At 46.8% G+C, this 288,358-nt stretch overlaps 2 protein-coding genes and 2 pseudogenes across 14 annotated transcripts; 2 read left to right on the top strand and 2 right to left on the bottom strand.

The window, feature by feature from the left end:
• Positions 1–41,330: 41,330 nt before the first annotated feature.
• On the bottom strand, positions 41,331–128,161 carry CLCN4 (chloride voltage-gated channel 4). Of its 2 annotated transcripts, none has more exons than XM_036840468.1 (12): positions 128,005–128,161; positions 86,734–86,888; positions 82,064–82,163; positions 77,681–77,868; positions 69,082–69,204; positions 62,271–62,477; positions 62,084–62,164; positions 60,576–61,121; positions 58,563–58,749; positions 57,666–58,064; positions 50,940–51,156; positions 41,331–44,558 (listed from the first exon to the last, which is right to left on the bottom strand). In XM_036840468.1, the coding sequence occupies exons 2-12, from the start codon at positions 86,875–86,877 to the stop codon at positions 44,468–44,470; spliced, it is 2,283 nt and encodes a 760-aa protein (XP_036696363.1). In that variant the 5' UTR covers positions 86,878–86,888; positions 128,005–128,161; the 3' UTR covers positions 41,331–44,467. The 2 variants fall into 2 exon arrangements, with proteins under 2 accessions (XP_036696363.1, XP_036696362.1); XM_036840467.1 differs by lacking the exon at positions 128,005–128,161 and adding an exon at positions 126,579–126,846.
• LOC118889317 lies at positions 83,595–83,717 on the top strand (annotated as a pseudogene).
• Positions 128,162–135,054: 6,893 nt separating the features above from the next.
• On the bottom strand, positions 135,055–265,983 carry WWC3 (WWC family member 3). 12 transcript variants are annotated; one of them, XR_005018320.1, is made up of 23 exons: positions 265,580–265,770; positions 222,718–222,827; positions 218,867–219,070; positions 207,412–207,488; positions 206,182–206,261; positions 192,908–193,037; positions 189,697–189,843; positions 185,980–186,053; positions 173,796–174,038; positions 163,836–163,925; positions 162,472–163,037; positions 157,173–157,293; positions 156,217–156,291; positions 155,423–155,509; positions 154,144–154,336; positions 152,980–153,144; positions 152,405–152,556; positions 151,111–151,276; positions 143,592–143,756; positions 141,435–141,527; positions 139,425–139,644; positions 139,161–139,288; positions 135,055–137,704 (listed from the first exon to the last, which is right to left on the bottom strand). XR_005018320.1 is itself a non-coding variant. In XM_036839684.1 (23 exons), the coding sequence occupies exons 2-23, from the start codon at positions 222,731–222,733 to the stop codon at positions 137,638–137,640; spliced, it is 3,264 nt and encodes a 1,087-aa protein (XP_036695579.1). In that variant the 5' UTR covers positions 222,734–222,827; positions 265,580–265,770; the 3' UTR covers positions 135,055–137,637. The 12 variants fall into 12 exon arrangements, 11 of the variants coding, with proteins under 11 accessions (XP_036695579.1, XP_036695578.1, XP_036695583.1 ...); XM_036839684.1 differs by having other exon boundaries at positions 139,425–139,652; positions 157,173–157,290; XM_036839683.1 differs by having other exon boundaries at positions 139,425–139,652; positions 265,580–265,769.
• On the top strand, positions 198,729–203,012 carry LOC118888897 (annotated as a pseudogene).
• Positions 265,984–288,358: the final 22,375 nt, after the last annotated feature.

The following is a 288,358-nucleotide window of genomic DNA, read 5'->3' as shown; positions in this document are numbered from 1 at the left end:
TTTTCTCCAAAGGACCAGATAGTGAATATTTTCACATTTGCAGGCCAGACAGTCTGTGTCACAACTACTCAACTCTGCCGCAGTAGCAGGACAACAGCCATAAAGCACATGGACGTGAATGAGCACGGCTGTGCTCCAATAAAACTTTATTTACAAAACCAAGCAGTGAGCTAGATTTGGCCTGAGGACCCTAATCTGAGGACTCCTCTTCCACAGTAATATCTTTACAGACCTTCCCCCTCTTCACAACCAGGTGTCAAAAGGAGGGGAGTGAACAAACCATGTCCAGAAGAGCACAATTTTCACAGAAACTGCAGACTGATGCCGAGAACATTCCAGAACATTCCGTCAGCCCTGTAACCATGACAGACTCTAGTCAACGTTCCTGGGAATTGAGAGGTGTTTGCTTCTGGCAGAGACAAAGTTCTGCCTATCAGCATACTTATTACATGCTGTGCCTACAAATTAAAACACTTAGAATTTTTCCTCCAAGCTCCAACTATATGCAAATGCCATTGTTTTGTTTCTTTCCACTACTTCCGCTTTAAGTCACTTTCAATAGTCTGTGTAAAACTAAAAGAATTCTAATTAGATATAGACATGTATGTTCTAGTTCTTTTCCCAAACAGTGATTTGTATACATAATGCTGAGAAACAAGGCGTTTGAAGTCTTAAGAGGGAAACTCCTCAGCAAATTCTTAAGTAAACACAATGCAAGACTGTAACCCAGTTAAATTATTAGAAATATTGTTAGATATTTTAGAAACATTAGAAGGATTTCAGTATTTTCTAAGTGTGTGTGTCCGCTTATGGCGGTGATTCATTTAAGTTTTGACTAGTCATCCAACGGGAGCAGATGTGATTTGTGTCACTTTCAGGCAGAAGCTTTCAGAACCATAGATGGCTCTTTTCCTCGGCCATAGTAACCAGCAAATTCCAGATGGTCAACATTCTTTCAGCCTGGGTATTAAACTCTCATCTGGGGGGGCACTCTTTTTTCTGACTACACCCTGACTAATAAAGACACTGACCTAGTTTAATACCCTCGTCTGAACAGCAGTTCCTCTAAACCGGGGGTTAGACAATTTTTTCTGGAAAGCCCCGGAAAGTACCTATTTTCAGCTTTGTAGTCTGTCACAACCCTTCCACCCTACCACTGCAGCAGGGAAGCAGCCTCAGGAAATAAAAACGTAAATGAATGGGCGTGACTGTACCAATAAAACCCTATTTACAAAAACAAGTAGCAGCTGGATTTGACCTGCAGGGCAGTAGTTTGCCAACGATCTAAACTAACGATCTATGTAACTCAGTCTCAGAGTCTCCGTGTATTTCTTCCTGGTGGGGGGAAGGGCTGACAGACATTCCAAAGAAGGAGGTAATCATAGCTGAGAGGAAAAACCTATTCACTCTCGTGTTTCCCAACTGCTGCAGGAAAAGCCTGCCAGAAATAAAGGACCAGAGAATCCACTGGACTCAAAGTTGAGCACAAGTGGAAGGGCAGAAATTGCTATGGAATTAAATATTTTTAGTATAAGGAATTTGCTACACAATGATGTACACTTTTGTGTTAATTCAAAATTCCCCGTAATAAAAAGCGAAGGAGGAGGGACTTCCCTGGTGGCGCAGTGGTTAAGAATCCGCCTGCCAGTGCAGGGCACACGGGTTCGAGCCCTGGTCCGGGAAGATCCCACATGCCGCGGAGCAACTAAGCCCGTGCGCCACAACTACTGAGCCTGCGTGCCACAACTACTGAAGCCCGCACGCCTAGAGCCCGTGCTCCCGCAACAAGAGAAGCCACCGCAACGAGGAGCCCGGGCACCGCAACAAAGAGTAGCCCCAGCTCGCCACAACTAGAGAAAGCCCGCGCAGAGCAACGAACACCCAACGCAGCCAAAAGTAAATAAATTAAATAAATAAATAAATAAATAAAAAGTGAAGGAGGAGGAGGAAGAAATCTCTAGTATCTCATCTAAGTGTTTTGGAAGATGATTTCTGGGTATTAGTATAATTCAGGGCTTTGTATTTGGCAAAATTCACATAAAAAGAACATTATGGCTGGAATCACGGCCAGCATTTTATCTCGGAAATAGCATATGCATTTTTTTTTTTTTAATGATTTCTCTAGTCCCTGAGAAACTATAAGGGCTCAGCTGGCCCCTTAATCCATATGACATTTTTATGACAATTAAAATATCACCCCAAGGAGAGTCTTTCATTCCATTGTCAGATTTTATTGGGCTAACATAAGCTAACAAAGCAGAATAAAATTATACAGCTAATATTATATTTAAACCATCAATTTATTACATTTAAGGCTATACCAAGAAAAAACACTGGCCTTTGGTGTCAACCGAATAAAATTAATCACACAGATGTTTAATATCTGATTATAATTTTTCCCTAAGAGTAAGTTTCTTTGTTTGGACCACATTTAACAAGATTCATCCTCTCAAACATAATGAGAATTTTAACAGCAACTGAAAATCATCTTATGTCCTTTTGTCGGGTCCTTGTAGTAGTTGTATGTAAATTCACCGAACTCCTTCCAAAGGAAAATTGTATGTCTTTTTGTTAGGGGAGATGCAGCTTTCTCCCTCTCTCCCTCCCCGCCCCCCGCCCTTGGGCTTTGAACTGCAGAGTCATACAGACTTGAGGTCAAACCACCACTCCAGCACTTGTAACTGTATGACTTGGGCCAAACTGCCTAAGCTTTTTAAGTGTCACTTTCCTCATTGGCTAAAAATAAGTAAATAAATGCCCAGGATTAATCTCTATGAAGCTTTTAGCATGGTGGCTGACCCATAATAAGTATTCAAGAATTGCTAGCTGTTTTCCTTTCCCTGGAACCACTATTTTCCCAAAAAGTCACTGCCCCCTTGATCTAGTTCTATTACCCATCAATCCTATTTGGCCGAAGATCCTGGACTTAGCCCTAAGGGATCCCGTGTCCCGTGCAGCCTAGCGTGTGTTCAATCTGGCTAAGCTGTAGAACCAACAGGAGAGCTTTCAAAATACAATTTCCCCGACCCACTGAGCTGTCAGCCTCAAGGACAGCACCCTGGAATCTACATTTTTAAACAAGACCCCAGGCAGCTCTTTGGCAAGTGGCCTGGGGTCATCCATACAGCTTACTTGGTTGTCACCCATAAGGCAGGGCTTAGAGTCAATGTGATGGTCCATTTCCTCACCCACAATCCCTAGGTGTTCCTCGCACTTCCTTTCAGTATCCAAACTTCACCTTTTTAGAACACAAACCCAAGAAATGCAAGAAAAATACAAGAACCGCACCAAGAAATGTTTTTGTAAAGAAATGCTTTCAATGTTTTCTTCAGGCTAATTTCTTGTTTTCTTGCCAGTGGTATTTTCAGATGTAGGGCAGACTTTAAAGTCAATATAGGGACTTCCGTGGTGGTGCAGTGGTTAAGAATCTGCCTGCCAATGCAGGGGACACGGGTTCGAGCCCTGGTCCGGGAAGATCCCACATGCCGTGGAGCAACTAGGCCCGTGTGCCATAACTACTGAGCCTGTGCTCTAGAGCCCATGAGCCACAACTACTGAGCCCGCGAGCCACAACTACTGAAGCCCACGCGCCTAGAGCCCGAGCTCTGCAACAAGAAGCCATCGCAATGAGAAGCCCGCGCACCGCAACGAAGAGTAGCCCCTGCTCGCCACAACTAGAGAAAGCCCGCGTGCAGCAAAGACCCAACGCAGCCAAAAATAAATAAATTCATAAATAAATAAAAAATAAAGTCAATACAAACTGGAAAAAAAACACCAATCCAACAGCACAGCCTCCCCAAATGTCATTGATATTGAGCACGGTGGCCACCGACATTACAGGGTTCGGGGTTCTATTCACATTTGATTATTTCTCTTCGCTACCAACCTCTCTCTAGCCGTTCCTCCTGAATAAATGCCATCTCCAGGTAGTGATTTTTCAAGCAATGTGAGTTTTAATTTTGCTTTCATAGAGCCGCACTGTCCCAAGCAGACACACCAGCAAGAGAATTCCTATTCCCAGTGTAGACCAGACAGGGTGCGTCGCTGAAGGCCTGTGTGCACAACCACCAGCCGTGCTGACCCCCGTCTGCCTGGGGCCTGTCGGGGCTTCTGAACACCAGGCCTGTAATCTCGAGGGCCTGGCAGTGCTAGGACCTCTTCCTGCCAGGCCAGCTGGTACTCTCGGGGGTCAGGTCTAATGACAGAATAAAGCCATGGTCGTCCTGTACTTCGTGCACTCCCTAAGAGAGTCCTTTTTCCTCTTTCCTCTGTCTTAATGTTTAAGAGGTGGTCTTAATCAGGGGTCAGCTTAGCCAAGCAACAGGAGCAGCACCCTTCAGGAAGAATTTTCCATTTTCCCCTGAATTATCTTTTACAAGAACACTTCAAAAATAAACTTATTGCCCGCTTCTAACCAGTGGGGTTAGGAGAGGTCTAATGGTAAAGCTGGCAACTTGACTTTGCCTTCCTTTTCATTGACCCGGCTTCAAGAACTAAACATTCTAAAACATTTGTACTGAATTGGGGTGGGGAGATTCTCAGAGACCGAAGAGTTTTAAGGTCACCCACTGAATGTTTATGAGAGAAAGGAAGGGAGGGAGGGAGGAAAGAGGGAAAAAGGAAAAAAGAAGAAAAAGGGAAGGAAAGAAAATCATCTGTTGCTGGTGGTAACAGACCAACCAGAGATAACCCCCGGCCGTAGAGCCCCCGACGTGTCCGTCTGAGCACTCCCGGCCTGTAACAGCTATCTCCAATTGGAAGAAATTAGGTCTGATTCCTTCAACGAGGCTTATGTGCCGTGTTCAGAGCCCCTATCTCACTCCTAGCCCACTAACGGTCATCAGGGTTTCTTCTCATTAAAATAGTGTTTCATAAAGAAAAAAAATGATATATAAAACCTGAATCGACATAGACTATGGTGCCTTAAGCCAATAAACCACGTATGCCCACTTTGCTCATAAGGAACTAAAACAATGAATTCCCACTATCGTAATTTTTCTCTTTTCACTTTGCTAAATCTTGGTAATTTTTGCCTCATCAGTCAAGGCCCTATTTTCACTGATGAACATGGTGAGCACGGTTGAATCCTTTGCTCACCTGAGAGAGGCCTGTGACGAAGGACGGTCACTGGACTGGGAAGAAGGCGACTTGATCCAGTTCCAACTCAGCCACAAACCTCTGGAAACTTACCCGCGCGCCCGGGGCCTCCATTGTCTCTTCTGAGAAATGAGTTGGGAGATCCTCACGCCTTCAAGTCTGGTCCTTGGATTAACAGAATCAGCACCACCTGGAAGCGGCTGGAAATGCACACAGAACCTCGGGCCCCTCCCCCAGACCTGCCGAGCCAGCATCTGATTTTAACAAGACTCCCGGGGATCCGAATGCACGCGGAGGGCAGTGAGGCTCTGATGGGGACCGGCTGCTGTGGGTGCGAGGCTGCCTCGCCCGGGGTCCTCCCTCCGCGCGGCCTGCTTCCCACGCCTCACTCGCCGGTTCTCAGCGCTCGCTCAACATTGGCACCATCTGGGGACCTTTTACAATTCGGATGCCCAGACCAGTTAGATGCGAACCTCGGGCCGCGCAGGCCGAGCAAGGGCACTGTGGAAATCTCCCCAGGTGATTCCTGTATGCAACCCTGGTTGAGAGCCTCGGCCTAAATATTCCTCCCGGGCTTAGGCGCCCTGTAGCTCATTTTCTTGTGCGTGCTTTTTCCCAGTCCCCGAGAGGAACAGCAGAACTTGATCCCTTCTGTTCTGAACGCTCTCTTTTGCACAACTGGCTGCAGGGAGACGACAACAATAGCTGCTGTCAGCCCCCGAGCCCCAGGGTTTTGGCATTCACTTTGGGCATCTGGGATTTTTGTTAAGGGGCAGCCAACCGATATTTGCCACAAAAGTGCTAAGAATGGAACCACCACCAGTAATAGTACCTATTTATTAAGCACCTCTAGGTTTGGAGCACTATAGAATGCAAAGAGGTGAAATGATCACGCATCCTTGCTTGTTTCTATGCACCCACCCCCTTTCCTGAGCTCAGAAGAGAAGATTCAGCAGAAGCTGGAGAGAGAGAGAAGTCCCAACCAGACCAAACTGGAGGCCATCCTTGCAGCTGCCTGGTGAAGATCACTGACGACTGGGACCTGGGGATGGGCGACAGGACCTCGCGGAGTAGTTTTTAGAGTTACTTCTGGCTCTGTGTCACATCCTTCTTTCATGCTCCCGAGCTCCTGGGTTAATGAACTCCATCATGGATTGTTATATGCAGACCACGGCGTGGTAGGCAGACTAATAGCCCCCAAAGATGTCTACATCCTAATCCCTGAAACCCAAGAAGGTGTTGTTGCCTTAGATGGCAAGGGGGATTTTGCAGATGTGATACAGTTAAGGGTCTTCAGGTGGGGCGATTCTCCAGGGTTATCCGGATGGGCCCAACGGAATCACAAGCGTCCTTACAACAGGAAAGCGGGAGAGGCAGAGTCAGAGAAGGGGACGTGCTGATGGGAGCAGATTTTTGGAGTCCTGCCATGGCTGGCGGGGAGGGAGCCAATGAGCCAAGGAAGCCGAAAAGGCAATGAAGGGATTCTCCTTCCGAGCTTCCAGAAGGAACCCGCCCTGCCAACACCTTGATTTTTAGCCCCTTTTAGACCCACAGAACAATAAGATAAGGAATCTGTGGTGCTTCACATCACTCAGTTGTAGCGATTTGTTACAGCAGCCATAGGGGACTAATACCAACCAGGAATAAGCGCGGCCTTCCTATGGCGGTCCAGATTCCCCAGCCCACAGCGGGCAAAACTAGGTTCCTGGTCACCATGACAGAGCCCCATGTTAGGAACTCTGTCCCTTGTTGGGATGTGCTGCCGGTGACACACAGACCAGGGCCCCCAGGCCTGCAGGGGCTCTCCCTGAGGGAACACCCTCCCTCACCCTTTCGCCCCGCCCCGCCCCCAACCAGTTCCCCGATTTCTATAACTAATAACCGCCACTGGCAAAAGAGGTCAGGCTTCCCAATTTGAACATTTAAAATATTTTAAGAAAAATAGAGTATTACTTTGCTGTGGAACCCTTTGTGGTAGAACAAGGGAAATACTCATCAAAGACATAAGGAGAACACACCACCAAGGAAAGTAGATGCTGGGATTTTTTTTCCCTTTGGTGGTCAGCGTTCAAACCCCTCCAGGACATTGAGCCAACAGTAACATCTAGAGAAGTGGAATGTTTCTGTTGCCCAGTAGTCAGAGTTGGGACTTAATGGAGATCAGAACTTAAACAGAATTTGAGCTGAGCTGACCTAGTGGTCAGCCCAGTGGAACCTCAGGCCCACCTGTGTTCAGTTCTTCCAAATCCTGAGCGTATGCTCAGCCATGAGCTAAGTACCAGCTGTGCTCCCAGCCCGTGGTAGGAGGCGTGTGGAAGGCTCCACAGTCCTCCCTCCAGAGCAAGAAAGGCCATTACGAGCAACACCATGAACCCAAGGGACTCGTTACCGACTGGAAGCACCATTGAAGACATGAAAGGTGCAGGATGGGAAATTCCCATCCATCTCCACTAACCTCTGCACTGCAAAGCGGAAAAAGAGAGACGGGTCGTGGAAAGTCAGAGGGTGACTCCAGTTGAGGCTGCTCTTCTAGATGCAGTCTCTTCACTGGGGAAAATTGAAATCCTGCAGCAGCACCATCATGTCGCTCTTACGCCACCATGGTACCCCAGACATGGCTCCTTGTGCCACGTCCCGGCCCTACATCTGTCTAAGGGGCACAGTTGCCCATCACCCAGCACACCAGGAAGTGCTCTTCATTCTTTCTCGAAGATCCAAGTTGTGCTCTAGTGTCACCTCCTTCCCGCCTGAAGAGCTGCTGTTAGCATTTCTCATAGTGCAGGTCTGTTAGCAAAGAATCCCCTCGGTTCCTCTGAAAACATCTCCAGTTCTCCTTAATTTGTTAACCTGACCCCTGGGTAGTGTTTTTTGTCACTGTAGTTATTTCTGCTACAATCGGTACCAACCTGTGTTGCCTTAAATAAATTTAAGCTGTGAAAAGCGAGTCAACACAGACATAAAGAACAGACTTGTGGTTGCCAGGGGGAAGGGGGGGTGGCGGAGGGAGGAATTGGGAATCTGGGGTTAGCAGATGCAAACTAATATATATAGGATGGATAAACAACAGGGTCCTACTGTATAGCACAGGGAACTCTATTGAATACCCTAAGATAAACCATAACGGAAAAGAATATGAAAAAGAATGTATAGATATATATATAACTGAATCACTTTGCTGTATAGCAGAAATTAACACAACATTGTACATCAACTATACTTCAATAAAATTAAGAAAAAAATACAAGTGCTATTACAAAGAAAAAAAAATGGTCAAGTGTTCCAAATTTAGGAAGCGTGCTATCCAGGGGCAGGAACCATGAGCTATGGCTGAAAAGTTCCAGACTAGTTGACCCTCTAGTCTGGGTGACCCCACATAGGTGAAGGTCTAGAAACCAGCATTGTAGAAGTGATGGGCTCTTAGAAGACACAGCCAATCCTTTTGCTTTCTGGAGGAAAAATTGTTTTAAGTGACTTGTCCAAAGCCACAAAGTTAGCAATTACTGGCATTAAAACTGGGACCTCCTGCCGGTTCACCCCTGCTATCTCCTCTCTACAACCCACCCTTCAAGCTCCCGTCCAGCCTTCTAGACAAAGACTTGCCACATCTACATTTGTCTGAGAGACATAGCTAGCATACCAACTCCCACACCACATTAGCTATGGGGTCAGCCTGTCCGGTGTCTGTACGGGGCTGTAACATACAGGAAGCGAGAAGTGAAAAGAAATGTACGTGGTCTGTGAGCTGAAAACATTCAGCAGCCCCGAAACAATGACTAGTTTTGAAAGAATGAGCTTGTAGGTCACATTAGCCCAAAGAAAATTACTTTTAACAAGGATTAGCTCAGAATCATGTACACAGATTTCTTTCTTTTTTTTTAAGGTGCCTGAATTTTATGATGTCACATTTGTCTGTCTGACGATTCGTTTCTTATGGGCCAAAAGAAAGAGAGGAAATCGGTTCATAGGACAGGTTTTCATGTACTCTAAGGGTCAAAATAAACTCCTTGGATGAGAGACCAGTGGACTCAACATCATTAAATATTTTCATCTCTGAAACTGAGGCCTCAAACAAACAGTGACCTGGGACACATCCTACAGAGAGAATGCAGAGAGAGAAGGACCTTTCCAGAGGTGAACGGCTATGCCCAGCTCAGCTCTGGGAGAGCCAGGCTGTGATGACCTTTTCTGTTTTGAGAAGGTCAGGCAGTAGCCGTGAATAAATTGTGCCAAACAGATAATGTATTCCAAGCTCGTGCCTGCCCTGAAGAAGACATCAGCCTCCGCAGCTGCTGGTAGAAGGTGTTAATATTTCTTCCATTTTAGAGGCGGCATCGCAATGAGGAGAACACACTCGTTAGACGTGGGCAGAGACCAACAGGTGCCAGCACATGTCATCTGGCAGCTGTCTGTACCAGGAACTAGAAGGTGCTATTTCCCTTAAGTAAAATAATGAGGCGTTAGTCCCTGGCAAGTGAAAACCTAATACACGGAGTTTATGAATTGATAATTCTGTTTACCACAAGGATATGATGACTCATTATTTTCCCACCCAGGAAGAAAGCTAGCTCTTCCTTCCTGCTGGTTTCCACTGAGCATGGTTCTGATTGGCAGGTCAGCGGAGGAGACTGGTTCCCCTTTTATCATCTACAGGTGTGTCTCACTTTATGCCACAGGTAGAGTCCAGAAAAGTTGTGAATGTGTTACACTGCTGAATAAGGAGGCATGTTTTTTTAATTGGAGCAGAGTTGACGTACAATGTTGTGTTAGTTTCAGGTGTACAGCAAAGTGAGTCAGTTACATATATATATATATACATATATATATATGTATATACATATATATACATATATATATATGTGTATATATATATACATATATATATGTGTATATATATATATATTCTTTTTCAGATTCTTTTCCTTTACAGGTTATTACAAAATACTGAGTATAATTCTCTGTGCTATACAGTAGGTCCTTGTTGTTTGTCTATTTTATATATACTAGTGTGTGTATCTGTTAATCCCAAACTCCTCTTTTATCCCTCCCCCCCCTTCCCCTTTGGTAACCATAAGTTTGTTTTCTATGTCTGTGAGTCACTTTTGTTTTGTAAATAACTTCATTTGTATCATTTTTTTTAGATTTCACATATAAGTGATATCATATGATATTTGTCTTTCTCTGACTTAGTATGATAATCTCTAGGTCCATCCATGTTGCTGCAAATGGCATTATTTCATTCTTTTGTATGGCTGAGTAATATTCCATTACATATATATATATATACACACACACACACACACCATACATACCATACATATATATATGTGTGTGTGTGTGTGTGTGTGTATATATGTACCACATCTTCTTTATCCATTCATCTGTCCATGGACACTTAGGTTGCTTCCATGTCTTGGCTATTGTAAATAGTGCTGTAATGAACATTAGGGTACATGTATCTTTTCAAATTAGAGTTTTCTCTGGATGTATGGAGGCATATTTTAAATCCCCAGTGAGAATGAACAACTTGAATGAAACTTGTGCTGAGTGACTGTCTACTTCATTGCCAAGTCCTTCTTCTTTCACGTGGCTCACAGTCACATTTCAGAGACCGCTCCCATTTCTCACCTGTGGCCCCAAACTTTTTGTAAGGCAGAAGAATGAAAAACTGAATAAGAGTATTCATTCATTCATTTTTGATCTCGTACAGAAATGAAGACTCTAGCACAAAAACATGACAAGTCACAACCAATTTTTTTAGTTCTGCAATTTAAAAATTTTTTCTTTTCTACAGTAAACACTGTGCTATCTGGGCAGGTAGAAGGGCAGAAGTTCGTAAAACCTTCCAATTAACTGGGCATTAAAATTCCCTGGGTGTGTTTGCAAAGAACCAGGATGATCTCAAGAGGGCTTTGGAGCCTGGGGCAAGTCACAGGAGATAACTGAGTCTTCTGTTACTGAAATACATTTCCTCAGGCGAAATCGGGTTAAAATGAACTTCAAAGCTTCCTCAGATCAAGAGAAACCAGAGCTTAAATGTCAGGATCAGAAGGAGATAAAATTGTGATTAAAATAAAAGAAGTCATCACAAGACAGGAAAAGTCACAAAGGGCAGAATTCAGTTATTTGTTTGCAAATGATTACTATGCTTCTCCTCACTGTGCCAGAGGTCGGGGATTCAACAAGAAAACAGACACTTCTGCACATTTCAACAATCTCACAAAACAGCCATGACGCGCATGTACTAGGCGAGAGGCGAACAGTCTGTAATTAAGCACTAAAAAGCCTAGGGGCTCACGGAGGGCTTCACAGGCATGAGCGTCCAAATCTTATTTTTTAAATATTCGTATCATTTAAAAAATGTGCATATGCATCTATGTAGATGGATATATACACTCCTGATGCTGTGAGTTACAAAATCCTTCGAAGTCACACTTGGTTCTCCTAGTATTCCTTGGGTCATATACGAGCAGCTCCTCTGAAAAATATCGTGTATCCACACTTTCCTGTCCAGTGTTTACAACCACTGCAGGTTCTAAGTTCTGGGAGAGAAAGCCAAGCTAAAGGGAACTGTGAAGTTCACGGTCACGTCGTTATAAGATGATAACAAGTTACCCACCTTTGTAACTGGGACTGGAGATAGGACGTTAGGCGGGTGGCTTCTTCCAGCTTCATCAGGAGACAGTTTCTTTTTTCCTGAAGTAGAATCCTGTAGGTACAAAAACAGTCCACTGGTGGATTTCAAAGATGCCAAGTATATTTTTCCTAACAAGAAATTCAACTGTAAGTTCCCCCAAACCGATTGAGGTGTCAATGACTAAATTCTAAAAAAGCACATCCAGGTCATAAACACCAAGATAACAGAGATGGTTTTTGTTTTGCTTGAAAATGTACCACCGGCCCCCTGAACAGTGCCTGATACAACGCCGAAGTGCAACACATGGGTAGGTAGGTGGGTGGGTGGAGAGATGGACGGATGAATCAATGGGTGGGTGGGTGGATACATGGATAAACGGATGGGTAGGTGGGTGGAAGGAAGGAAGGAAATCCTGAGTAGGAAGTCTATCTCCGGTCCCAGGTACACCCTGAGTCCTTTTAGAAGTTCTGATCAGCTCCCTAAAACACAGTAGCTGGAAGTTATAACACAACCCTACAGTATATTCTTTGGAGTTGGTGGTAAATATCTATTTAACAATATTAAAATGGATATAGTTCTCTTTCCATAGCCTGGTTCATCTCCTCTCAGCTAATCCTCTTATTATCTTCATAAAGTCCCAGGTCAAGGAACCCCTGTTGCTTTGTTATAAATTGATGTATAAATTGAACAAGCTCTACCTGGCTATTGAAGTAAAGATAACTATACCCAAAATGTGGGGCAAAACCGGTTAAGCGACAGCCCTTGCATATTTTGTCTCCAGCAGGCTTGTTTCTGTCAGATGTGCTGCATCTCACATCTGCTTTTCCTAGTCCAGGGCCATCTCTGCTGTTATTTGTACCTGGAGTCACTGCCCTGTCTACAGTGAGTGCTAAATCATGACTCAAGAAAAGGACCCCAAGAGCAATAAAGAGAGTGTTCCAAATGCAGCTTGATTGATCTTTATCCTCGGATAGTGCTTTCTGGCCTAATGATAAGGAACTTCTTTCTTTTCCTATTGAGTGGCAACTGAATTCTTTTTTGCCACATGCAGAGGTGTATTTATTGATGTACTGCAACTGTCTAGATGCACTGAAGGTTTCTTCATTTAGCTGCTTCCTTTTGACCTTTGGGTGAGACATTAGGGGTAAGGCAAGGGCTCCTCCTCATCACACCCTCATCCTCTGAAAGGATGAGGTCCGCCCCCAAGCCCAGCATTAACTCACTCAATAAACCCTTAAAGCCTGCAACCTTGCGGCGGCACTGTTCTATGTCCAGACAATGATCTCCCCCAAAAGAGCTCACGGCCTAAGACACGGAACAGAGAGGTATGTGATCATTACTTTCATTCAAAAAACTTCTATTGAAGAAATATTTGCCAAGGCTCAAGTATGAGCATGGGAAAGTGGCTACTGTATGCCCCTGACCATAAAAGCCTTTCTCAGACCGCTTTCAAAGCCACGTTTCCACCTTCATGACTTAAAACACAACGATGAACAATCCCATGGGAGATTTCACAAGTCTTTCCTTAACCAGTCAGAACCTCACACCTAGAGTCCCTTCTGTCTCGGTTATCTATTGCTGTGTAACAAGCCACTCCAAACTTGGCTTAAACCAGCAACGATTTATTTTTTCCACATGAATCTGTGAGTTGACTGGGCTCAGCTGGTGGTTCTTCTGGCCTTGGCTAGAGTCACTCACTCGGCTGTATTCAGTGGGCATCTGAGCTGGCTGGAGGGGTCACAAAGCCTTCACTCACATCTGGTGCCTAAGTGGGCTCCCCACGTGGTCGCCTTGGGCTTCCTCACAGCATGGGGGTCTCAGGATAGTCAGACCTCTCAAATGGCAGCTGGCTTCCCAGAGGGAGGACCTTAAAGCTGCCATTCCTTTTAAGGCCTGGGCTCAGAAGTCCTAGAATGTCATATCCTTGACATTCCATTGGGCAAAGCAAGTCACAAGGCCACAGTTCAGATACCAGGGGAGGGGAAACAGATGTCGCCCTTGCTGGGTGGAGCATGTGTGTACAGGGAGGAGAGGAATTGATGGTGCCCATCTTTGGAGACTGTTTACCCCAGTTCCTCATAGGAAATAAATTCCCCCTTTTGCCTAAGGTTGTCAAGTTACATCATTAACAGTGAACTTCAGTACTGTGTGACAGGTGACATCAGACAGGTAAAAATTTGTTGTTATGTTGTCAGGAAAGAGGAAATAATCAACACTGATTTTTGGAAGGATGCATCTGGAAACTCTTCACAAAGGTGGGAACGCTTTGTGGTAATCCTCAAACCCTTGAGCTTTAGCAGAGGTGTTCAGGGTCCTAAAGGGCTTCATACAGTGCACATTTCTTAGGGAAGAATAAACTGTGACTGGCTAAGAGGTTTGTATTAGTCAGGTAGGTTCACTACTGCAGCAAACAACTCCCAGATGTCAGGGGTCTCACATTAATTTAAAGGTTCATTTCTCATGCATATCACAGTTCAACGTGGTCCATCAGGCAGACTCTGCTCTACACAGTTATTCTAGGACCCAGGTTCCTTCCACCTAATGGCTCTAACATCCCTGGGGGTCTTGAGGGCCTCCACTACATGCTCTGCATTAGGTCATCCCTCAGGGAAAGAGAAAGTATGGGAAATAACAAGGAAACTCTTGATGGGCCAGGCCTGGAGATGGCTTAACAAACACTTCATCGAACTACAAGGAATCTGGGAAATGTTGTCAAGTTTGTGCCCTAGAAAGAAAGGAAAACAGTTTGGAGATCAACTAGTCAGGCTCTGCCACAAACTCTTACTAACCCATCCCTACGTTTGTGAAACGTAAATACCCTCTGTTATTGAAAAAATGCTTAATTTGCATTTAATGCCTGTTAGCAGCCATTTGAGAAGAATTGGATACACGATATAATTCTGAAGAAATATCTAAGTAGGGTCCTGTGAAGAGCTTTAGAGGCCCTAAGCTCTGAAAGATATGACAGAAACTCCATCCATATCCAACTCCCTTTCCCGATGTCAACCTAAATAAAAACAATACTGAGGTGCTTCCCTGGTGGCACAGTGGTTGAGAATCTGCCTGCCAATGCAGGGGACACGGGTTCGAGCCCTGGTCTGGGAAGATCCCACATGCCACGGAGCAACTAGGCCCGTGAGCCACAACTACTGAGCCTGCGCGTCTGGAGCCTGTGCTCCGCAACAAGAGAGGCCGCAACAGTGAGTGGCCCCCACTCGCCACAACTAGAGAAAGCCCTCGCACAGAAAGGAAGACCCAACACAGTCAAAAATAAATAAATTAATTAATTTTTAAAAAAACCAAAACAAAACAATACTGAGCCCAAAAGAATAAATGTAAGGAAGTCCAACAAGTTTCTGATTTTCCCATGATTACAAGTTTGCTGTTTTTTCAAAACATCTAATCTCTCCCCCCCACCGAATGGTGTGTGTGTGTGTGTGTGCATGTGTGTGTGTTACGAGTATCCTAAGCCCATGCATTGTATGCCTATCAGATAGTCAAATTTAGCCCAGTAACTAAAGAATGAATGCCAGAAGATAAGGGACAGGAATACAGAAAACACTGGCAAATGCACAAATTCCCATAGTCCCCTCCAATCCCTGCCCCACCAGGGACACTCCTCAATACTACTTTCAAGCCAACTGTACCCATCTTGTAAATAACTTAATATTCCTGAAGAGGCAGTGTTCTGCAGTTCTGCATTGACAAACCACAGAACTTCTGGGGTCCTGGGTAGTTTAGAAGAAGAGATTATTTGAGCAGAAAACTTGGGTTTGTATTTGCCTGTTCATTTTTGTTTACATTTTTAGCTTGAGTCCTAAAGGAGCTTAACCAGAAGGTTTCTCCACCTAGCCTATTCTGATACTTCAGATATTTGAGGCCGAGATCGCCATACTTTTAATATATTTGTAACCAGTTCACAGAGAAGACAGTGTATATTTTTCCAAGAAGGTGGAAATTCAGTTTAGTCAGTATAGGATTGGCTATGCTGCAGTAATAAATATCTCAAAGGCTGAGCACAACATAAATTTACTTCTTACTTAGGTGAAGTCCAATGCAAGTTGGCCAGGGCTCACTTCCATCTGGTGACTCAGGGATCCAAGCTTTCTCCATCTGGTGATGCTGCCATCATAATATGTGACTTCCTGGGTTGCCATGCTTGGGAAAGAGAGGGATGTGTCACTTATGGGCCAATCCTTCACTTCCCTGGCCCAGAAGTAACACATGCCATTTCCACACACAGTTCCTTCACTAGAAGTTGTCAGATGGCCCCCAGTTCCCAAAAGGCTGGGAAATATAGGGGAGCACACTGTAAATTTGATGACTAACCATCTTCGCCATATAAGAGAAACAAAATTATTTTTAGAAAATTAAACAGGCAACGTTCACATATCATGAATGCAATTAGGAATCAGGAGCACGTGTGTAAATGGGTGACTGAAGAGTCGGGGAGATATCCAGAGCTCCATGAAGACCTTGAGGCTCTGGAAAATCATTGGTTAATCTGGAGATTAACAGGCACTGGGGCTTCCGGTCACTGGCAGTGTGTCAATTTTTCCTTCGCCTGGGAAAGAAGGGATGCCTAAACTGACACTTTTGTCAATAAGGCAAGGTGCTGCCAGATCCTTGCTTCAACCCCAAATATAATTTAGACGCGCTGCAGAAAGGGAAGAGAATTGCAGATACAAGCATAAAATTCCTGAGATAGAGCTTCCTCTTCCAAAATTGTGACTTGCTATCTTAAAGATATAATGAGAGGAAACCTTCCAATGAGAAGAGTAAATCATAAGCAGAAAACACCAGCTCTCATCATTTCTGCCCCAGATGAAATAAAGTCACTTTGTCATACCAGCCAAGCTTGGCTACAGGCATGCCTCCGTTTGCCTTGTCCACCATCTTGGGATGAGCACGCCAAGTTCCAACATTTGAAAGATAAAGAAAATCTCACCGCTATGGGGCTAAAAATCCCAGTGTGGTTAATGTGTGATTATTACTTGATACCGTCATGGAAAAAAGAAATGAAAGAAAAACTCTTCTTGTGTTTGTTTGCCTACCTCTTTGTGTTTTGAAATGTCCATCCCAACACTTTCAAAAACCAATGAGATAATGAGGACTAGTAAGAAGTTGCCCCTATCCTGGTAAGATCAGAATTACACCAGCCTCAACTTAGAGAGGCAGGTCTAGAAGGCGACTGTAAACTATTCCATTGTGTTATATTCTTTCTAAAGAAAGGCTCTTTTTTTTTTAAGGTGAGATGATACTGGTCTACCTGTAGACTAGAAACATGTGTATAATAGAAGCAAAACATGGTAGGGTTTATCCAGGAGGGAGAAGCCAGCACTGAATCTGACAAATACAAACTCTCTTATTCTTAGAGATAAATACTAGGGAGAGAGAGAGTTGAGTGGTTTAACAGAATCACCGTGACCTGGACGGAGTAGTCTTGACCATCCACCAGCCTTGATCCTAAGTCCTTGTCATCTACCCAGTCTTCTCATTTCTAAGCCAACTCCCCAGATGTCTGGACACCAGGACAGAAGGCATCAGGATGGCTGGCACAAATACTCCAGCCCGGCACCCGGTTAGAGCTTGCATCTGTGTTCTGTGTTATCCCTCAGTCTCTTAGGTGACTGGCTAGCTTGAGTTGATTCCCAAGAGCCCAACATCTCTGACGACATTGATAAAATAGACTTTCCGTCTTTGAAAACCCAGAACATGGTGAGCCCCTGCATTGCCTAAACTGTCAGCCCATCACCTCACCTCATCTCTCTGCTGTCTTCAGCTGCACCTGTGAAGACTTCTCCCTGGATGCACCCACAGGGACTCAGTACAACGAAGTCACTTACCTTTGTTGTAGTTCATGATTTAACAGGAATGGACAAAAAAGAGCTCAATTCTTTAAATTGCAAAGTAGTAATTATATAGCCCTTTGCTTGTTAAATTTATCCAGCTACAGACATGCTTGTAATAGCATTTGCCTTAAATTTGCCCCTTGGGGCCATGGGAAAAGTTTTAGGACACTGCCAGTGACGCATACTGGATTTCCAAGACAGAGGTTCCACAGAAGACCATCATTATTTGTATTCATATCCAATCTCAGTGATTAGAAGTCAGACGGGTGAACCAGACCTTCTATTTTGTTCTCTTGAATGCAGGTCATGAGAAGTCACTACGGGAATGTATTATGATTCTCATACACTCAGAAAAATAAGGATTTTGTTCATTTTTATTTGCCTGCCAGCGAAAATAACAGCGATTGCAGATCCGTTTCTTCAGACCATGTGACCTGGAATTCATGCCTTTTACTTGGCTGGCTTCTGATGGCCATTTATAGACCCATAATTCTATGTGCCACCTTCCCATAAAATTCACTCCCAGTTTGTAAGCCCAAGGCCAATGACATGCACACCAGGTTTCTGGAGACGCACTAGACAGAGCGGTCTCAGAGAAATGATGACACTCAAGTCTAGGGTAATAACCTGTCTCCTTACTCTCCCTTGGACCTTGGATTTCCAGTTTAGCAAGGCTAAAGCCAAGCCCCAAACAAAAGAACTCATCCCTTCCATCATATGCCTGCGGGCAGACGGCAACTCAAATGGCAGGTAGTCTTTGGAATTCGTGTGGTCCTACATCAGCTTCTGACCAAGGTCAATGCCTCCGTGAGAAGTGGCCTTGGCTGCATGGGCTGCCCTGAAGAGTGTGGGAGAGCAGGCTGTCTCCCTGCTCTGTGTTCATTGCCCCGGCTTGACGGAACCCATGGCCTCACGAAAGTGCAGGCCCTGCAGTTGGTGGGCTGCCCAAAGCTAAAGCATAGTTTTCAAATCCAGATCTGCCTTGTATTTCTAGGGCCAGTTTCAGAGAGGTAGTTTGGAAGTGGTTTTGAAAAGAAGCACCAACGAGGCGGTGACTGGGAGCCCTTTGTTGTACCCACTCAAAGCTTGGGGTTCTCGCCTCCCTCCTCCGTCCTTTCATCCTTCAAGGTCTCTCACCCCCGGGTGAACGTCAGTTATTTCTTCCTCTACCCGCGTGCCAGCTGAGTTCTCCAGGAAGCAGGCACCGAGATGTAGTTAGGAATGCGAAAGATGTATTGGAGAGAAACGCCTGAGGGAAAAAAGGGAGGAAGAGGAATCAGGCAGAAGATGCTAGACTATGATGCTGACCCGACGATTTCTCCATCAACACAACTGGGAGGTCCAGAGCAAAAGCCACCCTTAAAGGAGTCTGCATTGGGAGGAAATGGCTTGGGACTCTGTAGCCTTGCCTTGTTCGGGCCTCGGCCAGGGGCTGCCCTTGGAAGAGCTTGACCCTGGCTCCAAAGCGCAGGCAGTTGGCCAAACACATACTCAGCGGCCAGCCAGCTCAGTAACCAGCTTTTGCTTGAAGCTGGAAGAAAGACCTGCACAGCACATCTGTGCGTCTGCCAGAGCCAGCCACCTCTCCACTGGGAAACAGCCCCACGCCAGCACCACGCAACTCCAGCAGGGCAAGGAGTTGAGACCCTTTGCTTGCTTGGTCACGGGGATGAGCACACGCCCCACGGAGGGATGATCAGAATCAGTTTTTGGACCTCAGGCAGAAGGCGGAGAGGGTCTCTCTCTTTCTCTGCAGTGATGAACTCTAAGGACCATGACAGCTTGTCGCGTCTCGGGGGGGCGCATCTTATCACCATGTGGATAAGCCTGTCTGAGGATCAGGCAGATGCACACAGTCAAGAGATGGCCCAAGAGACACGGAGATGGAGACACACTGATGGTGAGGGAGACCCCTGTCTGAGCCACTTCCAATCCTCTTGGCCTCTGCCCTTACTCCACTGCTGCCGAGATCAATCTCGCGCAGGCTTCGACCAGGCTCGTGCAGGCACGACCTGACGCTATGTGCCACCCTAGGACTTCCCTGTGGCCGCAGCGAGTTCACTTTCTCCCCGGAGGCTTCTCTCTGGTGGGACACCTGTGGAAGCAGCTCAGCGCTCGCACGTGCCAGCCATCGATGTGGGAGGAGCCCACACCCATGGGCCACGCTTGATGCCTGCAGGACAGAGCCGACGAATCCATGCTTCCCCCTTCTGTCTCCGGGAAGGACAGTCCTGAGATGCCCTGGAAGGATCTCCTGAAGATCCCACAGCTTGAGCTCCAGTTTCCCATAACGCCAGGCAACTTGTTCAAGAATCTTTTGCTTAGGTCTCCCACCTTCCCTTTCCAATGCTGCTCCCAAACAGACTACCAGGACACATGCCTTTGTCTTAGGTTCCTTTGTGGAGGAACCCAGCCTATGACAGATAATGCTATTTGAGCACCTGGATGCAGCTGTTCCTGAAACCACTCCCTTGGCCTTCTCAATTTCTTGAGTCAATAAAATTATCAAGTTTCTTTTTTTTTCCTTTGTTGTACGTGTGCGCGTGTTTAAGCTAGTTTGAGTTGAGTCTTTGTAATTTGCAACCGAAAAAGAACTCACCCACCACAACCTTATTCTCCTCTTCTAAGTCGCTCATCACCCCCATTAATCACCACCATGCCCACCTTCCCAATACCTCTCCACGCTCCCAGTCAGCTCCAGGAAGACAAAGTGTCATCACTGACTCCTCATCCCTCTCCTCCCACATACAAGCAGATGCCAAACCTTGCAAGCTTTCAGTGTTCTGCATCTAAAGTGTGTCTCTTATAGACAGCACGTTGAGTTTGAAGTGCCTGGGGGACCTCCAGGTGCACCCGATCAGGAAGGTACAGAAGCCAATCTGGAGTCCTGGAGATAGGGCAAGGCCAGATATTGGGGAGAGATTGTCAAAACCGAGAGCCTGGATGAGGTCGCTGAAACAGCTTGACAGACGGGAAGGTCAAGGCTGGAGCCCGCAAGCCCATATTTACGGGCTGGAGAAGGCCAGCGCTCACTGTTAGTTTCCCCGACATTACAGGCATGTTACACGGGCCCAGAGGAAACCTCAACAGCAAAATTTCAGGTGCTGCAGAAGATAAAGAAGGACCCAGGAGGTAGCAGAACCCTCACTGAGTGTCCCTTTCCTCACAGACGGACTCCCTCCGTCCGGGCATCACAGGGATGGGGATGAGGGGGCGACAGCGAGCCACCTCGGCACCTTCAGCCACACCTCTAAGCGTTGAGCCTCCCTCCAAGACAGCTCCCCGTCGGCACCAATCAGGTCACTAACGACGACTGACTGGGGCAGGAGTGCGGCTTGGAGGGCTGAAAACCAATTTCTGCCCTCTTTTCTGGGCTCAAATCTCTCATTTGTTATCTTTGATTTCTCGTTTTTCCATTAAAAACCTCTCCGTTTCTGGTGGCTGCCGATCACCTCCGTGGGCGAGTGGCAGGCCTGAAATTTACTTAGTTCTGAATTTGTGCACAATTAAGGACTCGGGAAAGGTCCCCGGGCTTTGCAATCATGCTCGAACTGCATCAAAGAGGAATTTAAGAGGGGACGGGGAAAGAGCTGACATTCCACAAACCTGGTTGAACTTGGCTTAGAGAGGCTTGGGAAGTGCGCATCGGAAGGACGATACAGTATGAGGTTAGCTGAATAAAACGGGAGGTGACAGCTGATTGTTGAGAAGGCATCTTAATGAAGTTTCTAAGCGAGGAAAGAATACTTGCTGACAGCGGTCGCTACTATGAGAGCAGACAATTCTCTGGGGCTTTGACTAGGAAGGCATTTTGTCTTCACCAACGCGTCCATACTGCAAAGGCCAGACGGCTGGTGTACACAGCACACACTTCATAATGACATCTGCAACTTCGGATGACGGAATTCTCTGCTCTTTTATTCTTTCCAAACATATTGCTTCTGATATTTGCCTTCGACGACTATCCAGTAAAAGACAAGAGAAATTCGTCGGTCACCATTCCTAAAATATTAGCTGCCCAAACTATACTACAAATCACAAGATGAAATAGAATCTGACCCCTAGCGCCTGCATTTTTCCAGGAATATTTACTCCAATAAGATGGCTGAGGGTTTAGACGGAGAAGAGAAGCTAAACTTCAAAAGGCAAAAGGCAAAAAACATTCTGTTCACCGCCCTGATCCTGGGGGTCCCCCGGGTCGCACACTCATTTGCTAAGGGAAGCTCTGCATCTCCCATTTTCCCAAGCCTCCGTGCGTTACCTACAAAAACCCCGAGGACTGGCTTAGCACAGTGGTGTCAGGTGGTCCTCACTGCTTTCAACCCCATGATTTTGCAAATGAGGTACGCAGTTGGTCAAGCCAGAAAAGGACTGAGTATCTGCCAGAAGGTTGAACCAGGGACTGGCAAAGTGTGGCCCACGGGCCAAATCCAGCCCCCGTCCTCACGCCCCTCCACCCCGCTGTGCTGTGTGGCCCGCAGATGTGGCTGGAGCAGGCTGGCACCTGGGAACCCGGAGGGCAGCCAGGGCGTCACGTTCCACCCCTACGCCCCGCTCTGCACCCAGAATCTGCGTCCGGGCCCAGTGGCCGCTGCTCAGGGCCCGTGCTGGTCCCACCTCCACACCGGGGCCTCTGCTGTGGGCGCCTGCTGGGCACTGAGCGGCCCGGGCCCTCCAGCCAGGCGCCCAGGTTCAGATGACTTGGCGCTTCAGGAGGAGAGACGAGTGTGCTGGCGCCTGGCGTCCCTGAGGCAGAGAGGGAAACTGAGCAGGGCGGCGTGGCCCCCTCCTCACAGCCCCCCGATGCTTCCACCAGCGCCAGGCCCCAACCCCAGGGCGGGCCACTGGGCCTCTGGAAGGCTCCAGCGGACGGCAACTGGACACCAACTTGCCCACCAGCCAAGACCAGCCACGTGGGCACATGGGGCAGCGCGTGGCAGCACTCTCTCTCTCGTTCTATCAGAACCTGCAGAAGAGGCTCCGCTTTGCCTCTTGACCTGCAAAATCAGGAATACTTACTATCCCTCTCCAGAGAAAGCCTGAGACCACTGGTACAAATTTCCATAACACGTTTTCCCCAAGAGATTCATCATGACGGTGAGGAGGGGGCTGGAGAAGGGGGCAGCCTTGGGCGTCTACGCTGTTAAATCAGAGGTTCTTAATGCGCATTCACAAGACAGGTGCAAACCTGATTATGCATACACTGGAGTACACACACTTCTGAACGTTGCATTCATTTCTCACCTTTCCTGTCACTGGCACACCAGCCTTGGTTATAGTGGGTATTTGAAGGCCACCTGCTGGGAACAAATGGCCCCCACTCACTGGAAATGAACTGGGCGGTGACAGCTGGCATCTGACCGCATTGCCTGGCTGGGCCACACCTCACGTGACAGCTGGCGAAGGACGTGGAGCGTGCTGAAAGGTGTTCTCTGCCACAATCAAACTCCTCACTCACGGCAGAGCGGGGTTTCTCAGCCTCTGTGGTGGAGGTCGTCCTGTGCATTGCAGCGTGGTTCTCAGCTTTCCCAGCCTCTACTCATGGAGTGGGCTGAACTGTGTCCCCCTCAAAATATATGTCCAAGTCCTAACCCCCGGACTTGTAACTGGGACCTTATTTGGAAACAGTGCCTTTGCAGATGTAATTAAGTTAAGGGTCTGGAGATGAGATCATCCTGGCTTCAGGGTGGGCCTTAAATCCAATAACAGGTGTCCTTACAAGAGAAAGGAAAGGGAGATTTGAGGCACGGGGGAAGAGGGGAAGGCCCCGTGAAGCTGGACGCAGAGATTGGAGCGATGCGGCCGCGAGGATTGCTGGCAGCCCCCGGAAGCGAGGACAGAGGCCTGAATTGAATTCTCCCTCAGAGTCGCCAGAAGGGACCAACTCTGCAGACACCTTTTGGACTCCTGGCCTCCAGAAATGCGAGAGAAGAAATTTCCCTTATTTTAAGCCACCTGGTTTGTGGGAGTTTGATACAGCAGCATAAGGAAACTAGTACACCCCATTAGATGCCAGTAGCACCGTCCTCCAGTTGTGACAATCAAAAACACCTCCCCAAAGCAGCCACATAGCACAGGGAGATCAGCTCGGTGCTCTGTGACCAGCTAGAGGGCTGGGATAGGGAGGGTGGGAGGGAGACGCAAGAGGGAGGGGATATGGGGATATATGTATGTGTATAGCTGATTCACTTTGCTATAAAGCAGAAACTAACACAGTATTGTGAAGCAATTATACTCCAATAAAGATCTATTAAAAAAAAAATACCTCAGATGTCCCATGAGGAGCAAAGCTGCCCCCGGTCGAGACCCACGGTGTTAGCATTACAGTTTCTAAAATTGGAAGGGAAGGAATCTTCCAGTCTAAAAGGAAGGAATTCCTGAGTCCAGAAAGGCTGCCCACCGTCGGTGGTGAAGTCCAGCATCCATCACACCCAGGGAGGCCCTCCCCTCACAAAAACGTGTCTCCAGGAGAAAGGGCAACAGTCCACGGAGGGCTGCTTTGCCTCCTGACTCGTTCGTGGCCTCTTCCACTACCAGCTAAAGCGAGATGCCAAGTTCAGGTCTATTTCCGAGAACAAACTCGAGCCATTTCCAAAAAGAGGGTGACAGCATCAGTGCTGGTTGGAAGTGTGGGCTCGAGAATCTGGCCGCCTGGTTTCGGAGGTGGGCTCTGCCACGCGCTAGTTAAGTGAGCTACCCAGAGCCCCCGATCCTCGTCTGTACAGTGGGGGCGGCCCTGGGGGACTCAGCTCTGAGCAAGTCTTCAAAAACGTAATGATCTTAAAAAGTGCTCGGCCGGGAGCTTGACTGGTCAAGTGTTCAGGAAATATTTGCTATTATTACCTAGAATGAAGCACATTCCTGAATTAGCCAACCAGTTTCGTGAGAAGATAAAAGTTATTGGTGCTTGGGAGGCCCTACCAGAGACTTAAAGCTGCAAAACCTTAGGATTCCAAGTGGCCAAAAAAAGAGTGTGTTCGGGCAGAGAATTCTCAATTATCTGGATGAGGGATTATCCACAAACAGTTCGGGTAATCAAAAGCAGCAGTTAATCCAGAAATACCTGGACCGCAATCGGCAGCCACCATCACCAGCAGATTTCCCTCCCGGCAACGGCTAACCTACCTGTGTGCAAGGTCAGGGGCTCTGTGCTGAGAAGCCGGCCGATGAGTGATAGCAGACCTCAGAGACACACCAACCCTGACTTTGATTTGATCACAGTTAGCCCACAGAGCTGACTCCCAAAACTAACTGAAAATAGACTCCCAAACATCACAATTACGTCGGATTCCCCCAAAGGCAATTTAAAAATACATAATTTGGGGGGACTTCCCTGGTGGTCCAGTGGTTAAGACTCTGCGCTCCCAAAGCAGGGGGCCCGGGTTCGATCCCTGCTCGGGGAACTAGATCCCGCATGCATGCTGCAACTAAGAGTCTGCATGCCACAACTTAAAAAAAAAAAAAAGATCCCACATGCCGCAACTGAAGATCCCGCATGCCGCAACGAAAGATCCCACGTGCCACAGCTAAGACCCGGTGCAGCCAAATAAATACATAATTTTTACAAAATACATAATTTTTAAAACTTGACTACGTGGGTGTATCTCTCCTCTTGCTGCTGTAACAAATTACTACAAACTCAGAGCAACACAACTGTACTACAGTTCTCGAGGGGAGAATCCACACGGGTCTCATGGGCATTCCTTGTCTTTTCCAGCCTCTAAGGGCTGCCCACATTCCTCGGCTCCTGGCCCTGCATAACTCCAAGCTGTTTCCATCATCCCATCACCCTCTCTGACTTCGACATTCCCGCCTCCCTCTCATATGAACCTTGACGAGCCCACTCAGACAATCCAGGATCATCTCTGCATCTCAGGATCCTTAACTGAATCACACCTGCAAAGCCCCTGTTGCCACATAGGGTAAAATATTAATCGGTCCTAGGGATTAGGATGTGGACATCTTTGGGGGGCAATTTTTGTATCTACCACAAGGCAGAAATTCGGATGAAATATACATCTAATCCAAGATGACTATAGTCATGCTAGATTGTAAGAGAACTCTCCAGTTCTGTCGTTTTTAAGAGTGTGATTCAAATCATTCTTCAAATCATTCTTCTTATACGTGATGGCACTGAAGGGACTGAATGCAACAGAGGTCAGGGTGTATATGTTACATCAAAGTCACGGTCAAGGGCCGCCAGGACAATACACGTGAAGTCCACACGGAGAGCTCAGAATAGGGGAGTCAGCTCACCTCTGACAAAGCAAAGAGTAAAGAGAGTCTCAGGGGCCAGTTAGGGAAAGAACAGAGACAAGCTGGCAGTCTGGACAGGCTATGGGCATCCTAGACATGCCGCTGACCGAAGAGAGCTGACAGATAAGACACCCCAGCCACTGTCCCTTTGGGGTGAGAGCTCTGAGATGCGTGTTCCGCACTGTGTCCCATGTCTCCAGTCGCCCGCAGAGGCCACTTGCTGGATAACACACCTTGTGTCAGCTGCCTCTCCCCCTCTGCCTCACTTCTTCCTGCTCCCGTATGCTGTTTCCCGGCATCGCCTTCCAAATAAATGACTTGTCCTTGAATCCTCATCTCGGGGACCGCCGTTGGGAGAATCCAGACTGAGCCCCCTCTGTCCTGGCGTCAGCCTCCCTCACGAGAGTGCAGAGACAATAAGACACTTTCCCCGGTGCCTGTCATTACCGAGTGCTTGGGAGTGAGGGCAGGATCCCCAGGCTGCAGAAGACACCCACCGGCCAGGTGGACCAGTGACAACAGGATAAAGCAGGGGGGCAAAAGAAGACCTGAAATTTCTCAAGAGACCCAAGACATAAAAATGTAGCCCTCGTCTCAAATATCCCTTTTTTTAAAAAAAATAAATTTATTTTACTTATTTGTTTTCTTTTTTTGTTTGTTTTTTGGCTGCGTTGGGTCTTCGTTGCTGTGCGCGGGCCTTCCCTAGTTGCGGCGAGCGGGGGCTACTCTTCGTTGTGGTGTGCGGGCTCCTTATTGTTGTGGCTTCTCCTGTTGCAGAGCACGGGCTCTAGGCACATGGGCTTCAGTAGCTGTGGCACGCGGGCTCAGCAGTTGTGACTCACGGGCTCTAGAGCACAGGCTCAGTAGTTGTGGCGCACGGGCTTAGCTGCTCCGTGGCATGTGGGATCTTCCCGGGCCAGGGATCGAACCCTTGTCCCCTGCATTGCAGGCAGATTCTTAACCACTGTGCCACCAGGGAAGCCCCGCAAATATCCCTATTTTCAAAGGGCAAAGATTAGACTGTTCTCCCCCTTCACCGAATGCCCCACCTAACCTCGGGTGTCAGCTTCCATCCTTTCAGAATGTCTCCTCTGTTGAAGTTATTCAAACCTGATCTTGATTCACAGACACACACACTTTCTGAGTTATACACATACACAGTGCACTAGGTTATGAGGCTCTGGGATGAGACAAAGGGGAAAAAGATACATTCCCAGTCAGTCGTGTTCTGGTAAATGTTCTCCAAAGGAGCCAAAAAAAAAAAAAAAAAAGCTGGCTGTAGTACCCGCTGATCTCCATGGTGTAATATTCCCACCATGGCTGATTTCAAGCTAGGAATGTGACATCAACCTGCTGGCAGAACTCCTGCAAATTTAAGCATCGGTCTTGTGAGCTATACAAGCTGGCTCACACCCCACTGGCTAGAACTAGTACATGGCCACACCTAACTACAAAGGATGCTGGGAAATGTAGTCTAGCTGTGTGCACAGGAAGAAGAGAGAGCACGGATTTGGTGAGCATCCGCTGTCTCTGCCACAGTCACATTTTTGAGCTTTCACGTGTCAGGTACTGTCCTCAACCAGTTTATATGGACAGATGATGAATGAACATCTTTTACAGATGAGAACTGAAACTTTCAGACACTGACTTTTGTCTTACTGGTGAGCCTTAAGTAGGAATGGATTCCTCCAGGTACAGGAGGAAAGAGCAGACATCCACCAACACAGCTCTGCATCAGCGGCTGTGAAGTAGGGTACAAGCAGTTTGTTAATAATATGACATACTCACGTATGCACAGTATCTCTTCTTCTTAAAAAATATAACTTAGTATACTTATTCCTGCAGGATCATTCCCCAGCATTTTGCCTCAGCCTCTTTGAATCCCCAAGAAAGGAGTCAGGGCGCAAACAGTGTCCTCGGGTTTGCCCACAAACTCAGAGCCTCCCTGTGGGAGCATTTGTGCTGGTGAATTTCAGCCATGTGGAATGTCACAGCTGAAAACCACTTTTGGAACCACTTCTCTAAAGATTACGATGCTCTTTCTATCTACAGCTATATTTTTATTCCCCTTCAGACATGGCTATGAGACGCGCCTTTTGGAGAATTTTTCTACAAAATCACTTCAAGTTCTTACATTTAAAAGAGAGAGAGAATCTATTAACCAAATCCAGAAATACTGAAATTTAATCTCATTTCTATTCTCTCTCAACACTGAACGCCAAAAGAACTTTCCAGTCAGTAGGGCATTTTTCCCTTTGATGTGACATGTTCAGTAAAGCCATGGGCATGGATTTCCTGAGCCGTCGGTCTCTGCAGCATTTAGAACTTGCCACGCTTCTTTGTAGGTTCAGCTGGATCAAAGATACACCAGGGCACAGAGTCTTCAGACTCCATTTTCAGATTCATTCTTTGCAAGTTCAGGATCTCTCAACCCAGCAGCTCTTCTCAGGCTGTGAAACACCAAGCCAATTACCATTTTCTTTTGACACGGAGTGTTTTATGTGACATTTTACACAATGACAGATGGGTCTCTTCTGAGGAGACGCTCTGTGTCTTCAGAAAACTCTGCCAGGATTATTTTCTTGATTTATTCTGAAAGGTCACAACTAAAGAATGGGTTTTCAGCACTTATCTATTCTTCAAAAATACGTAATGGTTACCATCTATACACAAGATACTAGAACTGACACTGAAGAAAGATCTTGGAGACATCACTCCTTAACCTTGAGAAACTCACAGATTTGACCAAGAAGGCCAGTCTCAGTTTTTCACCTTCAGAATTTCCACTTTCAGAATCAATACTCTATGGATCTTAGTTCTGGGCTGAAAAGTCAAACAAAACCGCAAGTGATCACATCTGCTTCTAGAGACTGTGCTTTGGAACTTAAAATTAAGCTACTACAGAAAGCGAGGCCTGCTCTTGCTAACGCTTAAGAGTCCAACTTGAATGTCAAAGTGCAGACTTGAAACCGTCATGAGCTCACATGGTCCCACTCATCTTGGAAACAGCATGTGCTTTTCAGTTCCACTCTCTAGATCCAGTAATTGCAAAAACAAAACCCAAATCAGATGATGTGATTTCACCCAACAACAGCCCTTTCTTGGAGTCTGTAATCACTGTTTATACTTTCCCATGTCAGTCTGTGCGAGTCCTCCTCTCTGCTTTTCTTCTCCCGTTGGCAGCTGGTGCTGTGAACGTTTGGTTGAAACAAACATTCTTTGCCGGGGCATGAACGTCTGTCCCCTCACTCTGGGCGACCAGCGCACAGCCCTGAATTATGTATGTCTTGGTGCAATTTTCAGATTGGGAATGGCGATGCTTTGGAGGGGGAAGCTCTGAAAGGGACTGAGGGTGAGGCTGGATTCTTTCACCCCTCTGCGCCGCACTGAGGTGTCCCTTCCCCTTGGCAAGTCTTGACTAACGATGCCTATTTTGGAGCTTGCGTTACAATATGACTTCTGGGGCCTTTGAAGTCCCAGCTGCAGGAGCAAAAGCTCTGTAGTGATTAGGGGGCCGGCCCTCTCTGGGAAGGAGATGGCTGCACAGCTGAATACGAAATGCAATTAAGAAGGAGCACCTGGGCTGAAATGGAAGCAAAGAATGTGACTTTGGCTCCAAGTAGAAGGGGGCTCGTGTAATCACGCAACAATGTTCATCTCTACCAAGTGCTTGATTCAGAAAAACCCCAAAACTTTAAAAAACGAAAAGGAAACAAAACAAAACACCCTCCGACTTGCCAGCACAACAAAGGAATGCAGGAATTCTTGCTAACACCTTCAGGGCCGCCCAGGTAACATTAAGTTAGCAGAGGCTCATGCCGGGACAATGATGAGATCTTTTTTTCTTTTCACTGCTCTGGTGTTTTCATACTTCCCCAAACGCCCATGGATTCTTACTTTTTCCATCCCTTCTAATGCTCATTCTGCCCAGCTACACCCAGGCTAATTTCCCAGAGGCAGGTGTGTGTGTGTGTGTGTGTGTGTGTGTACGTGTGTGTGTGTGTGTGTGTGTGTACGTTGTGTGTGTGTGTGTACGTGTGTGTTCTGGTTTTAGCATCTTACCTCCATCACAACTCTCCCATCACTTTAGACCAGTGGTTCTCAAACTTGACCTGCATCTGAATCAGCTATTAAAACTCAGATGGCTGGGCTCTGTCCCCGGACTTTCCAATTCTCTAGGTCCAGCCTCGGGCAGAAAATGTGCATTTCTAACAAACTGCTGGAGGATCTTGATGCTGGTCCAGGGACCACACTTTGAGAACAACTGGGTTAGACCAACCAGTTCAACTCAGAGACTAATATAAGCGATGGTGAGTTGTCATGCTGAAGAAAAAGTTCCTGGACTTAAAGTCACCAAGATGAGCCAAGTTTGAGCTCTGGTCAGACCACCAATGAGCTATGCCAACTTGGGTAGGGCTTTTCAATCTCGACCACACTCCAGAATCCCCCAGCAGCCTTTTACCAAGTTAATGCCAGGCCCCACCCAAGATGGACTGAATCAGAATCTTGGGGTAATTCCCCTGTGTTTTAACCTCTCTCAGCCTCAGCTTCGTCTTCTAAACAATGGGTGTAATAATTTTTACCCCACAGGACCACTGAGGGAAATAAACACAAATATTAAAACCCCTTCATAGACATACAGATGGCCAATAGGCACATGAAAGATGATCAACATCGCCAATTATTAGAAAAATGCGAATCAAAACTACAATGAGGTGGGACTTCCCTGGCGGTCCAGCAGTTAAGACTTCACCTTCCAATGCAGGGGGTTTGATCCCTGGTTGGGGAACTAAGATCTCACGTGCCTCGGGGCCAAAAAACCAAAAACATAAAACAGAAGCAATATTCTAACAAATTCAATAAAGACTTTAAAAAATGGTCCACATCAAAAAAAAATCTTTAAAAAAAAACAGGAACATTTATCTTTAAAAAAAAAAACAAAACTACAGTGAGGTACCACCTCACACAGGTCAGAATGGCCAGCATCAAAAAGTCTACAAACAGGGATTTCCCTGGTGGCACAGTGGTTAAGAATCCACCTGCCAACAAAAAGAATAAAATATCTAGGAATAAACCTACCTAAGGAGACAAAAGACCTGTATGCAGAAAATTATAAGACACTGATGAAAGAAATTAAAGATGATACAAATAGATGGAGAGATATACCATGTTCCTGGATTGGAAGAATCAACATTGTGAAAATGACTCTACTACCCAAAGCAATCTACAGATTCAATGCAATCCCTATCAAACTGCCACTGGCATTTTTCACAGAACTAGAACAAAAAATTTCACAATTTGTATGGAAACACAAAAGACCCCGAATAGCCAAAGCAATCTTGAGAACGAAAAATGGAGCTGGGGGAATCAGGCTCCCTGACTTCAGACTATATTACAAAGCTTCAGTAATCAAGACAGTTTGGTACTGGCACAAAAACAGAAATATAGATCAATGGAACAGGATAGAAAGCCCAGAGATAAACCCACACACATATGGTCACCTTATCTTTGATAAAGGAGCAAGCATATACAGTGGAGAAAAGACAGCCTCTTCAATAAGTGGTGCTGGGAAAATTGGACAGCTACATGTAAAAGTATGAAATTAGAACACTCCCTGACACCATGCACAAAAATAAACTCAAAATGGATTAAAGACCTAAGTGTAAGGGCAGACACTATCAAACTCTTAGAGGAAAACATAGGCAGAACACTCTATGACATACATCACAGCAAGATTCTTTTTGACCCAACTCCCGGAGAAATGGAAATAAGAATACAAATAAACAAATGGGACCTAATGAAACTTAAAAGCTTTTGCACAGCAAAGGAAACCATAAACAAGACCAAAAGACAACCATCAGAATGGGAGAAAATATTTGCAAATGAAGCAACTGACAAAGGATTAATCTCCAAGATTTACAAGCAGCTCATGCAGCTCAATAACAAAAAAACGAACAACCCAATCCAAAAATGGGCAGAAGACCTAAATAGACATTTCTCCAAAGAAGATATACAGATGGCCTACAGACACATGAAAGAATGCTCAACATCATTAATCATTAGAGAAATGCAAATCAAAACTACAATGAGATATCATCTCACACCGGTCAGAATGGCCATCATCAAAAAATCTAGAAACAATAAATGCTGGAGAGGGTGTGGAGGAAAGGGAACACTCTTGCACTGTTGGTGGGAATGTAAATTGATACAGCCACTATGGAGAACAGTATGGAGGTTCCTTAAAAAACTACAAATAGAACTACCATACGACCCAGCAATCCCACTACTGGGCATATACCCTGAGAAAACCATAGGTCAAAAAGAGTCATGTACCAAAATGTTCATTGCAGCTCTATTTACAATAGCCAGGACATGGAAGCAACCTAAATGTCCATCGACAGATGAATGGATAAAGAAGATGTGGCACATACATACAATGGAATATTACTCAGCCATAAAAAGAAATGAAATGGAGGTATTTGTAATGAGGTGGATGGAGTTAGAGTCTGTCATACAGAGTGAAGTAAGTCAGAAAGAGAAAAACAAATACAGTATGCTAACACATATATACGGAATCTAAGGAAAAAAAAAAAAAGGCCATGAAGAACCTAGTGGCAAGACGGGAATAAAGACACAGACCTACCAGAGAATGGACTTGAGGATATGGGGAGGGGGTGGGGTGAGATGTGACAGGGTAAGAGAGTGTCATGGACATATATACACTACCAAATGTAAAATAGATAGCTAGTGGGAAGCAGCCGCATAGCACAGGGAGATCAGCTCGGTGCTTTGTGACCACCTAGAGGGGTGGGATGGGGAGGGTGGGAGGGAGGGAGATGCAAGAGGGAAGAGAAATGGGAACATATTGTATATGTATAACTGATTCACTTTGTTATAAAGCAGAAGCTAACACACCATTGTAAGGCAATTATACTTCAATAAAGATGTTTAAAAAAAAAAAAAAAAAGAATCCACCTGCCAATGCAGGGGACACGGGTTCAAGCCCTGGTCCGGAAAGATCCCACATGCCGCGGAGCAACTAAGCCCGTGCGCCACAACCACTGAGCCTACGCTCTAGAGCCCACGAGCCACAACTACCGAAGCCCATGCGCCCAGAGCCCGTGCTCTGCAACAAGAGAAGCCACCGCAATGAGAAGCCAACGCGCCGCAACTAGAGAAAGCCCACGCACAGCAATGAAGACCCAATGCAGCCAAAAAAAAAAAAAAAAAAGTCTACAAACAATAAGTGCTGGAGAGGGTGCAGAGAAAAGGGAACCCTCCTACACTGTTGGTGGGAATGTAAATTGGTGCAGCCACTATGGAACACAGTATGGAGGTTCCTAAAAATATTAAAAATAGACTTGCCATATGATCCAGCAATCCCACTCCTGGGTATATATCCCGACAAAGCTCTAATTTGAAAAGATACATGCACTCCTATGTTCATAGCAGCACTATTTACAATAGCCAGGACATGGAAACAACCTAAATGTCAATCGACAGATGAATGGATAAGGAAGGTGTGGTACATATATACAATAGAATACTATCCAGCCATAAAAAAGAATGAAATAATGCCATTTGCAGCAACATGGATGCAACTAGAGATTATCATACTAAGTCAGGGAAAGACAAATACCATATGATATCACTTATATGTGGAATCTAAAATAAAAAACACAAAAACATACCCCAAAAACCCCCAAAAACCACACAAATGAACTTATCTATGAAACAGAAACAGACTCACAGGCATAGAGAATAGACTTGTGGTTGCCAAGGGCGGGGGGTGGGGGAGGGATGGAGTGGGAAGTTGGGATTAGCAGATGCAAACTATTATATATAGGATGGATAAACAACAACGTCCTACTGTACAGCACAGGGAACTACATTCAATATCCTGTGATAAACCATAATGGAAAAGAATATGAAAAACAATGTATATATACGTATAACTGAGTCACTGTGCTATAGAGCAGAAATTAACGCAACATTGTAAATCAACTCTGCTTCAATAAAATGAATTAAAAATAATTAAAAATTAAAAAACAATGTTTTCAACCTTCATAAATGACAAAGCGCCAGTCAAATGTTAGTTTCCCTGGCAGAAAACATTTAAAGTTTACCTGAGGTCACCAATACCTCTGCTAATACCTAAGTCAGGACAGATATCTCGGGCACAAGTTAAACTCCTGGAGAAACTTGGAGGAGAGAAAAGCATTTTAACACGTTCATCTTACTCCACCAATACACACGCCTCTCCTTGCTTCTGTTGTGAAAGCATCTCTTCATGTTTTCCACCCAGTGCAAGCAAGAAAGTTAAATTACTCTTGGTGGCTCTCCAGTGGTTCGGTGACCCTAATTAACTCTAAGCCAGGAGTCAGCCAACTTTTTCTGTAACAGGCCAAAGAGTAAATCTTTGAAGCTTTTCAGGCTATGCAGTCTCTGTTGCGACCACTGGACTCTGTCTTTGTGGTTTGAAAGCAGCCACAGACAATGCGGAAACGAACAGGCATGGCTGCAGGCCAATAAAACTTTATTTACGGAGACAGGTGGCAGGCTGGATCTGGCCCATGGGCTGTAGTTTGCCAACCACTGCTCTAAACTTGCAATCAAGACGCAAAAATGTTCAAAGTCGACTCAAGAAAGCAGCTGGTATCCCTGTAATGAAATGTCAGAAGCAAAGAGCCATTTTCTACCCGTGGTCGCACGTGTGGACCAGAAGTGGGAGACATCTGGGGAAGGAGGACAGGGCAGATGACACAGCCGGCTGAACGTCAAGTCACTTGCTTCAAAATCGCCACTTGGTGTGAGCTGTGTGCCATGGTAAGGTGACTACAGCCTTGCCCGGTGGGCCACATTAGGTTCTCAGGAACCAACAAGGACCTACTGTGTAGCACAGGGAACTCAATATTCTGCGATAACCTGTAGAGAAAAGAATCTGAAAAGGAATGAAGATACGCATATGTATGACCGAATCACTTTGCTGTACTCCTGAAACTAACCCAACCTTGTAAATCAACTATACTCCAATAAAATTTTTAAAAATTTTTAAAAAGGCAAATGTCCCCCCTCCCCTCAAACTGGTGCTTTCTGCTTAAAGGTGGGGGGACACTCTTCCCCAGCCACCCAACACAGCAATGCCTGTCCCCAGGCCTTGGATTCCTCACCCCGTCCTTGCCTAACACGAGGCATTCCCCCCCACCACCTCAATGAAAAACTCACCAAAAAAGTATGGTCCCTTTGTCCATGCTTTGTAAATCTCAGGGCTCGCTGCTGTACAATTCGAGCGCAGGAAAGGGGGGATTTGCCCCTCACACATACACAACCTGGCAACATCCGGAGACATCTGGGGTTGTCACAACCAGGGGGATGGCTGCCACTGACATCTAGTGGGTAGAGGCCAGGGGCGCAGCCAAGCGTCGTCCCGTGCACGGGCCAGCCCCACACAAAGGAGGAAGGATGGCGCCCTCAACGCCACTAGCGCTGACGCTGAGAAACCCTCAGTGCGGTGGTGACTGGGGAAGCCGGGGGGCTGGAAAATGGGATTGAGAGACCTCATGCCAAGCTTCTCTCCACCTCGTTTCTCTGGACAGGCCCCTTCAGTGACTCAATCACTGCAGCCACCACTGTCTCTTTCTCTGGAAGTGAGAGAATGTTGGAGAACTCTGGATCTTAGAGCTGGACGTAAACTCAGGAGATCCCCTCGCTCAGACCTGTCACCTAGGGTAGTGCTTCTCAAACTTGACTCTGCACACAAATCCCCAGGGATCTTGGTCAAATGCAGATTCTGACTCAGCAGACCTGGGCGGGGCTTGGAACTCATTTCTAACCAGCTCTGGGGATGCAGGCATGGCTAATCCCTAGACATCATCCTGGTTATCAAGCATAAGGAAAGGTCACTGCCTCACAGGTGATGTGCTTGAAGTTCATTAAAGGTGCCTCACTTCTTCCAGGTCGCTCAGATAGAAATTCTGAAAAGAAACTAAAAAAGAGACACTCCTGACGCCATAGCAGTGCCTCCCCAAGACTGGTCTTTGGAACCCCAGTCCCATGAGATGGAACTTCCCAATTTAGGGAAGCTCAGAATCCACTCCTCTCCTCGGGCACCTACCAGCATCCTGCGGAAACACTGTATCTTGGAAACACTTTGGGAAGCGCATGCCCACTGCATGCAGACCTGCTCTTTGAGACTCCTACCCCACAGGGCAAAAACTCGATGCTGGGCAACTCCCTGGAGAGAGTTCCTCGGTGATCATGTCAACCACCCACAGCCAGTCCTGGAAACGCTCTGGTCTTTCTGGGGAGCGACTGAAGTTCGAGAAATGTCAGAAAAGGAAAAGCGTTCATCACAAGGGAGCTAGCTCCAGTTTCCGCTTGGGTCAGCACCCTCAGTGGGAGGCAGGTGGGAGCCCCGAGAGGGAAGGGGAGGGCGTGAAATGCACACGGAGCCTCGCGGAAGGAAGGAAGGGATGTCCTACCTGCGGCAGCATCCTCGGGCCTCAACCTGTATAAGGCAGCCTGCGGAATGAGAGTTGACGTGTGTTCTCAATTTCTCTGACACAATCTGTCTGGATTGAGGACGGCTGTTTAATCTTTGAAATATGTGTTCCATCATATACGCTGGAATCACATAGAAATTGCTCCCTTCGTTCTGGGAGCCAAACCCTGACCAAAGGGGTTTGGAAATCCCCGCAAGGTGCTCTTTGGTTATTGCTCATTCAGAAAGAAAAAGCCATTTCTCTAATGAAATGCAGCATTGAGGAACTGCCAGAAATAGATGCTCCCTATCTGCCTTCCCATATGGTAGCTTCTTTCTAGCCAATTAACTACCAACGAACTGGGGAAGCGCTGTAACAACAGGCACGCCGGGCTCCGCCATGCCCCGCCAGAGTGCGTAGTCCCGGGAGGACGTGGAAGTTTCTGGCCCCGTCTCAACTCATGAAAGCCCAGGAAGAAGCCTGCCTAACCCGGACATTTATTTGCAAGGCCATTCTGGTACGCTCTGGCTAAGCCCCCAGAGTTAAAACATGATGGTTTTTCGCCTTTCGGACAAATCCTGTTAGTTCATTCCCCCCCTTTGGCTTTTAACTATTGTACATCATGTTGAAGGGAAATATCCAAGGCCTATGAAAGGCTGGTCTTCATGAGTTTGACTAATGAGACTTATTTCTACATTAACACCATGCCGGAGAGAGTCTTCTCTGTCTGCAAGTATAGTGGGTACTGGGTTTTACATCATCTGAAAACAAGCAAGTTACACACAGTTTCAGGTTTTGTTTTCAGTTTTGTTTCAGGAACTCTTGCTCCAAATATGAAGCTAATCAATAGTTCAGCATCATGTGTATTTATGCTTTTCTGCTCAAAAGTCAATATAAAAAAGAATATATATGTATACGTGTGTGTATATATATGTATAACTGAATCACTTTGCTGTACACCGGAAACCAGTAAATCAACTATACAATTTTTTTAAAAGTCAATATAAAGCCACAGAGAAATGGAATTTCCTACCACGTGGTTTCTTTCCTAAGAATTTCCCATTAATTTGGAGTCAGTGAGGTTTGTTTGTTTTTTGTTTTTTGACATCCCTTAAGAGATCTGAGATTTTGTTTATTTTGTTTGCTTGGTTTCATTTTGTTTTGGGGGGGGATGACTGCAGGAAGAGTTGGAGAGAAAGGCAATTAGTTAGCTCAACCTCTGTTTACTTTTAGCAGTCTTATAATTACAGTGCAATATGTCCTTTAACAACACAAAATTAATTAAAGTAACTTCCAGTTAAAGCTACTGGGAGGGCAGGCTTCCCTGGTGGCGCAGTGGTTGAGAATCTGCCTGCTAATGCAGGGGACACGGGTTCGAGCCCTGGTCTGGGAAGATCCCACATGCCGCGGAGCAACTAGGCCCGTGAGCCACAACTACTGAGCCTGCGCGTCTGGAGCCTGTGCTCCGCAACAAGAGAGGCCGTGACAATGAAAGGCCCGCGCACCGCGATGAAGAGTGGCCCCCACTTGCCGCAACTAGGGAAAGCCCTCGCACAGAAACGAAGACCCAACATAGCAATCAATCAATCAATCAATAAATCTTTAAAAAAAAAAAAAAGCTACTGGGAGGGCATCATAATGTGAGAAGATGATAATATCTACCATTTGCATGGTCTATTCCATGCCAAGTGCTTTACAGTGAGTAACTCTCACAGCCATGCCTCTGGTCAAGGGCACTGGCATGCTATACAGCAATGGGGAAACCCAGGCTCCGAAAGGTGAGATTCTTTGACAATGTCACACAGCCAAGAGGCAATGGAGCTGGAATTCAAGGGCAGTCCTACAGGCATCTAAGTCAGTGTAACTCCCTAAAAACTCTATGTTGAAATTCTGTTAGAATGTTGGCTCTTTTTGCTCTTCGGACACCACTAGACCACAGAAATTTCCAGGTATGGCTTTAATACCACAGATATGCCTATGGCTTGATTTCCATCGCCAACCCTAACGATTCCCCTGAACTCTGGACTTGAATGCCCAACAGATATCTCCAATGTGGTACTTCTATCTCAGTAAATGGCGACCTAGCTGTACCATTTCATATCCATCCCACGACAAATCTGTTGGTTCCGCCTTGGAAATACATCCAGAACTCAAGAACTTCTCTGGGGCAAGCCTCCATCAGGGCTCACCTAACAGCCTCCCAGCCAGACTCCTGGCTTCTGGTCTTGCTATAAAACAGCCAGAATGGTTCGTGTACCATGCAAATCAAATCATGTCCTTCCTCTGAATTCTGTATCTGTACCTGGCCCTCCATGACCCGGAAGCACCTCCTTGTGTCTCCCCTTCCCGTACAGGAAAAAGGACACCAACTTCAAAACCCTCACTCCTTCCCCAGGCACCACACACCCTGCAGCCACTCACCCCTGGTGGCCCCCAGCTTGACCCCAAGGCTGCTTCCCCACAGGACAGTTGCTCTCGCAGGCCCCTCTGCTGAGGATGATCTTCCCCTGGCTGTCCCCGGGGCTGGCTCCCTCCCCTGTCGGGGGGGACTCCCCTCACTGCCTCTTCCAGGTCAAAGATACGTGAGCATTCTTCGTGCTGGTTTTTTTTTTTTTTTTTTTTCCAAATTTTCTAAAAAGTTGACAATTTCAAAATACAACACTGGTGAGGAAGGACATAATTCAAACCCATCAGGCTAAGAACAAGGGATTTAAAAGCTGAGCCAGGGCTTCCCTGGTGGCGCAGTGGTTAAGAATCCGCCTGCCAATGCAGGGGACACGGGTTCGAGCCCTGGTTTGGGAAGATCCCACATGTCACAGAGCTACTAGGCCCGTGAGCCACAACTACTGAGCCTGTGCTCCAGAGCCCACGAGCCACAACTGCTGAAGCCTGGGCGCCTAGAGCCCGTGCTCTGCAACAGGAGAGGCCGCTGCAATGAGAAGCCCGTGCACCGCAACGAAGAGTAGCCCCTGCTCGCCGCAACTAGAGAAAGCCCGCGTGCAGCAACGAAGACCCAACACGGCCAATAAATAAATAAATAAAATAAATAAATTAAAAAAAAAAAAAAGCTGAGCCAAACAGAAGCTCCAATCTCACATGACAAGTACCTCCCAGTCACCAGAATCAGGTTTCAAAGGTTCCACGGGGTAGCAACAGGCTGGGAAATCGGTCTCTCTTACAATTTACAACATGCTTCTTGAGGACTCTGTGCTTGTTTCATTTTTTAAAATAGAGTTCTGGGGCTTCCCTGGTGGTGCAGTGTTTAAGAATCCACCTGCCAATGCAGGGGACATGGGTTCGAGCCCTGGTCCAGAGAGATCCCACATGCTGCAGAGAAACTAAGCCCGTGCGCCACAACTACTGAGCCTGCGCTCTAGAGCCCGTGAGCCACAACTACTAAAGCCTGCGCACGTAGAGCCCGTGCTCCGCAACAAGAGAAGCCACCGCAATGGGAAGCCCGCGCACCGCAACGAAGAGTAGCCCCCGCTCGCCGCAACTAGAGAAAAGCCCGCATGCAGCAACGAAGACCCAATGCAGCCAAAGATAAAAAATAAATAAATTTATAAAAAAAAAAAAAAGAGTTCAAACCCTCCTACATTGTTATTGGGAATGTAAATTGGTACAACCACTATGGAGAACAGTATGGAGGTTCCTTAAAAAATGAAAAGTAGAGCTACCATGTGATCCAGCAATCCCACTCCTGGGCATATACCCTGAGAACACCATACTTTGAAAATATACATGCACCCCAATGTTCACTGAAGCACTATTTACAATAGCCAGGACGTGGAAGCAACCTAAATGTCCATCGACAGAGGAATGGATAAAGAAGATGTGGCACATGTATACAATGGAATATTAGCCATAAAAAAGAACAAAATAATGCCATTTGCAGCAACATGGATGGACCTGGAAACGATCATACTAAATGAAGTAAGTCAGACAAAGACAAATATATGATATCACGTGTAGGTGGAATCTAATTTTAAAAAATGATACAAACGAACATATTTACAAAACAGAAACAGACTCACAGATTTCGAAAACAAACTTACAGTTACCAAAGGGGAAAGGTGGGGGGAGGGATACACTAGGAGGTTGGGATTAACATACACACACTACTATATATAAAAGAGATAATCAACAAGCACCTACTGTATAGCACTGGGAACTCTTCTACTCAGTATTCTGTAATAACCTATATGGGTAAAGAATCTGAAAAAGAGTGAATATATGTATAACTGAATCACTTTGCTGTATACCTGAAACTGACACAACACTGTATATCAGTTATGCTCCAATAAAATAAATAGTTCCTTTAAAAAAACAGAGTTCAAACATGTAATGTTTAGTAAGGTGCCAACGTTTACACAGAGTGTTACAATAAATTTTTTAAAAACCCGCATTGCTATGTCATCATTCCAACACCAAATGCGAATATATCTTTTTCCCAGCACAACTAGGATGGCAAATAAATAGTTAGGACTGCGCCGGTGAAAATGGAGTCTGGTTCATGTTTCCCAACTTAGATAGACAGGCTCCTCGCTCAGGTCAACCATTTCAAAGGTTAGAAGCTGAGTCTGATAAAACACTGCCCACGCGAAATGAAAATGAAGACATAATATTATAATTACTTGAAATTCAATAGTTCTCCTCCTTGGGTTTCTCACCTGTTCCAGTTCAGCATCTGAATAATAAATACAATGAATACTGAACAGATTTCGCATGTGTTGATAATTTAAAGGAACCAGTTCTCACCTAAGTGAAACAAACTGCTGGAAATTTTTCAGTTTCTGTGACTTATTAGGGCCAAAAAAATATCTATTGACATGTCTTCTCCTTTATCAAGTCGTCAGAAAATATCAAATAGAGAACTTTAAGATTGCCTGGTTCTAAGGAACAGCAAACACTGAATACAGATTTGCTTCTAGCACACTTGCTTTTCCGTAAAAGCCACATGCACATCTGCATTCCCAGGGGATGCGCTGAAAAACACAAGAAATCCACATGTCACATTCGGGATGCTTTTTATTTGCCATCTGTCCTTCTACAACACATTCCCTTAGTGATAGAAAAAGAGCAAGAAGTAGGTTGATGTGCCTCATTACAGAACTCCTTTTCCATTATGTACTTATATTTATTTACATTAAAAAAACAATTCAGAAAGAATCCAGAAAGTTCAACGAATGTCTACAGCCTTTGGTTGTGGAAAATGAAACAAAAACAGTATTCTAAGAAATGTTGGTTTCACGTCCACATTGCAGATCTACTCATCTCGTTCATCAGATCACCAGGTAAAGTGGAAGAAGTTCTACATTTGAATACAGCCAACACCTTCAGAATCCCCATCCACGTACTTCTATGAGAAAGTGCCACAAAGGGCCCAGCAGTGCATTCCCCGTGAATGTGTCTGAGGCCCGGGCCAGTGGCTACAGGTCAGGGCTCCAGGGAAGGCAGGCAACTGGCTCTGGCAGTGACGCTGCAAGCCCCCCATCCCGGCCTCAACCTGCCTGTCTGACGCTGGCCCTCTGAACCCCACGGACGTCTCCACGCTAAGCACTGGGGAGAGGACACAAGCCCCGTCGGTGACCTCGGCCCAGAGTCAACTCTCCCCTCCCCTTCCCAGGCCTCAGCTGGAGGAGGGGGAATTCTGTGGTTTTACTGACCTTTGGCTGTCTGTTCACTGTTTCGTGTTCCCTTCTGAAGCTCCTTGTTTCGGCTACCAGGGTGCCCTGGATTATAAAAATCCAGGCTACGACTAAGACTCTTTCGAGAGCCTACATGGGAGTTAAGAAGGGAACTACATTAAGACTTTTTAGGATTGAAAGTCCAAGAGAATCCAGCTTCACTCGCACTGTTCCATGGAAACCTCAATAGCAACAAAATGTTAGGATCCGTTACTCAGTACTTAGGTGCTGTGAGTGAGACAACAAATTTCATTCTCTTATAGGACCAAAGATTACATTCTCTAGTATAGACTGACCTTTCCACACTGAAGTGGCTATCTGATATTATTTGGGAGGAGGCCAATTAATTACAGAAACATATTTTCCATAATTTGTCAGCGTGATCTGACTTAAACTCCTTTAAGTTTTCAGTCAGGTTAAACATATCCGTATATTTTCTTGTATCCACTAGAAGTTGCACGAAACCCTCTTATAGCTAGGTTTTTATCTAGAATGAACATTTTAATTAGGGCTAAGAAACGATGGCATCCGACTGGGAGTTCTACGTCAAAGCCAAGAGGAGGGGTGGGGGACGATAAGGTCACAGGAGAGTGTTTGGAGGGGGTCAGTGAGAAAGAGAATGACTGACAGGGACACGATGACAGCATCCCACAGAGCAGACAATATCCCCCTTCCGAGGAGCAATCCCCCTTCTTTACTCAGAGAATCTCAATCTCATTCAGCGTAATATGCCTACGTAGCTAAATATTTTCCTTTCCAGACTCACACGCAGCTGGGGGCGCCGCGCGACAGAAGTCTAGCCAGTGGAGGAAAAGCCGAGCATCTTGGGGAAAGCACTGCCTTCCCGACACAGACACTGCGGCTTGTCATTTGCCTCTTCCTCCCTCTTTCTGCTTAGAAAGCAGATATCGGACCTGGCGGTTCATGAGCATCTTGCGACAACAAGGCAGTCACCCAAAGGAGAAAGGGTAAGGATGGTAGGAAGAAACTACCAAAGACTGTGAGTCGTCGATGATACTACGGAGACAGTCCTGAGTGCCCACCTCCAGGTTCCTTATGCAGCTCTTCGTTGTGTGTTCAGTCTTCTATCATTTGCAGCCAAATGCACGCCTGATACATCAATATCCAATGATGAGGATGACTCGGTGAAACGGGAAGAACAAAGACGAAAGTGATAGGGCAAGGGGGATCGGTCTTACACAGATCATCCAGTGGACCTAAGAAACACAATTTCCTTCCCACGGGCAAGACAGAAGTCCTGACTAAAAGAATAAATGTATCATAACGTTCAGTTCAAAGACACCCAATGCTCAAATTGCCTGTCTCGAATTTTACTCTGTCCTTCTGCGCTTTGATTGCTAATATGAAAGCGCATGCTTACACATTAAAGCTCTGCATCCTACAGAGAAGAGAATGGAACAGATTTAGAATCAATTTAGCATTTCTCTTGCAGCCCATTTGGAGGAGTTCCCACTGAGAACTCGTCTGCCTCACCCTCTCAGCAGCCGTATTTAATAGGATCTGAGAGGAAAAATAAGTAGTAACGCTGGGTAGCCTGTTTTGACTCTCGTATATGCTATTTGGAAATTCAGCCACTACGGCAAGCTGGCAGAATATAGGACATGGCCCTTGGAAAGCGCTAGACTGATCAATATTTAAGAATGCACAGGCAACAGCAACAAATAAATGAAGCAAATGCGATGGGGATGCAAAGCAATGATGGGCATGTATACCCTCAAAATAAGCACGAATCCCTTTTCGTGGCAGGAAACGGTGCAGCACTAAATGCTCCGACAGTTCATCGCGCAGTCCCAAGATGCTGGTCTCGCATAGAGAAATGATTTCTTCATACTCAACATGGCAGGTAACCCAGTGTTGGTTCAGAAAGCGACAGATAAGCAAAATAACAGGCTGAGAACAGGAGCCAGCAACAGCTGGTCACGAGTGAACCCACTAGCATACTTGCAGCTTTCACTATGTTCACATTTAATTTTTCTTTTCCAACAAAGTAAGTGCAAATATCTTTAGTCTGATTCAGTAACATAGCAGCCAAACCTCAGGAACCAATAAATAAGGACGCTGACACGCCAATACCCCTTGGCCTTTCAGACTCAAAGCTTCACCAACACCAGCCTTCAACAGAAGGGGCAAATGTTTCTTGACTCAGCAATTGTCTTCCATGTCCTTGTACAAACCATATCGTTTACACCCACCCACGTGCCCCCATAGCAGTTACTAAACTCATAACACAGCTTGAAACTCATAAGGGGTTAAAGCTATAAAATGCCTACTCGCCAATGTATTTTTTTCTAAGTTTCATTCTTCTTCCCTTCCTTTTAAACAAAGCTTTTGTTTCCACTGCCCCCAGTGCATGACCGTTTATTAGGATGACATATCATTTGTTTATTTCTTTTCAAATGACACAGTTGTGTTTTTCTCAAAGAAACTGCCATCTTGTTTCTAATTAAACATGATGGATTCAGGGTCCTGGTTTGCCATCTGGGCCATATGTCTCAGAACATCCTTTTTCGTGATGATACCAAGAAGTCTCCTGGAGAAGAAACAAAATAGAGAAAAGGGGTCAGCCTCGCAATCCTGACTCGTGCCTGTCCCTAATCCCCAGCGCCCCTTCCACCCGGGCACACGGAGAGACAACATTTCCCAGCCTCCCCTGCGGATGGGTGGGTCCAACTGAGTGAGCTCTGGCCAATGGCGTGTGGGTGGAGGTGAGAGATACCCCTCCCGAGTCACCTGCACACCTCCTCTCTCTCCTCATCTGCCAGCCCGAGACAGAGGAGCCAGTGGAGGACGCTGAGGTCACAGAGGACTGAATCCGGAGCCACCAGATTCAAAGACCTGGGTCCTGGAATGGCTGTGTGGTGCAAAGCCCACACCTGCTGCAACTCACACTGGATGTGAGTGACATGGGAGAAAAATTAACCTTTATTGTGTTCGGCCACTGAGATTGCAGGCCTGTTTATTACAGCAGTAAGCAAATGACTCATATGCTCCCCTAAATTTCAAGACTATAATCAATTAAAAAGGGCTTACAAAAGCCATTGTCCAAACTTGACCACACCGCAGAAATTCCAAGTGTGAGGCATTCTAAGAATAAGAAATTTTAAGTATAAGATAACAATCGGTTCTATTTTAAACCTATCTTACTGGAAGGGTAAAGTTTGACATGTAAATTACCTGCTCTTCCAAAATTCCATGGCTTTCAACTTACAAAAACGATGTCACTTCCCAGGGACCCTGGTATAGGGCCACCTATACTGTATACTGCACCCAGCTCCAGGGAGCACCATTCACAAACACGACATCGTGAACAGTGCCCCTGGATCATGCCTCACTCTCGGTTTATTAAATACTTAAATAACCACCTGCTGGGGTCAAATCATGCCCCCTGGGGAAAGTGAAAGGTTTGAAAGAAGGGGATGTACGCAAGTTCTTCAGAGAAAAGAAGTTCCATTGCCAAATTAGTTTGCAAAACGCTGCTCACCATGTCTCCATCATCCCCAAGAGAAGGAGAATAGAGAAGTAAAGGATGGCAGTTTCACCCTGGAATACTGTACGGCTATTGAAATGACAGGTTTCTACTCTGTATCTGGGTAAAATGATGATATACCAAAAAAATCCGAAAACACAACTGTAATACACTGCCATTTATTTAATTAAAGCTAAACTATGAAACTCATCTCTTACGAATAGGAAGTGAACATGAAGAGGGGCCGCAAGTACCCAGAGCAGTACTCACTCCAGTCAGTGACAGCTGGTGAAAGGGACACTGGTTAGTGAAACTGTCGGCCAGAATTCTCACTTCCTTGTCCCTGACCACACTGGACCTTAACCTTGAAAAAGCGATTGATTTCTTGTGTTAGTTTCCCCATCTATCACACCGGGGGAGACAGCAGATACTACCTCTGCCCCTCTATCTTATAGGAACATCTTCAGGTGAGAGGAAAATAGCAAAAAGGGCCTTTAAAAGCATACTAAACAAAAAGAATAATGACAATACAGATGACAAAACACTGAAAGAAAGCACCATGACTAACATGATAATCAAAAAAAAAGATGGGGAAAAAATGTAGCAAGCACAAAAGAAAATCAACATTTTGCAACCCCCAATGTAATAATTAGTTTAGCCAATAATTATTGATGGATTCCAAAACCATCAGGTAAATGGTTGCTGGAAAACAGAAAATTCACATGGTCTCAAAGTATCCCTCCACAGATTACGTACAAAGAGAAAAATGTCCCTTTACTACAGAGGGCTCTGGCCATCCCCACCTCATCCCAGTGATGGAGTTTATCACCAACAAAGTCAGAAAAGCTGACATTATGATATCATCTACATTGGAACACTGCCTGAAACTCGAAACTACTTAAACCGAATCAAAAAAAAAAAAAAAATCTATGTCATAAATAACAAACAAAAAAGGCAGGGAACCGTTCTAGATAAAAAACGAAAGAGGCAAAACAACCAAATGCAATGTCTGAACCTTAAAGGAACTCTGGACTGAAATTTGATATGAACTAGGTACTGAGTGATATATTGAGTTACCATTAATTTTGTGTACTTATGGCTCAGTGGTTATGTAAAAGAATGTCCTTAGTCTTAGAAGATGTACGCATCATACCTAATTGCCAAAACTTGAAAGCAACCAAGATGTCCTTCAGTAGGTGAGTGAATATACAAACTGGTCCATCCAGACAATGGAATATTACTCAGCTCTAAAAAGAAATGAGCCAGCAGGCCAGGAAAAGGCGTGGAGGAAACTGAGATGCACTTCACTAAGTGAAAAGTGTAGCCATCTGAGAAGGCTATACGCTGTGTGATTCCAACTCTAAGACATTCTGGAAAAGGCAAAATGATGGAGACAGTAAGAGGATCAGTGGTTGCCAGGGGGTGAGGGGAGGGAGGGACAAATAGGCAGAGCACAGAGGACTCTTAGGGCTGTGAAACTATTCCTGATGATACTACAATGGCGGATACATGTCATTATACATTTGCCCAAACCCACAGGATGTACACCAAGAGCGAGTCCTAATGTAAACAATGGATCGTAGTTAATAATAACATCTCAATACTGGCTCATCAACGGCAACAAATATAACACACAAATGCAAGACATGACAGTAAGGGCAACAGAGAGAGGACCAGAGAGGGAACTCTGTACTTTCTGCTCAATTATGCTATAAACCTTAAACTGCTTGAAAAATAAAGTCTATTAATTCAAGAACACAAAATTCTTAGGGGGAAGAAAGTGGTTGCCTGAAAGGGGGGTGGGTGGTGAAGGAGGACAGAGCCAGGAACTGTTCCTTCCAGCTGTTTAGAGCTACTTGACTTTAACAGTGCTCATAGATCACTTTAAACACATTTCTAAAATTTATAAAAATACAGTAAAATCGAAGATGCCCCATAAAACAAGATGCTATTATACTAAACCTGCCAAGCTGAGTCTGCGTCCTGATGGAGTCAGCTTGGTCTGCTGTAACAAAGCACCACAGACTAGGTAGGTGGCTTAACAACAGAAATGTATGTTCTCCCAGTTCTGGAGGCTGGAAGGCCAAGATCAAGGTGCTGGCAGGTTTGGTTTCTCCAGAGGTCTCTCTCCTGGGCTTGCAGACACCACCTGTTTGCTGTGTCCTCACACGGTCTTTTTCTCTGTGCAAGCATCCCTGGTGTCTCCTCTTCTTTTAAGGACACCAGCCCTATCAGATTAGGGCCCCACTTTTATGACCTCATTTAACCTTAACTACCTCCTTGAAGACCCCATCTCTAAAGACAGTCATATTGGAGGCTGGAGCTTCAACATATGAATTCAGGGATGGGGCGGGGGGACACAGTTCAGTCCATAACGGTCCTTCAACTCCCTTTAAAATCAAAAAAGGAATAGTTAGAAGGCAAGCAGCTTACGCCTGTAATACACCACTAAGAAAGCTGCGATCATCAGAGAAGTGGCAGCCCGTGAAAAGGTGAAGCCCCTTTTCATCCGCGGTGGGAGGAGTTCCGTGGCTGGCGGCCACCAGCTGGCAGACAGTCCCTCAGCTTAAAGGCTCCTTTGTTCTTTCGGACATTTCTTTTCTACTTGAAAGCCTGGCTGAGGACACTGCCCTCCAGAACACCTGGGGAACACCACTCAAATTGGGTGACGGCCATGGTCCTCGGTGGATGACAAGTGCCTTGATTTTGTTTTTTTTTAAACGCTTTTTGAGCCTCCTCCAGTTCTCCCTCGCAGAGATGCTCAGTAAGATGCTGATGAAACCCATGCCGCTTTGAGAAAAGACGACTTGTTCACACACACAGACACCCCTCCCGTATCTATAAAGCCTGGGTTTTGTTTCCTTACAGTCATCCTGGAGATAATATCAACAGGTCAGGCACATGCAGTCCTGAAAACCCCGTCTTAAAGCTTGGTAACTATGTCTGAAAGTCAAGCTGGTTATCATGGCTCTGGGGAAATACGAATTCAGGAGTTGCCTTGGGTTCTGGCATAAATTGTGCCCTGGCCTGCGACAATAACTATCAAAAAAGAAGCAAGCTGAACGTCCTCCCAAAAGGAGGCAGCATTAAATCCAGCGGGGTTTGTTAGTGGTATGAAATGTCCTACTTGATATAAATCAAGTGTTTAAACTTCCAGCCCCTTTGGGTAGCAGTTCAAGTGAATCTGGGGAATGATAAACAGTCCATCTATGACCATGAACATAATTCAGATTAGAGCAGCTGGGCTCTTGTGAGAAGGCCACCCCGCCCAGGCCCCGAAGGCCCACCTAGCAGGGCTTGGTGGAAGCTGACACCATCTTCCTTGCTCACTCTTTCTTTCTAGATCCTCTGTGGAGAAAATCCCAGATTCACTCTTGGCCACTGGAGGCTTCCTAGGCTCTGGCCTTAGGGAGACAAAGACTTCCCTGGCTCCTGGTCTGCTTTCATGATCACCTGGGAGCCCAGGCCCTGAGAAATCCTGCAGACAACGCGAGTCAAGGGTACGAGCTCGAGTGCTCGGCCTAGAGCAGGGAAGGCACATGGCGACGGAATACATCAAAAACGCGAGCTGGCTTGAGCCGTGCCTGCCCTGGCTTGAAGCCCGAGAAGATGAAAGGCCCCGCAAACAAGGATCTCTTGCCAGCACTAATGTATCAGCATCTGTGTTTGTTTAAAATATGTAGAGCGAGAGAGAGGGTGCGATTGTTTTCTCGCAGAACATTCGGAGCCAATTTCGACACCCAGATCTTCACAGGAAAACCTCACGGGGCTCCGTGAGGTGTGAGCGGGCGTCGAGGGCAGCATTTCCTGCCAGAACTGGAGATTCCAATGATAACTGACATTGGATTATTATTTTAAAGGAAAAGAGAAACTACTACACACTTGAGACGACACGGGTGATCACGGTGGTATTTCTGCTGAGCGCTGGAAATTCAGGTTCATCGGTGGGCTTCAGAAGTTTGCAAAGTGGGGACCCCAACCAGCAGCAAGCCCTGGGAGCTGGTTAGAAATACACATTCTCGGGCCCCCTCCTAGGCCGGAGGGATCAGTAACTGCAGGGGGGCCCTGCACTCTGGGTTTAACCTAGAGGTTTACTCCTCTGGGGGATTCTGACGCCTGCTCAAGTTTGAGAACCACTGAGTTCCTTTAAAAACCACCAGCAGAAATGACCTCTAGCCTCAAACATTTATTTGTTCCTTATTTACTGCCCCTCCCCATGTGCAAGACATACCCCAGCTGCAGTCAGAGCTAAGAAGGACACTCATCCCATCCGCCGAGAGTTCTCTGGGTCAAGTGCAAATTCAGCTCCTTGCAGAGCCATGAGCAGGGCGGCAGGAAGAAAGTCGCCCTGGTACCGATGTCTCCACCAAGCCAATCTCTCGCTCCCCCCAAGCTTCTGAGGCCCTGGAATTTAGGGAGAGCCCCTGAGCCCAAAGCACGGCCCACGGAGCACTGCACCTCTCACATCATCACGAACCTTTGATCTTTGCAGTGCTGGTTTCCTGGTTCGTGATAACACAGAGCGAAAGCAATATTGCTGCGGCGGAGACAATGCCATGGGCCACCAAATCTCTCGGCTCTGCGATAACGTTTGAACACGTGAAGTTGTTTCGAACCGAATGATGTATTAGGGAGCAATTTGAGCATACTGTGAACCTCACGTTTGCTTATGGGTGATTTCAGCCACAAGAAACTCCAGGAGGACAGAGAAAAATGCCCACGGCCGGGAGTACCCAGGGGCATGGGAACACTCAGCCGCAGCCCTCGCGATGCCCGCTTCCACAAGCCAGCTGCAGGGCTTTCTCAAGGCGAAGGGACAATAAACTGTCTTTTTGATATACCTCTCAACCATTTAATGTGTGTAAATGTCTGACCGTTTTTATGAGATTCCCATCTCTCTTTTTTTAATCTGTCACTCTTTTTTAATCTGTCACTCTTTTTTTAATCTGTCACTCTTTTTTAATCTGTCACTCTTTTTTTAATCTGTCACTCTTTTTTTAATCTGTCACTCTTTTTTAATCTGTCACTGACGAAGTGTTGGAGCGTTGTGCGCCTAACCCTATTTTTCTCATCAGCCCTGAGATCCTCGTCGCTCGTGTCTGCGGAGCGCCGTGATGTGCAGGAACGTGTTGTCACATCACAACGTCGCAGCAGGACAGGCTGAACCTCCTCCCAGAGCCAGGACCGCTGCGGGGGGCGGGGGAGCCCCAGCCCCTCGCCGTTGGCTCCTCCCCTCGGGGCTCAACCTTCAACCTCAGGGCAGAGACAGCAGCCCCACCCGGAAGCCGGAGTCCCACGCTCGCTGGCAACTCCTCCTCCTGGGCTCCCCTGCTGACATCTCTTCCGAGCACTGCCACCCACCCCCCTGCCCCGGTCCCCGCCAGTCCCGCAAGGGCTGAGCCCGCGTCCCCTTCATCTTGTTCCCCCCAGGGTCCCGCCGCTCACCCGCTCCGCGTCACCAGGCACTGGCGGAGCCCCAGCTTCCGGAAAATGTCCACCACCGTCTCCATGGGGGTGTGGTCCGTGACGGTGAAAGGGCTGAGGTTCAGGACGCGCCGCAGCTTCAGGGGCTGCGGGCTGTTGGCTGGCAGCTCAGGGGGCTCCTCGGTGAAGTACATGACCGAGTCGCTCACGATGCCCTCCTGCCTCTGTCTGGCGTTCTCTGGAATGGGCGAGCAGGACGGTGAGCCCCACGAGACTCCCTTGCGGGGTCCCTTCCCCCACCCCATCCCACCCCATCCCACAGCAACACACGACTTCCCTCCCCCAGCAGCCTAGAATCCCACAGAGGAGGGGCGCAGCAGGCAGACTCTACATTCTTAACTTGGAGCTTCAGCCAAACATCTGTGAAACTGGCATCCCTCTCTCTCAAGCTAATGCTGTGCGAGACCCCCCTGCTGTGACCTGATCATTCACTGCCAAAGTCTTGCAACGCGGGCCTGACCAGGCTACTTCCTTTAGGGAAATGCACTGCTTCTGCCTGGACGTCAGCGCACCCAGCTGGCCCAGGGCCTGCCACCCTTGCTTTCCTGACACACCTTCACCTCATCAGGGGCCGAGGTTTGACGTGAAAAGGAACCTCACTTAGCTGCCCAATGACCTTAATACATGGTTTCTGTTTGTTTTTTCTTTTTACAAACTAACGTATAACTGGCCCAGATGGCATTATAAATCCTGAAAGGAACAAGAAACCAAGAGGACCATCCTAGGCTCACAGCCCAGAAACGCAGCTCAGTCTAACTACGACCCTTGGGACCAAAGAAATAACCCTAGAAAATCTGCATTCCCCCCACCCCTTGGATCGCCTCTCTTAAATATGGGCCATTTTGTGGATTTCTCAAAGAAAGATAGTAAAACTGTTATGGTAACAATTAGCCTATTTCTATCTGTAGGCAGGCCCACGTGAAAGAAAGCTGAAGAAAACTAGGGTAACAGGAACTCATTAGAAATACAGCTTTATGCGGTACTAGAAACCTAGGCTATTTTAAGTCACACATGAAATAAATCCATCGGTCTCAAGATATTTCTCCAAGGCGATTTTCCTTCTGTTGGAATTTTAATCTTCCTTTTGGTTCATGGGAAAAGGTTAGGGGAAATGTACAGCAAGGCTTGCCTTAAAATGGATCCTGGTTTCTATAATACATTTTTTTTTGCCTTCTCAAAGACTACTATTCACCTATATTGTTCTTTAAAAAATAAAATTCTAACTGCTGGCTCTAAAGCCATTTACTGCAACAGAGTACTCTAATGGAAAACTGGCAGCATTCGGGGTCAGACTGAGTTTGAAAAAGGGTCGCTGTTTAAAAGGGGAACAGAGGGCCTGCTGGGCAAATGCCTGCACAGTATGTGGGTCAGGTTCAATCAAGTTACATCCAATGGAGTACAATTCAACCACAAATACCAGATGACACTGATGCACAACATGTTTTCAGACGCAGATGCTACACAATACACACTGTGCATTTCTCTCCTAAATCGAGATGGTTCTGTCCTGAAATGCTAAGGTGGGCAGCAACAGTCAACACACACTTATCGCTCATTTTCATAGACCGACCGATTCTCTAAAAGTCCCATGTAACAGGAATCCCATCTATTTCAACAATCCAGTTGAACATCAGGATTGGATCAAGCCACAAAACCCAATCAAGAACTGATCACATGGATTTGCTGAGCCCCCTCATAAAACCAAATACAACTTAGCCAACTGTCAATTCACTTGTTGAAATGAATAACAAGCTTCTATTGCCTCTGAAGCTACTGATTGGGTTAGAGCCCTGCTTCTAACAGCACCTAGCTCCGTGAATTCTTGCTCAGTACTGCATTCCCAGTGCCTGAACAATGACGAGAACACAGCAGACACAGAACAGGTATCTGCCAAGTGCGCACATGCGTCAATCCACCAACAAGTGGATGAACGAGTGGGTAGGTCTACTGAACGTCGGTGTCCTTGGCTCTGCCTGTCATGTAGAACAGAGCCTATCTCACAAAGGAGGCATTCGGAAGGAAAGCCCTGAGCTATCCACTGCCAAACAAGAATCGAAGGCAACAGCTGGGGTCAGAGCCGGAGACCTGAGCAGCGCTCCTTGGTACTCCAAGAGGAGCAGCTGTGGCTCTCTCCAAAGGGCTCTCTGTGAGGCCACTTTGGAGCTCTATTATAAAGACCTATCTTAAAGCCTTGATTGAACTTCGCGGGTGGAGGTACGACGCACAGCCGAAAGCTGGTGAATGGAAGAATCAGCAAGAAAGCTCTCCTCATCTCTCTACTGGGGGAACCATCTACTCCCACTTTGGACAAGAAATCACCTGTCACCAAAATGCCTGCAACCAACTCCAGCATGTACGTTCACAGAGGGCAGAGCCTGGTTGCTGCCAGCCCTGTGCTCCCAGCTCCCAGGACGGCACCAGCACATGGTGGGTGCTACGTGAAATATTTCCTGCACGGAAGCGTAAACCAAGCCCTCACCCAGGGCATGATCCAGTGCTGTGAGAGTATAGGCTCCCAGACCCCAGGGACTCATGGGAACCCGTGTTAGAAAAGCAGCCAAAAAAAAAAAAAAAAAAAGATAGCCCAACATTACATGTGTAAAAGGCCTAAAAGACAAGAAAAGCACTAAATATTAGCCAGAGCCTTCTACGGTGTTGAAAATGTGGGCACCTTTTTAATTCTCTTTTGCTTCTGATTTCCCCAACATTCTCAGTATTACTTTTACTTTAAAAAATGTAATAAACTTCATTTTTGTTGTAAAGATCAAGTAGTTAAGGAAAGTGTTAATAAAGGAATTTATTTATGAGGAAAGTGTTGATAAAGTGAATTCCACAAGCTATGATAGGCCAAGAAATTTTAAAAGACTGGAAATAATCACATATCCAGTAAGTGATTACAATCGCTTTAGAGCAATGGTTCTCAACTGGGAGTAATTCTGCCTCCACCCTCAGGGGACACTTGGCAATATCCGGAGGCATTTTGGGGTCTCATAACTGGGGGGACGGGGTTGCTACTGGACTCTAGTGGGTAGCGACCAGGGTTGATCCTACAGTGCACAGGACAGCCCCTCTCAACAAAGAATGATCCAGCCCCAATGTTAATGGCGTTAAGGTTGAGAAACTCTAATCATGTTTTTAGGGAGGTAATACGCTATCATCCTATTCATTAAAAATGCTTCCATAGGGACTTCCCTGGTGGCGCAGTGGATAAGAATCTGCCTGCCAATGCAGGGGACACAGGTTCAAGCCCTGGTCCGGGAAGATCCCACATGCCGTGGAGCAACTAAGCCCATGCGCCACAACAACTGAGCCTGTGCTCTAGAGCACGTGAGCCACAACTACTGAGCCCACGTGCCACAACTACTGAGCCTGCGTGCCTAGAGCCCGTGCTCCACAACAAGAGAAGCCACCACAATGAGAAGCCAGCGCACCGCAACGAAGAGTAGCCCCCGCTCATCGCAACCAGAGAAAGCCCGCGCGCAGCAGCGAAGACCCAACGCAGCCAAAAATAAATTAATTAATTTAAAAAAAAAAGAAAAAAAAATGCTTCCATAGATAAGCAACACGGTCCTACTGTATAGCACAGGGAACTATATTCAATATCCTGTGATAAACCATAACGGAAAAGAATATAAAAAAGAATGAATGTATCTATATGCATAACTGAATCACTTTGCTGTACAGCAGAAATTAACACTTCGTAAACCCACTCTACTTCAGTAAAAAAAATCAAAATAAAAAAAATCTTTTTTAATTTTAAAAAAGCTTAGGCAGATGCCAGACATCAAAGGTTAAAAAAAAATGCTTCCAAAAAAAAAAAAATGCTTCCATAAAACAGACATAATTGACAAGAAAGGTTAAAATGGAAAATTAGAAGCAACTATAGTGGTGGTCAGTACAAAGGTTTATGTGGTAAAAAAGTAAAGACTATTTAGAAGAAAAAGCAGATGATTTTCTGACAAGTTACAGTTTATAAGGCATGGAAAAGTCCCTCTGCATGTATTTTTTCATCCCCAGCAGAAGGAAGCAGATGGCACCACTGTTCTCCACGGCCTATCCCAATCACTAACAAACAGCTCTCCCAGGAAGAAACCTCTTTATCCCTAAAGAACCCGTCCAACAGATCTGACACGTATCTTGTTGTTCAGTTCTGGACATAGATCCCTTTCTGCAAGTGGGCCTCTTCCACATGCTGGAGAATCATCATCAAATCATCCACCAGGCGAAGAAAATGAGAGTTCCCTTAACTCTGGCCCATGACTCTAACTTTCCATCCCTTTAATCATCTTCGCGGCTTCCCACTGAGCCCTCTCTGGATCCAGCCTCACTTAACTGTGGAACTCAAGACTAGAAGAGCCCGAGCCTGCCGGGCACCGAAGGAGCCTCGTGTTTGCAGAGAGCCCCAAGAGGTAAAGTCCCATCTACCAGGAACTTGAACAAGGGCCACACATGGCCCTACGTGTGAGTACGTGATGGTGAAAGGGCCACGTTTCCGAGGTGCTGCGACTAATGGCTCTCCAGCAAAGACAACAGCTATGGTTTGGCATTCCAGAGACAGACGGAAAATGAGACATTTTCAGCTTCACGGGAGCAACTGACACCTTTTTAAACATGACACGTGAGAAAAAAATCTTTGCCTCATTTACTACTCTTTTCTTATCTTGGATCTATGTAAAAACCTCTGCTCCTGAGTCCCCTGAAAGGGAAATTGGCATGGGATCGTTACTAGCTCAATGCTCAAGTCCTATTTCTATATTCGCAAAAGGGCGTCTAAGTCTGCAAATACAGGTCATGAATTTCTCCACCGGAGTACAGGACTTTTCTCTATCCACGGAGCAGGAAAACAGCTTTTCTCACTGCTCACAGCCAAACACTCCTTGCTTTCCCGCAAGCCATGTAAATGGGAGCTTCCGTACTCTCACCGGTCTGATGGAAAGCATAAAGGTATTATTTACACCGTGTGTTGCCTCTTCAGACATTCCAAACATAGCTTCTAGGAGGGCGCTGGGTTGGCAAGCTTAAATTTCTTCTCTAACCGGCTGATGACAATTACTGCTTCCCACTTGATTACAGTAATGGGTTTCAGCAAAATTAGTAAGCGCTCTCTTAGCAGGTGTGCCTGGAGCGGCACAATAGGTAATGGATTCCGTGACATTTATTACTAGAGTGTTTAAATTTCAACCTTTGCTTAAAAGATTTTAAGGATTGAATAAATTTTTAAAGCCTGCTGATTACATTAATTTAAAACAAACCCACCCCTACTATACAGCTTTTTTAAAAAAAAATCTCATTATGTATAAGGCAATGGTCATGCCTAAAGGCACCTACCTGTTAAGCGACAGGACATATAATAAAGAGAAGCATCATGGAGCACTTAAAGCACAAATGTACTTTCGTGTCTAAAATATAAAATCAACTGTTGCTTTGGGGGAGGTAAATATGTTTGAGCAACAAGCTAACATCAGAGGCTATATAGCTTATTTAAACTTATTTTTATAAAGCCTTTGATGAAGATACTTTGAAAACATTTTACAAGCTACTTAACATCGCGAAGAGGTTTTGGAAATTCAAAGCGAGAGCCTAAGAAATAGTTAACAAAGGGCAGGGATAAGCTAAGGTGTGTTCCCGGTGGGGCGTTCCACCATCATACCTGGAAAAGTCCCCCTGGCCAACTTCACAAATGTTCTGGAAGTACAATCATCACGGCCACACATGAGCCATGTGATGGGCCCAGGCGTACCGTGAGATGCAGGGGCGCTGAGCCGGAGGGCATCAGTGTTTACCACGCGCCGCGAATGTGCTCTGCGGCTCCCTGCCCCCTTTGCATCGGGAAGTCCGGAAGGACCACCCTGGGGGAGCCCGCTAAGGCCTCCTGCTCCTGCCTGCCCGGGCCTCCAAAGACTCACACCCAGGCCTGTGTCTGTGGAATCCTCCTACCTCCCGCTCCCCCTCCAAGGCGCTCATCCCTGGGCCAACGGGAGCCCCGGGCTTCTCCGAGCCGCCCGCGTCGGGAACATCCCAGCTGGGCCTCACCCCCTCTCCGCTCTCCCAGCTCAGCAGCCTGCCCCTCAGCCCAGCTGATCCAGTCAGCGCACGAGGAGGAAAAGCACCCCACGGAACTGACTGGACCCACGCGGGCCTCTAACTGATGGCGCCGGACATAGAGTCGCGAAGTGAAGGGCTTGAGCGGCGCCGAGGGAGGCGCCTGAGGCCGAGAGCTCAGCATCTGGGTCGGTCAGCCTGCCTGCAAGTCCGTCTCCGCGACCGGCCTGCCCGGCCGGCCCGCGCTCTCCCACCTCGTCCTGCTCAGCTTCGCCCAGGAAGTCCCTAAAGGGCGGAGCGCGTGTCTCCTGGCGGGAGGGGCCCAGGGGGCTGCTTGCAAACGTGGTGCTCGGTGTCCAGCCAAGAATGCCTCCGACGGGACACTGTCCCTCACGGTGTGACCTGGGCGCAGCAGCAGCAGCAGCACTAAGAGGGAGCTCGGGAGAAATGCAGAGTCTCGGGTCCCACCCCAGACCTACTGCATTCTGGCCAGACGCCCACGTGAAACGAATAAGCATTAAAGCGTGAGAGACCCTGGCCTGAAGCCCTCCGACCCTCGTCCACTCCCTCGAACCTCTTTGAGAATGTCGGGGCGCAGGGGTGCCGTTCGTCTCCGTGAAGCGCGAGCCTCCCTGCTTTACTCACTTATGGCGAGAATCAGCTCCCTCCTCTGGGCGAACCCGATGAGGCGCTCCGAGTCCCTGGAGACGACCACGGGGAAGCCATTGTAGTCGGTCTCCTTGATGAGCGTCTCCACGTCCTCAACGGTCATGCTGTCCTGGGTGAGCACGGACAGCGGCGGCTCCCCCCGCCGTGGCCGCATGACATCGGTGGCCAGCGTGCGGTGGGTGAACTCGTCCTTCACGTCCAGGAACGGGTACCCATTTAAGTGGATGTGGGCCTCGTAGATGCCCTCCTTCCCAAAGGCGTCAGCCACCCACTTGCTGGTCACGGCCGCCGCCATCAGGGGCACGATGTACTCGAGACCACCCGTCAATTCAAACATGATGACCACCAACGACACCGTCATCCTGGTAACTCCACCTGCAACCAAAGGGAGGAATGAAATTGCAGGACTCGACCCCACACCCGCGAGAGGACATGAACTGTGCAAACTGACAAGCCGGCTCTACCCTCCCGGCACCTGTTCCGCGGAGACAGTCCTACACGGCGCCCAGGCTCAGACCTCTAGGATAGAGGCCAGTCTTGGTAAACACAGCCTTGCATCAGGAGCCGTAAGTCACATCTGCCTGGGGGGCTCTTCTCCCGTGAGGGACAGCAAGTTGTCTATTCACCCAGGACCCACCTTGCTTTTTGGTGAGTGGAGCCTATGTGGGCTCTGCAGGTTTCTGACTCAGCAAGCATCGCTCTCTACCAGAACCCCTCGAGCTGGAGAGTTGTAGAGACTATCCACTACTGTAGATGGTACAGCTGCAAGACGGTGGAGACCCCATCAGCCTGGGTCCCCGGATGACTGAGCAGAGAAAAGCCCTCTGCTACTCACATTACACACACACACACACACACACACGGACGTGGTACCTAGGCAGGCGGCGGCTCCCACCATGGCGTAGAGCCCTGGGGTGACGCAGTCTGCTCCGGGCCTGCACCAATTCCTGAAGATGATCCAGTCGTGGTGATGGTAAGCCAGTTGCTCCACGCCAATTCCCACCATCCTGCCTGCCATGGCCCCCACAGCCATGCTGGGGATGAAGAGACCGGACGGGATCTGCGGGGAGCGCAGGGGAAAGCAGCATGAGGGAAGGGGGCCCCGTTCCCGCCGCCCTGCCGCCGGGAAACTCAGGCCCCCCTCGACAAGCTTGCATTTTGCTTTGGTCTTCAAAGGAGGGGCAACGCTTCAAAACATGGGTCAGCTGGGAAACCATGGGACCAGAGATTTCACCTGTTCGGTCGTATCTACTGTGACTTGGAGAAAATGCAATTTTACACTTTCATTTCCTCGCCTTCAAAAGCTGGCCTAGTTTGCCTGCTGTGGATTAAAGAATGATAAGCCCCACTGCAAATAACATTCAAAGTGCACATCTGTCACTTGAAATACTCACCACTTTCTCTCTCCCCTCACGTATCATTCAGATTAGCTTTTAAAATTAAATGTCAAGCCACAGCATGAAAATGGAAAAGCAAGGCCTTCAACTGTTCACAAGTCAAAGAAAGAAGCTAAAAGCGTCAGTGTAGCTGCCCTGCATCTTCCAAAAACCTTGGCACGGGCTTACTGCCCTCTTGTATGTACAGTGGCCAAACACCTGTCAGAGAGAGATGGGGAGCAGGTCTGTCTTCCTAACAAAGTCCATTTTCCGAAAAGTATTCTGAATATTTTCAAGCCAGGCTAGATGCAGCAAAGAAATAGACCGTGGAAACTGAAAGGTCTAGGTAATAGCGTGTTTTATATTTTGCTGTGTGAAAAACATGTTCATTTCTCTAGTGATCAGACATTTGCTACAGAGCAGACTTGACTCTGTTCGTGGAGACTGCATGTGACCGCCGATACTGACCGGGAGCTGCATTTATGTCACCCCGACCCCACCCCCGCCCCCCAGCTGTCATCAATCTGAGGATGCAAGTGGATCTTTACCCAAATTCGAGTTAAGTTTGGATCCTCGGGTGTGATTTCCAGAGTGTGAGAATTCCTGAGGAAATTGTTCCTTTCTGAGCACCCCTTATCCCCCCGTCATTTAATCCCCTGTAACTTCAAAGCAGACTTCTCCCAGCAGGCACCAGAAGAAAATAAATCCCTTTGCATCAGAGACAGTCACCTATTTAATAACGTTCATCCTTCCTTGTTCTTAAGGCAAAAATTCAGCTTTGTGTTTGATCACTGCACCCAAGTACACAGCTTCTTAGAATTTTTTAAAATATTTATTTATTTGTATTTATTTATTTTTTTGGGCTGTGTTGGGTCTTAGTTGCAGTATGCAGGATCTTTCGTTGCTGTGCGCAGGCTTCTCTCTAGTTGTGGCATGGGAGCTCCGGATCGCGTGGGCTCTGTAGTCTGCAGCAGGCGGGTTTAGTTGCCCCTCGGTATGTGGGATCTTAGTTACCACTAGGGATTGAACCTGTGTCGCCTGCACTGCAAGGTGGATTCTCAACCACTGGACCACCAGGGAAGTCCCTAGACTTTTTTTTTTTTTTTAATTCGTAAGAATACCACAAAAAGCAACAGTCATGGAACACAAGGGGGTTCTGGAGGGTTGCCAGCGTTCTGCTCCTGGTCCTGGGTGCTGGTCACACAAGTGTGTATGTTTTGTGAGAATTCCCCAAGCTGTACACGTCTCCATATGAATGATATACTCCAAGCCTTAGCTTCTTCACTGGTAAAATGGGGTTATAAATCTCTATTCCATAGGCTTGCTGTTTATCAAAAGCGTTGTTTCTTGTTGATTAAAAGAATGTCAAGTGCCCTGCGCATGAGAACATTCAGTAAAGGTCACCTCCCCTTTTCCCCCCGTCACAATCTTATTCTGGGGACTAGGGTGCTATCCCCAGAAGGACAGAGGTTGCCTCCCTCCCCTGACACCTTCCCTCCCCTTCACTTACCTTCATGCCAAAGGTAAATATGGTAATGACGATTTTGAAGATCAGCGCCAGGGCCAGCTGCCACATGGCCGTGTAAACGCCGACCCCGGCCGGCCGGTCGGGGATGTCGTCCACGGGCCGCGTCATGTTGGGGTCATTGATGTAGTCACAGAGCTGGGAGGACTCGAGGGCCCCGCAGTCATTGAAGAGCTCGGATATGAGCTCGCTCGTGCTGCGGCGCGTGTAGGGGTTGGGGTAGGCGACGACGGCAGTGATGGCGGTCACCGCGATGACCTCCAGCACCGGGTACTTCCCCAGCTTGGTGGTTTTGCGCCTCCTGCACCAGGCGATGTTGCAGCGGATGAAGAGGGTTCCCCACAGGCCCCCGAAGACCCCAAGCAGGATGAAGGGGAAGAGCTCGGCCATGTACCAGGGCGTGTGATACTCCACGTAGAAGAGGACGAGGCGGCTGTTCCCAAAGGGATTGATGGATCGCAGCGTGAAGGCTGCCACCAGGGCCGCAAAGAAGGACCGCCACAAGGTCTTTAAGGGAAAGTAGTAGCTGACCTGCGACCAAGCAACAGGTGGAGAATCAGAGACCGGCGGCAGAAAGAGCCGCCCAGAGCCCCAGCCCCACCTGCTGGCACAGGCCGTAAAGTCACACTCAAGACCAAAGACGGGCGGTACTCACTTCCTCAACCTACGTGTGAGGATGGCCCAAATGCACTAACAAAGATAGTTAAAGGACTCTATGTCTACAACTGGAACGGACACTAGTCAAGGTGTGTTTGCGCTATTTTTTAAGACAAATGAGAACACTTCATCATCATTCTGTTTATAGCACAGAGACCCTCCTAAAAGAAAAGAAACCTCTGATTTGATTCTCCAGGCAACAGATCATGGGTTGAAACCCGTGGCCCAGCAGATGTATCTGGAGGGCACATGAGTTAAGAATGGTTTGTACGTTTTTAAATGGTTGGGGGAAGAGAGAATTATTTTGTGACACGTGAAATATTCAAAAGAACAAGACTTAGTGACAAGTGGTAATTACATAAAATTCAAACTTCAGCATCCATAGGGAAGGTCTCGTTGGAAGGCAGCCACGCCGTGCACGTGCGTGTTGTCTGCGGCGCCCTCCACGCTACAAGGGCAGAGCCCAGTGGTTGCGACCGAGCCCTGAGACCTGCAAAGCCTAAAATATTTGCTACCTGGCCCTTTACGGACAACGTGGGCCGACTGCTGGACTGGATCCATTTGGGTTGCAAAACATAAAAATGCTTCATTACGCTGTTTATGAAAACGAGAGAGGAGACTGCAAATCTCCCCCCAGAAATCACACTGGCAACTTTTAAAACAGGACTTGAAAACACGTATTTCATGGCGAACACTGCGGCTCCTTAATGAGCCGCAGGAATCTCTCAGCCCTCAGAGGGCTAGAGAGGGAAGCCTCCTGCCGCCCCGACCCCCGATGTGTTCCTCGGCGCTCAGAACCACGGGGCCCTCCGGTGCCCTCCGGTGCCCACGCTCACCTCTTCCAGACTGAAAAGCACACCCCCGATCGGAGCACCAAAGGCGACAGAGACCCCGGCAGCGGCCGCAGCTGACAGCACCTGTGAAGCAAAGAGCTCCCTGTCAGCCCGAGGCCTTTCCGGCAAATCAGCGGGTACTGGTGAGGCTGGAGAGGGCGGGAGGGCGCTTCATTCTGCACCTGCTCACCTCGCGCCTCTTGCCCTCGTTCTTGCTGTACTTGGAGAAGAGGCTGCTGAAGAAGTTGCCACAGCAGCATGCCACGTGCACCAGCGGCCCTTCCTTGCCAAGGCTCAGGCCCGAGGACACCACCAGCACCAGGGTGACAGTCTTGATCAGCAGGGTCCACTTGCCCAAGTAGCCCCTGATGATGAAGCCGCTCAGGATGGTCTTTATCTGAAACACAGGATGGAGAGCGATGGGGAGTGAGCCGCTTCAGCGCCACGGCTAGGAAAGTAACCTCTCCCTCCTCTGAGGAGCAGCTTTCAAACTGAGATTCGCTAAATCATATGGAAGACAGGCTGCTTTAGTTGTTAATTTAGCTATAATTTTATACTGAGAATTTATATTAACGCCTAATTTTATATATTAATGGAACCCTGAAACAATTTCAAAGCATAGTAAATCTTAATAATTCCGAGAGTAATGAGAGATCGTAACGAGGACTGAATAAGTAATTATCAGTCTCATTTTATTTATGGCATTTTATCCTGTGCATTTTACCCTCTGTTGTGTTGAAAAGACACGTGTATCTATTGATTTTAACTGTTAATTTTTCACTACTGAAAGATGGCCAAGATAAAGGGACATCTGGCTGGCTATGTGACAAAGCAAATACAACAAAATATCAATTGCACTTCAGATCAGGGTCAGCAAACTATGGCCCATGGGCCAAATCCAGCCCACGGCCTGTTGTGTATGACACACGAGCTAAGAGTGCTTTTAACGTTTTTAAATGTAATATGTAAACAAGACTACTAGCCTTTTAGTGAGAATAGTTCCTCAATTTTGCCTCTTGACTCACAAAGCCCAAAATATTGACTCTCTGCCCTTTATCGGAAAAGTTTGCCAACCCCTGATGCAGGCCAGGGGTATATGGGTGTTTACTGTCCAATTCTTTCGACTTTCCTGTATGTTTGAAAATATTCTTAATACAATATTGGAAAAAGAAGATGCTCAACATTCTAATAATGCACCCCTGGGGGATGTAAGGGTATCTGAATCCATGGCAACCCCTTCCCTTCCGTTGAATCTTGCCCTCTTGTCCTGAAAAGTACTTTGACTACAGGTAGAGCTGACTCGTGCACCACTTTCAGACCTGCGACGTTTTGTAAACGCCAAATAATGGCTTTCTCCCTAAAGGTGTATGTGAATTTGCATAACGCTTTTATTTTTTTTTATTTTTTATTTTTTTTAAACACCTTTATTGGAGTATAACTGCTTTACAATGGTGTGTTAGTTTCTGCTTTATAACAAAGTGAATCAGTTATGCATATACATATGTTCCCATATCTCTTCCCTCTTGCATCTCCCTCCCTCCCACCCTCCCTATCCCACCCCTCTAGGTGGTCACAAAGCACCGAGCTGATCTCCCTGTGCTATGCGGCTGCTTCCCACTAGCTATCTATTTTACATTTGGTAGTGTATATATGTCCATGACACATACATATGGAATCTAAGAAAAAAAAAAAAAAAAAAAAGGTCATGAAGAACCTAGTGGCAAGATGGGAATAAAGACACAGACCTACTAGAGAATGGACTTGAGGATATGGGGAGGGGGAGGGGTGAGATGTGACAGGGTGAGAGAGTGTCATGGACATAACGCTTTTAGAATTCAACGGGGTGCCAATCTCAGTGATTAACTTCATCTACTGGAGTCCTCTTCCCCCAAAACAGGGTTCTTCTGGATATGGAAGCATCACCAATGGGTAAGTAACATTTTACCTTCAACCTCTCCCGCGACTGGCTGAAATGGAGTGAATGTTTATTGCCCAGCTAGCAATTTACAAGCCTGTAATCAGAGATTTATTAGACACTGAGTGAGTCAGCTAATGAAATTCATGGTCAGTATCCGTTTTCCCATTGTATAATACATAATGGGACAGTCTCAGCTCCTGTCACCGTCAGGATGTTTACATAACGTCAAAGAGCCTCCCAGTGGGCGCCAAGAGATCAGTTTCTCACGTAGCTATTACAATCCTTCTCCACTGGCACTCCGTGGCATCACCTGGAGAATCAGGCACCAGTGAGGACGAGGTATCCCCCCGCCCCGAGATCTGATGCAACTGGTCTGAGGTGTATCCTGGGCATAGGAGGTTTACAGCCTCCCCAGGTGATTCTAAAATGCAGTCCAGGTAGAGAAGCACTGCTCTCGTCCTGAGAAGAGCAGTACAGCTATTCCTAATTCCTCAATATTTAAGGGCGGTCCTGAAACGCTCTCTGGCATCACGTCACCTGTGATGATTTGGAGAGGGTCGTGAAGTGAACTAATCCTAGCAATTTTACAGGGGTGTGACTGGACCATTTTCATCTCAGGAGTTCTTGATAGAGATCTGTTTCTTAATTCAAGGAGAAAGACCAACAGTGAGCGAGCGTGTGGGCATCCGTTCGAAAGAACTCACTAAGCTCCTTCCTAAAGGCAGACAAACTAGCAGTGGTTAAACTGGTCTTTAACTAGTGCTAGTGGGCCTATTTGGGCCTGTGCTCTGGGGATCTCAGATCCCTTTATTTAAGGGACGTTTTATTATGCCTGCCACAATCCTGCCCTTTTGTGTTGCCTAGAATAAAATTATCTATAATTTTTTGTCAGTTAGTTAATGTGGATTTGGACCCCAGGGTACAGTTGAAGAGCGTAATACCATTTAGAAAATTACAAGCATCTAAATTACCTGAGCCTTTGCCAGCCATGACATGTGGTGAATTGAACAATGTAAGAGGTATTTTGTAATTCTCTAAAATGACTTTATAAAATTGTCATGATCAAATTAGGGACTAAAGAAGGCAAATTCATTCCCAGTAGATGCCAAAATCCAATCGCTTGCTTTAATTTGGATCAACAGAGACTGAATCAAGCAGGGCTTTAAGGCGATGTATTGCAGCACATTTGTGACTTGATGGTGGTAACTTTAAAACCTCTCTGGCAAATAAATATTTGTGAGAGAGTTCACATTGTATAGAACTGAAACATCAACTCAAAGTAAGTTCTAGGAGGACATGATTTCTTTTCTTTTCTTTAATTAATTAATTTATTTATTAATTAATTTATTTGGCTGCGTTGGGTCTTCGTTGCTGCGTGCGGGTTTTCTCTAGTTGCGGGGTGAACGGGGGTTACTCTTCGTTGCGGTGCGCGGGCTTCTCATTGCAGTGGCTTCTCTTGTTGTGGAGCACAGGCTCTAGGCGTGCGGGCTTCAGTAGTTGTGGCACGCAGGCTCAGTAGTTGTGGCTTGTGTGCTCTAGAGCATAGGCTCAGTAGTTGTGGCGCACAGGCTTAGTTGCTCCGCGGCATGTGGGATCTTCCCGGACCAGGGCTCGAACCCGTGTCCCCTGCATTGACAGGCGGATTCTTAACCACAGCGCCACCAGGGATGTCCCTAGGAGGACATGATTTCTTATACGGTCCACAGTGGTTCTATGAATGAAGCAGACAGTAGTAGTCATCCTTGCCCAGTTCGCTCTAAGTTCTGAAGCCCAAGAACTAGTGTGCACTTTTAAATGTGCTTTGTAGAGCTAATACAAGAGCATTTATTACACAGAAAAAAAATGGTCTCTAAATTTGTATTTTTTTTAATGTTTCAAAGGAATTTTTGACACTGGCTGGGACCTGGGACCCTCTGCTGCACTGCTGCAATGCTTGCACCTGGACAAACATCTATCAACAAAATACAAAGAAACTATAAGGGACTAAAAGTAACTGCATGCATGCCCAGTTGGGGCAAATTCTGGACAACAAGATACAAAGAGACCAAAGAGCCCCACTGCCACTTCTGAAGAGCCTGGAGCAAAAGCAGGTCACTGCGCATGCCCCCTGCACTCAACACCACCAAAGGGGTGGGCAGACCACCTAAGCAACTCCTCTGGCCCGACCCCTGGACACACCCCTACCCTCACCGCATATAAGGAACCAGCTCGCCTTGCCCCCCAGCAAGTAGGCCAGCAAAGGAACCTGTTACTTGTTCTCCCTCCCGGCCTGCTGCAGCTCAGGCCCCAGTAAAGCCTTGCCTGAATTTCTTGCCTGGCCTCTGATCAATTTCTATTGATTAAGGAGGTCAAGAATCCTGGTCAGTAACATTGTCATCCAAAGTAATCTAAATGTTTCAGAAGCAAACATTACAAAGGATGAGTGATTTTTAAACTGTGCAGAAGTGCACTGCGTTCAAAGTTTGTTGCGACACTGCACACCAGGAACAGCTTACGGCAGATCACCTCCTACCATGGGAAGTGTATTTTCTAAAGATCTCATTTAGTATCTTTCCTGCAGTGAAGAACAGCCCTGTATCTCAAACTGAGTAGAGCTGTTTGCATGGTCCATTGGGTTTTAACTGGAAGGACATTCTTTATATCCAGGAACTACTTATTTGCACTTACTTTTCACTCTGCCCCTCTCCTCCAAGAACTGGGGTAGGTATTGCACCCTTAGGTTAGGAATTTCAAGCTCTACTATAATAACAGGGAAAATTTCCTACTACTGAGTCATAATAACCAAAGCTTAATTATAAAATCTCCATTGGGCTCCTGATACTTGAAAAGATTATTGTGAACTCTTTTATAAATAGAAACATGAATCTGTTACATATTATATACGGCTGAAAGCATATTCATGTACCCACTACCATGTACCCACTACCAAGTTCAGGACAGAAGAGCAGGTACCTTTGAAAGCCCTGTGTTTGCTTCCTCAGCGGAACCTTCCTCCTCCCCCCTCCAATCATTCCCTTGCTCTTCTTTATAGCTTTAGCACATATGTGTATCACTAAACAGTACGCTTGTTTCATTTTGGCTGTTTTAGGGACTCTACAGAAATAGATTCATACTTTATTTAGATATTCTTCTGCAACTTACTTTTTTCACTTGATACCGCTTTTTTGAGTTTTATCCACATCAATGTGTTCCTTGCACTTTGTCACACGGGAAACAATGCTCAACTCAGTAGTTTATTCCTTTTGAGTTCAGCTGTCACAAATAAAGATGCCCGCTTTGGACGAAGACCAGGTCCAGCCAGCCCCTCCCAGATAGGGTTCCCTGTCTGTCTACGAGCTGAGCCACGCATCTCTGGTTCTTGGAAGGGGAAGATGGTATTGCCCCCCACATCTTTTATTGCTGCTTTAAATTTCCCACCAGTTCCCCACTGGCTATCTCCTTATTTTGATAGGCGGCTTGAGTCCAAAAGCGCCTGCTGTTGGGCATTGCGATCAGAAACTGAGATGCCAACAGTAATCTGTTCTTTTTAGTGTCCCGGGTGCCTTCGGTCTCCGATATCCAATAAAACGCAGTCAGTTCTGCCCGAACACTTGTTTGGATAAACCCAAATTTGTTCCAGTGTGATTCATGCGTCAGGGCAGAACTTGAGCATAATGCCAATTTCGCATCTGTTTCTGCACAATTTCATCTGGGAGAAACACAAGGCAGAAAACTGCAGCTGCGAATCGAGCCGTGCAGGGATACACAAAATGCACACAGGCACACGTCTCAGGCGACTCCCAGCTCACGCATGCACTAGGGGAGTATTCATACATTTCTTAACCATTTAACGTGCGTCTAACTCTGCTACTGCTTTTATGAGGTTCCCATCTTTTTTATGTGTCACCAGTGAAGTTTCTGAGTGCTGTGCCCCTAGCCCCATCTTCCCCACAAGCTCTGTGGTCTTGATGATGCAGTTTTGTGATTTTTAGGAATGCATATGGTGCCTTAGAGCAGCACTGGCTGTACCGAGGAAACAGGATGGTATTGCAGCTTATTTTTCAGGCTCCTGCAGCAACATGTTCATATAAACCATCCAAAGTTCAGCATGAAATAGTCTTTTTTTTTAATCTTTTCCTGGATCAAGACAATGTTGAGCTTCCCTTTCGATGATCCTTTAATTACCCCAGCCCTTTGCATGAACTGCCCAGACCAGCGGCGGTGTTGGTGACACCGCCAAAGAGCATGGGTCCACTGCCATGACCGCTCACATCTTTATAAACTCAGCATCTCCGCCGTCCATGGGCGCTGCTGAAGCACCAACTTGAAGGAGAATGGAACAGCACTGATTAGAATGATCATCTAAGAGCTTTTAAAATGATTTCTGGCTAAAAGTTTTACTGTCTGGGTTTTTTGGGAATTTGCTCAAGTATCATTATTCTAACGCAGCAGATCTCCTTGGTTTGAAGTTTGGTCTTGGGCATTCCTCCTGATCGATGAGGTCATTTCCCTCATACTCTGGTTACAAGAAAGTGCTGAAAAATATTTATAAGAACTCTGAACTCACAAGGGTGCATTCACGGCGCATGTACTGAACGTGGAATTCATTTTTTAAAGATTGCTTTTACACTGTCACCAGAAGAGCAAAACGTGGCGAGGGAGTTCACTCATCAGTAAGCTTTCTGAGCAGTAAACCTCCACTGTTGTCCTCTTTCACGTTCTATCATAGACGCACTTATGAGTTACTAGAGTGCCACGCTTGTGTGTGTGGTTAATGAACTCTGATTCCACAGGCTTTAAGAGTTATGCCTCGTTTGTAAGATAAGAATTTAAGCATCTCAGAAGCAACAGAGCACAAAGCCAGACAGCTGGATTCGACTCCCAGCTCACCGGCTTAGTGACCTTGGGCAAGTTACTTACCCTCTCTGTGCCTCAGTCTCCCCAACCGTCAAATGAAGAATAACCTACCTCATAGGCTCCCTGTGAGGACTAAATGAGTGAACAGATGTCCAGTGCTTGGAACCGTGCTTAGCACAGAAGTGCCACGTAAGTATTTGCTATTCTTATTATTGGCACAAAAGAAATTCATTCAGCCCCCACTCACCTCGGGTATACCAGAGCCACAGGCGTATGGCGCAAATACTCGTACCAGGGAGACGGCCAAAAACGCAAACAGCAACGCCCACAGGATGTACATTAGGTAATTCAGAATGTAAGCGCTGGCACCCTAAACAAGACACAGAACAAGAAAGAACACGTGAGCCACCGCAGAACCGAGCGACGCGCCTGCCCCTCCGCCAGGCAGCTTCTCTCCGGGTCCTGTGTCAGCGAAGAGGCAGGGTTGGCTTCATCAGCTGCTGCTATTGCTGCAGTCGGTTCACACACACACACGGCGCCGGCTGCTTCTCTGGGAGCTGTGTACACACACCTTCTACCAGGTAAGGTCTCAGCAGTCATAGCAACTGTGAATGAGGCTTGGTTTTAATCGCTCCGGGCCCTCAAGTTAATGAAAGGTGTAACAGAAAATTCTGCCTTCGAGCCCCGAGGAAGGTTTGTTTGGTCTCGTCTATGGTGGATCAGCCTCTTTGCTTTCATGAAGGCCACATCCACACCGCAGCATGCAGCTGCCCTGCCAGTGGGAAAGTGTGGGAACTGCATTTTATTTTTTATTTTTATTTTTTTTTCTTTTTAATTAATTTATTTATTTGCTGTGTTGGGTCTTCGTTTCAGTGAGAGGGCTTTCTCCAGTTGCGGCGAGTGGGGGCCACTCTTCATCGCAGTGCGCGGGCCTCTCACTGTCGTGGCCTCTCCCGTTGCAGAGCACAGGCTCCAGACGCGCAGGCTCAGTAGTTGTGGCTCACGGGCCTAGCCGCTCCGCGGCATGTGGGATCCTCCCGGACCAGGGCTCGAACCCATGTCCCCTGCATTGGCAGGCAGATTTTTAACCACTGCGCCACCAGGGAAGCCCCAGGGAACTGCATTTTAGAATACTGCTACCCAGGTGTGGTCCCTGGGCCGGCAGCATAGCATCACTTGGGCGTGGGCTGGAAATGCAGAGTCTCAGGCCCCGCCCCAATATTCCAAATTATCTGATGTGTGCGGAACACTTTCTGAACCAAACACACAGTCTGGCGTCTCTGAGGCTGAGGACCTGGTCTGTGGGCGGAGACCACGATTCCCCAGGCCTCAGCTTCTCACCACCATCTGGATGCCTCACGTGATGGAGAGGGAACAGGAGGGCACCTACAAGCCAGGCTGTGGGCACGGCCACATGTGTGCCTGTAAAATGCAAAAACACGCTCCAGGAGGTGGCTCTAGCCTTAACAGTCACAGATATTCACACCCTATGTGGTGAGAAATCAGATGGAGGAATACATTTCACCTAGTGAAAAATGAACTCTTTTGAGACTAAAAATAACGTCTCACCCTTGCTAACAGTAATTCTTTGAATCAAAGTATAAATCTTAGAAATGATTGAAAAGCTAGACGGCCATATTTCCCCCCAAAGTAGGAGAGAAGAAATCAAACATGGCGCCCAGCCAATTCTGCCTGCCCACCTCCATCAACTCAAGCAGAGAATTTATTTTTGGAAGTAATGGAGAGCACTGAGAACGTGTGAGATTTCAAGATCCCGGTCTAATTCTGAGATTTGAAGGAATTAATTTTCAACTCCACAGAGAAAGAGGTTTAGCAAATGGCAAAGTGCATTCCAAATGTCTTGAGCTGCATTAAGTCAATCGGGCAAGAGAGTGGGAGAGGGAGGAGGAGAATAAAGGGATTACATCTACCTTCCAAGAACAGTTCTAGCTTGAATGGTCCTCACATTACCCCTAATGTGCATCTTGCCAACCTAACTCCCCCTCATCTGGGCTTCTGATCTGTCAATGACCCATAGTCATTGTGGTAACCACTGAATTCAGTTAGAAATTAACCCTTTTCCCCAACTAAGATTTGTATGTGGATCTGAAGCTTGGAGTGCCATGAAGGCAAGCGCCTGGTCCGTGCTTCGCTGCTGCATCCCCTGGGCCTGGGATATTCCCATCACAGAAGGCCCACAAACATCCTCTGTAATGTGTTCCTAAGATGCATTGGAAGATGATAACTTAATCCACAATGAGATAGCACTTCACACCTGCTAGGAGGGCTATAATCCAAACCAGATAACAACTGGGGTCGGTGAGGATGTGGGGAAACTGGAACCCACATACACTGGTGCTGGAATCTCAAGTGGTGCAGCCGCTCTGGAAGAGAGTCTGGCAGCTCCTCAAAAGGTTAAATATAGAGTTGCAACGTGACCCAGCAATTCCCCTCCTAGGTATCTACCCAAATGAAAACATATGTCCACACAAAAACCTGTAGACAAACGTTCAAAGCAAAATCATTCATAATAGCACAAAAGTGGAAGCAACCCGTGTTCCTCAGCTGAGTGGAGAAATGAAATGTGGTCTATCCAGACAATGGAATGTTATTTGGCCATGAAAAGGAGAAAAGTACCAATCTATGCTACGACACGAACGAACTTGGAAGACATTACACTAAGTGAATGAAGCCAGACACAAAAGTCCACGGATTGTATGATTCCATTTACATGAAATGTCCAGAACAGGGGAATCTGCAGAGACAAGAAAGTAGATTCGTGGTTGCCTAGGGCTGGCAAACTTGGGGGGAAATGGGGAGTGACTGCCGATGGGTACAAGGATTCTTTGGGGGTGATAAAAATGTTCTAGACATTCACAGAAAGACAGACAAGATGAAAAGGCAGAGGGCTATGTACCAGATGAAGGAACAAGATAAAACCCCAGAAAAACAACTAAATGAAGTAGAGATAGGCAACCTTCCAGAAAAAGAATTCAGAATAATGATAGTGAAGATGATCCAGGACCTCAGAAAAAGAATGGAGGCAAAGAGCGAGAAGATGCAAGAAATGTTTAACAAAGACCTAGAAGAATTAAAGAACAAACAAACAGAGAGGAACAATACAATAACTGAAATGAAAACTACACTAGAAGGAATCAATAGCAGAATAACAGGCAGAAGAACGGATAAGTGACCTGGAAGACAGAATGGTGGAATTCACTGCTGCAGAACAGAATAAAGAAAAAAGAATGAAAAGAAATGAAGACAGCCTAAGAGACCTCTGGGACAACATTAAACGCAACAACATTCACATTAGAGGGGTCCCAGAAAGAGAAGAGAGAGAGAAAGGACCAGAGAAAATATTTGAAGAGATTATAGTCGAAAACTTCCCTAACATGGGAAAGGAAATAGCCACCCAAGTCCAGGAAGCGCAGCGAGCCCCATACAGGATAAACCCAAGGAGAAACACGCCAAGACACATAGTAATCAAATTGGCAAAAATTAAAGACAAAGAAAAATTATTGAAAGCAGTAAGGGAAAAACGAAAAATAACATAAAAGGGAACTCCCATATGGTTAACAGCTGATTTCTCAGCAGAAACTCTACAAGCCAGAAGGGAGTTGCATGATATACTTAAAGTGCTGAAAGGGAAGAACCTACAACCAAGATTACTCTACCCGGCAAGGATCTCATTCAGATTCGATGGAGAAATCAAAAGCTTTAGAGACAAGCAAAAGCTAAGAGAATTCAGCACCACCAAACCAGCTCTACAACAAATGCTAAAGGAACTTCTCTAAGTGGGAAACACAAGAGAAGAAAAGGACCTACAAAAACAAACCCAAAACAATTTAAGAAAATGGTAACAGGAACATACATATCAATAATTACCCTAAACATGAATGGATTAAATGCTCCAACCAAAAGACACAGACTTGCTGAATGGATACAAAAACAAGACCCATATATATGCTGTCTACAAGAGACCCACTTCAGACCTAGGGACACATACAGACTGAAAGTGAGGGGATGGAAAAAGATATTCCATGCAAATGGAAATCAAAAGAAAGCTGGAGTAGCTATACTCATATCAGATAAAATAGACTTTAAAATAAAGAATGTTACAAGAGACAAGGAAAGACACTACATAATGATCAAGGGATCAATCCAAGAAGAAGATATAACAATTATAAATATGTATGCACCCAACATAGGAGCACCTCAATTCATAAGGCAACTGCTAACAGCTATAAAAGAGGAAATCAACAGTAACACAGTATTAGTGGGGGACTTTAACACCTCACTTACACCAATGGAAATATCATCCAAAGAGAAAATTAATAAGGAAACAGAAGCTTTAAATGACACAATAGACCAGATAGATTTAATTGATATTTATAGGACATTCCATCCAAAAACAGTAGATTACACTTTCTTCTCAAGTGCGCATGGAACATTCTCCAGGATAGATCACATCCTGGGTCACAAATCAAGCCTCAGTAAATTTAAGAAAATTGAAATCATATCAAGCATCTTTTCTGACCACAAGGCTATGAGATTAGAAATGAATTACAGGGAAAAAAACGTAAAAAACACAAACACATGGAGGCTAAACAATACGTTACTAAATAACCAAGAGATCACTGAAGAAATCAAAGAGGAAATCAAAAAATACCTAGAGACAAATGACAACGAAAACACGACGATCCAAAACCTATGGGATGCAGCAAAAGCAGTTCTAAGAGGGAAGTTTATAGCTATACAAGCCTACCTCAAGAAACAAGAAAAATCTCAAGTAAACAATCTAACCTTACACCTAAAGGAACTAGAGAAAGAAGAACAAACAAAACCCAAAGTTAGCAGAAGGAAAGAAATCATAAAGATCAGAGCAGAAATAAATGAAATAGAAACAAAGAAAACAATAGCAAAGATCAATAAAACTAAAAGCTGGTTCTTTGAGAAGATAAACAAAATTGATAAACCATTAGCCAGACTCATCAAGAAAAAGAGGGAGAGGACTCAAATCAATAAAATTAGCAATGAAAAAGGAGAAGTTACAACAGACACCGCAGAAATACAAAGCATCCTAAGAGACTACTACAAGCAACTCTATGCCAATAAATTGGACAACCTGGAAGAAATGGACAAATTCTTAGAAAGGTATAACCTTCCAAGACTGAACCAGGAAGAAACAGAAAATATGAACAGACCAATCACAAGTAATGAAATTGAAACTGTGATTAAAAATCTTCCAACAAACAAAAGTCCAGGACCAGATGGCTTCACAGGTGAATTCTATCAAACATTTAGAGAAGAGCTAACACCCATCCTTCTCAAACTCTTCCAAAAAATTGCAGAGGAAGGAACACTCCCAAACTCTTTCTATGAAGCCACCATCATCCTGATACCAAAACCAGACAATGATACTACAAAAAAATAAAAGTACAGACCGATATCACTGATGAATATAGATGCAAAAATCCTCAACAAAATACTAGCAAACAGAATCCAACAACACATTAAAAGGACCATACACCATGATCAAGTGGGATTTATCCCAGGGATGCAAGGATTCTTCAATAAATGCAAATCAATCAATGTGATACACCATATTAAGAAATTGAAGAAGAAAAACCATATGATCATCTCAATAGATGCAGAAAAAGCTTTTGACAAAATTCAACACCCATTTATGATAAAAACTCTCCAGAAAGTGGGCATAGAGGGAACCTACCTCAACATAATAAAGGCCATATACGACAAACCCACAGCAAACTTCATTCTCAATGGTGAAAAACTGAAAGCATTTCCTCTAAGATCAGGAACGAGACAAGGATGTCCACTCTCACCACTATTATTCAACATAGTTTTGGAAGGCCTAGCCACGGCAATCAGAGAAGAAAAAGAAATAAAAGGAATATAAATTGGAAAAGAAGAAGTAAAACTGTCACTGTTTGCAGATGACATGACACTATACATAGAGAATCCTAAAAATGCCACCAGAAAACTACTAGAGCTAATCAATGAATTTGGTAAAGTTGCAGGATACAAAATCAATGCACAGAAATCTCTTGCATTCCTATACACTAAGGATGAAAAATCTGAAAGAGAAATTAAGGAAACACTCCCATTTACCACTGCAACAAAAAGAATAAAAGACCTAGGAATAAACCTACCTAGGGAGACAAAAGACCTGTATGCAGAAAACTATAAGACACTGATGAAAGAAAGTAAAGATGATACCAACAGATGGAGAGAGATACCATGTTCTTGGATTGGAAGAATCAATATTGTGAAAATGACTATACTACCCAAAGCAATCTACAGACTCAATGCAATCCCTATCAAATTACCAATGGCATTTTTTACGGAACTACAACAAATCATCTTAAAATATGTATGGAGACACAAAAGACCCCAAATAGCCAAAGCAGTCTTGAGGGAAAAAAAACGGAGCTGGAGGAATCAGGCTCCCTGACTTCAGACTATACTACAAAGCTACAGTAATCAAGACAATATGGTACTGGCACAAAAACAGAAACATAGATCAATGGAACAAGATAGAAAGCCCAGAGATAAACCCACCTATGGTCAACTAATCTATGACAAAGGAGGCAAAGATATACAATGGAGAAAAGACAGTCTCTTCAATAAGTGGTGCTGGGAAAACTGGACAGCTACATGTAAAAGAATGAAATTAGAACACTCCCTAACACCATACACAAAAATAAACTCAAAATGGATTCGAGACCTAAATGTAAGACCGGACACTATAAAACTCTTAGAGGAAAACAGGAAGAACACTCTTTGACATAAATCACAGCAAGATCTTTTTTGATCCACCTCCTAGAGTAATGGAAATAAAAACAAAAATAAACAAGTGGGACCTAATGAAACTTCAAAGCTTTTGCACAGCAAAGGAAACTATAAACAAGACAAAAAGACAACCCTCAGAATGGGAGAAAATATTTGCAAACGAATCAACGGACAAAGGATTAATCTCCAAAATATATAAACAGCTCACGCAGCTCAATATTAAAGAAACAAGCAGCCCAATCCAAAAATTGGCAGAAGACCTAAATAGACATTTCTTCAAAGAAGACATACAGATGGCCAAGAAGCACATGAAAAGCTGCTCAACGTGACTAATTATTAGAGAAATGCAAATTAAAACTACAGTGAGGTATCACCTCACACCAGTTAGAATGGGCATCATCAGAAAATCTACAAACAACAAATGCTGGAGAGGGTGTGGAGAAAAGGGAACCCTCTTGCACTGTTGGTGGGAATGTAAATTGATACAGCCACTATGGAGAACAGTATGGAGGTTCCTTAAAAAACTAAAAATAGAATTACCATATGATCCAGCAATCCCACTACTGGGCATATACCCAGAGAAAACCATGATTCAAAAAGACACATGCACCCCAATGTTCATTGCAGCACTATTTACAGCAGGTCATGGAAGCAACCTAAATGTTCATCGACAGACGAATGGATAAAGAAGGTGTGGTACATATGTACAATGGAATATTACTCAGCCAAAAAAGGAACGAAATTGAGTCGTTTGTTGAGATGTGGATGGATCTAGAGACTGTCATACAGAGTGAAGTTAGTCAGAAAGAGAAAAACAAATATCGTATATTAATGCATGTATGTGGAACCTAGAAAAATGGTACAGATGAACCGGTTTGCAGGGCAGAAGTTGAGACACAGATGTAGAGAACAAACGTATGGACACCAGGGGGAAAAACCGCGGTGGGGTGGGGATGGTGGTGTGCTGAATTGGGTGATTGGGATTGACATGTATACACTGATGTGTATAAAATTGATGACTAATAAGAACCTGCTGTATAAAAAAAAAAAAAAAAAACTAATACTAAACTTTCTTTGGGTTATTTGTATGGAAATATGTTAATATAAATGTTTCAGACATTACATGAAATTCCTAAAAATCTTATATGTTCTGGTATAATGTTATAAGTCATAATTCTAGTTATTACTTTAAAATGTATATCTCAGAAATAACTAAATTTCCTTGTCAATTGCATTATTATGAACTTTCATCAAATCTTTAACCGAGGTCATTTTTAAGTCTTTTGTCATTTACAGACAGTTCTGGGTTTACTCTGACGCTTTTGCAAAAATGTTCCTATAAAAGGGTTTCATCTTCAAGGAATTCATGGAAAAGACTCTGACAAGTACAGGTTTCTGGTAACTGTACTGCTGAACTGAATGAATAAGCATTTTCAGAACTCTAATGGAAAACTGATGAACTCATAAAAGTGCTAACAAAAGATCAAGATAAAAAAAAAATTAATTACATGGGACTGAGTGAACTGATGAGGTTGATTATAATTTTTGTGACTTTCTGTTTGAATAAAAAAAAAATGTTAAAAAAAAAAGTTCTAAAATTAGATCGGGGCGATGGTGGCACAACTCTGTGAATATCCTAAAACCCATCACATTGTACCCGTTAATGGGTACACCCCATGGAATATGGATTATGTCTCACTAAAGCTATTATTAAAAAATAGTAACATCTTTTCTTCTCAATCAGAAGGGATAAAAATCAACCCTATTTCTTCAGCATGATCAAGAGATCACTCTCAGTAAGAAAAATAAAGCCAAGCAAAAGGCTTTAAAGAAAATACATACATCATGCACACGAAATAGTGGGAAAGGATTTTCCAAGTGAAGTTTGAACCCTAGAGCTAGAAAAAGCCAAGCGGCAAGTGGCACTCGTAGTAGCCACGACGACGGTCAGGACAGACGCTGCAAGGTGAGAGCTTGGACGTCCCCCCGCACCAGCCACGGGGCTCCCAGCCAGGACCTGCCCCTGCACCCACCTCCGACTGTTTCACCAGCAGCTCCGACCACTTCTGCCACAGGGGACACTTGTCCCTGTCCTCAAACGTGGTCTCATTGGAAGTCCAGCAGCACTGCTCGTGGCTGTACCAGAAGGCCGACAGGCAGATGCCCTCCTTCAGGTCTGTCATCCAGTCGACGGCAAGATCGATGACCCCGGCCAGGGTGCCTGGAAGAAGCAGCGAGAGCCACTCAGAGGGACGGCCGGCATGGGCCAGGGCAGCACGTGCGCCCAGAGGGCCAGGCGGAGATGCCAGTGCCCTGGGCTGCCACGCACCCAGGAAGCCTCTTTCTTCAGTCTTGAGGACACCTGAGCGAGTGGCAGGGCACCAGGTGTGGCAAAGGTGGTGCCCAGCCCAGTGAGACACAAAGGCCAACGATACGCTGTCCTCGGGGGGCTTTGATCGGGAGGGAGGGAGAGACCCGCAGCGCTGAGCCCACCGCAAGCCCCTGGGGCCGAGCGGCTTTCAGAACCCAGCCCTTCTGAATCTTAGAAACAGGGTACCTACACCCTATACATCATGTAACCCCCTCAGCGGCTTCTGGGGCAGGATGCTGGGATCACACACATGAATATCCTCCAGGAAACCTGACAGTTCAGACAAAACGGAGACAAAACAATTTATAATAGCCTCATCATTGAAATAAAGTTTTGCCACCAAATGGAATCCAGCTTGAAAAATCTCACTTGTTAGAACGTTCTGGATTTTTAAAAAATTATGGATAAAGGACTGAGGAGCTACATAAGTAAATAACTACTTTAAAGGCCGATAGAAGTGGGATAAAATCGAGTATGCAGTGGGTCAGAGAAGGCCATTTTAGGTCTCCTTCTAGAATAACCCATTCCAGTCTTTTACAAAGGCAGGGAATACTTTTGGGCTACCAAACTTTTCACACTTTTACTGGATCCTCATTACAACGTCAATTCCCCACCGGCATCAACACCAAAGGCAGCCATACGCCAGCCTCAGGCGACCTGGCCTTGCCACTCTCCTGGTTCCATCAGCAGTCGCCCACTGTTCTAGCCAGAACACCCGAATCCTCAGCAGCGCACAGGCTCTGACCGCCATTCCCACGTTTCTCTCCAGGCTCCTCTCTCTCCATCACGAATCCCACACCCTGCCCATACAGTGTTCCTTGGCACACCAGGCCCTCCTCTCTGCACCGCCTCAGATAGCACTGTCCTCTCCCAACCCGGCAAGCTCCTATTTATCTTCCAGATGCTGGCATTTATATCACCTCCTTCAGGAAGGCTTCCCTGATTTCCTAAGTCTGGGCTAAGTATACTTCCCAGGCATTCCCCCATCACCATACCTATCACATCCTGATATGATCAATATTTATATATATGTGTATACACACACACACACCCCCACACACGCACACACACACACACTCCAACTAGTCTATAAGGGTGGGGGGAGTCTCTTGTCTGGTTTGTGTGCCACGGTGGGGATCAAGCCAGGTGTCTAGACCCTGTTTCCCCTTTAAGTGGGCAAGGGCCATTGTTGTATTCACATCAGGTACATAGCTGGAACTATATATCCATGTTGAATGAATGAGAGCAACAAACGAATGAAAATCAGAAAACTCAGGTCCATCCATTCACTCAAGGGCTATTTATTGAGCACCTACTTACTACGTGCCACGTACTGTTCCACACCCTGGGGTACAGCAGTGAAAAAAGCAAACTCAGGTCCCTGCTTCATGGAATCTCACCTTGTGCGAGAAGACACTAGACTGAATAAGTAAGTAAATGAGGGGCTCCAACAGAAGGTGGTAGGTGCTAGAGAGGAGAATACAGCACGTTCCAATGGCAGCCATTTCCTACAATGGTGCAGGAGAACGGTCGGACAGGTCCTCAAAAAGTTAAACAAGGAGTCACCACCTGACCAAACACTTCCATTCCTAGGCATCTGCCCACGAGAAATGAAAACATATACCCAACACAAGACATGTACGCAAATGTTCACAACAGCATATTCACAAAAGCCAAACAGTTGCTGAACGGAGAAACAAAGTGTGGTCCACCTACAATGGCAACAAAAAGGAATGAAGTACTGACACACGCGACAGCATGGATGAACCTTGGAAACGTTATGCTGTAAAAGAAGCCAGTCACAAAAGACCATATATTGTATGATTCCATTTTATGAAATGTCCAGAATAGGCAAATCTACAGAGACAGAAAGTAGATTAGCGGTTGCCCAGGACTGAGAGGAGGCTAGGGGCACTGGGGCTGATAGCTAAAGGGTAGGGAGGTTCTTTGGGAGCTGATGAAAATGTTCTAAAATTGGCCTTGGTGATGGTTGCAAAACTCTGTGGATACACTAAAAACCACCAAGTTGTATGCTTTAACTAGGTGAACTGTTTGGTATGTGAGTTATATCTCAATAAAGCTGTTACATACATACACACATACATACATATAGTGGGCGCGGGCGACGAGGCTCAGAGAGGGAGAGACGTACTTCTAGAAAAGGTGGTCAGAGAACACCTCAAGCAGATGACATTTGAACAAAAACTGCCTTGTGTGGAGCAACAGCGACACCCAGTGGTGGCTCCTGGTTAATGCCCTGCAGAGGAGCCGCAGCTTTTGGGCCTCTCCGTCTTGGGTATGGGAATATAATGTCTGGGCTGCCACTAAGGAGGTGACAGGCCAGACAGTGGGACCCCTGGGGCTCGCCACTGGGGAACGGGAAGGTGAATGGGGCAGTTTTCTGGCTTTTCCTTCATCCAGATCAAAAGAACACTTTAGCCACCTTCACTGCCAAGATCACCCCTTTCTTGCCTCCCTCCTATATTCATCTGCTGATGTGACCATGGTATCGCCCTTCTCCAGCAGTCCTCACCCCTGGCTGCACATTAGAATCACAGGGGAAAGGGGGCTTTACTCAGTGCTAGGGTGTCATCTCCAGGGGTACTATTTAATTGAAGCCTGGGCAGCAGCATTTTTGTTTTAATTCCCCAGGTGATTCTTCCTGAAAGAACTGATGGAAATCGGATTAACAGTGAAGCCCGATGGTCGGTATCTGACTTGTTAAAGACAGCCCGACAGGGATCTGAGATCAGTTGATAAATCTATGCTGTGTGACTCCAGCAGGACGCCAAGACATCTACTCTGATTCCTTCATTTTCCGTATTCATCCCTCCTTCCCAGGAGCCAAGAATAACACAGGGTACAGTTTTATAAATCTTTTCTAAAGAAACACATAAAAATTCGCAGCAAACTACCCTCCCCGCCCCCCGCCACCTACCTTTAAAGGTCTTCATAGAGCCAAACGAATGGGTGGCAAAATGCCGTATGTCCATGAACTCGAATTCCCTCCCAGCATTGCTGCCATTATACACCGGGCGCGCCGCTGGGAGGGGAAGGACAGGGCGGGGGGGATGGGCGGGCAGCTGCTGTGACCAGAAGGACTGCCCCTTCAGCTCTCTCCTGGGCCCTTCAGGACATGCCAGGCAGGGAGTCCCTCCCTGGCAACCAAGCCCCTCCTACCATTGTAGATGTAACGAGTGACAGGGCGGCCAGAAATCCAAGTCCTCTAATTACAAAATCTTACTCTATGCCCCGCAGGTGCTCTGCAAGTATGTACTATATTCATGTGTGTATCGCACAGCCATTCTCTAATCAGTCCTATCACCACAACTAGCATGTTACTACTACAGGCAGGGGGGTTTTCTTAAGGGAATCTCTTTAGCATGATCAAATTTTTTTTCTTCTTAGACATTAACCTTCACAGCCTCCTAAAAGGAAGTAAGTTTCAGGAAACAATTTCCACGGAGGGCTGGTGCATTTGCTATTAAAAGGGGAGGTGTCCCCTCCAGATACTCATTCGTTCACTCTGGAAACAGCTACTGCTCACAAACACGGTGTTGGGATTATACGAATGAAGGACACGGAGTCCCTGAGGGCCAGAACAACCCGTGGGCTGGAGGTACCTCCCCGGGGCCTACCTCAGACCCTGTGGTGTCTCGCGTTACTGTGAGCGTCTCTCGATGTTTACAATTCATCTCAGGGCCTGCCGGTGTTAGTAAAGGCCAGTCTCATAGGAAGTTTTATTTTTAGAGATCAACATGTTCCCGTCCTTTCTCGCCTTCTACGTGGTCAAGTACTATAGAATGTGAAATGTGTGCTTTCAGTAAAATCCAGCATGGCAGTAAACCTCTGTACAGTGTGGAAAGGGCCAACCCGCTCTCTCGGTACCGCTCTCCAATGACCGCACCTGGGCCCGTCCGTGCCTTGGGGCCTTCTTGCTTTACTGATGATAGATTTATGTTAAGTGCATCGTCGTGTATTGTGCTCTTAGGTATTTGAAGGAACAACCCCCTCGCATGAAGGACAAGAGAAACGCCCCACGTACCCGCCAGCAGGCCGATGAGCAGCATTACCGCCCATCCCGACCAGGCGTCCAGCAAGCTCTTGATGAACTCCCATATGGACTCCTTGCTCTTGCTCGTTATCTAGAAACAGAAAGACATCGGAGTTGGCGTGGATACACCTTCCAATTCATGCTTCCTTCTCTGAAACTGTTTCCTCAGGCCACACGGTGATTGAGAAAACGAATATAATGAAGCAACTAGACTGCCACTTACGTGATTCTTTCAGTTACCTAGCACAATGGTTAAATGGGCTTTCTAGTTCACAGAGCTATAAAGATGCCATAACAGTCTCCAAAGAATCCCAAAAAATTCACTTAATTAAAAAAACCTCACTAAGTGTGATTTGATCTTTGACTATTTCAAAGCCATTCTGAAGGAAGACATCACTTCGGTGTCACCGTTTTGAATACAAATCACTATTTTAGCTTAAATCGTAAATTCTGCTCACAAAAGACCCTCTTCGACAAAGACTTCAATTCCTTCTTTCATTTTCCAGGCTACATGTTAACAACAAGAACGAACTTACTTTCTTTCTTTCTTTCTTTCTTCCTTCCTTCCTTCCTTCCTTCCTTCCTTCCCTCCTTCCTCCCTCCCTCCCTCCCTCCCTCCTTTCCTTCCTTCCTTCCTTCCTTTATGGCTGCGTTGGGTCTTCGTTGCTGTGCACGGGCTTTCTCTAGTTGTGGCAAGCAGGGGCTACTCTTCGTTGTGGTGCACGGGCTTCTCATTGCAGTGGCTTCTCTTGTTGCGGAGCACAGGCTCTAGGCACGCGGGCTTCAGTAGTTGACGCACGTGGGCTCAGTAGTTGTGGCTTGCGGGCTCTAGAGCGCAGGCTCAGTAGCTGTGGCACACGGGTTTAGTTGCTCCGCGGCATGTGGGATCTTCCCAGGCCAGGGCTCAAACCCGTGTCCCCTGCATTGGCAGGTGGATTCTTAACCACTGTGCCACCAGGGAAGTCCCAAGAACTTTCTTTTTTAATGGAAGTATAATTGATTTACAATGTTAATTTCAGGTGTACAGCAAAGTGATTCAGTTATACTTATATATATATTCTTTTTCAGATTCTTTTCCATTACAGGTTATTACAAAATATTAAATATAGTTCCCTATGCTATACAGTAGGACCTTTTTGTTTATCTATTTTATATATAGTAGTATCTGTTAATCCCGAACTCCTAATTTATCCCTCCCCCACCCCCTTTCCCCTTTGGTAACCATAAGTTGGTTTTCTATGTCTGTGAGTCTATTTCTGTTTTGTAAATAAGCTCACTTGTACCATTTTTTTAGATTCCACGTATAAGCAATATTATATGATATTTGTCTTTCTCTGACTTAACTTCACTCAGTATGATAATCTCTAGGTCCATCCATGTTGCTGCAAATGGCATTATTTCATTCTTTTTTATGGCTGAGTAATATTCCGTTGTATATATGTACCACACCCTCTTTATCCATTCCTCTGTCAGTGGACATTTAGGTTGCTTCCATGTCTTGGCTATTGTGAATAGTGCCGTTAGCTTTGTGCAGTGGCAGTATCACAGCCAATGAGGTTTATCCAAGGAGTGATTACTGCTAATTGTAAATAGCGCTGCAATGAACATTGGGGTGCATGTATCTTTTTGAGTTAGAGTTTTCTCTGAATACATGCCCAGGAGTGGGATTGCTGGATCACATGATAACTCTACTTTCCATTTTTTAAGGAACCTCCACACTGTTCTCCATAGTGGCTGTATCAATTTACATTCCCACCAACAGTGTAGGAGGGTTCCCTTTTCTCCACACCCTCTCCAGCACTGTTGTTTGTAGATTTTCTGATGATTGCCATTCTGACCGGTGTGCGGTGATACCTCCTTGTAGTTTTGATTAACAGCAAGAAGGCTGAATGAGCCAGCCTGGATCACGCTTTCCAGGCAGATGGTTACATCTAAACACGTTGTAAGAGGACCCCTTTGCCTCCCTGTGTTAACAGAATCCTACATTCCTGAGATCATCATTCCCCTCATGACCCTTTAGAGCAAGGGCTGGCAAACATTTCCTGTAAAGAGACGGAAAGTAACTATTTTCGGTTGGGCAGGTCAGATGGTCTCCGTGGCAACTACCGGACTCTGCTGCTGTAGCACAAGAGGAGCCATATGGAGCATGCGCATGCGCGGGCGGGGCTGCGAGCCAAGGAACCGGCGCAGAGCCGGACACGCGCTGCGCTGGATTTGCCCGAGGGCCACAGTCCACGACCCCTGCTCCGGACGGAAGGGTGCCCCAGCTCCCCCGTTCCTCCAGGTCGGAGCCAAGCGGCTGCGTCAGCTTCTCGACGCTACCTCGCTCCCTACACATCTCTCTGCCTCCTTCCCTGTCAACCTGCGTGAAATGATGCGACACAGTCACACTCTGGACGGCACTGCCCCCTCAGCGCACCCTCGGAAGCTGCTCTCCCTCGGTCGCCGGCAGCCCCCTCGCGGCTGCTTCGTCTCCGACTTGACCCCTCCGCGGAGGGCCCGTCCTCGCCACTCTCTCCCCCTTTCACTTGTGGCCACTCGGCTGGCTGCCCTCCTTCACCTCCACCTGCTTCTTCTAAGCATCGGTCACTGACCCCCAGCCCGCCCCCCGGAGCCCGCTAAATCTTGGCACTGCTCCGGGGCCCAACTGCTCCTGACCCCTCTCTCTCCAGACCCAGGCCACCTGGGCCGCTTCTAAAGCTTCAGCGCCCACTCGCACGCCAAGGACCCCCCGTGCTCCACCAACAGCCCTGACCCTGCCCTTGAACTGCACAGGGTTCTCTCGCCTGCCGACCACCTCCAGCCACAGGCTGGACACACGGCTCAGACTTACAGCGCCTGAAACCGAACTCAGTGGCCTCCCCCTGAAATCTGCCGCGTCCCTTTTCTCCCCTCTCGTCATCCAAGGCATCACCCTCTTCTGACCACAGCCAGGGCGTCATCCTGGCCCCACTACCCGCCTCCATCCTGGCAACGGCTCCTGTGAAGGATCTGGACCCCAAGCCTCTCTCCGTCGGCACTTCACTGCCCTCTGTCAGATCTTCTTCCTCTTTCTCCTGAGCTCATTTCCAAGCTTCCTGTTTCTCCCCTGGCAGTGCATCTCTCTTGTATCCCGTGGCCATGAAAAAGAAATCCAGGGCTTTCCCGGTGGCGCAGTGGTTGAGAATCCGCATGCCACTGCAGGGGACACGGGTTCGCGCCTCGGTCCAGGAAGATCCCACATGCTGCAGAGCAGCTAAGCCCGTGCACCACAACTACTGAGCCTGCGCGCCACAATTACTGAAGCCCATGTGCCTAGAGCCCATGCTCTGTAACAAGAGAAGCCACCGCAATGAGAAGCCAGTGCACCACAACAAAGAGTAGCCCCCGCTCGCCGCAACTAGAGAAAGCCCACGCGCAGCAATGAAGACCCAACACAGCCAAAAACAAACAAACAAACAAGTAAATAAGTAAATAGGAAATCCAGGGACTTCCCTGGTGGTCCAGTGGTGGAGAGTCCACCTTACAATGCAGGGGAAGCGGGTTCGATCCCTGGTCAGGAAACTAAGATCCCACATGCCGTGGGGCAACTAAGCCCACGCACCACAACTACTGAGCTCGCGCACCTCAACTAGAGAGCCCACGTGCCATAAACTACAGAGCCCACGTGCTCTGGAGCCTGTGTGTCACAACTACAGACCACAACTACAGAGCCCACACGCCCTGGAGCCTGTGCGCCACAACTAAAGAGAGAAAACCCGCCAACCACAACTAGAGAGAAGCCCACGCGCCACAACGAAAAGATCCCGCATGCCTCAACGAAGATCCCGTGTACTGCAGCTAAGACCCGCCGCAGCCAAAAATAAATAAATAAATAAATAAATAAATAATAAAATAAATTTTAAAAAAAAAGGGAAATCTAAACTCCTCTTCATGGTCTACTCAGTCGTTCCCAATGCAGCCCCATCGTCCACGTGGCCGGACTCATCTCTAGTCCTCCCCTTCCATGAATCTGCCACCAAACCTTAGAGCTCCTTGAACTGCCTAAATGTGCCACGGTCTTTCACGCCTCTGTGACCTAAAAAAGAGCCACTCCTGATGAGAATCCTTTCCCCTTCCTCTGCCTGGCAAATTCTTAGTCATCCTTCAAGACCCCACTGAAATCCCACCCTCTCTAAAAACTCCCTCCCTAACCATCCCTCCTAAATGATCCCACAGCATTTGATACATAACTTTACTGCAGCCCATAAAAATATATATTGATTGCCTACTAGAGGCCAGGCACTGTAATATGTGCTTTCATACACACACAGCCCCATTTAATCTTCTGGTATAATTAACTCCATCCTTACAGATGAGAAGATGGGGTCCAGAAATGGCACCCCAAAAGTCAGCCAGCCTAAAGGTGTCAAAGTCAGGATGTACCCGATCTGTCTGGTTCCAGAGCCCCCTCCTTGCCCTCCACACCACACCTCTGTAGGACACAACCTTCCACCCAAAGCACCTGGTATTATAATTACCTGTCCACATCTCTGCCTCTCCCACCAGCCCTTCTCTTCTCTAGAACCTAGCTCAGCACATGACACATGAACCCAAGCTCTAGCTCAGTGACTGTCCGATGAAATCATGGCCCAGCCCTCCAAAGGGATTCCCCTCAAAGTGTCCTTATGAACAGCATGTACCTTTCTGTGTCTGTCGGTGTCCCGTGACTTCTCCCTCAGCCAGTCGATGGTGTGGAAGTCCTCATACGTCCCCACATCAGGGAATGGCTCGTCAAGGAAATCCATCAGGTTTCCAGAGCCACTCATCGCTCCTGCATTGACCATGCTACTTACACCTGGGAGAGAAAACCTGCCGTTAAAAACGTAAGCAGAACATCTGCACAGACCTGGCAGAACAATCCACGTGCGCTCTTTTCTTGTACAGGAAAGACATTTCAGCATAGGCACCTCTGCCGTGATGAAAGATACATATAGTCTGTCTTAGTGAGCACAGGCTGCTAAAACAAAAATACCATAGATTGGGTGGCTTATCCACAACACATATTTATTTCTCACAGTTCCGGAGGCTGCGAAGTCCAAGATCAAGGCACTCAGAGATTCAGTGTGTGGTGAGAGCCCACTTCCTGGTCCACAGATGGCCATCTACTCACTGTGTCCTCGTCTGGTGGAGCTCTCTGGGGTCTCTTTCACAAGGGCACTAATCCCATCCATGGGGGCTCAGCTTTCATGACCTCATCACCTCCCAAAGGCCCCTCCTCCCAATACCATCACATTGGGGATCCTCGTACCATCACATTGGGGATTAGGTGTCGACATATGAATTTTGGGGAGACACAAACGTTAATTTCTCTTTTTTAACTTTTTATTTTATATTGGAGTATAGTTGATTAACAATGTTATGACAGTTTCAGGTGTACAGTAAAATGATTCAGTTATACATATACATGTATCTTTTTCCAATTCTTTTCCCATTTAGGTTGTTACAGGATATTGAGCAGAGTTCCCTGTGCTATACAGTAGGTCCTTGTTGGTTACCGATTTTAAATATAGCAGGGTGTACATGTCAATCCCCAACTCCCTAACTATCCCTTTCCTCCACCCTTCCCCTCAGTAACCATAAGTTCATTCTCTAAGTCTGTGAGTCTGTTTCTGACAAATGTTACTTTCTTATTATTCATGGTAGTTATGTGCTATAAAGTCACCATGGCCACCGAATTAGTGAGTACTAAATCACCGTCCCCAAGAGGAATACAGGGTTAGGTTCCTTCGAGCCTCTGGTCACAACATTTTCATCAACCAATCGGTATACAACCTTGTTTTGTGTGTTTCTGTTTAAAGACACCTTATCAAATATATGTCGTTGGTTCATCCACACTGAACTCACAGCCAACAGCACCATCGCTCACGCTGCAGGAAGCTTGTCTAACACACGTATTTTCTCCATAAGGCCCAGCACAGCCTTCCCGTGCTTAGAAACACTACAGGCACGCCTGCCCTGCATTTCAAGGCCACTGGAAACAGCAAAATTACCAATAAAAAAAGCACAAAAATGCGAAAAATATGGCACTAAAGAGACTGTGAAAAGAACACTTGTTTCTGGTCTGGGAACTGAAACAAGACAGCAGAGCACCAATTTCTCCAACCTCAGCTAGGATCGTGCATTTCTGGCAACTCAAGACTTTTTGAGTCTCTGCAGTGCACTGTGCGAATGACCGGGCAAGCGCCCCACGTATTGCTCTGGATGTTACAAATACATTTTAGTGAGCAGGCAAATTCACAAACACGGAACCGCTCATAATGAGGGTCAACTATATCCATTTCTGGAAAACCTCACGTTCTGCAAAAGCAGGGCATCAACATGAGAGGCCTGGGGGAAACAGGGTTGAGGCATACCACTCAAAACCAAATCACTGTAGTCACACCAGTAACCGGTTCTCCTGGGAGATAAAGCGGACCACTGAGACAGACAACCTCTGCGGTTGTCACTGCGGATATTCAAGATGTACAGCAACAGCAGAGTGAAAATGCTAAGACTTAACTCACTGGTGGGAGGCAAGGTGACCCACAGAGGGAGTGGTCCTCTGCACCGGGGGCGGGGGGGATGCCATGGGGATAACAAGGAGGCAGGACAACCTGCCACGTGAGCCATGCTATGGTCTGAACGTGTGTGTCCCCCCACCCAAATTCATACATTGAAATCCTAACCCCCAAAGGATGGTATTAGAAGGTGGGGTCTTTGGGAGGTGATTGGGTCATAAGGGCAGTACCTTCAAGAATGGGACTAGTGCCCTTATAAAAGAGGCCCCAGGGAGCTCCCTTGCCCCTTCCACCATGTAAGGACACAACAGGAAATCTGTGACTGGAAAAAGAACCATCACCTGACCACGCTGGCACCCTGATCTCAGACTGCCAGCCTCCAGAGCTGTGAGGAATAAATGTCTGTTGTTTATAAGCCAACCAGTCTGTGGTATTTTGTTATAGCAGCCCGAACAGACTAAGACAAACCAAGAGCCATGCCAGGCTGGCAGCACACTGCCCCGGGCAAGCAGCCCTGAGTGCAGGCCCTCACTTCTAATTTTCCTTAAAATACAGTCAAAAGGGTGCCTGCTGCCAGGGCAGTAGCAAAGTGGAGGATTTCTTCCTTTACTGCCTAAGATAACAATTCCACTCACATTATTCTGCCTCCCCTTGTCTGGAAAACAATCTCAAATAAACCAAGACATCTTCCATGTTGCACCACCATCAGAACCTGATTTACAGATCACACAGGAAATAATTTGACACGGAGAAAACGCTTTGCAGCAGGATCAATGCTCACCACCAGTTAGCAAGAAAAATAATACACTCTTACAAAGACAAGAGGTTGGAGTAAGCACTAAATCAAAATTTCTTTGGCAAAGAGCATGGAAATTTGAATTATAGTACGGGAACCACAAAAGTGCCGGAATAAGATGGTTAAAGAAGTGAAGGGTAGTTATTAAAATATTTGAGCATAGGCTTCTCTCAATGGCTTTATGTATTTTTATATCTGGAGGACTCAACCACGACCTGACAAAACTGCATTTTGATCAAATTGAAAAGTCGCTACAGGCAAAGGGGAGTAATCACCTTACAAGCAATAAAATGGCGATAGTTATTGACTTATTGACCGTCTGTGCAACTTTGCTACTTTAAAACTTTAAAAGTTTGAAGTCTGAGCCATGCCAAGCTGAAAACTATACCCACTGATGAATGCCCAGGGAAGAATCATATTGCAGAAGTCAGTAGCAACCAATAATAAAAGGGAAGGAATAAAATTAGAAAGCAAAGATTTCATTTTCATTTCTAGAAAAACAAGATGGTAACAGCCTTGTATTATATGCGGTAAAGAAAATCTCCGATGGGAAAAAGACGATGGCAGGCTACTGACCCACAGTGGGTAGCCCGCGTAAGAAAATCCAAGCCAGCAGATCGAAGAATTGCAGAGACTTGGACATTCTATTAAAAAGAAGTTCATGTTACCTGAAATTTAACCAAATCTCTAGTCAAGCAACAACTCCAGGCAATAATGATTGAAACAAAAAGTCACTCTGGAGAACAAATGTATCTTTAAACTTTGATGGAGCATGTCATGGTCCTGACAATCAGACAGCATAATTGGTAAAGGAAAACAAACATGATCTACTCCGTAGATCTAATTGGAGGCTTTCCTTGGGGGCCCAGAAGGAGGTGGTGACTTCGCTTCTGAAGCTCGGATTAAGACAGACAGAAAGAGGGCATCCAGGTCAGAAATAATGGAAAGAGGGAATTCCCTGGTGGTCCAGTGGTTAGGACTCTGCACTTTCACTGCTGAGGGCAGGGGTTCGAACCCTGGTCAAGGAGGTAGGATCCCGCAAGCTGTGTGGCGTGGCCAAAAAATTTAAGAAAAGAAAAGAAAAATGGAAAGAATTATATCTGGGATCCATTGGGAGATATAGATGGATAAGAAATGAGAATCCAGCCAAACACAGGAACAAAAAGGAATGAACTCCAAGGACTTGATGAGAAACAAACTTAACCTGTGTTAAGTTCAATATGGCACCCAAAGGGATGCAAATACTGCTGACCCTTGAACAACACAGGTTTGAACTGGGTGGGTCCACTTATACGTGGATTTTTTTCAATAAATATCATACCTGTATTTTTGTTTTACAGATCTTTACCTACAGGAGGGGAAAAGTTTGTGTTCGATTAGAGAGCCCAATATGTGGAATCACAAGAACTAGGGTTTGAGTCCTGATTCTATCCGGACTGTTTCAGCTTCCTGCCCTTGGGTGAGTCATTTATCAATTCCTTTGTTTTTGAGGCAGTGAGAGCAGGATGTGGATTTTTGACTGCGCTGGGGGTCAGTGTCGCTAACTCCCACGTTGTTCAAGGGTCAACTGTAGTCATCTGCACCTTAGAGGGGAGCCCCTGCTCCTCTCAGCTGGTTTTATTTCTTCCCTCCAATAAGAGCACTTCTGCTGGCAGATGACACCTCTGCTTATGACTTCAGGAAGGACAGCATCCTAGATCATGCATCTGAGATTCCTACTTGGTCTGGATCGTCGAGGTCAGAGCACAGCAAACTGCAGCTTGTGGGCCAAATCCAGCCTGCTGCCTGGCTTTGTAAACAAGTTCTAGTGGAACACAGGCATGCCCGCTCATCTACGTATTGTCTACGGCTGCTTTCACATCACAACGGCACAGGTAAGTAGTTATGACAAAGGCCAAATGGCCCCAAAAGCCTCAAATGTTTACTATTTGGCCATTTACAGAAAACGTTTGCTGACTCCCGATCTACACAGGGGACTGAACACAGAAACAGCTCAGATTCTCTACCTGTCCCTGCATCTACAGCATTTTCAGTGGGACCTGGCGGCTCCTCTTCATTAAGAGGTAGAGTCTATTTCTCCAGCTCTTGAATCAGGGCTGGCCTTGGGACATGCAGTGGAAGTGACAGCATGCATGTACTGAGTCTAGACCCCAAAGGCGACGCGGCCTCTGCTTTCTTCCTTGGCCTTCTGCCATGAGCAGAAGCCTAGGCTAGATGCTGGAAGATGAGCGACCACATGGAGTCAGGGTGGGTCACCTCAACTGAGGCCACCCTAGATCATCCAGGCTCGCCAAGCACAGATTCATGAGTGAGCCCAGCCAAGAGCAGCTGGGTCTGACCCAATCAAACAGCCCGGCTGACCTGCAGACCGTGAGAAAAATGAATGGTTATTGTTTTAAGCCACCGGGTTTTTTGGAAAGGGTTGTCATGTAGATGTAGCAGCATCATAACAATGTCTAACAGGTATGATTTACGAGGGCTCCGAGGGAGAGGAGAAATGAAGATGGCTAAGTTAGCTGCAAGGGAGGAGGACTGGGGCAGCAACAGACGACACAACTGGCAACAGAGACAGGATGGAATCGAACTTCACGCTGGAGGTGTCCATCCTGAAAAAAGAGCATCTCTCTTACACAACCATATTTACCTACAAAGGGACTTTGGAAGACACAGGGACACCTAGGTCTTTTACCCAATCCTTAAAGGCAAGAAAGGATCTATAGAGTATGAGGGTAGCTGTGGGCTTTTCATATTCAACAAGCTATCCTAGCTTGTTGAATGTTTTTAATCACAAAAGGGTGTTCAATTTTGTCAAATGTTTTTTCTGCATCTATTGAGATGATTATGTGATTTTTATTCTTCATTCTGTTAATGTAGTGTATCACATGGGTTGATTTTCAGATGTTGAACCATCATGGCACCTAGTGATAAATCCCATTTGGTCATGGTGTATGATCCTTTTAGTATGCTGCTGAATTCAGTTTGTAGTATTTTGTTGCGGATTTTTGCATCTATACTCATCAGGGATACCGGTCTCCAATTTTCTTTTCTTGTAGTGTCTTTTTCTGGCTTTGGTATCAAGGTAATGCTGGCCTCATAAAAGAGTTTGGAAGTGTTCCCTCTTCTTCAATTTCTTTTGGAAGAGTTTGAAAAGAAACTGAATTAATTCTTCTTTAAAAATTTGGTAGAATTCACCAATGAAACCATCTGGTCCTGGGCTTTTCTATGTTGGGAGGTTTTTTGTTTTTTTTTTTAAATTTTATTTATTTATTTATTTATGGCTGTGTTGGGTCTTAGTTCCTGTGCAAGGGCTTTCTCCAGTTGCAGCAAGCAGGGGCCACTCTTCACCGCGGTGCGTGGGCCTCTCACTATCGCGGCCTCTCTTGTTGCGGAGCACAGGCTCCAGACGCGCAGGCTCAATAATTGTGGCTCACGGGCCTAGCTGCTCCGCGGCATGTGGGATCTTCCCAGACCAGGGCTCGAACCCATGTCCCCTGCATTGGCAGGAAGACTCTCAACCACTGCGCCACCAGGGAAGCCCTGTTGGGAGGTTTTTGATCACAAAGTCCACCTCTTCACTAGTTAAAGGTCTGTTCACATTTTCTATTTTTCATTATTCAGTCTTGGCAGTTTGTATATTTCTAGCCATTTATCATTTTTTTCTAGATTATCCAGTTTCCTGGTGTATAATTGCTTATAGTAGTCTCTTATAATCCTTTTTATTTTTGTGGCATCAGTTGCAATGTCTCCTCCTTCATTGCTGATTTTATTTATCTTAGTCTTCTCCCTTTTTTTCTTAGTCTAGCTAAAGCTTTGTCAATTTTGTTGACCTTTAACAAAAAGATGGTGCTATTTAACAAAAAATTGATGTTAACACCAACTCTTAGTCTCGTTGATTTTTCAACTGCTTTTCTATTATGTATTTCATTTATTTCCCCTAATCACTATTATGTCCTTCCTTCTGCTAACTATGGGCTTAGTTTGTTCTTTTTTTGGTCATTGAGGTGTAAAGTCAGGTTGTTTATTTAGAATCTTCTTTTTAAATGTAGGTGTTTATCACTATAAACTTCCCTCTTAATACTGCTTTTGCTGCATCTCATAAGTTTTGGTATGTTGTGTTTTTGTTTTCATTCGTCTCAAGATATTTTCTAATTTTCCTTTTGATTTCTTCTATGACCCACTGGTTGTTTAAGAGTTCATTGTTTCATTTCCATATGTTTGTGAACTTTCCTATTTTCCTTCTGCTGATTTATAGTTTCATTCCATTGTGATCAGAGAGCATACCTGGTATAATTTCAATCTTCTTAAATTTGTTGAGACTTATTCTGTGACATAACATGCGATCTATTCTGGAGAATGTTGTGTGTGCTTGAGAAGAATGTGTATTCTGCTACTGTTGGGTGGAACATTCGACAAATGTCTGTTAGGTCCACTTGGTCTATACCATTGTTCAAGGCCTCTGTTTCTTCTGGCCATCTTGCTCTCTTTTGGTTGTCATTTGCATGGAATATCTTTTTCTATCCTTTCACTTTCAGCTTCTATTTGTCCTTAAGTCTAAAGTGACTCTCTTACAGCCTGCATAGAGTTGGATCTCAGTTTTTTTTAATCCATTCAGCCATTTGAAGTCTTTTGATTAGGGAGTTTAATCCATTTACATTTAAAATAATTATTAATATGGAAGATCTTACTACTGTCATTTTGTTCGTTGTTTTCTGCCTGTCTTGTAGCTCTTTTGTCCCTCTTTTCCTTTCTTGCTGTCTGCCTTTGTGTTTCATTTGATTTTTTTCTTTGGTAGGAACATGCTTTGATTCCTTTTCATTTTCTTTTGTGTATCTTCTATAAGTATTTTCTTGTGGTTACCATGGGGCTTACATAAAACATAGTGATAAAAATTTAAGTTGATAACAACTTACTTCAATCACATACAGAAACTCTACACTTTTACCTCTCCCCCCATACACATTTTATATTATTGATGTCATGAGTTACATATTTTTATATTGTGCATCTGTTAATATATTTTATAGGTATAGTTCTTTTTTATACTTTCTTTTTTTAACTTCTATACCAGAATTCAGTGATTTACACACCTCCACTGCAGCATTACAGTATTCTGCATTTGTCCATATGATTACCAGCGAGCTTTAGACTTTCAAACGTTTTTGTGTTGCTGTTTAGCATCCTTTCATTCCACCTCAAAGGACTCCCTTTAGCATTTCCTATAAGGCAAGTCTAGTGGTGATGAACTCCCTCAGCTTTTGTTTATCTGGGAGTCTTTATCTATCCTTGATTTTGTTAAGGACAGTTTTGCCAGATATAGTATTCCTGGTTAGCTGGGGTTTCTTTTTTTTCTTTTTTCCAGCACTTTGAATATATCATCCCACTCCCTTATGGCCTGCAAACGTTCTGCTGAGAAATCCACTGACAGTCTTATGGGGGAGCCTTTGTACGAGATGAGTGGATTTCTCTTGTTGCTTTCACAGTTCTATCTTTGACTCTTGACAGTCTGATTACAATGTGACTCAGTATGGACTTCTTTGGTTCATCTTTTATAGAATCTGTTCGGTTTCTTGAATCTGGATGCCCATTTTCCTTCCCAGATTTGGTAAGTTTCTGTCACTATTTCTTTAAATAAGCTTTCTGCCCTTTTCTTTCTCTTCTTCTTCTGAGACTCCCATATGCATGTACTTGTTCACCTGATGGAGTCCCATAAGTCCCTTAGGCTTCCTTCATTCTTTTTTTTTTTTTGTCCTCTGACTGGATAATTTCCAATTACCTGCTTTTGAGGTCACTGATTCTTTCTTCTGTTTGATCAAGTCTGTTGTTGAACACCTCTAGTGAGGTTTTCTGTTCTGCTATTATATTCTTCAGCTCCAAAATTTGTTTCTTTTTTATATTTTCTATCTCTTTGTTAAAATACTCGTTTTATTCATGGATTGTTTTCCTGAGCTTGTTGAGCATCTTTATGGCAGTTTACTTTGAATTCTGTATCAGGTAAATCATATACCTGTGATTCTTTGGGATTGGTTTCTGGATATTTGTTTCTTTGGTTGAGTCATGTTTTGTCTATTTCTTTCAACTTTTGTATTGGTATCTACACATGTGAAAAAACAGCCACCTCTCCCAGTCTTTACAAACTAGTTTTGTACAGGGAAGGACCTTCACGAATCAGCCCAACTAGAGAATCTGGAGGCCTCTCAAACCTTTTCTGCTGATGCAGACTTGTGCATGTAAAGTCCTAATTAAAGGAATTTGCCAGTTTATTTGTTTATTTGTTCACGAGATCATAATCTCTTGCTCCCTCTGTGCCTGTCCTTGGCGCTGCCAGTTCTCTGGTTCTATAGCAGCAAGCCACCTCACTCTCCTGGGTTCTCAGTGGCAACCAGGAAGCTCCTTGTCAGTACCTCACATCAGACCAAAGGGAAATCAGCTCCTCAGGCAGCCCTGCAAAAATCCAGAGAGCTGGATACAAACTCCACTTCTCTTCCTGTCTCTTGCTCCAAGTGAGGAATGAAGTTAAACAGAAACCAGTCCCTCAGGCTGCCCTCAGAAAAGCCAGGACACTGGAGGCACTCTTCACTCCTCTCCCTCATGACTGAGAAGTCTCAAGTTGAGGGTCTTCTCCCAATCACGCAAATCCATGCCAGCTGCCGCAAGCCACCCACCACCTGCATTGTTCTCAGCTACCCTCAGGCCTCCAACCCATGCTGGTTCCATCAGTGCTGTAAGTGGGGAGGAAGGCGAGCCCTGAGGTAGGGCTCTGAAAGGTTGAGATGTTGGAGACACGTTCTACTCTCTCTTTCCCCAGGAGGAGAAATTGCAGGCAGTCTCTCTCAGTGCTGAGCTGTGCCATCTTGGAGGAGGGGCCGACACAGGTAAAGTGAAGTCACTCCTCTTACCTGTTTCAAAGCAACTGTTTTTGGCTTTGTGCTCTCCTGGGGTTCTGCAACTTCCTGACTGGAATCTGGAATTCTCATAAAGGTCTCTACATCATTGCTATTGGTGTTTCTGTGAGGGAACAATGGCCGCGGCCTTCTATCTTACCATTTTGCTGATGTCACTCTGCCCCAAAGCATTATCAAAACTCCTAATTACACTGTGGCTGGAACATCTTCCCACTCCACCATGACCCTCTGCAGTGACGAACAATGACTTACTTATATTTGCACTCCCATCACTGTGTCTGGCATGTGGTCAATGCTCACTAAAGTGTTTTGAGTTCATTTAAGTGTGTGGTTATCTCTGAACCACTGGGGTAACAAAGGCAAGGCCCCATTACAGAATTTTTGTAGGTTCCATCTACGCACCTACCAAAAATGTCTAAGTCACAATTTTATCATAAATAGGATAAATAGACTCAAAAATAAATATGTGAGCAGATGAGACAGCCTAGAAAAAAAAAGAGTACAAAGGGAATTAGCTTGTCAGTTTGACTCCTGCACAGTCTCATGAGTCCAGACCAGTCTCCTCTGCATTGACATCCTCAGGATGATTTGGGGGACATCTAACCCTCAGACAAGGATGGCAAGAGCCACCAAGAACATCCCCAAGAAGTCCCTGGTTCTGTGCCATGGCTTCGAGGAGCACTTCAGGTACAGAGAACTGAGAGCACCTTTCCTGAAAATTCTAGTCCACGCCTCATTTTGAGTTAATAAATCAGCATTCAAGTTAACGACAAAGTTTCTTTTAACAGTTTTTGGTTTGTTCATCCTCTTAAATCTGATTGGTTCTGCTTCCCGGGAAAAACCAGACTTCTGTGCTAAGGTCCAGGCCATGTGCAGGAGTAATGGTCCCAACTTATGTCTGCCATGGGGTTCTACCCAAGCCTTAAACTCTCTGTGCCTCAATTTCCTCATCTGTAAAATCGGTACAGTAATAGTTCATATCCCTCCTGGGCTCATCAGGCATCTTTTCCGACCACAATGCTATGAGATTAGAAATCAATTACAGGAAAAAAACTGTAAAAAACACAAACACCTGGAGGCTAAACACTATACTACTAAATAACCAAGAGATCACTGAAGAAATCAAAGAAAAAATTAAAAAATACACAGAAACAAATGACAACAAAAACACAACAACTCAAAACCTAAGGGACGCAGCAAAAGCAGTTCTAAGAGGGAAGTTTATAGCAATTCAATCTCACTTCAAGAAACAAGAAAAATCTCAAATAAACAATCTAACCTTAAACCTAAAGCAACTAGAGAAAGAAGAACAAAAAAAACCCCCCAAAGTTAGTGGAAGGAAAGAAATCATAAAGATCAGAGAAGAAATAAATGAAATAGAAAAGAAGAACACAATAGCAAAGATCAATAAAACTAAAAGTTGGTTCTTTGAGAAGATAAACAAAATTGATAAACCTTTAGCCAGACTCTAAGAAAAAAAGAGAGAGGATTTAAATCAATAAAATCATAAATGAAAAAGGAGAAATTACAACTGACACCGCAGAAATACAAAGGATCATAAGAGACTACTACAGGCAACTATATACCAATAAAATGGACAACCTGGAAGAAATGGATAAATTCTTAGAAAGATATAACTTTCCAACACTGAACTAGGAAGAATTAGAAAATACAAACAGACCAATCACAAGTAATGAAATTGAAACTGTAATTAAAAATCTTCCAGCAAATAAAAGTCCAGGACCAGATGGCTTCACAGGTGAATTCTATCAAACATTTACAGAATAGCCAACACCTATCCTTCTCAAACTCCCCCAAAAAGTTGCAGAGGGAGGAACACTCCCAAACTTGTTCTATGAGGCCACCATCACCCTGACACCAAGACCAAAGATATCACAAAAAAAGAAAATTACAGACCAATATCATTGATGACCATAGACGCAAAAAACATCAACAAAATTCTAGCAAACAGAATCCAACAACACATTAAAAGGATCATACACCATGATCAAGTGGGATTTATCCCAGGGATGCAAGGATTCTTCAATAGATGCAAATCAATCAATGTGATACACCATATTAACAAACTGAAGAAGAAAAACCATATGATCATCTCAATAGATGCAGAAAAAGCTTTTGACAAAATTCAACACCCATTTATGATAAAAACTCTCCAGAAAGTGGGCATAGAGGGAACCTACCTCAACATAATAAAGGCCATATATGACAAACCCACAGCAAACATCATTCTCAATGGTGAAAAACTGAAAGCATTTCCTCTAAGATCAGGAACGAGACAAGGATGTCCACTCTCACCACTATTATTCAACATAGTTTTGGAAGGCCTAGCCACGGCAATCAGAGAAGAAAAAGAAATAAAAGGAATATAAATTGGAAAAGAAGAAGTAAAACTGTCACTGTTTGCTGATGACATGATAGTATACATAGAGAATCCTAAAAATGCCACCAGAAAACTACTAGAGCTAATCAATGAATTTGGTAAAGTTGCAGGATACAAAATTAATGCACAGAAATCTCTTGCATTCCTATACACTAAGGATGAAAAATCTGAAAGAGAAATTAAGGAAACACTCCCATTTACCACTGCAACAAAAAGAATAAAATACCTAGGAATAAACCTACCTAGGGAGACAAAAGACCTGTATGCAAAAAACTATAAGACACTGATGAAAGAAATTAAAGATGATACCAACAGATGGAGAGATATACCATGTTCTTGGATTAGAAGAATCAATACTGTGAAAATGAGTATACTACCCAAAGCAATCTACAGATTCAATGCAATTCCTATCAAATTACCAATGGCATTTTTTACGGAGCTAGAACAAATCATCTTAAAATTTGTATGGAGACACAAAAGACCCCGAATAGCCAAAGCAGTCTTGAGGCAAAAAAATGGAGCTGGAGGAATCAGACTCCCTGACTTCAGACTATACTACAAAGCTACAGTAATCAAGACAATATGGTACTGGCACAAAAACAGAAACATAGATCAATGGAACAAGATAGAAAGCCCAGAGATTAAACCACGCACCTATGGTCAACTAATCTATGACAAAGGAGGCAAAGATATACAATGGAGAAAAGACAGTCTCTTCAATAAGTGGTGCTGGGAAAACTGGACAGCTACATGTAAAAGAATGAAATTAGAATACTCCCTAACACCATACACAAAAATAAACTCAAAATGGATTAGAGACCTAAATATAAGACTGGACACTATAAAACTCTTAGAGGAAAACATAGGAAGAACACTCTTTGACATAAATCACAGCAAGATCTTTTTTGATCCACCTCCTAGAGTAATGGAAATAAAAAGAAAAATAAACAAGTGGGACCTAATGAAACTTCAAAGCTTTTGCACAGCAAAGGAAACCATAAACAAGACGAAAAGACAACCCTCAGAATGGGAGAAAATATTTGCAAACGAATCAACGGACAAAGGATTAATCTCCAAAATATATAAACAGCTCATTCAGCTCAATATCAAAGAAACAAACACCCCAATCCAAAAATGGGCAGAAGACCTAAATAGACATTTCTCCAAAGAAGACATACAGACGGCCACGAAGCGCATGAAAAGATGCTCAACATCACTAATTATTAGAGAAATGCAAATCAAAACTACAATGAGGTATCACCTCACTCCTGTTAGAATGGGCATCATCAGAAAATCTACAAACAAATGCTGGAGAGGGTGTGGAGAAAAGGGAACCCTCTTGCACTGTTGGTGGGAATGTAAATTGATACAGCCACTATGGAGAACAATATGAAGGTTCCTTAAAAAACTAAAAATAGAATTACCATATGACCCAGCAATCCCACTACTGGGCATATACCCAGAGAAAACCGTAATTCAAAAAGACACACGCACCCGAATGTTCATTGCAGCACTATTTACAATAGCCAGGTCATGGAAGCAACCTAAATGCCCATCAACAGACGAATGGATAAAGAAGTTGTGGTACATATATACAATGGAATATTACTCAGCCATAAAAAGGAACGAAATTGAGTCATTTGTTGAGACGTGGATGGATCTAGAGACTGTCATACAGAGTGAAGTAAGTCAGAAAGAGAAAAACAAATATCATATATTAATGCATGTATGTGGAACCTAGAAAAATGGTACAGATGAGCCAGTTTGCAGGGCAGAAGTTGAGACACAGATGTAGAGAATGGACATATGGACACCAAGGGGGGAAAACTGCGGTGGGGTGGGGATGGTGGTGTGCTGAATTGGGCGATTGGGATTGACATGTATACACTGATGTGTATAAAATTGATGCCTAATAAGAACCTGCAGTATAAAAAAACAAACAACTAATACTAAACTTTCATTGGGTTATTTGTATGGAAATATGTTAATATAAATGTTTCAGACATTACATGAAATTTCTAAAAATCTTATAATTGTATTTGTATGGAAATATGTATGGAAATATGTTAATATAAATGTTTCAGACATTACATGAAATTTCTAAAAATCTTATATGTTCTGGTATAATGTTATAAGTAATAATCCTAGTTATTACTTTAAAATGTATATCTCAGAAATAACTAATATTCTTGTCAACTGCATTATTATGAACTTTCATCAAATCTTTAACCGTGGTCATTTTTAAGTCTTTTGTCATTTACAGACAGTTCTGGGTGTACTCTGATGATTTTGCAAATATGTTCCTATAAAAGGATTTCATCTTCAAGAAATTCATGGAAAAGACTCTGACAAGTACAGGTTTCTGGTAACTGACTGTACTGCTGAACTGAATGAATAAGCATTTTCAGAACTCTAATGAAAAACTGATGAACTCATAAAAGTGCTAACAAAAGATGAAAAAAAAAATTAATTACATGGGACTGAGTGAACTGATGAGGATGAGTATAATTTTTGTGACTTTCTGTCTGAATTAAAAAAAAAAAAAATCCCACAAGGACTCAGAGGCAAAGAATATAGAAATCAATTTTCACTGCAAAGTAAAGGAGCTGTTACAGTGGAGGATTACTGGACTGAATGTCAATATTATGACACAGTATGAGTGTTTCATGTTTGGTAATTGCAATCACTGTTGCTTTTGTTGTGGTCATCCATGTACAATGCTTGGTGTCAGTCTATTTATCTCTTGTAAAAATAAAATACAGTGTGTGTGTGTGGAAAAAAAAAAAAAAAAGACAGTATGGAACTGGCACAAACACAGAAATATAGATCAATGGTACAGGATAGAAAGCCCAGAGATAAACCTATGCACCTCTGGTCAAAAAATCTATGACAAAGGAGGCAAGAATATACAATGGAGAAAAGGCAGTCTCTTCAATAAGTGGTGCTGGGAAAACTGGACAGCTACATGTAAAAGAATGAAATTAGAACACTCCCTAACACCATACACAAAAATAAACTCAAAATGGATTAAAGACCTAAATGTAAGACCAGGCACTATAAAACTCTTAGAGGAAAACATAGGAAAAACACTCTTTGACATAAATCACAGCAAGATCTTTTTTGACCCACCTTGTAGAATAATGAAAATAAAAACAAAAATAAACAAATGGGACCTAATGAAACTTAAAAGCTTTTGCACAGCAAAGGAAACCAGAAACAAGACAAAAAGACAACCCTCAGAATGGCAGAAAATATTTGCAAATGAAGCAACCGACAACGGATTAATCTCCAAAATATACAAACAGCTCATGCAGCTCAATAACAAACAAACAAACAATCCAATCCAAAAATGGGCAGAAGACCTAAGTAGACATTTCACCAAAGAAGACATACAGATGGCCAAGAGGTACTTGAAAAGCTGCTCAACATCACTAATTATTAGAGAAATGCAAATCAAAACTACAATGAGGTATCACCTCACACCAGTCAGAATGCCATCATCAAAAAACCTACAAACGGGGGCTTCCCTGGTGGCACAGTGGTTGAGAATCCGCCTGCCAATGCAGGGGACACGGGTTCGAGCCCTGGTCTGGGAAGATCCCACATGCCGCGGAGCAACTGGGCCCGTGAGCCACAACTACTGAGCCTGAGTGTCTGGAGCCTCTGCTCTGCAACAAGAGAGGCCGCGATAGTGAGAGGCCCGCGCACCGCGATGAAGAGTGGCCCCCACTCGCCGCAACTGGAGAAAGCCCTCACACAGAAACGAAGACCCAACACAGCCAAAAATAAAAATAATAAATAAATAATAAATTAAAAAAAAATTAAAAAAAAAAAACCAAAAAACCTACAAACGGGCTTCCCTGGTGGCGCAGTGGTTGAGAATCTGCCTGCCAATGCAGGGGACACGGGTTCGAGCCGTGGTCTGGGAAGATCCCACATACCGCGGAGCAACTAGGCCCGTGAGCCACAATTACTGAGCCTGCGCGTCTGGAGCCTGTGCTCCGCAACAGGAGAGGCCACAATAATGAGAGGCCTGCGCACCGTGATGAAGAGTGGCCCCCACTTGCCGCAACTAGAGAAAGCCCTCGCACAGAAACGAAGACCCAACACAGCCATAAATAAATAAATAAATAAATAAACCCAAAGTTTAAAAAAAAAATGGTAAAAGCTTTCTTATAAAAAAAAAAAACCTACAAACAATAAATGCTGGAGAGGGTGTGGAGAAAAGGGAACCCTCTTGCACTGGTGGTGGGAATGTAAATGATACAGCCACTATGAAGAACACTATGGAGGTTCCTTAAAAAACCAAAAATAGAACCACCATATGACCCAGCAACCCCACTACTGGGCATATACCTAGAGAAAACCATAATTCAAAAAGAGACATGCACCCCAATGTTTATTGCAGCACTATTTACAATAGCCAGGACATGGAAGCAACCTAAGTGTCCATCAACAGATGAATGGATAAAGAAGATGTGGCACATATATACAATGGAATATTATTCAGCCATAAAAAGAAACGAGACTGAGTTATTTGTAGTGAGGTGGATGGACCTAGAGTCTGTCATACAGAGTGAAGTAAGTCAGAAAGAGAAAAACAACTATCGTACGCTAACACATATATATGGAATCTAAAAAAAAAAAAAAGGTTCTGATGAACATAGGGGCAGGACAGGAATAAAGACGCAGATGTAGAGAATGGACTTGAGGACACAGGGAGGGGGAAGGGTAAGCTGGGACAAAGTGAGAGAGTGGCATGGATATATATTCACTACCAAACGTAAAATAAGATAGCTACTGGGAAGCAGCCGCATAGCACAGGGAGATCAGCTCGGTGCTTTGTGACCACCTAGACGGGTGGGATAGGGAGGGTGGGAGGGAGACGCAAGAGGGAGGAGATATGGGGATATATGTATACGTATAGGTGATTCACTTTGTTATACAGCAGAAACATACCATTGTAAAGCAATTATACTCCAATAAAGATGTTAAAAAAACAACAACAGATGAGTGGATAAAGAAGATGTGGCAAATATATACAATGGAATATTACTCAGTCATAACAAAGAAGGAAACCGGGTCATTTGTAGAGATGTGGATGGACCTAGAGCCTGTCGTACAGAGTGAAGTAAGTCAGAAAGAGAAAAACAAATATCGTATATTAATGCATACATGTGGAATCTAGAAAAATGGTACAGATGAACCTATTTGCAGGGCAGGAATAGAGACGCAGACATAGAGAATGGACATGTGGACACGGGGGGTGGAAGGGGAGGGTGGGACGAATTGGAAGATTAGGATTGACATAAATACACTACCACGTGTAAAATAGATAGCTAGTGGGAACATGCTGTGTAGCGCAGGGAGCTCAGCTCAGTGCTCTGTGATGACCTAGATGGGCGAGACAGGGGGGCGGGGAGGTCCAAGAGGGAGGGGGTATACGTATACGTATAGCTGATTCACTTTGTTGTACAGCAGAAACTAACACAACATTGTAAAGCAACTATACTCCAATAAAAAATAATAATAATAAAGTTAAAAAAAAAAACCCTTAAGTGTTTCATGAAAACACATTTTCCTTACCACCCTGCATGTTCCCTCATTCCCAAAGTTTATCTAATCAGTCCTTTGATGTCTGTAGCTCACAGAAGGGACCTGATGGATTCCAGTTCTGCTCAGGGAGATTAAGCAAGTCAAACTGAACTTTTGGGGGACCTGCTACGATTTCTGTTTACCAAGAACTCGTGAGGCCATTAAAACATGAATCTACGCCTGGCATTTTAAATATCTTCTCCTGAAAACTCCTCAAAGTGTTTACATTTATTAGAGACTATTTTCTTTCAAACGAAATACATCTACTCAAAGTGAAAGGACCACTAACCTGAGAAATTTGCGTGAATCCCATTTGGCTGTGTGACCTCCGCTGACCCCCGCTGACCCTCACCGCCCTCCTCTCAAAAACTACAGTCCTGGGCTGGACTGTTTCTCAGGTGCTTTCCACCCAGAGCAGATGACACAGAGACTGAAACTTAGTACCAGCCCCTTCCACACGCTCGGGGACAAGCAAACAATCTTTAATTCATCAAAACTTTCTGTCCCTGCACAGATATTGGTTAAGCCTCGGGAACTTTCCAGAAATTTCAGAGCTGTCTTCACTGCCAGCCGTTTCTATCAGTCATTACAGAGCAGAAAATCATGTGAAAAAACAACATACTCTTCACTGCTGGCAAAACTGAGATCATCTGAGTGGTAATCTCACATCCTCAAAAGCTATAGTGATATCTGTGAGCATTATTGCCCTTAACAGCTAGAAATGCGAACCCAAAAGTGTAACTCAGAAAAGATTATTAAAAACATAGAAAAAGCAAGCCCCAGGTAAGCAGGGGGATCTTGTAACCAGCAAGAAGCCAAGAGTCCACGCTCCTCTCCTTGGTGGAAACACATGTGCACCAGTAGCTACTAGGAAGATGCTTGTTCCCTCCAATCCAGCCAGAGGGAAACAGAGACCAGGGAAGTCGGGGCTGGCCTGGGCATAACCACAGGGCAAGTCCAGGAAGTGAGTTATCTACAGTCTTCCAACTTGCCCTGCTTTTCGTGCAACTGCTATTTTAGTAAACAGAAGTAGCAAATCTAACGTCCTCATTTTACCTACATTTTGGAAACTGCTCTGCGTTACTCATCCGGCCTGGATCTGGGGGCAGGTCTGGATTAGCTGGTGGAAAAGTCAGGCCTTCCCCCTGTCAACCTTCAAGTCACCTGTGCTTGGACGGGCAGCACGAAAGAGCGGGCGAGGTGGCTGTCATCTTGGGACCTTTTCCTTCTGGCTCACAGAGGTGCACTATCTAATTCCAGAACATTTTCATCCTCTAAAAGTAACCCCATGCCCACAGCAGTCCCTCTCCTGGCCCAGGCCCTCGTAACCACTCATCTACTTTCCTTCTCTACAGATTTGCCTCTTCTGGACACGTCACAGAAATGGAATCATATCACATGCGGCCTTTTGTGTCTGGCTTCTTTCTCTTATTATAATGTTTTCAAGGTTTGTCCATGTTGGAGCATCAGTGCTTCACTCCTTTTTTTTTTTTTTTTTAATAAATTTATTTATTTATTTATTTTTGCTGTGTTGGGTCTTCGTTTCTGTGCGAGGGCTTTCTCTAGTTGCGGCAAGTGGGGGCCACTCTTCATTGCGGTGCGCGGGCCTCTCACTATCGCGGCCTCTCTTGTTGCGGAGCACAGGCTCCAGACGCGCAGGCTCAGTAGTTGTGGCTCACGGGCCCAGTTGCTCCGTGGCATGTGGGATCTTCCCAGACCAGGGCTCGAACCCGTGTCCCCTGCATTGGCAGGCAGATTCTCAACCACTGCGCCACCATGGAAGTCCACTTCACTCCTTTTTATGGCTGAAAAATACTCCGTTGTGTGGATATACCACGTTGTGTTTGTCCGTTCATCAGCTGACGGACATCTGGGCTGTTTCCACTTTGGGGCTATTGTGACTAATGCTGCTATGATCATTCCAGTCTTCACGTAGACATGTATTTTCAGTTCTCTTGGGTAGACACCTAGGAGTAGAATTACTGGGTCATATGGTAAGTCTACGTTTAACCTTTTGAGGAGCTGCCAGACTGAAATCACTTCTCAAGTAAGCTTTTTATTGAAAGAAACATCTATCCATAAAAAGGCAAAAGTCCTAAGTGGACACCTCCACAAATTTTCACAAAGTGAGCTCACGCATATCACCAGCACCCAGATCAAGAACAGAACGTGACCAGCCCCCAGAAGCTCCCTCATGGCCCCTTCCAGGCCCTACCCCACCCAGAAAGGGAATCACTATCCTCACACCACAGATTAATTTTGCCCGTTTTTGAACTTTATATAAATGGGATCTTTCGTTTCCAGCTTCTTCTGTTCTATGTGGTGTTGTAAGATCTAGCCATGGTGTTGAGTGTGTCTAATTATCGTTCGTTCATTCTCTATGCTCTACAACAGTGAACTTTTTCTATTAAGGGCCAGAGAGTAAATATTTGTAGCTCTGTGGGCCACGTGGCCTCTGTCGGGACTACTCAACTCTGCCACTGTCACGTAAAAGAAGCCAGAGACAGTACACAAATTAATGGCTGGGGCTATGTGGCAATGAAACTCGATTTATCGACAATGAAGTCTGAATTTCATATAATCTTCACCTGTCACAAAGTATTATTCTTCCTTCAGTTTCTTTCCATCATTAAAAAATATAAAAAACGTTCTTAGCTCATTTTGGCTCAGGCAGTGAGCTGGATTTGGCCGACGGGATGATGTCCTTTGCCTCTTCCTGTTCTATAGTATTCAATGGTGGAAACAGACCCCCATGAGTTTAGCCCTTCTACTGTGGATGGACATTTGGCTGGTTTCCCACTTGGAGCCATGACACTACTAGCTAATCCCCAGATGACCTGGGCAGATGGAACGGAAAGTCATCACTCAGATTAAAATATTAAAAGTCTCGGAATTCCCCGGCGGTCCAGTGGTTAGGACTCTGCGCTTTCACTGCCGAGGGCCCAGGTTCGATCCCTGGTCGGGGAACTAAGATCTCGCAAGCTGCACAGTGCATCCAAAAAAAAAAAAAATCGAAAGTCTCCAATCAGCAAGGAAGGCTGGTCGCCCCAAGGGTGAGTTCCAGCAGGTTCCTCTGGCAGCGTGGGCGTGGTGGAAACTGCCACCAAAACCCCCTCCTGGCCCCGTGAGCCTTTCCAGCAAGCTGGCCTCGCCGTCCTTCTCCTCCCTGTGCCCTCGCAGTAACTTAACTGCCATTCAGGGCTTGGCAAATGTTTCCTACAAAGGGCCAGATGGGAAATGTTTTCAGCTCAGGGGCCATGCAGTCTCGGTCGCAATTCGTCCAGTCGGCCCTTCGGTCGCTGAAGCACAGAGCAGCCCAGACAGAGCGGAAAGAAGACGTGTGCCTGTGTGCCCTGGCGTGTGACCTACAGAAACAGGCCGCGCTCGGGAGCTGCTGGGCGCTACTTGACACAAGCACTCACGGGGCATCTGCCACCTGCCAGGCCCTTGTCCACGGTGCCAGAGCCACCGGCAGGCCTTCAAGCCTCACCTACCAACACAAGCAGCAGAGCAAGCGTCACCACCCGCTGGGAACGTACACAGATGGAGAGGCACGGCCGTCCTGCACAGGATTCTGGAAGGGAAGGATGGGACCCCGGAAATGCAACCACAGGACCTCCCGGGCGGCGTTTCAACCTGGAAGCTTTGGAGGTATAAAAGGTAGTTCTTAACACACACACATACACATCAAGGTTTCTATGATATCCTACCATCGGAAAAGTTTCTCCAACAAATTAGCTATTCTAATGCTTCAAGACACCAGATGCCCCTGGCTTGTGAATACAAATATGGTCATAGCATCACCTTGACAAAGTGGTCAAGGCCATCAGGGCTAGAGGTCACACATACTCACAAGACACCGTGAAAGGAGTGGGACACAAGGAGGAGAGGATTTGAGAACACTGAGTTCAGAGCCAGGCCTGAGATGACAACTAAAAAAAACAAAATACGGAAAAAAGCTTCATGTCTTACAGATTTTCCAGAAGCTCCAACCACCAATCACAAGTCACTTTTCTTGCAACCTGCATGGATTACAGCAGGCACTAAACTCAGGGCTGATGTCTGCTGGCCGCCAGCTCCTTGGTGCTGGCCGCTCCTCCGAAGGCCACCAGCCTGGGCTCCCTGGGGCTCAGAGGAGTGTCATTGCACCACTGGGCCACCAGAGGGTGCTGTGTGAGCAGCCCTGCTGCCTGGGGCAGCTGAGCCCACCGGGCGGGGCCTGCCTCCTCTCCATCTGCTCCAACCAGTACCCTGCCCTGCCTCACCCGCCATTCTTCCCTCAGCCTCCTTTAGCCCCAACTCCTGCCTCAGGTCACAGGAACTCCTGTCTCCACAGCCCATGGCTTGGGCTCTGTGCCCTGAGCAACTCAAGGGCAATTCCCGCTCCAGACCGTGGCCACTCCTCAGTGGCTTCTCGGCTTCTACACACCCTCTGACTCCAGCGCTTCCCGAAGTCTGCTTGCAATGGGTGGGTCTCACACAGCCTGCGGACCGAAGAGTGGAGACGCATCAGAATCCACACCGTGTGATTCCATCTACGTGGCATCCTATAAATTATACGTTAGGTGGTGACACGGAGGCTTCGTGTTCGATCCACTAAGCCATACAGTTAGGTGTTATGCACTTTGGGGCGTGTTTGCTGTACTTTGCAATTTGAAGAAGTGTTTGAAAATGCGGGCTGCCCATCAGGAAATGCAGCTCCTTAGGCACGATTCTCACTTGTCGCTTTTGCCCAGCGCATCTGTTCCGTCTTCCGGCGATAGTAGCGTCATTTTTCTTTGGAGCACAAGCCCTTCCCCACTCTCCACGGTCCTGGTGGTTTGGGCAGAAGGGGACTACGGTGGGAAGGAAAGCTCCAGTTCGATGGGCAGGGGCTTTGGGGCTGTCTAAAAACGCTCGCTTTCTTTTGAGATGCAGAAGTGTTTGGAGAAGAGGAGGATGCCCTGAAAGAGCCCTCTGCCAGGCCCGTGGAGGGAGGCCTGGAGGGGGAGAAACTGAAGGGGGCATGGGGGGTTAGGACACCTGGGCCCTGCAGGCCAATGTGGGTGCCTCGCCAGCCCCGCCGAGCCTGGGCTGCGCACCTGTAAGAGGGCTGAGCGCCCTCCGAGGCGGCCCGGAGACGGGCAGAGAAACACTGGCACCTGGCATTTGCTAGATGAGCCGGTCACTGACTGGATGGCAGTGTAGCCGAGCATTTAGCTCCGCACAGGGGTGCAAGAGCAGGCCATTCTCGCCCCCCAGAACTGTCCCTCCCCTCCATTGGGTACCAAAGCTTCCCCGCCCCACCGTGGGCACGTGACCCAGGCGGGCCAATGACAGTCTCCAACCACCAGGCACAGTGACTGGCTGTGGGGTGAGCAGGGGACCCATGCAGTGCCACATGCGGACGACAGCGAAAAGGAGGACCCTCCTTCCAGGGGAGTGGCTACCCTGGGAGCCGCCACCTCTGTGGCGGGTCTACCGCGGGGGGATGAGACCGGGCGACACGGACCAAAGATGGACGGGCCAGGGGCTCCCAACAGGCAATTCTGCCCCCAGGGGTCACTGGGCACATTCTGTCACCTCGGACAGGGGTGCAGCTGGCATCTAGTGGGTGGAGGCCAGGGCTGCTGCTCAGCACCTGACAGGGACCAGGACGGCACCAAGTGCCGCCAGCGCTGAGGTGGAGAAATTCTGCCTTCATCCAAACTGGGCCAAACGAGCCTTTTGGGCACTTCCCTGCAGGGGGTTATATTTGGGGGCCCCAGAGTCAACTGGTGACCTTTGAACCATGTGGATTCACAGGTCATTTCTCCCCAGAGTGGCCTTCCACTGCAGGCAAGCTGTGCTTGAAGCAGTGGCACCCACCAGGGCCAACTGTGTCCCTAGGCAGCCACTTGGCGGTGCCTGGAGAGAGTCCCGGCTGTCACGACTGCGGGGGAGGCCGGGGGGCGCTCCCGGCATCAAGTGGGTACGGCCAGGGATGCCGATAACCATCCCAAGTGCGCAGGACGGCCGCACAGCAAAGAGCGGCCCGCGCCAACGTCAAGAGCGACACCGAGAAACTGAGCAAGCAAGCAAGGGCCGTCCCGTTCCTGCGGCCGGTTCCCTGGCTCCCGCCAACGCCACCAGTTCTCCGCGCCCTGACAGCGGGAGCAGCGCCTCTCCCGCCTTCCCGCACATCTGGCGCACTGCGCAGCTGGCTAAAACGCGGATTCTGACCCAGCACGGCCACGGTAGGGCCTGAGACTCTGCATTTCTCACAAGCTGTTGCTGCCGGTCTGCGGACCACACTTTGAATACAGAAAAGGGACCGGGCTGAAGTCAGAAACCCAGGGAGGAGGGAGGCGTGAATTGGGAGATGGGCACTGACATATACACACCCTACTAGATATAAAGCAGACAGCTAGTAAGGACCTACTGTACAGCACAGGGAACTCTACTCAGTGCTCTCTAATGGCCTATATGGGAAAAGAATCTGAAAAGAAGAAACCCGGGGAGCCAGGCGGGACTGGGGGCCAGAGACAGAATCACGGCCCAAGCAGATTAAGAAGCCGTGGTCAGGGGCTTCCCTGGGGGCGCAGTGGTTGAGAATCTGCCTCCAATGCAGGGGACACAGGTTCGAGCCCTGCTCCAGGAAGATCCCACATGCCGCAGAGCAACTAAGCCCGTGTGCCACAACCACTGGGCCTGCGCTCTGGAGCCCACGAGCCACAGCTACTGAGCCTGCGTGCCACAACTACTGAAGCCCGCGCACCTAGAGCCTGTGCTCTGCAACAAGAGAAGCCACCGCAATGAGAAGCCCACGCACCGCAACGAAGAGTAGCCCCCGCTCACGGCAACTAGAGAAAACGCACGCAGCAGCAAAGACCCAACACAGCCAAATTAATTAATTAAAATTTTTAAAAAAGAAGCTGTGGTCAGAGGCAGGCAGGAGGGCAGGTGACTTGAGGGCTGAGAAAGGAGAGTTTTGAGGAGGCGCGGTGAGCAGGTCCCAGGCCAGTCCCAGCCCTGGCTGCACAGCCCAATCACCTGGGGCCTTTCACAAAGGCCCCCAACCCCAGGTCCAGCCCGGAGTAGTTAAATCCGGGTCTGGGGGCCCAGGCATCAGCATTTCTAAAGCTCCCCAGGTGCTTTCAAAGTGCAGCCTCGAAGGTGAGACCCTGAATCAGGCTGGGATGAGCCCATGAATCCCCTGGGGTCTTATTAAAATGCAGATTGTGATCCTGGAGGGGGCGTGGGGAAGAGGGCAGTCTTGGAGCTCCTGCCTTTGAAGAGTGTCACACCTCAACTCGAGGGCTGCATTACCACAATCATCATCATGACCGTGTGATCCGGTGTAAACCCTTTCCCCCCAGCCCCTCCTCCTAGGGCGGCCAGGCCAGCTCCCCATCCACTCAGTTCTCTGACGGGGGAGGAAATCAGGAGCTTAAAATGAATGAGGGGACGCCGGCCTGCCTTTATTCATGCCCTGGATCTCTGTGCACACACCACCATGACACGCTTCAAAAATGCAATCCAATACAAATCCACAGCTAGCTTCAAATTACACAACAGACATGGGTCTCCCAATGTGCTCGTGTGGATAAAGAAAAAAAATTTTTTTTGCCATGCATGTTTGAGGCTATAGCAAATATTTGTTAAACATACCAGTATCTTCCGCCTCCACAATGCTCGTTCACACACTCACACTCACACACACACACACACACACACACACTAAGGGACTTATGGGACTCCATCAAGTGAACAAATATATGCATATGGGAGGCTCAGAAGAAGAGAAAGAAACAGGCAGACACGGGGAGGAGGTGCCCATCCATGGCTCTCCCGGTGCCTCCTACCCGGCATTCCTGCCACACCCCAAGGAAGTTAGAGGGAAGCCTTGACCTTGGTCTTTTCACCCACAGTTGTAATACTGCCGCATGACTACATGCATGTGAACTGCCCTGGACACATGGCTCTGTCGTCCCCACCCAATTTCTAGAATAACTATTGTACCTGATGCTCCCAGTGCCCCACCCATATCCCTCAAAACCTTCCAGTGAGCTCCAGCTGATTCCCAACTGTATCTCTGCGCCTGAGGTCACTGCCTCAGGCCCCGTGGAAGGTGGCTCTGCTGCTGTGGCACACCTGAAGAGCATTATTGGGAGCAGGTATTAACCGATGACCCTCAGAAACTGGTGCATAAATACTCCCACTCCCTCGCCCCCTGAACGGGATCATTTCAAGGCATGTGTTTCGTACCTGTGCAGAAAAGACTTAGCACTGCAGGCCAGAGACTGCTCTCTTCAGAAAGGCCTGCTGGCAAGGCTGGCCCTCGGCTGGCACCTGGGAACTTGGATTCCAGGAGGGTTGACACCATCCCCAGCACTGATAAGAATGGCTCGTGGTACCTAAACTGGTTGTCCAAGTACTGTGACTGATGCCGAACCTCTGCTCTCCTTCCGGGAGTCTGGAATTTTGATACGAGCTGGACAGAGTGCCTACAGGACCAGCCCGCAGTAGAAATCTGGGCACTGAGACCAACAAGCTTCCTGGGTAGAGAGCGCGTCCCCCGTGCTGCCTCAGCTCACTGTGGGCAAAGTGAAGCACATCCTGTGGGACTCCACGGGAAGAGGACTCTGGGAGCCGGAGCCTGGTTTCCTCCAGACTTTGCCCCGTCGCCTTTTCCCTTTGCTGATTTTGCTTTATAGCCTTCCATTATAGGAGGTCACAGCAGCGAAGACAACTATACACTGGGTCCCCTAAGTCCTCCTAGTGAACCCACAGGTGACTCGGGGAGCTCGTGACACAGCAAGCATCATTTTCTAGAGTTTCCAAAGCATGGAGTTAAGCTCCGGCTGCCCACAAGTTGAGCTGGATTAACAGCCCAGGCTCTAACGGGTGCCTTCTTCTCCCGGTCGCCCCTCCCAGCGTCCCTGCAGCACCCAAGAAACGCCCTGCACCAGAATCCTCGTCTCAGGGTCCGCTTCTCAGAGAACCCAAATGAAGGCAGCATTGCAGCCCACTTTCTCTTTCTTCAGCCAGGGATGCCTTTGCCTGCATAAATCCCTGAGTGATGTTTATGGTCCTGTACAAATGGGCAAAATCTTCATGACCTAGGGCTAGGCAGAGATTTTAGGGATGACACCAAAGCACGACCCTTAAAAGAAACTGTACTAATGGGCAAAGTAAAACCTGCCATCCGTGTAAGAACGCAGGAAAACTCCCTGACACACTTTATTGAATGCAACAGGTGACCTGGCAAATCGGGAGGGCTGGGTCCCGGTCCTGGTCCCGGCCCCAGACATTGAGCTTCAGCAGCTCTGGGGCAAGGCCCGAGAATCTGCATTTCTTACAAGCTTCCAGGAAGGTTGATGTTGTTGGCCCGCAGACCGGGCTTTAACAACCAGGGGCCCTTATAAACCCTTCACTCCCCTCCTATTCCCCACTCCATTTCCTTCCCTGCATCCTTCCCGTTGTGTTTTAATTACTACTGTTTTGAATATCAATCTTACTTATAAACTGGAATCACTGTTTCAAAGCTTGCTGCCTCTGAGCTCCTCAGGGCAGAGGCCTGCGTTACTCACCCCCATCTACCGTCTGCACCTTTGAGGCAGTGTTTGCTGAGCCTGCTGTACAGTTACAACATCCGTTAACCCTAAAAAGCTTCACCCACCGCATACACGATCTCTCCTCTACAAGGAGCGTTACTAAAACTATATCCATCTAGACCTAGAGATGGTCACACTCAGTGAAGTAAGTCAGACAGACAAACACCATATGATATCACCTGTATGTGGAATCTTAAAAAATGATACACGCAAACTTACTTACAAAACAGAAATAGACCCACAGACACAGAACACAAACTTACGGTTACCAAAGGGGAAAGGGGGAGGGAGGGATAAATTAAGAGTTTGGGATTAAAATATGAAGTAGATAACCCACGAGAACCTACTGTATAGCACAGGGAACGCTACTCAATATCTTGTAATAACCTGTAATGGAAGAGAATGCAAAAAAAAGAATACATATATTTACGTATATACGTATAACTGAATCACTTTGCTGTACGCCTGAAACTAACACAACATTGTAAATCAACTACATTTAAATAAACATTTTTTTAAAAAACAAACAAAATTACATCCATCTAGAGATAGAAAACTCTATGAAGCAGTCAGCTTAACGCTTGGGACATCACTGCACAGGCACGCTCAAAAATACATATAAGAGGGCTTCCCTGGTGGCGCAGTGGTTGAGAGTCTGCCTGCCAATGCAGGGGACACGGGTTCGAGCCCTGGTCTGGGAAGATCCCACATGCCGCGGAGCAACTGGGCCCGTGAGCCACAACTACTGAGCCTGCGCGTCTGGAGCTGTGCTCCGCAACAAGAGAGGCCACGACAGTGAGAGGCCCGCGCACCGCGACAAAGAGTGGCCCCCGCTCGCCGCAACTAGAGAAAGCCCTCGCACAGAAACGAAGACCCAACACAGCCAAAAATAAATAAATAAATACATTTATTTAAAAAAAAAATACATACAAGAAAGATAGCTTACCTGTGAGTATACACAGGACAAAAAGAATACAAAAACCATACTCAAGTCACTAGACGTGAAAATGAGAGGTTGGGACACGTCTCTTTGACTGCATCGCCTTTCACATGCACCATGGTCCGCAGTTTTATCCTCTGTAGCAACGCGAGTCTGAAGGGCATGCCTTGCTTTCCCCTCCTAGGTTCGGGGGGTTTCTTTAACTGCTCGATTCATCCTGATTTTTCCCTTATTACTTCTCACCCAGGAAAAAAGCTGGGCTGACAAATATAGACAGATCTCTTCCTCGGTGCAGCCGGTCAACATCCTGGCTGACGCCCAACCACAGGCATCTGACCCAGAATCTTGGGAGCCCAAAGAAGTGGACTTTGGACCCATCACAGCGGGAAGGGGGGAGCACCAAGACTTGGCAGTCCCTGTAGCAGCCGGATGAGCCAAACCCTACTTCACATTTCTTATCCAAGTGCAGGAGGTGAGAGGGAAATTGGTTTAAAACTCCCTTTAAGTTCTCTCAAGAAATTTCTCTGAAATACGTTTTCATTTGTGGCCCAGAACTTTTGCTCTAGGAAATCCCGTTCTACAGGATTTAAACTACGAGACTACAAGCCCACAGATACAAGAAGCTCAGCGAATCAATACACCCCAAGCACCCAAATAAATAACAGAATAAAACCATACTGAGTGGCATAATCAAATTGCTAAACCCAGTGAAAAGGAGGATATCTTAAAAGCAGCAAGAGAAAAAAAGACACCTATATACAGAGAAAACTATGCGACTAGACACAACCACAAGGATGAACAACCTACCACTACATACACTGACAAGGATGAAATTCGCAAACCCAATGTCAAGGGAAGGCCAGACACAGGAACACATGAGTCCATTAAAACAAAGCTCCAAACACGCAAACCGAATGTGTGGAGTTAATCAGGACAGCAGTTACCCTTGGGCTGAGGAGTGACCAGAAGGGACATGGGGGTGGCTTCTGGTCGCTGGTCACGTTTTATCTTTTTTTTTCTTTTTTTTTTTTATTAATATTTATTTAGTTAGTTAGTTGTGCCAGGTCTTAGTTGCAGCTCGCCAGCTCCTTAGTTGCAGCACATGGGCTCCTTAGTTGTGGCGTGTGAACTCTTAGTTGCAGAAGGCATGTGGGATCTAGTTCCCTGACCAGGGATCGAACCCGGGCCCCCTGCATTGGGAGCACTGAGTCTTAACCACTGTGCCACCAGGGAAGTCCCACTTCCTGTTTCTTGATCTGGGCACTGGTTACCCAGGTGTGATCACTTTGTGAAAATTCATCAAGCTGTACACTTACACTTTACACACTTTTCTGCACATATATTTCAATAAAAGATTTATTACTCAAGGCACCCCAAAAGACCCATCAACTAGAATTAAATCTCTCCGCCTCACTGTACAAAAGTTAGATTTTTTAGTTGGCATGCTGCAACACTTCTCTCAAGTGCCTGTGAACTACTTTCTTTCAAAATACCTACCTAGAAAAACTGATCTCCCACTGAAATAATTCAGGTCCAAACTCTGAACCCTCTGACCGAGCAAAGGCACTGGGGTTGGCAAACCCACCATGACATGGGCTCCAAGCTGCACTACAGGCTGGAGCACGTTTCACTGGTGCAGGGAGAAAAGGGGAGATGCTCCCAAAGAAAGTGACATCCCAGATTGGCAATGCTGGGTGCTTGAAGTGACAGCAGACATCCAAACCCCACTGGCCTTTGGAGGCTAGTGGAGACTGAAGTCTCCAGGCTATGAAGATCAACAGGGAAGTAGACATTTTCCTGAAATATATGCAGTTGTCCATTTACTTAAAATCAATACACTGAAGCTCATCATCAATATGCCCTAACTTACAATCAATAACCTAAACCGTGCATGGAGCTCCTCTCCTCCCCACGTGTATTATCTAGAATGCTACATAACAAACTACCTCAGAACTCAGCAGCTTAAAATAATAAACATATAATCTTACACAGTCTCTACAGGTTGGGGATTCAGGAGCAGCTTGGCTGGGTCTTTCTGACTCGAGGTCTCTCAGGAGGTTGTCGCCCAGGGCCGCAGGCATCTGAAGGCAAGTCAGTGCTGGCTGTTGGCGCGAGGGCTCGGTTCCACTGCACCCTGTGCCTCCACGGGACTGCTTGAGCGTCCTCGGGACACGGCAGTCAGCTTCCTCTAGAAAAAGTGCTCCACAGGAGCGAGGTGGAAGCAGCAGTCTCTATGACCTAGCCTTGCGAGTCACACGCCGCCCCTTCCAGCGTGCCCCGCCGGGGGCACAGTCAGCCCTGAGGGACTCAGTGTGGGAGAGGCTGCACTTGGCCATGAACACAGGAGGCAGTCATCGGGCCCGTCCTGGAGGCCGGTTCCCCCACTAGTCAAAGCTCCTCCCCTCCCCTCTCCATCTCACCTGAAACCCCACCAACTTCAAATTCATTTGAGATGATGGAGTCTCGCTTTCAAGATGCAGACACCTTTAGGCGGGTGACGGGCCACGCTTCATCCACCCCCTCTAGCCAACCCTCCAGCCACCGCACGGCGCTCCCCGGGGAGGTTAGACCCAGCGGCGCCGACACTGAGAGGAGCCCCCTGGTGGCCACGTGGCGAGAGGCCGAGGGCCACGGCACCCTCCGGCGTCCCCAAGAGAAGAAAGCTCAAGCCGCAGGATGCACAGGAAGAGACGTGAGAATTAAAGTTTGTCAGCTTCAAAATGTTGCCTGGAGCGGGCACAGAGGGGGAGGGTCACTTCTACCTCCCCCTCCTGCTTCCCCCTTGGCCCCTGCCCAGCACCCAGCCCTCCCCGCACCCCTTCTGCCCCCCAAGGCTGGCGAGCTGGTGCAGGGCACGGCCGCCTTCCGTGGCACGGCTCCTGTGGCCCCAGGGCTGCACGGCTATTTGTCCCCTTTCGGAACACAGCCTGCGTGTTGGGAAGGGGCTGAGGCCAAAGGCACGTGGCCTCCGGTGACACAATGGACTCAGTGTTCTCACATCCCGCCCCCCTCCCCAGAGGGCAGGGAGACGGCCATGAGGTCTCCACGTTCCCGGCACCCGGGGCCAAGGATGGAGAACTTCCGCACAGTAATAATAACAACAACGACTCTGGATAGGGCTCCCGTCCTAAGCGCGTCACACGCATCAGTCACCAGGGCTCCGGACACTCTGTGAAGTAAATGCCGTCACCCTCAGGCCCACGTTACAGATCAGTAAGCTGAGGCAGAGGGGAGGTTAGGTCTCAAGCCCAAGTCCCACAGACAGTGAGCGGGGAGCCAGATTCCCACCGGGGCCCGAGGACCCTTCCTCTTGGGTCATGAGAGGACTGAACAGGCCTCGTTCCTCTCGGGACCCAAGAGCTACCTGCTTCCACGGAGAGGGCACTGCTCGCCAAGCTTCTCCTAAACTGCGCGGAAAGCGCTCAAGTAAAGGCTGCCGGGTTACCGTCCAACCTCCCGGGTGGGCGATGGCTCGTGTGCCCCGGCAAACACCGCTGGATTAGTTCACCAGCGTTGCCCTGGCAAGCCCCACAGGCCGGGTGGCTCGAACGGCAGAAACTTCTTGTCTCCCAGTGCCGGAGGCCAGAAGCCTGAGATCCAGGTGACAGCGGGGTTGGTTCCTTGGGGGCTGTGAGGGCAGGATCCGTCCCAGGCCTCTCTCCCTGGCTGGCGGACGGCCGTCTTCTCCCCACGCCCCTTCACACCCTCTTCGCCCTGCGCCTGTCTGTGCAGAGACCCCCTCTTCTTATAAAGACCCCAGTCACACTGGACCGCGGCCACCCTCAGGGCCTCGTTCTAAGTTGATTACCTCTACAAAGCTCTCATCTCCCAGTAAGGTCGCATTCTGAGGCACTACGGGTTAGGACTTCACCACGTGCGCTCTGAGAGACACAATATCAGCCCATGACAGCGGCTGAAGACGATGCTGGTGAGAAACGCTGCCGTGTCCCTCCCTCTCCTGGGACCTCTGCAGACCACCTTCCTCCGCAACAATCTACTTCCTGCTCATGTGGGCTACTCCCCCTCGGGGATGAAAACAATGTCACAGACACTCACAACCAGCATGTCCATGAAGGTTAAATGCACGGAGTCCTCCAATGCAGCCTCGCGGTGTCCTTCGCAGTGTCCTCAGAGCAAGGCCACAGCGGGAACACGGCCACGGGGTGGCTTAACCGTATTCCAGCGGGGTTACCAAGGTGAGGGCTGAAATGTCAGTCAACTCCTATGTTTTGGGCAAAAGGGGGGCTGGTGGGAGGCCTGACGGAGCTAAGAGGAAAATAATGTGTCTGGGACCGTTGCGGTGGCCCCTCTCGTCCTAACCCAACCAGCACCTCCAAGGGCTCCGGTGGATGGAAACAATAAATTTTACACTGACCATCGCAAGCCAGAAGGGAGGCTAAGATCCCGGCAGGAGGTAAGCTCCGGCTACCCCCAGAGACGCGGTAAAAAGTGCGGGGCGAGCCCAGGGGCAGCAACAGCAGCCACGAGAAATGAGTCAGCAGGTCCCCGGGCACCAGGGCAAGGACCAGACCTCCCGAGGGGATTAACAGAACTCGGCGTGTCTGTGTCACGCTCCCTCCGGCCAAACCCCACCCCCACGCCCGGACCAGCGCTGCCGCTGGTGGGAGCAGGCCCGGCAGCGTCCTCGGGGGGTCGAGGGCCCGGCCTAGCCCGCAGGGCTCTCCCCGCACGGGACCCCAGGAGGGGGACAGTCGCCTCCAACGGGGAAGGCTCTGGTCTCAAACCTCCATCAGTCCAACCGACGGCCAGCTGCCTGCTCTCAGGACCGGCACAAGGACCCGCACGGGAGGACTCGGCGACAGTGGACCGTGGGCGACCCAGGCTGGCCAGCACGGGGGTGGCGTAGCCCTCCAGGCAGAGAACAGCCCGTCCACAGGGAAAGAGGCAGGCGGCGGGCTCGAGGGCCCGCGAGAAAGCTCGAGCGACTTCATCCACACCAGGAGGCCGGAAGGGGAGCCTTTCCAGTGTCATCTGTGGAATGCAAGAGCTGTCGCCTGTGCTGTCCCTGCGAACCGCCGCCCGTCACTGGTGACACTGTCCTGAGAGGCGCTGCAGGCGGCCTCCACCTCGCGGCGCTGTCGCCACACTCACAGTGCGACCTGACCGCACGCGCTCCTCTGACGACCAAGGCCCGCCTGGCTCCAAGCACGACACGGCTGCTAAACTGGTTAAGGGCACGGTCCTCTAAGCTGCAGCTCACCTGGCCACCCAGGTCACCGCTCACGTGGCCACCGTCCCGACCTCCTCGCCGGCCACCCTGCTTTCTCTCTCACCCACCTCTGACTTCTCTCCTTACCGCAGCCAGAGCCATCCGTTCGAACACAAGTCCCGAAGTGTCACTCTCCCACCCAAGAGCACCCAGTGGCTTGCCATCACACCTAGAGTCACCAGGGTTGGTGCCACTCCTGCCGAGTCCCCACAGGGTCCGCCCAGCCACCCTTCCAAGCACCTCTCCCACCACGCTTCTCTGGGCGGTTCTTCTCTGGACACGCCCACCTCCTTGCTGCCTCGCCTCAGGGCCTTTGCACTGGCTGTTCCCTCAGCCGGAGCTCTCTGCCCCCTCGATGTTCACGTGGCTCCCCCTCAGTCCCTGGTCACGTGTGGGCCCCCAGAGGGGCCTCCGTGACCGCCCTGTCTAACCAGGGTTCTGAATCCACCACTGCCCACCCTCCACCTCCCGCTATATTTCATGCGACAGCACAACCTATCAAATACAGTTATCTTCTCTTTCCTCGACTTCAATGTCACTTCCACCGAGGCACGAACCTTGGCCATTTGGTTCCACGGTAAACCCCAGCGCCTAGACTACTGGTAGGTCTCAAGCAGGGGCAATTTTGCCCACCAGGGAACACTTGTCAATGTCTGGAGTTCAGCCGTCACAAGTGGGGGACGGGGCAGTGGGTGCAACCCACATCGAGCGGGTGGAGGCCGGGGACGCCGCTAAACATCCTACCGTGCACAGGACAGCCCCCCACAGAGAATCATCCGGCCCGAGAGCCCACAGTGTCCAGGGCGAGAAACCCTGGCCTAGACACACGGCAGGGACCCAACAGATACTGGCTGAACAAAGAAGTAAATGAGGGAGTGAATGAATGAATGAATATCGAGGCTCACGTCTCATGGAAACGCCTTTGCAGTTCTCAGGATATCGGTGGTCTTTTCTCAGGGTACTAACATTTCACTTAATTTTTCATCCAACGAATATTTAATGAGCACTTACTCTGCCACGTGTTATATGCTGGGTTTACAGTGGTGAACAAAGCACACACAGTTCCTTCCCTCACACAGCCTATAGTGCAAAAAAGAACATTCTGTACAAGGCGTCTGGGGACCTGGGTGGTTCCCCAACTCTGTCGCTACTGGTCACATGACCTTGGGCAAGTCACCTGACTTCTCGGGGCATCTCTTGGTCATACGTAAAATATAAGGGTTGCTTTGATTTTTGAAGCTAGCTAGCTTCCAACATCTAAATTCTATGCATTTAAATAATCCCAGAGGTCTTCTCCTGTTTGGCATTTTTACATTGGCGTAATACCATAAGCATTGATTACAAAAGCTTGAGGAATCCACACACCCATCAAGAGGGGACTGGTTAAGTAAACTTCCACACCGTCCACACTCTGGAACATGCTGTGAGCAAGCTGATGTATGTACAACAGCTTCCAAACAGCAGGAGTAAGAGAAACGAGGTCTATCAAGTATATTACTCTCCCAAGTACTTTCACAAGAAAATGGAATGAATGAATGAATCAGTGCTACATGATACAATACGGATGAATCTCACAATCATGCCCAGTGCAGAAGCCAGACATAAGAGTGTACAGATCATAGGACTCCAGGTATAAGAAGTTCAAGAACAGGCGAAAGTAAACTGTGCTGACAGAAATCAGCATGGTGGTACCCTCCAGCCAGAGGATTTGACTAAAGGAGGGCAAGATGAGGCCCTCTGGGAGTACCAAGAATGTTCTCTTCAGTTGGTCAAAACCAACTGAATTAAGATCCATGCATTTCATTCCATGTAAATTACATCCTAGTGAAGAAAAAAGAAAAAGGAAAGTGCTATATACCTTCTATAGATGGATGTATTTGCATAGACATTTTCTGTAACAGTATATAAGACAGTTATCAGTGGTTGCCTTTGGAAGTGGGATGGGGGACCGGGAACGGGAAAGAGACTTTGTCCTCTTTCCATAACCTTTATCCTGTGTGAAATCCTCCCAAAAAGCATCTATTACTATTTCGATGGAAAACAAGTCATTCAAAAAATACTTATCACTCTCTAGAAAGGAAACCAGCCCTGCCCTTAGAAAGGACAACTTATCTCTGGCCAGCCCCTGACAATACAGTCAAGCAAGGGTTTGATAATAAGGCCTTTCCCGCAGCCCACACGCCAGAATTTGCAGAGGGCTCATACACCCACCCTCCTCACCACTAACTAATCCCCCTGGGTCTGGTTTGGGAGGGTGCAGGGCTGGAGGGCTGCTGGGTAAGCTGGGAACCTCCGGGCCAGCAGGTCTCCCCTGGGGCCTCAGGTTCGTGCGGTCAAAGGCACCTGGAGCTCAGGTTAAAAATGCTGCCCGTGGGCTTCACCCTCAGATCTCAATCAGAACCCCTCACATGTCCAAGAGTCTACATTTCTTTTCTACCTTCTTTCTAGCTTTCTATTGTGCACATTTTCAAATACACAGCACATGACGGAGAAGAGTCCAATGAATAACACCAATCAGATTCAACCAGTGTTCCTATTTGACTGTATTTGCCTCTTCTCGCTCTCTCTTCATTCAACTGAACCATTTAAAAGTAAATTATTGTGGTTCTCAAAGTGTGGTCTGGGGACACCCTGAGGTCCCCAAGGCCTTTTAAGGGGGTCCATGCTGTCAAAAACATCCTTATAATAATTGTAAACTTTTATTTGCCTTTTTCCATTCTCATTCTCTCATGAGTGTACAGTGGAATTTTCCAGAGGCTACATGACATGTGATACTGCAACAGACTGAATGCAGAAGCAGGTTTGAGAATTCATCTGTCTTCTATTCAGCCATACATTAAAAAGATCTCCAAAAATGTTAAAAAAAAACCCAAAAAACTTTAAAAGTAACTTATTGCTCTCATGACACTTCACCCCTAACTACTTCAGCATGCATCACTGAAAAATAAGACTCCTGTACATATACACGTGTTAGTTACCTACTGCTGTGTAACAAATTACCCTGAAACGTGGCAGCAGGAAACAAGCATGTCTCACCTCACTGCTTCTGTGTCAGGAATGACGAGTGGCTGAGCTGGGTGCCCACCACACCACAAGATTATGGCACCTAATCAAACTTACAATCGTTTCCTCACATGATCGAGAAGGCAGGCACATAAAAATAACCCAGGTGTCCCCAAAGCCTATTACCGATGTTTGTTCAGGCCAGGATCCAATCAAGGGCACAAGTTGTATTTGGTTATTGCCATGGACTGAATGGATCCCCCCGCAGAATTCATAAATTGAAATCCTAATCCCCAATGTGATGGTATTAGGAGGTGGGGCCTTTGGGAGGTGATTAAGTTATGAAGATGGAACCCTCACCATGCGACTAGTGCCCTTGTAAGAAGAGGCCAGAGAGCTAGCTTGCTCTCTTCCCACCATGTGAGGACACAAGGAGAAGGCAGCCGTTTGCAATCCAGAAGAGAGCCCTCACCAGAACCCAACCATGCCGGCACCCTGATCTCAGACTTCCAGCCTCCGGAGCTGTGAGAAATAAACGTCTCTTGTTGGTAAGCCAGCCAGCCTGCGGTGCTGTCACAGCGGCAGAGCTGCCTAGGACAGTGATCCCATCTCTTAACTCTCATTTGATGGAGAATCCTCCTCCATTTTCTTTTTTAACTTATTTATTTTATTTATTTATTTTAGGCTGCATTAGGTCTTCCTTGCTGCGCGGGGCCTTTCTCTAGTTGCGGCGAGCGGGGGCTACTCTTCGCTGCGGTGCGCAGGCTTCTCACTGCAGTGGCTTCTCTTGTTGCAGAGCACGGGCTCTAGCCGTGCGGGCTTCAGTAGTTGTGGCACGTGGGCCCTAGAGCGCAGGCTCAGTAGCTGTGGCGCACGGGCTTAGTGGCTCCGCGGCCTGTGGGATCTTCCCGGACCAGGGCTCGAACCCGTGTCCCCTGCATTGGCAGGCAGATTCTAAACCACTGCGCCACCAGGGAAGCCCTCACTCTTTTTTCATTTTCTTTCACATCACTGACTGGGTGCAGAGACAGCGCCCAATGACCCACCTAGGGTGCCAAGCCATTCTGGGGACAAGCTACCTGGCCGGCTGTGGGCGCCACCTGTAAAGAAAATGGCTGGAAGTGGACAAAGGAGGCTGCCTGTGCCCTGGCCTCTGCACACTGGCTCTTTCTCACTAAAGACCAACCCTCCCCCAGGAGAGCAATTTTTATGGGGCCAGGAAGAGGCAGAGAGAGCGAGCTGAAGGCAAGGGTATTGGGGGAGGGGCACACCACAGTCCCAGGCCCGTGGGGCGACAAGGATAATTTTTCTGATCATTATAAGCTCCCTCCCCCAAACCCACTATACATGGCCCACGCCTTGCAATGCCACTGCCATCACCGCTTCCTGTCTCCCGGGAGTTTCCAGCTTGCTGACCCTCTTACATCCATCTGATCCCCCCAAAAACCAAAGAAGCAGGACCAGCAAGTACAGTAGCCCCGTTTACATTTTCGGCAACGGCTCCAAGAGGTGAAGTGATGCAGCAAAGCCGCTCTCTGAAGTGTCAGAGCCAGACCTTTAGCGGCCAGTCCTGCACTGGAGCGTAAAGCGCATGACCGTGGCGGCCACGACGGGCACCAGCACCCCCGTTATCTCACTCCCTCCTTTCGACGCCTCCACACAGGTCCTTCTATTCCCACTTCTGCAGATAAGGATGGGGAGTCTGGGCTACCCCAGTTCCAAACACGCTGATCCAGTGCTCGTGTTTTTCCCTCTTTCCCTGACACTCTGGCAAGCTAGCTTCCCAGCTACGACTGGCACACAAAACAGGCCTCCCCTCTTTGACTGAAGCTACTTCTGGAACCCCAGAGCATAAAAAAGTCTTCGCATTGACAACATCATGAAAGGGAATCGGATCTCTGACCAAGGGCTCAGCATGAAACAAATCATAGGAAAATGAATTCTAGAATACCAGAGCCAGAAGAACATTTCAAGACCATCCAAATCAGTGGTTCTCAACCAGGGGCAATGGAGCGCCACGAGGGAACAAGTGGCAGGGTCTGGAGACATTTTTCATTGTCACAACTTGGGGTGAGGGGGCTACTGGCATCTAGTGGGCGGAGGCCAGGGATGCAGCTAAACAAACATCCTCCAGAGCACAGGACGGTGCCCACAACAGATTCATCCAGCCCCAAACGTCAATAGTGCCAAGGCTGAGAAACCCTGGTATAAATTCCTTGGTGACTCTGGGGGCAAGAAAACTGAGTCCCAAAGACACAAAGTGACTTGTCCCAGGTTCCACAGTCCCAAAGCCAGAAGTGGAGTCACGTCTCTACTACATCTGTCTATCATCTGCTCTGTCTGTCTAGGGGTGGGCTGGGGGAGAAGGGAAGGTAGGGACCTGAGGATCTGCACTCTAATAGCCAACCTGAACCAAATGAAGAAAACTGCAGTAAATTAATTACTGAATTACTGCAGCAACGCATCAGGGTGTCCAAACGCTGAAAGAAATGCCTTATTGAATTATCAACTAAAATAGCATTGTTTTACAGGTCCTCCCACAGTTGCTGCATGGGTCAAATGATTCATGGTGTGAGTTCCAACACAATTCAGTGATACCACGGCTTCCAGAGGGGTCACGTTTTACAGGAAAGAACGCCACATTCTCCTCCTAAGGTACCCACACATGTCCTGGCCTCCGGTCATATGTGAACCAGAGAAAGGAATGTAAACACAGGCCTGAACTCTCAAAAGAGTCCATTAAAATCCCACTCCCTGTTCTGCTAAAATTGAAGTCAGCTGACGCCCCTCCATCTGCCACTGCGTCATCAAGCCCCTTCTTTCAGCAAGCAAATTATTTAGCAATGGAATCAAAAAGAACACTGGAAATTCATGGCTTTTGGTGTTCATTTCCAGCTCCACCCCCTTCTAAAGACCTTTTTGTTCTGAACAGACGTAGCTGGTTTGCACTCTCCTACACGCACATTGGAAGCTTTATTTTTTATTTTACTGGATACTGTTATTTTTTAATCTATTTAAAACACCTGGAGAAAACAAACACATTTCTGACATACCCCTTTAAATGCTGGAACCTTGCAAAATAATGCCAAACAATTTAGACCGCACATCTAGCTCTTCAAATGCTAACCAAGAAGTTTCCATTCCATTTCAAGCAAAGCAGCTTGCCTTTGAAAGAAATCAGGCTGACTACTGAGGACAAACCCCCCGTAAGGAGAATCAGTAAACGCGTCATTATTCAAGAAGCACAATGACCGTCGGTAAACAGTTACCTTTGACAAGCCCCTCTCTCTCCTTACCATGCGTGTACTGTGATCATTCCTGATTTTTTTCCCCTCCTGTGAAAGAGGCCCGGGTCTTTCAGTCTGGCCCCTGCCCACTTTCCCAGGGTGCGCCTGCCAAGACCCAAGTCACGCGTGAGCCTCCAGCGGCCGCCCTCCGCGCCCCCCTGCTGCCTGGTGCCTGCAGCAGCCGCAGCAGCCAGAAACCCCACTTTCGCTTCCTGGGGCGCCGACGGGCTGCAGGGGCTCCTCCTGCAGAGTCCCTTACCTGCAGTGCCGCATGGCGCAGGCCACTCGCCCACCTGCACCGCATCCTAGAGCATCGTTTCTTCGGCGCAACGGCTGCGAACGCGCTGACGTCACCGGGAGGCGGGCTCACGCCGCCACGTGACGCCCTCGGGGCGAGGAGGGGAGGGGCGGGGGGGAAAGACCCTGGAAGTCCCTGGAGGTGAGGAGCGAGTGCCCGGGAAGCCTCGCTCTGGCCTCCTTTCAGGGCGGTGTGTTTGGTGTGGGCGGCTGGCCTAGCCTTCCACGAACTGTGGGAAACAAACAGCACACAGAAGGGGAGACCCAAATGACTCCAGGCTCCACGCGGGTAATAGGATTTCAATAAGGGGATTAGTAATGAAAGGAAATAATTTAGTCTTTTATTTTTAAAAAGTCTTTATCAAATGCGATGGAGAACTAAATAAATAAATCTATTTTGTGCAAATCAAAATGACAGTAAAAATACAGAGTGCATATACATATTTTGCATAGAGGGTCCATGTTTCAAACCGTATATCAAATACATTAATTTGAAGCATATTCATTGTGGAATGTAATACTAACTGCACTGATGAATAATGCTTTTAATTACTCTCAGTACCTGCATTCCAATATCAACGTGTTTTTGCCGAAGAAAACAACAGTGACACCACATAGTTATACTTCTTACTTGAACATTTGACTGTTTAAAGTAAAGCGCTATTGCATGAGCATGGTTGTACTTGTGTCTGTTTTCTTAAATCTTCTGGCAAAGAATTTGATCTCTCAGACATGAAAGTTAATTCGCAATAACTCATTATTATACGTTTTCTAATTTTTATCACATTCTGCGGAAGTGAGTCATCTATTACAGAAAATATGTACAATGTCAATATTTCTCATTCACAACTGAAACAGCCTTGCCTAGAGGGACTTAGAAAATTCCAACTGTGATCATTTCATAAATTTGAAATGGCATATTTCAGGCTTAAACTGTGAAGATATCAACTTTCTTGCCAAACCACATAAACGTTTTTGAAATGTGAAAGAGCAAAAGCAGGAACTGTTTTTATTTGTATTCCAGTTTCATATAGATTAGTTTCCTTTCGTTTGAGTTTAAATTGCAATTTTAACATTACCTTCGCTGGCGCCCCTGAAAGAGATGTGAAATGGGTTGTTTCACAAGCAGGCCAGGGTTACTTACTTGCTATTTATTCCGGCAGCTTTCATGTCCTTCTATATTTAACCCCGGGCCCTTTTACCACCATCCCCTCCTGATTAACCAAATTTCTGTTCAGAAGGTCAGTCTCTAATTTGGGGCTAAATAATGGCCCTTGTCTCGCCCAGCGATCGATTATTTTCAACTCGATTTTAAAAATCAACAGAGTGGCCGTACGGTATTCCAGGTCCTTCCTCTCATTTATTTTTCTGAGTGATAAGCAACTTACCTTTTGCTTTCAGATTCCTGAGATATAAAATTTAAATGCTACCGAAATCCCCTGCTCCACTGGGTTGAGGGTCCGCTAGAGACAGAAGCTGACAAGCTCATTTTCCTGCCAGAGGCAGAAGTCGATTTCAGCCTTCGGCGCGCGGGGCGGGCCCCCACTACCCCCCAGCCAAGAGCCAGGCTGCGAGCGTCACGTGCTCCGCCCAGCCACTCAGCCCTGCCCGGCAGGCTGGGTCACCTCGGCTCTGGAGGCCGGCCCTTCCAAGCCTCGTACCGTCGGTTCCTTCGGGCGCACAGAGGACCCAGCGTCCCCGACACGGGACGCGCTGCCCGCTGGGGTTGGGCTGCCGGGACTGCGGTGGTGGGAGTTCCAAGAATCAACGGGAGCTGGGACGCGGGGCTGTCTATAAAATGCCCTCCGACGTCCGAAGTGACTTGCTCTGTGTTCCGGCTTGGCGGAAATGACTCAAGCAGAGGCACCTTCCTCGTCGTGGGGCGATTTTTTTTGCCAGTAGGTTAGTTTCACCTTCTCTTCTCCAGGTGATTGTTCAAGTGTGAAGAACATTACAGCAAACAGGCAATTCAGGAAAAGCCTAAAACTGGGGCGCACAGTTTTCAGCAGAATGAGATCACTTCCGACATCCTCCACCTCCACCCATGAAATTGTCCTTTTGGCAAGGACTTAAAAAAAAAAAGGATTACCCCCCCCCAATAAGAATGTAAATTGAACAATCTTCCTGGTGGGCTGTTTAGCAATTCCTACCAAAAACCTTGCAAATATGCGCGGGTTGAAACATACAGTGGGCCCGACAGCTATTGCTATCATTTGCTCCAGGAACTAGCCTCATTAGGAAGAAAGGAAAGGAACGGAAAGAATCGTGAAAGGAAAAATTGCTGCAATATTATTTATGACCTCAAAGCACCAGAAGCAAGTTAAGTGGCCAAAAACAGAGGATAGGTTAAGTTTATAAGACATCGGTACAACACAAGAATTAAAACGGATATGGTAATAGATACTTTTCGACATGGAAAGACATTCACGGTGTCTTAAATGAAAAAAAGCAAGCTCCAAAGCATTATGTGCTGAATGATCCGACGAATGTATGTAGATGTTGAAGGGAAGCAGAAGATGCCACCCCCAAAATATGCCACTTGGCATACTGATTATTTTGAATTAAAGTTGCTTAAGAAACAGCCTGTGCAAAAAAAAGACACTCTGACCTTCCTGGGTCCCCCCAAAAGCATGTGAAGGTACCCTGCCCCCCACCAGGTGGATAAAAGGCATCCTTATTGCGGAGACAGGGAATTCACCACCTGGAAGGCTGTATAAACAAACCTTGTTACTTTCACTAATTTGCTAGCCCAAGCCCAAACCCCTTTGTTTCTCCAATTCTTCACAAACATATGGTTTCCTTGTCAAGAAGGTATAAAAGCTGCCTGCTTTGGTGACTTCTTGGAGTCTCAGAATTCTATGGGCTCCCCTACCGTAGGAAATTAAATTTGTTTCTCTCCTGTTAATCCATTTTATGTCAATTTAATTATTAGACCAGTCAAAAAACCTAGAAGGGAAGAAGGGAAGAGTTTCCCCCCCTACAGTTTAATATATTTATATCTACGCAAATGCCTTTGAACAGAGAAAACAACTGGGAAGCAAATTCACTAAAGTATCGACCTTAGTATTTCACTCATTAGTGAGATTAAGGGTATTTCTCATTTTCTTCTTTTTAGCTTAGCTGCATTTTCTAATTTTTCTACGATTAACATGCATTGCTTTTGTAACAAGAAACAGATATTGCTTTTTTTTTTAAAGCACTGTAGGAGACATAATCATGGATTATGTATATTTTGCTTTTTAACGCAGATTTCATTCCTTGAAGATTCTCAAATCATAACCGCAAAGCCCCGAGAGAACAATTCCTAATCATCCTAGGTTATTCTGCTCATAAAAATCTTTAGGAAGGAAGATGGCAGCTCAGAACTGGTGTTACCGTTTCATCGTCTGTAGGTCCAGCCTTAATTTCTCTTCCATTTAAATTCACTTCTTATTCTGCTATGTGTGAAGATTGAAAGATAGCCGTTAAGATCCTTCCTGAAAAGATTCTTCAAACACTTATGTAATAACCTTTGAGCTTTAATTTCTCCATACTGGCACCTTCTGTTTTCTTCACAGATTTCTACTTGTTAATCCCTTTGAATCTTTTACATTTTTTCCCTCTTATCTGCTGCTGGTACATTGGACAATGTCTGGGGACAGTTTTGGCTGCCACAACTCGGGGCGGGGGGTGGGGGTGCCCCTGGCATCTGGTGGGTGGAGGTCCAGGATGCTGCTCGCCATCCTACGGTGCCCAGGGCAGCCTTGCAACAGAGAATGTTCCAGCCCAGCATATCACTAGTGCCGAAGCAGAGAAAGCCTGCTTATAAAGTATAATTTGAGGCACCCAAATCTTCCATTTCCCAGGCTTAGGATGTCCTTTTTTTAAAAGATTGATTGATTGATTGATTGACTGATTGATTAATTGCTATGTTGGGTCTTCGTTTCTGTGCCAGGGCTTTCTCCAGTTGCGGCAAGCGGGGGCCACTCTTCATCGCGGTGCGCAGGCCTCTCACCATCGTGGCCTCTCTTGTTGCGGAGCACAGGCTCCAGATGCGCAGGCTCAGTAGTTGTGGCTCACGGGCCCAGTTGCTCCGCAGCATGTGGGATCTTCCCGGACCAGGGCTCGAACCCGTGTCCCCTGCATTGGCAGGCAGATTCTCAACCACTGCGCCACCAGGGAAGCCCCCCAGTCATTTTTAAGAGTTCACCATTGTATAACATGCTGGAAGCTCTGCTTCATTATAATCCCTTAAATGTGGTACTGCTGGCACGTGGGAAGTATGATTGCCTGTATCTTCATAGACTATTTCAGAATTGATGCACAGGAAGCCACAAAGGGTGGTTATCTCTGGGGAGCGGAGCCCAGTGACTGGGACACGGAGAGGGAAGGAAGTTTTCATAGACATGGAAGCACGCTACATGGTAAACAGAACAAAACAAAACAAAAAAACTGTCTCTGGGATACAGTGTTACACCAGAACCAACACTGTCTTCAAATGTTCTCAGACACCATCTTGAAGTATTACATAACAGCCATATGACAGTATTATTGTCTGTGCTATTTGTCAAGCTTCTGCAAGCCTCGATTTTCCCTTCTGGAAAGTGGGGAGCAGTAGAGGTAGTAAAAGGTTCCACCACCTGGGGGCATTTTGAGGCTTAAGTGAGGGCTCTGGAAAGAGTAAGCAGTGCTTTGCAGAGCCTTACTGGAGCCTGAGACGCAAGGAAAAATGTGTACCCCTATATATGCTTATCAAAATACCTAGCATATTTTGAGCCGAGTGGAAAAAGTTATAAAGACTCACAATCAAACACACACACATCCATGTATAAAGCCCCACGTGGCCCAGTTCATTTGCACACCATTGTCAACTCACATAAACCCACCCACGGGGACAAGCAGGGCATGTAACCCCTGGCCAGTTGGACATAATTATTCCCCTTACACAGTAATACAGGGTAAAATTGCACTGCTTCAATATGCTAGCCTCTAGCCACAAGCTGCTATTCAAGTTTAAGTTAATTTAAATTAATAAAATTTAAAATTCAGGGACTTCCCTGATGGTCCAGAGGGTAAGATTCCGCACTCCCAATGCAGGGAGCCCAGGTTAAATCCCTGGTCGGGGAGCTGGGTCCCACATGCACGCCGCAGCTAAGACCTGGCACAGCCTAAATAAATAAATAAATATTTTTTAAAAATTAAAAAAATTTTTTTAAATAAATAAAATTCAGTTCCTTAGTCACACTAGCCACATGTCAAGTGCCTGATCGCCACATGTGGCTAGTGGCTACTATATTTTAGTGCAGATACAAAACAATTCCATCATTGCAGATAGTTCTATTGGGCAGTGCTGTGAAGCATTTCTTTTAAACTAATTCCATTGCAATAAAACAATTTGTGTTTATTACCCAGGGGATTCTGCCTGTAACTGCAGAGTAGGAAAAGCAATCTGGCCAGAGTGTCTGTGGGTGGGAAGGACGGAAAAGCAGATTCCAGAAAGCTGCGTGCCTCTTGCCACAGGTCCCAGGCACAATGTTTCCAAACACCAAAAGACGTGCAGCCTCTGCCTTTGGATGTAACCAAGGGCCTGCAAATCTTGTTCCAAAATGAGGTGGCAGTGTCTGATCACTTGTTTCAAAGCAAAAATTGAGATGCATGACAAGAAAATATTGTCTGTCTACCTAACAGAGACAGACAATAAATCTACAAACAATGACTAACCCAGCAGTAACGAGTACTCCTGGCACCAAGAAACCAAGTCTCCCTGGAGAAATGACCATTTCCAGGTCACAAACATCTGGTCAAGCAGGGTAGTGTTACCGAACCAAACTTGGTCCCCTCGCCCATGGAGCAGCAAAACCAATCTACTGACACCGGCTTGTGGTGAAGGAAAGCGCAGCGTTTGTTGCAAGGCCAAGGAAGAACGGGAGGCTGAGCTCAAAAGATCCGAACTCCCCAGTGGCTTTCAGGGAAGGGTTTTTAAAGACAGTGTGAGGGAGAGGGTGACAGGGTGTGTTATCAGCTAGCTCGTGCACAATTCCCTCATTGGTTGATGATGAGGTAACAGGGTGATGTTTCAGGAATCTCAGTCATCAACCTTCTGGTTCCAACTGGTTTGGGGTCTATGTGACCAGCATGCAATTAACTTCTTCCACCTGGTGGAGGTTTTAGTGTCTGCAGACAACTGAAGGGTATGGCCCAGGGTATTATCTATAGCCCCTGAGGAAGAACCAAAGGCCCTTGACCTTGTTTTACGGCTAAACTGTTATTAGTCTTACTTGAATATTTTTTGTTTCTGTTTTTTTTTTCTTCTCTTATTAAATTTTTCTTTTTGGAACTCAGGGAAGGTTCAGGATGCTAAAGCTTTTCTACACACAAGAGGCGGGCAGGGGACACGGGGCCTGGGCAAGTGTCTGTCCCCAGGAAGGCTCTGTAGGGTCCCGCTCCGTTTCAGTAGCAAGGAAGCCATCTCAGACTCCTAGGGACATATAAAAAGGACCCAGCAGTCAACCAGTAGAGGTTGCCCCAGCTACAGAGGAGGGAATTTGAGCATTAATAAGGATAACAACTCCAATGGATTAAAGCACACCAAACATATTTAAATTTGTGTTAATAATAACGATACTAAAAAAAAAAATTCCAAAAACCAAAAACAAATTGGTCACCACTGTAACAGTGCTGGGGAAACAATTATTTTCAAAACTGGTCAATAAAGAAAAAAATCAAGCATTTATCTTGCTTTTCCCATACAAACTGTACCACTGGATAACCAAATAGACTAGTAAGTTTCTCTTTATAAAGGCATTTCAAAGTAAATAATAATGTTTTAAAAATTGAGAGAATATCATCATTTTGCAACCCTTAGTGAATTAATGGATCTATGTATTGATTATCAATAGTTGCAAACCTTATAAAAAGAAACATTATTATAAGTCACCTGATGAAGGTATGTCTTGCCACCCGTCCCAGCCCCCAAAAAAGAAAGGAAAAAAACGAACTGGAATCTGATCAAGCTTTTAAGTTCAACAACAGCTTTTTTTCAGCATTTATTTTTAGGAAATAAAGTTCAGAGGAACATGTTAAACTACCCCCAGGGATACAATGAGCCAAGTCCAGGCTGTGGGAGATCAGAAAACACACAATCTTGTTTCTTCAACAAATTACAAAGGTGTGTGTGTGATAGGGGGGATGGATCCTGTGAATTAAAAACAGACACAACTGCACTGAGATGCCACTGTGCACCTATGAAGATGGCTATGATCAAAATGACAAGTGTTGGCCAGGAAGTGGAGAAACTGAAGCCCTTGTACGCTGCTGGTAGGAATATAAAATGGGCAGCTGCTTTGGAAAATAGTCTGGCAGTTCTTCAAACGGTTAAACATAGAATTACCATATGATCTAGAAATTCTACTTTTATGTATAGACCCAAGAGAAATAAAGACCTATGTCCACACAAAAGCTTGTACACAAATGTACACAGCAACATTATCCCTATTAGCCAAAAAGTGGAAACAACCCAAATGGCCATCAACTGCCGAACAAATAAACACAATGTGGTCTATCTACACAAAGGAATATTACTCAGCAATAAAAAGGAGTGAAGTCCTGACACAGGCTACAATGTGGACGAGCCCAGAAGACATGATGCTGAGCGAACAAAGCCAACACACATAGCATGTGATTCTATTTCCAGGAAACGTCCAAAACAGGCATATCCACAGAGACAGAAAGATTAGCAGTTACCAGGGGCAGGGGGGAGGGGGAGAAATGGGGGTGACGGTTAACGGGCACAGGGTTTCTTTTTAGGGTGAGGAAGAAGTTCTACAATTGATTGTAGCATTTGCGCTACGAACATACTAAACTCCGAATATACTAAAAACTGATGAATTACATGCTTTAAAAGGGTAAATTGTATGGTATGTGAATTCTATCTCAAGAAAGCTCCCCCTCCCCAAAAAAAACCACAGACTTAAAAAAAAAATCCCAATAAACAGATATTTGGATTCTGTTCAGTTAAAAAAAAAAAAGAATGACCTTGAGGCAAGTGAAAAGGTGAACCATGGATGATGAATGCCATTGAGGAGTTATTAAATGTTATGATGTGATAAGGATACTGTGTCTTTCTCTCTTAGCCATTATGTACTGAAATGTTTCCAGCTCAACCAGAAAGGTGTATGGGATTTGCTTCAGAACACGGGAAGGGGGGGCAGGCGGAGGTGTAGACCAAACAAGATGGGCCAAGAATGGTCCATGGTGAAGGGGTAGGTGAGAGGGCTGCATGTGTCTTCATTGTACTATTCTATTTTCATACCTCTATTTTTATGTTGAAAAAATTTATAAACATTTTAATATATTTAAGCCTCTAACTACATTTTTTTAAAAAATCACACACATTTCCATTCTGTTCTTAAGGCAGGTTAGTTTAATTTTGTAGAAGAAATACTTTCAAACAATACAAATGACACAATTAGAACAGTGACAAAAATAGAGATGAATACTGATTATAACTTATTCCCACAACAGAAGGTTACTTATTTCCGTGGTGACAATTACGTGACCAGATGAAGTGAAGACCGAATTCCCTTTTACTCATCACACTGTTTCTAAAGGACCCTGGTGGCAGACTTTGGATTGTCCAAGGCACGATTATGGGCAAACTTAAACATAAGAAAATACCCCTTAAGACGATAGGACTTCACTTTTCGTACATGTGGGATACTTTCCAGGGGGTGGGAGTCTTAACTAGTCGGAAGCTGCACAATCAAATCACGAAAGAGAAGCCAATTAGGGTGCATCGTGTCCTGCCTCCCGGGCTGGGCTCTGACGCTGTCCATGTGCCACTTCCAGCACAGCCTGCGAGCAGCCTCCCCGTCCTTCATCTGCCTGGCTTTTCCTTCCTTTCTGACTATGGTCCCATTCAGGTGCGAAAGCAGACACAGGAGGGAGGCGGCGCAGGACCCAGCACTCCTGGAACTGACACCAAAGCTGGGGCTGCATTTGTTTCTGGTGGGGCAAAGGAGGGATTTCTTTTCTTTTCTTTTCTTTTTTAACTCTGGGGTGGGGAAGCATTCCAAACAGAAACCTGTATCTACTGGGCAGTGACATTTGCAAACCCTTGCGGGCTTTCTGTATTGGCACAGTGGGTCTCCCCGCGTTGCTACTTTGTAGTGGTTGGCAGGAAAGCTACCTCAACCCTTCCACCCACTTAGAGCTTCAAGTGGCAGTGTCTGAACACAGGCCAGGCAACGCGGCCGGGGCTCTCCCACGTCTGGGGAGCCACGCACCTCAGAGGTGTATGACTTGCTCTCCACACCCCCCAGAGTCCAGCGGCAGCCAATCCGTCAGTCAGAAGTTTCAACAGCTGGGGACAGAGAGGGCCTGCCACCAACCTGACCCGTGCAGCAACGCTGTCTCCTGGGGGGCACTTCTGGCAAGCACTCATGTGTTTTGTCTCTCTACCTCTGTTGTGGGTATGTATGCAGGAAAATTAGCAAAAGAAAAAGGAAAAACAAAACCGAGACTAGAGGCAGAAATACACAGCAACAAGTGACAAGTGTGAAAAAGCACAGAGTTTTCAGCCTTACCACCACTGACAACTTCACTGTCTGTGATAGGTCACATGTCAATGAAATGCTTTTACAAAATTCATTTTTAATAAATGTGAAAAGGAAGGTGGGTTATACAAGGGAGTGCTTACAGACGAATGAGAAGAGAGATGCTGCTGATTAAGGGGGGAGGGGCACTTTCAAGGAAGGGGCAGAAAGACCCAGGAGGAGGGTTCCGTTTTCTCTTACATTTTGTGTGACTCACCTCGTTTACTTCTCCGAGGCCTCATGAAGGAGAGTGCATTTCACATATAATAAATACGTATTAGGCGAACTATACCACCTGGCGTTTTAAAAGGATGGTATAGTTTTATTACGTAAAGAATTTTTTCCTCATGAGCTAGTTCTAAGATTTCTTAAGAAATGTTGGGAAGACTCCAGTATGGGGCGGGGGCCTCTGATCGAAAGCACATGCTCTCCTGTGAGTGACTCGCCGGGTACTTGTAGTTCCCACGGAAGCTGGCTTCCTCAAAAAAGCGCCTTCAAAGGTTATCGTGTCCATGTCGTGACTGCTCTATGCATCAGCGGATCCAGTGACTCAGTGAAAACGCACCTTCCTTCTTCTCTTTTCACTTTCCTGCAGGGCAGAGCAGCAGAGCAGAAGCTCCACCAGCGCCCTCCTTGTCGGTCAGGATCAGATGGGGCGGGCCGGAAAAGCAGGCGGGGCTGCCGTGGCCGGGTGAGCGTGGGCTGTGCGGCTGCCGCCGCCGGGGGCTCCGTGACCGGCCTCAGACCCGGGGTGGGCACGGAAAGGTGCACGGAAACCAGGGGCTCTGGGTGCCCAGCCCGCGCGGGAGACCGAGCTCCGCAACGCGCACCCAGCACTGACTTAGGACTGAGCCCCTAAGGCGGCATCTTAACAGCACACAAAGGGTGCGAAAGTGTGCAATATACATGATCAATGCACACAGGAGAGACGGGGCGAGTGACGAGTTCAGCACACAGCGTTTGCGTTTCCGACGTCAGACACAAAACCGGCCCCAAAGATCCATTCTACCGCATGGCAAATACTGAAGAACTAAATTTCAGTCTTAAAATACATCTTAAAGTCAGTATTTTCCTTCAAGGAAAAAAAAAGTACTATAAATAAATTACAATACAGTGAATTTGCCTGAACTCACTTCGTTTCTGTCTTCCAGCCTTTAAGTCAAATAAAACAGCGTAAAAACTGTACACTCTTAACATGATAATTGATCTCTTATAAAATAACCTGTCTTCAGAGATGTCAATTTCACAACAAGGAAAAACCAAGCCCTGTTGCCGTCACTATTATAAAATATATATGTATAGATATATGTGTTTTGTTTTTATTTATTTTTTACAAAATGTGTATATTAATAGCTTTGCACAAATATTTTAAAGACAAATTTAGCTAGTCTAAGAACTTCATGAAAATAAAACAGGCAGATAAATACTTCATGTGTGCAAAGCACTACATCAAACATCGTCGGCGGGCAGAGGAGGTACGTTAATCCTTGGTCTTGTAAAAAATGCTATCTTCTCCCTGCGAATGGAAAGAATTACAGGTTAGAGGCTGACAGAAATGCAGTGAAAGGTGGCAAGAGGCTCTGCCATCAATGACAGCTTTTCTTACTCAGAGAACACATTGAATTTCAATCCCCAGGAGCACATCTGTATACAGATTCTCTGAAGTTTCTTGCCCCAGCCCCCTCTCTAAATTGTAATAGAAGTTACAAAGCCCCATGAGGGCAAGGGTTTGTCTCCAGTGCCTAGAACAGTGCCTGGTATACGCAGATGCTCAGCAAATATTTCTTTATGAATAAATGAAAATCTATACAAGGAGTTCTAAATCATAGTTGAAGGAAGACAGCTATAGTGTTTTATACTCTTTTATGATGGGGAGGTAAAAATTCAGGGTATAAAAAAATTAAGACTAGAGGTCAGGCACATATTATTTAGCCCTAAAAAGGAACACTGCACTGATTCATGCTACAACATTGATGAACCTTAAAAATACTATCCTAAGTGAAAGAAGCCAAACACAAAAGACCACATACTGTATGACTTCTCTTATATGAAAGGTCCAGAACAGGCAAACCCACAGAGATGGAAAGGAGAATGGTGGCCGCCAGGAGCTGATGAGAGGTTGGCATGGGGAGTGACTGCTTAACGGGGGTACAGGGTTTCCTTTTGGGGTGATGGAAATGTTCTGGAACTGAATAGAGATTGTGACTGTACTAAATGCCATGGAATTGTTCACTTTAAAATGGTTAATCTTATGCTTCGTGAACTTCACCTCAATTTTTTAAAAAGCCAGACACAAAAGAAAATAGATTAACTGGGGGATTTTCCTCATATAAAAAATAAAAACAGGGAAAGCTAATCTACGCTATTCAAATTCAAGATGGTGGTTATTCTGGTGTGGGAAATCTGGGGGTGCTGATAACATTTGATTCTTGCCATGTAGGGTTTATGACAATTCACTGAAATATTCATATATAGGACGATATGCACGCTTTCCTGTATGTCTATTATGCTTCAATCAAAAGTTAACTAAAAAAAAAAAAAAAAACTAAAAAAAAAAAAGTTAACTAAAAAGTCAAAAGTGATACACATATGTATCTATATGTAGATCACTGTGCTGTTTACAAGAGCAAACATTTGGAAAGAAGCAGGGTATAAAATAGGTAAATTATATCTGTTAGATGAGACATTACAGCCAAAAAAGATAACAGATGATGTGGCAACATGGGGTATTTTAATTTAAAAAGAGCTAAATGCAAACTCGAACCCACACTGTGATTACAAGCAGCATGAAAAAAACAGTGTTTAGATAAAAAGATCGGAAGAAAATGTGCACAATGCTAATAGCAGGGGAGATTCCTGCTTTGTCCTCGACTTCCTTGTGGGTCTGTCTCAATACTTACTTTACTCTTTATAATGACAAAGGTATGACAGTAAAAAGCAAGCGGGAGAGTGAGGCCTGGGCTTCTCCCCACCTGAACGCCTGCACTTGGATGGGCTCTTTGAGGTTCTGCCCGCGCAGCTGGCACACCCCTTTGGAGGCCTTCTTCAGCATCTTCTCAGCTGCCTGTTCTTGATGGAAGTCAAGTTTGGTCTGTCTCGTCTGGAACAGCAACGCGGGGTGAACCAGACGGGTTTGCTTCCAGTTTTAAGGAAGAGCGATGGAAGCTCCGGGCACCGGGAGGGGAGAAAGGCCGGCCCGCCCGCCCCCTCCCCCCGCTTGCGGGCCGGGGCCTCACCTGCCTCTCGGCCTCCCGCAGCAGGCTCCGGAAGCGCTCGTCGCGCAGCAGCCAGGCCGGGGGCTCGGCGTGGCCGCGGAGCTGGGCGTCCTCCAGGCGCTGGCGCAGCTCGCGCAGGGCGCACAGCTCCTCGTTCAGCTGCCGCTGCCGCGTCCGCGACGCCTGGAGGTCCAGCTCCAGGTCCAGGGACGTGCGCGCCGCCAGCGCCGCCAGGGAGGACCTGCAGGGCTGCGAGACCGCGGCCGTGAGCGCGCCCACCCCGCCCGCGCCCTGCCTGCAGCTTCTTCCCCGAGTGACCGACCCCACTGGAGGGAGACACCCGCAGCGTGGCCCGACGCCAACACAACACGCACGTGGGCGACACGGGTTCAAACCTCCACTCCGGTAACGAGCCAGTGACAGCAAAGTGTCCGCTGTAAGGACGACCTAGGCTTTGGCTAAAGCGCAGAGAAACAGACCCTCTCACACGGGGCAGGAGGGCGTCATCTTTCTCAAGTGCTACTTGACAATATAAACAAGAGCCACAAAATGTGTGTTTTCTTTGGTTCTGAAATTTCATTTGACTTGCATCTGAAAGGCATAGCTGATGATGTGCAAAAGGTTTATGACAGAAAAAATCCTAAATACCTAACAAGAGAAGAGTGATCAAATACATTATAAGGCCAGCAGAAAACGCAGCTACTGTAAAAAGATGAAAAGTATACCGACGTGGCAAAATCTTAATGATCTACTGTATAATGGGAAAAAGCACGTTATAAACCACGCTGAGGGCTGTCTGGTTAAACACACACAGGCTGTCAAAAACGCTCCTCCCCAGGGAACTCCCTGGTAGTCCAATGGTTAGGCCTCCCCGCTTCCAGTGCTGGGGTGCAAGTTCCATCCCTGGTCGAACTAAGACTGCAAGCCGCGCAGCGAGGCCAAACAACAACAACAACAAAACGTTCCTCCCCACATAAGCCTGAAGTAAGCAAGTCTCCTGTTTTCAAGAAGGTTCTAAGACGAGAATAGAATTTTGTACACGGAGCTGAGAGCAGTACTTCCCACCCCATGGCAAACAACGCTGGGGAAGGCAGTTAGTGCAACAAAAGCACAAATCCACGAGCCTATCAGCGTTGTTGGGAGGACTGAATAACTGTATGCGTTTTACACACCCATAACACTATTCTGCACATATGCAGAAGTTAAATGCAAATGTAAGTGACTTCATAAACACAAACTCATTTAAAAGCTCTGCTGAATTCATAGCAGAGCTCACTGGTTCCCAACCAGGGGTGACTTGGGCCCTCAGGGGACAGTTTTGGTCGTCACAACTGGGGGAGGGGGTAATACTGGCAACTAGTGGGTCAAGGCCAGGGATGCAGCTCAACGGCCCACAGTGCACAGGACAGCCCCCAACAAAGACAGACCTAGGCCAAAATGCCAACAGCATGGCTGCTGAGAAATACTTTTGTTGCTGAGTTATGTGTTTTCTTATCATTCTCAGTCAGCGGCTACTCTAAATACAACCACCACAAGGAGATCTGGGAATTTTTTTTCTTTCAAAGAATTCTTGCCCGGGAAAGTCAGGGAACCACTACCTTACAAATTAAAAGTAGCAAAACTGTGTAAAGTGGCGTGATGTGGAGAAAAAATTCGGTGTATGTAAAGGAAAACTGTAGAACAGTCCTATGTAGGAGAATGCTCCACGTTGACTCAAATTTTCTAAACTGTATATACTCCCTTGTCAAAAAAGAAAGAAGAATCTCTTATACAGAATGGCTGTTTATTAATTTATTATATTGTAAAATGTAAAGATCATGTATTATCTTAGATTATGACATTATCGTAGGAAATTAACAAATATTGGTAACATATTGACATTATATACACTTTTAAAAATTATATCTAAGTAAACAAGGAAATAAACATATTACCTTTCAATTAATCTTACCTAAAATATTACCTCTTCAGGTTTGTAGAAATAACTCCCAGCGTACATATAGACAGCATATTAGTCTACATGGCACATACCTGCTTATAGCGAAGGGTTCGTCTTTCCAAAGTGTTTCGGACAAAGGGGGACTTCCGGGGCAGCGTTGAACTGTCGCTGTCACTACGATAAAGCTACACCAAAAAGATTGAGGTTCAGAAACATTTCCTCAAGAATTCAACATTCATTCTCTGTGTACTCTGAACTGGATTATTTTGTTTCTCGTGCAGGTAGTCAAACAGTTATGACGTTTAGAGCTTTTACCAAGACTTTGGGTTTCGCTTACAAGAAAACCCTACACAAGAGTTTCAAGCCAAACAAAGACAAACCAAATAAGCAGAGCAACCCCCAGCCCCACCCTCCTTCAGGTCCATCAGCCGAACCAGCTGAGGTTTTCCAGGCTAATCGAGCAACACAATTTCAGTCCTATCAATGCCAACTGCCACTTGATACGGTGTGACGCTCATGAAAACCCGCACTCTCCTCAGCGCTTTTCACTTTTTATCAGTCATTCTCATTTGCTGTGTTTCTAGCTTTGGCAAGAGCTGGGAAGACTGGCGTTCCAGAAAAGAGCCTCGTTCCTGGCAGGAGGACAAGCCCACACCACTAACACCCACCCTGCCCATCAAGGGAAAAGGCCTGGCTTTAAAAAGAAAAATAAATAATGCCGACTTCACGGGAGCCGAGACGTTACGTATTTCATTTGGTGGCAGGTTTTCATTTCAGGATCAACATATATCTGTGTGAAAGCAAAGTCCTGGCCTTCACGGCCTTACTTTCCATGCCAATGAACCCCAGATATCAGGAAATGTCGCAGCCCTGCACTTACATGCCTCCCCTTCATCACAAACATATAATATAAACACAAAGAGGCCTCTAGAAGCATCGCCGGCCAGTGCGTGCCTTCGAGCAGGGCGCAAAGCCCAGTGCAGGGGCTGGAGGCCTGTCTCTGGGGAGGTGAAGGGCTCCCTCCGTCACCACCCTGTTCTCAGCAAGCAGGCTGGAGGCTGCTCCACAGGGGCTCGGCAGGAGTCTAGGATAAGGAAGGGTGGGCTTCGATCAGGCGCCTCCAGCCGCGTGATGAAGCATCAGGCCCCACAGGGCTGCAGCCTGCTGGGGCGGGAGTGCCCCGCCTGACCCTGGGCTGCCCGGGGCAGCGCGACCGGGGCACCTCGCCGCGTGGGGAGAGGAGCTGCAGGCCTCGCAGACGTGGCCACCCGGGCCCCAGCCCCTGTTGCTCCCTCCTATGAGTAAAGGCTTCCCTCCCCAAGAAAGGTGGGCTCCCTGCTCAGCTCCTGGGCAGTGACCTCTAAGTCCCTAGAACGTTCTAAGTGTCTCTGTTTACCTGGGGACCTTGGCCCAGCCACACAGTCTCTGCTGACAATGTGAGGGGGGCCCTGGGCCACCAGCTTGACCCTGGAGACGAAGGTCAGCCACGCCGGCCACCCGCTGTGCCTCGTGACGACCCCCACAAAACCCCTGGGCACTAAGCCTCGGGTGAGCGCCCCTGGTCGGCTGTGCTCCGGGCACGCTGCCACTGCTCCGAGAGGTGAGAGCTCCCGCACAAATCCGCTGCGGGAGAAGGGCTGGAAGCTCCGCCCGGTCTCTCCGGAGCGCTGCCCGACGCCTCTTCCCTCTGCGAGTCGATCTGCACCCCTTCCCTGCGGCGCACCATCATCGTGGCTACGACGGCTTTTCTGAGTTCCGTGAGTCCTAGCCAATTTCTGAGCCTGAGGGTGGGCCTGGGGACCCCTCAGTGTCTCCCATGTAGGCCTGAGGGTCTGCCTCTCTCATATGATCAAACTCTGGCTTTGCCCTAATGCAGCGGCTCCTTGGCAGCCCCTTCAAGGGAAGATGCTTTCTCCAACGAGCCCCGTTAGAGGAGCGGGAGGGTCAAAGCTCTCCTCGAGCCAAACGGCGCCCCCAGTCTGCTGCGTCGTGAGCACTTACCCTCAACAGCGCCTCGTCTCTGCTAGTCCGTGCCGTCACTGTCACACGGCCACGGCCGGCCAACCTCCAACCTGCTGTCCTGTCTCCACGGACCACAGCAGGTGGGGTCTCCCCCTCCACCCGTCTCAGAGTTCTCAACCCTGCGTACAGGTGAGGACCAGCCGGGAGCTCCAACCCTCTGCTGCCCAGCCCCGCCCGCGACCGATGAAGAATCCTTCCAGGCAGGTGGCAAAGGACTCCCGACTTACTCTGCAAACGTACTGGCTTCGTGCTCCGGGCGAGAAAGTCTGGGAACGCACAATGGTGCTGCTCCGCGTGAAGGGCGAGCCGCGGGCCCTGCGGCCGGGCCTCTCCTTCGGCAGACTCGCCACCTCTTCCGGGAAGAGATCTTCTGTGTTGGTTTCCTTATCAACCTAGATAGTAATTTATTGTTTACCACAACTCTTTCTAGAACACAAGCATTAAATTAGTGTAGTCACCAAACAACCCTGCCATTTCCACTGGAGATCTAAGTGGCATTTCACACTTAACACGTCCAAAATGGAATTTCTGATATTCCCTCTGCCAAGGATCTCTACTTTCCCATTTGTTCCAGCAAAAAAAGCATTCGTGTCATTCTGGACCCAGCTCTCTTTCATACACCCTATATCTGGTCCAAGATTAAATCCTGTTGGCTCTGTGTTCGAGATTAAGCATGTTTTGACCACCTATCACCAACCCTCCATCTGGGTCACCATCGTCTTGTGCCTGATTAGTGCAGGAGGCTTCTCACCCGTCTCCTGGATTCCACGCCTCCCTCCTCCCTTCAAACCCTTCTCAACACAGCACCAGGGACATCCTGATAAAAACTGAAGTCAGACCCAGCAATTCCACTCCTAGGTGTATACCGAAAAGACCTGAAAACAGGTGTTCAAACAAATACTTGCACACAAATGTTCATAGCAGCCTTATTCAAACAGCCAAAAGGTGGAAGTAGTCCAAACATCCACGGGCGGATGAGCAGATAAACAAAACGTGGCATACTCATGCAAGCGATGAGAAGGAGGGAAGTGCTGGTAGATACTACAATCTGATGTACCTTGAAAACATTAGGCTGAGTTAAAGAGGCCAGTCACAAGAGGCCACATGCTGTATGAGCCATTCATTCATTAATTTTTATTGAAGCATAATTGACTTACTATGTTATATTAGCTTCAGGTGTTCAACATACTGATTCCATATTTTAATACATTACAAAATGATCACCATGATAAGTCTAGTTACCGTCTGTCACCATACAGAGTCAACACAATATTATTGACCTTATACCCTATGCTGTACATTACATCCCCGTGACTTACTTACTTTATAACTGGAAGTTTGTACCTCTTAATCTCCATCACTTATTTCCCTCATCCCCACCCACTCAACCCCCCTGGCAACCACCAGTTTTGTTCTCTGTATCTATGAGTCTGTTTCTGTTTTGTTATGGTTGTTCATTTGTTTTGTTTTGTTTTTAATTCTACATATAAGCGAAATCATGCAGTATTTCTCTTTCTCTGACTTATTTAGCATAATACCCTCTAGGTCCATCTGTGCTATTGTAAATGGCAAGATTTCCTTCTTCTTTATGGCCAGTATTTCACTGCATATTATGTATATACATATGTATGTATATATATGTGTGTCTGTGTGTATACATATATACACACATATACCCCATCTTCTTTACCCATTCATCTATTGACAATGGACACTCAGGTTGTTTCCATATCTTGGCTATTGTAAATAATGCTGTAATAAGTACAGGGGTGCATATATCTTTTCTAACTAGTGTTTTTGCTTTCTTCAGGAAAATACCCAGAAGTGGAACTGCAAGATGGTGTGGCAGTTCAACTTTTAACTTTTTGAAGAACCTGCTTACTGTTTTCCACAGTGGTGACACCAATTTACATTCCCACCAACAGTGCACAAGGGTTCCCTTTTCTCTACATCCTCTCCAATGTTTGTTATTTGCTGTCTTTTTGATGATAGCCATTCTGACAAGTATGAGGTGATACCTCATTGTGGTTCTGATGTGCATTTCCCTAATGATTAGTGACACTGAGCATCTTTTCATGTGTCTGTTGGCCATCTGAATGTCTTCTTTGGAAAAATGTCTACTCAAGTCCTCTGCCTAGTTTTTAATCAGGTTAGTTGTTTTTTTGATGTTGAGTTGTCCGAGTTCTCTGTATATTTTGGTATTAACCCCTCGTCGGATATAACATTTGCAACTATCTTCTCCCATTCAGCAGGCTGCATTTCTGTTTTGTTGATAGTTTCCTTCACTGTGCAACAGCGTTTTAATTTGATAAAGTCTCATTTGTTTTTTGTTTGTTTGTTTGCTTCCCTTGCCTGAGGAGAGATATCCTAAAATACATTGCTAAGACTGATGTCCAAGAGCATACCTACCTATGCTTTCTTCTAGGAGTTTTATGGTTTCAGATCTTACATTTAAGTCTTTAAACATTTTAAAATGGAATGAGAAAGTAGTCCAGTTTGATTCTTTTGTATGTAGCTGTCCAGTTTTCCCAACACCATTTAATGAAGAGGCTGTCTTTTCCCCTCTGTATTTTCTTGCGTCCTTCATTATAGATTAGTTGGTTATATAAGTGTGGGTTTATTTCTGGGCTCTCTACTCTGTTCCACTGACCCATGTGTCTTTTTTTGTGTGCCAGTAGCATGCTGCTTTGATTACTGTAGCTTTGTAGTACAGTTTGAAATCAGGGAGCATGATACCTCCAGCTCTATTCTTCTTCCTCAAGGTTGTTTTGGCTATTCGGGGTCTTTTGTGTTTCCATACAGTTTTTGGATTATTTTTTCTAGTTCTGTGAAAAATGCCGTTGGTATTTTGATAGGGATTGCATTCAATCTGTGGATTGGCTTGGGTAGTATGGTCATTTTAACATGAATTCTTCCAATCCATGAGCATGGTGTATCTTTCCATTTGTTTGTGTTGTCTTCAATTTCTTCATCAATGACTTAACACTTTTCTGAGTACAGGTCTTTTACCTCCTTGGTTAGATTTCTTCCTGGGTATTTTATTCTTTTTGATGCAGCTGTAAACTGAATTATTTTCTTAATTTCTCTTTCTGATAGTTCATTGTTAGTTGTATAGAACTGCAGACGATTTCCATATATTAATTTTATATCCCTTAACTTTAAATGTTGCCACTTTACCGAATTCACTGATGAGGTCTAGTAGATTTTTGGTCACGTCTTTAGGGTTTTCTATGTATAGTATCATGTCACCTGCAAACAGTGACAGTTTTACTTCTTCCTTTCCAATTTGGATTCCTTTTACTTCTTTCTCTTGTCTGATTGCTGTGGCTAGGGCTTCCAATACTATGTTGAATAAAAGTGGCGAGAGTGGGCCTTGCTCCTGATCTTAGAGGAAATGCTTTCAGCTTTTCACCACTGAATATGATGATAGCTGTGGGCTTATCATATATGGCCATATATGGTCGAGTTATGTTCCCTCTATACCAACTTTCTGGAGACCTTTTATCATAAATGGATGCTGAATTTTGTCAAAAGCTTTTTCTGCATCTACTGACATGATCTTGATTTTTATTCTTCAATTTACTAACATGGTGTATATCTCTTGGATTGATTTGTGGATACTGAACAATCCTTGCATCCCTGGGATAAATCCCACTTGAGCATGGTGTATGATCCTTTTAATATATTGTTGGATTTGGTTTGCTAGTATTTTTTTTTTATAAATTTATTTATTTATTTATTTATTTATTTTTGGCTGTGTTGGGTCTTCGTTTCTGTGCGAGGGCTTTCTCCAGTTGCGGCGAGCGGGGGCCTCTCTTCATCGCAGTGCGTGGGCCTCTCACTGTCGTGGCCTCTCCCGTTGCGGAGCACAAGCTCCAGACGCGCATGCTCAGTAGTTGTGGCTCACGGGCTTAGTTGCTCCGCGGCATGTGGGATCTTCCCAGACCAGGGCTCGAACCCGTGTCCCCTGCATTGGCAGGCAGATTCTTAACCACTGCGCCACCAGGGAAGCCCGGTTTGCTAGTATTTTGTTGAGCATTTTTGCATCTATGTTCGTGATATTGGCCTGTAGCTTTATTTTTTTGTGGTGTCTTTGGTTTTGGTCGGGGTGATGGTGGCCTCATAGAATGAGTTCACAGAAGCACTCCTTCCTCTTCAATTTTTGGGAATAGTTTGAGAAGAATGAGTGTTAACTCTTCTTTAAATGTTTGGTAGAATTCACCTGTGAAGCTATCTGATCCTGAACTTCTGTTTGTTGGGAGTTTTTAAATTACTGATTCAGTTTCATTACTGATAATCGGTCTGTTCATATTTTCTATTTCTTTCTGATTCAGTTTTGGGAAATTGTATGTTTCTAGGAATTCATCCATTTCTTCTAGGTTATCCAGTTTACTGGCATACAACTGTTCATAGTAATCTCTTATGATCCTTTGTATTTCTGTGGTGTCAGTTGTAACTTCTTTTTTTCGTTTCTTTTTTTTTCTTTTTTTTGCTGTGCCATGTAGTCTGTGAGTCTTAACCACTGGACCACGAGGGAAGTCCCCTCTTTTTTTCATTTCTGATTTTATTTATTTAGGCTCTCTTTTTTTCTTGATGAGTCTAAAGGTTTCACTGATATTTTCTATTGTTCTTTTTAGTCTCTTTCATTAATTTCTGCTCTGATCTTTCTTTCTTTCCTTCTACTAACTTTGGATCTTATTTGTTCTTCTTTTTCTAGTTCCTTTAGGTGTTAAAAAAAAAAACCCAACTCCCAAATGCAGATTTTCGACTGTGAGGTGGGTCAGCACCCTTAACCCCTGTGTTGTTCAAGGGTCAACTGCAGTCGTACTTTTGGTACACCTGTGGGTGGAGGTGAGCTCTTCCCTACTCTGTCATCTTGGCTACGATCCCCTGGAGTCTGATCTTTTAAACCCTGGATGATTCCATTTACACAAAACATCCAGAATTGGCAAATCCATAGAAACAAAGCAGACTGGTGGTTGCCAGGGGTCGGGGAGAGATAAGGGAGAGTGAATGCTAATGGTTATGGGGTTTTACTTTGGGGTGAAAGAAACGTCTTGGTACCAGAGAGAAGTGGTGGTTGCACAACATTGTAAATGTATTCAAAGTCACTGAAATGTCCACTTTGAAAGGGTTCATTTTATGAGAATTTCATGTCAATAAATTATTCTAGGAAAAACTTTAAAAAGTGAGTCAGATCACATCACCCCTGGGTTCAAAACTATCCACCAGTTTTCCAATGCTCTCAAGAGAAAAAGCAAGAGTCCTGAGTAGGCCCTGTATGATGTGGCCCCTTGACTCCCTCTGTCCTCAGCTCTGATGCCTCCTTACCCCAACCCCACCTGCACTTGCAGCTCCCTGCACCTGAATGCCCATCCCCAGTCCCACACAAGGCTCCCAGACTCCTTCCTTAAGGACTTTGCTCAAAAACTGCCTTCTCAGTGAGACTTCTATGACCTTTCATTTCTATTATAAAAAATACATAAAATTAACCATCGTGGACTTCCCTGGTGGTGCAGTGGTTAAGAATCCACCCGCCAATGCAGGGGACACAGATTTGAGCCCTGGTCCGGGAAGATCCCACATGCCGTGGAGCAACTAAGCCCATGCACCACAACTACTGAAGCCTGCACGCCTAGAGCCCAGACTCCACAATGAGAAGCCACCACAATGAGAAGCCTGCACATCACAACGAAGAGGAGCCCCTGCTCTCCGCAACTAAAGAAAGCCCGCATGCAGCAACGAAGACCCAACGCAGCCAACAATAAATAAGTAAGTAAAATTTACCATTGTAACGATTTTTCATTGTGCAGTTCAGTAGTATTAAATATACTTACATTGTTGTGAAAGAGATCTCTAGAATTTTTTCACCTTCCCAAACTGAACTCTGTCCCCATTCAACAACTCCCCATTTCCCCATCTCTAGCCCCTGGTAACCACCATTCCACTTTGTCTCTATGAATTTAATTACTTTAGGAATCTCATATAAGTGGAATCGTATAGGATTCATTTTTTTGTGACTGGCTTATTTCACTTAGCACAATGTCTTCAAGCTTCATCCATGTTGTAGCCTGTGATGTGACTTCCTTCCTTTTTAAGGCTAATATTCCATAGTACATATATACCACTTTTTCCTTATCCATTCAGCTGTCGATGGACACATGGGCTGCTTCCACCTCTTGGCTACTGTGAATAATGCTGCTATGAATGTGGATGTGCAAGTATCTCTTGGAGACCTGCTTTCAGCTCTTTTGGATGTACATCCAGAAGTGGAATTGCTGGATCATATGGTATTTCTATTTTAAATTTTTTTACAAAATAGATTTATTTATTTATTTTTGGCTACGTTGGGTCTGTACTGCTGCGCACAGGCGCTGCGCATAGGCTTTCTCTAGTTGCGGCGAGCAGGGGCTACTCTTTGTTGCGGTGCGCGGGCTTCTCATCGCCGTGGCTTGTTTTTGTTGCCGAGCATGGGCGCGCGGGCCATGTGGCTCACAGGCTTAGTTGCTCCGTGGCATATGGGATCTTCCCGGACCAGGGCTTGAACCCGTGTCCCCTGCATTGGTAGGCGGATTCTTAACCACTGCACCACCAGGGAAGTCCCTATTTTTAATTTTTTGAGGAACCTCCATACTGTTTTCTATAGCGGCTGCATCATTTTACAGTCCTGATGTTTGTAGATACCAATTTACACTTCTAAATGTAACCCTTTCTAAAACGGCAATTCTTTCTAAAAATGCAAACCCTGCTTCCCTACCATCTCATTCTTCAGTAGCCCCTTTGACTATCTCAAACGCTGCTGTATTTTACTGTTTTACCCTGTCTGTTGCCCACAGGGCAGGACTTTCCATTTGTTTCTTTGCTGTTGCATCTGCAATGCCTGGCAGCTACCACATGCACATGGAAAGAGAGAATGCAAATGTGGTGAAGAACTAACAACTGGGGAGTCTAGGTGAAGGGGATACGAGTATGCGTTGTACTATTCTAGCAACTTCTCTGTAGATCTGAAGTGCTTCAAAATGAAAAGTTGAGGGAGGAGGACACACCAAGCTAGCCTCCCACAGCTACTGCCCCTGACGTGGGCCAACGCTCGCCAAAGTCTTAGAAAGAGGAATAATGGCCATGACCGGCAGGCGCGCCCAGAACATCTCCGCCCGAGGCACTGCATGGGCTGCAGTGCGGGAGGCTGCCAGCGGGAGGCTCTCACTTTTCTCAGGACCTGTGTTTTGGACTGAGCTCAGGGGCTGTGCTGGTAGACGTTCTGATGAGTTGAACAGTTGGGAAACAAAGTTGCAATCGAGCACTGATACAGTGTCTCCCAACCCCACTGGGTTCCTTAGACATTTGTCACCACAAACCTGAAAGATTTCCCCACTGGAGATACTGTGATGGGCACAACTAGGATCGGGTGAACAGAAGGGCCAAAAGGATGCTTTGCTGCTCTTAATGTCACAAACGGAGAACAACGACAAGCGTCCAAAACCTTAGGGACCCACGAAACACCCTGAGCCACACGCGGCCCTGAAGAGGGCACATGAAGGAGTAAAAATCCACCCCTTTTAGTTGTCCTTTCCTTTTAATTTAAAGTAGACAGACGTTTCCATGGTACCTGCTGTTTACAGATCTGAGGCCACTCACTTCAATTCCCTCGCGTAGGGCACACAGCCCCTCCTTCCAGGGCAGCGCCTGGTGCTGGGCGGCAAAACATCAGGGGCTCCGCGAAATCCTTTGTCCTTTTCTGCTTACCTTCAGAGGTGGGGGCTGAAGTTCCTCGGGGCCGTAAGGGTCTGCCTGGCCAGCAAACGTGTGTCCGTGGATGGAGCTGACAGCAACGCAGCAGGGCTCTGGGTGCGGGGGGCTGGTCTGGGCGCAGCTGCTACAGCCACTATCCACCGAGTCGGCTTGCCAACTCCTGAAGGCGGGCATGGCAAAAGCCCCCAAGACGTTCATCAGGGCACTGACTTTACTGCTGCACCCAGGGCACAGCAGCAGAGACGCCCCATATTTGCTTCCAATGACTGAGGACGGTTGCTTTTCTCATAAAATGAAAGGCAGTTCTGTTTCATAGGGAAGACAGAGCTACAAGGCCTTTCATTAAGAGGGTCCGTCTGTCTGTATCGCCCAATTGCAGCCGCTGAAGATGCCAGCAGCCCGGAACCCCCTCTCCCCGAGCCCTCCCAGCCTCCTGCCCATCCCTGAACACACACCTTCCCCCTCTGCCGTGCACTTTCCCTTCCGAAAATAAATTCCTCTTGAAAATAAATCCAGAGAAAGCTATTAGGAAGAAGTAGCAAGCTTTGGAAACATGACACTCCTTATGGAAAACCGTGGAAGTAAAGCAACATGAAAGTGCTGCCAGAAAGGACCCGCCGGGAAGCGATTCACTCGCGGTGCCTGCCCATCTGAGCTGCTCCTCTGCTGCAGACACGTCTGCCCCACCCCGAGTCAAGCGTTCACCCACGGGCTGCTCCGAGGAAGAGGTAAAGGGGCATCGCATGATTCCATTTACAAGAAAGGCCCAGGACAGGCAAATCCCTGGAGATGGCACGCAGACGGGCAGTCGCCAGGGGCTGGGAGGACCGGGCGGACTGTTAATGGGTATGGGGTTTCCTTTCGGCACGACGAAAACGCCCTCAACTTGAGTGTGATGTTGGCGGCACAGCTCTGTGCCTGCGCTACAAACCAGCGAATTGTCCACTTAATGGGTGAACCGTACGGTAGGGAGATTATATCCCAATAAAGCAGTTAATAAAGAAAAAGGCAAAACTTAAAGGGCCCTATTGTATTCAATCCGGGCAGAGGGAGTCCCTCAACAGCCCCCTCTTTGAGAGGAATTCGGGGAACAGAAGGAAAGGTGAAAAGCCTGCGCGTAGAGCTGGGGTCAATGTACTGCCCTCGTGCAGACTGGCGTACAATGCCCCGTGAGAATCCCGACTTCTGGGCAAAGGTACCGAAGAGTCGCCGCACACACTCTACATGGCGTTGTGTCTGACGAACATCCCGGCTGCCTCTCCCCCGAGGGGCTGCTGGCCGCGCGCACCTCTCGGACACGGCCTCGGCCTGCTCCTCCTTGCGCTCCATCTCCAGGATCTCCTCCTCCGTGTACTCCAGCTTCACCCGCTCCTCGGCCAGCTCTCTCTCCACCGCCTGCAGCTGGGCCGTGGTTCTCGCCAGCAGCACCGTCACCGCGTCCTACAGGACGAAAGGGACGCTGCCAAGAAGCAGCCGAGGCCAGCGGCGTGCGGGCGGCAAAGCGGAAAGCGGGCGCGTGCACGGCCCGTGGGGGGCAGCCCTGCTGCCGGGCTGGTGGCCGTCCCCGGCTGCTCTCCAGCAGGAAGCAGCGCACCCCCGGTTGACAGCAAGACAGTAACTTGGCCTTTCCATGTAGCTCTGAGGACTCAAATTTTAAAGCAACCAACGCATCACTCATGATCATGAACGTGTTGCGTTAAAGAACATCATCATGAATGGCCACATACATCACTACAGTCCGTTTTTATTACTTCCCTTGAAACCCTGCTTCTTCATCGCCACTGTGTTCTAAGACTAAGTCTACACACGTTTCTTAGAAACAATGTCCCCAGGAAAAGCCCATCTCAAAGCCAGGCCACCTACTGTCTTTCCAGACGTGGTGGGTGCAGGGTCCCGGAAGTCACTGTGTCCCAGCCGCTTGTCCTCCCGCCGGGGCGGCTCGGGGCCGGTGAACACCTGCACTGAGTACCAGCGCAGCTGCATCTCGCTCGAACCATCGTAATCAGCCAAGTTAATCTGAGCAATGCCCTGTGCGGTGTTAAAAAAAAAAAAAAAGCAGAACAGGCCCTGAATGACTGCACCTTAACAACCAATGGGCATCGAGGTCACCCTTTAATCTTAAGCAGAAAGGCCATACAGTGTGTCACTGCTATTCAAAGGACTGCAGTAAAATGAAAGTCATCGAAAAGGATCGTAATGGGGGTGGCTCCTTGCTTGCTTGTTCAGCCCAATCAGAAAGTGCTAGAAGGGGAACAGGGGCAGAGAATGGACAACGTGGAATGGTGGGTCAGGCTCAGGATCTGCCACTCGAAGAGCCACTGATTCTAGCAGGAATTTTTGAAAAAAGAGAGGACTGGTGTAAAATAATATAAGTAAATAAATAAATAAGTAAATAACACCCCCCCCCCAAAAAAAAGAAAAAAAGAGAGAGAGAGAGAGAGGACTGGTGGAACTCTCCAATCTCTAATTCTGCCACTGAAGGGGTGGGACCAAGGGGGAAAACTCCAACCTCGGGAAGAAAGCACCCTGGCTTCCAAGCCCTGGCCCTGCACCGGCTGGCCGGGGTGAAGACGGACTGCTGACCTGCCCAGTTATAGGGTTGCCAGATAAAAAAGAGGGCATCTGGGTGAACTGCAATTTCAAATAAACAGATTTTTTTAAAATAGAAGTATGTCCCAGATATTACATGGGACATACTTACAGTAAAAGGCATCCATAGTTTATTTGAAATTCAAATTTAACTGACCATTATATACTTCTATCTGTCAAACTTCTCAACCCAACTTTTATTAGTTCCCGTGACGCAAGACAGGGATAATGCAGAAGCCGTTGCATAGGAGTTTTGCAAGTATTAGCTGAGATAACATATTTAAATTACAGAACACTTGACCAGATAAGGAGTTTTATCATCCCTTTCTGTCCTCCCAGCTACAGAGATCACTTGACACCAGGACAAATTCTAAGTGCCCCACCGCAGGACACAGGAAGGAGGGGAGGGAGGAGGAGAGGGTGAGGAGGGCGCCGTACCAGCAGTTCTTCCTGCAGCTGCGGATTCACTGAGCACACGTATAACTGAAGGGACTTCAACGTCACCATGCTTGAATGCACAGGGATTCTGAAAACTTCATTAAATATCAGGGGGGCTTGCAATTCCAGAGCCTTAGAGCAGTAAGTGTTTGGCGTGCCGGAGTCAAGCGGGGGCAAATAGACGCGGATGTGTCTGGAACCAAGAGAGGAAGGAAAAAGCAGACAGAGGCAGCGCTTACTGACACATCTGCACGTGACACGCATGGACCACATACGTGTGCACATACGCCGCTCTGTTCCACTGCCCATGTGCAGAATTTTAATGTCTTTTGGAAAAGATCCTTTTCTCAACTAACAGTAAGCCCAAAGAACTTACGTGCCCCTGGAGATCAGGGGGGAAAACCCAATCACAAAGAGAAGACTTCCAAGTCACTGGTTAGGACTTCAGGGGGACTCAAACGGAGGTTCTGCTTTTACCATCTTTGTGGGAAAACATCTGCACTGATCTCTCCACGGCCCCTTGGCTCCCTCTCCAAGCTCTACCTGCCTTGCCTCTCAGACTGCTCGCCCACCCAGGCACCCGCCAGGCTGGGCTCCCGGCCCTGTCTGCCCCCAGCACGGAAGCCGGCACCCAGGAGAAGCTCCAGCATCAGTGGAGTGAAGTACACCATCAGGGCGAACCCTCAGCCGCTGAACACCAGGCTGCTTCCTAGGCCTTCGGGAGGCCAGTTTACAAAGACGACTCATGGAAGGGGAGGGCACCGTCGGGCCTGAACACCCATCACAGGTGGGTTCACCCGCCAGGGTAAGTGGGACCTCACACCCCCATCGGGCACCCATCTCCCCACCGGAGACAACACAGATTTCCTTCCCCCTGCTCGGACAAGGATGCCTGATCCCAGCCTGAGGCCTCTTCAGGCACCTCATCAGATCTCAAGAGCCGAGTGTGGCTGTGTCGCCACCAGCCTTGTGAGCAGGATGGACGTTTTAAGCCCCAACGCTGCCGATGACGGGCACCCGGCACTTTGTCAGCATGGCCACGGCACATAACCAGCCTGGCTCCAGTAACGCCACCTGCCTCAAATAATAAACCAGCCTCTTCTTAAAACTTACAGGCCTTTAGATTTCAGACAGACATTCCCTGGCGTTTTATTCTAAATTCAGGTTCCAAGACAGTCTTTTCCCTCCCCAAACTGCCACATGCAGCAGGTCAGCCAGTGGTGCCGTGTGGAGGAGGGCCCGGGGGGAGGACACGGCCCCCACCGGCGCGGGAGCTTACATTTTGCAGTCTTCCTTCACCACCAGCCCGGCAAAGTTCTTCAGTTGGAGCACGTTCACGAGGAGACACTCGCTGGCACTGTCGTGCCTAGAAAATAAAAGGCACGTTCACAGGCTGCAAATGCCCCACGGTGGAGAAATCCTGCTTGAACTACCGCAGTGGTCCTCACCCCACCCCCGGGGGACCTGTGCAAAGTCGAGAGACGTTTCTTACTGTCACACTGAGTGGAGTGGGGGGGCTACTGGATCTAGTGGGTGGAGGCCAGGGCTGCTGCTCAACACCCCAGAGGGCACACGGCGGCCCCCAACCAAGAATGACCCAGCCCGAATGTCACGAGTGCCGAGCAACACTAGGATGACAAGGGTGAGCAAAAGAAAGCTGCTGGGATGTGAACATCCTGCCTCGCTCGCCTGAACACTGCTGGTTGCTGCCTTCACAGACACTGCAGCTAGAAACCAAAACGCTTAGTGTTGCACAGCACCTGGCTACCCCAGCTCCGGCGGGAACTTCCCCGAGGGCCTGACCGTGCCCATGGGGTGACAGTCCCCAGCTGTGACTCGGTGCTGGAGGACGGCAGTGGAGCCGCTCGTGCCCATCTCTCCTTCCCGCCACCTCTGTCCCTTCACCTGAGACCGCTGAGATGGGCCCGGGGGTCCCCAGGCCAGGGAGAAACAGCCGGATCACGCGGGTCCCCCCACGCCTCCTGGCCTGTGTGTGGAGGTGTGAGTTGCCGGGCGGGCCCCAATCTACCCGTCGTCTTTACGAGCAACAGGGAAGGAGCCTTCTGTACTCACAAGAATCCAACATGGATCTGGGGCCCCTCGTTACCGCAAGCGTCTCCAGGCACAGGCTCGTCGGCGTCCTCACTCCTGAGCACAACCGGAAAGGCACCGCGTTATTCCGAGGGGACCTGCTTACCTCGGGCTCCGCAGAAGCTCTCTCACACTAGGGGCGCTTCTAACTGAGAAGGGCGTTATTAAGTTGCGACATAAATAAATGCTTTAAGTGACTGACAGGGCACGGCAGGTCCCCAGGATCCATGACGTCACCTCCCAGGGTACCTGCTGACGAAGTGGCCTTTTTGAGAAAATACCTCTCAAAACCACACGTGATATTCACGACAACGTTCAAAAACATATACTTTTAAAAGCTTTGCAGGGGGGACTTCCCTGGTGCTCCAGTGGTTTAAGACTCCGCGCTTCCACTGCAGGGGGCACAGGTGCGATCCCTGGTCAGGGAACTAAGATCCCGCAAGCTGAGCAGCGCAGCCAAAAAAAAAAAAAAAAAAAAAATTTGGCGACAAGTGAAATGCATACAGATATCTGAGCTGAAAAAATGACATCAAAGGTCTCAAACAAAATGAAGCCCACAAGGGGTTTTGTCCTTGCAAAGTGATTCCTCCAGCTAAGGAAAGGGGACGGGGGGAACATCCATTTCTAGCGAACGTCCTTTCTAGAAAAGCAGGTCTCTCTCGCACACTGGTTCTCCTTTTCCGGCTCTACTAGGATCATGCCTTCCAACCCCCGGGGCCGGAGAGAAAGCAGTCGTCCTAGATGCCCGAAGCCAGGCCAGTCCCCAGACGCCACCTGGGAGGAGACGGGGTCCGTGGGGATGCTCAGGGCCCCTCCCGCATGGAGAGAAGCCAGAAGAGCTGCACCCCGGAGACACACAGAGTGTCAAGCCAGACAGGTCTCGGCAGGGGTGCCTTTTGGGAAGTCAGCCCAGGGAGGCCAGAAGGTCAGCTTCTAACCTTTTGGTGGGAGGTTCAAACACGCCACTGTCGCTGGCCAGCGAGTAATCGGACAGGCAGGCAGACACGCAGCGCACTCTCCGCTCCAGCCTCTGGGCGCTGTCTTCTCGGGGGGTCACTGCTGCAAGCGAGAGACACGGCCGGGCTCAGGAGGCGACAGCGCGGGAGCCCAGGGCAGAGCAGAGACAAAGGCACGAAGGGACAGAGACAGGCCAGCACGTGTGCAGATGTGTGTTTACATGCGCTCTGCTCCAGTCTTTTCTTATATTGGAAAACGGAAGAAACAGGCTTCTGGCTACTTCTTTAAAAGCTCTTTAAATGATCATCAATCTCCTTTCACCTCCTTGATGAGCGCACAGGTCAGAAGGTGGCGGGAAGGCCTTTGGCGTGGCCCTTTGAGAGAGCGTCACACGGGAAGCCCGGGAGAGAGACTTCGCCTGCATGCGGATGGCAGCGCGCTCTCCGAGAAGTGGGAGGGGGGTGTTTCCTCCTTGACGCTGCTTGGTATTCTCCATACTTTATACAAGGCACGTAGGCTACACTGCTTTATACTCAGAAGACAGAGTTTTTAAAAAGCATCAAATAACCCCCAACAAAATGGAGTGACTTTCAAGTCAGAGGACACAGAGGCACCCAGACTCGGCCTCTGCCAACGTCTCCATGACCCCTCTGCCGCTCTAACTGCAGCGCCCTCCTCAGTAGCCCTGGGGCCAGGCTGGCTTCCAGAACTGTCTCCTGGGATTAGAAAGGACCATCACTGGGCAGCTTATTTTTGTCTTGTATCTATTTTAACCAAGAGCCCAAGACAACCACTGACATTTTCCCTTTTACCATTTCATCAACTCTTTCTACTCCTTCCCTCACAGCAACAAGCTCCTTTTAATAAAAGCAATAGAAACAGGCATGTCGTCTCCCGCTGCTAAATGTGGCGACGGACACAGGAACCTCAACGCTTCTGAGAGAGGCACACACGGTTAGAACACAGGCTTAAACCACGAAGCCCCAAACTGAGCCTCACTCTGGCATCACAATGCTTCTTATTAATAATGCAGACCCCTCTTGTCTATGTTCTCCGGCCATCTAAGCTCTAGAAATTGAAAATCTAGACACCTGTGCACCCCTGAGTTGAGGGAAATAGCGAGTCCACCAATGACCATCTCTCTTTTCAGCCAAATTATTATTCACAGCAACAATTAAACCCAAACACATTCATCGGGGTACAGAACAGACAGGGCTGTGGCCTTTGGTCTCACGATGTTAACGGCAGACAAAAGCCGACCTTTCAAAGGTCTGCAGCGCCCAGCGTGGGGGCCACCGGCTCCACCTCAGTCAGGGGCAGAAGCTGGCTCCGTTCTGGGGCGGCCGGAGGCACCGACTCTCAGATCGTAGATGACGACTCCCAAGTCCAGCTCTGCTCGTCACCCCCGCCCCCATGGAAGGACCCAGAGCCCCCAGCTCTGAACTGCAGAGAGAACCCCTCAGTTTGCTGCATGGAACCCCATCAAACACAACGGCTCACTACTTCCATTCCCAGCCCTGACACTCGGCCTTACACGCCTTTAAGGAAGTAACACCGCACAACGATCCAGGTAACTTCCAGGCAACCCAGTGGTGTGACTGACAAAATTTCTCTCTCATTGCAATGAAAGTGGATGAAGAGAGACAGGAAATGGGGGAATCAACCCTCAGTGATCCTGGGCTTAGCACATTCACGGAGCAACTGGATGCAGGAGTTGACAGAAGGAGGTACGGTCAGCACCTGCCCTGGGTGAGAAAGAAAGCACGCGGCACATCCCCCAGTACACACCGCAACCGTCTGCTCTTGGGCTTCAAGGCAACGAGACGGAAAGTGGGGAGCAACGCCAGTGAAGTAAGGAATAAACAAGCTTCCACACATTCATTTCAGAAACCTCTGACCCTTCCATCATTGAACACAGACACACAGACACTGAGACCTAAGGACAGCAACGCTGCTTGACAAAAGGGAGGAAAGTATAAGGAAAATCACACCGTGGGCAAAGCTGCCAGCTGGCATACTAAAATAATGAAAGCGTTAAAGTCTGGGAAAAAACGCAAGGAAGAAAAAAATACGTCAAGCTCTTAGAAAAGTTCTTACACAACTTTCATAGCCAGGATGAATACCGTTCAAACGACAACAACAATAATAAGAGCAACTGTTGAGCTACATTAAAGCACAGCTATGAGCTATGCCCTTCTTGACCACACCCTGACCATCCTAAATACATTGATTCACTGCACAAAGATGTGGCACAGCCTGACCAGCAAGGCGAAGGAGAAGTCCAAGGTCACTTACAGTGAACGTTTCTGTCGAGCCGCATGAGAAAAGAGATAAAAAAAAAAAAAGCACAAAGTGAAAAAACTGTAGAATTTAAGCCAACAATTTTAAACAGGGTATGAATGTAATAAAAAACATCAATAAACAGATGAACAAGGTCAAAATATTTACGGACTTATATTAGCAAATATCAGTGGGAAATGAAAATAGGAATGGATTTCAAAATCATGACACATTTGACTTTTAAAATGTGGGGAAGATAAAATTGTAGTAAACATGTAAAAACGGTTAAAGATGACAGTTTATTTCCCCACTCCCCTGCCCCACCTTCTGTCCCCTCAGGTTGATTTAAAACACAATGGGCAATTCTGAATTTTATGTTACTAAAAATTTTTCTCGCTAAAGCTTGCTGGAGTCAAACTTAGACTGTACTGTTCTTAGTCAGACTGGAGAGTGGAGGGAACTACGTGACCTCGGGCGTCATAAATGAGGGGTGGGGTTAATATAACGAGTATTGAGATCCTCGCCAACTTTATGAAGCTGCGATGACTCTAGGCTTCATAAGCATCAAGGGAGGCAAGGAGTCACCCTGTTTCCATGCCTGAAGCTGCTCACCCAACCCAGCCCTGCGAGAGCACTTACCAAGACCCATTCACTAAGTCAGGTACCTCTAGTTTGTATTCTACTCAGAGTGTCATATATGAACGCACCACCAGGTGGCAGTATCTGACCACACCATAGGCAAAGACCTCCCAGTCTAAGAAGCTTGAAGTACTGTAAGTAACATCCACCACAAAGTAGGAAAGAAAAATAAAGAAATCAGGATCAGAAATTAAGTCAGCTCTTCTCCTTCCCACCCAGTCTTTCCCCTGGACCAAAAGCGGTGCTGGACCTTGTGTGGATTTTCTGCATAAGTAGACAGACACTGTTGTATCTCAGCCTTTAAAGAAAAGTTGGTATGGGGGGGTGGACACTGAGAAGAGGAAGCTCAAGCAACAACAGATGCACGATTCAGTCCTTATTTTGTATTTTCTTTTTTGAATAAACATGGAGCACTGAACCTGCGATTACAACAAAGAACAAAGTGAATAAAGTTCCCCTGTACATGTGATGTGAATTACAGAAATAACGTATCTGGGGATATGAAAGGTGTGTTTGCAAACGCAGAGGGGGAGACACCAAAATAACAGAGATGCCAAAAAGGCCCGGGGCTGCCGCAGAACATAATGGATCTCTGGTTAAACACATAAATGCTACAAGAGACTATTATCTTACATATATATAATAACCCGCACGGGTACACATAAAAAAACCCGACAGGTAACAGAATGGTGGTGAATGGAAGAGCCCATAAAGATCACCTCATTCAAGGGCACAGAAGCTGAGACTCAGCTCCATCTAAGGTTGCGCTCAAGGTCGCACAGCTAGTGAGTCAACAGGGCAGGGAACAGAATCTGGGTATAAGCTGCTAGTTCGAAGCCATTTCTGCTACATCACCCTGGTTTTGTATTCACGTTTTATTTCCACCTTTTGCTGCTGACTGCTTAACAGTACATAACTAGGGTTTCTCAGCCTCGGCACTCTTGACATCTTGGCTGGATCATTCGAGCCAAGATGGGGACCATGCTGTGCACTGTAGGATGCTGAGCCTTGCCCCTGGTCTCCACCTACCAGATGCCAGTAGCACCCCACCAGCTCCAAAGTGTGACAACTGAAAGTGTCTGCCAAGTATCTCCAGGGGTCAAAAACACCCCTGGTTGAGATCCACTATGCTATACAAGTTATCTAGTGTTCGCCTAAATGGAATGTCTAAAAACAGTTTTGCTGTGCAAATAAAACTTAAGTGGGCTGAACTTCAGGAATGAGAGGCCTGTTCTGATCTTCTCTAAAAATGAAGGAAGTTAAAGTCGCTAGCGGTTGGCTCACAAAAGCACTCGGGGTGAAGATAAGGAGGGGTGAAGCCCAGACTCTGCTTTGTGCACCAGCCATCAGCCAGAATACTCCCCAGAACAGCAATTTGGTTTTCCATGTGGGCTACAAGCTGACAGACGCTGGCACCAAGCAGAAGCTGAATTAACACCAACTGGACGGATGAAATTCTCATGGCTACATGTTTCTGGATTTGAAGAGCAGCAGAGAAATCGATTCGGTAGAAAGGACTGATATTTTCACTCCCTCCGTGACAGAATTATGTTCTTGAAAAGTACAAGGACAGGGCTTCCCTGGTGGCACAGTGGTTAAGAATCTGCCTGCCAATGCAGGGGGCACGGGTTCGAGCCCTGGTCCTGGAAGATCCCACATGCCGCGGAGCAACTAAGCCCGTGCGCCACAACTACTGAGCCTGCGCTCTAGAGACCGCGTGCCACAAGGACTGAAGCCCGTGCGCCTAGAGCCCGTGCTCCGCAACAAGAGAAACCACCGCAATGAGAAGCCCGCGCACCGCAATGAAGAGTAGCGCCCGCTCCCTGCAGCTAGAGAAAACCCGCGCGCAGCAACGAAGACTCAACGCAGCCAAAAAAAACCAAAAAGTACAAGGACAAAGGATGACGAGATGAAGTCACAGGGCCAACGGAAGTAGAGCTTTCTGCCGGGCCACAGCCAGACAGCAGTCCCAGGGCTGGTCTGAGACGGGCACACACAGAACGCTGCATCTGGGCACACGCCCTGGAGAGCTCACGAAGGCCCGAGTACTTCTTCAGCAGCCTCCGAATGTGGAGGAACTGTCTCATTTTCGACAATTAAGTATATTCTGAGAACAAGCCAAATGCCTGGGAAAGACTACTCTGCCAGTTTCCATGACATTTCAAGGACCCAGGGCAAAAGCACGCAGAACGCGCGAGCGGGCGTGCGGGCATCCTCTTGCCCTGGCGGGTCCTAAGCTGAGGGCTCACTAGGCCACAGCAGAGCCAGCCGGCTTCCGTGCGCATGCACGCGGCTTCCTCCCTGAACTCGAGACCTTTCCTCCCCGGTCCCGGGGCACCCACCGGACCCATCAGGACATACGTGCAGCCGTGGGAGCGGCAGCCGCTTGGGGTCCTCGCTCGCGAGGTCCTTCCCCGTCCCCGGGGCACCCGTGCGGCGGCAGGGACGCCGCGCCCGGCGGGTCTTCGTCCCCCAAGGCGGAGGCCTGAGCGCGCAGCCTGTCCAGGGCGCCCAGGCCCGCCACCTCGAAGGCGTCCCCGAGCTGGGCCAGGGGCGAGTCTCGCGAGGCCGGGAGGAAGGGCGTGTCCAAGGGCGAGCTGGGCGGGGACAGCGAGGACAGGGAGGAGCGCGAGGACAGGGACGCCAGGGACTGCGGCGTGTCCAGGGAGCGCCTCTGTTTGTGCAGGCCCGCGGGGCCCGGGGCGTCCGCCAAGGGGGCGTCCCGGCCCAGGGAGTCGAAGGAGACGAGGTCGAAGCGCAGGAGCGGGCCGCCCTCGGCGTCGGGCTTCTCGTACTGCGGGAGGCCGTAGATGTCGGTGAAGCTGACGGAGCTCAGGGAGCCCCGGCTGGAGGCCAGGGAGCCGCGGCTGGAGGCCAGGGAGCCGCGGCTGCTCCCCGAGGAGACGGTCAGGGTGCTGGCGGACAGGCTGAAACGAGAAGAGCAGCCTGGAGCCCGCGGCTGGAGCCTGCTCGTCCCCACCGCGAGCCGAGCCTCCGGTCTGCTCCACGAGGAGCAAAACTGCCTCGGGCCCGTTCACCCGGCGCCTCTTCAACACCTCGGAGCGTTTTAAGACACCCCTCCACCACCGCCCCTTCGTGAATATTTCCTTTGTTTCTTTGATTGTCAGTAGAGAGCAGTAGTTAACGTCAAGGGCTCTTGCCAAGGGCTCTTGCTCGAGTTCAAGTTCCAGCTCAAACTCAAGACTAGCTGAATGCATTTGATTTGGTCACGGGCTTTGCCCTTTCCCAGCCTCCCACCTTCTCACCCGGCGCTGGGATGATAGCGGTTCCTGCCTCAAGGCACTGTGAGGAGGAGAACTGAGAAAATAATACACAGAAAGCCCTTAACACTACACTTCACGATACGGTAAGTGCTTGAAAACTGGAGCTCTTACTGAGCATCCAAATCTGATTTTAAAGATATTCAGGCCTTTAAAAAATAATTAAAAGGGTATGTGTGCATCTATGTAGATGGATATATACACTCCTGATGCTGTGAGTTACAAAATCCTTCGATAAATGATTCATTACTCTGAAGTCACACTTGCTGCTCATATTCCTTGGATCATATACGAGCAGCTCCTCTGAAAAATATCGTGTATCCACACTTTCCTGTCCAGTGTTTACAACCACTGCAGGTTCTAAGTTCTGGGAGAGAAAGCCAAGCTAAAGGGAACTGTGAAGTTCACGGCCACGTCGTTATAAGATGATAACAAGTTACCCACCTTTGTAACTGGGACTGGAGATAGCACGTTAGGCGGGTGGCTTCTTCCAGCTGCATCAGGAGACAGTTTCTTTTTTCCTGAAGTAGAATCCTGTAGGTACAAAAACAGTCCACTGGTGGATTTCAAAGATGCCAAGTATATTTTCCTAATAAGAAATTCAACTGTAAATTCCCCCAAACTGATTGAGGTGTCAATGACTAAATTCTAAAAAAGCACATCCAAGGTCATAAACACCAAGATAACAGACTGTTTTTGTCTTGCTTAAAAATGTACCACTGGCCGCCTGAACAGTGCCTGATACACTGTAGAAGTTCAGCACATGGGTGGATAGGCGGATGAATGGATGGGTGGGTGGATGGATGCGTGGATGGATGGACGCATGCGTGGATGGATGGGTGGAAAGATGGATGGATAAGTCAATGGGTGGGTGGCTGGATGGACTGACAGATGCAGGGGTGGGAGGAAGGACAGGCAGACGGACAGGTGAACAGGTGGATTGGACGGACAGACAGCAGACAGGCAGACGGGCACACGGATGGTGGTTGAGGTGTGTGGGAGGAGGGGTGTGGGTGGATGAACAGATGGATGGGAGACTAGACTAGAATATGGATACAAATGCACAGCATGCAGTAATCTACTGGAGTTCCTTGGAACAAATCAGATTCCCTCATTCTAAGCCCCCTTCCAGGCAAAACTACATGCAATTCTAAAATCTACAGAATTAAAAGATGAAACACAAATAAGAGCAGCTGAGAGAGGATTAACCAAGATGGCGGAGTAGAAGGACGTGCTCTCACTCCCTCTTGCGAGAGCACCAGAATCACAACTGGCTGCTGGACAATCATTGACAGGAAGACCCTGGACTTCACCAAGGAGGATACCCCACGTCCAAGGACAGAGGAGAAGCCACAGTGAGACGGTAGGAGGGGCACAATCAGAGTAAAATCTAATCCCATAACTGCTGGGTGGGTGACTCACAGACTGGCAAACACTTATACCACAGAAGTCCACCCACTGGAGTGAAGGTTCTGAGCCCCACGTCAGGCTTCCCAACCTGGGGGTCCGGCAACGGGAGGAGGAATTCCTAGAGAATCAGACTTTGAAGCCTAGTGGGAATTGATTGCAGGACTTCGACAGGACTGGGGGAAACAGAGACCCCACTCTGGGAGGGCACACACAAAGTAGTGTGCGCATCGGGACCCAGGGGAAGGAGCAGTGACCCTGAGGGAGACTGAACCAGACCTACCTGCTGGTGTTGGGGGGTCTCCTGCAGAGGCGGGGGGTGGCTCTGTTTCACTGTGGGGACAAGGACTCTGGCAGCGGAGGTTCTGGGAAGTGCTCCTTGGCGTGAACCCTCCCAGAGTCTGCCATTAACCCCACCAAAGAGCCCAGGTAGGCTCCAGTGTTGGGTTGCCTCAGGCAAAACAACCAACAGGGAGGGAACCCAGCCCCACCCATCAACAGTCAAGTGGATTAAAGTTTTACTGAGCTCTGACCACCACAGCAACAGTCAGCTCTACCCACCACCAGAGCCTCCCATCAAGCCTCTTAGATAGCCTCAACCACCAGAGGGCAGACAGCAGAAGCAAGAAAAACTACAATCCTGCAGCCTGTGGACCAAAAACCACAGTTACAGAAAGATAGACAAGATGAAAAGGCAGAGGGCTATGTACCAGATGAAGGAACAAGAAAAAACCCCAGAAAAACAACTAAATGAAGTGGAGATAGGCAACCTTCCAGAAAAAGAATTCAGAATAATGATAGTGAAGATGATCCAGGACCTCGGAATAAGAATGGAGGCAAAGATTGATTAACAAAGACCTAGAAGAATTAAAGAACAAACAAACAGAGATGAACAATACAATAACTGAAATGAAAACTACACTAGAAGGAATCAATAGCAGAATAACTGAGGCAGAAGAACGGATAAGTGACCTGGAAGACAGAATGGTGGAATTCACTGCTGCGGAACAGACTAAAGAAAAAAGAATGAAAAGAAATGAAGACAGCCTAAGAGACCTCTGGGACAACATTAAACGCAACAACATTCGCATTATAGGGGTCCCAGAAGGTGAAGAGAGAGGGAAAGGACCAGAGAAAATATTTGAAGAGATTATAGTCGAAAACTTCCCTAACATGGGAAAGGAAATAGCCACCCAAGTCCAGGAAGCACAGAGAGTCCCATACAGGATAAACCCAAGGAGAAACACGCCGAGACACATAGTAATCAAAGTGGCAAAAATTAAAGACAAAGAAAAATTATTGAAAGCAGCAAGGGAAAAACGACAAATAACATACAAGGGAACTCCCATAAGGTTAACAGCTGATTTCTCAGCAGAAACTCTACAAGCCAGAAGGGAGTGGCATGATATACTTAAAGTGATGAAAGGGAAGAACCTACAACCAAGATTACTCTACCCGGCAAGGATCTCATTTAGCTTTGATGGAGAAATCAAAAGCTTTACAGACAAGCAAAAGCTACGAGAATTCAGCACCACCAAACCAGCTCTACAACAAATGCTAAAGGAACTTCTCTAAGTGGGAAACACAACAGAAGAAAAGGACCTACAAAAACAAACCCAAAACAATTAAGAAAATGGTCATAGGAACATACATATCGATAATTACCTTAAACGTGAATGGATTAAATGCCCCAACCAAAAGACATAGACTGGCTGAATGGATACAAAAACAAGACCCATATATATGCTGTCTACAAGAGACCCACTTTAGACCTAGGGACACATACAGACTGAAAGTGAGGGGATGGAAAAAGATATTCCATGCAAATGGAAATCAAAAGAAAGCTGGAGTAGCTATACTCATATCAGATAAAATAGACTTTAAAATAAAGAATGTTACAAGAGACAAGGAAGGACACTACATAATGATCAAGGGATCAATCCAAGAAGAAGATATAACAATTATAAATATATATGCACCCAACATAGGAGCACCTCAATACATAAGGCAACTGCTAACAGCTATAAAAGAGGAAATTGACAGTAACACAATCATAGTGGGGGACTTTAACACCTCACTTACACCAATGGACAGATCATCCAAAATGAAAATAAGTAAGGAAACAGAAGCTTTAAATGACACAATAGACCAGATAGATTTAATTGATATTTATAGGACATTCCATCCAAAAACAGCAGATTACACTTTCTTCTCAAGTGCGCACGGAACATTCTCCAGGATAGATCACATCTTGGGTCACAAATCAAGCCTCAGTAAATTTAAGAAAATTGAAATCATATCAAGCATCTTTTCTGACCACAACGCTATGAGATTAGAAATGAATTACAGGGAAAAAAACGTAAAAAAGACAAACACATGGAGACTAAACAATACGTTACTAAATAACCAAGAGATCACTGAAGAAATCAAAGAGGAAATAAAAAAATACCTAGAGACAAATGACAATGAAAACACGACGACCCAAAACCTATGGGATGCAGCGAAAGCAGTTCTAAGAGGGAAGTTTATAGCTATACAAGCCTACCTAAAGAAACAAGAAAAATCTCAAGTAAACAATCTAACCTTACACCTAAAGAAACTAGAGAAAGAAGAACAAACAAAACCCAAAGTTAGCAGAAGGAAAGAAATCATAAAGATCAGAGCAGAAATAAATGAAATAGAAACAAAGAAAACAATAGCAAAGATCAATAAAACTAAAAGTTGGTTCTTTGAGAAGATAAACAAAATTGATAAGCCATTAGCCAGACTCATCAAGAAAAAGAGGGAGAGGACTCAAATCAATAAAATCAGAAATGAAAAAGGAGAAGTTACAACAGACACCGCAGAAATACAAAGCATTCTAAGAGGCTACTACAAGCAACTTTATGCCAATAAAATGGACAACCTGGAAGAAATGGACAAATTTTTAGAAAGGTATAACCTTCCAAGACTGAACCAGGAAGAAACAGAAAATATGAACAGACCAATCACAAGTAATGAAATTGAAACTGTGATTAAAAATCTTCCAACAAACAAAAGTCCAGGACCAGATGGCTTCACAGGTGAATTCTATCAAACATTTAGAGAAGAGCTAACACCTATCCTTCTCAAACTCTTCCAAAAAATTGCAGAGGAAGGAACACTCCCAAACTCATTCTATGAGGCCACCATCACCCTGATACCAAAACCAGACAAAGACACTACAAAAAAAGAAAATTACAGACCAATATCACTGATGAATATAGATGCAAAAATCCTCAACAAAATACTAGCAAACAGAATCCAACAACACATTAAAAGGATCATACACCATGATCAAGTGGGATTTATCCCAGGGATGCAAGGATTCTTCAATATACGCAAATCAATCAATGTGATACACCATATTAACAAATTGAAGAATAAAAACCACATGATCATCTCAATAGATGCAGAAAAAGCTTTTGACAAAATTCAACACCCATTTATGATAAAAACTCTCCAGAAAGTGGGCATAGAGGGAACCTACCTCAACATAATAAAGGCCATATACGACAAACCCACAGCAAACATCATTCTCAATGGTGAAAAACTGAAAGCATTTCCTGTAAGATCAGGAACGAGACAAGGATGTCCACTCTCACCACTATTATTCAACATAGTTTTGGAAGGCCTAGCCACGGCAATCAGAGAAGAAAAAGAAATAAAAGAAATACAAATTGGAAAAGAAGAAGTAAAACTGTCACTCTTTGCGGATGACATGATACTATACATAGAGAATCCTAAAACTGCCACCAGAAAACTGCTAGAGCTAATGAATGAATATGGTAACGTTGCAGGATACAAAATTAATGCACAGAAATCTCTTGCATTCCTATACACTAATGATGAAAAATCTGAAAGAGAAATTATGGAAACACTCCCATTTACCATTGCAACAAAAAGAATAAAATACCTAGGAATAAACCTACCTAGGGAGACAAAAGACCTGTATGCAGAAAACTATAAGACACTGATGAAAGAAATTAAAGATGATACCAACAGATGGAGAGATATACCATGTTCTTGGATTGGAAGAATCAACATTGTGAAAATGAGTATACTACCCAAAGCAATCTACAGATTCAATGCAATCCCTATCAAATTACCAATGGCATTTTTTACGGAGCTAGAACAAATCATCTTAAAATTTGTATGGAGACACAAAAGACCCCGAATAGCCAAAGCAGTCTTGAGGCAAAAAAATGGAGCTGGAGGAATCAGACTCCCTGACTTCAGACTATACTACAAAGCTACAGTAATCAAGACAATATGGTACTGGCACAAAAACAGAAACATAGATCAATGGAACAAGATAGAAAGCCCAGAGATTAACCCACGCACCTATGGTCAACTAATCTATGACAAAGGAGGCAAAGATATACCATGGAGAAAAGACAGTCTCTTCAATAAGTGGTGCTGGGAAAACTGGACAGCTACATGTAAAAGAATGAAATTAGAATACTCCCTAACACCATACACAAAAATAAACTCAAAATGGATTAGAGACCTAAATATAAGACTGGACACTATAAAACTCTTAGAGGAAAACATAGGAAGAACACTCTTTGACATAAATCACAGCAAGATCTTTTTTGATCCACCTCCTAGAGTAATGGAAATAAAAACAAAAATAAACAAATGGGACCTAATGAAACTTCAAAGCTTTTGCACAGCAAAGGAAACCATAAACAAGACGAAAAGACAACCCTCAGAATGGGAGAAAATATTTGCAAAGGAATCAACGGACAAAGGATTAATCTCCAAAATATATAAACAGCTCATTCAGCTCAATATCAAAGAAACAAACACCCCAATCCAAAAATGGGCAGAAGACCTAAATAGACATTTCTCCAAAGAAGACATACAGACGGCCACGAAGCACATGAAAAGATGCTCAACATCACTAATTATTAGAGAAATGCAAATCAAAACTACAATGAGGTATCACCTCACTCCTGTTAGAATGGGCATCATCAGAAAATCTACAAACAACAAATGCTGGAGAGGGTGTGGAGAAAAGGGAACCCTCTTGCACTGTTGGTGGGAATGTAAATTGATACAGCCACTATGGAGAACAATATGGAGGTTCCTTAAAAAACTAAAAATAGAATTACCATATGACCCAGCAATCCCACTACTGGGCATATACCCAGAGAAAACCGTAATTCAAAAAGACACATGCACCCGAATGTTCATTGCAGCACTATTTACAATAGCCAGGTCACGGAAGCAACCTAAATGCCCATCAACAGACGAATGGATAAAGAAGATGTGGTACATATATACAATGGAATATTACTCAGCCATAAAAAGGAACGAAATTGAGTCATTTGTTGAGAAGTGGATGGATCTAGAGACTGTCCTACAGAGTGAAGTAAGTCAGAAAGAGAAAAACAAATATCGTATATTAATGCATGTATGTGGAACCTAGAAAAATGGTACAGATGAGCCGGTTTGCAGGGCAGAAGTTGAGACACAGATGTAGAGAACGGACATATGGACACCAAGGGGGGAAAACTGCGGTGGGGTGGGGATGGTGGTGTGCTGAACTGGGCGATTGGGATTGACATGTATACACTGATGTGTATAAAATTGATGCCTAATAAGAACGTGAAGTATAAAAAAACAAACAAACAAAACAACTAATACTAAACTTTCATTGGGTTATTTGTATGGAAATATGTTAATATAAATGTTTCAGACATTACATGAAATTTCTAAAAATCTTATATTTGTATTTGTATGGAAATATGTATGGAAATATGTTAATATAAATGTTTCAGACATTATATGAAATTTCTAAAAATCTTATATTTGTATTTGTATGGAAATATGTATGGAAATATGTTAATATAAATGTTTCAGGCATTACATGAAATTTCTAAAAATCTTATATGTTCTGGTATAATGTTATAAGTAATAATCCTAGTTATTACTTTAAAATGTGTATCTCAAAAATAACTAATTTTCTTGTCAACTGCATTATTATGAACTTTCATCAAATCTTTAACAGTGGTCATTTTTAAGTCTTTTGTCATTTACAGACAGTTCTGGGTGTACTCTGATGCTTTTGCAAATATGTTCCTATAAAAGGCTTTCATCTTCAAGAAATTCATGGAAAAGACTCTGACAAGTACAGGTTTCTGGTAACTGACTGTACTGCTGAACTGAATGAATAAGCATTTTCAGAACTCTAATGAAAAACTGATGAACTCATAAAAGTGCTAACAAAAGATCAAGATGAAAAAAAAATTAATTACATGGGACTGAGTGAACTGATGAGGATGAGTATAATTTTTGTGACTTTCTGTCTGAATTAAAAAAAAAAAAATCCCACAAGGACTCAGAGGCAAAGAATATAGAAATCAATTTTCACTGCAAAGTAAAGGAGCTGTTACAGTGGAGGATTACTGGACTGAATGTCAATATTATGACATAGTATGAGTGTGTTTCGTGTTTGGTAATTGCAATCATTGTTGCTTTTGTTGTGGTCATCCATGTACAATGCTTGGTGTCAGTCTATTTATCTCTTGTAAAAATAAAATACAGTGTGTGTGTGTGAAAAAAAAACCCAAAAAACAAAAAAACACACAAATAAAATAAAAAAGCAACCGCCACAGTGTTGGAGGTAGTTTTCTTCCTACTTTTTTCAACTTTATTTTCTAAAATGAAATTTTTTCCCACAGCGCTAAGCCCACTGCCTAGAATAGAGCCCGACATGGATAGGCACTCGATAAATAGTTATTAAGTGAATGTACAAATGAATATGTTTGCTTCTAGAACAAAGCAGTTCTCGTTTACAAATCAAAATGATGGCAGTTTAACACATGGCCAAGTAGGCACCCTACAAAACAATTGCTCTTTCCTTTGAAAGAGGAAAAAACTTGCATCCCCCCAATCCCCAGTAACACTCACTAACCTGGCTCAAACTTTCCATCTGACAATGATGCCACTGAAACCAAGACGGGCAAAGACTGGGCCTGGCCAAACAGCTGGCACACGTCAGCCCTGAGATGCGTACCTCCATACCTTTCTGCCTGGCTCCCTCCTCCCAGACCGGGTCTCTTCTAACGCCCTCAGCCTGTTCCCAGGGAAAGCCCCCCGCCTCTGGGCCCCAAGCGGCAGGAAGAAACGGGCCCGCATCCGCTAGGCCCAGAACGTCACCGCCGAGGGAACACTCATGGGGCACTTGGCCCCATCACCTGGCCAGAAAGGTGCTTATTAGCACCTGTGCACGGCCCTCCTTGCCCAAGGCCATGTAGTGCCAGATTCAGGAGACACCTGGGGCCAATTCAGTCCCAGTTGAGGGCCCTGCGCCCCAGGATGCAGCTCCCAGGCTGGTTCCACAAGAGACCCTGTCAGGTGAACGAGCTTGGGTGACCCAGGCCCTGAGCCCAGGCATCAGGGTAAAACCAGCTCCATGGGGTTCCATGGATTTGTGCCCTGGGACCACAGCACTCCTGCACTCTGGATTTCCACGTGGCGAGGGCAGAAACACTCAAGGGTACATGGGTGTGGGGTCCTGGTACATGTGGTGGACATGCGGTGTTCGTGGCACCGAATCCACGCCCCTTAAGAGAAAACCAACCAGAACTCTCAGGCCCTCTGACCCGAAACATACACAAGAAAACAGCATGGGGAGAACGGAAGGTGATGTTAAGCTGAAATGATACAAAAGCACAAGAGCACAGATGAAACTTCCATTTCACAGTCCCGTTGCAGAGTCAGAAGGGATAAACTCTGGGTTTATTTTGAGCAAGGTGACAGGGCACTCCACCACGTCAGGCAAACTAACGTGCTCTCCGCCCATTCCTATGCACTGGACTCTCCAATCACCACTGCTTCCCTCCAGCACTGACATTAGCCCCTAAGGACACAACACAGACCTGTCTGTCAATTAACAATGAATATCCAAGCAGAGACAACCCCCAGCAAAAACAGAGGACAGTCCTAACATTCGATGAAATAATCGTTATAAGGGCATCTGTACTGACCAAATAATTCAGGTGACTATTAAACTCTACGTAGGGAATGCTCACAGAGATACAGCTTATGATCCTCGTAATACAGTGAATTTTAAGGAGCCAGTATGTTATCAAATGGGCGGTGGGCCTTCCAAAGCTCAGCAAATATCCCCAGACTTCTGACAGCTGTGCAACGTGGAAAGCAGACCCAGCCTTCCACACAATCGGTGATCACACAACCACCTGTGATCACACACAGCAAACGCAAACCAGGAGCCAGGGCGCACAATGAAAGGGCGAGCAACAGAGGACAAAGGAACTGTGCTGGCTTCATGTGTCCCACGCTGGGAAAGAGCCCCAAGACCAACTGAAGAGACGCACGTTCAGAAACAGACACGCGAGAGAGCGGAGACTTCCTGCTGCCAAAAGGGCAGGCTTTGCTGGCGAGAAATCAAAGTCGGAGATAAAAGTAAGAGGTAGACTGCGGAAACGGAGATGCTGCTGACGTCAGGAACGAGGTTCCTCTGTGGTCACGGAGCCGACCACCACCTGCCTCCGGGCCCCTGCTGGCTGGAGACCCGACACCTGTCCCGGGCGCTGTCCTGAAAACACAGGGGGCGGGTGCACCCGGCACCTGCAGCGGGAGTGGGCGGGGTCTAAGTGGTGGGTTCCCGGGTCTTCCCTACTCCATCCGGTTCTCGACCACCTCCCACTCGTAATAGGGACCGAGCCCTGGGCACCCCCTGCGGACGGCAGGCGCCCTGGGCACCCCCTGCGGACGGCAGGCGCCCTGGGCACCCCCTGCGGACGGCAGGCGCCCTGGGCACCCCCTGCGGACGGCAGGCGCCCTGGGCACCCCCTGCGGACGGCAGGCGCCCTGGGCACCCCCTGCAGACGGCAGGCACCGGCTCCCTCCACCTTCCGCCGGGCCGTGGCTGCCTGAGTAACAAGGCTTCGGCTCTGCCAGCTGCTCCTCCGCTGGAAGCCGGCCCCGCCTGCCCGGCCAGCCCACCTTTCCGTGGCGCCCTGCACGGACGTGGCCCGCGAGCGCTGGATCTCCTCCTCCAGGCGCCGCCGCTCCTCCTCCAGCCGCGCCACGTCCTCCGCCGGCCTCCTCTGCTGAATGATGAGCTGCAGCTCCTGAAGCAGGGCCTCCTTCTCCTTGATGAGCTGCAGCCGGTCCCTGTCGGCCTCGGCCATGCCCGGCCAGGACTCGCTCTCAAACTGGGCCAGCTGCTGCTGGATATTTGAGACTCTGCGTGAGAGGGACACAGAAAAATCCATGAACTTGATGAAAAAAGCATCGTCTTCACACATCCTCAGCACCATCACACGGATTCTAGAAACTCAGTCCGATAAATACTGGAATGATTGCACTGAGTAAAACCTCACACGACAAAAATAAAGGATCTGGAAATGAGGTGTAACAAAAATGATGTGTAAGTCCTCTGCGACATACGCCCCAGCCTATGAGATTCAGGATGACAGTAACCATATCATGTTTGTTTCAAAGAACTGACCAAAAGGCTGGCAGACCCCAACTCGCCCACGTGCACGGTGCTGTCTCCTCTGTGTACTGTTCTGGAGCGGGATGGAGACGGCTCATTTCTCTCTGTGCCCCCTCCCTCTGCAGTAGCTAAACACCGTGCTGGACACATGAGAGATGCTTCTGGCCTCCTGCCCTCTCTGCCGTGCCTAACTCCTGAGCCCGCCTTGAGAAAACCCCAGGAGAGAAATGCGCCCATCACTGGATTCTGTATAGTGCCAGAGGCCTTGACCACGCAGGAAATTCAAAACGCCTGGCAGAGAGCAGATACTCAACAAAAGCTAAATGCATGAAATGGAGAATAAACACGCCAGCAAGTATATGAAAGAATGGGAGTCAGCCCTGGTGAGAGTGGACGTGGTGTGGGGTAATCTGCGTGGATGCAAACCGGCCAGCTGCACTGTGTCAGCACGACCATCCTCAAGGTGTAAAACTATGGCTCTCGTCACTCCCCGTGTGCCTAAATGTCCGCGTGCCCGCTTGGCAGACAGACTGGTGCCCTGAGGTGGTGCTGAATGCAGAGTAAGTGAAAGAGATGTGACGTGTTTTCAGAGCATCCTTTCATAGGAGGAGTAGAATGTTTTAAGCCCTTTAAGTTTATATGTGGCTAAGGATGAGGGCTGTTTCCGGGCAGAAACAAGGAACTCCAGACCTGACCAGAACCCACCGCTGTGGAGGACAGATATTGGCACACGAGCCCAAAACCAAAATCCAAAGACTTCTCTGAGGTGACAGAGAGCTGTGAGGCCAGCTAAGTGGCAGGTGCACATAGCCCTCTAGCCTCTAAGGCAGCGGTTCTCAAAGTGGGGTCCCTGACTGGCAGCCTCAGCATCACCTGGGAGCTTGTTACAAATGCAAGCCTCAGGCCCCACCCCAGACCTGCTGAATGCCACACTCTGCGGACTGGGGTTGGGCAACCTGGGTTTTGACAAGCCCTCTAGGAGTTTTGATGCTTGTTTGACACCCTCTGCTTTCAGGCAGTGCAGCCTGGTCTGGAGGATGCTAATTGGCCTTGGAGCTCTTAGAGGCTTGCATTAGGCACGGATGGGATGATCCTCACTAAAACAGGAATGGCAAGAGTGCTTCTGAGACTGCGCCGTCCCGTGCCCAGGGCACATGTCACTAATCAAAGCTGGCATCCTTCCTGCTGGGTCCAGACTTCAGAATCCTTCTCAACACTGTGCTTCCTGCAGATACTGCCAGTCAGCTGGCATCGGTCCACGTGTTAAGGGCCGTCGGCCAGCCCTGCACCAATCCACGCTCTTCCTGAACTAGACATAAGCACGGGACTAGTCAGCCTGGCTGTAGGACTGGCCAAGACTCCTTCTTCAAGTACCAAACCAATCGGATAACCCCCAGTCATGAAGAGAAAAGAATATACAAGTTATAGTTTAAATGCACACATTTTACTCAAGCCCAGTTCCCCAAGAAGGTAAAGAAAATAGCTGAATGTCAGCAGCTTTATTAGGCAAGTTCTTTTCTAACTTAAAACTAATTTCCTGAAAATGTGTTGGAAAATGGTGCCAAATCATGTCACTGAAAAAACTAATGACAGATGCAGCTGAACAGGGTTAGGAATCCAACTGGGCTTAAGCATCCACCTCTGTCCAATTAGTGTAATTTAAATTTATGGCAGGCATATAACTGAAGCCCAAGGAAACACTCCAAGCAGACTCATAAATTAGCGCCAAATCAGATGTCAGACCCAATGAAATTTCTGGAACATTCTACTGTAGATCAAGCCAAGTCAAAGGTAAGGAATAAATATAAAAGAGATGTACAATGAGCAAATGCACTGGGCCCTCATAATTTTTCATTTCAATGTATCTGATCCACAGGCAAGCCTATTTGAGCCCAACTAAAGTTAGCAGTATTACCTGGTAATATATACTAATAATTCTCATACTACAAGCAGACATGTTTTTAAAAGCACTCCTTTTGAGTTTTCTGAAGTTTACATGTAAGGAGATCAAGGTTCCATTTGAGTTGGCCAGCTCCAGGTTAGCTGCCATTTCACGGGCATTCAAGTTGCTGAGGGAGGCTGGAGATCCAGTCCTAGATAATCCTACTCTTTCCAGGAAAATCTCAGGTAATATCCACTACCAGAAAAAAGAATAAGGAAAAAACTGAATTATGAGAGGGAGGAGAGGCAAAGGGCAAATTTCAAAAGGTCTGCCCACTGTGAGCATAAAAGAAATAGTACAGTGGCCAGCATTAAACAGTGTACTGTAACTTTCCAGAGCTCACAAGAAAAACACATAAGGACATATGGTGAGGGATGACTTCTATAGCAGAAACAAAGTTGACTTCATGTAACCCATCTGGAGAAGTTGTTTGGGCTGTACTGAGTACTAGGCAAGCACACTGTGCTTAAGAACAGTGCTCTTTTAATAATTAAATTTCACAACAATGTGAATGACTGCATACTCATCTCAGAGGTACCTAAGAATCTAGAAGGATATTGGCATATATTGGAAAGTGCAGTTTCTTCCTCTAGATCCATACTCCGGAGGTAGACATTTGGGTTATGCTCTCAGCCAGGTTGAGAGAAGCACGTGTCTGTCTGTCTGTCTGTCTGTACTGGGAGCCAAAAGCTCTAAAAGGATTCCTTCAGCGGTTCCTAGTACAGTTGCCAAGGAATAGGTGGGATGGCTTTACCTTTAAAACAATAAGCCCTGTCTACCGTGCTGCTGGCCGGGAAACGAGCCACCTGCAAGGCGGACCCTTCGTGTGTTAGGGTTACTGCAGGGAACAGACCTTCCGCCTCAGACCACATACAGATGTACAGTTACGATGTTCCTTCTACACCCACGCCCAACAGCTGATGCGTAGTGCAGGTTGGAACCCCACTCCTGCAAGCGCCATCACTCCAATTCTGGGTAATACAGGAAAAACCATTTCCAGAAAGGCTGTCTTCTGAAATATCTTTTCAGGGAAATTAAATACATGGAAACAAAGCAAGGTCACGACCACAGTTTGTTAAAAAAAAAAAATCTTTTCCAAGTTCTTTTTTTTTTGGCTGTGCTGCGCGGCTTGCGGGATCTTAGTTCCCCGACCACGGACTGAGCCCAGGGCCACGGCAGTGAGAGCAGCAAGTCCTAACCACTGGATGCTTAAGAGGTGGACCGCCAGGGCCCCAAGTTCATTTTTAAAGAGAACCGAGATCAATTACCCAGCCATAAAAAGGAATGAAATTGGGTCATTTGTAGAGATGTGGATGGACCTAGAGTCTGTCATACAGAGTGAAGTAAGCCAAAAAGAGAAAAAGAAATATTGTATATTAACACATATATGTGGAATCTAGAAAAATGGTACAGATGAACCTATCTGTAGGGCAGAAATAGAGACGCAGACGTAGAGAACAGACACGTGGACACGGGGAGAAGGGGAGGGTGGCACGAACTGGGAGGTTAGATTTGGCATAAATACACTACCATGTGTAAAATAGATAGCTAATGGGAACCTGCTGTATAGCACAGGGAGCTCAGCTCGGTGCTCTGTGACGACCTAGATGGGTGGGATGGGGGGGAGTGGGAGGGAGGTCCAAGAGGGAAAGGATATAGGTATACATATAGCTGATTCACTTCACCGTACAGCAGAAACTAACACAACATTGTAAAGCAATTTTACTCCAATTAAAAGAAAAAAAAGTATATAAATTTAAAAAAATAATAAAGAGAACCGAGATCAATTTAAAACTGGCAAGGGTTTTTTTTTCCCTGCGAGTCAGCTGTATTCTTTACTGATTCTTATTTTTGATAGGTAATCCCTTTTATGGCCTATATATATATCCTCTCACAAATGCCTTTAAAGGCTTTAAAACACATGTCCCTGTGCTCAGGATAGTGAAGAAATGAAAGCAAGTCCTCAATCAAGCATCCTGGTCTCATATTTATTGTGTGATTTCTAAATTCCATCCCCCTGAACAGGCCTAATGTAGACAGAAGTCAAATATGAATCATTTTTCCCTTACTATTTTTGCCCAAACACCTTTTCTGTTACAACCCAGGCACCATTAAACCATGAATGGAAACCTGCATTTATGCCGCAGAAACTGCTCAGACCCTTACAATTCACATGGAAATCTTAAATATGACTTCTTTTTCGAAGAAGAAAATGCACTTTTAACATTACACAGTTTTGAGGCATATTTTACATATCCAGAGTAATCCCCAGGTATTTGAATTTATACCTAAATTCTGTGACCTACAATATAAATTCGCATGTTCCTAAAATACTGCTGCTTTCTGGAATAGAAATGGAACTCCAGGCAAGCCACGGCCCTGACTGGTCGTGATGGGACGTGGTGGATCCCAATGCCATGTTCCAGGACACGGTGCCAGCTTGGAGCCTCGTGCCTTCAGATGTCAATTACAGCTACAGATTTGATACTTTTATGTTTTCTCTCCTTAGTTTTCTTTTCTGCAAATATCCATTCAAATGAAAAGCAAAAGTTCACCAAAGTCTCAGCTGAGATCTGAGTCAGATGGATGGTGATATCACTTCAGCTCACTGAACTAAATATCGATAAACCAGTGTCCATTCGGCTCAACTCTTTATCCTACATTAGAGATTCACGGAGTCTGAATCTAGAAGTGTGGCATAAGAAGGGCCTACGAATACCCCAACATCCCTCCCTGCCCTCACATCTTGTCCCCTCTGAACGAACAGATCTTCAGAGGGCGACTTCTTTAAATGAAAAGCAGATCGTCTCCAGGCTTCTTTCTCTTGGCCTGAATGGAGAAGATGCGTTCCTTTGTTTCTCACAGCCGTGCCCCACTCCCAAACCCAAACACACAGTCACTAGAGAAATGAAGGGAAAATCCAAGGGACTGATCAAATTCAGCTGGAACCCTAATACTACACCAGTGACAACTGAAGAACAGCAGGGCCCATCCTGGCAACAAACACTGAGACACGGAGAAACCGGACGGGCCGAATGTTTTGTTCCTATCAGGAACGCGAGTGTTTCTATGGAAACAGCTAGTTTGTGCACTGTACAGTTCCAGTTTCTGGAACAAGTGCTCTTAGGTTAAAAATAAGGAGCCATCTGCGTCATCAGGATTGCTTCAAGAAGACTAGCTCCTCCAAACTGGCTTTGAAAAATTCTCAAATTTTTAACCAATAATGTGAAAACATTCCTATCATAAGGTCTGCCTTGGGAATCCAAAGCCATGTTCCTAAAGGGAAAGGAATAAGCAGTTGTTTGGGTACATTTCACATGACCTAGAGTTGAAAACACAAAACTAGTCACCATGATAGTGGTGGTCTGGTCTAGAGAATTCTCTAGAAATCATACCACTGCTTGGAATTATGAGTTCCACTTCCATAAACTTCCTTTAAATCTGAATGTACATGAAACCCTCATTGTCCAGAACATTTATTGCATTTTGACGATTTCCCAACTCTGAGAAACAATCTTGAATCTAGATATACAAGGAAATACATAAGTGCTTCAACTTCTCTCCACTTAGAAGTAGCAAAGCCCAGGAGGTTTTGCAGAGGGTAGGAAAGCTAAACTTCGCAGGATGGAATGATTTCAGAAATGGGAGCTGGGAGACTGACGTCTAAGGGTGGGGCAGCAGAAGGAAAAGACAGAACGCTGAACGTGGCACTAAAATAATGAAAGCCTTGGAGTGGAAGAGCAGGGAAGGATGCGCTTTGCTGTGCTAACACTGCCTTTAGAAGTGACGCCTTCTCTTCCATGCACTGGTGGGTGAACGGGGGGACATGATGCTTTCCTGTATGTGGGACACCCTTCTCCAATGATGCTGGTCATGGAGGTGGCCATGTGGAGAGTCCCTGGACAGAACCTCAAAGCCACTGTGCTTTGACTGTGGTCCTCATTACTCAGGTTTTGGAACATAAACGTTGGTTCTAGATTTAGTTCTTGGCAAAGACCTGCTTGCTGTTGCTCCCTTCCCAAGTCTACGCTGTTCTAATCATGTGTCTCATTTAGAGGCAGTCTGAAAAAACACCCAGAAAAGGCAACTGGAATAAAATCCCTGACCTGGTGCTGGGTGGCTATGCTCCTGACACCTGATGACCTTGACCCTCCCTAACTGTCACATGTATACCAGGAGCGGGGATCGTAGGGTTGTCCTGACCACACTACAAGGGGTATTGAGTCTAGCGTCTTGCCAGATGTGGCTGGCACTTGTAGAACCACAGCTGAGTAGGTTACAAGTCAGGAGCTCACTCACTTTCCAGTTAAGCCTTAACTGTAAGCAATTTCAGTGACTGGAGGCCAAATATGATTACCCCACGGGGACTGGAGCCAGGTACTGCCACCACGTCAGGGGACCAGATCCAGACTGCCAAACACAGGGTGCTGTAATCAACGACTTGGCAACAACAAGAACGCTTCAAGGATGTTTTTAAGCAGGAGAAGGTCCAATGAAAGCACCGAACTGATTATCAAAAATTGAGATCCGTCTTCTAAGTGGTCGACCATAAAGCGAGCCCCAGAGAACTCTCTCAGGGGCCGTTCTTCCCTGACCCCTAAGAAACTTGCCATTATACAACTTTCCGCCCTGATCCCTGCTCCCCCTGGACTGAGAAAGCCCTTCCTCAACATATGGGCAGCCGGAATTCCAGCATCCCTCAGGGCCCAGCTCCAATGCCATTTTCTCCAACACCCAAGAACAGGACGCATTACAGGGGGGTCCAAGACCACAAGCCCTTTCCAATGACCATGAAGGCCCAGGAAGCATAAGCCGAGCTTGGAATGATGATGTATGAGGTGACTGTGCCCTGCCTCCGTCAGATCCCTAAAGACATGCATGTCTAGATGCCCTTTCTCCTCTTAAGTCAAGGGGAAATATCCCAAGGCTCACACCAGGACGAGGGCCTTGGGGAAGGGAGCCAGGAACACAGCAGTTGGCCTGGAGCTGACTGGGCCCCAGGACTCTGTCCACTCGCCCACTCGCAGGGGTGAAGGCCAAAGATTAAGTGTGACCAAAGCAGACCCCTGTTTACTCATTCAATAAATATTCGCCAGGTACTCAGCTGCTGGAATTATAGCAATGACCTAAACAGACAAAAACCCCTGCCCTCATGGGCTTCCCATTCTCGCAGGGAAAGACAGACGATAAAAAAGCAAACACGGGACTTCCCTGGTGGCGCAGTGGTTGAGAGTCTGCCTGCCGATGCAGGGGACACGGGTTCGAGCCCTGGTCTGGGAGGATCCCACATGCCGCGGAGCAACTAGGCCCGTGAGCCACAATTACTGAACCTGCGCGTCTGGAGCCTGTGCTCCGCAACGAGAGAGGCCGCGATAGTGAGAGGCCCGTGCACCGCGATGAAGAGTGGCCCCCGCTCGCCACAACTGGAGAAAGCCCTCGCACAGAAACGAAGACCCAACAAAGCCAAAAAAATAAAATAAATAAATTTATAAAAAAAAAAAAAAAAAAAAGCAAACACATAAGTACAGAACAGGTTGGGTGATTACATTTGCTGGGAGAATCAGGGTGATGGGGGTGGGGATGGGAGGGCAACTTTATTCAGGATGATCAGAAAAGTGTCTCTGACACAGTGACGAGAAGGAGAGCAGAGGCCACGTGACCATTTGAGGCAAAGCATTCCATTGCAGGCAGAGGAAACAGCGAGGGCCAAGGGCACTGTATTAGTTTCCTTTTGTTTCTGTAACAAATTACCACAAACTTGGTGTCTTAAAACAACACACACGATTACCTTACAGTTCCAGATGTCAGAAGTCAAAAATGGGCGAGCAGGGCTGTGATCCTTCTGGAGGCTTCGGGAAGAATCCATTTCGCAGCTGTTTCCAAGGGCTGCCCACATTCCTTGGCTCGAGGCCCTGAATCACTCTGATCTCTGCCACCCTCACATCTCCTTCTCTGCTTCTCCCTCTTATAGGGACCCTTGTGATTACATTGAGCCTATCTAGATAATCCAGGGTCATCTCCCCATCTCAAGATCTCTAGCTTGAGGCCATCTGCAAAGTTCCTTCTGCCATGGAAGGCAAAGAGTCACAGGTTTGGGGATTAGGACATCTGGGGCAGCATTATTCTGCCAACTCCAAGCACTAAATCAGGAGCGTGCCTGGCAGGTTTGAGGCCTGGCATGCAAGGGGGCCAACGTGGCTGGACGAGGCTAATGCCCTGAGTCAGTGGAAGACCTGCTCCTGAGCCCCTGATGTCCACACACAGTAGGGATTTCGGAGCAAGATAAGAAGCTCAAGAGTACGGTTTCTCGAAGGCAAAAAGAAACTCTGGGCCACCCACATGTTTGCTGTGGGGGCCATCCTGTGCACTGTGGGTTGTTTAGCGGCGTCCTTGGGCCCCCCCCCGGATGCCAGCAGTACCCTCTCTCCAGTCACGAGAACCAAAAACATCCCCCGAGGGGGCGCAAAACCCGCCCCCACCCCTTAGCAGATGATGGGATCTAACATGTTTTGAAAGGAGCACTTGTCTGAAAAAAAATTCAGACCTGGCAATTTAACTAACCAAAAGTCACACAAAATTATGCTGAACTGCACCATCACTGCAAAAGTGCACCATTCTCACCAGGGAAAAAGCACATGACAACTGAGAGAACGTCTTTGCCCATCACTCCAGTAAAATTTACAAAGAATGGTGATATTTAACGATGATGAGGAGACACAGAAATCAGGGCTCTCAATCGCCATCGGTGGCAGTGTAAAGTGTGTAAGTTATTTTGGAAGACGATTCACTGGTATCTATCCGAACTTTGAATGTACATGTCTTTAGACCCATACATTTCCTTGCTATGTATCTGTCGAAGGAAACAGCCATCTCTGCAAGGCTGGGGACTGTAAATAGATGTGCACCATTTGTGAAAAGGAAAAACTGGAATCATCTAGATGTCCATCCGTAGAAGATGGCTATAACCATTATAAAAGCTATGCATCATATACTGTATTTGACTATATTGAGCTTAATTTATTTAAATGTTTAGGTAAAAACTGGAAGGTTTCACAGCAAATCATTAATGGTGAGAGGTAGGATTAGAGAGGAGGATAAGATGGGACGTGTCTAGTGATCACATCTTTGACAAAAACAATGTATTCATGTATTATTTATGTGTACATAGATGTACAAGCATATATGTGCATGTTTCTGAACCCTGTGTCTATACATATATGTAGTGTGTGTGCACACCGCCCCCCCCCCAGATACTGCCTGGGGTATCCCCACCCCCAGGCAGAACCACTGGCATCCTCACATATTTCTGTTAGCTGTGGGGGAGTTTATCTCCCAAACAGGTTAAAGACCATATTTTTTTAATTTTTTTTGGCCGAGCTGCACGGCATGTGGGATGTTAGTTCCCCGACTAGGGATTGAACCCGCGCCCCCTGCACTGGAAGCACGGAGTCTTAACCACTGGACCCCCAGGGAAGTCCCAAAGACCATATGTCTTTATGACATCACATAAACCCAGAATTTCTTTGAAATACCTGGAACAGGGCAGGTGCTGGGCAGAAGTATAATCTCCCAGCCTTCCAGCAGCTTCTCTGCCCACTGCTGCGGGGTGTGTGTGAAGCTGCTGGGGTCACCCACACAGATCTGCCATGGGGAAATGAGGCAGAGATGGCCCGGCTAAGACGTCACAGTCCTCCAGCACAGGGCAGGGGTCCTCGGCCTCAGCACTAGTGAATTTGGATGACTCTCTGCTGGGGGCCGTCCTGTGCGCTGTAGGATGTTGAGCAGCGTCCCTGGTCTCCACCCACTAGATGCCAGGAGTGCCCACCCCAGAGCTGTGACAACTAACAACATCTCTAGACATGGCCAGAAGTCCACCGGTGGGGCGGGGGGGTGAAGTCGGGCCGTCGTACCCCTCCCCCATTCCCCACCCCACAATTGGGAACCATTGTGCTAGTGGGAAAAGAACAAGGCAGTGCTTGTGTGAGCCAACCCAGGACGTCTTTACAACGCATCTCTGATTTCTAAATGCGGCCAACGCAGCCCAGAAAGGCGTTTCTGAGCAGCCCCTACTGTCCCACAAAGGTTGAAGCGCTGGGGACAGGACCCTCCTCTGCAGCTGCAGTGCATTTCCTAACAAGGCTCTGGTGACCTTGAAATACTCCTTCCATTTAGAAGATACTGATGAAGTGCAGTGTCCTCCCCTGCATAATTTTCTTAAATAATGGACTTTCCGCCCAAATGTATTATCTCGATATTTAAAAAGTTACTCACTCTGTACCGACATCATCTCTGGAAAACAAAGAAATCACTTGCTGTGGTTGGTAAATGTCACAGCAGAACAGTAACAATGATGTTAAGTGTAGCAACCGTCAATTTTCTGCAGTTTAATACAACACAGCAAATTCCCATACCCACACAATGCAGCAGAAACATGCAGGAAGGAGCCGAGGAATACTGAGGAGAGACAGCAGCGGCTGACAATCGCCAGCCAGGGAGCTCCTGAGAAGGGATGCGTGAGGCCGGGGAAGCAGGTGCGGGGGGAAGCGGTCTGCGTGGAAGTGCAGGGCCCGCCTTGAGCACATCAAGGACATCGTGAAGAACAAGAGCCGGGAGGACCGGGCAGAGGGGCTTTGGGCAGAGGCCGCAGCAGCTCAAGCCGGCCCTCCAGCAGGGAGTCAGATGATCTGCTTCTGTTGCTATTTTTACATTTGCTAAAAAGGTAACAAAGCGGATTTCCAGACATCCCTGAATGATACACCATACTGAGCGGGCCCGACTATTTCGCTTCCAGAACTACGCCCTCACCCTGCTTGGCATTCGCGCCTCCTCCCCCCGCCCCCAGACAGCAGTTCATATGTGACTAAAGAAACGTTTTTGTGAAGCGTTCCATATTTTTAAAAAAGGATTAAAAAAAAAAAACTTTTTGAAAAAGATAGGCTTCACAGCTTTCCGAAGCACATATTTTGAAATAATTTGGTTTTAAGACTCTTTCCAGAAGGCACAAAAGAGAGAAAGTCCCTAAAAAAAGAACATGAAAGCTAGGGCAGGGTCAGAATACTGAACACGGTGCACATGGGGAGAAAGGTGACAGGCTGAAAACACTGTGCCTGCGAGGCCGGCAGCCGCCTGGCAGTGCCGCCCATGAATCCCGGATGAGACCAGGAGGGAGGGAGAGACACATTTTGAAAATGCACAAACAAGGTCAAGTCCCGATTTTCAGAAGGCGGGTGATGGACAACACAGGTCAACAGAAGCGACTGACTTTCAATTCTCTCCATCAAAATGATGTAGATTAGGTACCGCTATCACCCGTTGACCTAATCCTTTCTAAACTGTCTTTTAACCCAAGATACGTGGCTTTTTCTGTTGACCTATGGAATAAGCAGCCACATATTCAAAAACCAGGTTTGCTTAAGCTGGTCTGAGGGACTGATGCTCAGTCGGAAGGCAGGGAGGGGGTTCTGAACTGCCTGAGAGGATAAGGAGAGCCGGAAAAGTCTCTGTTTTTATTAAATCCCGTCTTCATAACTGTTTGCAATATTGAGAGTTTCACATTTTAATGCACATGAAATTTTGTCACATGTATTCAGAAGCTACACATAAATGAGGAACCTTAATTCTGTACTCTATCAGACACTGCTTTCTGATAAGAGGTGGATAAATCACACATTGGAACTCTGCAAAACCGCTTTCCACAGGAGAAAGGAAGTAAGCAGGAGGCAAGGTTTGAAAAAGGAGCTTCTTACCTCTTTCTGGCTTCCTCATACTGCCAGTTAAGCCTGACTCGGTCCACAAGCCTTGTTTTATCATCAAAGACGAACTTTGTGGAACAGAAGAAAGAAAAAAATGGGGGAGACACATTAAAAACATATTTTCAGAATAGAAAATTCACTTAAACTTCCAGCAACAATGAAGACTATTTTAATTTGCCTCCCAATTTCCATTTTTCAAAGGTCTGGAAGGAAACACACCAAATAACAGCTGCCACCTCTGGTCAGTGGAGGTTGGGAGTGGGGCTGGGAAGACTTTTGCTGTCCCAACACTGGTGGATTTTTTTTAAAAAAACAGGGGAAGTATATTCATCTATTGTGCGATTCCAAGCAACAACAACAAATTAAGCTTTAAGAGAAATAGGGAATTCCTCAAAGTTGATACAAAAGCAAAAAAATTCATCCCGCCTAGTGTAGTATATGCTCTCATTCCTCAATAAACAAAAAACAATGGTGTTCTCCTAAAAAGTCACAAGATCTGAAGAAGACAGACTAGCTGTGTGAGCTGTTGGCTACGGGACTCCTTCGACTGCTTATGCAGTCCGTTAAAGAATCAAAGGTGAAAGGACGGAAGGAAGGCACGGAAAAGCCTGGGACTGGACGCCTCACCTGAGGAGTCAAGAGTTGAAATGAGGAGCTCTGATGCGATCACTAGTTGTACCTAAATATTTTCATACCAATTACACTGAAGCCAAAAAATTCCCAAACAAAACAAACAAGACCTGTATGAGAGGTAACTGCAGCTCACCTTGATTACTTCTTCCTTCATTCCTGGAAATATATGACTCTAGTTTCAATAAATCGGCTCCATCTGTAGATCTGGCCTTACTCGGCCATATCTTACGGCCACTAAGTCTTTATTTTTTTAAATGACCCCGTGTCGACAAATATTTGGAAATATTCTACTTGTATGAGTGGCGATGAATTCACTGACACGAGTTTTGAGACAGGTCAATGGGGAATTTCCTTATATCTTTATCGCCTTGAATGGCAAGAAGAAATGCCTTATACGAGACTAAGCATTCTCCAATGAGATGTGTCACGATTTTACACATTTCAGCAGCCTCACCCAAGGCCTCTCTCCACAGTGTCCTCAATATAAATGCATTTAGGCTGCAGCACCGCATCTGCAGAAACTCTCTACAATGGAAATGAGCTACTTGTCACCTTGTTCATTAGAGACCCCTAAAGCTGACTCATCATCAAGACAAATAAATGTCATTTCTTAAACCTCTTCTCAATGCTATTTATGAACCTCTAAGCTCTGATTTTGCACTCTTCTGTGAGAATAAAATGGACATTTTAATTTAAAAAAAAAAGCCTACAGCCAAACAGATCCAACAGGTTCCTGCTTCATGGATCCTACATAGCCCTACAACATGTACGCCAACTGCTAAATTCCAACGTTAGGCTTGTACTGCTTACAAATCTGTGCTTGCAAAGCCGTGGGCTCCAAAAGCATGTTTGATTCTATCAATGCCCATCCCACAAAACTAACTCAAAGTGATAACTACGTGAGGTAGGCAGACGTCTAAGATGGCCCCCAATGGCCTTCACCTCCTGGGATTCATCCCCTGTGAAATCCCTTCCCTTTGAGAGTGGGCTAGACCCATGACTTGACTCTAACCAACAGAATACAACAAAGATGATGGGAAGTCATCTCTGTGATTAGATTACAAAAGACTGTGACTTCCTTCCTGCTGGAGACTCTCTTGGCTTCCACACTGTGACAAAGCAAGCTGCCGTGCTAGAGAGGTCTATATGGTAAGGAACAGAAGCCCTCAGTCCAACAACCTGTGAAAAACTGAATCCTGCCAACAATCATGTAAGCCTGAAAGTGGACCCTTCCCAGTCAAGCCTTCCGATGAGGCTGCAACCCTGGCTGACTGACACCTTGACTGCAGTTACTTGAGAGCCCCTGAAGCAGAGGACACAGCCCAGTTTCCTGATCCACAGTATAAATGTGAGATAATAAAAGTGTGCTGTTTTAAAATGCTAGGTTGGGGATGTTTTGTTATGCAGCAATAGCTAATTAATGCAGTTATATACCCTTTTGATATATTTTTCTATAACATGATGTAGTAGAAAACACAGAGGTTTAGGGATCAGAGACATTGATTCAAACCCAGACCTGCCTCTTCCTGGCTACATGACCTTAGGTAACCTGGCACCTTGACCCCCTCATCAGTCAAAAGAAGATGGAAACCACTACTTAAGTTGAGGTAACAGCCATGAAGCTGCCAGGGCCAGTCCCAGTAAACTCATAAACAATGATAATTTACTGCTGAAGTTATTATAGCTGTATAACCAGCCACTTCCCACCTGACATTTTTAGAAAGTCTTACCTAAATCATTACAGAACCTTCGATCTTACCTGTTGCTCTCAAACTAGTTAAGAGTCTCTAAAAATTCTAATTCTAACCTTATGTTGAGCAGCAATGAATTATTCATGGAATTCAATAAGCATCATACTTCTTTCCTTCTCTCATGCCAAAATCTTTAGGCAAAACTGCCAGACATTTTTGACTTACAGATTCTTCTCTGTTTTAAACCAAAGATACCTAGTCAAAAAATGTCCAAGTGTACTTTTGAGAACAATGAGGGGAACACAGCAGACAGGGCGGTTCAGGACATCCAAGACACAGAGGCATTATTTCCTATATTATACTCCCCTCAAAGAGGCACTATTTGTCGACATTTTAAAATATCAGCTAATTATTTAAAATCCAGAGTTTTTTAGTCAATGGTTTTCCTTTCTTTTTGTTTCTTTTTATTTATTTAATTTTAGGAAGGCATTCTGCATTCCATTGATATTTCATCTTTATTTAGTAAGCCCTAAGAAAAAGAAGCCATCCAAACTGTTTTTCCATTTGTAACAAATAAATGTAAAACTTCACTCAATGACATTACAACAGTAGTGTCTTTAAGTAGTCACCACCCTGCTTCAAATGATGGTTGCCAATTTTGTTTTTGTGGCTAACTCCAGGCTTTATTAATTATCAAAAGGGGCATTAGGAAATTCTTCCAAGTCCCAAACAAAATTAATTTCAATTCAATTCAATTTCCTGACATTCTCTTAGAAGAATAAGAAATAGCATCAAAGTATAACCCAAGAGTGACACAGCCACAAAGCCTCTGAAAATCACTGGTCTAAGCCAAAGCTCAGCAAACTATGGCCCGAAGGCCAAATCCGGCCCACCACCTCTTTCTGTAAATAAAGTTTTATTGGAATTTTACTGGAACAAGCCCCACCCACCCGTTCACATATGGCCAACGGCTGCTTCTGCACTATGACAACACAGCTGAGTAGCTATGGCAGAGACTGCATGGCCAGCAAAGCCTAAAACACTTATTATCTGGACCTTGGCAGAAAAAGTTAGCTGATCCACGCTCTAAAAAGTCGTATGTCTGCCAAGAAACATCTAGACTCAACTCTCAAAAGGATTCTGCCTTTTTTAAGAATCCGAATCACAAGGATAGAGGTAATAAGCCATTCAATTGCCTCCCAGGCCCCTGAACCTTCAAGATGGCTGGATGTGAAAAACAATATTCTTTCTTCAAACTTAATGGCACAAAAGCCAAAACATTTTTGAAGGGAAAGTGGAAAATTTAAAGAAATGGGTGACGGCCACACGAAAGCAGTCCTTTTCTCTCTGGGCACACTCGGTTCCTCCCCCTGCCCAATGAGCGTACCTCGCCGATGACCTCGGTCTGAGACCCAGCATCGCAGAACTGGTGAGGCAAAGGCTCGCCCAGCGCGCCTGCACTGGGAGGGAACTCTTGCAGAGGGTCGGTAAGAGAACAGCTATTCCTGAAGCCATCGGTCAGCTTGGCCAGGCTCTGGAACAGAATGAAACAAGAGACTTGAGCAGCGACGGCGACGCTTCTCTTCCCTTTCACAGCGGTCATTTTCTTCCTGTTCCAGGTCGGCAGCTTCATCACTGGAGAGCGGGCCGGCCCCAACTCCATTCTCATGAGATTCAAAAGAAATGTCAATCAGCACATGCACCTTTCATGAAGCTCGTCGTAATTTAAATCAGACGGCAACTGAGTCCTCCTGGCAGCATGTGAATAATATAGAGAACATCTGTGGTACCATTTTTACTGTTTTTTAAACCTTTGTGTTTCCTAAAGAAAAAATAAGCATTCCCTCCAAAAAAGCCAAATTCAAAATAGAGAGTAGAAAGGCAGTTGCCAGGGGCTGGAGGGCTGGGGGAAATGGGGAGACGCTGGTCAAAGGGTACCAAGTCCCAGCTGTAAGGGGAATAAGTCCCCGGATCTCGTGAACCTCATGTCCGCAGCATGGTGAGTATAGTTAGCAATACTGTAGCGCATATTTGCAAGTTGCTAAGAGAGTAGATCTTACAAGTCCTCACCATGTAAAAGGAAAGGTAACCGTGTGACGTGATGGATGTGTTAACTAATTTTATTGTGGCAATCATTTCACAATAGATGTGTATATCAAACCATCACGTACACCTTAAATTTATACAATTTTATTTGTCAAGTGTACCTCAACAGAGCAAAGGGGAGGGGGGAAAGTATTTCCATCCAAAATAGTCTATCAATAAATAAGTCCAACAGAGATGAATGCCGCCTTGAGATCTTTAGTACCACACAGAAGGTGAAAACAGCTCCCAGACGATATTTACATATTCTTATAACCTGGCTTTTCAGTCATAATGCTACAGGGTCAAAAGTCATCTTATATGGATGTCAGTTTGCCAAAAATTAGAGTAAGCATAAATTCTGGTACAGGGAACCCTTTTGGGTGAAAGTTAAAGAGAAATCAGATATTCTAAGATTTTTAAAAGACCTGTGAAAAGCAACTATACCCCCATAAAAAGAAATCTAAAAAAATAAGAGGAAAACATGAAAAAAAATTTTTTTTTAATAAAAAACTTGCGAATGCATTCACGTTCAGCAGATATTCCTGCAGACACTAGACGCCCACGTGCAGTGTACCCCAGGTAGCTGCCTCTGGATCTAGACAAAGGCGTCTTGGAATGGGCCAAGATTGCTACAGTCATATAAGAAGGATGAAACAACTTATTTGATTTTACTAGATGAAGACGTTGCCTGTGCGTCTCCCTGGAGCGTCTCAGAGAAGATGCTGGGGTCTGAAGCTTCTTCCAGAAATTCTATCTCCAGCCTCCGTGGTTGGGGAACCCACTCGAGGCAACGGGGTGGCTTGGCCAGCTCTGCACTCTCAGAAAGAACGGGGCAGGGACACCAGCTCCACGTCCCGGGCGAGGCCTCCGTGTCCCTGGGGTGAAGTACCACCTGGTTCACGCCCGGGTTTGGGCTTGGATCACATGGGTGATGTCCGCAGAGCGCCTCGCCCAGCGCGGCGCACAGAGGCCTCGGCAGACGGCAGCTGTTCTCCTTGCTACCAGGCCTCGGAGAAAATCTAACAATTGACCATTGACCTCTCATGACCTGGAGATACAGGGCATCTGAAAACACAGATTTCTGGGTCCCAACCCCAGACAGTCTAATCCAGGAGACCTGGGGTAGGGTCTGGTACTCTGCAATTGAACGAGCAGCCTAGGGACAGTCCAGCCTCACGCCCGTGACGTCAGGAAGCACCGCCGGGCAAGGCAGTCATGTGCGCGCCTGCTGCACTTGGCCTACGAGTCTGAGCTTTGCTCCCGTGTCCTTCTGTGTCTTACGTGCTACAGAATCGAGACAAATGCCTCCCAGCACCAGGTGCTCACTCGGTGTGCTGAGCCGAAAAGAGAAGCCACAACAGAGAGCATCAGATGCACTCCGGCACGGAGCAGGAGCCCGGCATAGGAGCCCGGCACGGGTCTCTGCAAAAACTCAGCTTTTTCTAAAAATAACAGAAACTACAGGAGTTCAAGGGGCAAAAAAATAAAGCAATGTAAAGCTACAATGAAAAAAAGTCTGTCCTCATGGTGGAATACTGTGCAGCCATATCCAGGAAGGAGGGAACTCTGAGTGCAGAGACGGGAAAAGGTACAGGGCCTAAGAGTTAGGTGCGGAAGCTACCGCGGGGCAGCAGGCACAGGCCCGGCTTTCTGCGAGGGCAGCTGGCCACGTGTTCACACTTTCAAGTGTCTGTATAAACACTGGAAGGGTGTACAAGACGCTAATAAAAGCAGCTACAGGAGGTGAGAGAACGGGGTGACAGCAAGACTCTTACAACAGACGTTGAATTATTTCGATTATTTAACAATACAAATGTATCACCCATTGTTGTGGCCTGAACTGTGTCCTCCAACAAGATATGCTGAAGTCCTAACCCCCAGAACCTGGAATGTGTGCTTATTTGGAAGGAAGGCCTGCAGAAGGAATCAAGTTAACATGAGGTCATGCTGGATTACAGCAGGTTCTAATCCAATGATCGGTGTCCTTATAAGAAGAAAAAAATTCATACACAGAGACACAGGGGAAACCATGTGATGACAAAGGCAGAGACTGGAGTGATACGTCTACAAGCCGAGGAACACCAAGGACTGCCAGCAGCCCCCAGGAGCTGGAAGAGGCAAGGACGGAGCTTCCCCTAGAGCCTTCAGACACAGCGCGGCCCTGCCGCACCTTGCTATCAGACTTCTGTCCTCCAGACTCGGAGAGAATAAACTTCTGTTGTTCTAAGCCACCTGGTTTGTGGTTCTTTGTCATGGCAGCCCTGGGAAACTAATACGCATATTTTAAAATATTTATAAATATGTACACACACATATACAGAAGATATCATATATACATATATATTATACATACATGTATGTCTTTAAAATATGTATGATTATATAATAAATATATAATATATATAGTAAATATATACATATATATATATTTTTAAATTTTTAAATAAAGTTAAGAGACAAGCAGGTGGGCAGACAGATGGACGTGGGCTCTGAAGGGCACCCGGGCCTCTTACTTGCATCAGGTCCCGCCTCTCCTTCTCGCCTGTACAAATGGCTTTCTTGATGGTCCTGAGCTCGCTCATTATAGCCTGCGCCTCATCCAGTTTGTAGTTGGTGTGAGCACTTGACATCTTACGATCAATCCTGGTTCGAAAAGAAATATGAGTCATTCTATGCGAGATTACAACATTCTATTAAACAATAACAACCTAAAACTTAACAGCTTCATAGAAAGGTGGGAAGCAGTTAAAAACAATGTTTTGACAAAGAAAAATAAAGATCCCATAAGAGCTTCCTTGTTTGTGGTGAGCACCAGATGAGACTGCTGGTGGATGGCTTCCTTTGCGCCACGAGCGTACCCTCTGCAGGTGAGCACGCTCCAGGCAGGGTGCCCGTGTCCTCTACTAATGCTTAGGCAACGAGTTCACTGGCCTAAAAATTTCCCGAAATTTTAAACTTCCCTCTCTGACAGCAGGATCATGTCTTATTCGTTTATCCCCAGCATCTGGCTTAGTGGTCAAAAATGTCTATCAAATAAACATACAAATGAAATCTGTGTACAAGAAGAATATATGGGAAACAGCAAAAAGTAGTGAACTTTCAACAGGGACACCCTGTACAAAAGCTGGAAACTCTTATGGCTCCTCTGTCTGTCTTTCTTTTATTCTGGTTCTAATTTATCACTCTCTCAATCTACTACTCCCCTTCTATTCAAACATCCATTCATCCTTCCTTCATGCTTCCCGTTCAAGCTAACTTCCTTCCATCCATCCTTCCTTCCAGCCAGCCCACCCCTGGGCGCACACGGCCTGGTTCTGGGTGGTGGAAGCAGAGCGCTGACCGAGACTAGGCTTGGCTCTGGCCTGCAAAGAGCAGGCAGCCTCCTGTAGCTCGTCCTTGGTCACATCGTCCATACCTAAGTCCTAAGCCTTGGAAGCCCTCGGGGCTGAAGAAGAGACTTTGGTCCAGAAACAGAATGAACTCCTTCTCTGGAAAGTCACCAGCTTGCATTTCAGGTTCCAGATCCACCATGACACAGATTCTAGTTCTAAACTGCTTCCCCCACGTTACCCGAAAATCCAGATCCTTAACGGCCAGCCCAAACTCCTTTATGTTCCACTCACAAGAGCATCCTGGCATGCTGGTGAGTACAAGTGACACTCCAGCTCTACAGTGGGACCCTGGGCAAGACACTTCACCTCTTTAAACCTCAGTTTCCTCATGCCTCAAATGAAGACACTAAAAATGTCCCTCCCATTTATTTAATGAGACATGTAAGAAAAGGGCTTACTTGGCAGAGACCTGGCATATAATGTCTGTGCTGATTATTATTATCAGGATAATGCTCAGTCTACTTACTCATGGGAGAAAAAGTTAAAAATTCACCAACTCCAGGGCTTCCCTGGTGGCGCAGTGGTTGAGAGTCTGCCTGCCAATGCAGGGGACACGGGTTCGAGCCCTGGTCTGGGAAGATCCCACGTGCCGCGGAGCAGCTGGGCCCGTGAGCCACAATTACTGAGCCTGCGCGTCTGGAGCCTGTGCTCCGCAACAAGAGAGGCCGCGACAGTGAAGAGGCCCGCGCACCGCGATGAAGAGTGGCCCCCGCTTGCCGCAACTGGACAAAGCCCTCGCACAGGAACCAAGACCCAACACAGCCATAAATTAATTAATTAATTTAAAAAAAAAATTCACCAACTCCAGTACTTGATTATCATTAACAAATTCCTGGCCACAAATGTCACAACTCACAGCAAAACTCAGCACCAGAGCTGATCTGAGCTATCAGCACCATTGGAATGAGAGAACAAGCAGGAAATCATTCCCTCCCTTTGGAATAGGGCTTCAGGGCTCAACAGCACTGCTATGATTGCCATCTGCAACAAACAAAATAGTTATGAAAACTGGTCCCGAGTCCTCTTCCTTGGAGAGCGGATACAGATGCACTGGGGGACCCCACACATTGAATGGTGACACCCCTACATCCCAACATGGCCTGGCCATGTGTTTTTCCATTTTAGCTGTTCTATGGAGAACCAGGAGTCTCTAATGCAAGGCAGGAACAAAGGCCATCCATCTCCCAGCACTGCATCTGTCAAGGAAGCGGCCCAGCTTTTCCTGCAGAGAGAATCTAGACTCATTTATGTAATAATATCTCCATATATCCATCTTCTGATAAAAGGCTTTCCAGTACATCTCATTTAATGTCACAAACCACAACCCACATAGGCTGATGAAGTCTGTAGAAAAGGGTTACATCATTTCCATACAAAAAACCCAAGGCCAAAAAAGTGTGATTTCTCTGTAACAGTTAATGACCAATGCCTTTGCTAACCAGGCCTACTGGCTCCTCCAGAACGAGAAATACAGCAAATGGATCGTCACCTGACACTGACACCCACGTAGAGAAATGAAACTCTACTGCACTGAACAAAATGTTTTCAATTCCTTAACCATCAATGCGAATCAAATGGTCACAGAGTACAGACACACACCCACTGTTAAGGCCGCAACGTAAGATGCTAACCACACCAGCTCCAGCTTCGTACTTAGGTGTTGTGACTTCCTTATAGCTTTCAGCAGCTACAGAGCCTAAGTGCAGCCATCAGTAAAGCCAGGCACTGCGCCAGCTGCCTGTCAAGGCAGCAGCATCTACAACGGGAATGGCCGCTACCTGGAGGACAACGGGCCCCGATTCCCATCACGGAGAGGGACCAGCAACCCTGTAATGCCTCTCGTCGGCAGACACTGCAAAGCGCCTCGCGGAACCAGAGTTCAACTTTAAGGCCACGGACCTGGGCCCTGACCTCAGCTCCACCCAGGTGGCTCTGAGACCTCGAAAAGGAATGAAGATTGACCGAGAGCAGCCGTTTTCACTCTGCCCCGAGGGTGTCCTGGCGTGGTGAGCTGGAGTAAAGGGGGAACCCACACAGGGCTCAGGGACCCTCACCCCTGCTGCGGCAAGCCCCTCCCTGTGCTCCGTCTCAGACAGTCTGCTTCCACAGAAGGTGTCATTTGAGGGGAAGGAAAGGGGAAAAGACTCCACTGTTAGAAAGTGTGAAAGCTATTAGAGAAGATGATCTCAAAGTTCTAGGAATCTCTGAAACACTATTGTTTAAAAACAGTTATGTATTATTGCAGACTATATAATTATGTAAAAAGTTATTATTATATAAATATAACCTTATATAGCCATATTTTATACAGTACATACTATTTCCTTAAATTATATAATTATATAAGTAGCATATTAAAATAGTTCAGTGTATCAAGCACCCACTACTAGGTGACAGAGTCTTGTTGCATGCTTTATGTCTGTCATCTCATTTAATCCCCTCAACAGTTTTATGAGATGAGCATAATCTTCTCAGACTTTATAATGTCCCAAGAGGACAAGCTAAGATCTGGCAGAGCCAAGATTCAAACCTACATCTCCCAGTTGTCAAGTCCGAATTGGATCACCAGGTGCAGCGATGGCCCTTGTTACCCTCTGGGTGCACTCCTGCTCAGAGTGGCCAAGATAGGGTCCATATGCTTTATCATCTAACAAAAACTTCAAAGGACAGGAACCCTCTTCCATTGCATCTGCAAAATTCACTTATTTGGGAGTTTTCTCCCTTTTTCCAAATTCCCTCTAAAACTTTGGTCAAATTCAGAGGATATACTCAATGATTTGGTACTTCCTGAAATATCAATATATTCCATTACATGAAGAAAATCATAACATCTGTGACTGCCAAAGAGCTTTTCCTTTTTTTAATTTTAATTAAGAGCTCAAAACAGTGCTTATACATCTCAAGTAAGACGACGGAAAGTTGACAAGGGCTCAACAAAAGGTGGCATTAGTAAGAACACAAGTTATTACGCAGTGCGACGCGATGTGCATGCTTCTGTCCCCCCAGCACCCACGTGCTGGAATCCTAATGCCCAGGGTGACGGGATCAGGAGGCGGGGCCCTTGGGAGGTGATCAGGTCATGAGGGAGAAGCCCTCATGAATGGGATCAGTGCCCTTATGAAAGAGGCCCCAGGGAGCTCCCCTGCCCCTTCCGCCATGTGAGGACACGGCGAGAAAATGGCCATTCGTGAACTGGGAAGCTGGCTCTCACCAGACACAGAACCTGACCATGCTGGCACCCTGATCTTGGACTTCCAGTCTCCAGAACTATGAGAAATGAATTTCTGTTGTTTATAAGCCAGCCGGTCTACGGCACTTTGTTATAGCAGCCTGAATGGACTAAGACCCAGTGTAAAAAAAAAAAAACCCCAGGACACAGACCACACAGCCTTTACTTTTCACCCCTCAACATTTTGCAGCAGCTTCAGGAAGGTTAAGTGACTTGCTCAAGGTCACACAGCCAGTAAGAGGCACAGTGAGCTTCACACTGAGGCCCCTCACACCACACTCATCCGCTTCTGTTGCCGGGCTAGCAGTACATTCAGGGTCAAGGCCTCCAAACTCACACTGTGTCAAATCTGAGGGCCACCCACATAGCCAGTCAGATGTTGTCCCAAAGTAAACTGGTGCTCTTTACTGGCTGCCTTTGAAAGAAACGGTTAGAGAGAAAAGAAGGCACAGCTTCAAATGCTGACCGCACACCGCTAAGAAGCCATCTTCAAGATGATTCTCATCAACCTCCCCCTCCTACTGCCCTCAAGTGTCCATAATTGTTGTTCAACTTAAGATGTCAAGAGAAGGGCTTCCCTGGTGGCACAGTGATTAAGTATCCACCTGCCAATGCAGGGGACACGGGTTCAAGCCCTGGTCCTGGAAGATCCCACATGCCGCGGAGTAACTAAGCCCGTGCGCCACAACTACTGAGCCTGCGCTCTAGAGCCCGCGAGCCACGACTACTGAGCCCGCACGCCTAGAGGTCGTGCTCCACAACAAGAGACGCCACTGCAATGAGAAGCCCACGCACCGCAACCAAGAGTAGCCCCCGCTCGCCGCAACTAGAGAAAGACCGCACGCAGCAACGAAGACCTAACGCAGCCAAAAATAAATATAAATAAAATAAATTAGTTAAAAAAAAAAAAAGATGTCAAGAGAACTGGTCTGACAAGAGTAAAACCAAATGGATTCTTAAACCCACATCTTGAAGAAAAGGGCTGCCAGGCCTCGAAAGATATTCCATGTTAATACCACACATTACAACCCCCAAGGATGAGAAGTGTTGTTACAACTCTACCTTTTACATCACCAGCCCTGGCAGGGGGCCTTGGACGAACCTCACAAAGCTTCCGGCAGCTTTCTATCGGCAGCCGGTCCTGCGTGGAACGCCAGACCCGTCCCATGACGGGAACAACGCTCTTTTTGTTTCCGCCCCCATTTCTGTATGTTTTACTGTTATGTGAGGAGCGCTGGCCTTTTAGCACGGGCTGTAGCTTCTGTGCCACGGTAATGGGATACTGCTGGTCTAAGCCTGCGCTAACTGTGAACAATCCCGTTCTCTTCTGAAACCACTAAATCCCCTCGGACAGAAAATGCTAATTCCGAGATCTAATGCTGCCTCGTGTGGTATCGGACGCTCCGCAGAGTGCAGTCACTCTCTCTTATCGCAGGAGACGCACGGGCTTAACTTCATCACAGCATCCCAAAGCGGGAGAATGTCCTCAAGCAATTAAAAGGCTCAAAGCAAAGAGGCTGAGCCAGGGGCTAAGAACACACCTCACGGAAAGCGGGTACTGGCACGTTTAACGAGCACCCCTTTCTGTGATCTGAGCAGCAGTGATAGAAATAGGATTTCTTAAAACACAATGTAACACAGTAAGAAGCAGAGAAGGAAACGCTAGAGGGCAGTTAATAAGAAGGCGCCTGGGCCGATGCAGTGACCTCCCCGATGCTCGCAGCCCAGGCCCTGGCTCAGGGGGTCCCGGTGTCCCAGGAGCAGTGCCGCACGGCCCCCGGGCTGGTCCCCTCACCCCGCCAAGCCCTGCCCTGCACCCGGAGCTGTCTGCACCCCGAGGACCGAGTAGGGAACCAGGCCAAGTCCGCATCCTCGCACAGCGTGACACTAGGCGAGGACACAAGACGACAACAAAGAAACCACCAGGTCAGGCAGCAACTGGTGGTTCAAGGAAAACGAAGCCAGGTGCGGGGATAGAGGGTGGGGAGAGGGCTGCTTTTTAGATACAGTGGTGAGCAGGGACCTTGGCGAGATGTCATTCGTCCAGAGAACTATGGAAGGGAGGGGACAGGCACGAGAGACTTGGGGAGGGAGTTCAGGCACAAGGAGCTGCGAGTTCCAGCGCGGGGTGACGCAGGTGAGTGAGGGGGAGACTGGGGGAACGAGGTGAGGACGGGGGCCGACTCATCTGCAGTCTGGATCATACTCTAAGTGAGAGAGCCACCAGGGGCCACGCAGCGGAGACACTTTACAAGATCCCCCACGGCTGCTGTGAGGACGAGGAGCCACCACGTCAGCACTCGGGGGCGTTACAGCTGGCACGGCGGGAAGAAGCTCCAGGGGCACGTAAGCGTGGGCAACTCAGGGTGAAGTGATGTTAAACGAGCTTCCCGGTTGCAGGACACCTCACAGTCGAACAGGAGGAACATTCCAGACGCCCAGGAGGTCTAGCGTCACTAAAGAGGGGGCTCTCCCCCACCCACTGGCGCATCCAGCACGTCCTTGGGCATCACCCATTTGGGAAGCTGCGGACATCCTCATTCTAGCTCCTCCCCCCTTGCCCTGGGTGCTAGCCATGAGTTACATGAAGATAAGTTTTCAAAACAAGCTTCAGAAACTTTGGGGCCGCGATACCCAGTAGCTCTCTCACTGGAAAAGTTTGATTTTTCTGAAGACTTTCATGACTTGTAAACGTTGCTCCTGTTTTCTGAGGACGTTTATAAAGGGCTTCAAGAGAAACGCAAATTACAACGACACTGAGACACTATCTCTCACCGATAAGACCGGTAGAAATGCAAAAGCGTGAGTGACAACGCATTCTGCTGGCCACGCGGTTGGAACAGGAACACGCATCTACTAGTGGTGGGAATGCAAAATGGTGCCACCCTCCCGAGGAGAACTCGGCAATATCTAAGAACACGACCAGTGCCTTTACCCTGTGACCCAGCAAACCCACCTTCGAGAACTTATCCTGAAACCTCTTGTGTCTACACGTGCACAGCATTAGGTGAAAAGCTGACGGGAAACATTATAAATGGATGTTATCAGGCTGACAATGCCAGACCCCACTGATGATCTTCACACCACACAAAAAAAGACACAACCAGAGAGTGTGCACCTCCTGACCAAAGGGAAAAGAAAATGAAACTGAACTTGAGTCAGATCAAGCCTCTCGGATTAATGACACCCGTTTACATAAATAGCAGGGGACGTGTTAAATGACGCCGCGCACGTTCACGCAGCAAAATCCAGTATCAGGGCAATTCTCTGGGACAAGCAAAGTAGCTTCTTCAACAAATAAGATGTCAGCAGGAAGAAAGGAAGGAAAAAAGAAAAAAGGAGAGGAGGGTAGAGATTAAGAGACACACTAATCAAACGTACGGTGTGGACCTTGTCGGAACCCGGACCCAAACAAACCAGGGAGATGGGAACACTTGCTGGAGAAAGGACAACATTAAGAGATTACTACTAAGCGGCACAGGTATTATAGTTATGTTTTCAAAAGGAGTCCGTTACTTTAGGAGAGACATTTATGGGTGAACTATGACTCTGGGATTTGCTTCAATAATGCGGTAAGAGCTTGGGCGATGAGGCCGTGTGACAGACAAAACAAGACTGGCCATTGTGTGGTTAGTTGTTGAAGCAGGGTGAGGGGTACAGAAAGGTTCCCTTATACCATTCTCTCTACTTTTGTGAATATTTGACATTTTCCATCATTAAAAGTTTATATACATTATACACACACACACGCATTCTATCATTAACCCAGAGAATGTGTTCACGGCCAGCTCCCATCTACAAAAATTAACAACATGCATAGACTTAAAAAAAAATACAAAAGGTTCTTTTTTCCTCACTTGGACCCAAGCGTAATGATGGATTTCCTTGCTAGCCAGGAAAGTTCACCAAGATAAACAAGTCGAGTTTAAAATGTTGTAAGTAGCCAAACTCTCGGTGAGGTGCTCTGGAAAAAAATACATGGGATATTCTGGGAAGCAAGAACAGCAGAAAATTTTCTGGAGGAAAATCTAGGGTCTCTGCCTTAAATCGATGTTGGCAATAATATCTGAGAAGCCCATTTACATGTAACAGCTCACGTATTATCTGTGCTCAGAGTTAGGATTTTACAGTAGGGGTGGGGTAATCACATTATCGATGCTTACCAGAGGTTTTCCAAATTTCTCAATAAATAATACCTGTCTGCATGATTTGATCCAAACACAAGAGCCAATCTGCAATGCCAGATAAATAAAGAGGCTGTTTTCATCTCACACATGGCCTGTGTAACTCAGAGGAAGGTATCAGTCTACTTTTCACTGGCAAAGTATTTTAAGCACGGCACAAGCACCCTTGTTTCCTCTCCTTCCCGTGAGGTCGTGTCACAGCACAGAGTGACCGACCATTTGCAGTGACAACACAGCAACCAACTAGAAGCTGCCTCTCGAGGCAGCTCCATCTGGAAAGCTGGGCTGGGTCGCCCAGGACCAAGGCCAGGTCCAGAACTTTCCCTCAGGCCACCCCTCAGCCTCCACTGGGGAGGGTGGGTATCCAGCAGGGAGTGAGGACCGTCCCCTTGGCAGGGGGCATGTTTACCATCGCTAAGGATTCTTGCTATGGAAAGCAGAAAGAAGATCAAACAGCACTGGCCCTTCTCTCTGCAAGTGCTCAACTCATACTCTGCTCCGGCTGCAGGTGTAAAGCTATAACTCTTCCCAGACCGGCTTCTGCTTCCCGTCCAATAAACCTGGAGAAACTGAGACCGCCTTTTCCTAGTCTTAAAATGACCTTGACTACAAGAGATGAATTTACTTCCTAGCAATGCTAAGGGGAAGGGGTTTTCTCTGTCACCTGAGCCCTGACATCTCTGATTTCTGAGAGTGTTCAGTCTTAAGCTGACATTGCAATATAACCATTGTCTTCACATAAAGAAATGGAGGTGGCCAGAGTGATGGAGGCCAAGCAGAGGAAAAGGCACCGGGCCCAGCAATCCTGCTACAGAAGCCAGAGCCAGTGGGGAAACGTGCCGGCCGGGGATCCCCTCTGAGGCTCGGGGATCCCGCGTGACCTCAGTGTTCCTGAACCGCCCTGAAACCCGATCATCTGCACCAGAGCTTCAGCGAGTGAGAGTTAAATTAACTGCATGAGGCCCAGCATGAAAAGTCAGTATTATCTAGAGACGCTGGGAAGTCTTGATTCACCCTGGTGAAGAGAGAAACCTACGGTGTGGCCAAATGAAGGAAGGAAATCAACCTGCAATTCAACTGGACAGTCCAAGCAACTTGTGAAGACCTGCCAAATTAAATGATTTGCTTCTGCTTATTTCTGATCCAGCCCTTTAGCAGAAGTGACACAGGAGGGCACGGCCACAGTGCACAGAGAAGCACCCAGCAGGCATGGCAGCATCTGGAGGCGGGCAGGGCTGTATGGCGTAAAATCACAGAACAGGTATTGCTGCGCCGGGAAGCACCACAGCAGATGGACAAAATGAGCAACAAAACCAGTAGCCGATACTGAAAATGCAGCTTGATTTGTTTAAGCAAAACTTTTTTAAAAAGCTGTACTGCTTGGGCGGCTGGGTCAACTGACCCGAGGGGACGGTCTAGCCGATTTAGGCCGCTCTCTGCCGCCTTGGAATCGCCGCCATCACGGCCAGTCGGTCGCAGGGCATCCAGCAGCTGCTCCAGGCCGAGAAGCGGGCCGCCAAGGAGGTGGCCGAGGACCACAAGCAAAAGAACTGGAGGCTGAAGCAGGCCAGAGCAGCAGCCCGGCTGAAACTGAACGGTACCGCCCGCAGAGGGAGAAGGAGTTCAAGGCCAAGGAGGCCGCGGCTCTGGATCCCATGGCAGTTGCAGCACTGAAGTGGAGGACCCCCAGGAGAAGATGACCATCCTCCAGACCTACTTCCGGCAGAACAGGGATGAAGTCCTGGATAACCTCTTGGCCTCTGTCTGCGACATCCAGCCAGAAATCCACAAAAACTACCACAAAAACGGATAAAGGAAGAAAAAAACCCGCCTGTTGTTGCATGGATTGGCATTTTCGATCCCTTCATGGAATATGAAGCTTTAGCAAGGCTTGAGTTATAGTCTTGCGAAAAGTCATTAAATTATTTCTGTATGTTATATAGTAGGTCCCTTCACTTTTTGCAGAACAGCAAATCTAGCTTCTTTGTACAAACTTAGAGCTTATCCAAAGATTTTTATCTTTTTTTAAAAATTTATTTATTTATGTATTTATTTTTGGCTGTGTTGGGTCTTCATTGTTGTGTGCAGGCTTTCTCTAGTTGTGGTGAGCGGGGGCTACTCTTCATTGCGGTGCGCGGGCTTCTCATTGAGGTGGCTTCTCTTGTTGCGGAGCACGGGCTCTAGGCGCACAGGCTTCAGTAGTTGTGGCTCACGGGCTCTAGAGCACAGGCTCAGTAGTTGTGGCGCACGGGCTTAGTTGCTCCGCGGCATGTGGGATCTTCCCGGACCAGGGTTCGAACCCGTGTCCCCTGCATTGGCAGGTGGATTCTTACCCAGTGCGCCACCAGGGAAGTCCCAAGATTTTATCTTTTTACCTCATATTTCTTGGAAATTTAATGGGTATACATTGTCTTCTTTCCTATGCCTTTTTGCTCAAGCAGCATATATATCAATACTGACTTTTTCTTTCTTAGATGTAGTTAAAAAAAAAATTTCTTAAGAAAGAAAGAGATGAATTATTTTCCCCTAAATCTTTCTTGAAGGTCAGGGGCTTTATCTATGAAAAAGTAGTAAACAGTTATTTGTAACCTATGTGACGCAGCAGCCAGCCTTAACACAGTCCTTTCCGGCTAAGAGTTAGAATAATGGATACTAGTATCGTTGTTTGGGCTGCTTTTAGTTTCTCTTAATCAAAATTACTAGATGATAGCCCTACTATAGAGCACAGGGAACTATATTCAATATCCTGTGATAAACCATAATGGGAAAGAATATGAAAAAGAATGTATATATGTGTATAACTGAGTCACTTTGCTGCACAGCAGTCATAAACACAACATTGTAAATCAATTATACTTCAATAAAAAATAAATTTAAAAGATTACTAGATGATGGAATTCAAGAACTTGTTACATGTTACTACTTGGTGTACTGAAACTCATTTAAAAGTAAAGACTCTCTGTCATGCAAAAAAAAAAAGAAAAAAAAAGCTGTACTGACTAGGGGTAATTAAAGGAACTCCCATTGTAGATCCAAATCACCAGAGAACGCACGCACATGTGCACACACACACATGCTGCTACAGGTAGTGGTAGAGAAAGCAAAAAGCTGACTGTAAGGTTAAAAGCCTGCAGCTCATGCTAAGCACATGGACAGCTTACCAAACCCTGCCGCATGGGGGACCTGCAGGGGGCATGGCAGTGTCTCAGGGCCAGAAAAGCCAAGCTCCTCCAGGCAAGACCCAGCTCACCTTTCTATTGTGTCTCCCTTGGTGTCTATAATATGTCCTTAATAAAAAGAGGACAAACGAATCGTCAACCAAACTAATCCTGGGTGATTAACAAAGTGAATCTCAACCTCGTGTTAAACAACAGGGTTTGACGTGCCCGTTAATTACCCTTTATATGAGGTGGGATCATTACCTCTGTCAAACACATTCTGTGTTACCTCCCTATAAAGAGTAATACTGCAATCACATTTGACACACTGTCATTGTGTCTGCACACAGGATGAGAGAGAGTGGCACGCTGCCCACATTTACCAAGAAATCGTAGCCACTCGGATTCCTGCCATTTGCTGAAGGCTGACTATGTAGCAGGCACTGGTGCTGCCCTCGGACAATTTAGCCCAATGATCACTGCTATGGACTGAATGTTCATGTCCCCCAAACTTCATATGGTGAGCCCTAACCCCCAATAGGATGGTATTTGGAAATGGGGCCTTTGGGGGTGATTAGATTTAGACGAGGTCATGAGGGTGGGGCCTCATGAAGGGATTAGTGTCCTTAAAGAAACAGAAGAGACACCAGAGACCAGAGCCCCCCACCCAAAAACAGCAGCATGTCAAGACACAGCAAAAAGGCAGTCATCTGATAATGAATTTGCCAGCACCGTGACCTTGGACTTCCAGCCTCCAGAACTGTGAGAAGTAAATGTCTGCTCTTTAAGTCACTCAGTCTACAGTATTTTGTCACAGCAACCGAGCTACGACAGTCCCCACTGACACATGAGAAGAGTCAACACAGAAGGTATGAAGCACAAGCCCAAGTTCAGCAAGTGAAACCAGGCTCTGAATCAAAAGGGAATATACTTTGGACCAACAAGCATACAATGCCCTTCCTTAGGAAAATTAATTCTTTCAGACCACCAATATCACCATTTATAAAATAACTTCTGTTCATTGAATTTGCTCACTTCATATAACTCACAAATGATAAGAACTTCATCCCCAAACTCTTAGTAGGGATAAAGTTCTAATTGTAAAGATGTCAATTTTATAGGAGGAAGACCCATAGATCAGGCTGCCTAACGGAACGTACTGTGAGGATGGAAATGTTATCTGTGCTGCCCAATGCAGTGGCCACTAGCCCAGTGGTCCTCAACCTGGGACAAACGTGCCCTCCAGGAAACACTTGGCAATATCTGGAGACATTTTTGGCTGTCACAACTGGGTGAGAGGGTGCTACCGGCATCTAGGGGGTCAAGGCCAGGGGTGCTGCTAAACAACCTCTGGTGCACAGGACAGCTCCACCACAAACAGTTATCTGGTCCAAAATGTCACGAGCACTGAGGTGGAGAAAACCTGCACTAGTCACATGTGACTACTGAGCATTTCAGATGTGGCTACTGAGACTGGGGACTAAAATTTTAATTTTATTTAACTTCAATTAATTTAAATTTTAGAATTAAAAAATTTAAGAGACTAAAACTAACAAAACAGGAATTCAAATGTAAATAGCCATGTGTGTTTCAGACAGCACAGCTATCAAGAATGTGCGTAAATATAAAATAAAGGTCTTATTTCCCAAGGAAACAAGAACAAAGTATCTTCAGGGAAAAGAGAGGTCTGATCCTTAGGATTGGCAAATAATAAGCATAAATAAAAGCATAGAAGTGAACACCCAAGAAGCTTTAGGACGCATGTCCCGGCACCAAACAGGAAATCGCAGGGAAACTCTCCCTCTGTCACTGCAGGCCACTCACTCTTGCAGGGTCTCCACCCCCTTTTCTTTGTACTGCAGTTCTTGCTTCATCTGGGTCAGCTCTCGCTTTAATCTGGAAAGCTAAAGACAAATTACATTTTTTTTTCCACATAAAGAAGCTGTGAAAAATGATTTCTACAGTTGTTAGCACTGTCATCTAAGTTTCTGACTACCCTGCAATTCATGGGGTCACCCATTCTCTCCATGGCCTCCCATCCCTGGCATATCAAACAGCCCTGGCATATCAAACAGCCCTGGCAGAGGGGCCGGCTCGCTTAGACCCACAAGGCCCGGGTCACGAACAGCTTTCTACCACGTGGAGCCCTGGAACCAGCAATGATTTTCTTTTTCAGGGTACTGATTTACACATTGCAATGAGCAAACTTTGTCATACTTTTTTCATCCTCTCTTCTGCTTACTACCCACAGATCCCACCTAGGAAACCCTGTTGCTCAAAGCATGGCTCCCCACTACCTGGAAGTCAGTCGTCTGCAGTGCTTATTTAAACAGGTGCTAGGACCCACTCCAGGCCTTGTTAAAACTCGGTAGGGGCGAGGCAGGGGGTGTCTGGAGCTCACACTTTGAATTGATGCCCCAGGTGTTTTTCGTTGGTGTACTAGAATGTGAGAACCACGGCACTAAAAGAGACACTCTGGTTTAGGGACTGAGACACCAGGACGGGAGGCTTGGCCTCTAAGATGTCCCCCGTCCCCCCTCCCAGACACCCAAGACAAGGGGCTGAAGGGATGGAACATGGTGGCACACAAAGAACCCGGCACCACTGGCAAGGAGCACCGGCACCTTCTGGTCAAACGCCATCGTAGGCAAGATTTCTCTGGGAATACAGCCACCAGGGAAGAACAGCAGATGCTAAAGCTGCTGAGGGACAGGGCTGGCAGCCCACTAATACAGGGAAGCAGCCCTCTGAGGTCGGGCCCCGATGTCACCAAATCTATCCAAACGGGGGGTGAATCTAGCCCCATGAAACACACTGAGGGATACAGGTGATTTTTTGTTAGATGGGCTGAGGCTTTAAAATGAAACTTTTCCCTTCCTATCGGAAAAAAAAAGTGGAAAGTAAAACCAAATGTGGTAATAATTCATGAAATGGAAAATCTTACTAAAATATGGGTGTTATACACACTGGCCACCATAAAATGAACCATGATAAGTGATGTTACATAAAAAGACATACGGGGCTTCTAGTTGTGAAAATATTCGTTTTACTCACCCTATCCCGACGACTTGCTATTTCTGCTTTAATTTGGTATGGGTCGTACTTTGTATTTGTTGAATATCCAAAGAAGGCTAAACAGAAGGAAAATATTTTATTTTATAATGGATCCTTTAAAGTAAATAAATACACATAGATACGAACTTCTGATTCACCATATTAAGTAGTTAATTCTCAGTCTCAGACTTCCAAGTTGGCGCTGGCTCCTGAAGAATTAACATTTTACAACCTTGAATCTTGATGTTTGATTTTTGCATGAGGCCCTTCTGCGTGATTCCACATAATAAAATATATGGCTATAGGTAAATCAAAACTCTGTTTACTTCAACTGCAAAACTACTAGGGTTAAAAACCATATATACACGGGGGGAGGGGTACGGTTATGGTACAGAAAACTATTCTAACTATGTAAACAGTACATACAGTATGAACCCATTTTTACTTCCTTTTAAAATGCACGCACCCATGGAAGTCACTGGAAGAAAAGAACCCAAAAGTTGACTGCTATTCTCAATGGTTTCATTGCAAAAGATTTTATATTCACTCTCTTCATATCTATAGTCTCCACATGAACGATTTTTGACATAAGAAAGAAAAAAAAACCCCACAGATTTGTAAAATGAAAAAGACAACTTTCTAGTCACGTATCAGTATCTGGCAGGCTTGAGGAAAAGCTATTCTTCCACGTTGTTGGTTCCCCGAAAGCTGAAGCAAAGCACCCACGCTGTTATTCTAAGCAGCTTGGTTTTTTTGGTTTTTTTAAATTTCTTTATTTTATTTATTTATTTTTGGCTGCGTTGGGTCTTCGTTGCTGCACGCGGGCTTTCTCTAGTTGCGGCAAGAGGGGGCTACTCTTCGTTGCGGTGCGCGGGCTTCTCATTGCGGTGCCTTCTCTTGCTGTGGAGCACGGGCTCTAGGCACGCGGGCTTCAGTAGTTGTGGCGCATGGGCTTAGCTGCTCCGCGGCATGTGGGATCTTCCTGGACCAGGGCTCAAACCCGTGTCCCCTGCATTGGCAGGCAGACTCCTAATCACTGCGCCACCAGGGAAGCCCAGCAGCTTGTTTTTGAGGGATGTTTAGCTAAATCACATCGCATAGATAAATGCTTTCTTCAGCGGTGCAGCACACATGATTTAAAGCCTTTTGACAGACGCAGCATCGTGATCACAGACGGCTAACACCTGGGGGTGCATGAGGTGCGCTCAGCCATCCAGCTGTGTGCTAAGCACAGTCAGCCAAGCCCTCTCCACCGTCTCAGCGACTGGGGCAGCTCGCGGCTGTTTCTTTCTCTCTCTCTTTTTTTTTTTTTTTTTTTAAATTTTATAGCTACTTTTATTTTTATTTATTTATTTATTTTTGGCTATGCTGGGTCTTCGGTTCGTGCGAGGGCTTTCTCTAGTTGCGGCAAGTGGGGGCCACTCTTCATCGCGGTGCGGGGACCGCTCTTCATCGCGGTGCGCGGGCCTTTCACTATCGCGGCCCCTCCCGTTGCGGGGCACAGGCTCCAGACGCGCAGGCTCAGTAGTTGTGGCTCACGGGCCCAGCTGCTCCGCGGCATGTGGGATCTTCCCAGACCAGGGCTCGAACCCGTGTCCCCTGCATTAGCAGGCAGATTCTCAACCACTGCGCCACCAGGGAAGCCCTCTTTCTCTCTTTTTTTTCTTTCTTTTTCTTTCTTTTTTTAAATTAATTTTTATTGGAGTATAGTTGATTTACAATGTTGTGTTAGTTTCTACTGTACAGCAAAATGAATCAGCTATACATATACATATATCCCCTTTTTTTTGGATTTCCTTCCCATTTCCGCCATGTCTAATTTCTATCACCCCATCCACCTCTCTGCATCCCTTTTTCTTGATGCTTCTGTCTCCTTTCTCTTAGGCCTTGGAGCCGCAGTGACTTGGTTCCCGTCCCTTCCTGAGTTGTGGAGGCTCCTCTTTCTTCATCTGAGAGTCACCCCACACTGGTGTAATCTGCCTCCGGGTCATTTTCATTAGTTTCACCTGCTCAGAAGACCCATCAGCAGGGCCAGCATCCATTCTTTTACTCCTTTGATCTGGGTACCAAAGGCTGTCATACAGGTAACTTACATGTCAACACCTAGAAACTAGTTTATAATCATCTCCTGATTTCATATTGGAGAAGTTGGCTCAAAGCCATCAAGTGGGGCTTCCCTGGTGGCGCAGTGGTTAAGAATCCGCCTGCCAAGGCAGGGGACACGGGTTCGAGCCCTGGTCCGAGAAGATCCCACATGCTTCGGAGCAACTAAGCCCTTTCACCACAACTACTGAGCCTGCGCTCTAGAGCCCGCGAGCCACAACTACTGAGCCCACGTGCCACAACTACTGAAGCCCGCGCGCCTAGAGCCCATGCTCCGCAGCAAGAGAAGCCACCGCAATGAGAAGCCCGCACACCGCAACGAAGAGTAGCCCCTGCTCGCTGCAACTAGAGAAAGCCCGCGTGCAGCAATGAAGACCCAACGCAGCCAAAAATAAATAAATAAATTTATTTTAGAAAGCCATCAAGTGGTTTAAACAGCAAGAGCATTTAATATCCTCAAATAGAACCACATCCTCAAACAGAACCACATCCCAACTTAATTTGAGCTGTTCAGATATCTACTGTTTTTAAAAAAATACAGTTCTATGGAAAATCTACTATTCTAAGCCCCAGTCAGAATTTCAAATTACTAGAATCTACTGGAAATAAATATCTGGAGGAGCTGTTTGCCAAATTTATCTCAAATGTTCTTATATTTAGAATTCTAATCTCTCAAAAACACAGAGTAAAATGTTTTTTAAATAGAATTCTTTCGAAGACGAAGAATGTTTATTTCCAAATCCTAGAACCTCCATCTTGCCTGACTCTTTGGTCTTATTTAAGACCAGTAATGAAAGCAACACCTCAAACAATGCCCTTAAGAGGCAGAAGTTGAAATAACTTATAAAATCTCCACATTAAACTCCTGGGACTTAAGTTTCCCAAGCCTGAGCTTAAGGGGCTTCCACTGGGGCCCAGACAACATGCAAATAAGCCTAGGGCTTGCTGACTCCTTCCACGTGGGGCCACTTGTCACCTTGCAGCTGAGGAAGACAATGCCAACAGTTACCACCTGGGATCTTTCCCATTCCGGGTAGAAAGTAACCCCACCACCAAAGTCCAGGGAAGTTAACTGCAACGTTAAACATCAGTAACAATGATCTGAAATCGTTGCCAAAACTTTCTGTCTGTGCAGTTTCATAGGGAAAATGAGCAAAGAGCCTTGAAGTGCACGCTGGAGGTGTAGTGGGTACAGATGGACGGATACATGGCACCCTGCCCCCAGTTCTCCTGCGTAACTAACAGAGCCCTGAGGCACTTGGGCATCCGCCGCTCCCCCAGGACACTCAGCCTGGACCAGTCCTGGAGGGGGATCCCGATAAACCACGACATCACTGAGCTGCCCAGTCCACCAACGGGGAGGCCCACCACCCCCTGGAGGACGCTGCTAGTGACAATGACAGCCTTATTGTCCAGGCCGAGGGGAGTTAGTCTTCTCTGCTACTTATAGCTGAAAACATCCTAAGTGGTAAAAGGTTTTACTTATTGATACCATTCATGTTACCTTTGCCACGGTCTCTAAAGCTATAAAATTCCAGGACTGGGATGAGGGAAAAGGCAACTCAAGTACCTAAGACGGTGAGTACATTTTATCTTCAATTGCTAAGGAGAGTGATAAACACTGGCAGAACTTCTAATGACATAATTCAATTTATAAAGACAAATTCTCAGTTCCTGATGTCTGCCAGTAAGTCTAATGGAACCCACTTGTGGAGTCCAAGGAAAAGCTCAAGACTCTGGACCCCATTTTTAATGGCACGTACACCAGAACACTTAGAAAAAGAAACATCTTCCTCTGTTAAGACACGTCTCCAATCTCAAGGTTTAGGATAAATACGAGACTTTCACCTCTGAAGCTTTCTTCTCACTTGAAGAGTTTGAGTGGGCAGAGCTATTAAACAGCTTAAGGAGGCCGCTCAGGCATACAGCATTGCTTTGGATGATATAATAAGAAGGTCATAGCTTAACTGGACCTCACCAATGTAAATTACTATACCTTGCTATTATAGGGTAACTGTCACATTTATTTCATCTATCCTCATAAAATCTTTGTGAGAGATGACGATTATGTTTCCCCACTTTATAAATGAAGGCTGAGTGTGTAGTGACTTGACCTACATTGTGCCATCAGTCAAAGAGGGACTTCTGTCTAGAACTTGGGCTCCTGTGGGTCAGATTAGCTTTTCCAACTTAAGAAGAAATGGCCCTCCGGCTCCCCGGTGCACAACAGGAGAACTCAATCTGTGTTATTTAGCACTCAAAATGCTGCAGACCCCAGTAATTACTTTGGATTTCGATTTTATGGGTTATTAAACGGGGGAAATGTGTCCATGTCTGTCCCTGTCTCCGTCTCCTCTTACACACAGGCCTCCTCTGGACCGTGAGAACCCAAGATCGCCCCAGGCGGATGACATGCTTTAAAAGAGGGTAGTCCTTCTCCAAAGGCATCCTCTGGGCAGGCAGACGGCTCCTTGGGACCAGGTGTGCGCCTTCCAGGCGTCGGCACCGCACGGAGCTGCTCGAGGGAGCCCAGGAGGACTCCGGCACAGAGGACAGCAAGCCTGGACAGTTCCGTGCTGACAGGTACTAATTACCAGAGCCGACCAAGGCATGCCTGTAAACAACCGAGGCCAACTAAAGAGGGCATGACCTCTTTTTTAAAGGCACCAGAAGCAAAGGAACAAAAAAATCTAACTAGCCCACTGAGAGGTAACCTACAGAAGTAACACAAGAGCCCACCAAATCCAAACCAAGAAGTCCCTCTCTAGGGCAGACGGGGAGATCTGGTAAACATGTGTGCTCTGCGACAACCTTCAAGATTGAGTCCTGCCAACTAATACCTGGGAAGATGCTGCGTGAGCCATTTTTTTCCTGCCTGCTCCAACATGCCTGTGTGCAGGAAAACGAAGGGCTGAATGGATGGACTGTGGCCCTTATCCTCAGCTAGGCAGGAGATGAGAAACCTTCACCAGGGAAACAAGGGAAGATACTCTTTGTGGGATGGGCCTGGAGCCTCAGAAAGAATTCGGCCGGACAGAGGACTGATAAGGTCAAGCTTCCCCACCGGCCCGAGCCAGCCCGAGCCAGGAATGCAGGGCGGGTCAGCGCTTTCTCACCGGAGATAAGGCTGACTCTTTCCCAGGCACCCGAAGAGACTTTGGCTGTAGGCTTCTGGGAGCTCCCAGGAGCCAGAGTAACAAACAAAGTCATACTCCTGCTGCTGGAAGAAAGGATCACAATCGGTGGATCTCAACTCTGGGAATCCCCTGGGGAGCTTTAAAAAAAAAAGTGTCTGGCCCCAGCCAAGGCCAATTAAACCCAAATCTCCAGGGGTGGCAGTGGGGCCCAGACAGAAGTTTTCGAAAGCCCTTCGGGAGATTCCTCCAGTGCAGCCAGGGTTGAGAACCACTGGTGCAGATTCTTCTGCAAAGGACCAAATAGTAAATATTTCTGGCTTTGTGGGCCATACACTCTCTGTCTCAGTTCCTCGACTCTGCCACCGTAGCTGCTACAGACAGTGGGTAAGTGAATGGACCTCGCTAGGTCCCAATAAAAGTTTATTTACAAAACACCCAGAGTGGACAGGATTCAGCCTGCGGGCCAAAATTTGCTGACCTGTGGTTCAGACTATAATGTACCCCAAGCAAGAATTCCTTCTAAAAGGTCCTGCAACTGGTCATATACTTCATCTGAACGCATCTGGAGGCCAGAGTTTCTCAGGAACAATGAAAAAAAATACATAACGAATGTATTCAGTGTTTAAAAAGAAGGCAAACAGAAGAACATATTGCAGTGAAAGAAAGTAGGAGAAAACTCTACAAAATGGAGCTGCAGAGAAAGTACTGGGTGTGTCTTAGAGACTGAGTCCTTTGTAGTGAAGAGTTCCATGCCAGGGTTCTACAGAGCATTGGACAGGACTGGGCCCCAGGCAGCTAGCTCATAAGCGAACAGAACTAAAGCAGAGTTGGGGTCTTAGTCTCATGGGGATGTGTGTGCTCAAATCCAGCAAAGCATGACTTTGTTTTGGTCAGAGACAAAAAAGTTAAGGCTTGGATATTCCCAGGCACCAGATGGCCCAATACTGACACAAAATCTTTCCTCTCCAATGAACAGAGTTTTATTCTGATGACTTCCATAACTCAGGGGGAACTCTGTGAAAGGTGTGGAAGAGAGCACTTCCCCTCCCCTTGCCCTCCCCCATGCCCTTCTGCTCCCATATTGGAAATGACTTTCTAGTGAATTCCTCTGTTTACAATTATTGCCTCATTTTCCCCTACAATCAGCCGTTCAGGATAAATCGTGTCCCCAACACCAGGCGCTAAGGAAATATCTGTTGAAAACTAAATGACTAGTTTAGTGATCCCACTATGGGCCACGAGAAAATCAAGAAGCACAAGGCGTTCTGCCTTCCACGTGCCCCTTCAAGTGTCGTAAAATTGCCAGACAACCTGTCAATTTATAATGGGTCCTTATTTCCAGGTAACTTGAACAATGGGAGGGCAGGCTGTTCCAAAGCCATGATCAGTTCTTCTGAGCTGACTCTTCCACGTCTCGGAAATACTTCACAGCACTGAAGGCTAGCTACACAAAAAGATCTGGGTTCAAATCCAAGGTCTACCGTTCACTAGGGGTGTAACCTTCAAGAAGTAACTTAGCCTACCCAATATTGTTTCTGTGTGTACACCGAAAATAACATTACCACGTTACAATGCTTCACGATGCTGCAATCACAACAATGCAGGAAAACACTAGCCCATTCGATGTTGGCTCCTTTCGCTCGGAGTCACTGTCAATGAAGGAAGTAATGGGAAACAAGTCCAAATCTCCCTCTGTTCCCAGTACCCGCGCAAGGAGCCCTGCTTTAGATGACTAACAATGTGAGCGATCTGGGTTGTGCCAGACCCAGGTGGCCAACTGGAGCCCAGGTGTGCCATGGATCCTGCCACCAGCAGCTCCTGATGTGGGCCCGGACCTCCGTAGGAGACATCTGTTAGAGCACAAGCCACCAGGATCACTGTCTTGAACTTCAGCCTGTGGCCAGAAATAGTTCATTTGAGTCATATCTAACAGAATGATCCTCGATGAAGTTCAGGTTACATGGCAAATTGAAAGAGCTTGATCAAAAACCCCGGGGATAGCAGCAACTTGATAAAATGCTTGAATTAGTTCCTAGCTTCCACTCGTAGTCTTTCTCCCTGAGGAGACAGGCTCCAGCAAGAGCCACTGGCATCTCCAGCGCTTCATGAAAACGGCCTAAGCTAGCCTCCAATGCCACCTGCACGAGTAGAGCCACTGGCATCTCCAGCGCTTCATGAAAACGGCCTAAGCTAGCCTCCAATGCCACCTGCACGAGTAGAGCCACTGGCATCTCCAGCGCTTCATGAAAACGGCCTAAGCTAGCCTCCAATGCCACCTGCACGAGTAGAGCCACTGGCATCTCCAGCGCTTCATGAAAACGGCCTAAGCTAGCCTCCAATGCCACCTGCACGAGTAGAGCCACTGGCATCTCCAGCGCTTCATGAAAACGGCCTAAGCTAGCCTCCAATGCCACCTGCACGAGTAGAGCCACTGGCATCTCCAGCGCTTCATGAAAACGGCCTAAGCTAGCCTCCAATGCCACCTGCACGAGTAGAGCCACTGGCATCTCCAGCGCTTCATGAAAACGGCCTAAGCTAGCCTCCAATGCCACCTGCACGAGTAGAGCCACTGGCATCTCCAGCCCTTCATGAAAACGGCCTAAGCTAGCCTCCGATGCCACCTGCACGAGTAGAGCCACTGGCATCTCCAGCGCTTCATGAAAACGGCCTAAGCTAGCCTCCAATGCCACCTGCACGAGTAGAGCCACTGGCATCTCCAGCCCTTCATGAAAACGGCCTAAGCTAGCCTCCAATGCCACCTGCACGAGTAGAGGCAGAGATCACGTCTATGCACGGACCTCTCACGGGTTGGGGAGTGGAGTCTCATGGTAGGATCTCAGGTCAACAACACAGAGTCATCACCTTCCTTGACTCAAGGTTTCCTCATACATGACTTCAAAGACAGCATCTCAAGTGTTTCTTTTTTACGGGGCATTAATAAAATTCTACAGAGCACAGGAAGAATGAAATTGAGTGCAATTCCCTACTTGCCCAAATGTCAATGGAGTGAAAAGCCCGTGGAAATACAAAAACTGATGCTGAGGGAAGTCCCAGCTCCAGGGGACTATAAGTTCTGGATGCCCTTACCCTCTAGGCTCCACGTTGCTATGGGACCCCTCCCCTCGGGCTGGGCATAGAATCCGATAGGCTGCAACTACGTCCTCCTATATTTGAATCCTCAAGGGCTCCAGTCCCGAGTCCCCGCACTCACTGCAACTGAAGTCCTGGCTGCACCAGTACAGTAACCAGTACCTAAGACACACCTTCTCTTGATGAAATTGGTCCTTTCAATGACTGGCAAGAAACTTCCTGCCAGGTTTTGCTGATATGTGCTTCTCCCATCTTAGAAAGACTGACTGGAAAGCCTCTTTGGAGACCTAACCAAACCTGACCATGGAACAGATGAGGTGCCTACAGGCTACTGGGAAGAAATACTCTATTAGGTTGAATCATATGAAATTGCCAATATTTGGGCCTTTTTAAGCTACAAAAATGACAATTTTATATGGTTCAATCTACTTCTACCAAGTAACTTTTGGAAAGGTTCAGAATCGCTAACTATATGCTTTCAGAAACAGTTATAAGCCAGTGCTTTAGCCAAGTGTGACCTCGAGGCACCAAGTCCATGAGATCACTTAAAAGAGACCATATGCTGAGCCATGAAAGTCATCTGAATAGATATCAAAAGATCAAAATCTTATACGTCTAGTCTCTGACCACAATGGAATTAAATTAGAAATCAACAACATGATACCTTTAAAAAGTTCCAACAACTTACTTTTTTTTTTGGCCATGCCACTCGGCTTGCAGGATCTTAGTTCCCCGACCAGGGACTGAACCCGGGCCCTCAGCAGTGAAATCGAGGAGTCCTAACCACTGGACCACCAGGGAATTCCCCCAACAACTTACTTTTCAAAAAACCCATGGGTCAAGAGAGAAATCACAAAGAAAATGAGAAAATATTATGAACTGACTGAAAATGAAAATACCAAAATTTGTGGGATGCAGTTAAAGTAGTACTTAGAGGAGAATTTATACCTTTAGAGGCTATGTGAGAAAAAAAGAGAGGCCTGAAATCAATGGTGTAAGCTCTCAATTTAGGAAGGTAGAAAAAGAAGAACAAATTAAAGCCAAACTAAGTAGAAAGAAGGAAATAATAAAGAGGACAAACCAATAAAGTAGAAAACAGACAAGAAATAGGGGGAAAAAAAAGAAAACCAAAAGCCAGTTCGCTGTAATGCTACACACAATCGATAAACATTGAGCTGTGGTGATTAAGACACAAATTATTAGTATCACAAATAAGAGAAAGGACACCAGCTCAGCGTCCAGACATTGAAAGAATCATGCAGGAATTCTACGAAAAACTTCATAAATTTGACAGCTTGGATCAGCGTTCAGCGGATTCCCCGTGGGCCAAATCCAACTTGCTACTGTTTTTATACTTTTCTCAGAACAAGCCACACACATCACTTAGGCATCATCTCTGGCTGCTTTTGCAGTCTAACAACAGGGTTGAGTAGCTGCATCTAAGATCATATGACCTACAGAGCCTAAAACACTATCTGATCCTTTACAGAAAAGCTTACTGATTTTTGGATTAGATGAAAGAGACGAATTCCTTGAAGCACACAAATACCAAAACTGATTCAAGAAGAAACAGGAAAATCTGACTAGCCCTGTATCTATTAGAGGTATTGTATTTGTAGTTACAAACATTCCCACAAAGACCTCCAGGTCCAGATGGCTCTTCTGGTGAATTCTATCAAACTGTTAAGAAAACATTAATACCAATCCCACACGAACTTTCCAAAGCCTGGGGAGAAGGGAACACGTCCCAATTCATTCTGTAAGGCCAGTATTATCCTGATACCAAAATCAGAGAAAGACATTACAAGTAAAGAAAACTAGGAAGAGACCAGACTTTTCTAAAAACTAGCACTGAGCTGACCCATCACATTCTGATGGACAGTTAAAAAGAAACAAACAAGAAAAAAACCTAGTACATACCAATAGCTGAAGAACAAGAGATGAAGCAGCCTGGAAACAACATACCATCATACCTGAGCCTGCATTCTCTCATGGCACATGGAGACACAGCTATCTCAATTCCTGCTACAGGGGGCAAAGCCCACCCCCACTGCTCTCTTCTTCACAGCTTGTATGCTGCAGTGAAAAAGATGTTTGACCCCTTGGCCTCAACTCCATTCTGACCTGCAAAACGGGATAAAGCTTTGACCACATCTTTAACGTTCAAAGCTGTGTCACCAGAGCCAAATACCCTGCAACATGGCAGTCACGTCACAGGTAAGTCCCTCCATGTCTCAACCAGACTTAGGTTTTTATACAATAAAACCTAGCAGTACCAACGTCATACGCTCTCCCCAAGCTCACCGGCACGCGGGACAGTCATGGCCGCAAGCACCTGCGGTGGGCGGTTAAGCGTGACAACTCTGTTGGGAAGGGACCGGCTCAGGCAGTGACTGACTGGGTCAGTAACCAGAGGCTTTGGCTTCTGCGACTGCACCTGATTCCTTCAATTCCTGAGCATCTGCTGAGTCCTCCTGAAACAGGAGGCCACGTGTGGCAGGCTCCAAAACTCGGAGGGGTTCCCTTTGGAAGACGTCAGTGTGCACCCATCTCACTTGAAGGGCAGACAGTGAGTTCTGAGTTCCCCTGATTCCCCGCGTTATACCGAGTTCCCCCACCTTCAGTGTCTTGCCCAAGAAAGTATGCTACAAAGAGACAGGGGCTTGACATGTGTGGAGGCTCCTGAATCTTTCCATCCAGGACCAACAAAACCAGCGTATGGACTTCCCAGGGATCACCCCAGACAAGCAGGAATAACGGCAGAGATCTCTGGGTGAAGCCCTTTTCCACGCTGACAAACAGAAGTCAGGAGGTTGTTCTGTGTCACTACCTGAAACGTGCTTGTTTATTTTCTCCCTTCCCCACCCTCACGGAAGCCTCTCCTTTCTTGGGCTCCCCCGTGTCGCAGTGCCTGGGCACAAGGTGGGCAGTTGATCAACATTTGCTGAAGTAGCGGTAGTGAATGACCATCGCATTCCAGCATGGAAGGCTGACTACCTAACAGTTTGCGATTAGAAAATTTAGGAAGCTGTCTTGCCCGACTCAAGCTCAGTGTCTGCAGAAAGCCTAGCAGAGAGACGGCTCTGGAAGCCACGCGTGTTAACCGCGGGGGACGGTCAACTCACAGCTGGTGTACGAGCGGCCGTCGTCCTCGCACATCTTGTGCAGCTGCTGGTATTCCTCCTGGGCCAGCTCGAAACGCTGCTGCTTAATCTGGTAGATTTCTTTCTTGGCATTGAGGGCCTCCTGGGCTACAATTAAATACTCCTTCAGCATCCGTTCCTGCTCCCGCCGCCACTGTTCTCTGGGATCCTCAATCTGGGTAAGCTCTGAAATTGGAAGGGTAAGAACATAGGGGACTTCAAAGTAAAATCTTTACGTTGACCAATAATCATGCAGTTAGGTGACTCGTCGATAAGAAAATTAATTAACTACCAGGAGGTACATTATGGAAGCGTCTATATAACGAACCTCCCAGAATGTGGATCACCTCCTATTTACACACCCACGCTTGGGACGGGAAGAAAGCTCTGTAGACATGCAATAGCTCCATGGAGGGGAAGACGGTACCAGGCAACTTTTCACACTCTAAGTAAATGTTGGTGGACATGAACCCAAAGGAGCTCATCCCTGTCCAACTAAGACACATGTCCAACCTTCCTCTCCCTGCCTTCTTCACGCCGGGCTGCTGTGGGCTCTGCTGTCCCCGTGACTGGCTCGCTCCCCTTCTCCCACCTCCCACGCCAGACGGCGTCCTTCTGCATTCTTCGTGGACTTCCCAGAAATCCCCCGTTTTCCGCTCTGGCTCTCTCACTCTACCAGCTCCCGTAGGGGGCTCACGCCCACCTCCGGCTCCAACCTCTCCCCTGAGCGCCCATCCTTTCTCTCCTCCTCCCTCCTAGAGGCACCTCCACCTGGACGGACGCAAAGTAATTCTGAGTCACTCGTCCAAAGCAGAACTCACTCTCACACAGCGCCCTTTCGCTACACAAACCAAAGCAAACCAAAGGAAGCCACGCTGACGAGCGCCTGCTTCTCCCGCCTGCCCCTCGGAGTAAGCGCCTTCATCTGGATCTACCCACTGAGCCAACCTGGGACTCGCCCTCAGAGAACTCCTGCTCCTTTCCCCACGCAGAATATTCCATGGGTCATCCAGAACTGGCAATTCCTGCCCCTGCGTATAATAGTGGCTGACGTACGCCTTCTCTCCTTCTCCCCTTAGTTCAATCAGACCCTCACGATCTCTCTCCAAAAACACGCAGGCTGCCTGCCTCGTCCCACCAAAAGCCATCCTCCGTGCGCTCACCAAAGTGACCTTCCCAACTCTGCCTCCGATTCTCTAACACGTGGCCTTTTTTAAAGCACAAGGTTGTACCTTGGCGTGATGAAATGTTCTGGAACTAGATAAAAGTGGTAGCTGGACAACACTGTGAATGCACCAAATGCCACTGAACTGCACACTTTTAAACGGTGAATTTTACGTTCTGTGCATCTCAATGGTTCTGTGCATCAAAATGGTTAAAAATGTAAATTTTAGGTCATCTTTGCCCCATACACACAAGAGCACCTGCTAGGATGTTTCAAGTAAGTCCTTCCTTTTTAAACTCCCTCCCAGCAACATCCCCTACCCCGCTTCACACTGCTACCCCAGGGCCCCTCCTAGAAAGCCTCTCTGGGCCTTAAAAGCTCCCATGGGGAAATAAGAACCAAAGACAACAAAAATCGGGGTCCTGACCTAGCCCGGGAGTCCAGATTCAGTGGGCTGAGGGGGCGCGGGCAGAGTCACAGCTGTTATAAGTGCCCGGATGTCTCTGACGTTGACTCAGCCACGAGACTCGCCCCGGCCGACAGGCATCGTTCGCACTCTGTCCAGTGCACCCGAGAGTCTTGGGAACCTTGAAGGTGATCCACGCAGGGCCCCTCTGGTCCCTCACCTCACCGTCAATCTGCACAGTTCCAACTTAATATTTGACTCCTCAGGTTCTGTGCCTTTAGAGAGCTTTAAAGCTGTGCTATCAAGAGTTAGATTCTCAGGAGCAAGTTTTCTGGAATGGGGTCTCTGGCCCATGTACAAATTGTTACAATAATAATCTTTTTTGTTCCTGGGGGGAAAAAAAAGAGTTGGGTTCCCTGAAGGTCTCAGAGGCAGGAGGTGGTATGACCCTGGAGCTGATGTCTTCAGCCACATCCCCCACGGTGCTGGGTCATCCGTTATACTCAAGGTGGCCGGAAGAAAGTCCGTGGTGATTATTCGGTTTTCGGGTTCATGGCCAAGTCTAGCGTGTCATGTCGAATCCTTAGGGTGCAGCCTGGGTCTCACTTTCCTGTGTCCCCAGGGCCTCAAGAGTGGCCAGCACACAGAGGTGCTCTGTGACACTTGCTGTGACTCAGCCAGCAGGAGAGCAAGGCACACCAGCGGCAAAGAAGGGGACACAGAGGGAGGAGCAAGCGGGGTTTACGAGAGACGAGCCAGAACGGGTCAGTCCTGGGCCTCGGCGGCAGGCAGGCGACTTCCAAAAAGGTTGTGTAAGGCGGATGCCTGTGCCGTTCAGCGCTGCCGCCCGGGCCCAGAGAGGCCCACAGCACGGGGAAGGTGGCCCAGAAGGCCAGACAGCCCGGCCGCACGCAGCCCAGGGGCACCGGGCCAGCCAGGCCAGAGGGAGGGCGGTGGACACACCCGCAAGCCCTCCTGCCACTGGTATAACCGCCGGGGAGGGCAGCAGGGCCAGGGCGGCACTCACCCCCCTGCCCAATCCCTGGGTAAGAGCCGCAGTCACGTGAAGGCTGAGTGTACGGATCGGAAACTCCCCTGCCCCAGGACCCAGCCAGGACGCCTCGCCATTCAGGGTTCCAAACGCTGAATTCCGGAGGCCGGCTGGCAAGTGACAATGCAGGAATCAGCCCTAGAGATACCAGCCCGGGTCGATCACACTAAGGGGACAGGAGGAGCCGTGGGACTGAGCGTGGAAGGAGCTTCGTCACTCACATGCTGGGCACCCCGCCCCCGGCCTCCCCCGCACTCAACAAACTGAAGGACAGAAAGCACACCGAGGGGAACTTCGTATCCCCAGCAGTAATGACAATGACAGAAACACTAGGCAGCTAGAACGAAAAGGGGGGAGTGAAGGAATGTGAATCTGAGAGAGAAATGGGTCCCCAGCTGGTCCTCGATGGAGGAAGGCTGAGGAGGCGGCAGAAAGCAAGGAGCGCGGGGCAGAGAAGGCCTGGAACCAAATGCTGCACGTGAAGCAGTGCGTCAGCTCGGCACCACTGACACTCCAGGTGGCTCAGCCTCTTCGGGGGGCCATCCTGGGCGCGGCACGAGGGTGAGCGGCGTCCCTGGCCTCCACCCCCCAGATGCCGGGAGCACCTCTCCCAGGCGTGACCATGAAAAATGCCCCAGACACGACCATGTGTCCCTGGGAGGCAAAACCGGCCCCAGATGAGAACCACTGCTCCCAACAATTCTACCAAGAAGGCTGGCATGGTCAAGGACCCGTTATTTTAGCTGTGGTCTTTACATCATTTTCTCCCTTCACAAAGCTCCAAAAGGTTTGGTATATTAAAGTTAAAATCAAAGCGATAAGACAAAATGAAGTTAAGGTAACCACTTGGGCATTTATTGTTCCAAGAACTTGTAAACTTCACTCTGCAAGAAACACCCTCCCCATTTTGAGAGAGATTTCTATTACTGAAACTGCCTGGGAAATTTATTCCTTCTATTAGGTATTCAAACTCTGCATTCCACATATTCCATGCAGGCCTGAGCAACACACAAGCCAGGTAGCTACACAACTGCTTCACTTTTTGAAGAACTCAGCTAATGAACACTGCCGATGACATTTATAAAAACCCAGTTTAATGCCGCATTGGAGAGTAACAATTGTTTCACTCTACAAAAAGAGTTCCTAGCATCCGTGGGATCAATGTGAAAAGTCATTCATATGTAACAACTCAAGTGTGGCACTCTACTTACTATTTATGTGGTCCATGTAATAAATTCCAATTTGTTTATCATATACAGTTTCCCATCCTAAAGGAAGTTCATCCCCAACACAATCGGCAAAGGTCAATGGCTTTGTTATCCTGCAAAATAAAATTATGAAAGCAAATTTGAAAGTGAGGTCAATTTCATGTAAGTTTGCTGAATCGACTCTAGAATTCAGTTTCAATACAAGATTATTATCTAATTGACTGCTTTTGCTCCAACTATTTGGTTGGAAAACTAACTCACTGGCTTTGCCTAAATCATCATCAGTAACAATATCAGTACACTCACAGTTAAAAGCATTACTATCTCACAGTGCTACTTTAAATACCAGCAAAAACAGATATTGACAGTTACAAAACAGGTAAAACAAGCATCTTCTTCCAAGCTGTATGTTTTAATGAGGTGATGACAATGGAATGTCGCTGTGCCACAACAACCGGAGAGCACCTATGTTCTCATTCCCTGACAAATGTTCCCCCCTCACAACTTTCAGTTTCTGTACATTACAGCTTCAATGTATCTAAAATGTATTTGTAAGTTTCATCTACCAGTGGTCATAAGTGAAGGAGTTAAATGTTAACCACTGACCAAAGGCAAAAAGCCAAACAAGCATGGTGACAATACAAGGAGATGCCTACTAAATACTGCCTGTATTCTTTACACAGTAGGAATCAGAAACTGCAAAGGATCCTCTTTGTTTTCTGGAGAAAAACAACAAAAGCACATTGTCTACAGACATTTCTCCTTGAAGTAAATCTGATCAAGGAAAGCTTGGCTTGACACAGATAGATAAAGGAAAGGTTTTCCAGATGGGTTTAAGTAGAACCTCCCCCGCCCCTATACCCCATGATCACGTTGATTGACAAGACAGCTGTGGCATGAAACAAGCCGCCCCTATAACCGTCTGAGCCCAGGCAGCTATCTATTCAGTTGCCTCTATAAATGCACACTGACTGGTATGCATGGGAATCCGATAACCTAAATTTCACTACCTCAGTCTTCCCACATCTCTGTTCCAGCCTCTGGCCCCAGGAAAGTGAGACACCACAACCAACGCCAAGCCCCACAAGACCAGTATGAATTCTGAACATGTTATTTCCCCAAACTGGTTCGACAACAAAGCTGTCTCTCCCAGTAGCTTTTAGAAATTGATAAACACTATCAGAATGGCACTGATTGAACTCATCCTCGTTTTAAACATAATGGTTTTAAGAAGTCAGAGTCAATATCAAAACAGAAATACATATACAGAAGGTAAAACACACCATGCAAATCCTCTCAAATACGATGTGCTCCAAACGCCAGGACATCACAAGATGAGCCGACTGCACAGCGTCGGTCCCAGCCCCAAACACCAGCGTCCGCAGCACGGTTCCTTTACAGGTCACGAATGCTGTGGTGGCGGCGTGGTTCCAAGTCAAACAGCTAACGGCAGGCTGCTGTGCGCGACTCAAGTCCTGAATGGGACCAAGCCACAACAAATGCTACCTGAAGATAAACTGAGTCCCGAGCACAACTCTGCTATTCTAGATTCACGTATGAGCCTAGAGAAAGATGCCCAAGCACAGGCACATTCTAAGCATCTTGACATACATGATCTCACTTACTAGACAAATATAGGTGGGAAGGGCTTCCCTGGTGGCGCAGTGGTTAGGAATCCGCCTGCCAATGCAGGGGACACGGGTTCGAGCCCTAGTCCGGGAAGATCCCACATGCCGCAGAGCTACTAGGCTCGTGAGCCACAACTACTGAGCCTGCGCACCTAGAGCCCGTGCTCCACAACAAGAGAAGCCACCGCAATGAGAAGTCTATGCACCGCAATGAAGCGTAGCCCCCGCTCACCACAACTAGAGAAAGCCCGTGTGCAGCAATGAAGACCCAACGCAGCTAAAAATAAAATAAATTAATTAAAAATATGTATATAGGGCTTCCCTGGTGGCGCAGTGGTTTAGAGTCCGCCTGCCAATGCAGGGGACACGGGTTCGAGCCCTGGTCTGGGAGGATCCCACATGCCGCGGAGCAAGTGGGCCCGTGAGCCACAACTACTGAGCCTGTGCGTCTGGAGCCTGTGCTCCGCAACAGGAGAGGCCGCGATAGTGAGAGGCCCGCGCACCGCGATGAAGAGTGGCCCCCGCTTGCCACAACTAGAGAAAGCCCTCACGCAGAAGCGAAGACCCAACACAGCCAAAAATTAATAATAAATTAATTAATTTTAAAAAATGTACTTAAAAAAAAAATTTTTTTTTTAAATGTATATATATATGTGGGAAGCCTGACCTTCTAGCGCTGCTGAGCCCAATTCATTTACTTTACAACTCACAACTGTTATAAAACTATTGCAAGTTCATAGTTTTCAATTTTCTATCCAATAAACAACGCAAGTAAGTAAAGTAACACTTCCATACTCTTTCTTCTAAAAATAAACTGACACATCTACCATTCTGGTAAATTTTACTTTGGCCCGATATAGAATCCGTATGTCTCTGATTCCACTTCTCTAAGCAGAGCATGGACTTCGCATGATCACCCACAGAATCAGTACTTCGAAGCAAGCAGATGAGGAGTCACGCCTCCCGGAGTCCAGCTCGCACCACGAGCAAGGAGAAGTTATCAAGTCCTTGCTGTTGATCTCCTCTGTCCACAGGGCTCACGCTTGGAGACCATCTACTCACTTGACAGCAGTTCGAACAGGCTCAGTGAAGAAGTTTTCCAGCTCCCAAAAGACAGAAGTGGTAAACTAGAAGGCAAGGACGGGCCCTGGGCAGGAAGAAGGCAGCAAAGGACGCAGCTGACAGCAGGGAGAGACCCCACCCCCTGGCTTCAGCCATGACACCGCGAAACATCTATGCTGCGCTTCTGCTTCAGCCACCTATTTATCAGGATGACACACCCTCCAGACTTCCAGGTAGCTGTCACTTCATTGTGTGCAGACAAACTTTGGCATGATCTTCAGTAAGAGCATCGAGGACGTCTAAGTCTACTGTCCTGTCACCCACAGGCACGCCAGCCCAGGCTCCTGAGTTCTCATCTCCCCAGAAACTTGATGCTAGATTTTTCCCACCAACTCCTTCCCACGGCCACCACACACAGACCCCGGGGTGTTTTCGTTTCTATTACACAAAGTTTAGGAAATACACCTAAATAGGAGAGAAATGTCCATGCACACCACCACTCAAAAACAACCATTATTCCTATTTTGATGTGTCTTCCTCCATCTTTTTTCTATATGTTCTCTTTATTCGTCTTCTTCTGACATAGTCATGATCATACAGTATACACAATCTTCTCCCCTGCCTTTTCCACTTAACTTTGTAACATGTTTACTTATTAATTCATACCTTGAATCTCTCCAAAAATTACTCAAGATGGCCTAACACGACAGCCTAAGTATTCTGTCCCCGCTTGTTATAAATTATTTGTAAACATCACCTGGAACAACTGAATAGATAAAGCTCCTTGAGAACAATTACCCTGTCTCAGCTGCCTTTGAACCCCCAGCACCCGGTCTAAGAATAAAAAACTTGCATTTTTACAAACAGTTCGTTAAGGGGATTAATATGTTTTACCTAAGCACTCTCCTACTATTGATAGCTACACTATTTCCTAATTTCCACTAGTGTAAATATTCATGAGAGCTGCTTTGGAAAACAGTTCAGCAATTTCTCAAATATATAGTTAAACACAGAGTTTCCATATGGGTCCGTAACTCTACACCTAGGTGTGTACCTAAGAGAAACGAAAACATATGTCCACACAAAAGAATGTCCACAGCAGCATTACTCGCCATAGCCAAAACGTGAAAACAACTAAGGGCCGTCAACTGATGAATGGACAAATAAAACGCGGTCTATCCATACGACGGAATATTATTCAGCCATAAAAAAAGAATGACGTACTGGCACACGCTACAGTATGGATGGACCTTGAAGTCACTGTGCTGGGTGACAGAAGCCAGACACAGCGGCTACGTGCTGTATGCATCCATGTACAAGAAATGTCCAGACCAGGCAAATTCACAGAGACAGAGGGTAGATCAGCGGTTGTCAGGGGCTGGAGATAAAGAGAGAATGGGGAGTGATTGCTAAGGGGTTAGGCTTCCTTTAGGGGGTGATAAAAATGTTCTGGAATTAGATAGTGGATGATGGTTGCACAACTTTGTGATTATACTAAAAACTAGTAAGCAGCATGCTTTAAATGGTGACTTTTATGGTATATGTGAATTACATCTCAATTTAAAAAACTATGACGAAAGGAACATCTCTGTGCATATAGCTCGTAATCTGTATTTACAATTATTTTCTTTGAAAGATTCCCATAAGTAAATTGACGGGGTTGAAGGATATGAAGGTCTTTTCTCCTTATTGTGAACTCAACGTACAAAATTCATACAGTAAAGTATAAAGCATAGGAAATAAAATCACCTATAATCCAGAAGCCCTGGATTCATGGTTTAGCTTATTTTCCTACAATTTTCCACAGCTGATATCATACTAGATACAATTTCACACACTAATTTTTTTCATTTGTGTATTTCCTCATGTCCTTTAAGTCTCTGTCACCATCGCTTTCTATCACTTTAGAGCCTTCCGTCATATGCAGTAAACCATAACTTTTTTACCAGGCACCTCAAGTCATCTATTTAGGTACGTTCCAATTTTCTGCTCTTTCTTGTAAATGACGGACACGAGCTCACAGCAAACACCTGATGTGTATACTGCCAAGGTGCCTTAGCATCAGCACACACTCCTACCAGTGACGTGAGAGACAGCCTTTCTCATCACCCTCTGGGGATATCTTGAATGCATTTGTTCAAGGGCTCGGGACAAATCTGGATGGCACGAGCGGGCTTCACTTTCAAACAACAAGCAGGTAGGGAGTGCAGCGTAAGCTCCCCGGCATTTTCAGGCTGTGGGGGAAGGGTGCGATGAGCTGAGAAGCCGGGCACCAGTGTCCTCCCGCAGCAAAGTCCGCTCTGCAGTGGGACGTGAAGGCCCCCACGTGGCCAGTTCTCACCGGTCTCCTCCTATCTGAGCAACACCAACCCGGAGCTGCCAGCTCTCCCTGCCCGCAACCGCCCCGCACAGATCTTCCCACCGTAGATTCCCCGCTTCACAAACGGCTCTTCTTGGCCTCAGCAGAGGACATGAATATGGTTTGCTGGCCGTTCTTACCAGAATTGGTCCACAAGAAGGGAGAGAATGCTGGAGGACACAGACACGGGCTTCTTTTTGTTCCCTTTTGCCTGCTGCATCCTGCGGGGCTCTTTAAGAAGTGGCACTGGGCCATCTCAGCCAGTACCAGTTCCCAGAGAGCCATTTACTTCCATGAGACCTTGCATGAGTCATTCCTTCTCTCTCTGGGCCTGCCTCAGTTTCCTAATCTTTAAAATGGGGGTGGGGACTTCCCTGGTGGTCCAGTGGCTAAGACTCCGCGCTCCCAATGCAGGGGGCCCAGGTTCGATCCCTGGTCAGGGAACTAGATCCCACATGCATGCCACAACTAAAGATCCCGCACGCCGCAACTAAGACCCGGTGCAGCCAAATAAATAAATAAACATTTAAAAAAAAAAATGGGGGTGATCCGACCAACCTCACGGGGTCATGCTGGCTGGGTGCAGCCTCTTTAGTTACAGCATGGAGACCAGTTCCATCCACTCCCCTTCCTGCTTCCCCCTCAACCTGCAACAGACTTGCTTCAGACCCTATTAGTTTCCTTATGCTGCTGTGACAAATTGCCACAAACTTGGTGGCATTAAACAACACATTTGTCATCTTACAGCTCCGGAGGTCAGAAGTCCGATTGATTTCACTGAACTAAAACCAGTGTCCGTAATAGACTACTGGCATCCGCGGCGGCTTCTTGCATCCTCAAAGCCAGCCACGGCCGGTAGAGCCTTTCTCAGGATGCCATCTCTCTGGTTCTCCCTCTTCCACTCAGAAAGACCCTTGAGATTACACTGGGCCCACCCAGATCATCCAGGATCACCTCCCCGTTGCAAGATCCTTTATTTAGTCACATCTGCAAAGTCCCTTTTGCCATGGAAGGTAACATATTCACAGGTTCCAGGGAGTAGGACGTGGACACCTGGGGAGGCCGTCACTCTGCCGAGCAGACAGCCACCGAGAGGCTGCAGGGCTGAGAGCGGGTGGAGCCGGCGGCAGTGGCCCGGTGCCTCAGAACCCATGTCCTCCCTCCCGGCCACGCTCAGGGGGCTGGAATATCTGACACTGACTACCCTGAACTGCAGAAAAGTAAACGTGGGCAGCAGAAGGCGAGAGCAGAGAGAAGAGAGCAAAGTATGAGCACTGATTCTTTTTATTCAATCCATGAAGGCAAATGAATTTATTTGAATGATACACAATCTTTCTAATGGTGAGACTTTTTTTTTAATTGAGGTAACACTGGCTTATAACACTACGTTTCCTGTGTACAACGTATTTCGACTTCTGCATACACTACGGCGTGCTCACCACCAAAAATTTAGTTTCCATCCGTCACCATACAGTTGACATCCTTTGATTTAGCCCTTCCCCCCACACCCTCCCCCTCTGGTAACCAGTACTCTGTTCTCTGTGTCTACGTGTAAACACTGGTTCTGAACACATTTTCTTTATCAAAAGGAGGCCAGGGTAATCCTATGGTGCCTGTACTATACTTTCCAGTCTCCTGGAACAAGATAATCTCTATATTTCCCATTCACGCTTATTTTTAATATGCAATTCAGAGAGGATACTATTCATCTCAATTTCATTCCAAACTAATCCTCAAGAAATTATGATGACTCCCTCACCTTTTCTGACACACCTGGTTCACAGCGAGTTTCAGAGCCCGCCAGAACACGGACCCCAGGCTGTTTGTGGTTATTTACGTGGTGAATTAGACCCTGTTTGCTGCGCTAGTGCTTCTCCAACTTCAATGGTGTAACACTGACACCCAAGAGCTGGGTTCTCACTTAGCAGTGAGTGGGTCCCTGAACTCCCTGAAATTACACAAAAACAGCAAGGTTAAAACAGCAACGAATACACCACAAGCCTGCCACATTAGTCCTGAAAAGTCACTCAAATAATCACATTTATTATTTATAGAACACGCATATACTTGATTTGGCAATTGTCATCTAGTCTCAATTCTAGAATTTAGGGTAAAGAGTAATCACACCTAGAACTCAATCTAAACATTGCCATTGACATTTCAGTGTATTACTGTAGCATGAGTGACCGATTTTAGTGTTGAGTCTTAGAATTGTTCTTGAATTACATTTGTGGTTTCCGTGTGAAAAGACTGTCTTCTTAGGAATTTTTTTTTTAATTACATATTATCAGTCTGGGGGCTTCCCTGGTGATGCAGTGGTTAAGAATCCGCCTGCCAATGCAGGGGACACGGGTTTGAGCCCTGGTCCGGGAAGATCCCACATGCCGCAGAGCAACTAAGCCCGTGCGCCGTAACTACTGAGCCTGCGCTCTAGAGCCCGCGAGCCACAACTACTGAAGCCCGTACGCCTAGAGCCCAAGCTCCGCAACAAGAGAAGCCACCACAATGAGAAGTCCGCGTACTTATCACTTTGTAATAAGTGACAGCACTTATCACTCTGTAATCATTATTTGATATGGTTGCCTCCCCTATTGGTCTGTGAGTTCCTTGAGAAAAAGGATGCTGTTTCTCTAATTCATCTTTTTAGAGAGCCAGAGCCCTCACATACAACAGGCCTTCATTAAACTGTTTGATAAACTAATCAGGCCAATTTCAGAAACTTATACCATATAAAAACCACAACGGAGCCAATTAGTAGTCAAGGAACAACTGGAAGAGGGCAGACTAGAATTTGACTGAGCTTTCAAAGCCTAAATTGTAAGAAAAACAGGGCTCAGGAGGCCAAGGTGCTACGGGATCATCCCTCCCTCGAACAGCTCTCCTTAGGCAGATACATCCTAGCAAGCGAGAAAGGTGGTTCACAGAGCGTGATGAAATGTCCCTGAAGACCTCCCACATCCTCTGTTCTGATCCTCTACCGACCAAGCCCACTTTTCATCTGCACTATGGTTTCCTGAGGGTGGGCCTTTCCACCAGGAAGGCAGAGACCAGGGTGGACAGGGGCGAGACCCTGGCAAGATGTTCTTTCCTCCAGCAAAGAATAAAGTGTCCAAAGGTAAACCAATCTAGGAGGTATTTTGGATGACCAGCAAACTTCCTGGGGGCTCCACCTCACCAGCGATTCTACCGGTTCTCACACGGGTTCAGACACTGGTGAACCGAAGTCACAACACCTGACAAAGACCACGAGCTGGTGACTGAATAAGTGTAAAGTCCTACAGTGTATGTTTTGTTGAATCATGCTGACAATGGACAGACACTGCAACAACTTGTAAAAACGTCATGGGAGGAAAAACTTGCAACTGAGGCAACTATACTTTAAGCACTTACTAGTGAGGAGGAGCCTGGGCAAATGACTGTCTGGCTGTGCCTCAGTTTTCTCATCTTTACTATGGGGTGGTGGGGCTGAAAGGCTGTAACCAATATCAAGGTTTTGGGGACTTATTACATACTCCATAAACATGCATTTTCCTTCCATGCTACTTTTTCCTCTAAAAACTGGGGGAATGTCAGTATTATTCTGATGTAGCAGTAAAATACTGCACGAGTGGAACACAGTTTAAAAGCCTGGGATTGAGATGCTAGAATGCAGGGCTGAGCAAGCTGCCCACAGGCCAAGATGCAAGTCTACCACCCAAAGGAAACCACAGCCAGAGGGGCACCCGATCGCAGTCACCTGCCTGAGCACCTCATCCAGGACGGTCTTCCACCTTGAAAATGACACAAAAAGAATTTTTCATCAAGCCCATCAAGTGCACAATCCTGAGATAAGTGAACACACTTTGTTCACCTCAAATATAGGCTCTAATGATACAACTTAGACTAAAATAAAAACAAACTTCAGCCCAGTTAGTAAAAAGAATTCTCTAGGGCAGTGCTGTCCAATAGAAATATTTGCAGTGAGGACCACATACTTAACTTAAAAATTTCTAGGGCTTCCCTGGTGGCGCAGTGGTTGAGAATCCGCCTGCCAATCCAGGGGACACGGGTTCGAGCCCTGTTCCGGGAAGATCCCACATGCCGCGGAGCAACTAAGCCCGTGCACCACAACTACTGAGCCTGCGCTCTAGAGCCCGCGAGCCACAACTACTGAGCCCACGTGCCACAACTACTGAAGCCTGCACCCTAGAGCCCGTGCTCTGCAACAAGAGAAGCCACCGCAATGAGAGAAGCCCGCACTCCGCAACGAAGAGTAGCCCCTGCTCATGGCAACTAAAAAAAGAAAGCCGGCGTGCAGCAACGAAGACCCAACGCGGCCAAAACTTAATTAATTAATTAAAAAAAAATTTCCAGTAGCCACATTTAAAAGGGTAAAAATAAGCAGGTGAGATTATTTTAATAATATTTTCTATTTAACACAGTGCATCCAAACTACTATCAACTTGACATGTAATGATTATAAAAATTATAAATGAGATATTTGACATCCTTTTTCGGTATGAAGTCTCTGAAAGCCGGTGTGTGTTTTACGCTGCGAGCATATCTCAAGCGCCCAGTTGCCCATCTGGCTGTGGCTACCGCGCTGGACAGCACAGCTCCGGGACCTCACCTCGTTCTCTGACAGTCTGATTCTACGAAGGACCACGGCAAAGTCCACTGGCTGAGGCTGAGACCGCTTAAGAAACATCCAGCCTGAGACACCGCCTTCTACAAGCCCCTGGTGGGGATCTGGAAAGAGTCAGGTTTCTAAGACCACAAAACAGCCCGCAGGGAACTGTTTGCCTTCCCTCCGCCCCTGGCTGCCCATCCGCCTTCCCAGCAAGCCCCGCGGGAACAGCTATTCCCAAACTTGGAGCTTTCTTTCCCTTTCCCATGCTTCCCTCCCGCCCCCTTCCTGTTCAAATCCTGATGCGTCTTCCCAGATTTGGCCCAGATTCCTCCTGTCCAGACCCAGCCCACCCCAGCAGGAAGTAGGCTGTCCTTTCTTGGGCCAGCCTCAGCACTTTCTCTCTCCTCCTGGGACAGTTATTAAAACTCTAAGCAGAACGTGGTTATTTGTTCACATCGCATCTCCCGTAGCATTTGCTCCTTCCGGGCAAGAATGGCACCTCCTCCCGCTCTGACCTGCCCCCACAGAGCTCCAGGGCGCACCCCAGTAGGTGCTCAGCTGCACACACAGGGTGAGTCACAGACACGACCCGATTAAGGGCGAATGGAGCCTGCCACCAAATACGTGTCTACGGCAGTTCTAGAGCTGCTCTCACACGTCTCTGCCTCGACAGAATATGCTCGTGAGCAGGTGTGCAGGTCTGAGGCTTGAGAGACTGCATCCAAGAAAGTGGGCTGCTGCGTGACGGATGCATCGCTTCCTCTTCGGGGACGGGAGGAACAGGTGCTCGAGATCTGTTTACCAGCGCCATAGGAAAGGCCGGCTTGTCGCATTACGAATGGCATCCTGGATGCACAGCGCTAAGGAAGGAGAGCCAGTGCAGGCTGGAGGGCCCTCGCAAGGAGACCCAGAGTCAGCTCTGGGCCTCCCAATACTCCGCAGCTGCCCTCCAAGCCCCCGCGCCCACCCAAGCATGCACAGACCAGCCCTCAGAACCTAGCCCCCTCCCGATGGACCCCAACGGCTCCTCCTCCCTGGTCTCCCGACCAGGCCGACTGGCCACCAGGGAGAACCCCAGCCAATGCGGTTCTCAGCAGGGGTGGGTGGAGAAACGGCAACTCCCAGGAGAGTCTGACTTCTGGAACCCGCCTTTTACAAAGACGAACCAGAAAAGCAGGCATTCCAAAATACACAGGCAGAAAGCAGATCAGCAGATCAGTGGCTGTCAGGGACCAGAGTGGGAAAGTGGGGGATGGGAGGTGGAAATGTTCTAAAACCGAACATTGTGGTGATGGTCGTCCAGCTGTATACAGTTACTAAAACTCATTGAACTACACTAAAATGGTGAATTTTGTGGGATGTAAATTACACCTTACTAAAAGCTGTGTTAAAAAAAATGCACACACGCATTGAGATTCCTAATAAGTACTTCATTTACAGTAGGAAGAAACAATGTCAGGACTCCAAGTCATATGAAACACTGGGGAGAAGAAAACAAAATCCAAGGACGTAAGGTGACTGTCATCTCACTCACGTTAAACTGTTAAACACACATCTGGCGATTCTGCTCCACAAATTCTAAGTCATGGCTGATCAATGTCCCGGACGTCTTCCAAATAGCTGGACACATATTGAAACATTCTCTAAACCATCATTCCCAACCCTCTGCGTTCATCTGTCACATTACTCTACGTCACGCTCTCATGCTACAGCCACAGCCCATTAGTGGGCGGTGAAATTGATTGAGTAGGTCCCAATCAGTGGTTTGGTTTAAAAAGAAAATACTGGAGCACATCACACCTCACAAGGGTAGGACGTGCATCCTACGTCACGACACCTCTTTCCACTGCACATGTGATACAGAATGGTCCCCGCTTTCCGGAGCAGCACTTGGCACGGCACCGCCCCAGGGTGTACCTGTAGGTAGCTGCGTCTAGTCACCCAGGACCACCGTGCTTCCTGCACAGGGCCGCCGCCTACCGCCTGTAGGCTTTGCAGACACCGCTGAAAGTGTGCAGTCACAGCCGCCAGCCGCCAGGGCAAAGCCCGCACTGTGCGCAGAGGGACGGGAGAAACTTCTTTAATCATCATGACAATTTTAAAAAGGTGGGTCCCTCATAACCACTCCCACTTTACCTAAGGAGGAAACTGAGTTCAGGGACGGGCACCTAAGAAGCGGCAAGACCAGAGGGGAAAAGCCTGCTCGGGTCACCAGCGGCTCTCTGCACTCCCATCGAGCTCGGAGGAGGGATTCCAGGCAAAAATGAAAGGGTTCCTGCCACCATCCCTGAGGAAAAGAGTGGAAATAAAGATGCTGTATTACTGCTATAAGAATACTCATATACGTACCATATTCCGCTTTTAAATAATTTTTATCCTCCTTACTCTCCTGACAAATTGCTAATGATGATTACTCAGAGGAGACTACAGTTTGGGAAGTTACTGACCATCTTCTTATTTTTAATATGGCCAAAACAATAGAAGAGGGACTTAAAATACTCCTTTAAGAATAAAATACAGTGTTATAAAAATTTGGTTCTTAACTTACTACTGAATACCACAGACAGGAAGGGATATTTAAAAATTAAAAGGGGAGGTTTTAAGGAAGGATTTGGGGAAAAAAAAAAAAGAAATAGTAACAATTGACGGAAGAAGAAAGTTCAACTGAAATAGGAGAGGAAAACCCCACTGGCCAAGGAGAGCAAAGAGGCCCAACAATAACATTCTTTAGAAATGGCATCACAGGGGGAGGCGACCCGGAACAGTCTGGCCATCCTTTCAGCCAAGCGGCACACAGGCATACAGCGGCAGAGACGGCACAGAACTCTGGGCTCTGTGATCTCAATTTCAGCTTTGCAAATACTGCCGAGGTCGAGCTCTCCCCTGAGTACTGCTCCCAGCTGCAGAAGTCCTGTGCCAGGCTTCTAAGAGTAAGAGCTAAAGGATTTCATCACCCGCCCTTTTTTGTGTTAATTACCTCCCCCCACCAAAAAAACCCAGACACACACACAACTTTTTAGCAGCCACTTAATCTGTTTTCTTTGGGGCATGAGAATTCCATTCTTTACAGATGCCTCTTTGCATATATCGCCATCTGAATCCATGAACAAAAGCAGAGGGGAAAATACCTGAACATCTAAGACATTCAGACACCCATCAAGCTCTGATGAAGAAACATGTGCCAGGAAAGGATGCAGGGAATGGCAAGTGCTCGCGGTCCTTTTAGGTCTTGGATCTCTCTGGGAATCTGAGATAAGCCATCGATCTCCTCCCTAGAAAAACATGTTTACACATATACCCAAAATGCTGCCCTCATATATACACGAAATGCTGCCTGTCCGGGAAGTCCAGTTTCGGGAACCCTGTTCCCCAAGCTCCCTGCCCAGGGCAAGAGGCACCAGGGAGAGAGCACACACAGCCCCTGGAGGAAGGACCGGTTTCACTGGCGGTGGGTTCAAGGCCCAAGAGAGAGGAGCACCAAGGCCGCTTCTGACCTGCCCAGGGAGGACAGGGGACCTGCCCAGGCCTCACGCAGGGGGGGTGAGAACAGGTGAGGCGAAAGGAAGCCTCTCCCCCCCCCCGCGCCCCCTGAAGGCACGGGCCGGCCTGACAAAGGGCAAGGCTGCAGTTTGCAGGCGGCAGGGAGGCCTGCGGAATGGAGGCGGGCGCGCGGGCATCAGATCTGTTTCGGAGGAAGGTCCCTCGGGCTACAGAGAAAGTGGACAGCAGGACGGGGTAGCAGAGGCTGGGCAGGAAAGGTCGAGGCCCGAGGAGCGCTGGGCCTCAGTGACGGGGGCAGGTCCTTGAGTCACAGTGAAGCCACTCACCAGGCCCATGCTGATGGCGAGGGGACACCTGGGCTGAACGCTCTGGGAAGGGTAACAGGAGTAACCACTTCTGCCGTTTCCGGGACCCTGCTGGGTTCCCTTCTATGTGACATCAGGAAGGCGGTGAGCTTAAGGTCTTGGGGGGCACCTCTGCACTCACGTGGGCCCGCCCGACGGGAAACTCATTCTCACTGTAAAGGCTCTACAACGCAGGGCTCCCCTGAGACTGTCCAAGGAGGCAGGACGGGTCATCGCTGCCTCTGCGGCAGCCTCCCTACCGGGCCAGCTCGGGCGGGGACCACAGGCACGAGCGAGGCAGGCTGGGTGTTACTGGCTCGAGTGAGGATGTCCCGTAACGTAGGAAGCTGCCCTCCAAACTGCAGGCACTGGAGCAGGGACTCTGTCATTTTGCTCAATATCAAGTCATAAGAATTGTTTAAAAACTCCTCAGAGCGGAACTGTGGGTAACAATACTTGGGCAGCCTCCTGAAGTGGCTTAAGAGTGAGCTCCAAACTCTCCTGCAGAACTGAAAAGAAGCCAGGTTCCCACCTGGAGGAGCTGAGTAAATACACTGCGTGACAACAGTGACTCGAAATTTCCCACCGCGTGGCCACAAGTCGGAGCGGTCAGCATCCGCACGCCAGCGCCAGGGCTCCTTCCTCGCATGCCCCCGCCACTCTGGCTAAACATTCTGGACCCTAAAGCCTCTAGAAGGCCATTAACATCCATACCGAGCCTCTCAAGTGCCCTCACTGAAACGTACGTGCAGGCCCCCAGGCCGGCCGCGGGCTGGGCTCCAGCTCATTCCCTCAGAACCCACGCTCCAGCCCTCTCCCGAGGTTCCTCCCACCACCAGGAAGCCCGTGGGACCGTCCCCTCAGCCCTGCTGACAGGGACACCGACAGCTGCTGCACGCGCCCCCCTGGAGCCCTGGCCGGGGGAGCAGGGGTCGTCGGGCTGGGCTGGACCGCTGGCTGCTGTGTCCAAAATGGAAAGCAACACCTAGAACAAGTAACCTGCGATTTTTCTGAAATACATCTCTTCTGTCAAACTTGTCGGTGCACATCCCCAAGACCAAGCCACCAGCACTCGGCACCTGAGCCCACCTGGGTAGAGCTCAGAACTGTCACCAAAGAGCGCTGTTAAGGTAAACGGGACTGGCCCCTCGATCGCTGGAACACTGCTCCCCTCATGTGCCTGGGGTCTGCTTCATGATGGCAGAGGGGACACAAGTGAAGGAAGGAGTTCTCCCCAGGACCAGAAACCAAGGAAGACTAAAGGGCTCTGCCTGGCCGGCTTTGGGACATCATGGCCCAGCAATCCAATCGCAGAGAATGACCTGCAATGACGCAGGCCTTCTGTCTTTGTTATCCTTCCCCAAACCAGCCCAGTGCTCTCAATCCTGAAGTGACCTTGACTCATCTCACTCCAAGCGTCCACAGCCCCCTTTCCCTGCAGAGACTACCTCACCGCAAGCCCAGGCAATCCTGCTCCCAAGACTCTGCTCTGAATCTTCATCGAAGGGGCAAGTGTCTTCAGATGCCCCAACTAGTCTGTGCACATCATGAAGTCAAGGATCCTAGAGGTCTTGCCTCCCCAGTACCTGGCACAGACCCTGACCCTACAGCAGGAGTGCACTGTGCTCAGATGGATGGAAGGAGGGATGGAGTGATAGGGAGAGCCGGAAGGATGGAGGGAAGAATGACAGAGAGAAGGATGGATGGAGGAAGGGATGCATGGACTGAAGGATGGACAAAGGGATCGATGAAGGGATGGATAGACGGATAAACAGTTGGATCAGTAGATGGGTCAATGGAAGGAAGGAAGGAAGGGAGGGAGGGAGGGAGGGAGGGAGAAGGGAGGGAGGAGGGAGGGGGGAGAGAAGATATACAGAGGGATGGATGGATGAAGGATGAACAGAAGAATGGAGGGATGGACAGATGGACAGAGGGATGGATGAAGGATGGACAGAAGGATGGAGGGCGAAAGGGAGGGATAAAGAGGTGAAGAATTCATCTATATAGGCCAGTGGGGAAGAAACTTCTAGAAAAGTAGGAAGCAAACAGATTGAGTTATGGGAAAACTCCATCCTCCTGTCGGGTCTCTCCTGCAAGTCAGAATTCCCAAATCAGGCCCCTTAGGATTTACAGGCAAACACATTCCAGGCAGGCTTAGGGGGCCAGAGGGCAGCCCAGTTCCTTCATATCTCAATTAGGCTTTACTTCCTTAGATTGCTTTCCTAACTAACTGGGATGCTGGAAGGTAACAAAAGAAGGAGCTGAACTCAACAGTAACCAAACACCAACCAAGGAGAAGGCACCTCAAAACTTGCTACTGATCTGATTCTCATCAGGGCCACTTTGAGAAAGGGTGGGTGATTTGGGGGTGCCACAGAGAGGGGCTTTCCTGCACTGTCCACTGAGGAAGCCACTAGTCACATGTGGCTATTTAAAGTTAAATTAACTAAAATTAAAAGTTCATTCTTCAGTTGCACTAGCCACATTTCAAATACTCAAGAAATGTTATGTGGCTCGTGGCTGCCATACTGGACAGGGCAGACATGGACCATGTCCATCATCACGGAATGTTCTATCGGACAGCACTGCTCCAGAGAGTCACAGGGAAGTGGGAGGATGCTGACCTCCCAGGGGAAGGAGGCTGGGTGAAATGGGGTAGAGAGAGGCAGCGGACAACAGCTCACTGAAGTACTTTCTCCGAGCAGCATATATTTTAAGGTTCAAAATCTTAAAATACATTGACACTTTGGTTCACTAATCCCACTAGTACAGTGGTTCTCAACCAAGGGCCGCTGTGCCTCCCGGGGACACCTGGCAGTATCTGGAGACATTTCTGGTTGTCACGAGGGTGGAGGGGAGGTGCTGCTGGGTCTGGGAAGCGGAGGCCAGGGGCGCTGCTGAACATCCTACAGTGCCCAGGACAGCCCACCACGAAGAAGCACCCACGCCCAAATGTCAAGAGCAACACCTATGAAAAATGATCTAAAATAGGTGAAGAGCTTAATGTATAAAGAGGGGCATCACAGTACTAGGTACAATAACAGGAAAAAGGAAGCAAGCCAAATGGCCAGCAATAAGGATGGGACCCAATAAATTACTGCCCACCAACAATCATGCAATAGTTAGTCCCTGAGGACCTACCACATGCCAGGCTCTGCTCAGGCACTGTGGACGAGGGAGCAAACAGCAAAACAGAACTCCCCTCCTTGGGAGGTCTACCTGGGATAATGTTTAAAGTGTGTTTAATAAGACACTGGAATAACTTGGAAGTGCTTTGGTTACTGGTCAGGGAGAAAGGGTGGCTGTAAAATTACTTGATATATCACCACATTTTGGTTTCTTTATTTACAAAAAGAAAAAAGACTAGATACAGAAGACACTCAAACACAACAGTAACGGTAGGTAGAGAGCTGGAGGGGGCTGTGGTATGTCTATACAAATAAAATAAGCCATTTTGTATGAGAGAGCGTTTACCCAGAACCCAAAGTGGCCTCCTCTCCTCTCCTCTCCCCATGATCCCATCGGACAAGTGCGGCCATCACTGAATTCTTCCCGGGTTCCTGCTTCTCTCTGTCTAGAAGAAGGGCAAACCAGACAGCGAGAGCTGGAAGCACATGACTCCAAGGCCGTCCCAGGGCCAACTCAGCCTGCAGCTGTGTTCTATCTGGTTTGCAGTGTTGGCCCTCGGATATTCTACCGAAACCCCAGTGGATTTCCAACATTTAACCTCAGCAGATTTCATTTCAAATACCTGAATTTCTAACTCCCTTAGAAATCGGAAGAGCTGGCACATGGGGATAAGAGTCCCCAAAGACAAAAACGGCTAAAGCTGATGAGGGCCATCCCCTTAGGAAGGGCCACTCACTAGCATGCCACAGTCCCCACCACTCCCTGTGACCTCTGACATCTGGCAGTTTGGTTGGGGGCTCAGCCCCGGTGGGTGTTTGAGGCTGCAGTCACCACGCCAAGGTGAGGTGCAGAGGTGGGCAAAACCTTCCTGGAGCGTGGCCCAGCCAACAGACGGGACGCACAGGGAGCTCCTGCCACGCAGAGCTAGGCACGAGGCTTGGTATAAATGATGCCCGTGGTCGCAGGCAGGTAATCTTGGCTAAGGATAAGAGAGCTTGGGGACCCCACCACAGGAGAAGCTCTATGAAATTTGTAAAGGGCTATTCATTTGTTTCAATGCTCACTACAGGAAAGCTATCTGAGATGCCAAGTGCCAGGAGCTAACCCCCAGGAATTCAGCTCAGCCAGGGAGCAAATAAGTAACAAACTGCCACTACCTGACAAGCTCCCTCAATGGTAGGGGCACGCAGAGGGCGATGGAAGCTCAGAGGAGGGAGCGATGCAACATAAACGTAAGTGATTTTTACGTTCAGCAGAACATCAAACCCTGAGGCCCCGTCACTGCTCCAAAGCAATAATACAACGGCATTTATAGCTAGCTATTCGACCTTTCGTTCCCCTTTACAAACCTCAATGTTTCTGGTTTCTAACGTCAAGGCTTATCTGCCCGAGTTTTATGATGGGATTGAAATCATCAACAAATATCATTCATCACCGTGAACAAGATGGGGTCCGTACGACAGCGGATTTCCACACTGGCCGCAAGGAGAATCACCAGGGACGTCTGGATTCACCCCGGAAGTTGGACCTCACTGATTTGTGGGGGAGCACGAGCAGCAGTAGTTTTTAAATGCTCTTTAGATCATTATAACGTGAAGTCTGGCTTGAGCCAACTTGTATAAGTGAAGCTCTCACAGGTAAATAGTCATCCGGCTCCTGGGGGGCGGGGGCATCTCCACAGAGAGGGAAGATGGGAGGTGAGCGGAGTCAGGAACTATATACGGGAAACACACGATCAGTTACTTTAAGCAGCATCTGCTTTTCAAACTGAGAATTCCACCTAGAATATTGAAAATATCTTTAGAACTCTATTTATTCAGCCCAGGGGTGGGTGATGGCACTGCCACTTGGCAAGTGCAAGAAAAGCTCTGGGAAACACGAGGGATGAGGGCAGGCCCCAGACAGTGTACAGTCTGGCAAAGAGGAGAGAACGGAAAACTACCAGCCAAATACATGCACTAAAAACATTTCACGACGATATGCTTCTGCATGTGGTAAAGAGTAAAATGCCACGCTCATCCCAGGGTCAGTTTCTCCTTTTTCGGAGGGAGACGGTGGTTCTAAAATAGTCATCAATTTTTAAAACTGGTACACAGAGCACGTGCTAAGCATGAGACATACAGCTGACCAGGAGATTATTCGAAACAGACTTTCCTTTGCCTTCTTTCTAAGGGTGAATGTGCTGCAGCACTTAAGTAAAATGATCCTATAGAAACTGCCCAGCAAAATATACCACGTGCCCTAACTTGGAATTTAATAAAACATGCGCACTTCTATGGAACTGAATCCCTTTGAGGTGACCTTTTTCTTCTGCTTTTCTGCCCATCAAAACCTGCTCTTAGGAGTCCCTACGCTGTTCCCAAAGTGTGTATGGAAGTAAGTCACTTTCGACCAGCTGGAGACATGGGCGGGGGAGGCCAGGGGGCGGAATGGAGAAGGTGCAGGAAGGAAGAACAGGGCGGGGCCTCGGCCCCCAGGAACCCAGGGGCGAGAAGGGACCCACCAGAGTGATACAGGATGCTGTGGGAAACAATGCCAGGTCAGCGGAAGAAGAGATTCCTATGACGCAGAGAACCCTAGGGAGCACACCCTCTCCTGCCCCCAGGCCCAGCCTCCTATCAGATGAGAACTTCGACTAGAAAGCTCCACCAACCACCCCACGACCATCCCACCTTCTCAGTTTTGAGCCAAGCCCTCAGCCTCCTTTGGAATTAAGGGTCAGGAGGTAGGGGGAAAACAGACCGACGATATCTTTCTTCAGAGTGGAAAATCGCAACATTCCACAGTACCGTGATTAAAGCGGAAACACCGCATGCAAGCACCAATCGTGCTCTCTCCGTCAGAAGAAACCAAAAAGAAACAGTAAGCGCACAGCTCAGCATCTTACACACGAATGCTGAGGTGCCCTTACCATGGGCACAGGAGAAACAGGCGGATGACATGTCACCTCCTGAGAGGCCTGACGACATGGCAAGTCTTGGTGGTACTCCAGGCAGGCCAGGCCATCCTGTAATGTGAGTGAGCGTGATGCTCTGCACAGAACATTCTGGAGAAAGGGGAGCAGGGAGCTGATGCCGGCTGATCCTTTATGGAGCTGCTGGATTCTCTGTTTTGATGACGCCTAACCATTCAGTCAGGTCGTCAGTCACCTTAGCTAAACTACTGCTTCACCAGGTAGTTGTCTGTTTGCGGGGGAAAGGGGGCTTATCAGAACCCCATGGTTAGGGGGCAAGGGGCTGCATTTGTTTGTTTGTTTGTTTTCAGAAAGCTTCCCAGGTGTTTTGCAGGAAGCCCCAAGAATCACTGGTCCAGATCAGTGGTTCCTGAGCTTGGTTGCTATTGAACTCACCAGGAGAACGTCTCAAAAATGGACACCAGTTGCAAATCATATACCTGACAAGGGTCCAGTATTCGTTATATATAAATAAATCCTAAAATTCAACAACAAAAAGGCAAACAACCCAATGAAAAAATGGGCAAAGGAACTGAACAGATATCTCTCCAAGATATACAGACAGCCAAAAAGCACATGGAAAGAGGCTTAACATCATCAGCCATTAGGGAAATGCACACCAAAACCACAATGAGATACCACTTCACACCCACGAGGATGGTCGTTTTTTCAAAAAAGCAAACAGACAAAAAACAGCAACAACAGAAAATAACAAGTGTTGGTAAGGATGTGGAGAAACTAACCCTCATGCATTGCTAGTGGGAATGTAAAATGGTACAGCTGCTGTGGAAAAAAACAGTTTGATGGTTCCTCAAAAAGTGAAACATGAAATTACCATATAACCCAACAATTCCACTCCTAGGTATGTATATACCCAAGAATACTGAAAGCAGATACTCGAACAGACACTTGTACACGCGTGTCATAGCAGCCCTACTCACAAGAGCCAAAAGGTGGAAACAACCCAAATGCCCATCAACAAAGGAAGGGATAAACACAATGTGCTCTATCCGTACAATGAAATGGGATTCAGCCCTGAAAAGGAATGAAGTCCTGATACGTACTACCACATGGGTGAGCCTTAAAACATTATGCTAGACACAAAAGACCATACATTCTATGATTCTATTTATAAGAAATGTCCAGAATCAGCAAACCAGAGAGACAGAAAGCAGATCAGTGGTTGCCTGGGGCTGGAAAGAGGGAGGAATGGGGAGTGACTGCTTAATGGGTATAAGGTTTTCTTTTCGGTGATGGAAATATCTTGGAACTAGACAGAGGTAGTAGTTGCACAACACTGTGAATGTACTAAATGCCACTGAATTAACCATTTTAAATGGTTAGTGGTTAATTTCACGTTATGTGAATTTTACCTCAATCTTTAAAAATGGGAAGAAAATGGATATCAGGGTGCTTCCTGGGCCCTGCTGATCAGAATCTCCTAGGGTGGGGAGATATATATATATATAACACCTTAAATTAATATAAAACCGAGAGCACTTCTGTGGCTAAGACCTCAGGGTTTTACCTGATGTTATACTCATCGTGGGTAAAGAGTATGACATGCTGCCCTTCCTCTCTCTGAAAAAAACTATGCATTTTAGAAATTTTTTTTAAAATTTATTTTTGGCTGCGTTGGGTCTTCGTTGCTGCGTGCGGGCTTTCTCTAGTTGCAGCGAGCGGGGGCTACTCTCCGTTGCGGTGCGCGGACTTCTCATTGCGGTGGCTTCTCTTGTTGTGGAGCACGGGTTCTAGGCGCGCGGGCTTCAGTAGTTGTGGCGCACAGACTTAGTTGCTCTGTGGCATGTGGGATCTTCCCAGACCAGGGCTCAAACCTGTGTCCCCTGCATTGGCAGGCAGATTCTTAACCACTGCACCACCAGGGAAGTTCCAAAACTATGCCTTTTAAAACAGCATAAATAGGGCTTCCCTGGTGGCGCAGTGGTTGAGAATCTGCCTGCCAATGCAGGGGACACGGGTTCGAGCCCTGGTCCGGGAAGATCCCACATCCCGCAGAGCAACTGGGCCCGTGAGCCACAACTACTGAGCCTGCGCGTCTGGAGCCTGTGCTCCACAACAAGAGAGGCCGCGACAGTGAGAGGCCCGCGCACCGCGATGAAGAGTGGCTCCCACTCGCCGCAACTAGAGAAAGCCCTCGCACAGAAACGAAGACCCAACACGGCTAAAAATAAAATTAATTAATTAATTTTAAAAAAAATATATATATATATAAAAAAAACAGCATAAATAGATGTGTAACATTCAGAAAACGAAAATAATGACAAAATCATGGCAACGAGGCACTCAAGAGCAACGGAACCAGGACGGTGTGCGGATTCAAAATCACGCCCCCAAAATGATGGACGGACCCAGAGTGTAGTCCGCAGAGATGAACACAAAACAAACTGGAGAGGTGACCTCAACATCACCAGACTGTGGTGTGCTCATTATGGACACCCAAATAAGGGCAAATGTTAATGGACCCTAATGAGAGCTGACAAGGACCAGAGGGAAAGGTGAAACTGAAGCTGCCCCCCAGGCCAGCTCAACAAAAGAAAGAACGATCTAACTCTGAGCTGGCTGGCACTCCGTGGTCAGAGATGTCATCAGGCAGAAGGGACCCGGCCGCCTGACTGCTGACGGCCCACGTTCAGGCTGCAATGCTTGCGGGAGCGTGAGGTGCAAGACCCCCCTCGGAACAGGCATGGTGCCTGTGGCTTCAAGCCTCTGATGTTCCAACGCTGTTCACTGTGACAGTTCCTGGAGGTGTTTCAGAAATCTGGCTTCAGGGACCTCCCTGGTGGTCCAGCGGCTAAGACTCCATGCTTCCAATGCAGGGGGCCCGGATTCGATCCCTGGTCAGGGAACTAGATCCCACATGCCGCAACTAAGGAGCCCGCAGGCCACAACTAAAAGATCCCGCAGCTAAGATCCAATGCAGCCAAAATAAATAAATAAATAATTTTAAAAAAGAAAGAAATCTGGCTTCAGTAATCCTGACTGGAGATGGTGACGTTTTGTGTCGTTGCACAATTCCACCGGAGTGGAGGTAGTTACCATGGAGGGACCACCATACGTAGTATTCATTTGCTCCTTTATAAACAAACTGTGCTACAATTAACACTCTCCAGCACCTTCCTTTCCCTGCTTCTGGAAAGTTCTGACTTTGATCCATCTTTCCAGTAAGTCTAAGACCTGACTATCAAAAGAACAATGGCCTAAAGGTCATACTTCTGTTTCACCTTTACTTTCAAGGGAGGAAAAAAGAACTTAATACGGGAACAATTAACTTTACGTAGGGCTACCTTTTTGGTGAGAAAAAAAACCCAGCTTTGCAAACAGTACCAGCCAACTGTTTCACAAAACCAATTCCAGTAACTCGTATGCCTGCGGTACCGTTATGTCATTGGTTTGCTTCTCGGAAAATTTCCCAATTTTTGTTTATTTTAGTAATTTGGAATAGGTCAAGGCACCTTCTTTAACTCCAGGTGGAGAGGTAAAGCAACCAAACACCAGTGAAACATAAAAAAGATCACGGGAGAGAGAGGAAAGACGCAAAGGCATGCTTCTGTTTTCTGGTCCACAATCAGTGAGGCGCTCCTGTGGAATCCAAGTTGACTTTGAACTACCCACAAGTCTGGAGAGTAGGCCACAAACTAACCTCGCAGCTCAGGACAGTGGAAAAACCAGGAAGAACTTAGCTCCTCCTCCTACCCCACAACCTGGTTGGGATTAATCCACATGGTTTTACTGAAAATGATAAAAGTAGCACTCCTCCCCGAAATGACGTGCTAGGGTGTTATTTTCACTGGTGCAAAAAAAGGGATGACACCCACTCCAACCAATGAAAGAGTGGCTACTAAGCACCCCAAACAGACGGAAAGAACGTCTCTGTTTCTCTACTTTACATAACAAAATAAAAGTTAGCTCGGCTGAAGGAAATGCAGACTTTGGATTCCAAATATTTACTGAGTTGGCACTGGATTTACAACTGAGATGCTGACAATGACTCAGGAAAAACAAGGATTTTATCAGTTACATGTTCATATAAAACTTTATAGTGATCCATATTTTTAAAGGAGCCAGGTGATAAATGGCATAAGAAAAAGAATTCTATTAATAACTTTCAAGGTAAAATAAGTACATGAGTTCTTATTTCGAAATGGAAAGTATGTCTAAAGCCCCAAGATAGAGCTTAGAGTTGCTCAAACAGGAATTATTGGTTCTGGCCACCGAGGTGGCACTTAAAATGCAAATGGTACTCTGTCCTTCTCCCTTAAGTACGTGGGAATGCAAGAAGCTATTCTTGGTAATCCTTGACATTTTCGTCAAATGCCATCTGCATGGTGACATCTTGGAGGTTTATGATATTGGAGGGGAGACGGACGGTTTGGCTTCCGGTGTCTTGCTGAGGTGAATGAGATGGCAATGGCGGGTTGACCTGGGCCGGACCAATCACAGAATGATTTATGTGAGATGCCTTCTGAAGCAGTCAGCCTATCCACGGCCAGCAAAGCACTGCCAGGTCGGCTACGTGCCTTTCCTGAGGAAAAGTCACAATGTGAAAGAGCTCTGCAGAGCTGGCCACTGTGGGCTCCAGCCTCATCATTTTAGATCCCAAACCACCCAACCATTATTAGGAAGTAACTACTCACTTTTTTCTTTAGTCATAATAATAATTAAAAATTCATTTCTAAAACTCTAAAACAAGAATTTACAACATTGTATGGGCATTCCAAAAGTATATGTAAATCTTCTCTAAAGACATACTATTTAAACACACCGCTCAGCTGCTAAAATAACAAAAACGAAACACATCTGCTGCACAGTGGTTCCCGTTCCATGGCACGCCTCGCAGCCCCGTCAGCAAAGCTGAGGACAGTCCAGGGAAAAGGCCCGGCTCCCTTGTGCCGATGCCGGCAGAACCCTGACCTCCCCCAGCCCGCACGGATCCAGAGGCAGGGTGAAGCAGACAGGCCACTACTACACTACATGTCAGTACCAAGCCCTCCCCACAAGCTGTGACAACCAAAAGTCTCCAGATGTCGCCCCTAGCTGAGAACCACCGCTGGAGTGGAATCCGAGAACCTGGGGTGGGAATCTCTCTTACAGCTTCGGGCACCGGCTGCTAGGAAAATCTTTAAGTTAACTGTTGAAGTGACTTAACGTCTTTCACCGCCTTCCTAACCCCGTTTCAGCAACTTTCCCATATCCCACCACTGGCATGCGAGCCCCGCAAGAGCGAGGACTTTCCAGGGGCATCAGTATAGACATGCGTTCTGAGAGCTCCCTTTCAAGACCAAACAGCACAATGATTTGGGTCAACTTAACTTCAACCCAAAAGTAAGTTCACCTGTGCCTTTAAATGTACATCCAAAAGCTGTTAATACACATATGAAAACTGTCTTGTAGGTATTGCACAAGGTAGCCAAGAAGATATAGCTGAAGATCTTGACCCTGAATCAACTTCTCTTATTCTTAATATCTGTCCAGTATTAAGTGTCTATTAATTATGGAACAAGGTCTAATCACGTGATGTGAATTTGTAAAACCTCTAACATCACCGAGTACTACAAATACCAAATTCTGGAACATGATGACATCCATACCTGGAAATCAATAATTCTGTACATGTTTGGGGTGTTTTCAGATTTGCATCCTAGCTAATACAAACTACGATGAAAGCTGAAGATGCAAACGCTTTGGTGGTGTTAACACAGTACACAAACAAGCATGACATCGATCACAAGTCAGCAAACTAAGTCCCAAGGGCCAAATCCAGCCTGCCTCCAGGCTCTGTAAATAAGTTTTTATTGAACACAGGCAGGCACATCCACATTTAGGTATCGCCTATGGCTGCTTCTGAGCTACAACGGCACAGTTGAGCAGTTGCAGCAGAGACCCTATGGCCCGCCAAACCTAAAATATTTACTATCTAGCCCTTTACCCAAAAAGCTCGATGGCTCTGCTCTAATCTGTTCATAACATTTCATTTCCAGCAACTTCATGTACCCAGCCACAAAACCAAGGGAATGCAAAGAACAGCTCTAAGCAGAGAGGAAAAACAGTCACCATGCACTCTGAGTGCTTCTTTACACTGGTGAGTCTCCAGTGCTACACAAGTAGGAGGAAACTAAGGAAGCAATTCAGAAGCAGAAGTGACATAAAGGAGGGAGGAAAATTTGACAGGCAGAAGAGAAAAGACCTTGAAGAATCACTAAGCTGAATGACTATTTATTCTGTACGACCACAAGAACAATGAAAATATGAGTGTCTACTACACACTAGACATTGACCTTAGTGTCCCCATTTTCTGAAAAGAGGAAACCAAGGCTCAGGGAGTCCAAATGCTGCCTTAGGGCACAGGTGAAACAGAAGAGCCTCGAGTCAGACTCAAGACCATACATGCCTAAAATCAAGGCTAACCACAGCCGGGTGGTCCCTGTGGTTACTGGTACATTCCAAGAACATACCAATGCCCATGTTCATGCATACAAACCTTAACTATCAAGAAAATGTTACATTTTTTTAAAATTAATTAATTAATTTAATTATTTTTGGCTGCATTGGGTCTTCGTTGCTGCGCACAGGCTTTCTCTAGTTGCGGCAAGCAAGGGTTACTCTTCGTTGCGGGGCGCGGGCTTCTCATTGCGGTGGCTTCTCTTGTTGCGGAGCACGGGCTCTAGGCACGCGGGCTCAGGAGTTGTGGCGCAGAGGCTTAGTTGCTCCGCGGCATATGGGATCTTCCTGGACCAGGGCTCGAACCTGTGTCCCTGCATTGGCAGGCAGATTCTTTTTTTTTTTTGGCTGGCAGATTCTTAACCACTGCGCCACCAGAGAAGTCCCGAAAATGTTACATTTTAGTATATCCAAAAAGAAATTAAAAGCATATAATACAATTTTAAGAGGTTCTTTCAAAAACGTGTGAAAGATAAAAATGCTGATGTTGAAAGGCCCAGGTATCAGCTGGTCCTTTATCCACAAACTTCATTTTACCCCAAAGGCTGCCACATAATCAGATATCACATCAACTTTTCTAAACAAACAGCAGTGCTACTAAGTCGTTCTATAAGATAAATTCCTCTGAATGAGAGAGGCAGTTTCCTTCATGAAACTAACTATATTTTTAACCTAGTAATGATTACCAGGTTGTAACATGGTAGTACTCTCCCCTTACACTTGGCCAAACTCCTGGGCAACGTTAACGTGTGGCTTCTTGGTAAGTGTCCCTGGCGATTGTATGAACGTTTTAAGAAGCCCAGAAGCCTTTTGCACGGTTAGAGGCTGCTAAGTCTAATTTACATACCCTGGTCTGTCCAATTACCAAGACAAGGCAACCACCTGAATTTAAAAACAGAGTCACTTTAAAAGACTTTTAAAAACAACTATATTGTGGTATAATCTACAAACCATAAAATCTTCCCATTTTATGTGTAATTTCAATGATTTTTAGTAAATTTACTTAGTTGTGTAACACATAATCCAGTTTTAGAACATTTCCATCATCCCAATCACACCCTTGGTACCCATTAGCGGTCACTCCCCTTTCCTACCCCCAGCCCCAGGCAACCACTAATCCACTTTCTACCTCTATGGATTTGGCTTTTCTGGACAACGTGTATCAGTCGAATCATACAACGTGTTGTCTTCTGCTTCTTTCACTTAGCACAGTGTCTTTGAGGTTCATCCATCACCTCCCTTTTCATGTGAAACCTATCCAGTACTTGGGGCTCATATCTAGTGACTGCACACCACAGTTTAATGCTGGGTTGGGTATGAGGCTGGGAAGAGTTAGAGAAAGCATGTGGAAGGTTCTCCACAAATCACTGTACAATGGCTGCTGTATGATGTACCTGGGCTAGTGATAGCAAACACATGAGCATGCAGCCCTTATGGCAACGACACGCATAGCGTGCATGGCAGGCACCTCTGGGGCTGTCTGCCCTTCTCAAACGAAGCCTCTGTTATTCCAGGAAGCAGAGATGGGCTTCGCGAGGTCTGCAATCCTCCTGAAAGCATATGCAAGCTTCTGTGTGCCTGCGCGTGTTTCCAAACCCAGAACCTCTACCTTGTGTCCGATTTCCTGGGGCCCATGATCCCAGTGCTTTAGAGTCCCTGCACTCGACCCAGCCTCAGAGCACGTCTACCAAGTCTGTCAAATGCATGAAGGACATATGAATACTCACAAAAGAGAGATGAAGGAAAAACAAATATTAGAATTCAACCATATAAACATCAACAATTTAACAGTTCCAAAGACCACTGTAATAGTAAAAAAGACATTAGTAGAAAAACTGGTGAAATCCAAATAACGTCTGGAGTTTGCTTAATAGTAACGTATCAAGGTAGGCTTCTTAGTTCTGACAAATGTACTATGCTAATATAAGATAGTAACAGTGAGGAAAACTATCCTATCTTTGCAACTTTTCTGTAATTCTAAAACATTTCAAAATAGAAGTGTATTCCAGCAAATCAACGACCACTGGATTGCGTTTATCCCATGCCTAGATCTCTTAAGGCAAATATGGAAAGGAAAAAAACAACACTACAGACAAAATAATTGCACATTAGCAGCATAATAATTACAGTACTTATATAATCATACAGATCAGGGATAATCTAAATGGTCGAAAACAGAGGGATATTTAATAAACGACAGCACAGCTGCTCAGTGGCAGCTTATGCCTCCAAGAAGAACGCCAGTGGTGAGAACACAGAGCAACAGGGGATAGAGACACAGAAGCGAAGATGCCTTTGCCGGCTGCAAGTAACAGAAACCCCAATTCAACTGGCTTTAAAAGATAAGGAGACTTTGCTATTTTACATTTCACATACGAAAAGCTGATGCAGGCAGGCAGCTCCAGAACCTTATATTGTCTACCCACCCACCTTAACAAAGATACAGCCTTTCCACTCCACCACCCTCGGTTTCTCAGCAGCTCCCTGCTGGTTTTTATGGCAGCAGCTTGGCTGCCTGGCTGCAGGTTTAGGTGGAGACACGACGTTAATTGGCAGGAGTTACTTCTATGTAGGTCTATGGGAACAAGGGGCCTTCTGCTCAACCATGCCTGTCTCAGACCTCCCCTCCCAGCTCGCTGGACGGCTCTGGGTCATGTGCTCCTGCCTCTGCCAACTGCAGGCCTAGCTGCTCTATGACTGGCTTAGAGCCACCTGAGGCACTACTGACATTTGGGACTGGATTATTCTTTGTTGTGGTAGGGGCCATCCTGTGCTTTGCAGAATATCTGGCGGCGTTCCTGGATTCTACCCACTAGATGCAAGTAGCACCCCATACCCACCCCCAGTTGTGACAATCAAAAATGTCTCCAGACGTTGCCAAATGCCCCCTGAGGGGGGGCAATCTCCCCTAGTTGAGAACCACTGGCTTAGAGCCATCAAGACTTCACCAGGGGGCTTCCCTGGTGGCGCAGTGGTTGAGAGTCCGCTTGCCAATGCAGGGGACGTGGGTTCGAGCCCTGGTCTGGGAAGATCCCACATGCCGCGGAGCAACTGGGCCCGTGAGCCACAACTACTGAGCCTGCGCGTCTGGAGCCTGTGCTCCGCAACAAGAGAGGCCGCGATAGTGAGAGGCCCGCGCACCGCGATGAAGAGTGGCCCCCGCTTGCCGCAACTAGAGAAAGCCCTGGCACAGAAACGAAGACACAGCACAGCCATAAATTAATTAATTAAAAAATAAAAAAATAAAAATAAGTAAATAAATAATAAAAATAAAGGAATTCCTTTAAAAAAAAAAAAAAGACTTCACCAGGAGCTGCTGAGAGGGTCACATTCCCTGAGTCAAGACAAGGGTGGCCACTCCAACAAAACAGGGGCTCTGACAGCTGGCAAGAAGGCTCTGCTCTTGAGAACTCTAGAATATATGAGAAAGTGAAATACAGAAACACAAGGTTATCATTATGAATAAATAAAACCTGTTTCTACAGGCATAATTACATGAAACAAACATTTATTGAGAACCTGCTATGTGCTAGGTACTGTACAGAAAAAGCAGAATAAAATGTAAATAAGTGAGTTAAAGGAAAGGAGGTAGTTAATATTTAAAAAAAAAAAACTGAATAACTAGATCTCTGCTTGATTCCTTCATTTTCCAATTTCCTTTTTAACATTTTAAAAGAATTATAGATTCACAGAAAGTTGCAAAGAAATGTACAGGGAGGTTCCATGCACCCTTCATCCAGTTTCCGCCAAGGTCCTATCCTGCGCAAGTACAGTACAACCCCAAACCAGGTAACCAACACTGGAACAATCCACACAGCTTATTCAGAGTTCACGTGCTTCCGTGTGTGTGTGTGTGTGTGTGTGTGTGTGTGTATGTGTGTGTGTGCGTGTGTGTAGTTCCATGCCATTTTATCACGTGTGTAGCTTCTAGATACAGAAACAGTCCACCACTACAAGCCTCCCTCATGCCACTCTTTTACAGCCATACCCACCCCTGTCCCCCATCCATAATCCTTGGCAACCACTGATCCGTCCTCTATCTCTATAGTTGTCTTATTTCAGGAATGCTACATAAACGGAGTCCTACCAATTTCATTCTGTGCATTGTGTTAGCTGGAATGGGGTTTGAGCACCTCTCGGTTTCCTCTGAAGGGGAGCAGGTTAATGAAGGGTTTGCCCTGTGACACCAGTCCCAGGGGGTCTTTCTGTGTCTCCAGGTCTGTAGGGAGAGGTGGAGAGCAGCTCTGAGCAGATACATATGTGCACATGCACAACTCCTGTAACTGGCCTTTAAAAACCACGCAAGTTCATAAAGCACAGGTGGGGGGAGGGGAGCCTCGTTTACCTAGGAGCACAAAAGAATGAGAGTCCCATGCCCGAATTCTTCCAGGAACTAAAACGTTTTGTACCTTTGAACCTTAGCTTCTTAACTGTGTAGTTTTTTCAGTATTATTCAGATATAACTGACATATAACACTGTGTAAATTTAAGGTGCACAAACATGCTAATTTTGATACACTTATATATTGCAATAATCTGATTACCACAGTAGAGTTAGCTAACACCTCTGTGACATCATATAATTACCGTTTCTTTTTTGTGGTGAGAACATTTAAGATCTACTCTCAGCAATTTTCAAGTATACAATACAGTGCTATTAGCTATAATCATAATGCTGTACATTAGATCCCCAGAATTAACTGTGTATTTTTAATGAAAATCATTCTAAAAGTGCTTATTTTCCTGTCTTCTTATTATAAAGTACAGTTGACCCTTGAACAACAGAGGGGTTAGGGGTGCCCACCCACCAGAAACTCGAAAATCTGCATATAACTTATAGTCAGCCCTCTGTACCCACAGTTCTTCTGTATCCACAGTTCTGTGCTGTAGTATTTATTACTGAAAAAAATCCGGTGGACCCATGCAGTTCAAACCCAAGTTGTTCAAGGGTCGACTGTAGTCTTTTTTTTTTTAAAGATTTATTCATTATTTATTTATTTTTGGCTGTGTCGGGTCTTTGTTGTGGCACGCGGGATCTTTGTTGAGGTGTGAGGGATCTATCATTGCAGTGCGCGGGCTTCTCTCGAGTTGGGGTGCGTGGGTTTTCTCTCTCTAGCTGTGGCGTGCAGGCTCCAGGGCACACGGGCTCTAGTTGAGGCGCAAGGGCTCAGTAGTTGCGGCGCGCAGGCTTAGTTGCCCCACAGCATGTGGGATCGTAGTTCCCCGACCAGGGATCGAACCCATGACCTTGCATTATAAGGCGGATTCTTTACCACTGGACCCCCAGGGAAATCCCTCAACTGTAGTCTTAATTGGCATGTTGTTTAAATAATCTAATCTAACTTTCCCTGCTTGTCTTATGACAGTTAGATGCAGCAGCCTTTCAGGGGGAGGAGAGAAGTCTCTATTGAGGGTTCCTTGACTAAAGGGTCCCCCGCTGGGTTTTATCTTTCTGAGCCCCTTCTCTCTAGTTGGTTAAACTTCCCGCTGGGGTCTTCTTACCCTGTGTCCCCCACCCCAGCCCCTATCTACCCCACCCCCAGTGACTAATAGTTTCCTTGAATAGACCCTGTATTCTCCTAAGATCAGAGGTCAGCACACGTTTTCTGGAAAGAGCCAGACAGTAAATGTCTCCAGTTTTGCGGGCCACATGGCCTCTGTCCAGAGACTCAACTTTGTCCTTAGAGCGCAAAAGCAGCCAAAGACAATAACTAATTGCACGATTGTGGCCGTGCTCCAATAAAACTTTATCTATGGACACTGAGACTTGAAATCCCCATAACTTTCATGAAATACTACTCTTCTTTTGATTCTTTTTCAACCATTTAAAAATGAAAATCCCATTCTTATCTTGCAGGCTGTATAAAAACAGGTGGCCAGCGGGATTCAGCTTGTAGGCTGCTGTTTGCCAACCCCTGTCCTAAGATCTCCCAGGGGCAGTCATCACATCTGGGAAACAGTTTACACTCAACAAGCATCAGTTCGTCAACTGACAACAAGTATTGTTTTCTCGTACATGTAAGAAAATCCAGCCACAAGGAAATCTGGGGACTTGCGTGGTGGCGTGCAGCAGGTGCAGGTGCAGGAGCGGACCTGGACCCTCTGTATCTTCTGACTTCAGAGCTGACCATCTCCCCCACCAGCCACCCCTGCTCCCCCGGCAGCAGGCTGGTAACCGCTGCGCTGTTGGCCTATTATTTCATGTAGGTTCTTTTGGTTTCCCAGCTGCATTTTCATCCCCTTCAGGAAAAGGCCTAGGCGATATTAATTATGTGTTACCCTCCATCGCACCTGGCACAGACTAAGCATCTAGATTAATAAAAATCCTACCATATATTCGTTTTTGGCTACCTGTTCCTAATTTTAAAAAGAAATGTGAAATATTTTATACTTCTCTCTTAAAGTAACAAACTAAAAGCTAAATTAAGTTGATCTCTTTTCTTTGATCCTCAATTGATTTTTCTTGAAGGGTGACAGCTGCTCCCGTGGGCAAAGTTCGCACGGCTGCCCTCAGTTAGGATCCCATGATGGTGTGTCCTCTGCATTAAACCAAGAAGCAAAAGCACAAAACCAGATCCCTACAACATATATGAACCTCAATAACATTAGGCTAGGTGAATGAAGCCTGACACAAAAGGCCATCTGTATACAGTTATAGAGATATGAAATACGGAATATAGAATTCCACCTATATGAAATGCCTGGAACAGGCAAATCCATAGAGACAGAAAGTAGATTGGCGGTTTGGCAATTGCCAGGGCTGGGGGTGGAGAAGGGAGCGGGGAGTGACTGCTCAATGACCACAGGGTTTCCTTCTGGGGTGATGGAAATGTTTTGGAACTGGACAGAGCGGTGGTTGCACAACACTGGTAATGTACCAAATGCCACTGAGTTGTTTACTTTAAAATGAGTTATTTTGTTATGTGACTTTTACCCCAATAAAAACAAGGTTTTTTAGAGAATGGTGGTAGATCTGTACATTCTGACGGTGGAAAGAGTGCCTAGACATATTGTTAACTGAAATGGCAAGTCACAGAAAAAAAAATTGATAGCAAGATCCCATTCATGTAAACTTCCAAAACAAATATCCGGGCTTCTGCACATACACTTCGGCAGAGGTGTACAGAAGGGCCGAGCAGGCCACACAGCGAGCTATTATAATGCTGGTTGCCCGGGGAAGGGGCAGGCAGGGATTTTCTTGTGTTCTGCATACGTCCACATTGTGTCATTCTAGTAAAGCAAGAACGAAGGCTTCAATGGGTTCCCGTATAATAGATAAACACCCCAGGTCCCTGTGGGTCTGAACGTGTTAAAGGGCATCCACCGTCAGGACCACGCACATCTGTGCATCAGAGCACAGCGCCAACAGAGACTGGAAAGTGGGGTCTGCAGGAGAGAAGCACAGCTGCTTGCAAAGAAACACTCAATCAGGCAGCTCTTTGGTCACCAGGATGTTGAACAATTAATTTTTATTAAGTTTCTCGCTCCTTTGGCTGCATCAATCAGTTGATGAATCACATGAAGTGCATTAAGCTTCATAAATGAGTACAACAGGCCTCAGAAGGGCCTACTGTCAGGACAGCATCACCCCCTCTTTACAATCTTTAATTTTCTCTTAGAGAAAGGCCAGTGTGTGCGAGGGGCATTTCCGGACAGAAGGAGAAAGGAGAAAGGAGAAAGGAGAAAGGAGAAAGGAGAAAGGAGAAAGGAGAAAGGAGAAAGGAGAAAGGAGAAAGGAGAAAGGAGAAAGGAGGGGAGGGTGCGAACACGGGTGGCCTGCAGCCAGACCATCTCTGAACTGCCCTCTGAATGCCAGGCCCCCTCCTGGAGATTGGAGCCCAGCGAGCTGGCTGGCTGTGACCCTGGCCTTGTCCCTGACCTGCCAGGCAAGGTCTGCCATCGTGCTAGCAATGAGCCACAGGACGAGGGCACCTTCTCCTCCTTCAAAATTAGACAGATGACCGTCTTTGTCCAATTTGCAGAGAAAAATTAATAAACGCACCAAGTCTCACGATGTTAAGATTGCCATCTCCACTTCTGTTAAACATCAGCACCTCCTATATCTCACTTTTCCACTAGCCCTGGCACAAAACTGTGACTCTTGGCTACACACTGTAATCTCCAGGGGAGCTTAAAACTCGGGGCTACCTGGCCCATGTGGGGAGGCGCCAGCATTCCTGAACTCCCCGGCCAGTTCCACTGTGCACAACCCCAGTGCGGAAGCCCGCTCCTAGCTCTCAAGGAGCCAAAACAAGCATCAGACAAACGAGGACACACAACAGCTGATCACAGCCAGCCTGAGACCTCGTATTTTTCACTGAGTACACGAGGTCGTGTTTATATCTTGACACTGTAAACCTATGAATGGTCATTTTTCTCTGAGTAAAACGGTTGGGAGTTGACCTCGTGGAATTAAAGACATAGCTACTTCCTAGATTCTGCAAGGACACCTGGACAGGGCGGGCGCTTCAGGGCGGCTTCCAAAACGCGGTGCAGCCCCGCCAGGGAACAGTATTTGGCAACGAAAGGGAATGGAGCACTGATCCACACTGCGACTCGGACAAATCTCGAAAACATGATGCTGAGTGAGATAAGCCAGACGCAGAAGGCCACAGGTTGCACGACTCCATGTACACGAAATGTCTAGAACAGACAAATCTATAGAGACAGAGAACAGATTCGTGGTTGCCAGGAGCTGAGGGAGATGGGAGTTACTGCTAAAGGGTACAGGGTTTCTTTTTGAGGCAATGGAAATGTTCTGGAATTAGACAGTGGTGATGGTTGCACAACCTTGTGAATGTACGAAAAACCACTAAAGAGGGCACTTTAAAATGGCACATTTTATGGTATGTGAAGCAGATCTCAATTTTTAAAAACCGGGGTAATTTTCAGGACAAACCCAGTTGACCCGTACACTAGAGGGCTGCCCCACGCTGGAGACAGGCACCTTTGCACAGGACGGAGCTCACCTCCTGCGGTGGCTCTCTGGTGTCCTGCCCGAGCTCCAGGCGGCCTGGAAATGTCACACTCACCGGGCCAGTGCCCGATCTCCTGACGGCACTGAGGCTGGCACACAGGAGCCGCTCAGGAGACCTCTGCCTGGCTCGATGTCCCACCCACTGAACTGCAGGGCTTGTCCCCCAGGGGTTGGCCCAGCCAGCTCCCTTCTTCTTTCCCTCTCCCGCCCTGAACCCCTTGAGCTTTAAGGAAATAAAAAGAGGGCCCTCCAGATGGAAAATGTTGAGGATTTCACAGCTCCACAAGCAACTTTTCAGGATGCCCTTGCCCTGTCTTTCTAGAGCTTCTGAGCAAAGGCAGAGGCCATCCTCTCCCCGGTGGCTCCTTCGTCCACAGAGGGATGGGGATGTCTCTTGGGGGCATCCCAGGCAACCTGATCCCCGTCTCTCTCTCTCTCTCTCTCTCTCTCACACACACACACACACACACACACACACACGTACACACGTGCGCACACGTGCGCGCGCAGAAGGCCAGGCCAGCTCTCTCTGGGTTACTGCAGAACACTGAAGTGTTAACAGATTCATTTTCTTTTTTCGGCTGTGTTGGGTTTTCGTTGCTGTGCGCGGGCTTTCCCTAGTTGCGGCGAGCAGGGGTTACTCTTCACTGTGGTGCACGGGCTTCTCATTGTGGTGGCTTCTCTTGTTGTGGAGTATGGGCTCTAGGCATGCGGGCTTCAGTAGTTGCACCACGTGGGCTCAGTAGTTGTGGCTCGCAGGCCCTAGAGTGCAGGCTCAGTAGTTGTGGCGCACGGGCTTAGCTGCTCCACTGCATGTGGGATCTTCCCGGACCAGGGCTGGAACCCGTGTCCCCTGCATTGGCAGGCGGATTCTTAACCACTGTGCCACCAAGGAAGTCCCGAGATTCATTTTCTTCTGTTCCACTGCATATACACTTGTATACACTTGACATTCAGCAACTACCCATTGATTGAGAATATTCTACAAATTGAAGAATACATTCATACTACTTTCCCAAAGTTTCATGTACTGGTATTACCATTTGCATGGTTAGTAAATTCAGGGTTTTTCACATAAATATGTTTAACATCCGTTCTTCATGGAAACACAGACAGCAGGTCTCTGTGGTCTTACCCCCTGTTATGGAACATCTTAGTAACCACCAATCTGCTTGAAACAAATTCAGCTCCTAAATGTGAATCACTGCAACCAGGTGGATAGAAGGAGTTCAGCGGGTCTCCATCAGGCCCCCAGAGGACACTTGGCAATGTCTGAAGACACTTTTGGTTGTCATGACTTGGCGGGGTGTGCTACTGGCAGGCACTAGGTAGAGACCAGGGATGCTGCGAAATATGCTACGCTACACAGGACAGCGCGACAATAAAGAATTACCCGCCCCCAAATATGAATAGTACCCGGGCAGAGAAACCCTGCTCTAAAGTAACACCTGCCCAGTTTGGATACCTCTTAGGACACTGCCTGTCAGCAATACAGTAAGTTGAATGACTCCACATGTTTCTCTATGTAACCGACTCACTGAACATACACCATCAACAACAACGGTGGCAAAAACAGTGAAGGCTTATGAGTGGGGTTAATAGGAGGCCTCAGCTTGGCCCCTGGTGAGTCCCAGCTACTCCTAAGGTGTCAGAAAGATTCCTTCAGCACCCTCCCCTCCCCGCTCCTGATTTCACCTGCCTTAATTCAAGCATCAGCTAAGTCCTGTGCACTACTTGTCTCCCTCGCAATTTCTCTGATATAATCCCTGACTTTTCTAGTCCTAGTGCCCCAGATATCTCTAACTCAGGCCCGTCAGCATCTGTGAAAACCTCCGACAATTTCCAACTGGCCTCTCCTCTCAGAATTCCACCCTGTCCGTCACTCATGCTTGGCTAGCTCAACAAATAAGACTTGGTGCCTAACGTGAGTGAAACTCCGAGCTCAACCCACAAGGTGCAGGACTCCTAGGAGTGTGTGAGGAGCCAGCAAGAGAACGGCTATAAAATGCCTGGCGCGGTCCCCCTGAGCACCCGACAAACAGCGGCGAGAGTGGCTGTTATCAACTGCACCAAGCTGACCACATGCTTCCACCGTCTCTGGGAGAACAACACATGGGGTGTGTATTGGTTTCCTACTGCTGCTGTAACAAACTGCCACAAACCAGGTGGCTTAAAACAACACACATTTATTACCTCACAGTTCTGGAGGTCAGAAGTCAAAAATCAGTTTCATTCTGCCAAAATCAAGGTGTCAGCAGGGCCGTGTTCCATCTGCAAGCTCTGGAAAAATACACCTCCTTGGCTGTTCCAGCTTCTAGAAACTGCCTGCATTCCTCAGCTCACGGCCACATGACTCCAACATCTGCTTCTGCTGTCACATCTTGTTCTCTGACTCTGACCCTCCTGCTGCCCTCTTGTAAGGATTCTTCTGATGACACTGAGCCCACCCAGATAATCCAGGATGATCACCTCATTTCAAGATTCTTAACTTAATCCCACCTACAAATGCCATTTGTGTTGGAAGGTAACTTATTAACAGGTTTAGGAGACTAGAACATGGACATCTTTGGAGGGCCATTATTCTATCGGGGGCGGGGTGGGGGGAGGTGTCTGTTAAATATCAAACAACAGTGAATATAAGATAAAAGTAACCAGTGGGTATAACACAGTACAAGGGGCACACGGTTACCCAGCCAAGGGAAGGTCAGGTTAGGTAGTGGATTTGGGCTCAACTCCGGAGTCAGACAGACGCCTCCTCGTTGGCTCTGGGAAGCGAGGTTACTAAGTCAACCCCCTTGGCCTCAGCTCCATCACCTGTCCACCTACAACTCCTGCAGCCCTCGTGGGCTTTCACTGAGAGCATCCACCAAGCGCCTAGAGTGCCTGGCACACGATAAGCACTCCACGTATGTCCTAAGACCCAAGGGATCCCAGCGGGGAGAACAGGAGGCAGGAACAGCACGGTGAGGCCTCAGGGAAGAGGACACGGGCCCGTGTGAGCCCCGTGGAGGCAGGGACCTGTCTGCTGGTGCTCAGCACTGGAGTCCTGAACCCGCAAGCGTGCCTGAGATGGAGAGGCTGTGCAACAGTTACTCAATGAATGAATGGGTGATCGAATGAACAAATGAACAGAGGCAGTATGCTTAAAACTGAGTAGGGACTGGGCAGTGGGGTGGCGTATGTGACAGAGCACTGCATCAGGGTCAGAAGACTCAGCTCAAGTCCCTGTCCTAACTCACAGCCGGTGGGACGCACGCCTTGGCTACAGCCCTCACATACAAGATGAGGAGCTGGAAGGAAGCGGCCCTGGCTCTTCCAAGAACAAAGCTGGAGGATTCAAGCTACGCGTGGTCTTGCCCGAGCCTGACCTGCCTTACACGAAGGCTCGGGGTCAGTCAAACTGAACGGTTCGCTCTCTTATTCCAAACACACCCAGCACTTCCTCTTCCGCAGCACTTTCCTCACATTCCCCCTTCTCATCCCCAGCACTGAGAAAGCACGAGAAACGCTCAACCTAGGAGATGACTGACAAGGATAAAGAACCCCCAGGCTCTAGTGAGCCCTCCTCCTTTTCTCCGAAGCCATCACCACCTGATAATGGTGCCTGGTGACCATCACTGTCTCCATTTTATGTGTCTCCCACCTCCCAGACAAACTTGGTCTCCATCCACCATCCCAGCACACAGGAGGCCAAGAATCTATAACTATTACTTCATTTTACTGGATTTGAATGGGAATAACTGAACTCAGGAAAATTTAGCTCTGCTTTTATTCCATCAGATTAATTTTACTGAATTTACTGGAAAGGCAGCCAATTAGCAAAAGGACCCAGGCTAGAAGCAGCTCACCGGGCTCACCCGGTGACCTTTAACATGTCACTTGACCCAAGGGTTTATGCACTAGAACCTACCAGAGGTGAAACACAGTTTCCACTTCCAAAAGCAGAGCGAAAGGGAAGAAAAGGAAACTTAGAGATTTCCAAACATCCGGGAGATATTTTTGGAAATGAATGACTTTTCCATTCGCTCCTCTTAAAAAAAAAAAAAGAAAGAAAGAAAAGAAAAGAAAGAAAGATATTAGACGGAGAACAAACCAAGAAGTGGTTGTTGATCATCTAAATGGAAGAAGATTCTTACAGAGGCCCACTCCTTATAGCCTGAAAAGCAAGACACTCCCCCATGTATACACAGAGACTACCTATAATCTTAAAGAATGAAAAATGGAAAAATCATTATTTGCTTATCAGAAAGTTTATATAATCCCAAAATAGACTCTGCGGGGTAAATATAGTAAACCTCCTATTAATTAACACTGAATAAAGGTTCCAAGAAGGTAGCAATGATGCCATCTGGCCCTGTTATGTGGGGCTCCAACCTGGCAAATTCCGGAACCATGGATTGCTTTCCCCTTAAAGCAACAGCCTGTTCAAAAGACTTTTAATATATCACAGAATTTCTCCACGTGGCGCAGGTCAAACCCCATCTCGTGAACAAATGGATCCCTAAAAGCTTTTGTCATGATATAATCTGGGCCTTCCACCACCATCTTGATCATTTATACTCTGCTTTGATCTCAAATGTGACATGGTCCACCACTCAAACTGCTCGAGGTTGGCATTTCCAGTAATGTGCAATCCCAACTGAGCTATCGGAAACAGAACGCTAAGTTTCAACAGATCAGTCCACCTATAGGTTAATATCAATACAACCCTGCAAGAAGCAGACATATACATGTCAAAGGCACTGAATTTTTCCAAAAGAGGCACAAAAGTTCTTCCCATATTATCCACCTAAATGGTAAATACCTTTTTATAAAGTGGCCATTGAACTCTGAGTTGATGTATGTGGAACACATATGTGTCACTAATGTAAACCACACACAACTCACCCACAGAAACTACCAGTCACAAAAATGGTGAATCAACTTTATTTTTAATCTTATTTATTTATTTATTTATCTGGCCGCGCCATGCAGCATGTGGGATTCTTCGTTCCCCGACCAGGGATCAAACCCGTGCCCCTTACATTGGGAGCGAGGAGTCTTAACCACTGGACCGCCAGGGAAGTCCCAACTTTATATTTTTTAACAAAGTTTTTGGGTATGATTCCCAGAAAACTACGAAAATTATATGCACAGTACTGATCTGCAGAAGTAGTAAATTTAAACCCAAGGTGGGTTCATACTCCAACTAAAGAAATTCTGTTTTGAAACTATTGAGATTTGTTTTTTTACACATCTGTAGCCACATCTGTAAAGATGTCTCCTTACGTTTGCAACCTCTTTGTTGTAACTTGAAAAAGAAAGTACAGCTACAATAATTCACCAACACACCCTGAGCTGGCAAGACCCAATGTTGTTAAATACAACATTGAATGGAATTACTATAAAACTCTAGAAGAGTTTGTTTACAAACCTTGGCCCTCGGTGACCTTGCTTACGGCAGCATATTTTATGCTATTAGGTTTAATAAATTATATAGGAAATGATGTTTTCAGTCGGCAACAATTTTCGCCTAACTGACTACATTCATCTATTCCTCCATAATTTCATTTTCTTTAAAAACCTATTTCTTTGCCTCTCCTGACAGTTCTCCATTTGGAAGCTGTTTGGGGAAAGTCCTCATTTTCTGAATACCGTTTTCCAGTCGTGTGAATCAAATGCAACTCAAAAAGGGTTTTAACTGTCAGATGCACATGGAGAAAATGCTGCGTGCTCTGACACACGGTTTTTTCCATATCATAAAAATCATAAAAATCAATTACAACTTTAAAGGATAACCGGTCCCCTATAAAAATCGGCAGGGTTCTGTTGTGAAAGAAGAAGAATGACTATTACAGCATTTACACCCTTCCGTAGACTCCACTTAAATGTCTGTGGCTCGCTGAGCATTCCATACATATTTCGGGCAAGGTATTATGGGAGCTGAAGTGCAAGCTGTCCTCTGCTGAATTTTCACTCACTATGAAAACAATGTCTCATAAAAGTGTACACGTTTTTACTTTACAAAACAATGTAAAATGTCCACTTTCGTTCACTCCACCGACAATTTTAGCATTAGAAACAGGGCTTTTTAAAAACCTGTAACGTAAGTGATGTATAAAATGTCATTCGATAACACAGACTTCTGGAAAGAGGAACATAGGAAATGTGTATGAAATACATGGAAAGGGAGATTCTACAAGCTGTCTTCTGTGGGGTCTGCTCACCTATGGCCTGGGTTGTACCATTAAAATGGAAATTCTTACATTTATACTTTTCATCATGAATCCACACTCCAACGTAACCACAACTGTTTTATATTACCCTCATAAAATGAGTCTTTGCCTTTTCTAAGCAAAACAGTATTTTTTAATTGGTTCATTTTCCAGTTGTTTGGATTTTTAACAGACATACAGCATAAAAGGGCACCACATTCCAAGCAGTTCTACCAACTCCAGAACCATCCAAGGCTTGATCAGACAGCTGTGGCTCTAGCCTTTGGTTAAAATTATCATATGATCTCACCTGATTTTCAAAATAACTGAGCATCTTTTTAAGCCAATAAACTGTGCTATAATCTCTCTAAGTTTCTGAGTCCAGAAGCTTGCCATGTTCAAAGAGAATGTTAGGGAACCATGATCCTTTTGCCTTCCTTTGTTTTTCCCTATCTGAACCCAGAGAAATCTTCAAACAATAATTTAGCAGCTTCCCTCCCCAAAGGTTTATTTTCAAACGCCAGTGCCATGCAGCGCTGCCTTTCCAGTGCAGGTAGGAGGAAGCAGGAGCCTGTCACCACGCTGGGCCTTTTCAAGTCTCAAAATCACTGGGAAGCTTGCAGTATTTCCTTTCTGGCACTCAGGCCCAGTGTGGAGAGAAGTTGCTCCAGATAGGACAAGATATCAGATAATCACTGTAATCCCTTGGTTTCAACAGAATTCCAACTCCACAAAAAAATGCCTCTCCCCAAAAGCAGCTGAACCAACTGAAACCAACAGACAATCGAACAAAAAGTTAACGAAGAAGTCATTACATGAACTTAATTAATCGTAATCTGGTGGTGCTTTTAGAAGCATCCGTTTTTCACTCCGTAGGATTTATTTACGTGAATAATAAGACAATTTAACGCTCTACTCGGATCTTGCACAAAAAGGAAACCTAAAATTCAACTCTTGTTTTCCCTTTATTCCAAAAGCATATGGGTCTAATCATAGCCCATTCTGACCGCAGTACACAGGCTTTTTCAATCAGAATTTTAACTCAACTTTTAAGGCGCTAAAGAGTAACCATCACAAGTTTGATGGTTACTCCAAAGAATCGGGAATCCCTGAAGTGTCCCATCTGGCACAGTCTTCGAATGGAAACTAGGCTCAGCCCGCCAGACAAGGAACCCACACCACGAGGCTGGGGCGCACGTTTGTGCTCCAAGATGACAGCTCATCTGGCCACCGCGAGGTCGGGGGCGCCTGTAGGGACACGGCCGGGGGGCGGTGGGCCGCGGAGGCCCGACAGGGATGGACGAGACCGCGGAGGAAAAAGGAAGAGAGGGCCATCCGTCAGCCCCTGGAGAGGAAATTCCAGGCGCCCAGCTCCCAGGCGTCGGTCAGCGGGTGACGTGAGGGAACCAAGGAAGAGTGTCCGCCCCGCGGTGGAGGCCGGGGATTCCGCACTCCTGGGGCTCGAGGCCGGGAGAGGGGGCGCCTCGATCCTCGGCCAGGAGTCCGGGGATGGGGGCGCCCGGCTCCTCGCCAGGCGCGGAGGGCTCACGATCTTCGCCCACACCCGGAGGCCTCCCGGGTCCTCGATCCTCTCCCTGGGCCCAAGGTATGGGGCGCCCTAATCCTGGCCGGGGCCCGCGCCCCCCTTACCGGTCGCGGGGGTCGATCCACGACGTCTGGCGCGTGTTGTGGTCGATGTAGAAGACGCGGCCGTCGTAGTCGCGCGCCTCCTCCCAGCCGGCGGGCAGCGGCAGCTCGGCGCTCTCCCGGGCCCGCGGGGGTGGCGGCGCGGAGGGCGCGGGGGGCGCGGGGGCCGCGGCGGGGGGCGCGGGCGGCGGCGGCTCCCGCGGGGGCTGCGCGGGCTGAGGCGGCTCCCGCGGGGCCTCGCGCGGCTGTCCCCGCCGCCGCCGCCGGCCGCCGCTCAGCCATGGCATGACGGCGCGGGCCCCGCCGCCGCCCGGCCGCCCCACGCGCGCCGCCTCCTCCGCCAGCACTAAGGCCCGGCGTCCGGGGCGCGGGGGCGGCCGCGGGGAGCCGCCCGCCGCGCCCGGTGCATCCTCCGCCCGGTGCCCGCGCACCGGCGCCCGCCTGCCGCCCGCCGCCCGCCCGGCCCTGCGCGCTGCCGCCCGCGCCGCCTGGGTCACTCGAGTCGCCGCCGCTCGTGGAGTCACGGCCCCAGAGCTGCCTCAGCCGCTACCGGCGGCCCCTCAGTTCCCGCGGCGCGCCCGGCCATCTTCGTTCTTCGGCGCCGCCCGGTAGGGGCGGGGCTACGCAGGCCCCGCCCCGCCTGTGGCCCCGCCCCGCCCCATCCCCTCGGCGGCTCCTCCCCCGCTTGCTGCAAGCCCTTCAATCTCCCTTGGCTGCTCCGCCTCCAATCTCTCCTGGGGGCTCCTCGGCTCTTGGCTCCTCTGCCCCCCAGCCCCCACCCCCGCCCGCTGCTTCTACTCCTCCTCCCCAGCCGGCTGCTCCTACCCCCCCAGCCCCGCTCAGTGTTCTTCCGTCTTCCCCTCCTGCTCCGCGCGCTCCTCCCTCTTCTCTCCAGCTCCACCACCTCCTTGGGCCTCGCCGGGAAACCGCACGGGAGCCAGGATGGGCGCCGCCGCGTCCGTCCGCCCCCGGGCCACCGCGGAGAGGAAGGAGGGCCGGGAGGACGGCGCCCCACCCGGGCTGCAGGCGCGGCCTGCCGGGGGCTGACTCTTGGGGCCCAAACAATTCCCGGGGGAGAGGGCGGTCACCTCACTGCACCCATTCTCAGGCCTTGAATGTCTGGGGTCCTCCTCTCTGCCCACTTGGTGGGGGAGGGGAGCTGCGCCCTGGGTCTCCCGAGTACTCAGGATGGTCCCGCGAGGGTGGGTAAGCCCCCGGAAGAGAGGCCGAGGGAGCTCCGTAGCTGGAGGAGGAACCCGAGGCCGGTCCTCTTGGGTGGGACCTGGAGGACACACCTGGAAGTGGGGAGCTGGGCAGGTGGGCACTTCTCATCCCTGCCAGGAGAGCCCCAGCAGGGCTGGTCCGAAGTCCCCACTCTGGGCCAGGCCCCCTGACCTGCCCTGAGCTCTTGCATCTTCCAGTCTGGAGGATCCAGTAGTGTGAGTGGAGACCCAAGTAGGCCACTGCTTGGGCGGAAGCCAGGTCAGCTCCTAAAACATGAAACCTCTATGGTAATTGGTAGTTATGTTCTACTCACATCTCAGAGCTGGAGAAACTGAAGTCCAAAGATGGGGCTCTCTCTTGCTCCAAATCCCCCAGCTACTACTTAGTGCTCCAGATCCCTGGCCACAAGACTTAATGCCAGGAAATGCAGGAAAGTATCAGGGAGGTTTTAAAACACTGTTACAGTGATACAAAAAGATCTAATAAAAACCCTAACAGCAATCCATGTCTAGCTACATAGGGGAAGAGACTAGAGGAAAACCTCCCCAAATGCTCACAGCAGTTTGCATTCCTTCAGTGGGATGATTTTTTTTTAATTATCATATTTACTGTCTAAATTGTTTGTAAAAGGGTTATATTACTTTTATAAGGGGAAAAGTTGTTTTAAAAAAGAATGTGAAGGCATGGAGACTGTAATTGGGACATATCCGAGGGAGGCCTTTCCTCCTCTTCTCCCACCACAACACAGAAACTTCCTTGCTCCCCAAGAATCTGCCCCCACCCGAACATCATATGCCGGAAATTCCACCACTGGAGTCCTTTTCGTTACACATGCACAGTTATTAAATGTCCAAGGGAAAGGGATGGAGCGTATCAAAAAAGCAAATACTTTGTGATCTTGCATGTTCCAGAGAATGCCCAAATGCTGAGTGTCCCTACCCTGACATCTTCCCTTCTGATCGGCATGCTTTATTACCAAGGAGGCTGCCACTGCCTTGTCCCTCTCCCCCTGCCCACGCTGCAGTCACCTTACCACCCGACATGGCTGGGCTGAAGCTGCAATCCCGCCCTCCCTGCCAGGCATCGTGTCAGTTCAGAATTTCACAGATCTGGGCGCTATCACTAAAAATTATCCTGAATGGGGCTGGAGTGCATTGGAGTGACGCCAACCTCAACAGAGAGAGAGAACACCCACACACATCAAAGGACTCATAGAAGGAAAGGCAAGATGAAAAAGTATCAGATAAAGAGGAAGGGGTGGGGGAAGCTACACCCCATGAGGAGCTAAGAGGCAAGTGTTGATGGGCCTTTCCCTGAGCATGAGATCTTCTTCTGGACTCCTCAGACTGGCTGCAGACCTACCATATGCAGGCACTGGGCTGGGCGTTGGGATGCTGCAGAGAACAGGAAAGAGTCTGTGCACCCCCAGCCCCCAAGTCCGGGACTAAACCAAGAATAGGCATTTAGGACTGTGGCTTGTCTACAAACCAAGCCAGGGTGCCAGTTCAGACTGGGAACTCGGGGGAGGCCTTGTGAGACCGAAAGGAAGATGGCTTGGATGAGGAAGCTGAGGCATCGGTCCTTAGAGTCTCGAGTCCTGAGCCCTTGCCCCTTGGCACGTGTAGCCGCAGTCACCAAATACTTGCTGATTTCCTAGCAGATATGTCCGGTGCCTCACCCAGATCTCCCTGGCTGGGGCACACACCCTTCTCAGAGGATTACCCTTGGAGGACAGATGTCTGAGAGGTGACGCTCCCCCCGCCCCCTGCCCCGGGACTGCTGCTGCAGTATGACAGACCAGGCCCCTTGCCTTGGTGGGACAAAGTGTAGTGCACCTCACCCTCCAAAGCCCCCCATGGGCTACCATGGCTTTGCTAGCTCCTTTCCTCTCTAGCCTGCCTCCCCTACCCCCATCCATCACTTGCATGAGAACTACCCCTCCTTGGGCACTGCTTCTAGGCAGCCTGACCCCAGAGAGTCTGCTGTGCTTATTCTTCCAAGCACTTAGCAAATATAAACCATTTGACCATCGTGACAACATCTACAGATAGTCCTAATTTCATTTGCACATTAACAGAGGAGAATTGGGAAGAAATGTCACACGGTGTGCCAGTGGAGACAGATGGAAGCCCCTCACTGAAAAGGCTTTATCCACAGGCCCGCCCACGGCCCCTGGACCTCTCTGAGTCAGAGAAGCGAAGCAGACCGGCCGCATTTGTCTTCCTAAAATGAGCCAACAAAAGGAAGAGACCAGAACTTGGGATGACCGAGGCCTCCATCTTCCCTTGTAATGTTTGCCCCAGGCAGAAACTGATGGTCCCTAAAGACCTGTGCTGGGCATTGGGATGGTAGAGAAGTTGGTAGCGGGGGTGAGGGGACTCTTGCCTCCCCAGCTTTGCCATATATTGGGAAGTTTTGTGTGCGTGTGTTAATTGTTAGGGAGAATAAGGCCTGTCTTTCTCACAGTCAAGTGGGGCTTTCCATGTTGGACTGAAAAACACAAGCATACACAAAACACTGCAGGGAGAGGAGGCTTTCGTCTGAGCCGAAGGCACAATTATGCATTCTTTATTGGCTCCATATTCATACCACAGCCTTGCCAACAACGAAAGTACAAACATTGTAGCGACCTCTCCTCCCACCAAGATTTCTGATGGAAAAACGGCTCAGGAAAAATCCACTTAGGCCCTGGGTACTGGAGATGCAAATATTCATACTTGTTCTCCTTGCAGACCCTCTGGGGAATCCCCTTGCCCAAACTGTTAAAATGCCCTCAAGTGGAGCTTGCAGAATATTTTCTTTAAAATGCTTCTTCAGGAGTAAATCCAACACACTCCTTGCATGCCGGGCAAGCACGCCCAGAGTGTGAAGATTTTTACTCAGATTCCGCCTTCTCTTCCCAAAGGGTAACCTGGAGTTACCAAGGAAGGTACAAAATTGCCTCTATCCACGTTCAATACTTGGGAAGCTTCTGGAAAAGGGAGCACCAGCAGGGCTGCAATCGTCATGTCGAAAATGAGAGAAATAAATACTGCTGGAGAAGTCTTGCCTGCTTGTATCAACAATCGTGTGCTCCAGGAAGTGACGCAGTGGGTAATTCTACACAATGTGCTAAGAGGAACACGGAAATGGGCCAGAGTGGGTCTGGAGAAGAAATGGCTCATTGTTTGGCATTCTTTAAATGCTGGAATAGTTACTCAAGTATGGGCGCTTCCCATATATTTAAATAATGCAAATCCACAAGCTGTAGAGAAGATCAGCTGGAGTTCTGGCTAATTCCTGTCTTGCTGGTTTAGGGACTGCAGAGGCACAGAGCAATGCCGAGATCCCTAACCCGAGACCTCTCCCCAGGCTCAGGAACTAAAAGCGGGCGGGTGGGGCTATTCCCTGAGGTTTTTTTTTCCCTGACTTTAAGTCTTCAACTTTAGACACTTATTTGACTTGGGATCGGAAACGCCCTTGTTTGGATTTTGAGTGTGGACGGGGAGCCTGGGAACACTTTTCTCAAATGGGACTTCCTTGACTTGGGTAGATTTGTGCAGTTTTGACATGAGCTTTTTCTCACGTCCTGATCTTCCATTCCAAAGAGATGCAGAGTGTTCTGAAAGAGTCAGCTGTGTGAATAAACCAGGCCGTCTGTTTGGTCATTTTAGTGCTTTATTCTGCTGTGTGTTGGCTTCTCCGCGCACAGCAATGCCCTTGGCGTTGGTTCATGGCTGTCATGTTGTAGGCGGACTCGGCATTTGTACCTGGGTTATTAAACTTCAGTTTTAAGAAAAAAAAAAGTAAGACCAATTTCTCTCCCAAACTTAGAATATTTTGCTGTCACCCACTTGCTTCCTCTCCAGGTCTCCCCTCCCAAAGCTATATTTTTACTTCTTCTCCTTCCCAACCCTTGGGTTGTGTTGCACAAAATGGTAACGAGCCAAATGGAAATGTATTCCAGGCAAACCATAATTTTCAGAAGACACAGCTGCCATGAGCCGGCATATTACACGATGCTTCCTCCTGGCTGGGTTCTCTCCTGTTTAGGATTATGACTCTGGTCCCCTGTGGATTTGGAAAAACAGATTCTTCAACTGCAGACCTCTGCTTTATGAGCCAAGCAGACCAGCTTGGAAGTCTCAGGCTTACAGAAACAAGAAGGCGGATTTATCCGACACAGAAATGAGCAGTCTCTGGGTTATTAACAGTTTTTTTTTTTCATTTGATGACACCAGTATTATAAATTAGTCTCTTTTGTAGCACGAACGGAACAGTTTTGGAACACAGGCAACGTCATTAGATCCTGAAACAACAACCCTGAGATGTTTGTTATATATCAGTGCTTTTCAACGGGGGGCGACTGTGGCCCCCAGGGGACATTTGGCAACATCTGGAGACGTTTGCTACGGGCATCCAGTGAGTAGAAGTCAGGGTTGTCGCTCAACATCCTACAGGGCCCAGGACAGCCCCACAACAGAGAATTATCCATCCCAAATGTCAGTGCTGATGTAGAGAAGCCCTGTAATACACGTGTAATTGATGGTAACATGTGTTCTACCTAGGCTTGTAGTGGGGAAATCAAGGCCCAGGCAATGTAAGTAACTAGGCCAATGTGATCTGACCACTGCTAAAAAGCATCAGCCCTGAGATCAAAGCTCAGCTATCCCATCTGACCTCTGTATTAGTCAGGTTTCTCCAGAGAAACAGAACCAATAGGAGACATCTATCGAGATTCATTATGAGGAATTTGCTCATGTGATTATGGAGGCTGAGTAAGGAAAAGTTGAGTTAGCAAACTGGAAACCCAGGAGAGCCAATGATATGCTTTCAGCCCAAGGCCAGCAGGCTGGAGACCCCAGAAGAGCTGATGTTTCACTTCAGGTCCAAAGGCAGGAAAAAGCGGATGACCCAGCGCAATCAGTCAGGCAGGAGGAGTTCCCCCTTACTTACTGACTCACAGGAGAGTCAATCTTTTTGTTTTACTCTGGCGTTTGACGGGTTGGATGAGACCCACCCACATCTGCTTTCCTCAATCTACTGATTCAAGTGTTCCTCTCATCCAGAAGCACCCACACCAACACACCCAGAATATTTGACCAAATATCTGGGCACCCTGTGGTGCAGTCAGGTGGACACGTAAATTCCCCATTACACCTCCTGACTTGATAGCCAGTTGCTCTGTGTTTCTACAACTCTTTACGTCCACAGAGTGATTCATGGGCCGGCAGCACCAGCATCGCGGGGGAACTCATCCAAATGGCCAGGCCGGACCCATTGGTTTGTGAAGCACTATGTTACACACATGGAAGGGGATGGTGCGGGGGTGCGGGCATCTAAAAAAACCGATTTTACTGTATTGATTCAGAGAGCCATCCGGTTAGTGTTTCCATTACTCAACTCCATAATCAATAGGGCTTTACTTATCATTTAAGAGGTGCCAAGCGCTACTCAGCTCTGCATGAGAAGCATATTTAACAGTCTGGATTTGTTTGTCATTCAACTTTAGGCCATGTCTCCACGAAGTTCAGCCTGGCTTACCTGGCACAGAAGTAGAAATGGGCAAAAAGCCAGCCCCGAGCCTACCATGGTGTCAGCAATGTTTGATTTTTGCCTGTTTCCTCTGCCTCTCCCCTGCCTGGTGTCCCCACCCAGGACTGGCCACACAGTTTGCTGTCTACATTTTGCAGTGCCAGATGAAAAGGTGAGACCCTTTTCAGGCTGCTTCCACAAAACACCCCAAACAGAGTGGCTTATAAACAACAGACATTCATTTCTCACAGTTCCGGAGGCTGGGAAGTCCATGATCAGGGTGCCAGCACGATCCGGTGCGTCTTCATATGGTGGACGGGTTTAGGGAGCTCTGTGAGGTCTCTTTGAAAAGGACATTGATCACATTCGTGAAGCTCCATCATCATGACCTAAGCACCTCCCAAAGGCCCCACCTCCAATACCATCACCTGGGGGCTAGGACTTCAGTACATGAACTTGGGGGGCACACCAACATTCAGACCACAGCAGACCCCTTGTTTAAAAAAATATTAATAATTTCAAGATGGTGATGGTAGACAATTAAAACAAGCACAAGCCCTTCGGAGCACAGGGCCCTGTCCATACCTTTGACTTCTAGTCATTGTGTCCTTTGAACATTCCAAAGGGACAGCAATTTTCAGCAACAGCACAGAAGATCATTTTGGGGAAAGAGGCCCTGTCCCAGCAAATCAAACCACTTGTTTCCCAGGACTTCTCTGCCAGCCCAGCTACCTCCCCAAGGTCAGCATGATACTGCTGGCAGGAAGAACGTCCCCTGCTCCTATGCCCTGGGCTCCCTGGTGTTGAGGGTTGAATTATGTCCCCCCCAAAATATGTTCAAGTACCTATCCCTAGTACCTGTGAATGTGACCTTATTTGGAAATAGGGTCATTGCAGATATAGTTAGTTAAATTACGATGAAGTCACACTGATGTAGGGTGGACCCATAACCCAATATGACTGGTGTCCTTAGAAGAAGAGAGAAGACAGACACACAGGAAGAAGGCCATGTTATGGAGGCAGAGACTGGAGTGATATGTCTAGAAGCCAACGAATGGCAGAGATTGGCAGCAACACCAGGAGCTGTGAGAAAGGCCTGGAACAGATCCTTCCCTAAAGCCTTTATGTATTTTTTTTTTAAATAAATTTATTTCTTTATTTATTTTTGGCTGTGTTGGGTCTTTGTTGCTGCGCGCAGGCTTTCTCTAGTTGCGGCGAGCGGGGGCTACTCTTTGTTGTGGTGCGCGGGCTTCTCATTGCGGTGGCTTCTCTTGTTGCGGAGCACAGGCTCTAGGCGCACGTTCTTCAGTAGTTGTGGCACATGGGCTCAGTAGTTGTGGCTCGCGGGCTCAGTAGTTGTGGCTCGCGGGCTCTAGAGCGCAGGCTCAGTAGTTGTGGCGCATGGGCTTAGTTGCTCCGCAGTATGTGGGATCTTCCGGACTAGGGCTCGAACCTGTGTCCCCTGCATTGGCAGGCGGATTCCTAACCACTGTACCACCAGGGAAGTCCCATTCTCTAAAGCCTTTAAAGGGAGCATGGCCCTGCTGACACCTTGATTTCAGAATTGTAGCCTCCAGAACCGTGAGAGAATAAATTTCTATTGTTTTAAGCCACCCAGTCTGTGGTGCTTTGCTTACCGCGGCCCTGGGAAACTAATACTCCTGGAAACTTGTCCCTAGGCTCTTGCTTTTGCTTCAGGGAAGACTGAAATCTATAGAAGTGTCCTGATCAGCGCCAAGAAATCCCAGAAAACAGAAGCCTTCCATGACCACCTCCAGAAATCCCACCAAACCCAGGAGCCCCAGGTATGACACGCTTGACTCCGTAAACAGTAATAGCTGACATCCAACGTAGACCAGAAGTATCCAGTTTTACCATGTGCTGCACAACGTTCCGATTTACCTTGGACCACTGGGTATCCAACCTGTAGATGAGGGTAATGTCTCTTTATGGAAACATTTCAGCTAATCCCAAAGAAGCAGTGATGGAATCAGAATTAGAGTGAAGACCCCTCCCCCATGCGTTGACTGGATCCTGGCGCTGAGCTTCAACGGTTGCTAAGATGAGAAAAAGACAGACGATCAGACTTGATGTGCTTCCTCAGAAAAACACACCACCTGTGACGTAGTCTTGTCAAAAAGTCAAACCTGTATCGGGGGATCAAAGCCTGTAGATCTGGTTACCTGCTTCCAGGAAATACAGACATCAGAGGAATAGTTAACATCTCGGGAATGCTATCAGCAAAATCCCAGCTGATACCCAACAAATGACCTTGTTTCTTTCAGAAATAAACTCTGAGGGGGGGAAAAAGGAGAGATGGAAAGGGAGCCTGTAGATGAAAAAAAAGACTAAAGAGACATAGGAACTAGCAGCACGGTGTGGGCTGTATTTGAATCCTGATTCATACAACTGGAAAAACACATCTGTGATATTTATGAGACAACTGGAAATGTAAACACGCCCTGGTAGTTGATGATATTAAGGGATTATTTCTTAAAATTTAGGTTGGATAATGGTATTCCAGTTATTTTTTTAAAATAGGGCTTATATTTTAGAAACACATTTGGAAATAATTATGGGAAATGTGATCTATATATAAGATTTGTTTAAAAATAACATGGGTGATGGAGAGTGGGAATGAGTAGATTTGAGACAAGGTCATTATAAATTGATAATTGTTGAAGCTGGTGATGGGTCATGGGGGTCATTATAAAACCTCTACAATTCATATATGCTTAAAAATGTCCATAATTAAAAATTTTGAAAATTCCATTGGAATGCCATAAAAACAGCTGAGTGGATAGAATCTGAATTTTGGGTGTTACGTATATTGGTTTTCTATAGCTGCTGTAACAAATTACCACAAACATGGTGACTTGAAAGTACAGAAATTCATTAGAAGTCCAAAATGAGTCTCATTATGATAAAATTAATGTGTTGGCAGGGCTGCATTCCTTCTGGAGGATCTAGTGGAGATTCTGCATCCTTACCTTTCCCAGTATCTAGAGGCTGCCTGAATTCCTTGGCTCATGGCCCCTTCCAGCAATCATGTCCCTCCTCTGCCTCAGCTTACATCTTACCTCTCCTTGCCTGACTCTGACCCCCTGCTTCCCTCATATGAGGACCCTTTTGATTACATTGGGCTCACCTGGATAATACAGAACAATCTTCCCATCTCAAGATCCTTAATTTAATCACATCTGCAAAGTTCCATTTGCCATGTAAAGTAACATATGTCACGTAAGGAAACACAGCTTTTGGGGATTAGGACATGTCTGGACATCTTTTGGCGGGGGGGATTATTCTGCCTACCAGGTATCTCAGATCGACATTTACCAACATTTTTTTGTTCAAAACAGAGACATCCTGTTATGATTTCTGCATACTTCAACAGGGGTGATTTTGCCTCCTGGAGACATTTGGCAGTATCTGGAGACATTTAAAAAATGTTTTACTTTATTGGAGTACAGTTGATTTACAATGTTGTGTTAATTTCTGTTGTACAGCAAAGTGATTAGAATATATATATATATATATATATATATATATATATATATATATATACATTCTTTTTCAGGCAATATCTGGAGACATTTTTGATTGTCAAGACTGGGGTTAAGGTCGGGGAGGGTGGGAGGGGGAGGAGGCGGTGCTACTGGAATCTATCTAGTGGGTAGAGACCATGTATTGTAGGCTGCTAAACCTCATACAAAGCAGAGGACAAGAGATGTACCAAGCCCCACGTGTTACTAGTACCGAGGCTGAGCAGCCCTGGGCAAGGAGCGACAGAAGGAAAAGAGCATGTTATATTCTCCACAACGTATCTGCGAAGAGCAAGAAATTAAGTGTTTCTTGAATGAATAAACAATTAGCTTGCTAGTAAGATACATTACACCTTCTCATCAATAAGACGACCTCAAATTCGGTGACCACAGCTGAGTCACCGAATTATATCCCAAAGTGAATATAGTTCGGAATATCAAAAAAAGTATGTGTTCCTGCTGAAATCACAAGAAGACAGACACCAAAGACCTGATGTGCCTCTAGGGAAGAAAACACCACCAACCTCTGAGACAATTTTGCCCTAAAATCCAAACCCGATCTGATCAAAGCCTCTGGAAAGATTCCATGGATTCCAAAGATCTTATTTGCAGATAAAAGGGTATTTACATATCTTAGGATTCCTCTAGTGCAAAGGTCTTTAGAGCTAGAGAGAAGAGTACATATTTTGAGAACCACGGACCTGCAAAATCCAATCAAGGATAAAGCTGCCAGTCCTACGAATGTCCATGGGGTACATGGAGGACTCAGTAATGTGTACAGCTTAAAATTAAGGTCAGGGTCTTGAGAGCACCTCCCGTGAAGTATAGCATCCTGGACATAACAATCATTTATAGGCTTCCAGTGTTCCATTAGGGTCACTGACAAGAATCTAGCTAGGGGCCAGCCCAAATCGTGGGAACGTATGCAGGCTCAGTCATGGGATGGTAATCACTATCTGTAATGGAATGAATCTCTCAGCTCCAGGAGGATTTGGGAAAAGTACAGAAACTTTTAAGAGAATCAAAATATAGGATTCGTATTTGGGATAAAGAAGGAATCTCTGCGTATTTGGTATTTCATGCATTTGTAAAGTTTCAAAGAATTTCTGAGTTTTGGAAACCGCTGTAAAATATAAAATTGGGTAATTCATCTAAACGTGATTTTAGTTGAAAACTAATTTTATATAGTATTGGAATATTTTAAAAGAACTTAAATTTTACTATATTTGTAAGTTTAATTTATTAGAGTTTAAGGATATTTGCATACCTGGGAAGGTATTTGTTAAGTGAGACAATTGAAGTGATTAAAAAGGGAACTGGGTGTAATGTGTTAAGGGTTTTAAATGTACTTTAAAATTCATGAAGGTGTTTAATTATCTGAGTTTGCAAGTGGGATCAAATATTTTCCAAAGTCCTCTTAAAATTGGTTGCTATTATTTGCTAGACTTAAAAATGAATTTTAAAAAAGAATAATCAATTTTCTAGGCTGAACTTAAAAGGTTAAGGAAAAGCTACAATGAGATATCACCTCACACCTGTCAGAATGGTTATCACCAAAAAGAACACAAATAACAAATGCTGGGGAGGGTGTGCAGAAAAGGGAACGCTCTCAGACTGTTGGTAGGAATGTAAATCGGTGCAGCCACTGTGGAAAACAGTATGGAGGTTTCTCAAAAAACTAAAAATATAACTACCACATGACCCCTCAATTCCACTGCTAGGCATATATCCCCAAAAAACCATAAACACTAATTCTAAAAGATACATGTCCCCCAGTGCTATAGCAGCATTATTTACAATTGTCAAGATATGGAAGGGACTTCCCTGGTGGTTCAGTGGTAAAGATTCACCTTCCGATGCAGGGGAAGTGGGTTCCATCCCTGGTCAGGGAACTAGGATACCACATGCCACGGGGCAACTAAGCCCACGTGCCACAACTACAGCGCCTCAACTAGAGTAGAGAAAACCCCCATGCCACAACTAGAGAGAAGCCCGCACGGTGCAACGAAAGATCCCACATGCCTCAACGAAGATCCCACATGCCACAACTAAGATCCAGCGCAACCAAAAAAAAAAAAAAAAAAAGATATGGAAGCAACCTAAGTGTCCATCAACAGATGAATGAATAAAGAAGATGAGGTATATATATATACAATGGAATACTACTCAGTCATAAAAAGGAACAAAATAATGCCATTTGCAGCAACATGGATGGACTGGGAAGTTATTATGCTAAGTGAAAAAAGTCAGAGAAAGACAAATACTGTGTGATATCGCTTATACGTGGAATCTAAAAAATACAACAAACTAGTGACTATAACAAAAAAGAAGCAGACTCACAGATATAGAGAACAAACTACTAGTTGCCAAGGGGGGTGGGAAGGTGGGAAGGGCAATATAGGGGTAGGGGATTAAGAGGTAGAAACTATTATGTATACAATAAGCTACAAGGGGGAGTTCCCTGGTGGCCTAGTGGTTAGGATGCCGGGCTTTCACTGCTGTGGCCCAAGTTCAATCCCTGGTCGGGGAACTGAGATCCCACAAGCTGTGGGACGCTGCCAAGAAAAATAAATAAGCTACAAGGATATATTGCACAGTGTGGGGAATATAGCCAATATTTTATAATAAGTATAAATGGAGTATAACCTTTAAAAACTGTGACTCACTGCATTGCACACCTGTAACTTATATAATATTGTACAGCAACTACACTTTAATAAAAAATGTTAGAAAAAAAGTTAAGGGAAAAGTAGGCATTTGAACTTATAACTTAAATAAGTTGACTATCAGATTTGTAAACTGAGTAGATCTTTTTTTGTGCACACACAAACACACACACACACACGCACCCCATTTTTGAGGGCTATAATCACTTCTGAAGGGCTGTACAATGTCCAAATTACTGTGCTTACATTAAAAAAAAAATCACAAGTCCACCTTTGCAACCCTGTGCCTATAATATGAGCAAATACCAATATTGTTTACCAAATAAATTCCACCCAAACTCAGAAACCTTGCTCAGCCCTCCAGAGCTTGCATAGAGCTGATAAGGTCTGATATGATTCAAAATGCATTCCTCCTAAGATGCTTGTTTCCGTTTTTTTTTTTTTACATATTCTGAATCTAATTTTCTGCCTTTGTCATGTTCTCATCCATTTATGGATTTGCATGCGTGTGTGTGATTGGTTGTCATCTGAATAAATTATTTCATTCCTAACCAACTAATTTATGTTCCTTATAAAGGGCCAGCTTAACTCTATGCCAGTTTAACTAGGGAGTGTTGATGGAGGGTCCAAATAACCCTGTTTGCAGCCGGTATGTGCTTTGGAAGGTACTGAGCTCTGATTGGTTGAATTCTCCTGTGGTCTAATCGTGCCCCACCACAGTGAGAGTCACACTCTGTGGTCCACCATCTGGCCTCATTCGGACCTCCGCACGTTCACGTTTAGGAAGCATTGGTCTACACAAGAATTCAGGTAACAGTAATCACTGTTGCAGTGATATGGTGCTGTTTGAGTTTCATGCTCAGCAGACGACATAGTTCCATTTATTTCTTTTAAATGAAAAGATGACAAGTTGCAATTCAGTTAACTCTGTAAATTGTCTCTACAAATTATTAAATTACGTGTGTATATTGAGTTCTTACAAATGGCACTTGGGTGACTGGAACATGAACATGTCACATTAATAGCTGGACAGAAGTCTCCCACGATATGGAAAGGGGTGGGGGGGTATCTGCTACAATCCGTTGAGGCCCTAGCACCCCGGAAGCTCCAGGAAGTGTGGTGAGCTCCAGCCAACTCAGCTACTATCACCCTAGGTAAAGTTCTGGGTAGATTAATGAAGGTCACAAATGCATTTCTGTTCCTCACATCAAGAAGGGAGTCCATTTCCCCTCTTCTTTTTAAAAAAATTTTTAGCTTATTTATCTTGCTTTTTATTACGACATCGTCACATACATGCAATATTTCCCCTCTTCTAGAATGAGCACACCCATGGCTTTCTTTGACTGATATAATATGGTAGAAGTGAAGTTCTGGGACTTCCATCCCCAGGCTTAAGAGAACAGGTGCTTCCACTTTCTTGCTCTTAGGAGTCAGCCGCCATGTAAGAAGTCTGATGACTCTGAGCCCGCCATGCTATCAGGCAGCCCAGGAGAACCATGTGGAAAGGAGCATTGAGGAGCCAGACTCTGGGAGGTAAGGCTTCTTGCACCATCCATCCCAGACAGCTGCGCAGCCCCGTGCATGACTGCGGCCCATGCCACATGCAGCCAAAGAATCCCCTCGCTGAGTCCTGCCTGACCCACAGAATCATGAGCAAACAATAAAATATTGTTGTTTAAGCCATTAATCTTGAAGGTGATTTGTCACATAGCAATAAATATTTGTGACAAATGCACGGACCTGTCTAACAGCCGCTTACCTCCTATTCATCACAGAATAGGTCTGCCAACCTAAGAGGAGTTCCTCCCCCTAAAGCAGGGGAAGAAAGGTAATGAGGAAAGCAACGAAAACTGAGCTATAGAAGAAGAGCTAAGAAACAGAAAATGAGAAAATACCGAAGACATGTTGGCCTGCTCTGATGTAACTCTATGTTCCCAGATGTGGCCAAGCAGTGCCCACCCCCATCACTCTTTTTTTCTTTCTAAAATTTGTGTTGAAGCATAACTTATTGACTGGTAAGTGCACAGATCGTAAGTGTAAACCTCCATGAATTTTTACAAACCAAACTCATGCATCTAACTGGCAGCCAGATCAGCACTTGAGATGCCCCCTCCTGGCCTTTTCCAGTTACTACACTGACCCTCTTCGGGTTACCACTCTCCCGACTTCTCCCGTTTCTCAACGTTCTATCAGGAACATGCATACTACATGTAATCTTTTGTTTCTGGCTTCTTGTTCTCACACGGGTCAGCAAACCTTTTCTGTGCATATTTTAGGCACTGCAAGCCATAGATCTCTGTCACAACTACTCTCTGCCATTGCAACTTGAAAGCAACCATAGATAACATGTAAATGAATGGATGTAGTTGTGTACCAATAACATACTGTCTTTATTGATACTGAAATTTGAATTTCATAGAATTTTCATATGTCACACTATTTTATTCTTCTATGGATTCTTTTCTAACCTGTTAAAAATGTAAAAAATACTGTTTTTACGCTATATGTTTAGTCTAAGTAGACGGTTTTTTTTTTTTTTAAGTTCCCAAATGTTGATGAGGGTGCAGGAAAACAGGAATTCTCAGGGAATGTAAAGTGGTGCATTCTTTGAGGTTGCCAGTGGGGCATTATATATCAAATACTTTAAAAACGTTCATACTCTTTGACCATTTCTAGGCATTTATCCAAAGAAAATAACCAGAGATGTGCATGAAGATTAATGGGCAAAGATATTCCTCATAGCGTTATTTATAATACTGAAAAATTGGAAGCAGACTCCAACTTTCAGTTCTGGCAATTGGGCGGATTGACGTAATGCATCCCATGCTCCTCATATTTCTACAAATACACAGACTGCTGTATAAAATATGATACAAATATTAAATACACCGACTAGCTAGAGAGAAGCATCACTTTCCTGGGTCAGAATGGAAATGCATGCCAATATAGACCCTCACCATTAGGAGCTGGGGTTTTAATACCAGCACAGAAATAAAAGACATGACATTGACCCACCAAGACAGGAAGCTGGAATTGAGGCCCCTGCATAAAGCTGGAACAAGAACTTCCTGCCTCCTTCATGAAAGGGAGGACTAGGGAAATGTCTCATCCTCCCAAAAGAGGTAGTGAGGAAGTTTGTCTCTTGTGGGCACTCCAAGGGAGGGGGTGGGACGTTTTAAAAATATTAAGTCTTCCAATCCATGAAGGTGGGATGTGTTTTCATTTACCTATGTCTTCTTTAATTCCTTTCAGCTGTGTCTCGTAGTTTTTATTGCACATGTTTCTCACCTCTTTAATCAATTCCTAAGTATTTTATTCTTTCTGATGCTTTTGCAGATGGAATTATTTTTGTAAATTTCCCTTTCAGGTCATTGATTACTAGTGTAGAGAAATACAACTGATTTTTGTGTCTTGACTATGTATCCTGTTACTTCGCTCAATTAATTTATTAGTTCTAACAGGTTTTTTGGGTGGAATCTTTAGGGTTTTCTACATACAGGCATACCTCATTTTATTGCACTTTGCCTTATTTTGGTTTTTACAATAATGCGGTATTTGAAGGTTTGTGGCCACCTTGCATCAAGCATGTCTATCGGTGCCATTTTTCCAAAAGCATTTGCTCACTTCGTGTCTCTGTGTCACATTTTGGTAATTCTTGCAATATTTCTGTTAATATTTCTCGTAATATTTTCTATTGTTATAATATTTTCATGGTGATCTGTGATCAGTGATCTTTGATGTTACTACTATAACTTGCTGAAGACTCAGGTGATAGCATTTTTTTTAGCAATAAAGTATTTTTTACTTCAGGTATGTAACACTGCTTTTCAGACATAGTGCTGGTGCACACTTAATGGACTACAGTATAGTGCAAACATAACTTTTAAAAAAATTTTTTTTATTTTTGGCTGGGCTGCATGGCACGTGGGATCCTAGTTCCCTGACCAGGGACTGAACCGGGCCCCCTGCAGTGGAAGCGCAGAGTCTTAACCACTGGACCTCCAGGGAAGTCCCCAAACATAACTTTCATATGCACTGGGAAACCAAAAAATTCATGTGACTGACTTTATTGCAATATTCACTTTTTTGTGGTGGTTTGGAACCAAACCTGCAATATCTCCAATGTATGCCCATATAAGGTCATATCATCTGCAAGTAGAGATCATCTTCTTTTCTAATTTGGAAGGATGTTTTCTTGCCTAATTTCTCTGGCTAGAACTTCCAGTACTTTGTTGAACAGAAGTGGTGAAAGTAGGCAGCCATGCCTTGTTCCTGATCTGAGAGGAAAAGCGTTCGGTTTTTCACCATTGAGTATGACATTTGCTGTGGAATTTTCATATATGGCTTTTATTATGTTGAGGCAGATTTTTTCTATTCCTAGTTTGAGTGTTCTTATCATTAAAGGGTATTGAAGTTGGTGAATGCTTTTTCTGCATCAACTGAGATCATTATGTGCTTTTTTCCCTTTATTTTCTTACTGTGGTGTATCACATTGATTGATTTTTATATGTTGAACCATTCTTTCATCCCAGTTACAAATCCCAGTGGTCATGGTGTATAATCCTTTTAATATGCTGCTGAATTCAATTTGCTAGTATTTTGATGAGAATTTTTGCATCAGTGTTCATAAGGGATATCGGTCTGCAGTTTTCCTGTCGTGTCTTTTTCTGGCTTTGCTATAAGGATAATTGTGGCCTCATAGAATGAGTAGGAAGTGTTTCCCTCCTTCAGTTTTTTTTGGAAAAGTTTAAGAAGGACAGTATCAGTTCTTTAAATATTTGGTAGAATTCACTTGTGAAGCCATCAGGTCCAGGGCTTTTTTGTTGGTGGTGGTGGGAGATTTTGATTATTGATCCAATCTCTTTACTGTTTATAGGTCTATTCAGATTTTTTGTTTCTTCATGATTTAGTCTTGGTAGGTCTTGTGTTTCTCAGAATATGTCCATTTCATCTAAGTTATCCATTTTGTTGGTGAACAATTGTTTGTAGTACTCTCTTATAATCATTTTTATTTCTGTAGAGTCAGTAGTAATGTTCCCACTTTCACTTCATTTCTGATTTTCATAATTTGAATCTTCTCTCTTTTTTTCTTAGTTCATCTAACCAAAGGTTTGTCAATTTTGTTGATCTTTTCAAAGAACCAACATTTGGTTTTATTGATTTTCTCTGTTGTTTTTCTATTCTCTATTTTGTTTATCTCTGCTCTAATCTTTATTCCCTACCTTCTGCTAGCTTTGGATTTAGTTTGTTCTTTCTTGCTAGTTCCTTAAGTTGTAAAGGTAGGTTGTTGATTTGAGATTTTTCTTGTTGTTTAGTGTAAGCATTTATAGCTATAAATTTCTCCCTTTTTCTGTGTCCCATAAGTTTTGATATGTTGTGTTTTCATTTTCACTTGTCTCCAAGTATTTTCTAATTTCCCTTGTGATTTCTTCTTTGATCCGTGGCTTGTTTAAAAGTGTTGTTTAATTTTCACAATTTTGTGAAATTTCCAGTTTTCCTTCTCTTTTTGATTTCTAACTTCATCTCATTGTGGTCAGAGAAGATACTTTGTGTGGCATCTGTCTTTTTAAGTCTACTGAGACTTAATCTGTGGACTAACATATGGTCTATCCTGTAAAATATTCCATGTGCATTTGAGAATGTGTATGCCATTGTTGTTGGGTGGAGTGTTCTGTTAGATCTAGTTGGTTTATTGTGTTCTTTAAGTCCTCTCTTTCCTTGCTATCTTCTGTCTGGTTGTTCTATTATTGTGAGTGGGGTATTGAAGTCTATGACTATTATTGTAGAAAAGTCTATTTCTCTGTTCAGTTCTGTCCATTTTTGCTTCATATATTTTGATGCCTGTCATTAGGTACATAAATGTTTATAATTGGTATATCTTCTTGCTGTATTGAAACTTCTATTAATATATAATGTCCTTTATCTCGTGTAAACTTTTCTGATTTAAAGTCTATTTGTCTGATATTAGTAGAACCACTCCTGGTCTCTTTTGTTTGTTATTTGCAGGGAATATCTTTTTACATCCTTTCACTTTCAATCTATTTGTGTCTTTGGATCTAAAGTGAGAATCTTATAGACAGCATATAGTTGGATAAAGTGTTTTTATCCATTCTGCTCCCACAAGCTCTGTGCAAGCTGCTCCAGGAACACTGCTCAGCTGCCTGCCTTAGGGCTAGGGGTTGAGAACTCTTAGTTGCTTCTGCACTAAGAGCTGAAATTGACTGAAATTAACCACAATTTACCCTCCAGGCCTTCCACTGCAAGTTGCAAGCCTTCCATATACTAGAGTTCCAAATAGCTACATTAGACAGATTCTGCCAATGCATCTGTTGTTTAGGTGGGAAGACAGATTCCTGGTGCTTCCTACTCTGCCATAGTCCCAGAAGCCCCCAATGGTTATAGCTTATGTAATTACAAAACCAGGAAATTAACATTGGTTCAAAGTGTGTATAGTTCTATGCCATCACATGAACAGATCTGTGTGATCACAATGAAGATACAGAGCTATTCCATTACTACAAAGATCTCTCCATTGCTACCCCTTTGTAATCATACTCCCCTCCACCACACCATCCTTAACCCCTGGCAACCACTCATCTTTTCTCCACCGCAATAATTTTGTCATTTCAAGAATATTATATAAATGGGATTACATTACATGTAACTGTTTGGATTTTTTTTTTCATGCAGCATAATGCCCTTGGGATCCATCCAAGTTATTTCATGGATTGATAGTTCATTTTTGCTGTTGTTTTTACTGCTAAGTTATATTCCATGGTATAAATATACTACAGTTTATTCATATGTCATAGAACATTTTTGGCTGTTTCTAGTTTTTAGCTATCACACATAAAGCTGCTTTGAATATTTGTGTACAGGTTTTCATTTCTCTGGGATTAGTGCCCATGAAACAGTGGGTAACCATTAGTTAACTCCATTTCACCTGTAACCTGCCTTCAGTAATCAAGGTCGTTTTGATTGTTTAATTGAGAACTTGCCTGTCCTCCAGGCAGCGGGGAGCATAAACAATAAGATGTTTGCCTGAGTTGTTGGCCAGGAACTTGGAATCAGCTGTGTCTCGTTAGAGCTGAGCTGGTTAAGACTGGATAGGACCACCGACCCTCCAACTGGGCATGCGCGAGTGACCTTTTGACCCTGCAGAGCCCTGTAGCTTAGTTACGCCTGCACCGAACAATTCGCGCACCTTTTTCTAATCACCTTTCCCCGTGCTCCCTGCGCTCTCCACGCCTCACGCCCCCCTGCTTTTTTATGAGTTATCCCCTTGCCTTCAGAGCGGTGCATGTGACGCTAGTTTTCCCGTCTCCTCGCTTGGCTACCTCGCGAGTAAACCCTGTCTTCGCTGCACACCTCGGCGGCTCAGCGTTTTGGCTTTTGCTGCGCTTCGGACAAACAAGCCTGGTTCGCGAACACCCTGGAGTGGGGCTGCTGGGGCGAATGGTGAGTGTATATTTAGCTTTTTAAGAAACTGCCACAATATGTTCTGCAGTGGTTGTGCCGTTCTGTGTTGCTACTACAGATGTCTAGTCGGGTTTCTCTGCGTCCTCATCAGCATTTGGTGTGGTCACTATGTTTTTTTTTAAATTTTAGCCTTTCTGGTAGGTGTGTAATGACATCTCATTGTGGTTTCAATTTGTAGTTCCCAAACGGCTAATGATGTTGAAGATCTTTTCATGTGTTTGGCATCTGTATATCCCCTTCAGTGAAATGTCTCTTCATATCTTTTCCGATTTTCCGGTTGGATTGTTTGTTTTTTTCTGTGGAGGTTTGAGAGTTGGCTTTCGTTTGGTCCCCCCTGTAGTAGTGAAGGCTTTGCGTTGCCTGCCCAGCTTCCCCTCACTCTCCAATCTACCTAAGGGAATCCAAACGTTGGTCAGGTATCCACCCCTGCGCCGCGCGGCGTGTTTCTTGAAGGGAAAGCCAACTCATTCTCTTGCCCTAAGAATCAACTCAATATGATTGATGTTATTAACCTCTGCCTTGTTGGTAATGTTTTCAGGAAAACCAGTGTGACCCAGCGCCAGCTGCTGATACGTGACGGGGGTGTGCGGTGGGGAGTCTGATAGGAAGACTTCTGGGAGAAATTGCCCCTCTTTTTCACCGAGAGTCATAGGACAACATTATTTCTCTCTTCCTCTTGACATTGACAAGTTTGGATGAGGTACTGCTGCCAATGTCTTGCTTCAAACGTGTTGATTAAACTAGTACGAAGGACGGTAGAAAAGAGAAATGTGAAAGTCCAGGCATAATGACATCATGAAGATGATGATTCAGCCAACCTGGAGGACAGCTACATCTGGACTTCCTATTAAAAGAGATGGAAGTTTCCACTTTCCTTATTGTTTGATCCAAATGAGTCACGGTTTCTGACACTTGCAGCCCCAAATATTCTCATAGAAACGCCCGCCCTCTGGCCTGTTGTTATTGTCGAGGACTGTGGTTGCGTGTTTGTTTTCTTTTTAAACCAACCCCACCCCCGACATTGGTCCAATGACTCACTATTATCGTTGCTGTTTCTCTTGAGCTGATGGACGTTCGTAGAAGCCGGCACACAACAAACAGTCAATACACACGTGGAGCACTTATTAATACAAATACGGCCCGGGTAAAAGTACACAAAGCAAGTGTGAACACATAGCAAAAAATCAATATCAAACAGACCATGCTTATGGAGGGAAAGGCAAACCACATTGTAAGAGAAGTTTGCAGAGCACAAAACCATTCACAATGCCGGACGCCTTCCATCCCCCTTGCTTTCCCGGTGGGGGCTTCAGGGGGAGAGGGGAAGGCAGGCGGTGTGGACCGACCCCCCGGCTCCCGCCCTGTGGAGGGAGCTGGCCACGCCCCTCCACCAGGGCTCAGCTCCTAGGCGTACAGCTCGGTTCCTGGGCTCTGCTCATGCCCGTCAAGTCAGAAAGTGCGAAGGCTCTGTGATTTTACCCTCCTGCAAGCTCACAAGTCATCCTGCCCGGCTTTCAGCCCTGGTCAGAGACACAGACTTTATTACAGCAAAAGGCAGCAGCCCCAGCCGTGTCTTGACTTGATACCCAGCTCCCCGGTTCCCACACGGCGACGTAACAAGAGCGCTGTCACCTGCCCGTGGTGGGGACGCGGCAGAGCAGAGGAGCCCTGAGTTAGGAGCCGAGCTGTTAGCAGGGCTGCTGCTGGCCTGCCCTCCTCCCTTCCGGAGAGATGACTCTCCCTGGGATGCAAGCCAAACTCCCAGGGCCTGAGCCGGAGGCTCTCCAGCTTTGTTGCCCTGGAAGGCGAGCAAAGTTCTCCCGGTTGAGAAGGAGAAGGCCGAGGGACCCGGATGGCTCCAGGAGTGCCACGTTCTTAGTCTGTCATATCTACTCTCTCCAGCTCTCTGGGCTGGCTGCTGTCGTCCCATCCACACGGGAACGCCCAGAAAGCCAGGAAGAACGGTTGCCCACACTGGCCTTGGCACTTAGGCGGGGAGTGGTGAGCACCTCCCACTGTTGCCCGGCTCAGGTGCTGCACTATCCCTCGGTGCTGGTCCCCAACCTATGCGTGCGTTTGTCAACAGTCCCTGTATTAAGCCCTCCTTATTTAATTTTATTTATTTTTGGCTGCGTTGGGTCTTCGTTGCGGTGAGCGGGGGCTACTCTTCGTTGCGATGCGTGGGCTTCTCATTGCAGTAGTTTCTCTTGTTGCAGAACACGGGCTCTAGGCGCGTGGTCTTCATTAGTTGTAGCTCGCGGGCTCTAGAGCGCAGGCTCAGTAGTTGTGGCGCACGGGCTTAGTGGCTCCGTGGCATGTGGGATCTTCCCGGACCAGGGCTCGAACCCGTGTCCCCT

Source organism: Balaenoptera musculus, chromosome X, assembly GCF_009873245.2.
Source record: "Balaenoptera musculus isolate JJ_BM4_2016_0621 chromosome X, mBalMus1.pri.v3, whole genome shotgun sequence".
Classification (NCBI taxonomy): Eukaryota; Metazoa; Chordata; class Mammalia; order Artiodactyla; family Balaenopteridae; genus Balaenoptera; species Balaenoptera musculus.
The sequence above is the reverse complement of the archived record's forward strand: the minus strand, read 5'-3'. Positions and strand labels throughout refer to the sequence as shown.

Coding starts and splice junctions, on each gene's coding strand:
- CLCN4 (XM_036840468.1), bottom strand. CDS start 86,877: ATGGTCAATGCAGGAGCGATGAGTGGCTCTGGAAACCTGATGGATTTC. Junction 62,478..69,081: donor GTGGCTCTGGTATACCCGAG/GTGAGTGGGGGC, acceptor CCTGTGTTTCAG/ATAAAGACCATCCTGAGCGG. Junction 51,157..57,665: donor GGAGCTGATTCTCGCCATAA/GTGAGTAAAGCA, acceptor CGCCCATTCCAG/AGAACGCCAGACAGAGGCAG.
- WWC3 (XM_036839683.1), bottom strand. Junction 155,510..156,216: donor CAGATCCATGTTGGATTCTT/GTGAGTACAGAA, acceptor TTTATTTTCTAG/GCACGACAGTGCCAGCGAGT. Junction 143,757..151,110: donor TTCAGCCCCCACCTCTGAAG/GTAAGCAGAAAA, acceptor ATTACTATCTAG/GTTGATAAGGAAACCAACAC.